This window comes from Anabrus simplex, chromosome 1, assembly GCF_040414725.1.
Source record: "Anabrus simplex isolate iqAnaSimp1 chromosome 1, ASM4041472v1, whole genome shotgun sequence".
Taxonomy (NCBI): domain Eukaryota; kingdom Metazoa; phylum Arthropoda; class Insecta; order Orthoptera; family Tettigoniidae; genus Anabrus; species Anabrus simplex.
The window spans coordinates 16,134,522-16,402,544 of record NC_090265.1 but is presented as its reverse complement, the minus strand read 5'-3'; the positions used below and the strand labels follow the sequence as shown (position 1 = coordinate 16,402,544).

The window sequence follows — 268,023 nt, the reverse complement described above, 5'->3', positions numbered from 1 at the left end:
ACTGAAACTATCATGTTTCTTCGTTGAGAAAATTATATGTTGAAAAAGTTGGTGAAAGTGAAGGAGTAACGGAAAAATAAGTAGAAATGTACACCGTGTATCCGAAAGTTTGTAGCATTATTAGGAAGTAGAATTTATGCACATCTCACTTGGAATTCGTTTTAGAGGATAGATGTGTCATTGCGATGTCGGGAACTCATCGACCCGCTCCCAGAAGTACATTTATTTTTATAAGCTAATAAAGAACAGCAGTGGCATTCTCCATTGCACATTGTAAAGGGCCCCATATACGCGCATACTTAGCGAGAGGTACGGTACAGTAAGTCTGCGCAAATCAGTCTTTCCAGACAAGTCTCTGTGTGTATGGCCGTTAAGTCCGCGGACAAAAAGTCCGCAGGCAAGTCTCCGACCTTCTAGCAGTGCCTGAATTCAGACGGAGACTTCGCGATGGAAGTGCCCTTTTATAGATGGCGGTAGAAAGTGAAAACTTAATAACATACGGAGGTGAAACTGCGATCAATCGTCGTATTTGGTTGTTGACGTACCATTGAGGTTGATTGAGGCTAAGGTCCGGTGTTAAGGTACTGATTTGCTAGTGCTTTTTGAGTTGGTTTGTTATTACCAATGGCTGAAGCAACGTGTTCCGGTGACATGGGAAATTACTCACATGAGTTCATTGAGCTGTATAAGTCGTTTCCATGTCTGTGGAAAATTAAAAATAAGGAATATCTCAATAAAGAAGTGAAGCAAGAATCTTATGAAGTTCTCGTTGATAAATTAAGAGAGGTGGACATTAACGTGGACAAACATGCAGTCATTAAGCGGATAAACAATTTAAGATCATGTTATAGGAAGGAGGCGATGGAAGTTAAAAATTCCATGCTAAGTGGAAGTGGTGTGGACAGCATTTATATACCCAAACTGTGATACTAAGTATATCTACATTTCCTGTACGACCAAGAGCTCCCATCTACAAGCACAGGAAAAATGAGTGAAAATGAGGAAAAAAACAGAGACATAAGTAATCAGCTTAATTACACTTCATCTTTTTATTCTCATAAGTAGGCCTAGTTGGCTGGTTTACATCTGGTGATCAAGGAATTATTGTAGAAAAAAGTTCCTTACATTCCTTGCTTCATCTTTATGATTTCTGTTGTGCCATCTTTCTAGTGGCATAAACATTTCCCTAGTCTGTCATAAATCACATGAGTCGGAAGTATATATATTTCAACACTTCCTTCGCAAAAAGTTATGCAGAACACATGAGGCGGGAACAATACTTCTCAGATTACATGGTGCTACCCCTATTTCTGTACAGAGGATATGGAATCTACTGGCCAGGATTCCAGAAGCATTCTCCACTACACACCTTGCACGATTGAGACTAGTGTTGAAAATGTTATTCTCGGGTGTTAGTTCACGTCCACTGAATGGCTTTATGAAGTCAGGCGTGAGTGTAAAAGCCTCATCCCCCACAATGACGTACGGAAGATTGTTTTCTTCGTCAACAGGCGGCAGTTTCAGTTGTCCCTCCAGCAATCTGTCGTAAAACTGAGTGTTTTCAATTTCCCCTCCATCTGACACCCTCCCATTGGTGCTAAAATCGAACATTATAAACTCATAGTCTGTATTCACCACAGCCATTAACACCATACTACGGAATCCTTTATAATTGAAGTAAAAGGAACTGCTGTTGGGCGGCGGTCTTATTCGCTCATGTTTCCCATCTTCTGTTCCAGGGAATTGCCACTATTATTCAAACTGTGTGCCAATTTTCTCCCATTGTTCTTCTGAAGCAGGAAACTGAAAGAAGAAGAGATCTGTGTTAATAATAATAATCTAATTATTTTAATTCCTTTTTTTTAAGGATTATGATGAAAGAAAGCATGTTCTGTTTAAGTGATGATCCACTCACACGCTCATCCAGCCGCTCTGCAGGGAATTTGGAGAGGAAGAGGAAAGCAATGAGCAAGCAGGATGAGATTCTCAACTTAATTGCGAAGAAAATCGCCACATCTAGTGAGAAATACCACAGATTTGGGCTTCATGTGGCTGAATCTTTAAGAAATATGGAGACATGAAACGGCAATTTATTGCCCGAAAGCAATGAATGAAGCTGTTTTTGAGGGTCATCTAGGGAGACTGACAAGACACTCTACAATAGTACACTCCTCAACAGAGGAAATTTCAGGGTTTATGGTGCCCAAGTAAACTGTGTTGATTTTGATTGTAAGTTAATTATAAATTGTAATAAAAATAACTATCTTTGGAAACTTACCTTGCAATATTCCTTCCGTAGAACCATAAAAATCGCCGTACAGACTCGAATGTAACAAAATCTTTTCAGCCTGTCAAACACACTGCAATTACAATATAAATTATAACACTATAAACATACCTGTAAAAATACACATTATTATACAAAGAATGGCATGTTTTGTTCTACAAGATCATCATATTCTATCAAATCACTTAAGACATGCTTATATATGTAGGCCTAAAGTATTGTTTACGTTGCGTAAACTTGTCAGTGATATGAGAGTTTAGTGATAATATGAAAATAAATTTACAAATACTAATACAATGTACTAATACAATACATACATTGTATGTATACAATTTATGTATTACTACTGTAATACAGTGTCTTCATGTGTAGAGCTGACTCAACATGGTGCAATATTTTGACTGCCAGGTAGTGAGTGGCGTGCTTCTGTTATGCAAGGTACATGATATTTTTGAGTGGAAACAAAAAGTTTGGAAATAAGTAATTGAAGTATATGTATCATTACAATTCTTGTGGAATGCTAAAAGAGAATGTTCAAATAAAGACATGAGAAATGAAGCAGTTCAGACATTTATAGAAGAATGTTGAAGTGTTTTTCCTAATGCAGACAGGGTGTTTGTAAATAAGGATATTAGAGCCTTGATCAGAAGAGAATTCAAAAAGTGTTAATCTTGACGAGCTCTGGTACATCTCCCTGTGATATTTTTGAACAATCTGTAACATCATGCTTTTATTTACTGCCGATTGTGGAACTGTCTGAGATCATACATCTTATGATTCATGTTGCTAGCAAAAGTGAAGATGATCGAGGCCATACACAGATAAGAAATTGACATTAATGACTTTTAGTTCCTGTCAAAGTCGTATGTCAATAATATATGAGACATATTGATGTTTTGTATGTGGTAGTTTAGCGTATTTCAGTGCATTTGTGTTCATTCTTAGTTCATAATTTTAATGAGTCGAGTGTATTTCATAGAGCTGTGTTGGTGATAGTTTCTTGTATTTTCTATTCACATTATGTCCACAAAACATAACAAACATTATCTCCATTGAATTTTGTTCATGATACAAATATAGGAAACTATTATGCATTTTGTTCCATGTTTGTTACATTTTCTTGTAACCATTTTTATATGTTCTTAGTTTAAGATTTTAAATTTAATGGTCAGTTCACTTTATAACTGTAGATATGGATACCTTTCATGTTGTCCTTCCTTTGTCAAGACTGTGGCACAGTATATACGATGAAATCCCTGAATTAAAAGAATCTTCCTATTTTTTATTTCTTGAAGTTGTCAGGCATGCATTCCACATCATCAAGTATATTAGCCACACCATGATATCATGGCCCAAAAAGCTAAGAAGCCTCAAGTATCTGTGATGGAAAAGAAGGAAGTTTTTATAGCATTACCGGTCTTTTTTTAACAAGCAATGAAGAAGGAAATAAAGCAAGTATTTATGCAAATATGTTGACTTATTATTTAAGGAAATGGATGCAAAGCAAAGGATAGCCATAGGACTTATCTCTGATATGATTTTCATGGCAAAGAAGGGAATATCACCAAATGCTCCAGTTTGTTAGATAAACCTAAACATAATGTGCACTATCCACATGCCATGCATTCAGATTTTCCCTGTGCTCTGCAGCGTCCACTGCAATTTATCAGAATGATCAGTATTCAGTTCCAAACTTCTCTCCATCACCCATGGTTCAGTCTAAGTCAATGCTCACCCTGAACTCACCTCCTCCTCCTCTACCCCCACCTAACGTCCCAGTTACCACCAACTGTATCCAGTGATCATGAACACTCAGATTCTACTTCAAAAGTTGCTCCCTTGTATAAGGGCTGAAAAATGTGAAGTGGGAACATATGCATATACAGTAGAGTCTTGCTTAACTAAACTTCACTTATCTGACATTCCTTTCTGGCTGATATATTTGTGAAACAATGGTGAAGAAGAAATAGGAGAGAAAGAGAATATAGTTGAGTAAAGTGGTGCCGTAATAGCACAAGGAAGGATTCAAAGCCCTTGAAGTAGCATTGAAATATGTGGAGCAAGAAGATGAAATCACCAGCATTGATGTTTTACTGCTGCAGAGGATGTGTGACATGGCAGCAAGAAAAGCACAGTCAGCAGGCAAGCAGAAGGCTATTAGTAACTTTTTAAAACAAATTTAAATCTATGTCATAATTCTTATATGTTAAAATTAATTGCATTGTGCAGTGAATGTACATATGAGCTGTTTCAATAATAAGACTTCAGAAATAAATCACAGTATTGTTTTATATCCTATCCCTATTAATATATCTGCTGGCTCATTTATGTGAGATGAACTGGACGCTACTGCATTCAAAACAATTTATTTTAGAATCACCATTTCTCTGTAGGCCTTTAGGGTAATATCCTGCAGCATGTTGCACCTGTTGGTAGATGTGTGGATGGCACAGGATACCTATAGCAGTGTTAATATCTGAGACAGAGTGCCCTTCCTTTTAAAATATGGCATGTCATAAATGGAAATGTTTCTATAGGAGTGGTTCATTTAATTTGGGGAACAAATGAAGGTCACAAGGATTTATACCCAGTGAATAGGGTGGAAGCTCCATGACCCCACACCTGCACCGTGCCAACAGTTCTCTCACAGGAGCAACATTGTGACAGCGGGCATTAGCATGTGAAACGTGGGCAAATGTGTTTGGAAATAGGGCCATTTACTGTGCAGTGCAAGATAAAAATGATGTTCCAGATGTTTCATGCACCAAGCCAATCTTTATCTATGCTCGGTCGTTCCACTTTCAAAAACATTACTGTAGGACGGTTCACTTTGACACCACAAATTGACGGCTTTTCATTCATTCCTCTGCAGGACCCGCACTAGTGTGACTAGGTACATTGCCTTGCTCTAACTTCTTTCTACATGTCCTGCCAAAAGTGTTGTGATTACTTTCTTTCTGGCCCGTGTCCCATATACTTGATCATTGTGGATCATAGGGAACCTCTTATAGCGTAATATTTTCTGTTTTCAGAATAGGTTTTGCATATTGCACTCTCCCTTCAAGTGTTAGGTTTTCAAAGCATTGACATACCTCACAATTTAGGTTTTTGCACATTTATAAGTAAACCTGTTTATTAATTACCATTGTTGCTAATAGCACTGGTACTGTATATCTTAAAAAATTGTTTAGATATATATAAAAAGGTGAGAAATCACAGAATTGCATAATTTTCATGTTTAGTACATTTTTTGTATAGTTTTCCTAACTGTGGTGCTGGTCATAGTGTGTGGTTACAGTTTTAGCACTCTGTAAATAGCCCACCTGTTTCTCATTTTGGGATGATTTTGTTGAGTTTGTCATCTTGAAGTTGGGAACTGTTGAAAATAACTGTACAATTATTTTATAGCAATTATAGAGCATGAGCTGAGAAAATCTAGGTGTGTGGATGAGTGGTTCAGTAGACCAATATTGTTAATATATTCTACGGTATGTTTATTTACATGACCTATTCATATAATAATTCCTAAGAATAAAGGCAAATCTTTTATAGCTATATCAGTCCAATTTTATACTCGGGCTGAGAGAGGAATTCCAGGATATTTTCCACAAACTACGTATGATTCAAGTTTTTTGCCTTTGTAGATGGTGCTTTACTGTGAGCTGTCATATATTCCAGTGTGAAATGACACTCTTTTGACTTGAACACTCTTTCTTAATCAAGTTTATTAAGTAGGCCACTCACTGGCAGACACGCTCACCACAACATCCCCTCAGTTGGCTACATGGTGGGAAGAACTTCAGTTTAAAAGTGAGTTGTGAAGTGACTACTTGTAAATTAAACCCGTGGTTTATTATCCAGGTTTTAGCGACCCATCATGCACCATTACTGAGCATTGTTATAACTGGATCAATTAGTAATGAAAATGCTATACAAATACAATGCAGATCATTCAATGAAACAAATAATGCTATTTTAACAACTTATTAAAAAAGGAATTATGGTCTGATGTTTTTATATTAGAAAATGTAAATGATAATTTTAACATGTTTATCAGTATATTGAAACACTATTTTGCAATAGTATTTTCTCTTAAAAGAGTATGTGTAAAAAAACAGAACTTGTGGTTGGAAAACAACAGGGATTACAGACTTGTATAGAAAGAAGAAATTATGATATGGATTGTATATATGATATACAAAACTACTGTATAAAACACCTGAATTCCACATACACTACAAAACATACACAAGCATGTTAAGAAAAGTATTAAGAATAGCAAAGGAAATGCATATGAGAAATTCATTGCTATATCAGCTAAAAAGAACAGGGCTATGTAGGATATAATAAGGGGGAAAACATGGAAAATTACTACAAGACATCAAAATATCACATTGTCATGCGATAATTAATTATAGCTTTATTAAACACAATGTACACATTAGATTGGGTTTGGTTTTCACCAGTTTTTTGTCAGCGTGTTTAAAAAATGTGTTCTGTTTCCACATTTCACCAAATGGTAGTTGGGGCATTGTTGGTTGTATAGTTTGCAGATGCAGTCCTCCTTGGTTTCATGGTATACTTCATCCTGGCAAAATTTTTCCATGGAAACCGTGGTGGGCAAATCTTGTGTAGAGATGGCGGAGCTCGAAGTACAACAATAAAGTGATTAAGAACCCTGGAGGAATTGCAGATATGTTCAGCAAGTATTTTTTGGAGGTTCCTGAAAATTTACTGGGGAAATACATACCAGGTACACAAACATTTAATAATAAGGTAAATACATGCAGTGAATCTTTGTTTATTTGTCACATTGTATGAAGTATGAATACCTAGGAAGGAACTAAAGAATATTTTCTGTACTGGTATTGGTGGCATCCCTGGTACTATTTTAATGAAATGTATTGAGAATGATATTTATCCTTAACTCATTTAAGTAACAGCTTACCTCTTAGTGGAATCAGACAAGCATCAGCCCATTACTTTATCAACTGGTATTTCAAAAATTGGTCAGAAAAATAATGTTCAATAAACTAATAAGTTTTACAAAAAGGAATAATATCACATACACAGCATGGGTCGAGAACTGATAAGTAAAAATAGATTGCCATTTATGAATGTATTAATAATATATTTAAGTTAATCAACAACAAATTGTATGTAAATTATCTGGCTATTTCTGAATTTTTCAAATGTTGTCAGTTACCAAATTCTTCTTGGAAAACTAAATCAATATAATGAATATTGAATTTTCACGAACGCATTGTAATTAAAACCGTCTTTCAAACTATTATGTTGTGTTACATACATTTAGTACATGATATAGATGTTGATTCCCATAGGGGATCTGAAATATTTGTTCTGAATGAGTAAATTTATGGAGTTAATCTGACGGCCAAACAGGCATCGATATTTGGTAATGAGACAAAGTATCTCATAGTGCATTGGCAATGCCGGTGGCTCTAATTAGCCTATGCAGTGGCCTCCACGGTATGCACTAGCCATGCGTCTTGGTAAGTGTGCTAGGTACCAACTGATGAGCCCAGCCTAGCACACGGGATAAAACGCTAGCAGCTAGGAATGAGTTAGCTGGAAAATTTATAATATCCAATAACGGAGCGTTTATATTGTCATTTAGTACATGTTGAAGAGATGTTAAGTGCAGAAGAAAAATGGCCAACCGGACACCAGTGGAATGTGAACCCTCAACCTTCCGATTTTCTGTCGTTTACTCTATGAAATGAGCTATGGTGGCCTAGGCATTCTTTGTTCTGTTGGAAAAGTCTATGCTACAGATCTGGCACTACTGCCATCACACTGTAGAGTGCGTTTAAGTCACCCGTTAAGGGCCAAGTCAATGAACATTGAATTTTCACGACCACATTGTAATTCAAACTCTTTCAATATCTGGAGGTTGTGGATTCGGATCCCACTGGTGTCCAGTTGGCCATGTTTGTTCAGTACTTAACATCTCTTCAACACATACTAAATGTACGTAACACGACCTAATAGGTTGAAAGAAGGTTTTGATTACAATGCGGTCTTGAAGATTGAATATTCATTGACTTGGCCCGCAACGGGCAACTTAAACACACCCTACAGTGTGATGGCAGTAGTGCCAGACCTGTAGCTTAGATCCTTTCCAACAGAATAAAGATGGCCTAGGCCACCATAGCTCAATTGGTAGAGCAACTGACGCAAAATCGTGAGGTTGTGGGTTCAGATCCCATTGGTGTCCGGTTGGCCATTTTTGTTCTGTACTTAACATCTCTTCAACACATACTAAATGTATGTAACACGGCCTAATAAGTTGAAAGTTGGTTTTGATTACAATGCAGTCATGAAAATTCAATATTCATTGACTTGGCCCTCAACAAGCGACTTAAACGCACTCTACAGTGTGATGGCAGTAGTGCCAGACCTGTTGATTAGATTGTTTCCAACAGAACAAAGATGGCCTAGGCCACCATAGTTCAATTGGTAGAACAAACAATGCGAAATTGTGAGGTTGTGGGTTCAGATCCCACTGGTGTCCGGTTGGCCATTTTTGTTCTCTACTTAACATCTCTTCAACACATACTGAATGTACGTAACATGACCTAATAGGTTGAAAGATGGTTTCGATGAATCAATATAGTATTAGAGGTATAGCATATAGATGGAGTGAATCGTATCTATATTGGTGGATACGAATTGTTAGCTTAAATAAAATACAGTGGTGGTGGAAGCATTACACTTAATGAACAGTTATCTGATGAGAGTACCAGTACTGTTAAATTCAGAATACCAAAGGGGTTGGCTCTGGGCCACTCTTCTTTACTATATCAATGACATAATGCAGAATATTGATTCATACAAATATGATTTTATTTGCAGATGGTACCACACTTTTGACGTAAGTTGAAGCAAATGAGTCTTTTGCAGCAGTCTGCTGATGCTGTCCCAAAACAATTGTATAATAATGAATTATGGGAAAACAGTATCTCAAGGATCCTGTAACTCCAAATATAATTTTATATACCATCAAGTGGAAAATAACTTAGAAACAATTTTTTTGGAATATGGATTCAACACAATCTCAAAAGGAATAAACATGTACAGTATTCAAATTCAAAACTGAGTGCATTGTGTTTTGCTTTATGTATTTTGAAATCTTGTGCAAGGAAGCTAATGTTAAGAAATGTATACTTCACTTATTTCCATGCCCACATAAAATGTGCGGTATTATTCACGGGTATGTTGCCAGATGTTTTGAGCACTTTCAGGATTGAAGAGAGAGAGCAATTAAAATTGTGATGAATGTTAAATCTAGAGAATCTTGCAGACCCCTATTCAAACTTTAAATATCCTCCCCATACCTTTTATCTATGTCTTTGAAAATATTCTGTTAAAAAAATATCATGAATGAAGACAATTTCCTAAAGATAATAATACAATACTATAATACAAGCCAAAAATATGACATTCATATCTTACATTTCATATAGGGATCAAATTATTAAATAAACTACTAGTTTGTGCCCACCTTCACCAAAAAAAAAAATCATTTGATAGTGGGAGTCTATTCCATTGTTTTTATTCTATGGAGGAATATCTAAATAGGTCATAGATGAAGTAAGTCTAGTAAATATTATATTTAAAAGATTAGAATATAAAACTTAAATAACAGTTTATTTGTTTCATACAATGTAGCTTTTAAAACATGTTCAGTATCAAATTGTACTTTGTATACATGTATTTTGTTTGATGATTAAATATACTATAATGAAGGCTAACTTAAAAAGGATTTAAAATAATATAACTTATATGTTTTCTTTCTAATTCGAAGGATTTGCTAGAATCCGTTTGATGAGCATTCTAAGCATGTGGTTGAGTGTACTCACAGATTCAACACCCATTGAAAAATCTTCCAAAAATGTACACTGCAAGGGTTAACATTTAATAACGACACATAATGTATGCTACAATATGTTGTAGGGAGTGTTTGATAAATTACATTTGTTTTTTCTACAGCAAATTTACCTTGCTTGCATATGGGTAAGGAGGCAAGGCGAGGATCTTTCCTTGTACATGTGCAATGATCAGGGCAAAGGGTGAGGAAAGGCGACTTGTTATTGCAAGGTCTGTACATCCTCGATTTCTTTCTCTTAAGAAAGCAGGTGTGAGTACTATTGATTGAGGTTTATATCAAATTCAAAAGAGTTCCATGTATTGCCACTGGTAAACATCAGCATTTTCAAAAGCGAGGAAGGAGAGAAACCTTGGAATTGCAAGTTTTAGAAGAATTACTTCAGAAGTGGAAGAACTCATTGTAAGACAATAGGTGGAAAAGAGATTGGGACTAGGGAAAGGAGAGGATGATGGTGGCCAGGAAGGGAATAAATGAACTAGGTGAAAAGAATGACAGGCATCACGCAATTTGAACTGCATGAGCTTTAGTTTTTCAGTCTGTTGAAAAAAGAGCAAATTTATGAAAACACTAGGACATATCCAGAAAAGAAAGCATATTTAGTTAATATCAGAATGACTTCTTGCATTCTTTAAGAATAGCCTTAGATTTGATTAGAGTTATGCTTTTTTCTTGTTTTTTTGTAACCGTGAATTTTTGTGTTAATGATTAACAGGGATATGTGCTTTGGGGGTTGTAACCTCTCAGTTGGGTCAATGTCTTTCATTCTTTTCATCGTTTTCATATCTTTCATATGTCTACACCCTCTTTTATACCTATTATATCCTGTACATTATTTGAAGGAGGTCTACCTTCCTTCCTGTCTTTTGAGAGTATCTGAATTATCTCCCTAAAACACTCTCACTCTTCTTTCATACTCCTTAATGCCTGGCTACACCCACTTTCCCCACATGTCTAACAATGGAATCCCCCATGACCAAAGCCTCAACCCTACCCACTTCATTTGTTCCCCTCCCCTCCTGGTCAGCCCTATCTTTCCTGACAGTTTGAGAAGCTACTTCTTCCTCCTTCCATATTCCTAGTAGTAGGCAAAGCTCTATCTGACCCTGTAATAATTAAGAGGGGAAATCCTCAAGGCAGTATTATTGGACCTTTATGTTTTCTTATATATATAAATGATATGAGTAAAGAAATGGAATCATAGATAAGGATTTTTGCAGATGATGTTATTCTGTATAGAGTAGTAAATAAGTTTCAAGATTTTGAGCAACTGCAAAATGACCTCGATAATGTTGTGAAATGGACAGTAGGCAATGCTATGATGATAAACGGGGATAAAAGTCAAGTTGTGAGTTTCACAAATAGGAAAAGTCCTCTCACTTGTAATTACTGTGTTGGTGGGGTGATAGTTCTTTTCCTTAAGGAAATATCTTCATCGGGGTTATCACATAAATGGGATTGTAAATAAAGGGTACTGATTTCTGCATATGATTATGAGGGTGTTTAGGGGTTGTGGTAAGGATGTAAAGGAGAGAGCATATAAGTCTCTGGTACTACCACAACTAGAGTATGGTTCCAGCATATTGGACCCTCACCAGGATTACTTGATTCAAGAACTGAACTGAACTGATTTCCGACAAAAGAGTAGTGTTATAAAAATGTTGCAAAGTTTCAGCTGGAAACACTTGGGGGACAGGAGACGAGCTGCTCTGACTAAGCGGTATGTTCAAGTTACAAATCTCTTATTAAGGTCCATTTTGAAATGTCCTTAAAGTCAAAGAATAATACTAGATTATAAATTCCACCTATTCATTACATAAAAGTTTTTAATTTACATTTGAGAAATAGATCTTAACATATTAGATACTGGGACATGTTTCACCCATAATGAGGGCATCATCAGCCTAAAAATCTCATACCTGAAAGAATGAGAAATCAGGGTCCTTATTGATCATATTTGTAGTTTTTAACGAAGGTCTAAAATATAGGAAATAAAAGTATATTTTTTTAGCTACAAATGTCTAAAAAAGGACTAGCAAGTGGAAGACAGTAGTCTTATGACAAAGTCTTATAATAAATCCTATTATAGATTTTTACGAATGTTTTGTTTTTAAATTCAAAATAAATACATAAATTGCTGCGTTGAAATGAAATCTGGTAAATATGGTGCCTTATTCTGGAGATGGCGAAAGGAGCTTATAGTTATTCTTAATGGTGGTTAAATTAAAATCCATAAGTTGTTAGTCTGTTGAAGTTGTTAATCTTATGTTAAAAGATAAGACGGCAAACTTCTTAAAGCACTTAGGAGCGAGGACAAGTATTCTTCTGAAACGTGGCTATATTTATATAAGCAGGTAGACATGGTTGTAGTTTCTTATATTAAAAGTCTATTTCTTCCATTTAAATAAAAAACTCTTATGTATTGAACAGGTGGAAATTGTAATCTAGTATTATTCTTTGACTGTAAGCGTTATGTTCCAAGCTGTCAGTGGAGAGATCTCATGGAATGACATTAGTAGATGAATAAGTTTGAGTGGTGTCTTTAAAAGTACTGTAGGAAAGATCACATTGTGATGATAAAGTTGGAATTCAAGAGGACAAATTGTGGCAAATATTCGCTTGCACTAAGGGGAGTTAGTGATTGGAATAACTTATTAAGGTATATGTTCAATAAATTTCCAATGTCTTTAAAATCATTTAAGAAGAGGCTGGGAAAACAACAGATAGGGAATCTGCCACCTGGTTAACTTCCCTTAATGCAAATCAGTAGTGATTGATTGATCATGAAAAGAAATACTTTCAAGAACTACACTCCAGCTTATTCATCTACTGATGGAATTCCACTCCACTGACATCTTGGAACATTTTTCGTATTGAATAGGTGGAAATAAATATTAAATATTTTTTTATTTACATTTTATGACAGTTTCAATACGGACAAAAAAATGTATTTCATCACATTCTTCTTAGTCAAGCTGCTCGCCTCTTTACTCTCAAGTCTTCCCAGTCCAGAGTTTGCAATATTTTTTTATAATGTTTTAATTATAATTATATAATTCATAATTATAATTTTTTATAATACTACTATTTTGTGTGAAATCACCCAGAGCAAATCATGCTGCTTTCCTTTATTTTAGAGTTTGGTATCACTATTTATTCCTCTGCTAGATTACTTCTTTAGTGAGATGAATTTTGAGCCATAGGTAAATACGTTATATGTGTACTTGTTTGTTTGATAATAACAGGAAATGGTGTCTGAATAACCTGTGAGCAGGACTGGGTAAATTGTTATGAAGAGATATCCAGAACAGTAAACAGGCTGCTTCTGTGATGGACTTCCATTTCACATGTGATAGAAAAATGTTTTAAACGTCCTTGTTACTCTACCTGTATAACTGCCTGCATAAGTGAGAGATCAAAGCATCTCACTACATATCTGAGAAACAGTGCAGTGACTAAACAGATTCACACTTCTACACATACATCGAGAAATACGCACCACGTGTGATGAACTGTGCAACAAATCAGTGACTAAACTGAGAGATTGGCCTGTTTGGCTCAGATATCCAGAAATCTTTAATTTCTTTGAAAATAATGTGTTTATAAAGAGATATTGTAATTATTAAATATTAGTGATTTACCTTTGTGGCAGGGATGCCTAAGCATTTGCAGCATATGCTAATATAATCTATACTTTTTCAACTAGAGTCAGTCCAGGAGGTTGGACTGTTTATGACTCATCAGGAAATTTCTAGCTCCACCACTGCTAGAAAGTAATTTAAAGAATATGTTTGTTAATTATCTTACATATGGTAATTCTGCTGTGTGACAATGTTGTTGGGGGAATACGGACCCGCAGCAAGAGCTTTGTCATATAAGAAAGGCTACAAATTAACTTGAAGAGTTTTTAACCTCAGACGACAGAACCTTACGGGCCAATGTTCTAAGCTGAAGTATTCCATGTTGTGGTTTATGCAGGTGCAGTGACGATATGTAACAGTTGTAACTCCTGACCTGTTCACTCTGGCAGTAGACTGTTAATGTATTTTTTATTTCAGTTGTGTGGCTGATGTACATGTTGTATGTACCTAGCAGAATGGACAAGGATATATACATAAAGGAAGAACTTGAAGCTGCGGGAGAAGAACAGGATACTAAGGGGGCGACAAAATGGCCTTTGGAGACCCAATTTGCTGTAAGTAGTCTCGTTAATACTTTACACACTAGATGGTTCAAAACATATATGTGCTAGCAATGTGTTGTTTTTGGCCATCTAGTATGATTCACGGCATGTCTTTCGTCTCTACTTAACTAAGTGACCTCGCAATTATTCTGCTCCACATGTCAAATTCATATCCACTCTCACTAGATACTTTCATTTATATTTTACTGAACAATTTCTGCAAATATCAGATATATCCCACCATATCTTCTTCTGGTCAAGTTTTGCTAAATGATTTTCCTGTGATGATTTAGTTTCTTGTTTTGTTGAGAAAGAAGTCAATCTTTTTCAGTGTGAACTCAGTTAAATGTAATTTGTAAGTTTGCAGTCTGTCAGAACGTGAAATACAAAACTTAGAATACTGTAACATACCTGTAAAAGAAACCACCCAGTATTAACCGCATGACAAGAGCATGCTCAGATTCTATATCTGATGCAAAGCACATCATTAACATTGGTTAGGTTATATCTGTCAGTAAAATTTTTTATGAATTTAGGCAATGGCTTACCAATTGAGACCACTTTGTAGGCTATTATTTTATGACTACAAATAAAATTATACAAATTACTTTTTATGCATTGCTGCAAATCCATTTTTTCAAAAAATCAGTATCATGCATTCATTTTCTAATATACGAAGGTGCTTGTTGTTTAGAGGAGCCTAACATCTATGTCATCAGCCGTACACCTAAAGACAAACAGACTATAGTCATACAGTACTTCCCTCTCTCTGCTGAACTGAGTTGTTTGCCCTCTCCATCTTCACCTGCCTCTCCTATAGGGTTGTTAGCAGGCCACAATCAAGACACTCTGGGATCAGACCAGCTGTTGCACCAGAGGTAATCAACATTAAAGATACAGCTGGTTTTAAGATAAGTACAGTAAACTTTCTCAGATTTACTCAAATATAATGTAATTTGCCATACTTGTTCGTAATATCCCCAGTTCACAATCATTGCAAGGTTTACGCAACATAAACAATATTGTACATACTGTATTTATGCAAATAATCCTTGCATTCCTCCTCTGCGAACCATGTGACCTTGCCGTGGTGGGGAGGCTTGCGTGTCCCAATGATGCAGATAGCCGAGCCGCAGGTGCAACCATATCGGATGGGTAGACTATCTGTTGAGAGACCAGACTAACGAATGGTTCATCGAAAGGGGGGTAGCAGCCTTTCAGTAGTTGCAAGGGCGGCAGTCTAGATGATTGACTGATACGGCCTTGTAATAATACTCAACATGGCTTAGCTGTGTTGATACTGCTACACGGCTGAAAGCAACGGGAAACTACAGCCGTAACTAACTCCCGAGGACATGCAGCTCTCTCTGTATGAATGATGTACTGATGATGACTTCCTCCTGGGTAAAATATTCCAGAGGTAAACTAGTCCCCCATTCGGATCTCCGGGTGGGGACTACACGAGAGGGGGCGATCATCAGGAAGATGGATACTGACATTCTGCGAGTCGGAGCGTGGATGTTAGAAGTTTGAATCGTTGTGGCAGGTTAGAGAATCTGAAAAGGGAGATGGATAGGCTAAAGTTAGATGTAGTTGGTATAAGTGAAGTACGTTGGCAGGAAGAACAAGATTTTTGGTCAGGCGACTACCGAATTATCAACACAAAATCAAACAGAGGAAATGCAGGAGTTGGTTTAATAATGAATAAGAAAATAGGGCAGCGGGTAAGCTACTACGACCAGCATAGTGAAAGAATTATTGTCGTCAAGATAGACACCAAACCAATGCCCACCACAATAGTGCAGGTCTATATGCCTACTAGTTCAGCGGATGATGAAGAAATCGAAAGAATATATGAGGAGATAGAAGATTTAATACAATATGTAAAAGGTGACGAGAATCTAATTGTGATGGGAGACTGGAATGCAGTGGTAGGGCAAGGAAGAGAAGGTAGTACAGTAGGAGAATTTGGATTGGGACAAAGGAACGAAAGAGGAAGTCGGCTGGTTGAATTCTGCACTGATCATAATTTAGTCCTTGCCAATACTTGGTTCAAACACCACAAACGACGGCTGTATACGTGGACGAGACCTGGAGACACTGGAAGGTATCAAATAGACTTCATTATGATTAGGCAGAGATTCAGAAACCAGGTGTTGGATTGCAAAACTTACCCAGGAGCAGACGTGGACTCTGACCACTACTTGTTGGTCATGAAATGCCATCTGAAGTTGAAGAAATTGAAGAAAGGAAAGAATGCAAAAAGATGGGATCTAGACAAGTTGAAAGAAAAGAGTGTGAGGGATTGTTTCAAGGAACATGTTGCACAGGGACTAAATGAAAAGGCTGAAGGAAAGACTATAGAGGAAGAGTGGAGAGTCATGAAAAATGAAGTCAGTAGGGCTGCTGAAGAAATGTTAGGAAGGAAGAAAAGATCAACTAAGAATCAGTGGATAACTCAGGAGATACTAGACCTGATTGACGAACGACGAAAATACAAGAATGCTAGAAATGAAGAGGGCAGAAAAGAATACAGGCGATTAAAGAATCAAGTGGATAGAAAGTACAAGATAGCTAAGGAAGAATGGCTGAAGGAGAAGTGCAAGGATGTCGAAGGCTGTATGGTCCTGGGAAAGGTAGATGCTGCATACAGGAAAATCAAGGAAACCTTTGGAGAAAGGAAATCTAGGTGTATGAATATTAAGAGCTCAGATGGAAAACCAGTTCTAGGGAAAGAAGACAAAGCAGAAAGATGGCAGGAGCATATCCAACAGTTGTATCAAGGTAAAAATGTAGATAATTTGGTTCTGGAACATGAAGAGGCTGTTGATGCTGATGAAATGGGAGACCCAATTTTGAGGTCAGAGTTTGACAGAGCTGTGAGTGACCTAAATAGGAACAAGGCACCTGGAATTGATGACATTCCCTCTGAATTACTGACTGCCTTAGGAGAAACCAGCATGGCAAGGTTATTTCATTTAGTGTGCAAGATGTATGAGACAGGAGAAGTCCCATCCGATTTTCAGAAGAATGTTGTTATACCTATTCCCAAGAAAGCCGGAGCTGACAGGTGTGAAAACTACCGCACCATTAGTTTAGTATCTCATGCCTACAAAATTTTAACACGTATTATTTACAGAAGAATGGAAAAACAAGTTGAAGCTGAGTTGGAAGAAGATCAATTTGGCTTCAGAAGAAATGTAGGAACACGTGAAGCAATCCTGACTTTACGTCTGATCTTAGAGGATCGAATCAAGAAGGACAAGCCCACGTACATGGCATCCGTAGATCTAGAAAAGGCATTCGATAATGTTGATTGGACCAAGCTATTTATGATTCTGAAGATGATGGGGATCAGATACCGAGAACGAAGAATTATCTACAATCTGTATAAAAATCAGTCTGCAGTGATAAGAATCGAGGGCTTTGAAAAAGAAGCTGCAATCCAGAAAGGAGTGAGGCAAGGCTGCAGTTTGTCCCCTCTCCTTTTCAATGTTTACATAGAACAGGCAGTAAGGGAAATCAAAGAGAAATTTGGAAAGGGAATCACAGTCCAAGGAGAAGAAATCAAAACCTTGAGATTTGCCGAGGATATTGTTATTTTATCTGAGACTGCAGAAGATATCAAGAAGTTGCTGAATGGTATGGATGAAGTCTTGGGTAAGGAGTACAAGATGAAAATAAATAAGTCCAAAACAAAAGTAATGGAGTGCAGTCGAACGAAGGCAGGTGATGCGGGAAATATTAGATTAGGAAATGAAGTCTTAAAGGAAGTAGATGAATATTGTTACTTGGGTAGTAAAATAACTAATGATGGCAGAAGTAAGGAGGACATAAAATGCAGACTAGCACAAGCAAAGAAGAGCTTTCTTAAGAAAAGAAATTTGCTCACTTCAAACATTGATATAGGAATTAGAAATCTGTTTTTGAAGACGTTCGTGTGGAGCGTGGCATTGTATGGAAGTGAAACATGGACAATAACTGGCTCAGAAAGAAAGAGAATAGAAGCTTTTGAAATGTGGTGTTACAGAAGAATGCTGAAGGTGAGATGGATAGATCGAATCACGAATGAAGAGATACTGAATCGAATTGGTGAGAGGAGATCTATTTGGCTAAATTTGACGAGAAGAAGAGTTAGAATGATAGGACACATCTTAAGACACCCAGGACTTGTTCAGTTGGTTTTTGAAGGAAGTGTAGGGGGTAAGAACGGTAGGGGTAGGCCAAGGTATGAATATGACAAGCAGATTAGAGCAGACGTAGGATGCAATAGTTACGTAGAAATGAAAAGGTTAGCACAGGATAGGGTGGCATGGAGAGCTGCATCAAACCAGTCTATGGACTGATGACTCAAAGAACAACATCCTTGCATTATTTAAAAAAAATTGAGGCATGAAATTGGGGTGCTGATTTTATTTGCGTCAAGGTTGGCAACACACTCCTGGCTCATCTAGTTTTTGATGTTGGGTTTACAGTTATGTTTTGTGTAACCGGAGATGGAATAAAACTGTCCCCGTATGTCATATTTAAACGGAAGGCTATTCCGACTGTTAAATCTAAACTGCCTTTACATTAAAAAAATGTGTTTTACAGAGTAATTTAAAATCAAAATTTCTTGGCATCACAGTAGAATGCGTCTTCCAGTATGTGCAGGTGTAGCTTTCTGCACTTTCACTCACTTCGGTGTGTCTATAGTGTGTTTCATATTTGCTAAGTTCAAGTGAAATCGTAATTCTTTGCTCCAAGTAATTGGATACGAGGCTTACAAACCTGGGATATCAGAGTGCAGAGGGCAGAATAAATCTTAATTTCTTCCTCATTAGTGTCAAACCACTTTCTATTGTGTGCTGTTTCTTTCCTCTCTGGGTCCAATAATATTGTTCTGTGTTGTAAATATTTGTTTCCTGTGCAATGTGGGTAAACAATGAATACATAAACTCCAAAAATACAGACAGCTCTGACACAGAAATATGTAATTATTCATCTCTCAGTTCTCCTACACCTGTGGAGAGCCTATAAGGTGTGTACTAACCAACACCTGGTCACTATGTTTTGATTTCACACATGAGTTTTAGGTATAATTTCACAGTCATTCGAATCGGATTAACTGTCACTTAAAATCTCTTCTTGAGTTTTATATAATTGCCGTCACTGTCCTCCAAATCACTGTTAAAATACTTTCAATTAACTAAACAATAGCATTGTTGTCAATGGCCTTTACTATGCCCGGAGTCAAGGCTAGGAGACTGACTGATACCTGATGAAATGTTTGCGCTTTCAGTGGCTACAATGGGGCAATAAATTATGGTACAACTTCTTAGAAGGAAAGCTGTAAACAAGCCACAATCCTGTTCTATTCATAGAAATTCACAAAAGCAAAAACTGTGCAGGGGTGGTCAAAATATAAACTACTACATACGACTCGGTGCAGTGCAAGACTGTCTCATGATTTGAGTTGAAGGCCTAGCCAGCGCTCGCGTGAACAACATGCGAAATGAGTCGAGTGGGTTAAGAGTGATTTATTGATGATGTTCTTTTAGAGCAAAATTTCTTGTTCTCTTAATAATAGCTGTTTTTTAAGGTATGTTATAGTGTTCTATATATCACATTTTGTGTTTTGACAATCTGAGAAACTTAAAATTTGTATTTCACCATTTAGTTCCTCTTCCCCATTTGCCATATTCAGTCCCCCAGGTGTTGGTCATCACCCTGGAGAAAGCACCCCTTTCTTTAGCTGACTTGAGCAGTGGTTTGGTGTTGTTGATGCAAGTCCAGTCTTGGAGCCATGACATCATGGTCTACCAGCTTCTTTCTTGCCTTCTATGTTTTCTTGTAATATGAGGTGAAGAAACCTGTACTTTCTACCTTGTAAATAAGCTGTTTTCTGGCCTTCATGATGTTAGCAATCTTATGCTCAGGTGTAGCTCTCCTTAACACTTCATTATTGTTGCAAAATCTGTCCAGGCTATTCTGAGCATTCTCCTATATGACCACATTTCAAAACCTCTAATCTCTTCATGGAGGAAGCTTTGACAGTCCAAGTCTCTACTTCGTAAAGTAATGTTGACCAGACGTAACATCTCAACATTTCTTACCTGATTTTGATGTTTAGATTATCATCACAACTGAATGACCTCATCTTTTGGAAAGATGGTCTGGAAATCTCAATACTACGTCTGATCTCTTTTTCAGGGTCCAGATTGTCTGCTATGGTGCTCGCAAGGCATGTAAACTGACTTACTTCTTCAATATTTTGATTATTTAATGAAATGGAGACACCTTCATGGTTGCTTCTGCTAAATACCTTAAATATCTTAATCCACCAAGATGAATTCTACTGAGCAGCCCTTGAAGATCTTCAATGGTGTCGTATATAATTAGGATTCATCTGCATATCTAATATTGTTTATGATGACTCCATTTACTTTCACACCTAATTCAGTATCATGCAAGGCTTCTTTGAATATGTGACCAGCATAGAGCTTGAATAGGAACGGTGAAAGTATATAACCTTGGCATTTTCATCTTTTGATACTTATCTCTGAAGTTCTTGTTCATCCGATCTTGACTGTGATCTGATCTACCAATCTCCCCTTAAACTTTCTTCTGTACAGCCACATTTCTATTAGCTTTCTTCCAGATGAGTTAACTGTCCTTGTTTCACTTCCCTGCTGCTCACAGTCTTTGTAATCTGTGTTAGAAGTGAGAAAATTTCTCTTAAAAACATTTAATCTTTTTAGGCTTTTTCAGTTATGATATGACCCCAGTGTAGCAGTGGATTCATCAGTTAGATTGCTACACCTTTCCAAGACGCTGGCGGCTCATGTGCCATTGAGACACCACTGCAGGCCTCTTATGTAGGGCAATGCAGTCACGGTGCAATTTTTGAAAATATCTCATCTACGGAAAACTCTCTCTTGGACTAGTTACATTTTATGCTTCCTTGCCTTTGCTACTGTTATTTTCTGTACTGCCTAAGTAGCATTATTCTCCTACTTCCTGCAAGACTGCTGGGATATTTCATGAATTACCGGACTGCACATAACTCCATTCCATTATTTATGTTTTACATTTAGTCCTCCATCAAGCACTGTGTGCTGGACATCTTCACCTGAATGCAACGACTGTCATGAAGACCTCCATTCACACTGTTAACAGAAGGTCTCAGAAAAGAAGAATTTCTCCAGTCAACAAACCACATATTGTAATTGTTTCAGGTGGGATTTCTCCTTAAAATACTCTCTTTTTGGCTCATATTTCAACCTCCGCCTTGCATCTACTTCTTCAGGTTGACTGTTTTCTTCTTCACCAAGGAGCTCATGGATTGGGCAGTGGATCATTGTGTTCCTTTCACTTGCTGCTCACTTGTTGAGACATGAGAGATGCACACCACATAGTTCTGTGCCCTGATCCACTTTGATGCTCCATGTTGTACCGTTCCCATCTTAAAATAGTCTACCGGCGCCGTCGAAGAGCTGCGTGTTTGGTTCGCAAAAATACGACCAGGGTATAAATAAATGAAAAATCTCAGGATAAACATACTATGGGTATGTGAACAGGAAACAGTGATATAATTCCGTTAATAAAATTCAAAAAATGGGGGTATGATATATTTATTGTCTAAGAACATTATTGAAAATTCGCAAAATAAACAAATTAATAAGTAAAACGATTAAAAATATGGCTCAAACAAATGCCAAAATTACCAATATGTGCCGTGCACATTGTTAACAAATTATAAATACACGACATGAAAAGACGGGTACGGTAATATCCCGTATTAATATAATATAATTACAAAATAAATCTGGGGAAGAATACACACTTCGCTTCGAGTCGACGCAGTTATATTTACAAGTAACAAGTAACAACTCTCATTATTGTTCCGTATTGAAGATGACGTTAGACATAGATATCAAGGATAATTTAACAAAAAAATAAACCAGGTTGAATAGGTGGTTTTTTATTAAATTATCCTTGATATCTATGTCTAGCAGTTATATTTATCTTAATAGATCCTGACGGATATCATTCAGTTAACGTTCATACGACATACCGCGATAGAACAGAAATATAATAGATCCGATCCATATTACAAGTCATATATATATATATATATATATACACACAACATTTATAAACAAATCACCGTTCAAGGGGTCCCTAACTTTAGTCTACACTGATTTTACAAATAGACAGTTCTGTTACAAGTTGGACGGCTAGAAAACCGACTCCCCAGTAAAATGAGCTGCGGACTCATACGTAATAAATAAGTCCTTAACAACGATGACGATGACATGAACATCAAGAATATATATGACACAAATCAATGTAAATAACACACTTCAAAAAACCTGTAAATATTATGCAAATAACATAAACGAAAATATCACTGTGTATCCGCATATCTGAAATAAGAAAAAGTAAGAAACCAAGGAAATCCTGGCTCAGCTACACATGTTGATGGTCATTCACCTTCACATCATACCATAAATTTTCTGACACTACTAATTCTCCAGCTATGAGACAGCCTGTGTCGCAAGAGAAGACATCAGTTAATTGGATTGTTCATTCTTGCCTGAGAGATTGTAATATATCGGGGGACACATATTAATGCCGCAAATCACTGCTCTGTTCATTAGACAAACAATAAGCCTAGAACTCGACTTACTGCTTTACAATACGCATTACTACAGCCTTAATTACACATTTCTATTTAACACGGCTACTTTCTATGACACACAGCACATCTAGCCTAACACCTCGGAGTACAATAGTTTGACTCTCTTAGTATTAACGAACACTCTAGGCAAATCCTTTCTCTCACAACGCAGCTAACACCATTATATTTCCCCCTTATATTAATTAGCAGGCACTCCTGTCCTGTCTTAAGACACATTTTTATGAATCTCAGTTTATCAGGCTAATCTTGCCTTTCTCTCGTAGTATCACAACACAATTACAATTAGCTGATTCTCTTTGCCTATCTAAAAGACACTAATTCAACGATGCATTTTCGAGCTGGTTATATCTGCCATGCAAACACCTGTTAATATGCTACATGCTTTAAAACAAACTGTTCCCTGCTAAAATGTATTCCCAAACAAATTTTAGGCTGTGCAACCTCCTTAATGAAAGAGTCTACATCCTGTAACATAAATTGGAATACACAGTAACCTCATGACATATATATATCCTTATCTGCACCTAATAATTTCCCTCTTTTCTATCTAATAAAAAGGAAAAATAAGAAGAAGAAAACTTCAGGGTTCTTTGAAGATGCACGTCTCCTGAAACATACCATTTCTTTACAATAATAAAATAGCTCAGTCACAAAGACTGAAATTTGCAATTAAACTACTTCAGGATCGAACTAGCAGAATTCCTCTATCTAAGCATTCCTACAATTTAAGATAAACTTAACTGGTGTCATCTCAGCTTTCTTTATGTTTTCCAGGCCGCTACGTCTGCGTAAATTACGCCATCATTGCAGCACATTGCATGGCATTACAAGATACACTGCTGGTCTTTGCTCCTTCCATCGCCGTCTTTGAAACATGGTGCTCCGCACATACTATTAATTTATTCCGGACGATAAAAGCCGATTCGCACACGGTCATCGCGATAACACGTACCGATTACAGCTTTCGCACTAAACGAATGCAATCTCATACACGGGTTTGGATATATCGATAATAAATACCGTCTGATGTATTAACAATTCCATGCCAAAACCGCACTCTGGCATACTGCAACGTAATACATGATTTTATATATAGCAAAGGTAATTGCTTTGTAAATTATACTGTACACTCAATAATTAAATAATATCACTTGCACATAGATATTGCATATTACTCGTTAAATAACGTCTCACATTTCACGATATAAATATGTCTACTTGGTTGATGAAAATCGTCGCTGTTAATGTTACCACCACTCAACGTGGGCCTAGTATAAGAAATTCCGATCTGCGCGGTCCACAACTTCAGAGCAGAGTGCCTGTCCCATTTCCTCAAGGCGCATGTGTTCACCAAACTTCCTGTATGAGCAATACTTCGGGGATCTCCACTGATAGATGACGCAATAGCTCAGCGCCTACTTGGTAGAAAACGCTGACTCAATGGAAATATATTTATTACTTAATTAGATCAAAATGAATTACTGTTTCTGTCTACAGGTAGTTTTAAATACATTGTTAACTTCTATTTCATATCAAAAACGTGGAGTATGGCTTTATAACAGATTGCCTAATTAAATCATTGACGGTGCATCACTGTAAAAATCGAAGTTGGTAGGTCTGCATTCGTTTGTTCTGTATATCCCTTCATTCCACAATTTCGCTTGCAAGCTTGTGATTGGTCTCTTTCGAATCTGCCGCTCTCATACAATCTCGTAAATTCCCCGATTGACTCATGTGAAATATACGAACTGCTTGCTGTTACCATGGAAGGTAGCAAGTTATTTTTAATGCTTCGTGCTGCCGAGATTTTGCATTGCGCAACTTCCTTATTACATCAGGGCTTCTTTCTTGTAATAAGTTCACAGCATTTTGCAATATTACATATTTTACTCTTGGGGCATATGTTATATGGCACATTCTCCCCATACCCCGTAGAAAAAATATGTGACCACATATTTTTTCTCTAATATCGTCTCATGGTTCACTACTGTGGCTGATAATAACAGTTCACTTTCAGCTAGCAACCTCTCCTTCTTTCCGAGCTTCATAAAATATTTCTAATAGACCTTGAATCCGGCGTTCATTTCCGTCACACTGATGACGCATTTCTGCTGGTAATGATTCTGTATCTTCCAAATTTGCCATATTTAATTCCTGTGTCGCTTCTTCTTCATCTTCTTGATCCACATCTTCTTGCTCCACATCTTCTTGTGCTGGGTCGTCTTCTTCATCAATGTCATCATCATCTTCTCCCAGGTCATCATCATCTTCTTGTGCTTTCTCCAATTGCTATGGTTGAGTTCTTTTTCTAATGGCTCCAGTGTGACTTGTATCGAAATCTGATGCATATGATTTCAATCCTTTTTGTTCTGCTTCCCCGAAATTACAGTAATTAACGCTCTCTGCTCCATGGTTTTGGTTACTTAAATTTCCCTGTATCGCTTGTTGCCAATGATCTCCCTCTTGTCGTCTATTTCTCAATTCCGTCACGTACCTCTGTGACTCAGCATTTCTTTGTTGATAATCAGGTCTTTATCTGAAATCATTCGTACCATCCGTATTCCTTCTGTTTTTCCTTCTATTATAAGGTCGTCACTGTCGTGCATAACCTCTATGTCGATATCTGAATGTTCGTCCATTCCTTCCATATGAGTAGTAATATCCTCTATTTTCATTCCTATCATTGGTGTATACTTGTCCTCTCCTATTATCTGGATAATTCTTGAATTTCCATTCACCTCTCCGTGATTGCTCATTTTCAATCTGTGTAGCTTGCTGTGATATCGTCTGTGTTCCTGAACTTTGAACTCTACCTCCTTTTCTAACCTTAGGTGGTGGACTACTATCTTCTGTTAAATCAATCGTATGTTAAGCCTCCGCATGCCGAATCATTGGTTGATTTTGAGTAGAAGTTAAATGTAACTGGCGTAAAGTCATCTCTGACTCAGTCGCTCTTCTAACGTTTGCTGCTATCAGAATTCTCTGTACTTCTAACGGTAACTGTCTAGATATCACAGCTATCATTTCGGACTCGGACGGTGGTGTATCCAGGTCTCTGAATTTAATGACTTGGGAAATAAAATAATTAGTAAACCTTGTTGGAATAGTTGCAAGATATTTTTTGAATAAAGTTCCATACGTAACGATTGCTGTATAGATATATCCCCGATTTTTTTAGGAATTATACCTTGAATTTCTCATACGTACTAAACGTGTATTGAAATGCCATCATCCATTCAAGCACTGAATCAGATAAAAAATTTCCTATCGTACGTAATCTTCTATCAGCTGGTACCGTATCTGACAAATAATCTTCCATCTCTCGAAGAAAAGCATGTGGTGTTCTATCATCCAATCCACTAAATTTACGGGGTTTATCTTCTGAAGAAGTACGAAATATGTTGTATATTTGGCCTCCGTTCGTCTCTCTTGGCGTAGATGACCTTTCTTAAGGTCTTGGTAAATTCAAAAGGTCGCTAATCATAGCTGGTTCACTAGCTTGACTAACTTCTCTTTCGATACTATTTTGCTGCATTGAGCACTTCAGCTTATCCATCTCCCTGTTTGTTCTCAGGTAAAGTAAGTCTATTTTATCCTTCAAATGCTGTGCCTCCTTTTCTACAGATATCAACTTGCTCGTGTTTTCCGTAGAAGCTTCAGGCCATGCTTCAATACTTGCACTTACTTCTGGTGTATTGACTCTAGCATTCTCTCTGTCTACCAACATATCTTTCTGATTTCTTTACCCTTGCCTGCAATTTGATCTATGACCTCTTGTCTCAATCCTTCTTCCATAGTTCTCATTTTCGACTCAGTTTCCTGTTGTCTTTCAGATAATTTCTCTTCCAACCTATCCTCATTCTTCCATTGTACTTCAGCTATTTGAATACTAAATTCCTCCGTAATATTAGAAAATCTTTCTTCTGCAGCCTCGTTTAAATGGTCGATCGCACTTCGGTTCTTGCCTATCTCAGTTCGCACCTCCTCTGAGCTATTTGTCATTTCCTCCAGTTGTTTTTCTGTCTTTACGGCTCCATCTGTTATTTTGCCAGTTAACTCCTCAACTTTTTTTTTCTCATCCGGTATACCTGCTCCTCATTTCTATTCTCTATATAACCCATACGCTTCTCTAAACGTATCATTCCTTCCTAACAGCACTTTTGAACTATATCGATCTTTTTTCTCCAATTTTACATTCCCTGTACTATTTTATCAGAACGTTCATTTAATGTTCTTAAGTTCGCGTTTTTCATCTTTAACTGCTGCTAACTCAATTGCTTCCATGATCCCTGCCATGCTTTCCTGTTCACGTTTTCCGCCTTCGCAGCCATTATGTCCATTTTCTCCGTAATCTGCTGCATACGCTTCTGTTCACGTTTTCCCGCTGCTTGTTCACGCTCCTTCGCTTCTTTCCCCGCCAAGTCCATTTTAGGTAACAGGTCAGCAAAGGTTACTGCCATAATTCCAAATCAAAATACGACTACGCGGCCTAGCTTCCATTACGAATGTTTTAAGTGTGTCCATAGATTCAAATTTAATGTCAGCAGTTTCTGCGATTTATGTTACTCAGACAACAAACAATATGGCTTTACAACCCGCCATGCAGAAACTGCCTATCGAATATAGATAATGCTATTATCACGCACAATCAATATAAAATCCTCGCGTATTCCAAGTAATTAAAAAATATAATTTAATTCATAGCCCCAAATATTTAATTAAATGTAGACTTTCCCTAATTTGGGCTCAAATCTGTGCAATAGACAAAAATGCCTAACTATATTTGTATATTATCTCCAGCTAAAGGATAATATCTCCCATTACAATGGTCCATACACCTTCAACCTTCGATAACAATGCCACTATATTTATTTATTTCCATCCGAGATTGAGGCTATCACGTGTCCCTAACTGAATCTAAATAACAAAATTTACTAACTCACTGGCTATTTAAAATTTGCTGTACAAACGAATTCTTCAGGCTATGTCTCCGCTCAATTATATCTGAAGGATATAACAGCATCGATTTTGCCTCACGTGAAATAATTGTATTGTTCACGAATTCCAATGGAATCATTTAATATTTGACATGCCTTTCTCATCGCCTAACGTGTTATATCCACGATATGGACCATATAAAAATTTAATTTAAGTGCCGATATTTACCCAACATTTAATATATTCAGTAATTACTAACTTTCTCTAAATATGCTTTATCCTCTTGTATTCGCATACCAACAAGTAATATTGAACAGAGGACCTTAGACTCAGTTGTCTATTACGTTAGGTTGCCAGTTCACATGACTCCATCTGGGTGTCGAATATGAAACTCAGACTTCATCATCTATCATTTGCCCATTCAAAATTACCTCTACATATCTAAATTTATGAATATTTAAGCTCCGGGATCCATTACGGACATTCCCAAAAATTTCTAATTCCAAAATCCTATAAAAGCCTATATAACAATTTGTTTTGTATGCGAAGAGCATCATTCTATTGGCTCGAAAATAGGTACGAAATTTTTCACTATTTATGGTTTCAACACCAATATAATAGCCTTCAACATCTGCCTTCTTAAAAATTAAATCGCACATTCAGGGTTAACTATATAAATTTAAATAATATTCTACTCCGTCCCTGAATAACAATGTTTGGACATAGCAATGATAATGGGCGACAACAATACGCTATCGTGGCTATAGAGCTTACCCGATCAACATGATATCAAGCCCCACGTTACGGAAGCCAAATTATTATGTACCGTTCCCGTCTTAAAATAGTCTGCCGGCGTCGTCCGAGAGCTGCGTGTTCGGTTCACAAAAATAAGACCAGGGCTAAAATAAATAAAAAATCTCAGGATAAATATACCATGGGTATGTGAACGGGAAACGGTAACATAATTCCGTAAATAAAATTTTAAAAATGGGGGTATGATATCTTTATTGTCTAAGAACATTATTGAAAATTCGTAAAATAAATTAATTAATAAGTAATACGATTAAAAGTATGGCTCAAACAAATGCCAAAATTACCAATATGTGCCGTGCACATTGTTAACAAATGATCAATACATGACATGAAAAGACGGGTAATATACTGTTTTAATATAATACATTTACAAAATCAATCTGGGGAAGAATACACACTTCGCTTCGAGTCGACGCAGTTAAATTTATCTTTATAGATCCTGACGGTTATCATTCACTTAACGTTCATACGACATACCGAGATAGAATAGAATTATACTAGATCCGATCCATATTACAAGTTATATATACACAACATTTATAAACAAATCACCATTCAAGGGGTCCCTAACTTTAGTCTACACTGATTTTACAAATAGACAGTTCTGTTACAAGTTGGACGGCTAGAAAACCGACTCTCCCGTAAAATGAGCTGCGGACTCATACGCAATAAATAAGTCCTTAACAACGATGACGATGACATGAACATCAAGAATATATATGACACAAATCAATATAAATAACACACTTCAAAAAACCTGGTGTATCCGCATATCTGAAATAAGAAAAAGTAAGAAACCAAGGAAATCCTGGCTCAGCTACACATGTTGATGGTCATTCACCTTCACGTCATACCATAAATTTTCTGACACTACTAATTCCCCAGCTATGAGACAGCCTGCGTCGCAAGAGAAGACATCAATTAATTGGATTGTTAATTCTTGCCTGAGAGATTGAAATGTATCGGGGGACACATATTAACGCCGCAAATCACTGCTCTGTTCATTATACAAACAATAAGCCTAGAACTCGACTTAGTGCTTTACAATACGCATTACTACAGCCTTAATTACACATTTCAATTTAACACGGCTACTTTCTACGACACACGGCACATCTGGCCTAACACCTCGGAGTACAAGAGTTTGACTCTCTTAGTATTAACGAATACTCTAGGCAAATCCTTTCTATCACAAAGCAGCTAACACCATTATATTTCCCCCTTATATTAGTTAGCAGGCACTCCTGTCCTGTCTTAAGACACATTTTTATGAATCTCAGTTTATCAGGCTAATCTTGCCTTTCTCTCGTAGTATCACAACAATTACAATTAGCTGATTCTCTTTGCCTATCTAAAAGACACTAATTCAACGATGCATTTCGAGCTGGTTATATCTGCCATGCAAACACCTGTAAACATGCTAAATGGTTCGAAACAACTGTTCCATGCTAAAATGTATGCCCAAACAAACTTTAGGCTGTGCAGCCTCCTTAATGAAAGAGTCTACACCCCGTAACATAAATTGGAATACACAGTAACCTCATGACATATGTATAGCCTTATCTACACCTAATGATTTCCCTCTTTCGCATCTAATAAAAAGGAAGAATATTAATAAGAAAACTTCAGGGTTCGAACATACACTTCCCGTGAAACATGCCATTATATTACAATAATAAGACATATCTCGGCCACAAAGAATGACAGTTACAATTAAACTACATCAGGATCGAACTAGCCTAATTCCTCTATCTAAGCATTCCTACAATTTAAGATATACTTAACTGGTGTCGTCTCAGCATTCTTCATGGTCCCCAGGCCGCTACGTCTGCGTAAATTACGCCATCATTGCAGCACACTGCATGTCATTACAAGATACACTGCTGGTCTTTGCTCCTTCCATCTTCGTCTTTGAAATATGGTGCTCCGCACACAACATTAATTTATTCCGAACAATAAACGCCGATTCGCACATGGTCTTCGCGATAACGCGTACCGATTACAGCTTTTGCACTAAACGAATGCAAACTGCATACACGGGTTTGAAGATATCGATAATAAATACCGTCTTATGTATTAACAATCCCTTGTCAAAACAGCACTCTGACATACTGCAACGTAATACATAATTTTTTATATATAGCAAACGTAATTGCTTTGCAAATTATACTGTACACTTGCGTAATCAAATAATATCACTTATGCTTAGATATTGTATATTACTCGTTAAATAACGTCTCACATTTCACGATATAAATATGTCTACTTGGTTGATGAAAATCGTCGTTGTTAATGTTACCACCATTCAACATAGGCTTCGTATAAGAAATTCCGATCCGCGCGGTCCACAACTTCAGAGCAGAGTGCCTGTCCCATTTCCTCAAGGCGCATGTGTTCACCAAACTTCCTGTATGAGTAATACTTCGGGGATCTCCACTGATAGATGACGCAATAGCTCAGCTGCCTACTTGGTAGAAAACGCTGACTCAATGGAAATATATTTATTACGTAATTAGATCAAAATTAATTACTGTTTCTGTCTACTGGTAGTTTTAAGTACATTGTTAACTTCTATTTCATATCCAAACCGTGGAGTATGGCTTTATAACAGATTGCCTAATTAAATCATTGACGGTGCATCACTGTAAAAATCGAAGTTGGTAGGTCTGCATTCGTTTGTTCCGTATATCCCTTCATTCCACAATTTCGCTTGCAAGCTTGTGATTGGTCACTTTCGAATCTGCCGCTATCAAACAATCTCGTAAATTCCCCGATTGACTCAGGTGAAATATACGAACTGCTTGCTGTTGCCATGGAAGGTAACAAGTTATTTTTAATGCCTCGTGCTGCCGAGATCTTGCATTGCGCAACTTCCTTATTACATCAGGGCTTCTTTCTTGTAATAAGTTCACAGCATTTTGCAATATTACATATTTTACTCTTGGGGCATATGTTATATGGCACATTCTCCCCATACCCCGTAGAAAAAATATGTGACCACATATTTTTTCTCTATTATCATCTCATGGTTCACTACTGTGGCTGATAATAACAGTTCACTTTCAGATAGCAACCTCTCCTTCTTTCCGAGCTTCATAAAATATTTCCAATAGACCTTGGATCTGGCGTTCATTTCCGTCACACTGATGACACATTTCTGCTGGTAATGATTCCGTATCTTCCAAATGTGCCATATTTACTTCCTGTGTGGCTTCTTCTTCATCTTCTTGATCCACATCTTCTTGCTCCACATTTTCTTGTGCTGGGTTATCTTCTTCATCAATGTCATCATCATCTTCTCCCAGGTCATCATCATCTTCTTGTGCTTTCTCCAATTGCTATGGTTGAGTTCTTTTTCTAATGGCTCCAGTGTGATTTGTATCGAAATCTGATGCATATGATTTCAATCCTTTTTGTTCTGCTTCCCCGAAATTACAGTAATTAACGCTCTCTGCTCCATGGTTTTGGTGACTTAAATTTCCCTGTATCGCTTGTTGCTAATGATCTCCCTCTTGTCGTCTATTTCTCAATTCCGTCACGTACCTCTGTGACTCAGCATTTCTTTGTTGATAATCAGGTCTTTATCTGAAATCATTCGTACCATCCGTATTCCTTCTGTTTTTCCTTCTATTATAAGGTCGTCACTGTCGTGCATAACCTCTATGTCGATATCTGAATGTTCGTCCATTCCTTCCATATGAGTAGTTATATCCTCTATTTTCATTCCTATCATTGGTGTATACTTGTCCTCTCCTATTATCTGGATAATTATTGAATTTCCATTCACCTCTCCGTGATTGCTCATTTTCAATCTGTGTAGCTTGCTGTGATATCGTCTGCGTTCCTGAACTTTGAACTCTACCTCCTTTTCTAACCTTAGGTGGTGGACTACTATCTTCCGTTAAATCAATCGTATGTAAAGCCCCGCATGCCGAATCATTGGTTGATTTTGAGTAGAAGTTAAATGTAACTGGCGTAAAGTCATCTCTGACTCAGTCGCTCTTCTAACGTTTGCTGCTATCAGAATTCTCTGTACTTCTAAAGGTAGCTGTCTAGATATCGCAGCTATCATCTCGGACTCGGACGGTCGTGTATCCAGGTCTCCGAATTTAATGACTTGGGAAATAAAATAATTGGCAAACCTTGTTGGAATAGTTGCAAGATATTTTTTGAATAAAGTTCCATACGTAACGATTGCTGTATAGATATATCCCCGATTTTTTTAGGAATGATACCTTGAATTTCTCATACGTACTAAACGTGTATTGAAATGCCATCATCCATTCAAGCACTGAATCAGATAAAAAATTTCCAATCATATGTAATCTTCTATCAGCTGGTACCGTAGCATCTGACAAATAATATTCCATCTCTCGAAGAAATGCATGTGGTGTTCTAACATCCAATCCACTAAATTTACGGGGTTTATCTTCTGAAGAAGTACGAAATATGTTGTATATTTGGCCTCCATTCGTCTCTCTTGGCGTAGATGACCTTTCTTAAGGTCTTGGTAAATTCAAAAGGTCGCTAATCATAGCTGGTTCACTGGCTTGACTAACTTCTCTTTCGATACTATTTTGCTGCATTGAACACTTCATCTTATCCATCTCCTTGTTTGTTCTCAGGTAAAGTAATTCTATTTTATCCTTCAAATGCTGTGCCTCCTTTTCTACAGATATCAACTTGCTCGTGTTTTCCGTAGAAGCTTCAGGCCATGCCTCAATACTTGCACTTACTTCTGGTGTATTGACTCTAGCATTCCCTCTGTCTACCAAAATCATCTTTCTGATGTCTTCACCCTTGCCTGCAATTTGATCTATGACCTCTTGTCTCAATCCTTCTTCCATAGTTCTCATTTTCGACTCAGTTTTCCGTTGTTTTTCAGATAACTTCTCTTCCAACCTATCCTCATTCTTCCATTGTACTTCAGCTGTTTGAATACTAAATTCCTCCGTAATATTAGAAAATCTTTCCTCTGTAGTCTCGTTTAAATGGTCGATCGCACTTCGATTCTTGCCCATCTCAGTTCGCACCTCCTCTGAGCTATTTGTCATTTCCTCCAATTGTTTTTCTGTCTTTACGGCTCCATCTGTTATTTTGCCAGTTAACTCCTCAACTTTTTTCTCATCCGGTATACCTGCTCCTCATTTCTATTCTCTATATAACCCATACGCTTCTCTAAACGTATCATTCCTTCCTGACAGCACTTTTGAACTATATCGATCTTTTTTACTCCAATTTTACATTCCCCTGTACTATTTTATCAGAACGTTCATTTAATGTTCTTAAGTTCGCGTTTTTCATCTTCAACTGCTGCTAACTCAATTGCTTCCATGATCCCTGCCATGCTTTCCTGTTCACGTTTTCCGCCTTCGCAGCCATTATGTCCATTTTCTCCGTAATCTGCTGCATACGCTCCTGTTCACGTTTTCCCGCTGCTTGTTCACGCTCCTTCGCTTCTTTCCCCGCCAAGTCCATTTTAGGTAACAGGTCAGCAAAGGTTACTGCCATAATTCCAAATCAAAATACGACTACGCGGCCTAGCTTCCATTACGAATGTTTTAAGTGTGTCCATAGATTCAAATTTAATGTCAGCAGTTTCTGCGATTTATGTTACTCAGACAACAAACAATATGGCTTTACAACCCGCCATGCAGAAACTGCCTATCGAATATAGATAATGCTATTATCACGCACAATCAATATAAAATCCTCGCGTATTCCAAGTAATTAAAAAATATAATTTAATTCATAGCCCCAAATATTTAATTAAATATAGACTTTCCCTAATTTGGGCTCAAATCTGTGCAATAGACAAAAATGCCTAACTATATTTGTATATTATCTCCAGCTAAAGGATAATATCTCCCATTACAATGGTCCATACACCTTCAACCTTCGATAACAATGCCACTACATTTATTTATTTCCATCCGAGATTGAGGCTATCACGTGTCCCTAACTGAATCTAAATAACAAAATTTACTAACTCACTGGCTATTTAAAATTTGCTGTACAAACGAATTCTTCAGGCTATGTCTCCGCTCAATTATATCTGAAGGATATAACAGCATCGATTTTGCCTCACGTGAAATAATTGTATTGTTCACGAATTCCAATGGAATCATTTAATATTTGACATGCCTTTCGCATCGCCTAACATGTTATATCCACGATATGGACCATATAAAAATTTAATTTAAGTGCCGATATTTACCCAACATTTAATATATTCAGTAATTACTAACTTTCTCTAAATATGCTTTATCCTCTTGTATTCGCATACCAACAAGTAATATTGAACAGAGGACCTTAGACTCAGTTGTCTATTACGTTAGGTTGCCAGTTCACATGACTCCATCTGGGTGTCGAATATGAAACTCAGACTTCATCATCTATCATTTGCCCATTCAAAATTACCTCTACATATCTAAATTTATGAATATTTAAGCTCCGGGATCCATTACGGACATTCCCAAAAATTTCTAATTCCAAAATCCTATAAAAGCCTATATAACAATTTGTTTTGTATGCGAAGAGCATCATTCTATTGGCTCGAAAATAGGTACGAAATTTTTCACTATTTATGGTTTCAACACCAATATAATAGCCTTCAACATCTGCCTTCTTAAAAATTAAATCGCACATTCAGGGTTAACTATATAAATTTAAATAATATTCTACTCCGTCCCTGAATAACAATGTTTGGACATAGCAATGATAATGGGCGACAACAATACGCTATCGTGGCTATAGAGCTTACCCGATCAACATGATATCAAGCCCCACGTTACGGAAGCCAAATTATTATGTACCGTTCCCGTCTTAAAATAGTCTGCCGGCGTCGTCCGAGAGCTGCGTGTTCGGTTCACAAAAATAAGACCAGGGCTAAAATAAATAAAAAATCTCAGGATAAATATACCATGGGTATGTGAACGGGAAACGGTAACATAATTCCGTAAATAAAATTTTAAAAATGGGGGTATGATATCTTTATTGTCTAAGAACATTATTGAAATTTCGTAAAATAAATTAATTAATAAGTAATACGATTAAAAGTATGGCTCAAACAAATGCCAAAATTACCAATATGTGCCGTGCACATTGTTAACAAATGATCAATACATGACATGAAAAGACGGGTAATATACTGTTTTAATATAATACATTTACAAAATCAATCTGGGGAAGAATACACACTTCGCTTCGAGTCGACGCAGTTAAATTTATCTTTATAGATCCTGACGGTTATCATTCACTTAACGTTCATACGACATACCGAGATAGAATAGAATTATACTAGATCCGATCCATATTACAAGTTATATATACACAACATTTATAAACAAATCACCGTTCAAGGGGTCCCTAACTTTAGTCTACACTGATTTTACAAATAGACAGTTCTGTTACAAGTTGGACGGCTAGAAAACCGACTCTCCCGTAAAATGAGCTGCGGACTCATACGCAATAAATAAGTCCTTAACAACGATGACGATGACATGAACATCAAGAATATATATGACACAAATCAATATAAATAACACACTTCAAAAAACCTGGTGTATCCGCATATCTGAAATAAGAAAAAGTAAGAAACCAAGGAAATCCTGGCTCAGCTACACATGTTGATGGTCATTCACCTTCACGTCATACCATAAATTTTCTGACACTACTAATTCCCCAGCTATGAGACAGCCTGCGTCGCAAGAGAAGACATCAATTAATTGGATTGTTAATTCTTGCCTGAGAGATTGTTATATATCGGGGGACACATATTAACGCCGCAAATCACTGCTCTGTTCATTATACAAACAATAAGCCTAGAACTCGACTTAGTGCTTTACAATACGCATTATTACAGCCTTAATTACACATTTCAATTTAACACGGCTACTTTCTATGACACACGGCACATCTGGCCTAACACCTCGGAGTGCAAGAGTACATACTGCAACGTAATACATAATTTTTTATATATAGCAAACGTAATTGCTTTGCAAATTATACTGTACACTCGCGTAATTAAATAATATCACTTATGCTTAGATATTGCATATTACTCGTTAAATAACGTCTCACATTTCACGATATAAATATGTCTACTTGGTTGATGAAAATCGTCGCTGTTAATGTTACCACCATTCAACATAGGCTTAGTATAAGAAATTCCGATCCGCGCGGTCCACAACTTCAGAGCAGAGTGCCTGTCCCATTTCCTCAAGTCGCGCGCGTTTACCAAACTCCCTGTATTAGTAATACTTCGGGGATCTCCACTGATAGATGACGCAATAGCTCAGCCGCCTACTTGGTAGAAAACGCTGACACAATGGAAATGTATGTATTACTTAATCAGATCAAAATTACGTATTGTTTCTGTCTTCATGTAGTTTTAAATACTTTATTATCTTCTATTTCATATAAAAAACGTGGAGTTTGGCTTTATAACGGATTGCCTAATTAAATAATTGATGGTGCATCACTGTAAAAATCGGAGTTGGTAGGTCTGCATTCGTTTGTTCTGTATATCCCTTCATTCTGCAATTTCGCTTCCAAGCTCGTGATTGGTCTCTTTCGAATCTGCCGCTCTCAAACAATCTCGTAAATTCTCCGATTGACTCAGGTGAAATATACGAACAGCTTGCTGTTGCCATGGAAGGTAACAAATTATTTTAATGCCTCGTGCTGCCGAGATCTTGAATTGCGCAACTTCCTTATTACACCATGACTTCATTCTTGTAATAAGTTCACAGCATTTCACAATATTACATATTTTACTCTTGGGGCAGATGTGATATGGCTTAATGTGTGCTATTATTATGTTAGGCTCGCATGCTGGATTTCACTGGCATTTCCTACACTGGGGAACCAGCACGCTACTCAATGAATTCCTCCCCACAAGGTTGCTGGATCCTTTACTGACACATAACACTCAATATTCTGTCGCTGGCTGTACGGTCTACTCTGTCCTGTGGCAGGTAATCCTGGCCAAACTATTAGGCTGACTGTCACGGGTAGTCTGTGATGTATCCTTGAGATGAGTTTCACTTAAGGTAAGATCAGAGGCCAAATTTTCAAAATATTTAAAAAAAATTACATTATATAATTATTTAGACTTTTCTGAATATTTTGGTATACTATTTATCCTAAAAATCTAATTATAAATATTTTTACAGATTTTTTAAAATTATGTGACATGACTGCAAATATGGCCTGTGGGCATCACACTGGAAAACTTTTCATCTACAGAATATTATTTGATCTAGGAGGCTGTGGTTTGGATTATTTCTTTGTGGATTGTTCTGCTATTTATTCCTTGGAGTTCTAGTGATTGTCCTTTGTTTATCTTCAGTCTGGGAGCACGTCTTCGTCAACTGAAAAGCAAACCGCGCGACACAAAATTATCTGATGGCAAAAGCATTAAAAATGCTGGTAGGCTTACCGATATGGTCATAGATGAATTCCAGGAGTACTATGGAAAAGCTATCAGAGAAAGTACCTATGATTTGGAATCAATGAAAGGGCTGTGTGGGCAGCCTACTTCCATATGTTGTGTACAGATAAGAACCCAGTTCACCACCTGTGCCCACCTACACCAAACACATGGTGTAAGTACATAAAAGCACAGGCAGCTGGCACATTGAATGAGTTCCAGCATAAAAACTCCATTCCTGAGGCAGTAACGGAGGCAGTGAAACCAGTTTTCAGAGATTTAGCATACCCCAACTTACTAAAAAAGTTTCTTCATGGGCGGACACAGAATGTCAACGAGGCATTCAACAATATTATCTGGTCTCCAATACCAAAAGTAACTTTGTTGGATTAAAAACATTGATGCTGGGTGTATCAGATGCTGTAATCACCTTCAATGATGGCAATAATGGTAGGATCAATGTCCTCCATAAGCTGGGAGTGAAGATAGGACGTAACACGGAAAGAGCCCTGCTGCACCTTGACAAATTACGAATGCGCAAAGCTGAAATTGCGGCTGAACAAATGACTAAGGTGGCAAGAAAGGAGAGAAGAAGGAAGAAATTAGGTATCAGGGATGAAGAAGAAGGCTCATACTATGAATCAGGATGCTATTAGCAGTAGGGCATCAACAAACAATAGGGATGTTAACATCATGAAACTTTAACTCAGTTTTTCTCAGTTTAGTTTTTCCCCGCACATTTGTCCCATTTTCTCAGAAATGAGACAAAACAGAAATATAATTTTTACACATATTATTCAATGTAAGGTACTGCATATGTAGATCTACACTCAGCTGTATCTCATCGGTAGAACTCATTTTATGACGAGAAATATGTGAATATTTTCTTAAAAATAATAACTATTTTAAAAAAAATACAGTTTCTTCCTAATTATCTGATCTGCTTGAATCTAGATCAGTAAACTGTCACAGGTTCTATGTAAAACTGATGAAAATTACAGCTTTCTATCGTGAATAGTTCCTGAGATAATGGGTCACCAATGTAGAATATTTAAAATTGTCGGTATAGGGCATTTAATCTTACTTTAAAGGAAATTATATAATTTGGCCTGATTCAATCCCTACTACCAAACAAGTGGCCATCCAGTGTGGGTCATGTAGCTGTGAGCTTGCATTTGGAAGATGGTGGGTTTGAACCCTACCATCAACAGCGCTGAAGATGGTCCAATGTTTTCCATTTTCACACCAGGCAAATGCCGGAGTTATACCTTAAGGCCACGTCTCCTTCCTTCCCACTCCTAGCCCTTGCCTATCCTGTCATTACCATAAGACCTATCTAAGTTGGTGTGATATAAAGCAACTTGTAAAAAAATCTATACTAGAGACTGGAGAGATCATGTGGTATATTCCATTTCTTGGCTTATTATTGGGTGTGGAGTTAAATTGTTTTATTATACAGTGTGTTCTTATGCTTCCTAAAAAATCAAACCAGGACTTCATTTTCAGTTTTTCATTGCATTTTTCTGTGAAATACACATGTTAATTATTTGTAAAATATATATATATAACACACTTGCGTGGATCTTTTTACAGAACTCATGCTCTTGAACTGCAAGGAGTTAGGAGGTGTGACTTACTCCAAAATCTTCTAAATCATGTGAATAATGGAGAAAAAATTCTTAATTTCTGACGAACATCAGCACAACTGTTTTATCTTTTGTACACATGGTACAGGCTGACTTTCATTTTTGGAATGTGACCACCATACCCAAACAACTCGCTGTGTGCATCTGTTCTTCTAGGTAGTCATCAATCAGTCATTAGTTACAAGATTAGTATATGGCTTATTGAAGTATGTACATTTAACATGAGGAACAGAAAGCTTGCAAAATCTGCAACATGAAGTTTTTCTTAGTAATGTGTAGTACTATTTTACCTAGGCTACTTCCACAGCCACAGTGCACTATCTTGGTTTAGTGGTACTGCATCGGGAAGTGAATACAGGAAAATTGTTCAGGAAAATCTTTTATTATTAAAATAGTCAATGGAATATAATTTACTTTGGAATATGTGCTACCCTGGGAATTATGAAATCTTTCTAGTAACATGCATGCAAGCTTGCATAACTGAATGGATAATGTAAAGGAGTCTTATCTGAAGGTCCCGAATTTCATCTTGTGCCAGGAATTTTTGTTGTTGTTGTATATTTCAATTTGTTTAAATGTTATTAATAATCATAGGTAATAAATTTCAAATTAATCTATATTGAAGAGCTATATAGTGTAAAACAAAAGCTAAAGGTTTCCACCTATTCATTACTGTATTTTTTAACCTTAAAATGTTACATATATTTGTTGAAACTAGTTTCAGTCTTACCAGAGACCAAAAGATGAATAAAAAGGAAAAACCAAGATATACAACCTGTGACAAAAAAAAGTTTGGTAAATAGTCCTGTACTGTCAACATAATTGACCAATGCATGACAGTGATCTTACTGTCCATTGAAATAGTCCCCGCTCATAATTATGCACTGCTGAGATCGGCAGTACATGTCCTGGAAAATTTGCAAGGAGGCTTCCTTTGGGATGGCGTTCTAACTCCTCGTCACGTTTCGTTGGATGTCAAGAATATTGTCAAATCCCTTTCCTTTCAAAGCGAGTTTGAGTCGTGGGAATATGAAGATGTCTGGAGGATTGAGATATAGCGAGTATGGGGGATATTCAAGTTGCACCACCCCTTTTTGCCATGAACCTTTTGACGATATTGGCTGTGTATGGGCGACGGTTGTCATGGATAAAAAACTATGAATCTTGTTGTTGGTACTATGGTCGTACCCTGCGTAGACGTTTTATGAAACGGGTCAAAATTTCAATGTACCATGCAGCATTCAACGTCGTTCGCGCAGGTAGAAATTCCTTGTGGATAATGCGTTGACTATCGAAAAAGGTGATGAGCATCGTTTTGATGTTTGAATTTTCGGCTCTGACCTTTTTCCGACGAGGGAAACCTGGAGAACGCCGTTCCATGCTTTGCCGTTTCGTTTCAGGGTCGTACCTGAGACACCAGTTTTCATCCTCAGTGACAATACAGTTCAAGAAATTTGGTGTCGCATCTGCCATTTCGACAAAATCCTGTGAAGCCTCTACACGTGCCTGCTTCTGTTCGTCAGTCAAGTGATGTGGCACAAGACGAGAACACGTTTTCTTCTTCCCTAACTTCTGGGTAATGATTTGTCGCATGGATTCACTGTTAATCTGCAGTTCATTCGCTATCATGCGCACAGTTAATCGCCGATCGTTCGTGATTAATGTCCTCACTTTCTCAATGTTTTCGTCACTGACAGCGGTCGTCGGTCTTCTGCTACGGGGGTTGCCAGAAACACTTTGGCGGCCTCCTAGAAAATGGGCGAACCACTCGTACACACACTTCAAGGACAGTGCTTGATCTTCATAAACACGTCCCGACATCGCATGCATTTCTTTCGGTGTCTTGCCAAGCTTAAAACAAAACTGTACATTGATCTTTTGGTCGTTCATGTTCCTGTTCGCAGTTCAGAACCAACACACTAAACACGCACTGTGTCAAACTGGTCTTACACGGCACACACACGATGCTCAACTGAACAACGTTGGGAGCAGGTGGTCAAAACCTGCTGCTACGCAGGTGCCGCGTTGCGTGTCGCCAGTATTGCCGGATCAACCGTTCTGACTTCATTCACCAAACTTTATTGTCACAAGTTGTATATATGAAGAAAACATAAAACTCAAGACAATAAAGATTTTAAAACACTCATCTCAGTCACATGTCCTGTGCAAGCTCTCAGCTTTCCTTCAATTGGAAGACTGCACCTCACAGAAGACCAGGTGAAACACATGAAATATAAGCATCAACATCATTCTCTTCATACTTGTTTCAGCTGAGCTGAGTTCTAGAAGATTCCTCAAGTGCTGATATTTTATTAGTGTTTCACCTGGTCTTCTGTGAGGTGCAGTCTTCCCATTGGATGAAAGCTGAGAGCTTGCACAGTACATATGATTGTGATGAGTGTTTTATAATCTTTACTTGTCTTGAATTTCATGCTTGCTTTATATATATATATTTTTTTTCTTTTTATTCATGTCGTGCCTTTACTTTGATTTTGACTGATGATGGTCTCTGGTAAGACCGAAAATAGTTTGAACAAATATATGTAACTTTTTAAGGTTACAACAAACAGTATTGAATAGGTGGAAACCTTTAGCTTTTGTTGTACACTGGTATTAATAATGTTTCAGATTTTCTTATTGCAGGAGGCCTGTGCTGGGGTACTTTTTCTATATATCTATGCACATCATATTCATGTAGCAAACAATAGCCCAGGGTGTTTCTATTATAATAGGGCTGATAATGATGTAGTGGCAATGGAGTCCAGAGACTCGCAGGGGATCGGGCATGGGAGTGGTCAGGTGGCACTGTTGTCAATGTGGAGTGTACATTTTGATGGGCAGCCAGGTAGGAGTCTTGTTGCTGTGTGGCGTTGAAGTGAGGAGTGTCAATTTCACTGCTCTAAAGCATGTTTTCAAACTGTGATCAGCATTCATGGATTAAAATCAAGTTTGCCCACGGCAAAAGTGTATCAGAACATTATCGGGATTATGTGAAGCCTGTGGTGAGAATGCATTATCATATAGAACGGTTGCAGGAGGGGTCGAGGCATTTCGTGCAGGTCGGAATGAGACTGCGGATTTGCACTACACAGTTTGCCTGTCCATTCCTCAAGATGAGATTGACATCGTGTGCGGACTCAGTTCTGTAGACTGTTGATGGACTGTATGGGCTAAACATTCACTCCACAGTCAAACAAAAAGGATATCAAGTTACTCCACTCATACACAGCCTGTTTTCAAAATACCGTTGATTCTGAAAGCTATTTCTATCTGCACTATAAAGCCAAACACATGTGAAACAAAAGCCCTCTCATGTACAAAATTAGTAGTGTAGGATGAAGCTCCAGTGACATATCTGTGTGCATTCTTAGCAGTTAACAGACTCCACAAGTATCTAACCAAATGTTTTGCACCTTTTAGTGATAAAGTAATCCAACTGGGTAGCGTTTCTATTAAAAACTGCCTGTAATATTGGGAAGTTCACCTTTTGTGACTGTTGCTAGCTGTTTGAAGCAGCGTCAACTTTGTAACAAATTCAGTGTACTGATGCCCAGGACATGCATGTATCAATCCTGAGAGAGAATTTTGAATGTGGTCATTAGATGTAGAAGAAGTCAAGACTGGAATGATTATTATGGTGCCTTCAAAATGGTACCTGCAAATGTAAGATCCAGGTCAATAACTATATGGTGATATTGACATCACTACCGTCAGTTACCTGCAGGTTGAAGGAATGAAGATTCTTTCTGTTGCTAATGAAGATTCAGTTGAAATCACCGGTCACCTTCAAGCTTTATGTGCGGATGGGGTAGTGTTCAAAAGAGTAGATAGTATTGTGAGTTAGCACGGAGATCAACTTGCTTATCTTTAATTTATGAATCTAACACCAAACAGAATACCTCCACACAAACTGCAAATGAAGAAAGGCTATTATCAAGCCACTAAGAAATTTACTTCCTTCCAAAGGCATCTGAAAAGGGACAAGATATACTTAAGGAGTTACAGTATAATATGATAAAGGCCTTTGTTATAGGTTCCATAACTACAAAAATTGCTCTTGTAGCCACAATAACACAAACTCCCTCTGATGAATGCCTGCCTTTTTCATTTTAAACAGGATAATTCACAATAAGGTTAGCTTTCTCAATAGGTCTCACAGTCAAACTTTTAATAAAATATTTTTTCCCAAAACCAGTTTTGAGCCATATCGGCCTTTCGCAAGTGGTATTAGTTATCTCATTTTCTGCTGTGTTGCCATGTCAGGATATAAAAAGTACGCAGTCAGAGAAGCATTCAGAGGTGATTGACATGAAATAATTTAGCAGGAAATATTGCTAGGCTGGAACTTGATTGCAAGTTAAGCTTCATATATAGATTTCATTTTCAAAGGTGTAAGAAAGCAAAGATAGGAGTCTTTTCTAGTAAAATTTACTACGTTGGTTAATTTTTATACTTCCTTTACAGTTTCATTTCCTAATCATACAGTGCATAGATATTCAGTGTGGGATATGATAGCATTAATCAAACAATGGTTTAGAAGTTTTCACACTTCACTACATTCTTTCTCAAATTTGGGTGGCACTTCTGTCTCATACACATGCATTTTTGAAGAAATGTTTTGAAATATCATAATGTAATTAAGTGTAACATCAGAAGTGATTATTTCCTTATGTGTTGTTAAAAGATGTCATGAACGGCAATGGCAGAAAAAGTCAAATAATTGATAATCGACCCTGTTGCTCAAACACTGTTTCATATTGTATATGTAGCCACTAAACGTTGTATCCTATACCAGAGTATTATGGAGTGTAATCTATTTATGTAGGCTGTGATTTTGAGGGCAGCTTTGTACTTCTATATTATGTGATAACTTTTGTATTGGCTTGCCATGACATATTACACATTACTACACGCATAATTCTTGCTTTATACAACAAACGTTACTTTTAAGAACATTTGTTGAGCGGTAGTCTAAATGATTCCATGACCAGACATTTTGCAAAAATGAACAGAAAATCACTTATGATAGAAAACCTTTACATAATTATGGAAAGAAAATGTAAATTTTCTCCCCAAATTTCCACATCAGAATTAAGGGTGGGAGAGTTGTGCAAGATGGAAAATGACATGGGTAAATTCATTATGTAAATAAACCTAAATGATTCTGTAGGTTAGTTGGGAAAGAGTTCAAGAAAATTTTAAACATCCATGAATCTACAAAAGAAAATCAGGTTCTCTGAAGGTTCTGTTGCCTCATCAAAGGGATAAACTATTAGTAGCTAATTCTTTGAGTACATTATTGCTCTCTCCAAATGGGTCAAGGAAAGAGCCTGTGCACCAGGTGAACACTACTGCATGCTAACAGTACACCATTCCTGCCAGAACTTTCAGAGTTATTGGGAAGCCACAAGATTAAGAAAATAAATCAATTGTTGTACCCTTAGTAAAGAGCTTGTCTATATAATATTGGCACATGGCATGTGGAGAGGCCTCGTGCGGGTCTTAAAGTGATGCCTGACCTGCATGTCTCTGAAGATGTGGCCTTACTTATGATGAATTCCCTTGTTGAAGACGGAACATACACCCAGTCCCTGATCTAGAGGAATTAACCTGACCTGGCCAGGAATGAAACTTGGGACATCTTGTACCAAAGTTTAGCACACTAACCATTTAGTCATAGAGCTGGACAGCTCCTGTAAAAATATTAGAATATATGTGAAATTTCCATCTTATAGTGAATTCAAACTTAATATAATGTATTTAAATATTTTTTGTCTGTAGCAGTCATCATATTTTCTAGTAATCTCTTTATTAGCTCAATGGCTTGAAATACATGTTGTGTTAAAACACAAATTTTGGAAATGTTTACAAAGATTGGCAAAGAAAGAAAAGAATGTAGATAAATCTAACATACTTTGATGGTTTTCTGGGATATTATGCTGCGTAAACATTTTAAAAGTGTTGATATCTCAGATATGCTATGGCAGCCCTTGTTAAGACAAACTAACCCAGGCTTGAGTGTGGCTGCACTTTTATAACAATGAGAAGACTAGGTGGTGATGGTTCTAGGACCTTCACAGTCTGCCCCAGTGCATTCAATCGGCTGCCATCTGACAGCGAGCAATGGTTGCCAAAGTCTGCTAATCTGTGGGCACTCTTCTCTCTTGAAATAGTTGCCATGCTTCATTATCTCCACAGCTTCTCGCTGGAGATGAGAATGATGCTGATGGTTTGTAGCCAGAACTGTGGTTTTCTTATATTTCACTCTTTGAACAAGAAAAGAAGGCATATGCTTCACCACTGTGTGTGTTATACAATCATGCAGTTTCCAGTCTTCATAATTCTAAATTTTTTCAACATAGATGTCTTTACTGAAGCTGATAGGATGCACTAAACATTTGAACTGAAAGTAAATATATTAGGAATTGTTAAGTGCTTTAGAATTGAATGAAACTGATGTATAAGTTTACTTTTTAACCTTGCCTCTTTTAGGAAGTGCAAGAAGCCAGTAGTAGTTGGATAGGGGAGGATGGGAATGTGCCATTAACATCCCAACCTGGCTGGAGCTGGAAAAGAGAAATTCATGACATAGAGGATGACGTGAATGAAGAAATTGAACAGAAATTTGTTTGTGGGTTTCCTTCAAATGTGTAAGTATCAGTATTTACATTTTCCAATAAAGATTACTTCTTCATGAACTTAAGCAGATATATACGGAGATAGTTTGCAGAAAAGCTGTCACAGGTGTGACTATGATAAACAATTTAATGATTTAAATATTTTAATTCTTCAAACCATAACCTTCGATCTCTGTTACTAGCACTAACTCTGTACCAGTGGGTCTTTCATTTTTACTTTAGCCATAGTAGTAGCAATAGTAGTAGTAACATTGTTCTGGGCACTCAGTGCAAGCAATTTGAAGAGAGATTGCATAGTGTAACATGTTGATCAGTTATGAAGTTCAGTCTCTGTTGCTATATAGCATTATTTGAGAGATTTCAATGTAACAAAAAATATATTGCACCATCCGTCGGGGAAATCATTTTCTTGCACCATGTCGGGCGACCAAACAAATGCTCTGGCTGTCTCCCCTCCTCCGACTATATCTCGTTTTTGGATCAATTGAAGGGATCAGTGCATTAAAGAAAATGATGCTAAGTGTCGGTAGATATATTTGTTTCCACAAACCTGAGAATAAATAACTCATTATGCGAAGTAAGTTTCGACTAACGCAGATATCTCCATTCCACGTTTCACTATAACCGTCGAAATACTTTTCGAATTGTCACGCGACACCACTCAGGGTTAATTAACATGCATCAGTAAAGTGTATTTTTAACATGAGGTCAACTGGGAAACCCGCATTTCTTTTCATATTATTTACCAGCAATCATTCATTCGTAAACATCAGTGTAAAGTCATCGTCCGAATCCAATCATTCAAGAAATATTTTCGTAAAAGTTCAATGTAAACTTATCTGCTACAATTATGTAAATAAATTGCAATAATACTAACTTAATTGTATAAATCCCTGATTTATTCATGATCATGAATTATTATAGAATAATAACATTCATTAACATCAATCGTCATTCCTTTTCCGAAATATAAATCAAAATTGTTTATGATTGGACTCAATCAGTCTTCCTGCTAAATAATTACGTTATCCGCATCATAAGAACAAAGAAAAGTTTGCATAACTTCATAGGACGTAAATATCAGTCACATTAGATAACAATCTTCTTGGATATTCATTGAAATTGAAGTATCTCGAAAGTTGAAATGTAAATAAATTCATAAATAAGTAAATTGACATTGGTTAAAATAAAAGTCCCTAAGCTTCAGGAAATAAAAGAAAAATGTGCTTAGAGAGAGAGATTTATTAAAGAAATAAATCATCCGTCCTCCAATGAGGGTGACCATTTGGATCCGGAATACATTTTCAATTTCAATGGTTTAAAAATATCAAAAGATGAACATTTAAACGTTAATGCTGTTATCTTCTTTTTTCCACGGTTAGTGGGGGAGGAATGTAACTCACGTTCTCAGGTATAGGTGGAAATGAATGATTTGCAGCGAGTCCCTCAGTATCTGTATTACTATTTTTTCTAACTCGCAGAATGGAACTTTCAAATTTTGTAGGAAGTTCGATGTCTGACTAGGGAGGGTGCCTCTTGCTCCGAAAAGCAGGCCTGTGACAATCCACCGATCAATAGGTATTTTATACTTAGATGAAAGGTAAGGCAAGCACGGAACATAAATACCTTGCTTTTCTAGGTCCACATCCCGAGCCTGATTAAGGTCTCTTTCAAAGCGAATGGTGGGATCTAAGACCATCGCTTTCATGTTCTCTCTGTTGATGGCTACGATGTCCGCCCTCCGATTAGAGTCATCAGTAGAGATGCAGTGAACCTCCTCGTGCACCTCCCATCCACGCTGTCTCAAGCCTCGAGCAATCGACGTTCTTACACGATGGTGGCGATGGTTGCGCATTAGCTCAGTACTCCGGCAGAATCCCAACACATGTCCAAGGGTTTCTGTCTCGTTGCAGCCATTTTGGCGGCAACGGGTTGTGTTGAATGACCTACCGGGAACCGACCTGACTACGGTGAGGTTGCATGTCATCTTCACTGCGTTTATGTATTCAGAAGAGGACAGAGGTGATTTACGAATCATCCAGGAGTTTGCTTTCGGGCAGTCTGAATATAACACTACTCCTTTTCCTTTATGTGGTAGCTGGCACCACGACTGAAAGGATCGATTTCTCATAATTTCACGTAGTTTTCTTCCGTCAGTCTTTGAAGGAAGACTTTCTTTTTTATGTCAAGTCTGTGGAGTGCCATATCTTTTTCTTCAGGTAACTTCCTTACGTATGGTAGATGTACGTCCTAAGCTCTTGAAAATATAAAAAAATGCTTATTTTCCTTTATACCAAATTCATAATGTTCTTGTCAATAATCTTTCTTTGATTATATTCAAAAATTGTAACGTCAGCAGTGCAAGCAATTTCAAAATGCTATAGTTCTTATCGGCTATTTTAAATATATTTCGATAAATAAAAAAATCAGTCGGTTTCATCATATCATTTGATATATATGACCATGTTACATCCTAAAATTAAATGTAGGTATCATCTAATAATAAGCTATTATCATTTTTCTATCAGGAATTATGTCTATCGTGATTAACGATCTCATCTATGTCCGATTATTATATCATAGAATTCATAGGAATATAGTTGGTGACACTATTTTATTTATTTATGGCAGACATTTAAATTAAGTAGACGCTTCTCCCCGTCAAGATATAGTTTCGTCAAAAAATACCAAGCAACACTCATTACCACGTTTGATATTCTCCAAGAAGACATCAAGTTTACCCTTAATTATTTATTTTTTGGAGATTTTATTGTGAAGACTGTTTATGGTTACCATTCTACGAATTCTGTGATGCATTTCATCGTATGAATATATAATTAACCCAAAAGTGTCTTATATAGCTATCTAAAATCATGCCACACACGTCAAATAACATTAAAGGTTAGTATCACATTGTAATTACTACCAATAAGTCATAAGTATATCTCTGTCTCAATATTCCAATCGTAAACATTATAACATTGTGTCATTCATGACCACAAATATATCCCAATGAATATTTATACATATAATCTCATCAACACGTCGTTCATGTCCTTATTTTCCCATATAAATATCATTCACTTCCTCCTACACGGAATATCATCTCAACATTTCATTATCAAACTACAATGTTGCATTTATGGGTTAAATTTCAATCATAATACACATAATCATATTATTCTAAAAAAGAAATACATATACGAACAGAATAAGTTCACATTTACTCACATGTAGTCGTAGTGTAGCAATAACCAAGTCTTAAAAATTTATAAAACAACTATCTTCTTTCTTCATTACAGCTGGATTATATCATATTAAGTACGTCGCTTTTCTTTGATAATCGTCGAAACATCATCTTAAATCTCCCCATATTTAACTATTAGCATTTCTACTAATGGCATTGATTTACATAATTGAAGATTGCCTACTTCCATACTTATAAATCAATTGTAATAATCTCTTTGCGAAGATACTGCCAATTGGAATTATATCTCGAAGACATAAGTAACAACCTTCACACAACAATTTCATTGCTAATATCTATGCATTACATAACATTTATAATTACTGTAAATAAATAACATATCTTGGAACTTAGCTTTCATCTGCCGATGTTACTGGACTGGGCTAGATTTCGATGCGGTCATCCACGGTCTGCTGGCTGGCTTCAGGCATCTGCTGCATCATAGATGGGCAGTAGCATCCAGATACGGGCTAGTAGAATCAGCTGAGCGGCTTCCGTCGGTTGACAGTCCCATGTCCGATTTAGTTATCCATGTTGAGGCCGTTGGATTACATGCGACATAAACATATCCAACATCGTCATTAGTATCATAAACATGATCTTCCAAATATATTATTCAGTGTCTAAATTATAGTTCTATAACAGGTTATTCTACCATAAATTCAACGTTAGCTCTCAGTAACAAACTTTAAAAGGATAATCTAGTTAGTTCTTAGTTTTTCGTCAGTATATTCTGTATATGCGATGTCTTATTTCATTTAATGTCTCTCGTCAACTTTCAGTTCGAGCTTCGGCTACCAATCAAATATTAAATCCTCTCCTTTCTTAATTTCTCTTGCTTATTTGCTTCAATATTGAGTTGGATATCGGCGTAATCTTTAACATCACTTGATGTACAAATTTTTCAGCTCTAGCTCTGTAGACAACTTCTTTCTTCTTCACGCGACGACTTCTATTTCGCGGAAAAATCTAGTTCTGATGCTCAGGGTATTTTTTTGTTCACTAGCTATTTTAACAATTTAAAACCTTCTACTTTTTTATCACGGCCGCATGGATCCTACATGGTCTATATGTCTAACTTCGTGACCATGGCTTATTTGATTCCCCAAATTAGCATTCTTTTCGACATATTTATGGTTTCTTTGATTTTATGCGTCCGTATTTTATCATTACGAAATCACGGCCTATTTAATTCGATACGTCCGTACATTCTTCAGATATAATGCTCAACTATATGATCTCTGTAATCTTACAACCGTGCATGGCAAATATAGATGCTGTAATACCTCGTTTTTTTCTCATGACCAGGGCAATGAAATGGTACAATATGATGTAATTTATTTTGACTGATGTGCGCTAGGAGAACAAGAAAAGGCAGGCTGAAAGGAGCTGGAGTATGGTTTTAGAGACAAGTAAAGTAAACAAGCTGGACTTTAAGTCTAAGTGTTAGGGAAGCAGATGTAATGAGATGTCTTGTCAGTGATGTAGAAAAATAGTAAGCAATTTTTTTGTACACCTAATGTTTCATTTGCAAGATCATGGAAGGAAATGTTCTAGGAAAAATGTGAAGAGGGCAACCAAGACTTTCATACATCCCGAATCTCAGGATGAAATTGAGCTGCAGCTAAAGGTGTTGATAGTGGGTACAATGGTAACAATGATAATTCCAGCTACATTAAGTTGGGATCATGGCCACAAGTTTTTACATAGAATGCATACCGTCTGTTAGGTGTCATCAAAATGAAGTATTTAGTCAGACTGCCATTTTCTTTCTCTAGTTTATTAGATGCTCTCAGCTGGGGCTCCAATAACTCGGAACCAGTACCATAACTCTAGACCACCTTAACTTTGGGACACACTTTTTAAGCCTTTTGACACTGAACATTGTTGATTTTGGATTTCTGAAAAGTCCCTCTATTCTCTTGAATGCATTTTTGATCATTTTCAAGCCATTTCTTGTCCATATATTCGAATATTTTTTACAATTCCTCACAAGACAATTTTGTCACTTGTTCATTATTTGATATTTGTTTGCTGTATGCTTATAGATCTCACTGAGAAAAATCAAACAGTACCTCATAGAACATGTTACACTAACTGCACACTTATTAACTTAAGATGGCAGCACTATTGCATCATGCAGTGATGTCAGGCTGGGCGTGTTGTCTTGAAATTATGTTGATTTGAACAGTTTCATGTTTTTGTAACCCTCACTTGCCCAATGGTGTTAAAAGTTGGTTGCTGTGGCAAGGCGTAGACTATAGCAATGATGATTCTTATGTCATCAACAAGGCTCTTTTGTTTACTGATTGATGTGACTGGGTTACAGCTTTGTGACTGTACAAGAAATATCAGAGAACTGTTGAGTGCCCAGAAGAGACTTGGAGCAAGTAAAAAATGAGATGTGACAGTTTGATTTGCACTTGTCAGTTCCTTCCAATATTTATTTGTGAATTTATATTTTATTGGAAGGCAGAAAAATGCTGTTTAAAACCCTTCAGTTCTGAATTTCGGCAGTGCTCTTGCCACTCGATATGTTTTAGTAGGTCATTACTTATCACCAGTCAGTCCTACACACAAGAAACTAGACTCTCCTGCAAAAGTTGTTTGCTTGCAAATATTTGATCATTCCTTCTCAGTTTTAAAGTATTGATTGTAATAAAGCTGATTTTTTAATTTTGACTTCTAATTTTTTTTCAATTCTCTGGATGGTCTATAGGAAGGGAAAATTATAGAATGATTCCTTGTACATTAAAGAACAGGTTGTTGCATATGGGCTTCATCATAAATATGCATCCATTTTACAGTGTGCAATATATACAGAAACAAGTGTTCTTTCTCTTTTTTTTCCACAATTGCTATAAATGATATGACTGCCTGATATATGTTCGTTCACTAGCAAAACTCCTGATGAAATGATGAACCGATGATTGAGCCTAATTTATTGTTTTCAATTTCATTATTTCTCTCACTTTTGAAGGAAAAGGAGGAAATACCAGAGCGGTCACTCCAGGCTACTGGTAGAAACTCTTGCCTATGTTAAAATAAAGCACCACATTGCATATGAAAGCAAATGTGAACCCACTGCATCCAGTAAAATGTCATCACTTTTGTCTGGAGCATTTAGTGAGGCAACCTTGTGCCACTCATCAGCAACTTTCACTGTAAATCCACAATGCAACCAACCATTGAGCAACAATAACAGAGCCTGACTGAGCGGCTCAGACGGTTGAGGCGCTGGCCTTCTGACCCTAACTTGGCAGGTTCGATCCTGGCTCAGTCCGGTGATATTTGAAGGTGCTCAAATATGTCAGCCTCGTGTCTGTAGATTCACTGGCATGTAAAAGAACTCCTGCGGGACAAACTTCCGGCACCTTGGCGTCTCCGAAAACCGTAAAAGTAGTTAGTGGGACGTAAAGCAATTAGCATTATTATTAACAATAACAGAAATATTCTCTTGAACATCATGAAACACATAAGAGCTGTGCTTTTCATGAAATTCCCTCCAGAGCACCAATGTCATTTATGAAACCTTGTTTCTGATGTCCTATACCTTGCTTGTAAGGTTTAAAACAGATAATAGTTAAATGGATATGAAACTTACAGAACTTGAATAAACATGTTAATGTTCTTTTTTTCAGTGTTGAGACATCATCATATGTTCAACAAGAATTCATACCAGAAGGAGGTAAACCATTCATCATTGATGGGATTTATGATGGATATACCACTTTACATCAAACTTGTACTGGCCAGTCATATCTGAGCGAACACTTAACGGAACTTCAGCCATTGGTAGTTCATGATATTCCTCTTGCCAGGGATTCATTTCAAGAAGAAAACTCAAGTCTTACTAATGAGAGATCAGGGGAAAAGAAAGCGCGTATCCAGCGATGTCCAGTGTGTAGGGAAGTTATCAAATCTGCAGTAGATATGAAGAATCACAGCATGGATCATGCAGAAGTTTGGCCGTACACCTGTTTTGTGTGTATTAGAGTGTTCACTCGTAGATTTGGTTTCCACCAGCACATGTTGACAAAACACGGAGTTGATCGGCCATACGCCTGTAATGTCTGCAAGGTGACTTTTAAAGAGATTCAAGAGCTAAATAAGCACAACCCTAGTCACAGTGAAAAGTGGTCTTATTTTTGTAATATATGCAAGAAAGCATTCACTAGAAACTATGGCTATCGGCAACATATGAAGCTCCATGGGGTGCTACGTCCGCACAAATGCTCTACTTGTCAAGAGACATTTAGTCGACGCTTGGATCTCGATAGGCACATGTCGTTGCACGATCCAGAGGATGACACATTTTGTTGTGATATCTGCGGTAGGGCGTTCAATGTTCGCTGGAGACTTGTAAGACATCTAGTCACTCATACTGAGGACCGCCCTCATTCCTGTACTCTCTGTGACAAATCCTTCAAGTGTAAGGCAACACTTTTGAAGCATACTGCTTGGCACGCTGGGGAGCGTTGTTGTGTTTGTACTGAGTGTGGTAAGGCGTTTCGATTTACATTTAATCTCAAGAGACACATGTTGCTTCATTTAGAAGACCGACGTAATCTGTGTACCGTTTGTGGTAAATCATTTAAAAGGGGTTTCTACTTCAGGAAACACAAGTTAAAACACGAGAATGATCCATCTACTACATAGTCTCGTCATCAAATGCGCTACACTACTTACTTGTTTTGTTGCCGTTAGGTAACTGCTACACTGGTGCAAAAGAACTATGTAACGGTTAGTCACAGATCCGGCCGAATGTTCTAACTTGCAGCATTTACTCATGGCATCTTGCGAGTTGCATAACATGAACGATTCTCTTCTAGAAAACTGAGTGACGTAAGGAGGAAATTTATAGATTGACTATTAACTGTTAAGGGTTAGTCAAAGGACATTCGTGGACATTGGTTTGAAGTAGACGATGATGTGTGTTGACTAGGTGTAGATGTGGATCTGTTGAAAGCCTGCCAGCTTTTTCTGGGATGGGTCTGACCTCCTCATCACCTAGTCATCACTCTTACAGTGAATACTTCTGAGGTATGAAGTTTAGTGGACTGAGCAGGTGAATATGTAGCTATCAGCTTGCATTCGTGGGCTCGAACCCTGCTGTTGGCAGCCCTGAAGTTGGTTTTCTGTTGTTTACCATTTTCACACCAGGATAATGCTTGGATTGTATTTTGGTTAAGGTCATGGTCACTTCCTTAGCTCTTTCCTATCTCATCGTCGCTGTAACCCCCATCTGTATTGGTGTAACATAAAGCAAATTACAATTTTTAATCAGATGACTGATTTTCATTTGATTGTCTCAGATATACATTTAATGGAATGAGTACTGAAATGTACTCTCATATGATAGGTATTGTTTTTCCCACACCTAGACTTGCATATTTGCTCTAACAAGAGCATTCTTTAGCCAGTCAGATATTCAGTCTTCATGATACAAATGTTGTGCATGCTTGCTACAGCTTGCAGAGTTTCTTACTGCCTGGTGATTTGTGCTTTCTCACAGGTCAGTGCAGGGCTCTAGTAATTATGTTGATTGATCTGTTACCATTGAACTCACAAAGGCACCCTTTCTGCTGTACCAAACCAATTGTATTGTGATATGGTAGGTTATCTAATGGTTTTTGGAAATGCTGATTATTGAAATAATATAAACTTAATAGTAGGCCTAGTAGTTATTTTGTCATAAAATAATATGTACATACCTAAATTAATCTGATATATTTGCTGCAGTTTTAGAAAGAATGTGGTGTATTGAAGGTAGTGGCTACAATTAAACCTTCAGTTAAGACATCAGAACATTGAAGAGTCCTGCAATTTTTCATATGCTCTCTGCAGCATGGCAGTTGATTCTAAATAGGTGTCCAGCAGTATCCTCAGCTCCATCTAACACATTTTTAGCACCTAAACTATCTTTCAATCCAGAGTGTACATTGTGAGGACTCCAAATCTTTTGATATGAATTGTATAGTTAATGACTTGATGTCTAGGGCAGCGATAGGTCAATATCTTCTGTAAAAACTGAATCTTATTTATGAGAGAAAACATCTACACTTTATTATACCAACATAATTCTGGAGTTTTAAAGTGTGTAATATTTATAAAATAGTTGGAATAAATGAAAAGAGCTTTATTCTTGTCTATTCATTTGGGTGTTTCATATTCACAAGATTAGGGAACGATTGCAATAACCCTCTGTTTTAGACTGATAAACAAAGCCTAAGAAATTGGATAGAATCTAGAATTGCCTGCTCCCTCTCCTTGCACCAGTATGTTCTTCAAGTTTATTTTTCATGTGAAACAATTCACAGGAGAAACACACTCCTATTTGTATTATTGGCACTTTATTTATAATGAGTGCGGTACATCAGCAAATTTATTTTCTTACCACTTTCTTTTGAGTGAATGTCACCTAAAACTCTAGAAACTCAAACAGAAGAATTGCCGCAAATGGAATAAAGATGCTCTCAAAGATAAAGCACTTGGCGGTAGCTTCAAAGAAGAAGGCTAATGAATTTTTGACAGAAATACCATCTACAGAATTAAATAACATTGAGGTGTGGGAATTTAAAAAAGTGAGATTAATATAGAAACAAAGGCAGTTACAGGAATACATTGAGAGCACTTCTTGAAGATAACTTACAAATTTCAAATACATACTGCAGGTGTTTGGACAGAAGTCAACATAAATATTTCCAAATATTGAATGTGACTTGGTAGAATTCGATGATGTTCTTTTAAGTATGAACCGTGTCATTCTTTGTATTTACACACTGAATTTCATGATAGTTCTGTACTGATGTCTATGCACTCTTAAGACAGAATAAATACGTCTTTGAGCAGGGGGTCATGAAAAAAGTTTTGTAGGGCTATAGCATCATATACCAAAATGTGTGATGTGATATTACTTACTAACAGTACCTTGAGAGAGGCACAGGCATGGATCTGTATAAAGAGAGCTGCACAGGCTGTGGAACTGTATAAAGAGAACTGCACAATTTATGGATCTGTATTTCATGGCCATCCATCAATAATTCGTATCAGAGCCTGTATGGTTGCTAGGCAACATTGCATCACACATTCATATTCACGCAACACGCCACATTAACAACCACAACAGGAATACGCAATACTAATTAGCATCCCTACATATAGGGTTGGCATCAGGAAGGACTTCCAGCCGTAAAATAGCGTCAATTGCACATGTGCGATACAGTTTGCACCTGCGACCCTACAGGTGACGGAAAACTGCTTGAGGAAGAAGAAAAATACTCGTTTTAAAAATTCACACGCTTTTTTATTCTTTTCACCCCTTAAGTGGATTTTCCAAAAAAAGTGTGTTAATTTATTTTTAAAAGAGATTCCAAGTAGGGCCTACCAATTTTAAAGTATGTAACATCTTCAGTTTCTGAGGTATATGTATCCTCCCTCATATAAAGAATTCAACTCTTACCGCAATTCTTTTCAGCCCCGCCCCCCTTCACGCCTTAAGTGAATTTTATGAAAACAAAAATTTGTGTTCTATTTTAAAGGAGATTCCAAATACCAAATTTCATGTCTGTAACATGTTAGGTTTTTGTGATATATTGTAGATAATCTCGCTGCTGTAAGAATACTGGAGATAACGTTTCCATGGTTACGGCAGTTAATTTCTTTATCCGATTCCTAGAGCAGGGGTAGTGTGGTGCCAATATCTCCATAACGGTTGTTTTTAGGGCCTTAAGACATGGTTTTCGGGCCCTTAAGGCTTACCGAGTTTTGTTCTTTGCGTCAAGGGACTTAGAATGAGCTTTGTCTCCTCCTTGTACGACAAACTCGATTTCGCCTATATTACTCTATTACTTTTATATTTTTATCTTTCCCCTCGTCGCCCCTCCTTCAATTGTTTTGAAAATACAATACAGCCCATGTTACTTAATGGCAATGCAGCTTTCTATAGGCGAAGTAATTTCTAAAATCGGTTCAGTACTTTTTGAGCCTATCCGTTGCAAACAAATATACAAATTTTTCCTCTATATAATATTAGTTTAATAGAAAAATTGTTAGCGTAAATTGTATTATAGGAAAATTTTCTTCTCTTGTTAATCTAAAATGTAGTGCTTGACAATAATGTATTTTAGTGTACTATTTGCCACCGAGGTAGACACCTCATTTGCAAATAAAGAGATTTGGATTTGATTTGATTTTTTGTTTTAATTGAAGTTCTTGCTATTTTGACATTAGTGTTACAGTATTGATATATGAACAGTTGAAGATGATCCATAACAGGATTGAAACCGGTACTGTGATTGTAATGTATTTTTAAATGTAAATACATATACTTGATATTGCAATATTATTAATTAGGTGAAGGCGTCAAACCCGTAATCATGACCTTTTCTCTCATAGATGTTAAATGGGAAATTTGCCGCTCCACAGTGCCCAAAATCTTACACCAATCACATTTTTTATCTTCGACTGGCACATGTACTTCCTAAGGCGATTATTTTCACACCTCAATCAGATTTTACATTCTGCCAATCTCTCAAAATGGGACTCATGAAAAAACCATTTTGAAAATTTGTTTATATCTAAGACGACAGACTGAATTGCTGGAACCGAACTGTAGGGGACCTTCAAGAATTGCGATCACTGTCTTAATCTGTGACACGAAGATATATACTGAAAAATCACAGAAACACGAGGGTTTAGGGAAGAAGAGGTAAGGGCCACACGACATGCATGGAAACGCCTACATATTGTAAATATAAATGTGAGTAAAGAACTGGCATTACTAATAAGGCTTTTTGCACATGATATACTGTATAGAGTAGTAAATACTAGTTGTAGCAGGCATTCACCTGGCTTGTGCGTGAATACATGTTTGTTGACCCCTCGTGCTGTTCCTGAGATTCTGAGGCATGTAGATGGACGTTCCTCATGCTGTCAGCGACTAGTCCTAGTGAACTTCTTTCCTTGCTCTGTGTGGCCCTTTACAGTTTAATTCTTTTTCATTATTGCTGCTCTTGATTTGATCACTTCCTTCTGGTATGAAAACCAAGTATCATTATAATATTCATAAGATGAATGCAGAAAACATTTCGAATATTGCCAAGATGATCTCATGCCACAGCTATCCAGCTCCTGATATAGATAGTGACCATACACTTGTGTTAGCCAAGTGCAACATTAGATTTAAAAGAACCAAAAGATCTATCAAAAGGAAATGGAGACTAGAAGGACTGAAAGAAGCCGCAACAAAGGCGGCTTTTGAAGAACGAACCAATAAAGTACATAATGGAAGTGATTGTCCAATGCAGTGGAATAACATCAAGATAAAGATAATTGAAGCAACAAATGAGCTTTAAGGAAAAAGGAAATTTGAGTCAGGAAACCTTGGATGACAGAAGAAATACTAAACCTAATTCAAGAAAGGAATAATCCCAGGAAGGAAAACAATGTATATGACTACAAAAGGATTAAAAATCGGATCACAACCAAATGCAGAGAAGAAAAATAGATAAGGACCAAAACAATTGATGAAGAGATAGAAGAAGATATAAAAAAGGGAAAACAGGATCAAGTTTATAAGAAAATCAGTGCCTTTCAGTACAAAAATAGAACCAAATCTGCATTAGTAAAAAACAAAGAAGGGATGTTACTGATAGATAACAATAAGATATGTGCTCGATGGAAAGAATATATAGAAGAACTGTACGATGGTAAGGACTTCAAGAATGACATTAAGCTAATTGAAGACATCAATGAGTATGGAAGAGAAATTCAAGGTCCTCCAATCATGAGACATGAATTTGAACATGCCCTTCAGAGTCTGAAAGAAGGAAAAGCAACCGGTGTAGATGACATCCTAGCAGAACTACTGAAAAATGTACGTATCAATATGAAAGACCAGTTATTCAGAGTAATAAATGAATGCTACGAAAGAGGAATCGTGCCAGAAGACTTCACAAAATGCAGAACTATTACCATACCTAAAATAGGAAGGGCAGTTGAATGCACCAATTATAGAACACTATCAATATTAACACATGCCTCCAAGATACTCCTTAACATAGTTAAGAACAGAACAAAAGGAAAATTAGATAAGTATTTTGGAGAAGACCAATTTGGATTCAGAGAAGGCAGAGGAACAAGAGGAGCAATTCTGGCCTTACGCATGTTATTGGAGAGAAGGACGGAAATGAATAGAACGACTTATCTTACCTTCATTGACTTAGAAAAAGCTTTTGACAATGTGAGCTGGGAACTACTGTGTAGAACTATGAGGAAAATAGGATTGGACTGGAAGGATAGAAGAATGATTAATCAACTGTATCTGAACCAAAGCACAAAAATAATCATCAATCAGGTAGAAGGAAAGGCCAAGATTAGGAAAGGAGTTAGACAAGGTTGTCCCCTATCACCGTATTTATTTAATATGTTCATTGACGAAGTTATTCAGATCATGAAGGAGAAGACGAAGGGAATAAAAGTGAATGGTGAAGGGATACAGATTTGCAGATGACATCGTATTAATTGCAGACTCAGAAAACGAAATGAATTGAATGCTGAAAGTCCTCTCAACCACTCTTAAACTATGGAAATTAAAAGTAAACAAACGGAAAACGAAAGTAATGGTAGTACGGAAAAATAAAGAAGAAATTAAAACCAATATAAAAATTGATGATGTCAGAATTGACCAGGTGAAAAAATTCTGTTAACTGGGTAGGCCTAGTATGATAACAGAGGATAATAGATGCTTCCTAGAAGTAAAGAGAAGAATAGCGTTGACAAAGCAGGCATTTATGAGCAAGAAAAACATTTTAACCAGCACACACATGAATAGAGATGTCAGAAAATCCTTTGCAAAATCCTTTGCAAAATCATTTGTATGGAGTACACTTCAGTATGGAAGTGAGAGTTGGATTCTGGGTAGATTAAAAAGGAATCGACTTGAAGCTGGTGAAATGTGGATATGGCAGAAAATGACCAGAACGAGCTGGACGGAAAGAAAAACCAACCTGGAAATCTTAAGGGAAGTTAAAGAAAAGAAAAGATTTTTAAACAAAATAGAAAACAGGAAATTAAAATTTGTTGTACATGTCATTAGACACAATACTTTCATCACTAACATACTTGAAGGGAAAGTGCTGGGAAAGAAAGGGAGAGGAAGACCTAGGATGAAGTATTTGGACGACATCAAGAAGAGGTTAGGTTGTGTCAATTACATGGAACTGAAACTAACAGCCAATGAAAGAAAAGAGTGGTTGCGTCGACAAGGCATTAGCCTTTAGAATATTGATTGATTCACCACCATAGATTTATTATTGACTATTGCACTTAAACTTTCAAAAGACCACTACTGATATTTCCCTTATTTTTCACTATATGTGAAAAAGATATAGAACAAATAAGTTTTTAAGTGATATTCTAAATCAATTTCATCATAGGAAATTATCCTATAAAATCAATCTTAAGAGATAAATATTCAGTTTTATATTTGAGCATTCCCATACTTAATTTTGTGTTATTTATTGTGCAGTGACCTGACCAAAAATCCTGCTATTCTTGATTGTGGTGATGATCCATCCGTCCCTCCGTCCGTCCATCTACATTTTGGACTCTCACCCAGTCTTTTGTTAAATGATTTCAAAATATTTGAAGACCATACATTTCTCTTGATGAATTATTCCATTCCTCTTTCTATAAATTGATATTTGCCCCAATTTTATCTTCACATTATGATATTTTCTACTTTTAAAATCTCCACTCAAGCTTATTTGTCTTCCAATATTCCATGCAGTTTCTCCACCGACAGCTTGGAACATCTCACTTAGGTGAGTAGCTCACCTCCTGATCTCCAAGTCTTCCCAGCTCAAAAATGTCCATCATGTTTGTAAGACTACTCTTTTGTCAGTAACCACCCAGAACAAATCGTGCTGTGTAGCTTTGGAACTTTTCTAGTGCTGATATCAAGTAATCCTGATGCTCTTATTGGGGTCTTACCATAGACTTACATGCCCTCTCCTTTGCATCCTTACTACAACCCCTAAAAATTTTCATAACCATATGAAGAGATCTATAGCCTTTGTTTACAACTCCATCAGTGTGATTACCCCAATGAAAAACTTTTTCATGTTAATATCTAAGTAATTATAATGATCCTCTTCAATCCAATAATTAAAACTGAGAGGAGTTTTCCTCGTGGAGTATCTTAGAACCTGACATTTTGTAGCGTTGAGTCGTGACAACGCGTACACAATAATAATAATAATAATAATAATAATAATAATAATAATAATAATACGAAAAAGGAAATAGTAAAATGACACAGTGGCGGTTATTTCATATCAAAGCTTGGAAACGAGACGGTAGCTATCAATACGCAAAATCAAATCGTACGCTGGGAACTTATAGGCCTAATAATGACAATTAAGAAAGGATTGTGGAAGGTGCAGGAGCCCTGTGAGGTACATAAGAAGGTATGACGTTATGGGGGAGAAAAGGTTCACGATTAAACACCCTCTAGCACAACTATATTAAAAATAACAAATGAAGATTTATAAAAAAAGTTAATAACTTAGCAACTGACGCTTGACTCAACGACGGATACAGGTTGACTAACCAAAGCGGAAACATAATCAGGATACTTAAATCACTTAGTAAACACAAGTTTAACGTACGCAGAATTACACACTGGTTGTCAATTAAAAATGCAGGTAAAATATTTGGAAATTACAATTCAACGGGAATCTAGGGCACGTTAAATTTAAAACTTTGAAAATTACATTAAGCAAGGAAATACCGAAATGCAAAAGGAAATAAATTAAATCAAACGAAATCAGAAAACATTGAGAATATCACTTACCGGGGAAAGTTGGAGTTCCCGAGGGGAACTCCTCGAGCGCATCCGCACTCGAGGACGGTCAGATATAAATGACGCCGAGCACACGCATAATTTTCCCGAAGCCGGCAAAAGGCCGGAAATGGCCCGATCACAACTGACCAATAATATCAAACTCCACTACATTCTCGTTCCTTTTCGCCAATTGGAATGCCCGTACTTTTGGCCAATCCAATTGTATGACCATATATGTTTACAAGATAGTTACCGATTACACAAGTTCTGGAACATTACTATTACAAATCATTGGAAACCGCACGTGCGGTATAGGATGTTTCACAACTAAAGCACCTTTACATTTTCAAATGTTACCAAATTACATCTTGATATACAAATCACATTACAAATATCAAATCAACATTTGGTCAAGTTACATAAAATTTGAATACAACAATCACTTCAAAATACTTCTTGCATCTTCAAATTACATAAAATTTGAATACAACCATCACTTCAAAATACTTCTTGTATTTTCAATTTACATAACATTTGAATATAACCATTACTTCAAAATACTTCTTGCATCTTGCAATGTTCATTTATAGTTCCATATATCTTGCTTTCCTAAATTACCTACATTTAAAAAATTATTACAAACATAATATTTTCTTTCAGTTACATAAAAAATAATTCCAGCAGAGTCCAGAGTTCTTATTTCTTCATTTTTCAGACAAAATATTACAAACAAAAATAAAATCCTTCAGACACATTAAATAAAAACTTTAAAAATTACATTTCAAAATTCAGTAATTACTTCTTGCAACACACAATGCTTCGTTCCAGTTCTCCGTCCCACCATAGATTACACATTTAATCCCATTTACCATCATACCATTGTCTCCTGTCCATCACGCAAGATTGTCGAGGTCTTTTTGCAGTCAGTCAAAATCTGTTAACACACTTACTACCCTATAGAGTATAACATCATCTGCAAAATCCTTATCTGTGATTTCAGTTCTTTGACAATATAGCTCACTTTTACCAGCCATGTCTACCTTCAGGCTACTCATTTCACTTGCCAGATCCTCGGGCCTACCACAACGATTGAAACTTCTAACATTCCATGCTCTGACTCGAAGAATATTAATATTCCTCTTCTTGATATTTGGCCCCTCTTGTGTATTTCCTACCCAGAGATCCACATGGAGAATTATTTTACCTCCAGAATATTTTACAAAAGAAGAGGTCATCACAATACATCATTTGACTATTCAGAGAGAGCTGCATGTCCTCAGGAGTTGCAGTTGTAATTCCCTATTGCCTTCAGTCGTATAGCAGTATCAACATACCAGTTGGTAAGGCATGTTAAGTATTATTACAAGACCACGGAGGTCACTTATCCACACCGTTGTCCTCACATCTTTTGAAGGACTGCTACTTCTCTTTCGATGAACCATTGTAAGTTTAGTCGTTCAACAGATATCCATCTGATAAGGATGCTCCTACAGCTTGGCTAACTGCTTCATTATTATTATGAAGTATTCATGGACATGACTGGGAGTCATATAGAAGGTTCTCTTATCAAAGAGGCCCCATTTCATCATACCCTATACTTTATACAGATGCAGTTTTTACTTTATGTTTTGATAGATGTTGCCTGGTTTAAAAAAACGGTGATCAACATTGCTTCCATGCAATATCATCAAATGGCAGCCACATCAGCTGACTGAATAGCTCGTGAATGTAAAGTTAACTTAGAAAATGCAAGATCTCAAACAGAACATTAAAATTATTATTTAAGTGTTTATTCTAAGGGTTAAACTCAAAAACAGGGATTTTAAGTGTTCTAAACATGTTAAAAATGGTAGGTTTTAAATCAGCCGTCGTTTGAATAATGTTATAAATTATTCTATTATTTATTATTATTAGCAATGACTGATTAATTGATTGAGTGATTTGATATACTGCGAACCATGTGACCTTGCCATTGTGGGGAGCCTTATGCATTGCACCTATAGGGTAATAGGTTGTTGTCATATTAATCCCTGAACACAGGGCTGTCTGCCTCTTTTGCCATCTCCACCACACTGAAGTCCACCTTCTCCGCTGTACATGTCGTTGAGGTCTTCACTCGGAACCCTCAGTTGGGACCGTCACCAGATGCTGCACACTGGGTCAGTGTTCTGTCGGACTCAAATAGCCAGGGGCACTACTCCCTGTGTAGGACTGCCTCTGAATGGAGTCCCTACCTGCTACAAGTTGACTACTATTAAATAAATAAATAAATAAATAAATAAAAATGAAGATAATGGAAATATTTAAAGTTTTAATTTCATCCGTACAAAAATTTTTTGTTGAAGAAGAATGAAGAAAATTTCATTATTTCAGGATAGATAAAAGACAACCATAATTCCTTCTGTAGAAAATTTATTTCATGTTAATTCCTTCTTCCAATGAAATTGATGAGTTTTTATCTCGCTATTCTTTGGTGAAAATAGATGAAGGCAAGACAAGATTAACGCAGCTGCTAGTGGAAGTCTAGACTGCTATCCTCATAACTTTTAGCCAAAGTTTCTCGTATCCAGTTGTTGAAGTATGCTACGTCTGCGTAGACTTCTGGGTAGTTACCAAAAGTACAATCTCCGCTCCATGATACGATACCGGTCAGCTCACCTTCACACACTAGAGGGCCACCAGAGTCACCCTGTGGACCAAAAATACTGTCAGGTTTCCCTTCGGAAAAATCATATGATCATGAATATGTCTTTCAGTAAACCAAACTCAAATTGATAACGATAAATTTATTTGAATCTAATGAATCATTTTCGAGGGACATTTGGAGTGGACAAGTGCATGAAACTCCCACGAATGTCCTCTCTACTCTGTCCAGATCTAGTTTTTTAAATGTTATGCCATCTTGGAAAATAAAGCAATCCTATTGGAACTATGTGCTGCCGATTATGTTCATTGCTTATGGCATGTGGCTTTGTTTATGTGTTTGTAATTTTGGCGCCTCAACATTCATTGTGGTTGACACTTTGGCGTGTAGTTTTTAGTGTCCTGTTATCTTTACCATTATATTTTTTCTTTGAGATTATTGAGTAACTTTAGGTTAAACATTTGTAGTAACGTTTCATTGCTGCACTTCCCATAGGATATATTTGTATTAGAGCACTGCAATGTATGCTTTTCACTCGTATTCGTTCAAAGGTCCTCGGCTCGAGCGGAGAGCGCTTGCATCTATGTTGACGAGCGAACTGTGCTCACAAGACGGTCAATCGCAGGAAACAACAGGCAATCATTTGAATTTTTATTAGAAAGTTATAAAATAATGCCATAACATTTATGTTTGTCCTGATTTGTCTTTTTCATTACTTATAATTTATACTCTGGTGCTATCTTCGTATTACAGACACTGAATCAATGAAAAGTAAATAAGTAAATTGTATCTTGTAAACAACATTAAATATAATTCTCATTACAAAACATTACATTCAGATAAAATATATATGAATTAGAACTCTGAACAACGAAATAAAATAGTACATTGCATTCCTTCTGTTTATTTAATTCAATTTCTTATATTTTGCTTGCTGTTGCAATTGTTTAAATATATATACTATGTATTTTTATTTTTGTATGCTAGACCGAACGTAAATTAAATCATGTCTTGGGGGTAAAAAGTAACCATGATATAGAATAAATTTAGGGTCGCGCAGCTGTGAGCTTGTATTTGCGAGATAGTGGGTTTGGACCCCACTCTCGGCAGCCCTGAAGATGGCTTTCTGTGGTTTCCCTTTTTGACACCAGACAAATGCTGGGGCTGTAACTTAGTTAAGGCCACGGCCGCTTCCTTCCCTCTCCTAGGACTTTCCTCTCCCATCGCTGCCGTGAGACCTAGCTGTGTTGGTGCGACGTAAGACAAATTGCAAAATAATAATAATAATAATAATAATAATAATAATAATAATAATTATTATTATTATTATTATTATTATTATTTGCTTACATTAGGTAAGGTTCAAAGGGACTTCAAGATATTGGATCCTCGATCGGACGTGAAACAGACGTCGTGTAAGTTCAGGCTCTATTCCCAGTTCGATGGGTTGTCTTTGATTTCCTTTCTGATATTTTCTCTAGTTTCTTCTCTTGTCTGGGAAAACAGATGTTTCTAAGAGAAGAGTTTTGATTGATCATTCACAATCAACTTAATGAGCATCTTCGAACTTATTTCAGCGGCCTTTGTTTGTGTTATGTGAGATGGTTTTAGAAGGGGGTAGAATATCATCCCCATTTACTCTTCCATACTGTGCACCAGTATTTACTAGTTCTTGGGACATCTCACGAAAGCCATCACCCGACACATTTCTACGTAGGCAATTTTTAACAGTTTGTGGTACAATATTCTGTGTTCTGTCGACATGTACTTTACAGACATATGACCTCAACGGTAATGTTATTGATTTTACGTATCTCTAACGTGTGAGCTCAGGCATGGTGTTGTAGCCTTATATGTTAACAATGAAGAACATTGTTCACAGGATACGTAGCCTACCTGCTCAGCATCATGATTAATTGCTATAGAAATGTTTTCCCACACATCGCTTTTGAAGCCTACTGGCTTCCTTGAGCTGTAATCGTGACTTACAAGTTTATCCTCAGTCCCCTCTTTAAATTCCCATTCCATCTTGACTAAGCAACTACCATCACGAGTGTTCCTTGCTCGTCACGAGCATCGCTCGCACCTCGTTCGCAAGCGAGCAGAAAAGCCTCGCACAATCACTCCATCTAGCGGTGTACTAGCCAAAGCTTGAGCGAAACGCGACAATGCAGGGCTCTAATGTGTATTTTGAGTTCTCAGCCCGGAGGCTGGACCTCAACAGCTTCGCCGTCAGCTGTCATAGGTGGCACAAGCATCACTGAAGAGGCATACTAGAGAAATGAGTACCGGTAGTGAGATAGTTTCCCATTGCTTTCCTCACTGAATCAAAAGTTGCTCTTATATATTAGTCTGCCAAGCCCACTGAAATACCCGCACCAACCGACCTTATGAGCAACACTTTTTGCACAATTCATAACGGGCTGGCTGCGTAAGGAATGCCATTACTAGCATCACTCATACCTCGGTCAAAGCCAAGGATGAGACTAAGACAGGTGAATGACAGTAACCAATTTGTTCTAGACCATACCAGAAGACATAGTGCAGAGTAGACAGACGTCTTGCCAGCAAAGGCAATAGCCGTGGGAACGAGTGAGCCATCCATTCGGACGGCATCGGAACACTTCGACTGACCTCGTGTAGTTAATATTTAATTTTCACATAATAAACCTTCATTGCAAGAGATTTCGGCAATATCATTAACCAAGAAATAAATAATGAAGAATTGTAGGAAATATTAAATGAAGCTATAACCCACAGGGTGGAAACGTATATAATTAAGCCTGGAGAGAAGTTGGCTTCTGTATTCGCAAATTAACAGCGCGTGTCAAGGCCACGCCATATAAAAGCGCTCGAAGTCGGATGCATGAAGTTAATTAATTACGCCCGTTATTTATTTATTTTGTGTCAGAGTGTTGAGAAACTTAAAAATATAAATAAGGTATTATATACAAATAAAACAAAATACATTTGATGTCACAAAACATGTTTCACACAATGTCTGCCCAGAAATGGGCAACAGAAATTCCCTCTTCAGTGGCTTGAATCAAGTCTTGAAGTGTACAACGAACAGGGCAGGACTGACAGTCATACAGGTGTTGGGTAGTTTGTTGCTCCCCACAACCGCAGAAGTCTGACTGATCTTGCAGATAACCCCATTTTTTTAGGTTATCCTTGGATTTACCTACTCCACTCCTCACACGATTCAGTGCCTTCCAGGTTGTCCATTCCAAATTATGATCAGGGAGTGGAGATTCAGAAGGCACCATCCAATCAGAAAGATGCTCCATTTTTGCTCGCCACATATCACAACGTGCTGTTCTTGCTGGTTTATCTAGAGCCTTGGAGACATTGAGGAAACATTTCCTGGACTTCAGTCTTCTGGGCGGAGGACATTACGCCCGTTAAAATCACGGGAAAAATCTGTGAACAATACCATAATGACTTGGAATTTTGGTTGATTTTTTGGAGTGAATTTCAGAGAAATTGGTCCAGTGGTTAAAGAAAATTGATGATTGTACCACAGTACTCCATGACCAGGACAGCGTCATCAGGAAACCTATAAATATCCCCACCTCTGGACAATAGACACACTCACTTGTTGGTCGTCGCGAGAAGAGTTCGCGTTGCGTTAATACAAAACATAGGTCTTAAGCTGTTCGTCAAATAAACTTGTGAGTTAGTGAATTGAGATAAATATTTTACCGAGTGGTAAAGGTGAAAGGGTCATTTCTTAGTTGAATTAATAACGAAATTCCTGAACTTCTTTCTGCAAATGAAATCGAAAGCGCATAGCTAGCTTTCATTTAATTGGTTGCCTTGGAAATCAGTAAAGGGAGATGTATACAAGCCAGAGATAAGCCTCGAGTCTGATATCTCGTGAACACTTGGTGTAACAAAGAGGGTGCAGGCGAGTAGAAGTCCAGTGGACGGTAAATACGTGCGTGTAGCGGGCAGCCAGAATAATCCGTTATTTGTGTGTTTGTACCATTTTCAGTGTAAAGTCTCTGTAGATATAATGAATGTATGAAAAAGAATCTGCAAGTATGTGTGGCTAATTCGGAACGAGCTGGGTAGAATGTGGCCAGGAGCCCTAAGATGACGCCGTTACAAGGTCTATCTATTTTTAACATATTTTCTAGATAAATTGCAAATGCTTGTCCGATTAAATTACTATGTTGCATGTGTAGATTTAAGTATGTTATAAAGTTCAGGCGAAGTGTATATTGTTCATGCCACTGTGTGAAACTCGTAAATGACCGAGCTCGATAGCTGCAGTCGCTTAAGTGCGGCCAGTATTCAGTATTCGGGAGATAGTAGGTTCGAACCCCACTGTCGGCAGCCCTGTAAATGGTTTTCCGTGGTTTCCCATTTTCACACCAGGCAAATGCTGGCGCTGTACCTTAATTAAGGCCACGGCCGCTTCCTTCCCACTCTTAGCCCTTTACTGTCCCATCGTCGCCACAAGACCTATCTGTGTCGGTGCGACGTAAAGCAACTTGAAAAAAATTAAATGCGTTTAAAATTTCGTTAAGAAACTGTCAAAAGTGAAGTTCAAAAATTGTACTAAAAATCAGTGAAATAATGTTCAGGCTGATAAAATTTACAAATATGTTAACGATAAAATAGTCTCGGTGAACGTGATAAAGTCAAATATAAAAATAATAATAATAATAAAATTAATATTTAAGTCGGTATAAAGTTGAGATGACAAAGTACGTCTTCAGCAGTAATGTCAGGTGGGATTTGTGATTTATACCGAAATCCAGTGAAAACTCATAAAGTTAACATTTATTTTTGGGAAGCTTAAATTTTGTGACACCGTGTATTTGTGATACAGATAATCACGGTACGTTATTTTTCCTTTGAAGTCAGAAGAACATAAAGAAGTAAATTGTGAGATTGTATAAAGTTGTTTGTCATGGAATTACGTATACTTGAAAAGTTTCAAACAGGAAGAAATAGAATGTAATGAAAATGAAATATTATGAGAATAGTTAGAAAGATGTTAAAGGCAGATTAAGTCTGTATTTTATGAGTGATGTATAATGAACAAGAAGCCGAGGATGAGAGGTTCTGTTTGTCGATGTGGAGGATTTTTTGTGACAGGCTGTATGTCAAAAGGTAATATTTCTGAGACAGGCTGTATAAGATAACGATGTCCTGTGAGCAATCCGGAACAGCTAACTAATTTAATAATGGTCAAAATCCAAGCGAGAGCGTTGTAATGCCTGTGTTAATTTCAAGTCGATGTTTTCCATGGTTATGATTTTATGAGATCGTAGGTTTTGGCAATTAAGTCCAAGTGACGATTCTAAGTGGCACCAGCGAAGTGCAATTTTTCTTGTGGTAGTCGACCTCATGGACAAAATACGTCCTGACGCGCGGTGAAGGCAATACTTGATTATTGTAAGTTGAATTCTATCCTGTATTTTACGGGACGAAATTATTATTTGAATGGAAACATTGTGGGATAGAAATTTGAATGATATTAGAATGATAGTCTGGCTTGTGTAGATCGATGGAAAATTGCTTCACTGGATAGTTCACGACAATACATGTTTGGAACGTTGAGATGAAAGGCCATTCGGAGCCTCACACTTGATTTATGCTGTCGATTCTATGATGGTGGTGATTACTATTTTCAGCAATATTATGTAAAATTATACTAGTGTTGAATTAATTTTATTTACCGAACCTCACTGCATGTGTTGAGATTGTATTGAGTCATGTATTAAAGTAGCCGGACGTTGTTTAATTTCAATTTCGCGCATTATTGTAAGAAATGTACATAGTTATATTTCCAGGTTCGAGTTCAGCGGTGGCGAGTGTCATTTATTGTGTTAGAGTTTCGACAAGTATTACACTTAAATATCCGGAATTGTGTTTGGAGTTTCGATTTCGCCTGAGAGTATAAATGACATGTAAATATCCCAAATTTGGCTCTACGATAGGTTTAGGGTTCTGCATGTATTACATTAATTTAAGTATGTGTAGACACTTCGTAGGCTCAACGACAGAATTAGGGCGTCGTCTGTTTATAGTCAAGCCATAGATTAGTCACTTGAACGATGTTAGTGTCTGCAGTAATGAATACGAATGCGAAGAGTGTTAGCAGGTATTGTCAAGGCCATGTTTCGGAATAATTCTTACTAGCCAGAAGGCGCTCCCATAACAGCGTTGCATTAGTGGTGGCATGAATGTGAGGGTTGTCCAACATAGATACCTAGCTAATGGAGATTGATTATGACCGCTTAGCCGTGCATGGTCAGGTTCGATGAACTTTCGTATCTACTTTATACTCTCTTTACTTAATGATTTATTGTTCGTATGTCCGGTATCTAGTGAGAGTGCCGTGTATTGACACTTAGCTGATTTATGTCGGATTTACGTTACGAATGCGGCTTCGATTCGTCAGCTGTTAATACACTTTATTTTCAATTTTCGTTATTTCAGTTTATATTAGGTGAGACGTTGGTCTATCGATTACTTGTAGTTGTGGTTAATGGAACAAGTGTAAGTAGACAGACTTGTAATGGTTGTCGTAGTTATAGTAAAGTGGAAATATTTCTGCCATTTGTATCTGTAGTGTGGACTTATAATTTAATAAACTTAACGACATAATTATTTCATAACCTGAAAGTTAGTTTAGTAAGAACCTTTTCAAGTGACGTATCACTTTTCTTTAACTTCAGTGTGTGGCATTTCTTCTAAATGCATAATGAATTAATATTTTCCTGCATTTCGCTGTTTCGTTCCTTCAGGACGACGTAACGTAAGATCCCCTCGGATCAGAGTTGTTGTTGGTTCCTTCTGAACATAGTTTTGGGTGATGCATGTTTCTGCATCGGGATTATTCTGTAACTGAAGGGTGTCATGAGATGACAATACATGGTGGAATTTTATTTTGATTGTGATCATTGCTGTTAACTTGTAACGAACACCATGGTTTCTAATAATATTTGAAAACCTATCCAAAGCAACTGATAGTCAATTTGGTTCGATTAAGGGTCCATTCGGCGGATGATCCAATATCCGATAGGGTATCAGACTGGTGGATAACCTTAATTAAATATAAATCTGGAATTCTACTTGTTGAAGGTCAGATTTTCCACGAATCGTGTGGATTAATTCTCAGTTATCGTTTGGATAAATGTGCCCGATTTTCAGGTTTTATTTTCGTTTTTTGTTTTGCTATCCACGAATTTCATGATACTTTTACATTCTCTGAAATAATGTTAAACAGTAATAAGAAGACAACGCTCGCGCAATGTATTGTTACTGCGTCAAAATATTATAAGTAATTAAGTGATTTGATAGATGATTTTTAATAAATATATTTTGCATTGATAAAATTGAATAACATTTTAGTAAGCACATTTTTGCTCCTCATTTAAAGTAGTTAGGCTCTCTTCTGAACCCCATCGTTTGGTCAATGTAGTGAGAGAAATAAACCCGCTATGACCACAAGATCTAAGAGTTCAATATTGCTCTATTGCAGCAGCTGTGGTAGACGACCAACGATGGACCGGTAAGTTCAAGGGTTCATTACATCGTAATGTTTTAATTTTCTGTTTCAGTTCCATTATAACAAAACTCTCTCTACCCATTTTCATAGCCAAGTCCTCTTCGGCCGTCCGCCTCATATTCGTTTTTCTGTAAATATTGGTGTTTATGTTCCACAAACATTCTTTTTCAGCGAAAGTTCTACAAATTTTCGTATATCTTCTTCCGTCCTTTTCATATTGCCGCCATTTAAACGCACAGGTGCTCAATTTACTCTATTCCACGGAATAACGTTCGTACACAGATGAAAATTATGTAGTCGAATGACGCGCCAGCTGAAAAATCGAACGTCCTCGGCCTTCTTCGCCATCTCTCGGAGCTGGGTTCCGATGGAGGGCGAAGGAGAGTTGTAGAGTTACTTTACCGCAGCGGAAATCCACTCTACTCTACCTCAGTTATTTATACGATGTTAGCAGCTCTTCTAGCCTCCCTTATCAATCAATCAATCAATCAATCAATCAATCAATCAATCAATCAATCAATCAATCAATCAATCAATCAATCACTAATCTCCTTTTACGGCAGTCGCCCAGGTGGCAGATTCCCTATCTGTTGTTTTCATAGCCTTTTCTTAAACGATTGCAAAGAAATTGGAAATTTATTGAACATCTTCCTTGGTAAGTTATTCCAATCCCTAACTCCCCTTCCTATAAATGAATATTTTCCCCAATTTATCCTCTTGAATTACATCTTTATCTTCATATTGTGATCTTTCGTACATTTAAAGACACCACTCAAACTTATTCGTCTACAGATGTAATTCCATGCCATCTTTACACTGACAGCTCGGAACATACCACTTAGTCCAGCAGCTCGTCTCCTTTCTCTCAAGTCTTCCCAGCCCAAACTTTGCAACATTTTTGTAACGCTACTCTTTTGTCGGAAATCACCCAGAACAAATCGAGCTGCTTTTCTTAGAATTTTTTCCAGTTCCTGTGTAAACCAGCCTTAAAACTGTAGACTGCAGACGCTTTTCATACAATGGCGTGCTTATACTCAGCTGACCTGTTAGCAAACGAACAATGACTTACCTGCAAAATGAGTGCACTATTTGGGCTCGCATTCACCAACGTCAGTTAAATATCCTGTTATCTTGGATTTTCATAACTCGGATAATGTCATTATCTCGGATAACGCTCACTTCTGTATTCACCACAGAATTTATTATATCGTTTACCGAAACAAAGTTTTTGTTTCAATCCGAATTTGAACCTTAAATTTTTCATACTGGCGTTCGGAAAACAAATGGATACGTGCTGTTGCCACTATCGAAACATAAACATGTTTTTTACTCTTTTAGGTTTACAAATTGTCTTAAATTGTGTTCGCTATTGAGCAGAAACGAACGCCTTTATGGGATGACATGTTTCTAAAACCGGACAAACTGATGATGTTTAACAGCTATTTCATACCAATATTGATCTATGGTATTGATGCGTGCACCCTCACAATAAGAGATTCATCAAGACTGCAAGCATCAGAGATGAAATTTCTTAAATCCACCATCCAGAAGACCATAGACAAGTTAAGGAATGGGGAGGTGAGGAAAGAAGCCGGAATAAAGACATCCCTATTAGACGAAATGGGTTCATCCAGACTACGGTGGTACGGGCATGTGATGAGGATGGAGCCTACAAGAACAACCAGAATAAGTTTGGAAAGGCAGGTGGAGGGGAAAAGACCTGCAGGAAGATCTAAAATCCGATGGAAGGACATGATCAAGGTTGATCTAGTTACCAGAGGATGGACAGTAGATGTTGTTCTCCATGACACGTTGTATATGGACAAGAAGAAGTGGAAGAGGCGCATTAACAGTACCCGGGAAACTGGAACTATACAATGATGATGATTGAGCAGAAACGAAGACTTTCCAAAAGAGTGAATTGTTATTGAATTTGGTATTAGAAAACATTAACAACATAGAAGATAAGAAAACAAAAAATTAAGGGAGTATTCCTTAATTTTTCATCAGGCGCGGCTCCATAATACGATCTGCAGAGCTGCAGAACCACCAGAATGAACGATTAACGATCCCATCCTTCATATTGAGTGTTAATATCGAGCCATGGATCGATACTCATACAGATACTGGTGATCTGGCAACGCTGTTTAGATCTGTGAACGTCTCAACATTAGGAGAGCACACTTAACTACAGCTTTTACCGATAGGTGGGTAAGAGTCGCCCATAATGCTCTGTATGAATTGCACGCCTTCCGTGGAGCATGGTCCCATGTGTTCGTAACCCGAAAGGGTTGGTTTGTTGTCACATGGTCCCATGAGTCATGGGGGACGGTGGGAAAGGTCCCAGTACCATCAGATGAAGTTCACTATCCATTAAGAAAGACAGCCTCCAAAGATGTATGCAGGTCTCGAAACCTCTATAAATATGAGTGTCGGTACTAAATCAACTTTTTTCGATAAGCGGAAGAGAGACTTTATTTTTGTAACTTTAATAATAATATTATTTGCTTTATGTCCTACTAACTACTTTTGCTGTTTTTGGAGACGCCGAGGTGCCGAAATTTAGTCCCGCAGGAGATATTTTACGTGTCAATAAATCTACTGACGCGAGGCTGACGTATTTGAGCACCTTCAAATACAATCAGACTGAGCCAGAATCGAACCTAGCACGTTGGGGTTAGAAGGCCAGCGCCTCAACCATCTGAGACACTCAGCCCGGCTTTTGTAACTTTTTAATTGTTGTTTTTGTACAAGTCAGTTATGTACATCGTCGATGTCCCTCGCAATCGGGGCATTAAAAATTGAGATGTACGTCTACCTGTATTTTTTTTGTACATTTTCGGGAACTTCACACTGATAAGACATCGAGTAAGGATTTCTGCGGAGTTGGAGGACGGACGCAAACGAGTTCACCTGCCACTTCCCGTGTGCAATACGAATTTAGATGTGTCTATTACACTTACTGCAATGGACTGGGCGTCACAGAGCAGAACCACCAACATAATTCTGCACGAGCCGTCACTGTACAAGATATAAGCTATAATGGAGAATTCATCTCAGGCCTGCCTGTGTGTTGAGAGTTCATGGATAACACTGACAGTGCCTAAGCTTTAGATAACCTAAAATGTCTTTCAAAATCAGAGTCATCATTGTCCTCAAAGTATGTAGCGCGGTCTTTTTATCCACCTAGGACGTTTTATTGCGTAATATTCGTCATATTCCTCGACGCTCAGATTTTCTCTTTCAGTAAAATATCCCAGCTGTCTATGAGCTGCCATCTTGAAAGACTATTATCTTAGATTTCCTGGTTTACCGGTCAAACTCTCTCCCGTGAAATTTTAAACCGAGATAATGTTGTTGGTGAATGTTACGGAGTTTTGGTGGAACAGCAAAGGTGAAAGAAGGTGCTGGCTGGAATAGGTCTCAACTACAGAATTACAGTTAATTTAAAACTTTGACAAAGGTTATATTTTCAACAGACAACAAAGTTTAACAATTTTCATATAGACTTTCAAAACTCAACGAATAACAAGTCAGCAACAAGCCAAAATCAGGTACAAAGAAATTACAAGATTTCAGGGGTTATTACCAAAATCTGGGCTTCAAGCCCCAGGTATAATTCCTGAGCTCTCAGCTCACAACTACTATTGCTAAAGGGCATAAAACCCCTAAGTACAAGGAGCACTTGCTCCTAATTACAGTGTTAAGACAAGGAGCAGACCCGCTCTGAATTTTACAAGCCTATCAAAGGCTACAACAAACTTCATTTCTATCTGCCCTTAAGGCACACCAAGAAACAGGGGTATTTATACCCAACCTACAGGGCCTTAACATGAGGAAAATAAAACATCAGGTTGAGTTACTGGCCCATAATACAAAATAGAATGGAGGCGAAACTTGCACTCCTAATACACTTTTAAAACCTATTTGGCACTAGGCCGCTTACGCAAGGGCTAATCCCATACTAAGGAGGTGACATGATACGAAAACTTTATTACATTACGAAGAGAAGAAAAACGGTTATGAAAACGTAGTCACCTCAAAACAATATGAGTGGGAGCTCGAGAGGGTTAGGCACTCTCTATCCCAATTTGTAGTTAAAAAGACGGAATTTTTACCAAATGTCTATTACATTTTAAAGATAGGTTACATGAGAAAAGTTTCGAACCTGCCCCGAGGGTTAAACTGCTGAGCTAGCAAGAAATAAAGTTATTAAACAGCCATTACCTTGTGGATGAACTGCTGCCCGAAGAAAGAGGCGCTTCCCGCCCCCTGTTACATAATCACACACTAAGCAAGTTGTCGATGAAGTGGCTCCGAGACAAGAAAATCAGCAGTTTAAATACCCTCGTGGAACATTCGAGACCTTTCAAGAATGAGTACACACACCCCCCTCAACTTTATTGGATAGCTTAAAGCAACCTCTCCATATCGGAGAAGACATACGTTATTGGTCAAAAATTAATTAGAGAAATTCGGGATTGGCTAAATTCAAAACAAGCGGGTAGAAATGATTAATGTTGCCAACCCACAAACCACAGAACAAAATTTAGTAAGGTCAAAAACTTATGAACACAAAACTTCTTCAAGAAGGTTCATTACTTTGCAACAGAGTGCGTAATCCTAGGTTTTTCTCTGTAGAGACATCTAGAAGAGAATGTCCACACTTCTTGATACGGAATAAACAAACACAAATCGAAATAAACACAGTATTACACCATTTACCGTAGTGACATCTTTTAAGAAATAGTAGAATTAGTTCAGTTTTCAAGGTTCCAAACTTCTCCTGTAGAGGAGTTTAAATTGGCGCAATATTTGAAGGAGTGGCATGGAGGTGTACCGCCCGGTACAGTGAATACAGATGTAACTGTTACCTCGGTTTACGTAGCATTAAAACTTTAAAATCTGTGCGGTTAGGGGCGCGCGGCTGTGAGCTTGCATCCGGGAGATAATGGTTCGAGCCCCACTGTCGGCAGCCCTGAAGATGGTTTCCCGTGTTTTCCCATTTTTACCACTGGCAAATGCTGGGGATGTATGCTAAATAAGGCCACGGTCGCTTCCTTCCCACTCCCAGGTCTTTCCTGACCCATCGTCGCCATTAGACCTATCTATGCAGTGGTGACTTCTGACTTCTGGTTTAGGGGATGTAACCGAAAAAAAAAATGCAAACATCAATGCAAACAGACCGTCATTCCAAACAATTTTTTCAGCAGAAAACAACAAAGAAGGCCAACATAAAAGTTTATTTAAGATCTCCACTAATCCAATGGTCTTTTTTCATAAATATTTTTTTGTTGAAATGACCTTCGATGTTAGGCCCTTAAAACAACAAGCATCATCATCAGCAGCAGTTGTGTAGTTACATTTAGAGCTGGACGTGGTTGCCCTTTGTAACTCTACTTTTCTCCGTAAAATAGATTATACTAAATGGTTCTCTTAATAATCGATCGATTACACAATGGTTAGCATTCAATTCGGATTGCGCGGTAGATACGCGTGACCCCGGCACTCTTAAGACTGGTTTACACGGGTAGAGTAGCGAGGCGAGTAGAGTAGAGTAGAGTAGCTAGTACGCAGTAGAGTAGAGTGGGTTTCCGCTGTGGTAAAGTAACTCTACCACTATCCTTCCCCCTCAACCGAAACCGAGCTCCGAGAGCTGGCGGAGAAGGCCGAGGACGCTCGATTTTTCAGTTGGCGGGTCATTCGCCTATTTCCCTGTGTGTACTGACGGTATTCCGCTGAATAAACTGAGCATTTTTGTGCGTGTATTTGGCGGCGAAATGAAGTGTACGGAAGAAGAAACATGCACATTTGTAGAACTGTACCGCGAAAAAGAATGTTTATAGAACATAAACAGCATTATTTAGAGAAACTTAAATATGAGACGGGCGGCGGAAGAGGTCTTGATTACGAAAATGGGTAAAGAGTGTTTTGGTTTCATGGAACTTAAACCGAATTTTTTTTAAATACGGCGATCTACCTACAACCAAGAACTGATGAAAATTCGTAAATCCAAGAAGTCTGGAGGTGGTGCCGCAGACTTTTACACTCCCTCTCTTAAGTGGTTTAGTAAAGTATAATTTGCAAGGTAATACTGAAAGCCGTCCGCCTCTGTGGTGTGGTTAGTGTAATTAGCTGCCACCCCCGGAGGCTCGGGTTCGATTCCCACCTCAGCCATCCTGGAAGTGGTTTCCCGTGGTTTCCGCTTCTCCTCCAGGCAAATGCCGAGATCGTACTTAACTTAAGGCCACGGCCGCTTCCTTCCCTCTTCGTTGTCTATCCCTTCCAATCTTCCCATCCCCCATCAAGGCCCCTGTTCAGCATAGCAGGTGAGACCGCCTCGGCGAGGTACTGGTCATCCTCACCAGTTGTATCCCCTGATCCAATGTCTCACGTTCCAGGACACTGCCCTTGAGGCGGCAGAGGTGGGATCCCTCGCTGAGTCCGAGGGAAAAACCAACACTGGAGGTTAAACAGATTAAGAAAGAAAGAAAGTAAATACTAAAAACCTATTCATCCAAAACATAACATTACAGCTGAGTGATATTAAGGGGTGGTACACCTTTGGAGGTCAAACAAATGCAGGTGTATTGTCCTGTAATGGAGAACAGACCTCCCTCTTTTCGATGGAAGAATTATTTTAAACATACATAAACCTATAATAGTTTCGAAGATGCAACAACAAATATAAACAAGTGTCAGCTGGATTGTCCCTTTAAATGAAGGTTTCTCAAGTTTCACTGTTACACAGCGTGTACATCATGTGTCTCGAGGTGTTTGTTTAAGTTAGACAATGATGCAGGACTGTGTACTTTAATAGTATTAATAACATACATAGGGATCTTCTACATATCACTTGACAATGCCATTCATTTTAAGCAATAACAGTAATGTCCACAACAAATAGAATAATTTTAATATTTTGTTTGGAATATCCAAATTAATAATTGTTTACAGTACAATGTCAGGTCTTGAAGCTTAAGCTCTACACCTGGGCCGTACAAGCAACGAACAAACGAATTATATAAATAGATCAGTAATCGGGGTATTTATGGCAAAGAAGCTACTACAAATTAGGCCTACGCCAGCGTGATTTACAATCTACTGATGGCTATTATCATTGGCCAAGAACTTCAGAGTCACCTCAAGCTTAAATCTCGGTGTTATTTCATTTCTCATTACTGTGTCGTGTCTTTGAATTTGCAGTGTTATAGCATCTAACAGTGCCTGAAAGTTATCAGGCTTCAATCTCATACGCTTTCTGTATTCTTCTTTATACTCTGTCACAAGTTCTCTCAGAATTAATGTTCATGCCCCGAATGTATCTCTCCTAAGCCAGCCTCTTACCCCTTCCCTTCTTTCCTCATCTGCTTCCTCTAATGCTTCACTAACCTCTTGCATTAATATGTTTGCAAACGTCTTTAATCTCTTCGTTACGATGTGCTTGTGTCTTGACATGGTCCTACTACTCTACTCTACTGTATGACTCTACTCCCGTATGAACGATACAAGTATCAACTCTACCAGACAGTGGTAGAGTAGAGTAACATGGCTACTCTACTCGCCTCGCCACTCTACCCGTGTAAACCAGCCCTTACATCCATGCCTGCTACTCTCTTACCGGTGTGATGCCATTTCAAAATCACATAATTCTCGCATTTTCTTCGTTTGATATTTACACTACAAGAACATGAAACTGAATCATTTATGTTACTACAGCACACATTTATCATATACCGTATAATCATTTATAGCACAAGAAAGCAAGCTCAAGCAAGAACTACAATATTTCACGAAACAGCAAATAAATACCGGCCACAGGTGATTACATACAGAATTCCACCTTGCACCGCCCTCTTGTCCGATGTGGCAGTTTGTTCCGCATTCCAAACCCACGAAATAGGTGAACAACCAACAAGGAAGCTCTGAAGAGACATTTTATGCACCAGTAAGGTTCATCTGTAAACTTGATGCTGCTACTTACAACCATTCTATTGTCATGGATGTTCTGGTAGAAGATTAGTCTAAAATTCCTACCCTATCTGTTTTTCAAATGTTATTAAATTTTATGTACTACCGCTTTTTACATGTAGAATATTAGTTTTAAGAATTTATCCTTTTATTATACCTAATTTATTTCATCTTCATTTAACCTTATCACTCATCATTCTCGTATTACCGGTAATATTAATTTAATTAGTGATACAATGTAATACCTCGTATATGTATATTTCAGTGCCTGGTTAGATTGAAGAGAAGGCCTGAAGGCCTTAATCTTGCCAGGTAGAATAAAACATTACCAAGGGTTCAGTGATCGTGCTGCCATATGTGGAGTAGTTTGGCAATTAGCAGGAGTCACTAACCAGCCATGCTCGTTTCATCCATTTCTGAGTAGGCCTATCGATAACTGTGCGTTTGAATTTTATATAAATATGAACAATGAATATTTGTTTTTCGTTGAAAATACAAGGGATGTAACACATCAATCACATGTATGGGTAATTCGCCACTGTATCTGTGTCGGTGCGACGTAAAATCAATTTTTTTTAAAACTTAAAAGTTTGAAAGGTTTTATTCGCTTTGGTGAATGCGGGCCTTATTAGTGATGGCAGCCACAGCCAGAAACACAAGAGATATTATTTTTCTCGGAAACCATGAAGAGTACGAAGAAAATATGTACAAATTATGTTTCTTTCAGAAAACTTAATTTCAAGGCCACATAGCGCACTTCAAATGGCAAATAAGTTAATATGGGAAGGCCAGCTGATTCAGAAAGTGATGGAACCAAGCAGAGGGAAAAATATCCTGGCTGTGGTGCTAATAAAACCAGATGAGCTCTATAGAGAAACTGAAGTAATAGATGGTGTTAGTGATCATGAAGCTGTTTTTGTCGCAGTTAAAAATAAATGTGATAAAAAGGAAGGTCTTAAAAGTAGGACTATTAGGCAGTACCATATGGCTGATAAAGCAGGCATGAGGAAGTTTCTAAAAAGTAACTATGATCGGTGGAAAACGGTACCGTAAATAAAAATATAAACAGACTCTGGGATGGGTTTAAAGAAATTGTTGAGGAATGCGAAAACAGGTTTGTACCTTTAAGGGAGGTAAGGAATGGTAAATACCCACCTTATTATAATAGAGAAATAAAGAGACTAAGAAGGAGGTGCAGACTGGAAAGAAACAGAGTTAGAAATGGCTGTGGAAGTAAGGAGAAATTGAAGGAACTTACTAGAAAATTGAATCTACCAAAGAAGGCAGCTAAGGATAACATGATGACAAGCATAATTGGCAGTCATACAAATTTTAGTGAAAAATGGAAGGGTATGTATAGGTATTTTAAGGCAGAAACAGGTTCCAAGAAGGACATTCCAGGAATAATCAATGAACAAGGGGAGTGTGTATGTGAGGATCTTCAAAAGGCAGAAGTATTCAGTCAGCCGTATGTAAAGATTGTTGGTTACAAGGATAATGTTCTGATAGAGGAGGAGACTACGGCTAAAGAGGTATTAAAATTTACATATGATAACAATGACATCTACAATAAGATACAAAAGTTGAAAACTAGAAAAGCGGCTGGAATTGATAGGATTTCTGGGGTTATACTAAACCAGTCAATCACTACTGATCTGCATTTAGGGCAGTCGCCCAGGTGGCTGATTCCCTATCTGTTGTTTTCCTAGACTTTTCGTAAATGATTTCAAAGAAACTGGAAATTCATTGAACATCTCCCTTGGTAAGTTATTCCAATCCCTAACTCCCCTTCCTATAAATGATTATTTGCCCCAAATTTGTCCTCTTGAATTCCAACTTTATCTTCATATTTTGATCTTTCCTACTTTTATAAACGCCACTCAAATGTATTCGTCTACTAATGTCATTCCACGCCATCTCTCCACTGACAGCTCGGAACATACCATTTAGTCGAGCAGCTCTCCTTCTTTCTCTCAATTCATCCCAGCCTAAACTTTGCAAAATTTTTGTAACGCTACTCTTTTTGTCGGAAATCACCCAGGACAAACTGAGCTGCTGTTCTTTGGATTTTTTCCAGTTCTTGAATCAGGTAATAATGGTGAGGGTCCCATACCAGAGAATTATATGCCCTCTCCTTTACATCCTTACTACAACCCCTAAACACCCTCATAAACATGTGCAGAGATATATACCCTTTATTTACAATCCCATTTATGTGATTACCCCAATGAAGATCTTTCCTTGTATTAACACCTAGATACTTACAATGATCCCCAAAAGGAACTTTCACCCCATCAACGCAGTAATTAAAACTGAGAGGACTTTTCCTATTTGTGAAACTCACAACATGACTTTTAACCCCGTTTATCGACATACCATTGCCTGCTGTCCATCTCACAACATTTTCGAGGTCAAATTGCAGCTGCTCACAATCTTGTAACTTATTTATTGCTCTATAGAGAATAACATCATCCGCAAAAAGCCTTACCTCTGATTCCACTCCCTTACTCATATTATTTATATATTTAAGAAAACATAAAGGTCCGATAATACTGCCTTGAGGAATTACGCTCTTAATTATTACAGGGTCAGATAAAGCTTCACCTACTCTAATTCTCTGAGATCTGTTTTCTAGAAATATACCAACCCATTCAGTCACTCTTTTGTGTAGTCCAATGCACTCATTTTTGCCAGTAGTCTCCCATGATCCACCCTATCAAATGCTATAGACAGGTCAATCGCGACACAGTCCATTCGACCTCCTGAATCCAAGATATCTGTTATATCTTGCTGGAATTCTACAAGTTGAGCTTCGGTGGAATAACCTTTCCTAAAGCCGAACTGCCTTCTATCGAACCAGTTATTCATTTCACAAACATGTCTAATATAATCAGAAAGAATGCCTTCCCAAAGCTTACATACAATGCATGTCAAACTTACTGGCCTGTAATTTTCAGCTTTATGTCTATCACCCTTTCCTTAATACACAGGGGCTACTATAACAACTCTCCATTCATCTGGTGTAGTTCCTCCGACCAAACAATAATCAAATAAGTACTTCAGGTATGGTACTATATCCCAACCCATTGTCTTGGATTGATTGTTGGATACGCTAGCTAGTGGTTGACTGTTCCAAGAGCTTCAGGTATGGTACTATATCCCAACCCATTGTCTTGGATTGATTGTTGGATACGCTAGCTAGTGGTTGACTGTTCCAAGAGCTCTGTGTTATCTCAGTGATAAAGTAGTTAATAATTCTAGACATTTACCAAATTTTGTGCGTGTGTGATACATTTAGCTCCACAAATAATTGTGTTTAGTGTTTATTTGTAGTAATCTGCGATTAGTGTCATTTATTTACAGTTTTCACACTGAGTAGTTCCGTAGGCGTTCGCTAGACTACAACCGGTAATTTAGGTCTGCGTGAAAGAAGAAATATCTCTTTCTTTTTAATAGTATTATTAAAATACCAATAGGTTTGTTGATAAAATACGGTACTTACAAAGACGGGATATTAAAAAGAGCCGTAACTTCGGCAGTGGTTATATCTACTAGTGCAGGCATTTGACAGGGTATTTCAAATAGCAGTTCAAGTGTCCCACCTATCACGAAGGTACCGGTAATAACTTCTTTTAATAACGCTATACTGTTGTAACTTTTGTTTAAAGAAAGGATTTCAACAGAATAGACAGTATTTCACTGGCGAAATAGTTAACAATCGTAATTGTTATTGATTATTGTCGCTCTTTCTTATTCAAATATTGGCATTGTTGGCTACAGTCTGTGAACAAAGGGTGTAGTGTATCAAGAAAATATAAATAAAAATCAGCTGATTCTTGTATTCCGATCATTGTATTTCTGAGTAGGCAGTTAAAGTATCCGTAATTTATATTTAACACCCTCGACATTTCAGTATTTATGAGCGGTTAGCTAATAATCACGTTCCTACCGTACATTCCAATAATTGCAATTCAAGTTCCTGGCGTAATTTAGACAGAAATACTTTTGAGAAATTATTGTAAACAACCTCATTTTTTTCAACATTTACGGATACTTTTATTCTTCGTCCCACGGAGTAGGAAATATAATAGTAATCCACCATCTGTAAAGATCACATAACCGCATTTCAGTTGAGAATTGTAGTGTAGATACAGTATATTAGATAGTAACTTGCCTGTTATATTCGTGTGTATTTTTGTGCAAACGGCAGGTTTCGTTTCTATTACAGCATAGTAGGACAAGTAGTACTAATATTAATCTGTCTACATGTTTAACTTTGTTGGTAATCTTTGAGTACATTACTACCGGTAGTTCTTGCGAATATCTAAATTTAGGCCTAATTGGAATTTGCATTCCTATTTGTGCTTAGTAAGAAGCTAGGATACGTCTGGACGCAGTTTTAACATTATTGTAGTGTAGTATAGTAACTTATTATAAATTAGAGTGCTTATTCTATAATTTTTAGTAGTTTTGCGAATTTCGAACTTTAATGGTAATTTTCTTTTCTGTTTTTGCTTGGAAATAACCTGTCGTAATTAGAAAACGTCTGAACGCAGTTTAAAATTATTGTAGTGTATTGTAGTATCTGTACTTAGTCTGAACGTAGTTTTAAATTATTGTAGCATCTTATTAGAAAGTAGTGTGTTTATTCTATTACTGTGAAATATGTCTATAGTATAATACCGTTTCTGTTGTATCTGTAGTAACCTCTTACTAAAATTCTGTTGTTGTAATTAGGGTAGACTTAACTGCAGTTAAGAATTGTGTAATTCTTTTGTATTATTCTCTGTTTCCAGTAATTAACAGCAAATTTCATCGTGTTAGCGTGTTGTAGGAATAAAAATAGTACAATTAATTAGTATTGTAGTGTAGTAGTAGCCTATGTTAAATAACTTACTGTCGTGTGTTCTTTGTAAACTAACCTAGACAATATTTCTTTCCTTTCATTTTTATTTTGTACAGAATAAGTTATCTTATTTTTCTTTTTCTTTTCGTTATTTAGTAAACAATGGCTAAGCAATGCGAGTGTAGGAGCTGTGGGTGTGGCCAGGCATTAAGGAGTATGAGGGAGGAGTTGGAGAGCTTGAGGGAGATAATTAGGATTCTCTCAGAGGTCAGGAACGAAAGTAGGCCTCCAAACAATGTACAGGGTACAGTAGGTGTAATAGAGGGATGGGAAGGAAATGGGAGAATTGTGGAAGACAGGTGGTCTAATGTTTTAAGGGGAAGGAGATTGCAGGTTAAGGGCTCCATTCAGGATCAAAATTCAGGACAGGTGTCGGTGAGAAATCGGTACGAGTCACTGCAGGTAGAACAACGGAGGGAAGATGATGAACACGAAGCTCTTGCCAAAAAGTGCGGAAGCAGGAGAAATGGAAGAGGAAAGGGAAATGTGGAGTAGTGTATAGGAAATGACAGGTGGAACAGGGTCAAAGGATGGAAAAAAGGGAAGAGGAAGTAGCTTCTGCAGCTGTCAGGAAAGATAGGACTGACCAGGAGGGGCGGGGATCAAATGAGGTGGGTAGGGTTGAGGCTCTGGTCATGGGGGATTCTATCGTTAGACATGTCGGGAAAGTGTGTGGAGGAAAGGGTACCAGGATAGAGTGTTATCCAGGAATTAGGTCAAGGCAGATGTTGAGGAAAATAGAAGAGAAGGAGGAGGGAAAGGAGAAGGTGGTAGTGCTTTACGTTGGTACTAACAACGTAAGACAAGCAGGTATGAGTACCAACATAGTTGGGGATGTGTGGGATCTGGTAAATGCAGCCCGGGTGGAGTTTAAGGAAGCGGAGATTGTTATCAGTGGAATACTGTGTAGGAGATATACTGACTGGAAGGTGATTGAGGATTTAAATGAGACCATGGAGTGGGTATGTGGGAAACTGGGAGTGAAATTTCTAGATCCTAATGGGTGGGTAGGAGATAGGGATCTACGCTCAGATGGCCTTCACTTAAACAGCAGTGGTACATATAAGTTAGGGAATTTGTTTGGAAGGGTTATTGGGAGGCACATTCAGGGAAACAGGGTGCTCTGGGGAGCGGTGTTAAGGGAACAGGGAACTGGAAATCAAGTAGGGATGACATTAAACTGTTAGTGCTCAACTGTAGAAGTATTGTAAAGAAAGGAATAGAATTAAGTAATTTAATAGATATATTCATCATCATCATCATTAGTCGTTGTGCTCATTACTGAGCGTCGTAACCTCATAACTCCATCATTTCCTTGTTGCAACCTTGACAAGATGTCTCAATCCCGAGCGCTTTTCACATTTCGTTAATATGACCTGACGTGGTAGCCCAGTGATCTTCTTCGCCTGATCTATCCACCTGCTTGCTGATCTTCCTCGTGGTCTACTGCCTTCAATTTTGCCTTGTAAAATTACGTTTTCCAAGTTCTGTCCATCTCGTCTTAAAATGTGGCTAAGGAACTGGAGGTAACGCTCACTCACACGGGAAGATAGGCGCTTATTGATGCAGAGTTCGTCTAGAATGGAAACATTAGTTCTTTTTCTGTCCAGGGTACACGTAGCATTCTCCGCCAACACCACATCTCAAAGGTATCAATGCGCTTTTTGTCTTTGGCATTCGCGGTCCAGGTTTCACAGCCGTACAAAAAGACGGAGAACACTAGGGATTCTACCAAGCGCATCTTCGTGTCTTTTGATATTGCCCGGTTCTGCCAGATCTTAGTAAGTTTAACCATTGCAGCACGACCTAAGACAATACGTCTTTTTACCTCTTTATCACAGCTTCCCGTGTCATTGATGACAGACCCCAAGTATACAAATTCCTTAACTATATCCAGGTCCTTTAGGTGTCCCGTAAGTTGGATTTGACCTTGCCGTTCAACAACCATTAGTTTGGTCTTTTTGATGTTTATCTCTAGACCATACTGAAGACTAGTGTTCTTCACCCTTGTAAGCAAGTCATGAAGTTTCTCTTCACTACCAGCGATGAGGGAAGTGTCATCTGCAAAGCGCAGGTTATTAATTTTTCTCCAAACAAATCGAAATTCCACCAGATATTGTAATAGGAGTTGTATCATGGCTGAAAAATGATATCATGGATGCAGAAATTTTCTCACGGAACTGGACGGTGTATCGTATAGAAAGGATAGGAATGGTAAGAGGGGAAGTACTCATTCTCGTAAAAGAAGAATTTGTAAGCTACGAAAAATTTAAAGATGACAAGCACGAAATTCTAGGGGTAAGGCTCATTTCTAAAGATAATAGACAACTTGATGTCTTTGGAGTGTACAGACCAAGAAAGGGTAGCGCAGATGCTGATTCAGAATTATTTGATAAGATAATAAGCTATGTGGGAAACGATAAGGAAAGGAACGTGATCGTAGCGGGTGATCTCAATTTACCAAATGTCAATTGGAAGGTAATGCGAACGACAGGAAGCATGACCAACAAATGGCAAATAAGTTAATATGGGAAGGGCACCTGATTCAGAAAGTGATGGAACCAACTAGAGGGAAGAATATTCTGGATGTGGTGCTGGTAAAGCCAGATGAGCTCTATAGAGAAACCGAAGTAATAGATGGTATTAGTGATCACGAAGCATTTTTTGTGGTAATTAAAAATAAATGTGAAAGAAAGGAAGGTCTTAAAAGTAGGACTGTTAGGCAGTACCATATGGCTAATAAAACAGGCATGGCGCCGATGACCGATCATCATCAAAACAGGCATGAGGGAGTTTTTAATAAGTAACTATGATCGGTGGAAAACGGTAAATAGAAATGTAAACAGACTCTGGGATGGGTTTAAAGCAATTGTTGAGGAATGTGAAAATAGGTTTGTACCTTTAAAGGTGGTAAGGAATGGTAAAGATCCACTATATTATAACAGGGAAGTAAAGAGACTAATAAGGAGGTACAGGTTGGAAAGAAATATAGTTAGAAGTGGAAGTAAGGAGAAATTGAAGGAACCTACCAGGAAATTGATTCTAGCAAAGAAGTCAGCTAAGGATAACATGATGGCAAGCATAATTGGTGGCCACACAAATTTTAGTGAAAAATGGAATTGTATGTATAGGTACAGTACTTCAAGGCAGAAACAGGTTCAAAGAAGGACATTCCAGGAATTATTAATGAACGAGGGGAGTGTGTATGCGATGATCTTCAAAAGGCGGAAATATTCAGTCAGCAGTATGTAAAGATTGTTGGTTACAAGGATAATGTCCAGATACAGGAGGTGACTAATACTAAAGAAGTATTAAAATTTACCTATGACAGCAATGACATTTACAGTAAGATACAAAAGTTGAAAAGTAGAAAAGCAGCTGGAATTGATGAGGTTTCGGGGGATATACTAAAAACAGTGGGTTGAGATATAGTACTATATCTGAAGTACTTGTTTGATTATTGTTTGCATGAAGGAACTTTGCCAAATGAATGGAGAGTTGCTATAGTAGCCCCTGTATATAAAGGAAAGGGTGATAAACATAAAGCTGAAAATTACAGGCCAGTAAGTTTGACATGCAGTGTAAGCTTTGGGAAAGCATTCTTTGTGATTATATTAGACATGTTTGCAAAATTAATAACGGGTTTGATAGAAGGCAGTTTGGGTTTAGGAAAGATTATTCCACTGAAGTCCAACTTGTAGGATTCCAGCAAGATATAGCAGATATTCTGGATTCAGGAGTTCAATTGGACTGTATTGCGATTGACTTATCTAAGGCATTTGATAGGGTAGATCATGGGAGACTACTGGCAAAAATGAGTGCAATTGGACTAGAAAAAAGAGTGACTGAATGGGTGGCTTTGCTTCTAGAAAATAGAACTCAGAGAATTAGAGTAGGGGAAGCTTTATCTGTCCCTGTAAAAACTAAGAGGGGAATTCCTTAAGGCAGTATTATTGGACCTTTATGTTTTCTTATATATATCAATGATATGTGTAAAGAAGTGGAATCAGTGATAAAGCTTTTCGCAGATGATGTTATTCTGTACAAAGTAATAAATAAGTTACAAGATTGTGAGCAACTGCAAAATGACCTCGAAAATGTTGTGAGATGGACAGTAGGCAATGGTATGGTGATAAACGGGGATAAAAGTCAGGTTGTGAGTTTCACAAATAGGAAAAGTCCTCTCAGTTTTAATTACTGCGTTGATGGGGTGGAAGTTCCCTTTGCGGATCATTGTAAATACCTAGGTATTAATATAAGGAAAGATCTTTATTGGGGTAATCACACAAATATGATTGTAAATAAAGGGTACAGATCTCTGCACATGGTTATGAGAGTATTTACGGGTTGTAGTAAGGATGTAAAGGAGAGAGCATACTTGTCTCTGGTGAGACCCCAACTAGAGTATGGTTCCAGTGTATGGGACCATTACCGGGATTACTTGATTCAGGAACTGGATGAATCCAAAGAACAGCAGCTCGATTTGTTCTGGGCGATTTCCGACAAAAGTGTAGCAAACCAAAAATGTTGCAAAGTTTGGACTGGGAAGACTTGGGAGAAAGGAGACGAGCTCCTCAACTAAGTGGTATGTTCCGATCTGTCAGTGGAGAGATGGCGTGGGAGGACATCAGTAGACGAATAAGTTTGAGTGGCGTCTTTAAAAGTAGGAAAGGTCACAATATGAAGATAATGTTGGAATTCAAGAGGACAAATTAGGGCAAAAATTCGTTTATAGGAAGGGGAGTTTGGGATTGGAATAACTTACGAAGGGAGATGTTCAATAAATTTCCAATTTCTTTGCAATCACTTAAGAAAAGCTAGGAAAACAACAGATACGGAATCTACCACCTGGGCGACTGCCCTAAATGCAGATCAGTAGTGATTGATTGTGTTACCGTGTTTCTACGGTAGTTATGCGTGAAAGAAGGTGCGGGTGTGAACGGGTCTCAAGCTACGAAATTATAGTGCATGTAAAATTAACAAGGTTATATTTTCTTTTCCAAATAACGAAATAACAATCATGGCAGGTACAGAGTAGCAAGGCAATAAAAATACAATTACAATATTTACAGGATTTGGGCTTCGAGCCCCAGCCTCACACTTCTTGAGCAATTAGCCCAGTTTTACCCCAAAACACAAGTTTAAACAGAGAGGCAGAAAACCCCATTCATGCCTAGGAGCACTTGCTCCAAAATACACAGAAAGGCCTCCTTGAGGCGCGCAGAAAACAAAATTTACGGGTTTATAGCAACTTGCTCTCAAAATTCAGGCCTGTCAAAGGCCACACCTAATTCCACCTTCAAGCTGTCCTCCAAGGACATATACACAGGGGTAAAATACCCAACCTACTGAGGTCTATTAAATGAGAAGAAGGTTAATTACATGACCTCTAAAATAACAATTAGAGAGGAGGCGATCTACACTCCTAATGCATTTGTTTTTAAAACCTACTTGGCACTAGGCCGTTAATACAAGGGCTAATCCCATACTAAAGAGGTGACTTAAGAAGGAAACAATTTACATTAAGTCGAAGAAGAATAGGTTGAGAAAAATATAAGTTCACCTCAAAACAATATGAGTGGGAGCTCGAGAGGGTTAAGCACTCTCTATCCCTATATGTCGTTTAAAAGATAGAATAGATACAAGTTTCTTTACATTTTAAGGAAGGTTACATAATGGAAAAACTTCGGACCCGCCCCGAGAGTTAAACTGCTGAGCAAGCAAGAAAAGAAGTAATTAGTCGGCCATTACCTGGTTGTTGACTGTCGCCGAAGAAAGAGGCGCTTCCCGCCCCCTGCTATGTACTTTACACACTGAAAGATGGAACAGAAGTGGCCCGGAGACCCTAAAATCAGCAGTTTATATCCTCTCGCGGAAGGTTTGAGGCGTTAGGGGAATGAGGACACCCTCCCACAAAAACTTTATTGGGTAGGATACAGCAACATATTCAAGTTGGGGGAAGATACATCCAATTGGTCAGAAATTAATTAAAGAAATTCGGGATTGGCTAAATACAAAACAAGGGGAAAGAGAGGGGTATACAGCCAACTTAAACCATAACAGAAAGAAATTTAACAAGAAACAAACTTTTGAAATAAAAATTTCTCCAAAAAAAAAACAGTTCTTTCACTCCGCACTAGGGTGCACTATTGTTGATCTTCAGTAGTGTCCTCTAGAAGAGAAAGTTCACACTTCTTACTACAAGCAAAACAAAAATACGTCGAAAATGACACAGTTCAAAATCTCCAAATTTTCCACGTAGTGACATCTTCTGAGAAACTTGAAAATTAATATCGTCAATAAAGTTCAGACTTCCTCCAGCAAAACTTAGTTTTGGTAAACTGAGATAATAAATTCTGTGGTGAATACGGAAGTGAGCGTTATCCGAGATAATGACATTATCCGAGCTTTGAAAATCTAAGGTAACAGCAAAACTAACTGACATTGGTTTTTGCGGGCCTAAGAGGAAGTACAACTAGGTAGCCATCCTCGAGTTGATTTAGTGCAAAATTATCCCAAAATGAGACCTCTGTATAATTCCGCCCTACTTCGAACAGTGAAATATATCACAATCAAAAGTATCCCTTGTGTCACTCGGGATATCAAAATAAACTCTTCGCAAAATTCAGCTCAGTCGGTCCAGTAGTTCTTGAGTCTATCGGGAACAGACAGACAGACAGACAGACAGACAGACAGACAGACAGACAGACAGACAGACAGACAGACAGACAGACAGACAGACAGACACCGTCTAATATTGTAGGTAGATAGTAATAAGATCAACAGATGTAGTCGGATACTTACGTGACAGGGGGTGCGACCTCCGAGTACGCCCGAACACAACATGCCTGGCAAAATGTGATTATAGAAGTCTTCATAGAACTTTGCGCAATCTTCGTAGGAAATAAGAGACTGGTCCAACTCCTGGAGAATCTCAGCTAGGGCGGACTGCAAAGAAAAGAATTTTGATTCAGAGTATTGTGCTGTAAATTATCACATTCACTCACAACATGTTACTCTCTATCTTCTATATACAGATAATGTATCTACATCATCCACCAGTCATTTGAATTTAGGCAGTCACTCAGGTTGCATTTTTGCTATCAGTTGTTTTCGTAGTCTTTTCTTAAATAATTTCAAGGAAGTTAGAAATTTATCGAACATCTCCCTTCGTAAATTATTCCAATCCTTAACTCCCCTTCCTATAAATGAGTACGGTACTTTATTCTACTTCCTGCTGAATTCACTTTCAAGGAATTTTGAAAAATATTTTTGTGCTAATCCTTCGGTCACTTTTGATGTAGCTATGATAAATTTAAAGGAAGAATTTTAAACAACTCATCCGCAAAAAACTAGTAAAAGGGGGTACAAATCGTGGGTTCTTGTCTATATGTCAGGTTATTTACTGAAATTTGACATCTATTCTGGTAAAATAGGGACCTAAGTTCAGAAGCCTGCGAGAGAATGTCAAACATCTGCTCACAAGTCTTCTGAAGGGGAAATACTACACTGTGTACTTTGACATTTACTTCACCAGTTACTTTTTTATGGAAAACTTAAAAAGGGACGTGTCAGTGTTTGTAGAACAGTCAGTGTAGGACACAGAAACCTACCCACATTCAAGAAGGATAAGGACAGGTCTAATGAGGAACATCAGTGGTTTTCATGTGACACTGCTGTTGCAATGAAGTGGAAGGACAGAAGTCCTGTCTATATACTGTCCAATTTCCATGATCATCGAAAAGTGACTCGTGTGAAGAGAAAGAATTATGGCACTCTCATCGAGCCATTGACGACAACAGCAGCTGTATGAACTTTGCTGATAAGTTCAATCGTTGCTTACGAGATATACAAGGCCTGGAAGTGTGCGCTAGTTCTGAGCATAAAAACCGTCCCAACCAGGTTCGTAGTACCGCCGCCAGATGTCTCGACATCGTGCTATAGTTTGCATGTGCTGTCGTGTATTAACATACGGAGAAAAGTGTTTTTAATACGTTTACTTGTAGATTTCACTTACTGTTAGTGTTCAAATGAACTCGTAGTAAATTTAATATACTCTGGTATATCGTACTGTAAGTCCAATTCGTCAAAAAAAAGAGAACAATTGGAGTTTTCTATAATTTCCAGCCGATCCAGTTTTAAAGGAGAAGTGGAAAATTGCTTTACATCCGGGGGCAAATTAGGTTTGCTTTGGTCGCCTGGGACGTCATCCAGAGTCTGTAATTTACATTTTAAATAATGAGACTTCAGATTATGGGTTACAGATTCATTAGATCACTTCACTGCCTCCGACTACCGCATCAAAAGACACGAATTAGGCCTATGTTGGCTTTTCGAATCGACAAAACTAGAATAACACCCCTCATTAAAGATCCCCTTGTGGGTGGCGGAGGTAAAATAACACCGACGGTATCCCCAGCCTATCGTAAGAGGCGACTAAAAGGGGCCCCAGGGCTCTGAACTTTCGAGCGTGGGCTAGCGACCACGGGACCCTTAGCTGAGTCCTGGCATTGCTTCCACTTACTTGTGCTAGGCTCCTCACTTTCATCTATCTTGTCAGACTCCTCTTGGTCAACTCTTGTTTTTCCCGACCCCCACGGTATTTGGTTCCCCAGGCCTTCACGTGGTCCTTGTCTTCATTTGGCCGATATCTTAATTTTTTGAAGCGTCGGACCCGTTCATTTTTCCCCTCAGATTAGTGTTATATAGAGGACGGTTGCCTACTTGTACTTGCCCTTAAAACAATAATCACCACCACCACCTCATTAAAGAAAACCTCCATTACGAAGCCATGAATTTGACATGCGTGGAGGAAACGTTAGGATCCCTTATCGTAGATGAAATGGCTACCAAGCCCAGAGTACACTATAATCGTAACCCTGATCAGCAACAGTTCTGGAAATAGGCCTACTCGACGAGACGCTCGAAGGCAAGCTAACTAATAAATTCGCGATTATTCTATTTTCTTTCAGGTGTAATATATTTATTAGGCCTAAAATATCTGGAAGTTTTTTGCTATTGGTTTTACGTCGCACCGACACAGATAAGTCTTATGGCGACGATGGGATAGGAAAGGGCTAGGAGTGGGAAGGATTGGGCCGTAGCCTTAATTAAGGTACAGCCCCAGCATTTCCCTTGTGTGAAAATGGAAAACCACGCAAAACCATCTTCACGGCTGCCGACGGTAGGATTCGAACCCACTAACTCCCGGATGCAAGCTCACAGCTGCGCGCACGGCCAACTCGCCCGGTAGTTTTATATTATCTTAGATGCTATTGATATTAAGAATGACACCATACCTTTTCAGAAAAACCTGTCACTCTGGAGTTGTCTTCCTTGGCCATGATATGTGGTTATCTTGTTCGAGTTGCGGAAGAAAATTCCAACTGTCAATCATGCTTGGGACAGATATCCTCGGCCACTACTGAGTGTGCCTCATTATGATGAAAGATCGTGGAGTATTACGCTACCCCTCAAAAGAATTTGTTTACTTCCTGAAAAATATGTTGAATTTTACGCGTCACTCATTAAGTTATCTGGGAAATACGAATTTACTTCACGTTTTTGTTGTTCCAAAGTTCATTGGGGCATTCAAATATGACGAGTGTAGGACTCGACTCATACAATTACAGATGCTCATGACTTGGAAAAGAACTCCTTCAACTCAACCTCGTTCTTCCTTTTGATATAACAAAGGATGTTTAAGTTGGAAGATCTTAAAAATGTGAGTGGTACGAGCAGTGATCATGGTAAGTCATTTTTAATGTATTACTTTCATTAATTATCGCACTTGACTTCGCCTGAAATAATTCTAGATACCACTTAAATGTGCTTTGATTTACATCCAGTCACTCGAAATCACATTTAGGTGGTCCTAACTTCATTATTTGTAGATTTTTACGTCTTTAGAAACCAACATGTACTATTAAGTGAATGTATTTCGCGCGAGCAGCATAGCAAGATATCGAGACCTCTAGCGGACGTTCGTAAAACAACTTGCGACCCGCATTTCCATCGGTCCACTTCTCGGCCTTGTATATCTCGTAGGCAACGGTTCAATCAACTAAACCAGCTTTACCAACTTGACAGAAGGAGCCAAAAATGGTGGCACAGAGTATTTTTTTTATTTTATTGATGCTGCCTGTGTCAATGTATTTATACTGCACAAAAATTTGCCAGTAACCAGAGTTCGCTTGAAGGAATTTCATGCCGGTAAAGGGATTGTTGCTGGGTTGGTTATTGATCAACAAGTCAAAGTTGCTGGAGGCAGGTCATCTTCATCACCTCAGGCTCTCAATAAGTGTAAACCTAAGATCTCGGAGGAGCTCAGGCGAAGTGGGTCATATCATCAGCCCAAAAGATCTACTCGCAGAAGATATGCCCTTTGTAGCACAAAAAATAAATGTGTACCAACATTCTGGATGTGTAGTGTTTGCAGTGTTACTTTGTGCCTGGGGAAATATAAGGACTGTTTTCAAAAGTTCCACAAGTAAGTGTGCATACTTTCAAGGTGTGCAGTGTTAGCAATGTTCTTTAATGATGTGTGTGTAAAAATAAGGACTGCTTACAAAACTTCCTCAAGTAAAAGTTTGTTTCCTGTATTTAGTATGTACTTCATATTACAACATTAATTTTTGTTTATATTTCAGATTTATTTGCCATTTTAATCTTTTCTGTGCCAGTAATTAAAGATCTTACTAGTAAAACGCATATACTCAAAATCAGTTCCCCCTTTCATAATTTTACAGTGATGTAAAAAATGAATCACCCATTTCTGAGAAATGTAGAAGAGTAATTTGGTAATGGACTTTATTTTTGCATTACTTTACATCTTAATTTAGACAAATAAAGCTACAAGACTGGAAGCTTGTGGCTTAATGAAGTACAGAAGGACTTGGATTCGGCTGGGATTTCAGATATTGATATAGAAGATCGTTCCAAATTTTGTGCTATGGTACAGTCTTGGACCCCACCACCTAGAGTTCCTAGAAGTCGGAAGCCCCTTTCACAGGAGAGAAAGGAGAAATTATCAGCAGGGCTCAAGAGATATTGGGAACAAAGAAGAGCATCGAGGAAGAACTAGTCACCAGCGCTCCTTAGTGGGCTTAAATCAATAATAATGTAAAATTTTGGCAAATTCCCTTTTGGAAACACAAGCCAAGAGGAAAGGAAGAAGGAAATAAATCAACTTTAATTTGGAAGTAGGATACATTTATCAACGTTGTTATTAATTATTTCATGTTTATGCAATGGAAAAGGACATCCCTTTAAAATCCTGTCTCCAAACATTACCTAGCAAAGTAATACAATTATTGTCAGTCATAGGTTATAATTTTCATTTCCGTGTTGACGTATACTAATATAATAGAATTTGAGGGATGTTCCACCATTCAACACAATGTAAAATGCTTGAAATTTATTATGTGAAGACCGGTTTCGACTCCCTTGGAGTCATCATCAGTTCCTGTAGATAATTAAATCAATGGAATCTATAGAGCTCATCTCGTTTTACCAGCACCACATCCAGAATATTCTTCCCTCCAGTTGCTTCCATCACTTTCCGAATCAGATGCCCTTCCCATATGAACTTGTTTGCCATTTGTTGTTCATGCTTCCTGTCGTTCGCATTACCTTCCCAATTGACATTTGGTAAATTGAGATCACCTGCTACTATCACATTCCTTTCCATATCGTTTCCAACATAACTGATTATCTTATCAAATAATTCTTAATTAGCGTCAGCGCTACCTTTTCCTGATCTGTACATTCCAAAGACATCATGTTGCCTATTATCCTTAGAGATGAGCCTTACCCCTAGAATTACATGTTTGTCATCTTTAACTTTTTTCGTAGCTTAGAAATTCTTCTTTCAACAGAATGAATACTCCCCCTCCTAACATTCCTATCCTATCTTTACGGTACACACTCCAGTTCCGTTAGAATATTTCTGCATCCGTTATATCATTTCTCAGCCATGATTCAACTCCTATTACAATATCTGGTAAGTATATAGCTATTAAATTACTTAATTGGATCCCATTCTTTACAATACTTCTACAGTTGAGCACTAACATTTTTATGTCATCCCTACTTGACTTCCATTTCCCTGTACCCTTATCACCGCTCCCTAGGCCACCCCGTTTCCCTGAATGTACCTGTCTAAAACCTTTCTAAACGAATTTCCTAACTTATATGTACCACTGCGGTTTAAGTAAAGGCCACCTGAGCGCAGATCCCTATCCCCTACTCACCCGTTAGGATCTAGAAATCTCACTCCCAGTTTCCCACATACCCACTCCATAGTCTCATTTAAATCCCCAATCACCTTCCAGTCAGTATCTCTCCTACACAGTATCCCACTGATAACAATCTCCGCTTCCTTAAACTTCACCCGTGCTGCATTTATCAAATCCCACACATCTTCAACTATGTTGGTGCTTAGACGTATCTGCTTGTCTTACGTTGTTAGTACCAACGTGAAACACTACCACCTTCCCCTTTCCCTCTTCCTTCTCTTCTACTTTCCTCAACATCTGCCTCAACCTAATTCCTGGATAAGACTCTACCCTGGTTCCCTTTCCTCCACACACTTTGCTCACATGTCTAACGATGGAATCCTCCATGACCAGAGACTCAATCCTACCCACCTCATTTAATCCCCTCCCGTCCTGGTCAGCCCTATCTTCTCTCACTGCTGCAGAAAGTAATTCCTCCTCCCTTTTCTTTCTCCCATGACCCTGTTCCACCTGTCTTTTCCTATCCACTACTCTACATTTCCCTTTCCTACCTTTTCCATTCCTCCTACTTCCACACATTTCAGCAACAGTTCCCTGTTCCTCATCTTCCCTCGGTTGTTCTACCTGCAGTGACTTGTACCGATTTCTCACAGACACCTGTCCTGAATTCTGATCCTGAATAGAGTCCTTAGCCTGCAATCTCTTTCTCCTTAAAACATTTCCTTCTACATTTCCCTCCTTTCCTTCCCATCCCTCTTTTACACCTACTGTATCCTGTACACTTTTTAGGGAGGCCTACTTTCCTTCCTGTCCTCAGTTCATATAGTTCATATATTTTCTAGTAGATCGAAAAAAGATGAACAAGACTGTTCTATGTTCCACATACACACGGCAGTATTTTTAAACCAGAACCAAGAACGTTCATAAAGTGATAAGTGTTTTATGCCAATGTGTATATAATTTGCTATTAGGTTTTATGTCAACAGGTTCACATGCTTCTTTGTAACAAGACTGACAAATCTGCTCGATGTTCTGCAAACACACGACAGTATATTTTTAACCCAGATCCGAGATCTTTCTTAAAGTGCCAAGTGTTTCATGTCATTGTGTACATAATTTGTCATTATGTTTTAGGACAACCTATTGATAAGTATTTAGGCAAATGCCATTGTGTGTATAATTTTGTCATGATTTTTTGTCAACCTATGGAGATGTATGTAGGCAATCCCCATGATGATTGTTATCAGATTACCATTGATTGAATTGTCTACAAGAACTGCTGACTTCAAGGGAGTCGAAACCGGTCTTCACTTAATAAATTTCAAACATTTTACATTGTGTTGAATGGTTGAACATCCCTCAAACTCTATTATATTATTGTGAGTATCATTACTAGAAAACTAATGCCATTATTAGCAAAGTGATTTATTTTAATTTAAAATATTATACCATTCAGTAATGCCAATACTGCAAGTATCATGGCTAGAATAATGCCATTATTGCATTACTACCATATTACCAATGTGCTTGAATTTTATTTTAATAATTATACCCTTTGTACAGCTGGAATCGCCTATCACTTTAGATTTCATTTTTATAGATAATTATGGTGTGAGACCTTTTGTTATTATAAATGTTTACAAATAGACATTTCGGCTTTAGACCGACTGACCTGGAAGCATAACAGCATTCCATTACTTTTATATTACAGTTTTTTCATCTTGTACTCCATCTCCAAAACTGTGTCCTACCAATAAGAAACTTCTCCAGATCCTCCATATAACGAGATGATAAACAAATCTGAAAGTTGGTAACTTGGTAGACTGATACTATATCTACTGTAGGTTTCCATATAGTTTATTAATTATTCATTGCCCGGATGCATTACATTTCTCTGCCGTAAGTACGTTAATGCATTCTTGTATTTTATTTTCCATGGCCGTGCTGCTAGGATGCTAGATGTTCGGTCCAAGTTCCACTACCGCAGACTACACCGGACTTAATCCGGATCTGATATGTCTTCACTTTAATTCCCTTTAGAAATGAATGGATGAAAACCATAACGGTATAAGTGACATTTTAAAAAATGAGTTAAGTGCAGGATGTAACTTCGGGAGGATGTATCCTTTCACCAGCAAAGAGAAACAAGTGATAGCGGTAATATTCTGCGCTCTAGTGATGGGTGGTATAACTACAAATAGCATGCTTTATATGAGTGTTGAAGATGTTTAAATGCCTTTTTCTCTGAATGACCAAAATGCTACTTATACCGTTATGGTTTTCATCCATTCAAATGTATCTGGCCTCCACAACTCTCTCTAATATTTGGAAGTGTAGGTTATTTGATGCTATCCTCTCTCTTACTTCCAACATGCTATCATGGCTGTCCGTAATTGTATATGAAGTATTCAGGATGATACTGTAAATCATAAAGAGTAGCGATATTATACACTCATGATCACAAAGAAACAGAACACGTTGAATGACTAGAGATACGAAGTTCAGTTCACAGGACATGCTCATTAGTATGTTCTGCAAAAACCATTAACATTTCAGTCATCTATGTTCAGCATGTGTCCTGTTGCCTAGAAGCCACAGATCCTCCATGGGCACTCATAACTTGTTCCGTGCGTGATGGTATCGACACGTAAAAGGCGGAATAGCGCCCTGGGGTATAGCCATCCATGTTGCATTCACCTGGTTCCACAGTTCATCTTTGGTGGTTGGCACTGTGTCACCGCGCCGCACCCGTCGTTTCACCATATCCCACACATTTTTGATTGGCGACAGTCCCGGTGATCGGGCGCGCCAGGGCAACAGTCTGACATCCTGTGACAACAAGAAGGCACGTGTTCGTGCAGCAACATGTGGTCGCGCATTGTCCAGCTGAAATATGGCGTCTGGGGTGTCGTACAGAAAGGGTATGGCTACTGGTCGCGGGATGTTATTCACGTAGGTCAAACTGGTCACAATGCCCTTGACAGCACGAACTGTGATTTGTGGTTGTACCCAATAGCACCCAACACTATGTGGTCTTGTGTTGGCGCTGTATGTCTTGTGCGAATGCAGTCAATGTGATGCCTCACCCCCGGTCTGCCTCGAACCAAAATGCAGCCATCATTTTCAAACAAACAGAACCTGGATTTGTCCGGAAACACTACCTGCTGCCATTCTTGTCCCTACTGACATCGTTCCATACACCATTTCAGTCTAGCATGTTTGTGCGCATTAGGTAAAGGTAGGCGGAGAAGTGGACGACGCCCCGGTATCCCAGACCGTAATGCACAGCAACGGACTGTCACTCCCGATAGTTTACGATGTGTTACACTGTTCCACTGTTGCGCCAAAGCCAAGGAGGACGCAGAACTCTCCTGCAATGCCATTCGGTTGAGGTGTCGATCTTCTCGGGGGGTGGTCTGGCTAGTGCGACCAGACCCATCTCGATGTGTTCTACGGCCTTCTGTGAACCATTCTGTACACACCCGCTGCACTGCCGACACACTTCGTCCCACACGAGAAGCAATTTCCCGGATGGACGCATCACGTTCGCTCATGCCAAGAATGCGCCCTCTTACAAACTCACTCATATGGCGGTACGGTTCTCGCATACGTCTGCGAGGCATCCTGCACGTCTGCTCAAGTCACATTGGCCCATTACCTTCAGTTTATAGCGACAACAAGAGCCGCAGGCACATTTTACCAGTCGGTGATGGTGCGCCGAGATGTCGATGTGGACCTTGAACCTGAGAGCCAACATGGTTCAAATACTAATTATTTCTTCAGAACATACTAATGCACATGCTCTGTGAATCTGAACTTGTGGTCTTTATGAACATGAGTATACTTTGAACAGATAATGTAGGTCATTAAAGTAATAAGACTGTTTTATTTACCTACTTTACTTAGCTACTACTATAATCCACTTACTTCGGAACTAGTTTGACCCCAGCCTGTGACAGTGCATTCACCCGCAGGAATCAGTGAGTTGTTACGTATGGGAATGGTGCTGATGGCTGATCCATCCAGGGGGAACTCACCTTTCACCTGAAATATGAAATGAATTATTGTCAATGTTAAAAACTGAATATTCATCGTAAGTTCAGAAACCTTTTCTTAAAGATATATATATATTTAACCAGTTAATTAATATCACGTGCAAAAGTTAATTCCGTGAGATTTGCGATACATTGTAGAAATAATAATATTAATATTAAGTGTACCGGAGGTACACTTTCTCCATTGCATTGAACTGCGTGCCTTCTAGAACGCCATCTGGGTTATGAATCTTAAACTATGTAACTCAAGATACTTGGACCATTAACCATTAGATGTCTCTACAATCGGCCTATGCCCACCCTGTGTCGGGATTACGGACAATTGATTATTAAGGGAATTTTTGACGTTTGTAAACCTTAAGCTTTTGTAGATAGTTTTTGTCATGAGTTAAAGTTGTGATCACTCCTACGGCTTCCTTCTTCTTTAAGTTATTAACCAATCAGTCATTTTGTGTATATTTCTCTAGCCAATTCAAATTGGGGGTATGTACAGGCATTCTGCCGATTTCATGAGAGTTCTGGAACTTTCCCCTTTGAGATGCTATAGAAGCTGGGCGCTTTAGGGCCGTATGATCATCTTCATCGCTGCGGTCTAGTGTGTGTACGGCGTAATAAGGCGGCAGAGGCTATAGAGTCGCATTCGGAAGACCCAACAACTCAAGGCAATGGCAGACATTTCTTAAGATGTGATAGCCGCAGGTAGATAACTTGAGGGGAAGGTTTCAGACTTCTTTGATTAATGTAAATTTCTAAAATCACTGTTTAAATGTAAACTTCCGGCAAGTCTGAGGACTTCGTTCAAATCCCTGCTGGGAAACATAGGGAATAAAGAGTGTTTACCGTGTTGCACAAGGACTAAATGAAAAGGCCGAAGGAAACACAGTAGAGGAAGAGTGGAGAGTCATGAAAAATGAAGTCAGTAGGGCTGCTGAAGAAATGTTAGGAAGGAAGAAAAGATCAACTAAGAATCAGTGGATAACTCAGGAGATACTAGACCTGATTGATGAACGACGAAAATACAAGAATTCTAGAAATGAAGAGGGCAGAAAAGAATACAGGCGATAAAAGAATGAAGTGGATAGAAAGTGCAAGGTAGCTAAGGAAGAATGGCTGAAGGAGAAGTGCAAGGATGTCGAAGGCTGTATGGCCCTGGGAAAGGTAGATGCTGCATACAGGAAAATCAAGGAAACCTTTGGAGAAAGGAAATCTAGGTGCATGAATATTAAGAGCTCAGATGGAAAGCCACTTCTAGGGAAAGAAGACAAAGCAGAAAGATGGCAGGAGCATATCCAACAGTTGTATCAAGGTAACGATGTAGATAATTTTGTTCTGGAACATGAAGGGGCTGTTGATGCTGATGAAATGGGAGACCCAATTTTGAGGTCAGAGTTTGACAGAGCTGTGAGTGACCTAAATAGGAACAAGGCACCTGGAATTGATGATATTCCCTCTGAATTACTGACTGCCTTAGGAGAAACCAGCATGGTAAGGTTATTTCATTTAGTGTGCAAGATGTATGAGACAGGAGAAGTCCATCCGATTTTCGGCAGAATGTTGTTATACCTATTCCCAAGAAAGCCGGTGCTGACAGGTGTGAAAACTACCGCACTATTAGTTTAGTATCTCATGCCTGCAAAATTTTAACACGTATTATTTACAGAAGAATGGAAAAACAAGTTGAAGCTGAGTTGGGGGAAGATCAATTTGGCTTCAGAAGAAATGTAGGAACACGTGAAGCAATCCTGACTTTACGTCTGATCTTAGAGGATCGAATCAAGAAGGACAAGCCCACGTACATGGCATTCGTAGATCTAGAAAAGGCATTCGATAATGTTGATTGGACCAGGCTATTTATGATTCTGAAGATGATAGGGATCAGATACCGAGAACGAAGAATTATCTACAACCTGTATAAAAATCAGTCTGCAGTGATAAGAATCGAGGGCTTTGAAAAAGAAGCAGCAATCCAGAAAGGAGTGAGGAAAGGCTGCAGTTTGTCCCCTCTCCTTTTCAATGTTTACATAGAACAGGAAGTAAAGGAAATCAAAGAGAAATTTGGAAAGGGAATCACAGTCCAAGGAGAGGAAATCAAAACCTTGAGATTTGCGGATGATATTGTTATTTTATCTGAGACTGCAGAAGATCTCGAGAAGTTGCTGAATGGTATGGATGAAGTCTTAGGTAAGGAGTACAAGATGAAAATAAATAAGTCCAAAACAAAAGTAATGGAGTGCAGTCGAACGAAGGCAGGTGATGTAGGAAATATTAGATTAGGAAACGAAGTCTTAAAGGAAGTAGATGCATATTGTTACTTGGGTAGTAAAATAACCAACGATGGCAGAAGTAAGGAGGACATAAAATGCAGACTAGCACAAGCAAGGAAGCGCTTTCTTATGAAAAGAAATTTGCTCACTTCAAACATTGATATCGGAATTAGAAAGATGTTTTTGAAGACTTTTGTGTGGAGCGTGGCATTGTATGGAAGTGAAACATGGACGATAACTAGCTCAGAAAGAAAGAGAATAGAAGCTTTTGAAATGTGGTGTTACAGAAGAATGCTGAAGGTGAGATGGATAGATCGAATCACGAATGAAGAGATACTGAATCGAATTGGTGAGAGGAGATCGATTTGGCTAAATTTGAAGAGAAGAAGAGATAGAATGATAGGACACATCTTAAGACACCCAGGACTTGTTCAGTTGGTTTTTGAAGGAAGTGTAGGTGGCAAGAACGGTAGGGGTAGACCAAGGTATGAATATGACAAACAGATTAGAGCAGATGTAGGATGCAATAGTTACGTAGAAATGAAAAGGTTAGCACAGGATAGGGTGGCATGGAGAGCTGCATCAAACCAGTCTATGGACTGATGACTCAAACAACAACATACCGTAAGGGGTGTGTAAGATTGCCTAATCCTCTAAAATCTTCACTCTGCTTTTGGTACTTAATATTTCGCGTCTAGTCACCCCCCTGTAATATAGGCTTAGTCTGTGCAACTTAGGGCCATACGCCCATTTAGGATTTTAAGTGTCTTTCAAAAGGAGTGCAAGTACTTCGCCTCCTAACCTTTTGTTCATGGCCGATCGTCTTAAGCCTTTTGTTCTGTAGATTGAGGCCACTTAGAATGTGCACTCATTACCCCTGTTTAAATTGTCATTATTTATAGACGAGTCTGTCGAGCAGAAGTTTGTCAAGCTTGACTGTGTAAGAAAGTTGTGCCTCCAAGAGGAAGCTCAATCTCCTAGACGATGCAAGTGAGTGGAGCAAGAATAGTGTACCTTCAGAGCTATATTGCTCATCCCTTGTAAATTATCGAGTCAATAATTTTCTATATTGTACCTGATTTCTGGACTTATAGTCCACCCTTGTTACCCGAGCTGACGAGTTCTCTAACTCTTATTTGTTGTTGCTTACTCAGATTATCTATCAAAATTTAAAACTCAGAAAAAAAAGAAGGAAAGAAATAAAATTTATAAATTTATTGCTCTAACTTATGCTCTGGTCATTTCCTTGTCTGCCCATTCACCCCCGCACCTTTTACACCTCTGCGTTCCGCGATATTCCCGTAATAATAATAATAATAATAATAATAATAATAATAATAATAATAATAATAATAATAATAATAATAATAATAATAATGAAATAAATCATATAACCACCCGTTGCTGTGTGCACCCATTTTATGCCCTTTAGGCTGCCTGCCATTGGATAGATGAGATGGAATTCTGATTGGTGATGTAACTGTCGAAATATGGATGGGTTTTTTGTATGAGAGTTAATAAACCGAATGACGTATTTCATTTAATCAATTAGACATCTTCAGTTTCCTCAAACAATATCAGACGTTTTTTTAAAAAAATCTATACAGATATAATGTGTGGATGCCTTTGAGAGCTTGTACTCAGATATGAAAGCTAGATAAATAATCGCAGGATGTAAATGTACCGGTACCTGCATGTTCTCTCAGCGTGCCTCAGCTGGCTCGTTCGGTTATCTAAGGTAATATCTGCAACCAGGCTACCGTTACCACTGTTTCTTAACCTACTTCTCTTTGGGAATAACACATTTGAACATTCAACTTTCGAAGTAAAAGCAAAAATCACTATTTAGTTTAATTTTTTCTATCGGTTTTAGCGTCAATCTTGTCGCCTGATCTTTAAGGTCGGACCGCCAGGTGCGCCACTGTCAACTTGTCACTGAGTTTAATACGGGAGAACACGGAAGTGTCCAGTATTGTCTATAATGTGTTTGACGAGGGCTGTAAATAAAGCAATGGTAACGTAATGCATACACTCGCAGGAGATCGCGCATGGGAGCGGTCAGCGTGCATTGGGCGGGCAACCAGTTGTTGGGAGTGTTGTTGCTGTGTGGCGGTGAAGTGAAGAGTGTCGATTTCACCGCTCTAAAGCATGCTTTCCACAGGCCAGCGTTCATGGATTAAAATCGAGGTTATCCGTTGCAAAAGTGCATCAGAATGTTATCGAAGCCTGTAGCGAGAATGCATTACCGTACTGTATAGGACGGGTCAAGGCGTTTCGTACGGGTCGGAATGATACTGCGCATTTGCACCGCACAGGTCCATTCTTAAAGATCAGATTGACATCGTGAGTGGTCTCGTATCCGTATACCATCCACGGACTGTCCGGGAATTATCCATAGAGATTGCAAGTGTCTTAATATGAGGAACATTGCGTCCCGTTGGGTCCCACATAATCTCACCGACGTACAGAAATGGCACCGGTATGCTCTGGGTGACATCCACCTGGACGGATACCGCAACGAAGGAGACATATTTCTCCAGCGTACCGACCCCATTGACGAGACGTGAGCACAAGCCTGCGAGACTGATCTAAAACATCAATCAAATGAATGGCTTCACCCAGGTTCATCACGTCCACACCACCAGTCAGGTGACTAATGACGTGTTAGTCTCCTGCGTTCTGCTGAAGCACAAACCGTCAACAGTGACGATCTTGTTGTATGATAACCGCGTAACCACGGATAACTACTATACCAAGATACCTGGAAATTTTGTGTATGCATCTTTCCGGAGGCAGAACCAGTTATTTTCTGATAAGTCAAAACTGGTCGGGGACGATTGTTGATAAAATTTCTTTTTTATCCTCCTCCATCCATTTCGAAAACGGAGTTTCTCTTAAAATACAAACTAAATCTACGGAGGGTTCCACGTTAAAACACGCCTTGGAGGAAACACTATTCTTTCACGCAATAGGAAAAGATTCAAATACTATATAAGTACGACCTCGCACGCTACATATTTATATCCCTAATGAATTTCAAACGCACTTCCTCTCCCAACTACATACGACAATAATTATGCTACGCTTCACACAGTAACTATAAAAACACCAAGTGCTCACCCTTTGAGCTGTGCTACTAAATGCTTTTCGAAAACACTACTTTTATTTACAGTTCACTCACAATTAATCCACCAAACGACCACGATTCACATTATAACAACAGACATTTATTTTCACTATAAAATAATACTCCGTACACCACACGTTCTTGTTACAGCTGTTGTAACAGTAGGCACAACTCTCGCGGCAAAATATACTAGTCAATTTGTCTTTTTTGATTGTGTTTTCCCGTGAGATTGAGATACTAACATTGGCAGCAATGCTGTACGAGCCCGCATGTGTTCAACCTAACCAGATATCTCTGGTTACATATTCGGGTGTGTTTGGATAATATCGTCCTAGCTCGTGCAAACAGCCCCATATCCCAGTGACTCGATGGGCTGCACCAAGCAACATACAGCCATATATGTACTGATGGCAGTCTTGCGCGTTGTCATGGCAACCGTTGTGTTACGTCACTAGTCGGCCCGCACTGCTGTGAGCATTGAGAACGAAGCGGTGTGAACAGGGCGGCTGCGATCGTCGTGACATCTTCCGGTGAACGTTTTTGTCTTCAGATGTGTAATGGCGGTAAGGGGCGTGTCTTTGAACAACTGTTTCCTAGCCGTGCACTTACATAACTCACCATGATAAAGATGTGTAATCACATATTTCCTTACTTTATACAATAGAATTGATCTAAGTGATGTACGGTAATTTAATTTTATAAAAATCGTGTTTGAAGCACTTGATTGTGCAAAATGTATTGTTTATACCTTCTTTTTTAAGTAACGCATATATATTGTGTGAGGAGAGGAGATTAGGATAAATAGGATAAAACTAACGTTCCTTTCTTTGTACCAATATAGTATTTAATAACATTCATTGAAATCGGCGTATTGTGCAGAAGGAACTTCAATATAAACTGTATGTACAGTATTTAATAATACCATTGACTGAAATAAATAACTAGCCTGAGGTCTGCGGAGAGGCCTGGTGCAGGTCTTTAGACTTGACGCCTGGTCGGCGACCTGTGTATCTGTGAGAGTGGAGCCCTACCTATCATGAACTATAATGCTCAACACGGCATACACATACCCAGACCTCGGACCATCGACCAGTGAAGGTTAAAAATCCCCAACCCGGCCGGGAGTCGAACCCGGGACCCTTTGGAGCAAAGGTCAGCACGCTAACCATTTAACCATAGAGCCGAACATTCATTGAAATCAGCACGTTGCAGAGAAACACGTCAATTTAAGGTAAATGCACAGTGTTTAATAACATTCATTGAAATAATCACACTGTGCAGGAAAATACTCCCTGTGGGTGGGGGCGGTATAATAACACCCACGGTATCCCTTGTCTGACGTAAGAGGCCACTAAAGGGGCACCAGTGGCTTTTAAATTGGGAGCCTGTGTTTGCGACTACGGGCCCCTTAGCCGAATCCTGGGTTGCTTCCACCCACTTGTGATAAATTATATTGACAATTTCTTGCACAGTGTGGTGATTTCAATAAGTGTGTTGATTACAATGTGTGTTATTAAATATTTATTTTATTTACTTCTTTATTTTCCTCCAGATCTACAGTATATTACCTAATTGATCTGTTAATGGAGAAAATAATAATGTACAATCTACACAACTCTTTCAGCTTATACTCTACCTAAATACTAAATTATAAGCCTACACAAAAAATAGCACTAACTGAACAAGTAAACAGACAAAGAAGCAAACCAAAATTAATTATCATAAAATAAACGGCAGATACTGTCAAATGGCCCACGGTCCACTCCCTTGCCGAGAACCGATAACCATTGTAATGCGGCACTGGATGAAAAAATAATAAATGACATAAAATATAGTAAAATAAACTACAATAAACGGCAGTACGGCATCCTGCCGAATGCCCACCCATATGAAGTGTAATGCCCTACTTTTCCTCTCCTGACTGACACAGCAAGTCATTACACATTCCACACCTACATATTCACTCACGACCTACTACAATTTGCTGAGCCAGTCATCATGTTGTGTCAACTGCTGAGTCTGCGTCCTCTATATTACTCGTGTTTCCACACTGTGCATTGTTCTGCTTTCATGTTACCTTTCATTACCCATTATGACATAATTATCTAACTTCTTACCATTCAAATAATTACAAGCTATACTCCACCAATCCAATCTAGAATTAACTTATTCCCATTCCACCCTTTCAATATCATATTATAGTTCAAATTTAATAAAGTATAATCTCACTCTCTCTATAACTTCCTCACTATTACCACCATTCTTGCATACCTCCAAATCAATCATTTACAAACAACACTGCAATTCTACCAATAACTTTCAAATATATTTAACCATACTCCAATTACATTCACTCTTCACCAGAAACCTCCCATCCGATATTTTAGCCATCCATCCTTATATCGCCAATCTCCGTACCTTAATCACTCTTACGATTATATCCACCCAAATCATCTCTTATTCATTATCACTCTTATCACACTGTGTTTAAATTGTACCAACACATCTCACATACCTCCATAGCATTCTTCACCACTCTTAAAATTATATCCACCAAATCCGTCTCTTAGTCATAATCACCCTTATCAACCACCACTCGAAACTCATTTACCTTAAAACTTTCATAAGCCCACTACTTTTACACTATAACTTCTAGTTTAATGATATTTGCAATCACTCTTTACAAACCTCCACTTTTACTTAGCTATGTTACTTCTGGTTACTATGCCCTCATCACTATTAGCTTTCTTTCCCCACAGCACCCTTAAGCTTAGGCTCTTCCCCTTGTTAATAGTCTCTTTTACTTTTGCTTTCTCCCTCGAACCTTCATTTTCACTATGCCTCAGACCACTTGCCATTTTCTTAGAATTTCCCAGCGCATCTTGTAGCACTTCCAGTTCTCTTGTTGATTCACTAATTGTTTCTATCAACCTTTCACTAAGCTCTTTCACGTCCACTCCGTAGTTGTGTTCTCTTACCTCTCTTTCCTCCGTTCTCGACGCTATACCAAGCTCACTAAACTCACTGCTTACCTTTGTTATTTCCTTATCACCATGCCCGTATTTTCCGGCACTGCTTTCTATTACCTGCCTTTTCTCCACTCTCGTCCCCATCACTTCTTCCTGCTTCAGACTCTCCTCTAATACCCGTAATTTCACCACTGTCCAGAAACTAACCCATTTACCATTGGTTACCACTAATCGCTGTCTCCTAATGTGCGCTCTTAATACTTGAAGTCTGGCCATCTCTAAATGTTTATTTAGGGTTTTCTGATTCTTAATCCCTTCCCTTCCCATGTCTTTCTTAATCCAATTCTTTCCCTCTGTAGATTACCCGCGTTTATTATATCACTATTTCCGCCATCACTTTTATAGCCCTGTTACCATGTGCTTTACTTATCCTTTCCGCACCATCTATATCAACTTCGCTGGAGTTAATTCTCATTTTGTTCTGGATGACGTCCATAACTTAGTAAACTGTCCCACCTTTTCTTCCGGCACACCATACATAAGTAAGCATTTCTTCCTGTATTCCTGACTACTGGTTTCTATTTCTGTCTTCAGCTTCAACACCTCCTCTTCCATATTTCTCGTTGTTTCCCGCTTTGTTCATTGTTCCGTCCGTTTTCTCCTGGACCCATTGTTTCATATTTTCGAACTCCTTCACATGTTCCTGTATCATACTATTAATCTGTTCAAGCTGGAAAACTTCTTCTACAACCTCCTTTAACACCCTCCTTATGACTTTCACGTCTTTCCAGCTCATGTTACGACTGGAAATAGGGCCGCCTTATGACTTCCACTTCTTTCCAGCTCATGTTACGACTGGAAATAGGGCCGGGGTTTACTTCCACGCCCCCCTATAACTAGCAGTACCATAGCAATTGACCAGTCTAAAGCATTTGATAGGGTAGATCATGGGAGACTACTGGCAAAATGAGTGCAAATGGACTAGACAAAAGAGTGACTGAATGAGTTGCAATGTTTCTAGGAAATAGATCTCAGAGAATTGGAGTGGGCGAAGCTTTACCTGACCCTGTAATAATTAAGAGGGGAATTCCTCAAGGTAGTATTATTGGACCTTTATGTTTCCTTATATATATAAATGATATGAATGAAGGAGTGGAATCGGAGGTAAGGATTTTTCGGATGGTGTTATTCTGCATGGAGTAATAAATAAGTTACAAGGTAGTGAACAACTGCAACGTGACCTCAAAAATGTTGTGAGATGGAGAGCAGACAATGGTATGTTAATAAACGGGGTTAAAAGTCAGGTTGTGAGTTTCACAAATAGGGAAAGTCCTTTCAGTTTTAATTACTGCGATTATGGGGTGAACGTTATGGAGATTGTACCAGGAGGTACACCTATACGCCGCACATTGAAATCTTGCGCCAATAAAACTCCCCTACAGGAAAAACTCTGAACTTGGAACTAGACCTACTTAAACTTTTTCTCAGAAGAGTTCACTACCGTAATTTTGTGATTATGAAGTTTCCAGTACTGTGTGTATTTCAAAATGTTTTTCTTTTCTCATTGATCAAGAAGTGCGGGCATTCTCTCATAGATTTCACTACAAAAACTATGATCATGCACCCTGGTGCGAAGTGAAGGAACTTTATTTGAAGAAATTTTGAACTCATTTCGTTCATTATTTTGTGGGTTGGCAATATTTGTATTTTCCTTCCGCCAGTTTTAAATTCAGCCAATCCAGAATTTCTGTAATTAATTTTCAGCCTATCACAGGCTTCTTCTTCGATTTGATGTGTAACTTTAGTTAACCAATAAAAGTAAGAGGGTGTGGCTGTTTTATTCATGAAAGGTCTCGAACTTTTCCCGAGGGTTTATAAATTGCTGATTTTCACGTCTCTTGGCCACTTGATCAACCTCTAACTAAGTGTGTGTACGTGAAGCAGGAGGCGGGAGGCGTCTCTTTCATCAGGCAGTAGGTCTTCAGCAAGGTAATGGCCGTTTAACATCTTTATTTCTTGCTAGCTCAGCAGTCTAACCCGCGGGAAAGGTCCGAAACCTTTACCATGTAACCCATCTTTCTAAACATGTAATTTTCTGCCGGCTTAAGTAAAAACTTAATTCAATCTGTAACTGTAATTCGGGGATAGAGAGTGATTTACCCTCTCGAGCTCCCCTTCATTTTGGTTTGAGGTGACTACGTTTTGGTAACTGATTTTCTTCTCTTCCTTAATGTCTTAAATAATTCTTATACGGGTCACCTCCATAGTTTGGGAATAGCCCCTGTTTCATCAGCCTAGTGCCTTTTAAGAAGTGACATAGAGGAGTGCAAGTGTTCGCCTCCTTTCATTTTGTTTTCGGGCCATTTATTTACCTGTTATTTCTTCTACACGAAGGCCCTGTAGGCTGGGTACGAGATACCCCTGTTTCATTTTTGTAAGCTGTGCCTTGATGGCAATTAATTGTAAAGTCTGGTATTGCCTTGAATAGGCTTGAATAACTGAGAGCGTGTCTGCTCTTTTCTAGTGTTGTTTGGATGCCTCTGGGAGGCTTGACATTGCAAAGTGGAGCAAGTGCTCCATGTTATTAGGGGATTTCTGCCCTTGAAACAAATTTGGGTGTTAAGCTAGGAACTCGAAATTGTAAACTAGGGGCTTGTAGCCCAAGAGAGTTAAAATTCTTGGATCCTGTTAAATTTTGTTGTTATTGATTGTTAAAACTCAGAAAATATAATCTTGTTAAAGTTTTAAATTAACTTTAATTTGGTAGTTAGACCCATTCATCCCGGCACCTTCTTTCACCTCTGCTGATCCACCAACCACGGTAACAGAGATCATTGTATCTGGGTGTTAATATAAGGAAAGATCTTCATTGAGGTACGCAGTGGCCAGATCACTGACACGCCCTCAGTAGCAGGCGAGCGACACCTAGCGACCACCGAATTTACCATCTTGCTAGAGTTGTCGCTAAGAACAGATTAAAGTGTTTTATTCACAAATAGTAAAATTTACATTTCAAGCGTAGTTTAAGTATAGATAGAATTTGTCATAACTGGCCGTTATCAGTTCAAAGTCTATGTCTTCTTAGTGTGGCCGCATTAATATGTAAGAATATATTAGTATATACAAAGAGGAAAAAATATATAGTGGGGTTTCACCCTGAACTAGGCATTCGTCTCAAGCGCGCGTGCAGTTTCTCAGCTCAATCATACTTGGTATTTTGGATGTGGTGCTGATAAAACCAGATGAGCTCTATAGGGAAACTGAAGTAATAGATGGTATTAGTGATCATGAAGCTGTTTTTGTGGTAGTTAAAAATAAATGTGATAGAAAGGAAGGTCTTAAAAGTAGGACTGTTAGGCAGTACCATATGGCTGATAAAGCAGGTATGAGGCAGTTTCTAAAAACTAACTATGATCGGTGGAAAACGGTAAATAAAAATGTAAACAGACTCTGGGATGGGTTTAAAGAAATTGTTGAGGAATGCGAAAACAGGTTTATACCTTTAAGGGTGGTAAGGAATGGTAAAGACCCACCTTATTATAATAGAGAAATAAAGAGACTAAGAAGGAGGTGCAGACTGGAAAGAAATAGAGTTAGAAATGGCTGTGGAAGTAAGGAGAAATTGAAGGAACTTACTAGAAAATTGAATCTAGCAAAGAAGGCAGCTAAGGATAACATGATGGCAAGCATAATTGGCAGTCATACAAATTTTAGTGAAAAATGGAAGGGTATGTATAGGTATTTTAAGGCAGAAACAGGTTCCAAAAAGGACATTCCAGGAATAATTAATGAACAAGGGGAGTGTGTATGTGAGGATCTTTAAAAGGCAGAAGTATTCAGTCAGCAGTATGTAAAGATTGTTGGTTACAAGGATAATGTCGAGATAGAGGAAGAGACTAAGGCCAAAGAAGTAATAAAATTTACGTATGATAACAATGACATTTACAATAAGATACAAAAGTTGAAAACTAGAAAAGAGGCTGGAATTGATCAGATTTCTGGGGATATACTAAAGACAATGGGTTGGGATATAGTATCATATCTGAAGTACTTATTTGATTATTGTTTGGCCGAAGGAGCTATACCAGATGAATGGAGAGTTGCTATAGTAGCCCCTGTGTATAAAGGAAAGGGTGATAGACATAAAGCTGAAACTTACAGGCCAGTAAGTTTGACATGCATTGTATGTAAGCTTTGGGAAGGCATTCTTTCTGATTATATTAGACATGTTTGTGAAATTAATAACTGGTTCGATAGAAGGCAATTCGGTTTTAGGAAAGGTTATTCCACTGAAGCTCAACTTGTAGGATTCCAGCAAGATATAGCAGATATCTTGGATTCTGGAAGTCAAATGGACTGTATCGCGATTGACCTGTCGAAAGCATTTGATAGGGTGGATCATGGGAGACTACTGGCAAAAATGAGTGCAATTGGACTAGACAAAAGAGTGACTGAATGGGTTGCTAAATTTCTAGAAAATAGATCTCAGAGAGTTAGAGTAGGTGAAGCTTTGTCTGACCCTGTAATAGTTGAGAGGGGAGTTCCTCAGGGCAGTGTTATCGGACCTTTATGTTTTCTTATATATATAAATGATGTGAGTAAAGGAGTGGAATCGGAGGTAAGGCTTTTTGCGGTTGATGTTATTCTCTATAGAGTGATAAATAAGTTACAAGATTGTGAGCAACTGCAACGTGACCTCGAAAATATTGTGAGATGGACAGCAGGCAATGGTATGTTGATAAACGGGGTTAAAAGTCAGGTTGTGAGTTTTACAAATAGGAAAAGTCCTCTCAGTTTTAATTACTGCGTTGATGGGGTGAAAGTTCCTTTTGGGGATCATTGTAAGTATCTAGGTGTTAATATAAGGAAAGATCTTCACTGGGGTAATCACATAAATGGGATTGTAAATAAAGGGTACCGATCTCTGCACATGGTTATGAGGGTGTTTAGGGGTTGTAGTAAGGATGTAAAGGAGAGTGCATATAAGTCTCTGGTAAGACCCCAACTAGAGTATGGTTCCAGTGTATGGGACTCTCACCAGGATTACCTGATTCAAGAACTGGAAAAAATCCAAAGAAAAGCAGCTCGATTTGTTCTGGGTGATTTCCGACAAAAGAGTAGCGTTACAAAAATGTTGCAATGTTTGGGTTGGGAAGAATTGAGAGAAAGAAGAAGAGCTGCTCGACTAAGTGGTATGTTCCGGGCTGTCAGCGGAGAGATGGCGTGGAATGACATTAGTAGACGAATAGGTTTGAATGGCGTCTATAAAAGTAGGAAAGATCACAATATGAAGATAAAGTTGGAATTCAAGAGGACAAACTGGGGCAAATATTCATTTATAGGAAGGGGAGTTAGGGATTGGAATAACTTACCAAGGGAGATGTTCAATAAATTTCCAATTTCTTTGAAATCATTTCGGAAAAGGCTAGGAAAGCAACAGATAGGGAATCTGCCACCTGGGCGACTGCCCTAAATGCAGATCAGTATTGATTGATTGATTGATAATCACATATATGGGATTGTAAATAAAGGATACAGATCTCTGCACATGGTTTTGAGGGTGTTTAGGGGTTGTAGTAAAGACGTAAAGGAGAGGGCATATAAGTCTTTGGTAAGACCCCAACTAGAGTATGGGTCCAGTGTATAGGACCCTCATCAGGATTACTTGATTCAAGAACTGAAAGAAAACTAAAGAAAAGCAGCTCGATTTGCCTGGGTGATTTCCGACGAAAGAGTAACGTTACAAAAATGTTGCAAAGTGTGGGCTGGAAAGAACTGGGAGAAAGAAGACGAGCTGCTCGACTAAGTGCTATGTTTCGAGCTGTCAGCGAAAAAAATGGCGTGCAATGACATTAGGAAGCGAATCATTTTGAGTGGCGTCTTTTAAAGTAGGAAAGATCACAATATGAAGGTAAGGTTGGAATTCAAGAGGACAAATTGGGGCAAATATTCATTTACAGGAAAGGGAGTTAGGGATTGGAATAACTTGTTAAGGGAGATGTTCCATAAATTTCCAATCTCATTGAAATCATTTAAGAAAAGGCTAGGAAGACAATTGATAGGGAGTCTACCACCTGGACGACTGTCCTAAATGCAGATTAGTATTGATTTGGTAGATTGATCACCGCTGCCACCAATATAATCTCACCCTTCAGTCCAATTTCCACTTTACCTCCCTCTCTTTTGGCTGTTTGTTTCCTTCTTCCTTCTCCCCTGCTAACTTCCGATCACTACCCGATATTGTTCCACACCTATCATCTTCCTCGTCACTCTCCGCTTCCCTCTTGCACCCACCGCTCACACTCCATTCCCGCTCTGCCTGCACACTCGACCCAGCACGTCCGCACTCAATGCTTGCTTAGGCTAGACTGGGTGTTATTAAATACTGTAGCCTACAGTAACCTACACTGACGTTTTTCAGTACAGGTCATGGTGGTGGTTATTGTTTCAAGAGGAAATACAACAGTAATCAATAATACAGCAATAACACTGATCAGAAAGAAAAAGTGGAAGGTATCCGACGCTTCGAAAGGTGAAGGCATCGGCCGAAGGAAGACAAGGGCCACGAAGGGCGTGAAAATTGAACGACTCCTTAGAACTCGCAACCTAATACCGTCGGGATCGGAAAAGAACAAGTGCTGACCAAGAGGGGTCGGAAAGGATATATATAAAATTGAGGAGCCTGGCATAGGTACCGTAATTGGAGAAATGCCAGGACTCAGCTCAGTGCCCTGTAGTCGTCAAACCACACTCCCAGTTGAGAGTCCCTCCGGTCCCTTTTTGTCGCCTCTTACGACAAGCAAGGGATACCGTGTGTGTTCTTCTACCGCCCCCGCACAAAGGTTTTTTCAGTACGATGTACTGACTTCAATTAATGTTATTGAATAGAGTCCGCCTCTGTGGTGTAATGGTTAGTGTGATTAGCTGCCACCCCTGGAGGTCCAAGTTCTATTCCCGGCTCTGCAACGAAATTTGAAAAGTGGTACGAGGGCTGGAACGGGTTCCACTGAGCCTCGGGAGGTTAACTGAGTAGAGGAGGGTTCGATTCCCACCTCAACCATCAACGAAGTGGTTTTCAGTGGTTGACGACTTCTCCTTCAGGAAAATGCCGAGATGGTACCTAACTTAAGGCCACGGCTGCTTCCTACACTCTTCCTTGCCTATCCCTTCCAATCTTCCCAGCATAGCAGGTGAGGCCGCCTGAGCGATGTACTGGTCCTCCTTCTCAGTTGTATCCCAGACCTAAGTCTCACGCTCCAGGACACTGCCCTTGAGGCGGTAGAGGTGAGTCCTTCGCTGAGTCCGAGGGAAAACAACCCTGGAGGGTAAACAGATTAAGAAACAAGGGAAGGAAGAAAGAAAGAAAGAAAGAAAGAAAGAAAGAAAGAAAGAAAGTTATTCAATACCGTACATATAGCCTACATTGGCATTTATCTGCACAGGTGGTGGTTGTGATTATTGTTTTATGAGGAAGTACAACTGTGAAACTGTCCTCTATTACCACTAATCAGATGGAAACAATGGAAGGGGCCAACACTTCGAAAAATGATTATATTGTGCAAGGAAAGACAAGGGCTACGAAGGGAGTGATCATGAAAGACTCCGTAGGCCTCGTAGCCTAATACCGTCGGGGTTGGAAAAGAACAAGAGTTGGCCAAGGGGGGTCAGATATGACAGATGAAAGTGACGAGCCTGGCGCACAAGTGGGTGGAACCAACGCCAGAATTCGACTTGGAGGCCCGTGGTCGCGAACCCAGGCTCCCGAGTTAAGAGCCATTGGCGCCCCTTTTAGTTGCCTCTTACGTCAGGCAAGGGTGTTTTTATACCGCCCCCAACCACAGGGGTTATTTTTCTGCACAGTGTGATTATTTCAATGTTATTAAACACTGTACATCTTGCTTAAATTGACGTGTTTCTCTCAGTGTGCTGATTTCAATGAATGTTCGGCACCATGGTTAAATGGTTAGCGTGCTGGCCTTTGGTCCATAGGGTCCCGGGTTCGATTCCCGGCTGGGTTGGGAATTTTAACCTTCATTGATTAATTCCGATGTTTGGGGGTCTGCATGTATGTATGCCGTCTTGAGCATTAGAATTCATGATAGGTAGGGCTGCATTCTCACAGATACGCAGGTCGCCGATCAGGTGTCAAGTCTAAAGACCTGCACCAGGTCTCTCCGGAGACCACAATATTGTTATTTATTGATATTTATTTATTTCAATGAATGTTATTAGTAAATACCGTCACTTCTAGCTTACAGGGACGTGTTTTTCTACAGTGTTCTTATTTTAATGCATGTTATTAAGTACACTATTGGTACACAGAAAATAACATTCGTTGTATCCCTCACACAAAATATGTGCACAAAGTGAAAAAGGTATAAACAATATATATCGTATAACGAAGTGTTCCGTACAGGTTTTAAAAAAAATTTGATTACCGTGCATAATTTAGACCAATTTTGATATATCAAGCAAGGAAATACGTGATTGCACGTCTTTATCACGGTGAGTTTTATAAGTGCACGGCTAGGAAACAGCTGTTCAAAGACACGCCCCTTACCGCTGTTCCACATCGTAAGACAAAAATGTTCACCGCAAGATGTCGTGCCGATCGCAGCCGTCCTGTCCACACCGGTGCGTGCATTGAGAGGGCTGCGCTCAGACCGCAAACGAACTGCGGTGCTTGCTTAATTAACTATGAGAGTTACGCTGGTTGAGTAATCACAACATATAATGTAAAATAAAATTTTGTCTGTACATTGCTCAGAATTTTAAAATAATGGTATTTCTGCATTGGTCGTGTCCACAGTAACAAGGAACGGCACTTTTTAATTTTCCATCGTGTATGTCTGTATGTATGCACGCGCATCACGAGAAAACAGCTGTAGAGAATTTAATGGAATCGGTATGTTAAGTCGAGGAATAAGTCGCTATTCTAGTCCATAAATAATTTTATTCACGCTGAGTAAAATTGTAGTTTAGGGGAAGTTCTAAAATTGAATTCTCAATTATTTATGTTATTGGTGGTCCTATCGATAAATACTGGGTAACTAAAGTTGTATAGTATTGCATTTCCGATCATTTTCTGCATTATACACTTTTGCCGCACCGGCTACGATAATCAATAAATTCATGCTTTTCACTTTTGTTGCGTAGTCCATATTGTTTTAGTGTCTTTCGTCAACATCTCTATATAGGAGGACTTAACTTCCACGATATCCCCTATTTTTGATCGGCCGGGGTGACGCAACAACTATAACTCGCACCTCGCCGAGCCAATTCAGCACAACGGCTGGCACCAAGTTGGAGGCCGGCCCCCAAACGACAATGTACACCTGTCTTATCCCGGTGTGGATCCCGCTCTTTCTGAAGAAGACATTCTCACCGATCTTCGCACAGCCGGCGTTCCAGCACAAGATGTTTTCAGGCTCTTGGATGACTCCACTTCCTTACCGTCAACGCAGATTCTGGTCTATCTACGCAGTGAGGACGAAATGCTAAGCCTCCAAGCCGTCGGCGCGACTCTTCACCACAGATTCTACGAGGTGGTGCATACTCCTTCGTACATCCTCGATCAGCTCTTCGCACACCCATCTTCTCTTCCAACCGTCAACGAATCTCAGCCGCCATCGCCTTCCCTGTCCACTTACCCCTCAACTACTTCGACCACCACCACGACCCTTACCACGTCCGTCTATACCTCATCCCGTATTCCCGTCACTACTACCACAACTTGCCACCCTTCGTCCATCATGTCATCATCTCTTATAATTTCCTCGACTTGCGCACAACTTAGTCCTCAGCAACTCCCTACCACCTCTTTAGATTCGACCGCGGCAGCACCGCCATCGCCATCACCATCTTCACAAGAAGACACCGTAGCAGTCGCCGCCACACCTTCATCGCCCCAGCAGCCTCCACCGTCATTCGATGCCATGTCAAGTAGTGTTCTCCGTGGCATCGAACCTACCATCTCCGAAAGGGGCATCATACGCGAACTTCAAGCAGCAGGCGTCCCCGCCCGACGCGCGTTTCGAATTCACAATGCCCACGGACCTACATATATGGTGCGGCTACACCTTCCTACTGAAGAAGATGTCCAACACCTGATTAGCACCGGCGCCCGTATCTACAATCACCACTACAGAGTGGAGCCTTCTCGTTCTCCACCCCCAACTGTTCGCTCTCAACGCAACAATTCCTACCGTCGCCCCCGGCCAAACCCTCCACCTGTTCCACCCCTCAATCCGTTCGTCCACCCCCTCCCCAAACTATCTTCTTCCTCCCACCACTTCTGACATTAGACCTCCTTTGCTTTCTCGCCACTTCCCTATCTAACATCACAGCTACCCTTCATCTCCTCACATTGCATCTCCACCCTGGAACTTTCTTCTAACCTACACACCTCGCACACATCATCCCTTTAATCCCATCTACGTAGCCACGAGGCCCCATCCGTTATCATTCCACACTCCTTCTTTTAACCATCTTTCTCCTTCATCACACCTCTCTCTCTCTCTACACATCTCACGGCCCGAAAGAGGGCGTAACTCTCTAGGGGGCCCGCCCCGCCCTCTAGACGGGGAATGAAAACTTTCTCAGACAGACAGACAGACAGACAGACAGACAGACAGACAGACAGACAGACAGACAAACACCGCTCCAGGCAGTCAGCTGTGTCCAGCGATCAGACTACACCGTATGTCAGACATGGAGGCACCCTCTTAAACACGTGTACTGAACAGGTGGACTAATTCTGATCGGGAGGTTTGACCTCAGGACAACTACGCCTCAAGATACCCGCCTCCCATGTAACTGACATACACCTGCCTAGCATTCTGCTAACACGAACTTTGCTACAAGATCCCTTCAAATTTCTCAAACTTCAGATAGCCATCTGCTATCGTGAACTTTCACTCCTTTGGGCATCCTATCTCATCAAGATAGATCTACTTGTACATATAGAAGTCAGATTGTATATGTGTATATATTTCTCCGACAAACAGTCAACTAACTTATGTTGTTATCTAGCGTGTTTAGCATTCCAAGAAGCAAGTCTAAATTCCTTTCATTTTGTACATATTGTATGAAAGACTGCAAACTAATGAACTTTTATTTTGTGTATTGTATATCGTGCTTCCTGTACACAACACATATCAACGCCGAGCTACGAGAAAATGACTCGACAAGATTTCATGAAAATCGTTATGTAAAGTCGAGAATAAGGCACTACAGTCTAGGCTATAAAGGGGGAAATGGTAGTTTAGGGGGAGGCCTAACGTTTAATTCTCAGGTGAACTTAGATTTTTGTTGCTTAATCCATAACAACACCGAAGTGTTGTCCACTCGTGTTAACTGGCAATGGTGAGCCACATGGCCATCATTTCATATCGACAAGATGACTGTCAAAATGAGAAAAGTGTTTAGAAGGAATGATCGGTTGAAGAATAAGAAAAGAAGAATTCATGAAGGGAGGAAGGGCTGGCTCCCTTTATATTGGATGCCCTGGTATTAGAGAGTCGGAAGAAAAGTAAATGTTAAAGCCTACAGTATTGAAAGCACATAAAATTAATCAACAATAACATTAAATTCGGTATTGTTTTTTGTGATGTGTATTGTCTCTTCTACTGCCTCTCATGTCTGATAGATGACATTATTGCTGCGGGCCGCGTGAGCGAAGGGAGTTATCTACCCGAGTAGAACTACCTGCCTAAATATTGATGGAAAGTAACTGGGGAGTTAGTAGCTGCATGGAATTATGCGTCGTGTATGTACCTGGATAAGCTACTTCGCAGACGAGAGGGTTCAAACCCTTCTTGAGTCATGCGTTTTTAAGTTTTCATTTCGTACTCGCCTAGGCATTCTCTACGAAGACGTCACTGTTCCGAACTCTCATATATTCTTCTAAACAAGTTATAATAAATATCACCACGTAAGCACCGACTATGGACAATGGTTACTGGTGTGCGACCCACTAATTCATCGCAGTATTCCAGCTATTCTAGCCCTGCTGTGTTATACGTTATAGGAATGGGGAGGTTGCTCACTTAAAGGACAGCAGTAGAGCAGTTGTTAAGCGTTGTTTGTGGCTAGATCCCTCCATTTCTGAAACTTGGCACGGTTTGAACGGCAGCGTAGTGCAGTGCTGTTTGTGAGAAGTGAGAAACTCTGCCGTTTTCAACTTGATCGAAAATTTCGTATGAGAGCATTGCTTTTAAACACGACATTCCAGTCGGTTAATGTTGTATCCAACATGAATACTGACGTCATTGTCTTATTCTACTTGATGTGTTGTCGTATGTTATGCTCTTCTTCCATTCTCTTGACCCTCTACGTATTATATTTACGCCACTCTAATGAGAAATGTCCAAATCAATTGTGACTGGAAGCAGGCAAGAGAGCCTACCAATTCAAGGAAAACTCCCTAAAACGCTCTTCACATGAAAAGCGACGTATGCCGGCTTTCCCGTCGTGTTTCTCCGGCAAAATTAAGAGCTATGTAATGTAATAAAGTCTTATTTACAACGTGTTCACTACTTCATTTAGAGTTCGGTATACATTGTAGGATCGCGTAGCAAAGCACGGTTACATCAGATAGTTTTAAATATGATACATCTTTTGTGATTTTACTACGGTTTGTGCAATTGGATAAAACCCACGCAGACGACACAAATTGTTCAGTTAAATTATTCGAACTCATTTATTAAAAGTAACGCACTATAAACGGATGGCGCTTAAACTATGGCCACGACCGACTGAATCCCTCGCTGCGCTCCTTATACCGGCCTTGACAATCTCTTGTGAAGCCCAGCATAAAGCTTCAATTGGGAAGTTTTACCGTAATGCCGCTGGAGCGCTGGCCTACTACCCACTGACAGGAAGCTGTATACCGCAAATTGCCGCATTTCCAGTCTTATTTATATGGTTTTGCTGTCGTAAATGTCGTAAATGTTGCAATGTGTTCGCAATGAGGTGTTTGTTGGCTTGATATTGAGATCTGATTGTTATGCGCTAGTGAGTTTATTTTTTATTGTGTAGTGTGGTGATTATATTTTTTAAATTATGTTTACAAATCTTGGAATTTGTGACATTCTTGTGCACCTTTTCGTACTTCGAGCAGAAATGTTATGGAAACAAGAACAAAGTGATTTCTCGCTGTAACTTCGTCTTGAACAAGGATTTTAATTTATGCGCTAATTCGTTTTTTAATGGTGTGATTTGCTTTTCTTTAACTATGTTAGGAAATATTCGAATATATATTGCTGTGTGCCTTTTTTGTATTCCGAACACGAAGAAAGAACAAAGGGACACTATCATTTCACGAATTCTCTGTAGACTAGGACAAAACTACGGAGTGGATAAAAGCAGGTAGCACTCTAATCTTAGTTTTCCGTTTCTATTTCGGGTAGTGTCCTGGAGCGTGAGACTGCGGGTCGAGGGATACAACTGGGAAGGATGACCAGTATCTCGCCCAGGCGACCGCAATTTCTATGCTGAACAGGGGCCTTGTGTTGGGGATTGGAAGATTGGAAAGCATAGACAAGGAAGAGGGAAGGAAGCAGCCGTGGCCTTAAGTTAGTTGAACAATGACTCTTAATCTCACAATTAACATCAGAAGACAAAAGTATTGAACAAGGATTTTAATTTATGCGCTAATTCGTTTTTTAATGGTGTGATTTGCTTTTCTTTAACTATGTTAGGAAATATTCGAATATATATTGCTGTGTGCCTTTTTTGTATTCCGAACACGAAGAAAGAACAAAGGGACACTATCATGTATCTAAATGCCATGATAATAAAAACGATTACTATTATTCCTCACAATTAAGGAACGTCAGTTGGACTACTCCATCCTCCGCAGTTTCATTTCACGACGTTATATTGGCACATATCAATGAAAGTAGCCTTTAGGATCAATCATTTTAACAATATTAGTCAATGTAACATACTATTTTATTCCATAAATTAAGATACATCGGCAATCTGAGTCAATATCAGAACGTCAGTTGGACTAAGTCATCTCCCCGCAGTTTCATTTCACGACATCATTTTGGCAAATATCAACGAATGTAACGTTTAGGATTAATCATTTTAACTGTATTAAACTATGTAACATTCTCCATAACTCTAAATTAGGATAAATCGGCAATAAAAGTCAATATATTTTCCATAAAGAAGAATGCATTTCTACCGCAAATAGGTCGGCGGCCAGCGCCACGTGTCGAGCTGTGTAACTACTCTGATTACAGTGCGTGGACCCGATTGTCAAGGCCGATAAGGAACTAGCTAGAGCGGCGCATCAAGTCGGCCGTGCTATGGTGTCTCTATGTCGTCTCGGCACCACGCACAGCTCTGCAGCATATATGGTAGCCACTCTGTTGTCTTCTTTGTAGCTCGTTGCTAAGAACAATACCATCCAAAATGGCGAACCCCATAAACAAAGAATTCATGATAGTTGGAATCATCTCTCCCACAGGCAGATGGGGGCTGAAATAGAAAAAAATAAATGCGGTGCCTCCAATTGGTGCGACAGTGAACTGAGCCATACATGTGAATTCCTATTTATCTTACTGGCAATCTTCATTTAACAACTTTACGAGCTTCGTAAGCTAAAACTCTTAACATCTGGGTAAAACGTGCGTTTATCATCCCGCTAAAAACAGACTGTTTGCATGTCTTTCTTCAAATGTTACAGGGAACTTACAGTGATGACAACACTAAATAAGGAAAACAAAAAACTTTAGTAATTGAGTCATGTTAAATATATCGTACCGATCGTCCTCTTTGAATATTGAGTAGAGATATACATACTCTGATAAGACAGATATCATTCTGCAGCAAGAACAAGTTGAAGTCGTCATGTGCGTAGATCTGTGCAATGGGCAGCTCAACTCTCGTGCTCTCGGAGGGGTCTGAGACATTCAGAGCGCCAGCAACTGCTAGCCATTCACCTCGCATCATACTGGAAAAGACAATAATTTAGCTTTGGTAAATAAAACAATCCATACAAATATTTAACCCGTTTTAGGTTACCAAATAATATATTTACCACTCTGTCGTGATGGCAGCGATGCGGGGAATCGAACCAAGGTATATTAAGTTAAGGAGATTAGAATTGAAATAGTGGATCTCCAGTACAGGAGACCACTAGGAATGTATAGACGAAAGGATCAAGAGTTTCCTTGCAAGAAGAATTATGGTAATTAAATGTGTAAAATGTGTTACTTTATATTTGAAACATTTAGTGTTGGTTATGTGAATTGACTTGTTCTTCAAGTCCTACTACGGAAGGCTTATGAGTAATTTGTTATTGGAGTTGTAATCTTATCTATGTAAACTGACCAAGGTTTGAGTAAATGAACAGTGGCTAGCTACAAGCACAAATCCAGCATTCAGAATAATTAGCATTGGGAGAGACAAGGAAAGAATACATGACTCATGAAAGGATGGAGCATCGGAAAATCTCCACTTTATGGCAAAACATTCCACTCAGTGAGAGGGATGTGTTAGGCTGATTGAGACTGAGAATAAGTGGTTATGAGACTGACCACTATAGCACCACCTACTGGAGAGGGATCCCAGTTGGGGGTAGACTAGTACTAGGGTGGGAGTTCCCCTCTCTAACTAGTTAGCAAAGGCCAGACCAGGATATATACAAGCTGTGGGAATTTCCCCTCTCTAACTAGTTAGCAAAGGCCAGACTAGGATATATACAAGCTGTAGGGGCTTAAGGAAGAGATAATTCATCTTGCGTAGAAGAACGCTCTACGTAAGTCAAGGCAGCCGGTAATAAGACTGGAGGTGCAGACATTCAGAATGAGAGAGGAGTAGGACATAGCCGCGTTAGATATTGGAAAGAGTCTCCCAGACAGCAGTGGGAGATGCGGACTTAGGCTTAGAGACAAGGTAGAGGGCAACTCTGAGGTTTTCAACATAGACTCTACCCAGGCTGGAAGTCAGTTCTCTAAAAGCTTCCGTAGCAGGCACATCACTGAAGTATGCTGTAAATAGACACTGCAAATATGTACGATAGTTGGGAAGTCAGAGTTGAAGGCAAATATATATCATATTAAATGGGACTCAGCACTTTATTTAATGGTTCAGGGCACCAAACCCACAGATTCTCCAAGCCGCTGGGGAGAACAAATCGTCCAGAACATCTCGGGACAAGGTGAGTCAAGACAGACTTACGTTTTGGTGTCAGGTGTGGGGTGCCCTTAGTTCGAACTCTGACTAACAGTAGAACGATATCAGTCCGATGTTCGCGCACTTCGAGAAGAATATTGTCCGAAAACCGCGCACCGAAGAAGATTGTCCGAAAACCGCGCATTGCAGAAGATCGAACCGCGCATCATAGGAGCCACAATCCAGCCCAGCCGCAGGGAGTCAGCAGCCCAGCTGCCTATTAAGCAGCCTTCACGGATCGCAGCCAACAAGCCCAGCAGTACAGAAGATATCTTAGGGTGAGTCCACTTTAATTCAGTATGGCAAGTCAGGAGGAAGACGTAGATTTAAATGCAGAAAGGCCAGAATTTCATATAGCAGAGGCTGATGATGATGATGATGATGCACGTAGCTTAGAAGTACCTTATGTAACTGTAGTAGAGGGACACAGACTGATTGGTCGAGAATTTGACGGTAGTCAGCCAGACAGACTACGAGAGTTTCTTGCCAACGTACATGCGGCTGTACGCATGATCAGGGCGGATGATCAGACACTTTTCTTTAAATATATATTGACAAAAATTACAGGCAAAGCCCGAGAGAAGCTCTTGGTAAGAGCTGATATTACTAACTGGGAGATCGCTAAGGTAGCGTTAAATGAATATTACGGTAGGCCGGGCACGTTACATTTATACATCTGCCAAATGTTCCAAAGCAGTCAGGAACCGCGAGAGAGTGTAGCATCCTGAGCGTATCGCGTAGACACGATGGATTTCAGGGATGCTTTATTGGAGGGCGAATGCCTAGAGGATTAGGCAAGCACAGTTGAAGTGCGTGAGAAAGATAGGAGTGGCTAGTTTCACACAAGGGTTGAACAACCCAAGAATCCAATGTATAGTGCAGGATCAGCAACCTTTAAATTTTGAAAGAGCCGTGGCAATAGCTAGGCAGGAAGAAGCAGTCATTATATCCAAACGGGCCAAGGAAGGATTGCAAGTTAGGCGGAACACACTAGGGTTCACACGGAGAATTGAAACTAACAAGCCCAATGTAGCAAAACCAGAAGGAAGGTGGCATACTAAGCCTAAAACAGCAATGGTTAGGGTGATTTGCTACAATTGCAATAAAGAGGGCCACCTAACTAGGCAATGTACAAGTCCAAGAAAGGAAACACAGGGTCAACCTATCGGAGAGTCAGAATTAAAAGGACCATCGACAACGCTAACGTGTCGGTATTGTAAGAATCAAGGGCACATAGTGAGAGACTGCCGAAAGAAACAAAGGGACCAAGTACGTGTAGAAACTCGAGCGGTCGCACAGTCAAGGCGGGCAGGAGGGAGAGTACCAGTGGTACACGAACTTGCTACAATTGCCATGGAAAAGGACATGAGCAAGATAATTGCAGGCTGCCGGTTAATAGACAACATGCCGAAATAAAGAGATGTTATTCGTGTGGTAGAGATGGTCACTTGGAAGGGGACTGTTGGAGAAACGTACTTGGTAAGCAGTCCGCTAAACAGTGCTAAGCTAGTGGGAAAGCGGGGCTCTTACAGAGGTACTGTCGCACGTAAACAATGGGTCAGCATACAGGGAGAACGGCCATGAAATTCTTCTGAAGGTCGGGAGACGAGGGTGACAGGGGGTCGCACCAAACCAAGGAGGGTCCGTTTGGAGCAGTAAGTAGCCAAGGACAGGTTATGAAAACCAGGTTAGCAACAAACTAAGCAGTGACCGAAGGCCGGAAACAACCTCGGAATCCCGTAGAAAGATAAGTCTCGAAAGTTCAAATGACGAAGGCACAATGTTGCTTAGCATCGTCCAGAGAGGGAAACCGCTTCGATTCTTGTTAGACACAGGGTCAGAAATTAGCCTGGTCAAAGAAGGAAGAGTACCGAAAGTATGCGGAATCACAAGGGGACATGTCATAGAACTGACCGGGGTCAGTGAAGGCAAGCTCTATACCAAGGGTACGGTACGGTTTGGGATAAGTGGTTCCAGTCTCACCTTTCATGTAGTGGGTGATGACATTAATTTGACCCAAGATGGCATTATTGGGAAGGACCTATTGTTGGATGGCGTAATAAATTACAAGGAAGGCTACGTCATAATAAAAGGGACCAGGTACTCAATGGGGGTTCGAGAGACAAAGCTGATCCGTCTCGAACCTAGGACCGAGAAGGTAGTGGCCATTGAGGTAAATCAGAATCTACCTGTTGGCGTAATAGAGCGAGCAGAAGTAGCACCAGGGGTGTATTTAGCCGAATGTTTAACTAGGTCCCAGAGAAATGAGGCTATTGTAAGCATTGTTAATACCACCGAGAAAGTAGCAGAGATACAGAGCCCTGTGGAATGCATCCATGAGGTTGATTACACATGTTTGTCACAGGGGAAAAGGGTAAGGCTAACCAAGGAGTCCGGAGGCAACGGTTTAGGTTTCGGAAAGTTGGGCTCACAGAGAGTAACCGAACAGCTGCGGATGGACCATTTGAACATGGTAGATGCAGAAAAAATACTGGCCTTCTGTACAGAGTATGATGATGTATTTCACTTAGAGGGGGACAAGTTGACCCATACGAAGGTGATACAGCATGAGATTCCAATACCTAGGGAACAACCTCCTATTAACGTAGGGCCCTATAGGCTCCCAGATGCACAGAAGGGAGAGATACAAAAACAAATAGATAAGCTGTTGGAGGATGACATAATCAGCCCCAGTGTGTCACCCTGGAATGCGCCGTTACTGTTAATCCCGAAGAAACTAGATGCCTCATGCGTACAGAAATGGAGGGTCGTTATAGACTGTAGGAAATTAAATGAGGTTACAGTAGGTGTTAGTTATCCCCTACCATTAATTTCCGAATCGTTAGATGCCCTTGGAAAGGCTAAATATTTTTCGACTCTAGATTTAGCGAGTGGGTACTATCAAGTGCTACTGAAGCCTGAAGATAGGACCAAGACCGCCTTCTCAGCATTAGGGCAGAAGTATGAATATAAGAGAATGCCGATGGGTATCAGAGATGCCCCAGCCACATTCACAAGGCTGATGAACACTGTGCTAACAGGGTTAACTTGCATTAAGTGTTTATGTTATCTGGATGACGTAATTGTGTATGGTTACTCAGTAGACGAGCACAATGCCAAGTTACGAGTAATACTATAGAGGCTGCGAGAGAATAATTTAAAACTCCAGCCTGATAAGTGCGAATTTTTAAGGGCCGAGGTAGCATTTTTAGGGCACGTAATTACGGAAGATGAAGTCCACTCAGATGCTAAAAGGGTCCAGGCAGTTAGGGATTTTTCCAGGCCAACCACTAGCTGCCAGATCAAGCAATTCTGTGGGCTGAGTGGGTACTATAGGAAGTTCATCCCTAACTATAGTAAAATTGCAAAGCCACTTTATGAATTAGTAAAGACAGAAGTTTCCTTTGTGTGGGGAGACAGACAGAAGCGAGCGTTCGAAGCACTGAAGCGAAGGCTAATAGAGGAGCCTGTACTGCAATATCTAGATTTTGAAAAACCCTTCGTTGTTACCACTGATGCAAGCAACGAGGCGGTTTGAGCAGTACGGTCGCAAGGACCCATTGGGAAGGATCTTCCAGTTGCCTATGCGAGCCGGACGCTTACCAAGGCAGAAATAAATTACAGTGTAACCGAAAAGGAACTATTGGCAATAGTGTGGGTAGTGAAGTATTTCAGGCCGTACTTATTTGGGCGGCAATTCACTGTAGTGACGGACCACGAGCCATTGAAGTGGGTCTTTAATATGCAGGACCCATTTTCACGCCTGCTGAAGTTTAGGTTAAAGCTGGCGGAGTACGATTTTGTCATAGAATACAAGCAGGGTAAGCGGAACTGTAACGCCGATGCCCTGAGTCGTAATCCCATTGTAGAGAAGAGCCAAACTAGAGTGGTCAGCTCAGCTCGGAAAGGGCCCCAGACGGAGGTCGAAGGAGACACTCAGTATCATGGTGAAGTTAAGGTTAGAGTAGCGAGTTCAAAACCCGAGGACGCCAAGGCAGAGGAAATCGAAGTCTGCTACACCACGGACGAGGGTTCAGAGGACGCTAAAGCAGAGGAATCCAAGCCCGACGTTAGCTCACCAGAAGGAGGAATAGAAGGGCTAAGAGAGGAGGAGAAATTAGCCATAATGAAGGAGTGTCATAACTCATTAATAGGAGCCCATCAAGGGATTGCGAGGATATTCGCAAGACTGAGCGAGCGAATACAGTGCAAGGGCATGAAAAGGGACGTAGAGAAGTACATTCGCTCTTGTCCATCATGTCAGCGAAATAAGGGGACTCGGCCAGACATCAGAGCCCCATGGTAATTACAGATACTCCAAGCACAGTCTTCGAGAAGATGTCGCTTGATGTAGTAGGCCCTATGCCTTTGACGGAAGCTGGTAACAGGTACATTCTCACCTGCCAGGACCAGTCGTCCAAGTATCTACTGGCAAGTGCAATGCCAAATCAAGAAACAGATACGGTGGCACGTACATTAATAAATAATGTCATTAGTACATACGGGATACCCAACCAGATACTGACTGATCAGGGCAGTAAATTCATGAGCGAGGTGTTCAAAACACTCTGTAAGGTGTTGAGGATACATAAAACTCACACCACAGCGCTCAGGCCACAGTCAAATGGGAGCAATAAAAGATCCCATAAGGTGTTAGTGGAGTACCTTAGGCACTATGTTTTTGCCAATGAATAGATCGATTGGGACTGCTATCTACCAACGGCAGCTTTTGTCTACAACACGACCAAGAGCACAAGTACGGGGTTCACGCCTTATGAATTGATATTCGGTAAGAAGGCAAACATCCCAGGAGTATTACGAAAACCACCTGAGTCAGGTTATAACGAGTATCAGACAGTGGTTGAGGAGCTAACCCAGCAGTTAAGGAGAAACACGAGGCAGCGAGACGAACCTTAATCGAGAGAAAAGAAAGAGAGAAGCAGGACTATGACAAGAAGCAAAACGAAGTAACCTTCCAAGTAGGATATAAATTTTTGTTACGTAATGACGCACTGCGACGAGGGAAATCCAGGAAATTGAGCCCACCTTTTGAAGGTCCGTACATTGTAGTAGGTGGATCAGGTGTAAATTGCACCTTACAAATGAACAAAAAGGGAAAGAGAACAAAGGTTCACAAAAATAGACTAAGGATGTTCCTGTGAGAGTTAAGTGAGATAGCAAAAGAGGTAGACAAATAAATGAAATTAGGTAGATTAATAATGAGGGAATGTAAACAGTCAATCAAATAATAGAAATTAAGTTTAGGGAATAATAGAATTATTAGGTAACGAATTTCCTGTCGTACCTTACAGTTGACAGAAGACAATGGCGGAGAAAACGAGTTGGTTCTACATCGTAGTAACCCTGTTGATGATGATGTCGTCTCATCCCTAGGCAGGTGAAAAGTTGACAGACGTCAGAGTGACGCTCCAAGTAGCCGAAGCAATTAGGCAAGCAGAATTGGAGATAGCTATTAATAGACACTTAAGTGAAATTGAAGGTCTTCTAATGCAGTTGCATGATCATTATAGTATAGTATTGGAAGGTATTATGAGAATACACCTGGTGTATATTTCGATGCCCAGGGCGAAGTGCAGTTATATACTACAGAATGGACCCTAGTAACGTATGTAAATTTAAATCAGCTGACAGAAACATTTGCTCTAGCTCAGAGTTATGTTAGACGAAAGAGGTTGCTATGTTTGCAATTAGAGTTTACTTCAAATTTTACTTGCCATCAGGACGTAAATATGCTGCAGACACATTTGGAAAGAATAAAGGGATCAAAAGATGTTATTAATAGGATCACAAAAGGCGTGGCAAGGGAAGAAGGGAATAGACGAAGGAGAGGATTAATTAATGCCGTGGGATCAATAGCGAAAACGTTATTTGGAACACTTAGCGAAGACGATGCAGAACGATAGGAGGGAAAGATTTCTGAGCTAGAGAAGCAGCTCTCTATTATGAAAATTGCTAAAGAGCAGATGATTGTTGTTAAGTCCGCCCTACAAACCATGAACAGCACCATCTACGAGGTAAATGCAAATTAACTTAGAATCAGTAAGAATTTAGATGAAATTAGATTGTATTTACAGAATGAAACACTCCAAGTAGCCGGAGCAATTAGGCAAGCAGAATTGGAGATAGCTATTAATAGACACTTAATTGAAATTGAAGGTCTTCTAATGCAGTTACATGATCATTATAGTATAGTATTGGAAGGTATTATGAATGCTCAGTCTGGGATAATACATCCGCAGATAATTACACCTATAGAAAAGCGCAGGGAGATTTTCTAAGAGGTATTTCCTTGCCAGTTGAATTAAAGTCGACTTATAGCTACCTTATATACAGGGTAGCTTCGACAGAAGTGTTTTCAAGTAAAAATTTCTTAGTGTATGTAATGAAAACACCCTTAACAGATAAGACAACCTATTTATTGTATAAAGTGATACCTTTTCCTACCCAAGTGATAACTAACCCTAATCATTACGTGTATGTGAACGAGGAAAAGGATTATATAATCATGGACAAGGAAAAACAGACATTCGCGCAATTGAGTGAAGAACAATTAAATGAATGCAAACAGGTAACTTCAATATGGAAATTATGCAAGGCAAGGTTTCCAATTAATACGGTGCACACGCAAAATAATTGTGTTGTTAAATTAATTAGTGGAGTCAATCAAATACCTGAAAATTGTGCCAAACGCGTGTTGCCCGTTAGAGACTTGATGCGGATTCTCATAGAGAATAATATATATATATATATATGTCCCCTGTAGGGCTGCTGAAGAAATGTTAGGAAGGAAGAAAAGATCAACTAAGAATCAGTGGATAACTCAGGAGATACTAGACCTGATTGGTGAACGAAAATACAAGAATGCTAGAAATGAAGAGGACAGAAAAGAATACAGGCGACTAAAGAATCAAGTGGATAGAAAGTGCAAGGTAGCTAAGGAAGAATGGCTGAAGGAGAAGTGCAAGGATGTCGAAGGCTGTGTGGTCCTGGGAAAGGTAGATGCTGCATACAGGAAAATCAAGGAAACCTTTGGAGAAAGGAAATCTAGGTGCATGAATATTAAGAGCTCAGATGGAAAGCCACTTCTAGGGAAAGAAGACAAAGCAGAAAGATGGCAGGAGCATATCCAACAGTTGTATCAAGGTAGAGGTGTAGATAATTTGGTTCTGGAACATGAAGAGGCTGTTGATGCTGATGAAATGGGAGACCCAATTTTGAGGTCAGAGTTTGACAGAGCTGTGAGTGACGTAAATAGGAATAAGGCACCTGGAATTGATGATATTCCCTCTGAATTACTGACTGCCTTAGGAGAAACCAGCATGGCAATGTTATTTCATTTAGTGTGCAAGATGTATGAGACAGGAGAAGTCCCATCCGATTTGCGGCAGAATGTTGTTATACCTATTCCGAAGAAAGCCGGTGCTGACAGGTGTGAAAACTACCGCACCATTAGTTTAGTATCTTATGCCTGCAAAATTTTAACACGTATTATTTACAGAAGAATGGAAAAACAAGTGGAAGCTGAGTTGGGAGAAGATCAATTTGGCTTCAGAAGAAATGTAGGAACACGTGAAGCAATCCTGACTTTACGTCTGATCTTAGAGGATCGAATCAAGAAGGACAAGCCCACGTACATGGCATTCGTAGATCTAGAAAAGGCATTCGATAATGTTGATTGGACCAAGCTTTTTATGATTCTGAAGATGATAGGGATAAGATACCGAGAACGAAGAATTATCTACAATCTGTATAAAAATCAGTCAGCAGTGATAAGAATCGAGGGCTTTGAAAAAGAAGCAGCAATCCAGAAAGGAGTGAGGCAAGGCTGCAGTTTGTCCCCTCTCCTTTTCAATATTTACATAGAACAGGCAGTAAGGGAAATCAAAGAGAAATTTGGAAAGGGAATCACAGTCCAAGGAGAGGAAATCAAAACCTTGAGATTTGCCGATGATATTGTTATTTTTTCTGAAACTGCAGAAGACCTCGAGAAGTTGCTGAATGGTATGGACGAAGTCTTGGGTAAGGAGTACAAGATGAAAATAAATAAGTCCAAAACAAAAGTAATGGAGTGCAGTCGAACGAAGGCAGGTGATGTAGGAAATATTAGATTAGGAAACGAAGTCTTAAAGGAAGTAGATGAATATTGTTACTTGGGTAGTAAAATAACTAACGATGGCAGAAGTAAGGAGGACATAAAATGCAGACTAGCACAAGCAAGGAAGAGCTTTCTTAAGAAAAGAAATTTGCTCACTTCAAACATTGATATCGGAATTAGAAAGATGTTTTTGAAGACTTTCGTGTGGAGCGTGGCATTGTATGGAAGTGAAACATGGACGATAACTAGCTCAGAAAGAAAGAGAATAGAAGCTTTTGAAATGTGGTGTTACAGAAGAATGCTGAAGGTGAGATGGATAGATCGAATCACGAATGAAGAGATACTGAATCGAATTGGTGAGAGGAGATCGATTTGGCTAAATTTGACGAGAAGAAGAGATAGAATGATAGGACACATCTTAAGACACCCAGGACTTGTTCAGTTAGTTTTTGAAGGAAGTGTAGTGGTAAGAACTGTAGGGGTAGACCAAGGTATGAATATGACAAGAAGATTAGAGCAGATGTAGGATGCAATAGTTACGTAGAAATGAAAAGGTTAGCACAGGATAGGGTGGCATGGAGAGCTGCATCAAACCAGTCTATGGACTGATGACTCAAACAACAACAACATGTCCCCTGAAGAGAAAAAGGTGACTTGCATGTGCAAAGATACTACTAGTGATATCATACTTAAGGGTACAGGTACGTTAGAAATAAGTCCTATATGTACGCTGTATGGCCCAAATAGTAAAATTCAGGGAGTAGGGAAAATAAATAGTACACAAGACAAGGATTTAGTGCCAATGATAGCGCTACAGTATGATTGCTGTGAGCAGATAGACAGTGAATTAAGGTTAGATCAGGTCCATGAGTTAAAGTAGCAACAACTAATTTGTTAAATCACGTTGATGACTTACGTTGGGCTACCCATAAGACAGATGAAGTAGGAAACGTGGTCAGACAAAAAGACGAAGAAATAAGGCAAAAAGACCTGTATCAACATGTAAATATATACAGATACATAGTCTGGACCATGATGAGTATAGTGGGTTTATTCATATGGTGTTATTGTTGTAATTGTTGTTGTAATTCCTGTAGAAAGGTAGGATATTCTTTCAGTAAGTGTATGGACGATGCGAAGGAGCATTGTCCAAGTATCTGTATCAAACAAAACTGTAATCAATAAGGAAGGTAAGGCGAAAACCTCGGGAGAGAATGTTAATGTAATATTTCAGCACCCCAGGCTTGTTGGGAGACGTCCTGACTCACCTGCGGGGCTTTTGAGACTAGAAATTTCCAGGCCCACTGGGAGACGTCTCAGTTCACCTGCGGAATCCCGAGAAGTAGTAGTTATAGAGGCAAGTTCACACGAGATAAGAGAACGAGGCACGCCGCCACCAGTAGCCAGGAGACCGTTGAGGTCATCAGAAGCGAGGCTTTGAGTTCCTCATAGTCGAAATGGACGCAAATGTGTTGTGTCCATTTCTTCCCGGGTAGGGGAGGTGTCGTGATGGCACCGATGCCGGGAATCGAACCAAGGTATATTTAGTCCCATAGCATATATTAAGTTAAGGAGATTAGAATTGAACTAGTGGATCCCCAGTACAGGAGACCACTAGGAATGTATAGACGAAAGGATCAAGAGTTTCCTTGCAAGAAGAATTATGGTAATTAAATGTGTAAAATGTGTTACTTTATATTGGAAACATTTAGTATTTGGTTATGTGAATTGACTTGTTCTTCAAGTCCTACTGCGGAAGGCTTATGAGTAACTTGTTATTGAGTTGTAGTCTTATCTATTAATGAAGGCTTTCACGGCCGGTGTAAATATAATAAAAATCTTCCGGGCTGTTATGCCGTGGTCCAATATTCTTCGAGGATAAAAAGTGAAAAATTTAAAGATCTTGTGAGTCCATCCTTTACAGACTAAAACGTATAATTTTGACAAATTTCAATTTTCTTGTTCGTCTGGCAGATTATGCCGCAATCTGGATTTTGGGCGAGGAGGGTAAAAATTTTCAGGAACCTAAACCAAAAAATATGCAGATGGTCATTGTTACCCACTAAAACGGGTAGCTCTACGAAAATTTCGCCAAAATAGTCAATATACAGACCCACAGTCGTTAGGATTTTATTTATATAGATAGATGGGGAATCTGCTCCACGTACAACACCTTTTGGGCTTTGTTCGCTGGACTTAACCTGCAAAAATGACCGTCCATTATACCTCCCTTATTAATCCTCCTGTCGAAAAATGCACATGGAAAAATATGAAGTTTTAGAAATGAATTTCCATCAAGTTTGGTCGATTTCCAGTCAGATTGGTCTTGTACTGTATATATTGTGGAAGAGTAAAAACACCATTTCGGTTCCCTATAACCCGCCAGTCCATTCCGGGAACATGAAATGTTATTGACGTTTGCTTGCTTGCTTGCTTGCTTGCTTGCTTGCTTGTTGTTTAAAGGGGCCTAACATCTGAGGTCATCGGCCCCTTATTGACCTTTAAAATCTACCTTTGGACAGGTAGATGCTAAGTATAAAGTTTGGTTCAAATATCGTCAGTAGTTTTCAAGTTGTAAGAAATAGTCTTTACACGCACCCGCTCTGGCGTTAAGTTCGGTGTAACTTGTACAGAAAAACGGTCCGTTAATGATACCTCCCTTATTGATCTCGTATCGAAATGATGCACATGAGAAAAAAAGGTTTAGAAATTAATTTCCATTAAGGCAGGTAGATTTCCATTTAGTTTGGTTGTGTATACTTTGTGGGAGTGCAAAATCACGGTTTCGGTTTCGTATAAACCCCCAGTCAGTTCAGGGATTTAGAAACAATATTTGCGCTAAAACCTACCCAAGGACAGGTGGATTCTAAATATCAAGTTTGGTGGAAATATATCCAGTAGTTTCCAAGTTAAAGACAAACAGACAAACAGACGAACAAAGAGACAAAGACAGACACCAAAGCTAAAAAATATACAGATGGTCATTATTACACCCGAAACGGATAACTCTGCGGAAATTTTGCCAAAATAGTCAATCTACAGACACACCCTAGAAGTGCAGACTTTATTTCGAGAGTTACTGCTTTGAAATTGTACGACATATCTACTAACGGACTTCACCATCAGACGACACTTTCAGTGTTCTACATGGCTGATCGTATGATATCTTCTCGTATCTCCTATATTTATTGGTTAGATTGAGTTAGAGTCATTGAATGAGGTTAAATTGTGTACAGTTTTCACATACTATTTTATATTTTTGATACTCATGTGACAAATAGAATCATACAATTTGGCTATCACATGGCCACTGGCCACGTCAATGTGCGTGCCGAATGTCATGATCCTATCTTTCCTATGAGTGAGCCAAATGATAACATATACGTGTAAAAGTACAAAATTAACTTGAAATCGAGAAATAAAGCTCTATTTAACGTATAAGGGATAGATATACGACAAAAACTCATAGGACCAAAGATGTAGATCTCTCCAAAATCAAAGGCGATTGTGATTTCTGATACGACTTGGCGATTGGCCACAAATTATCCCGAAACGAAGGTCTGCACCGTCGTTATTGCATCCATATTTCGATATTTTCCGGGACCAAAAATTATACATTTGCATAGCTTAGAATATTTTCTCAAAGAAGTGTACAGCTTTCGGGATTAGCACTCGCATACATACGGAGTAACTAAGGAAGAAAATAATACAGTTAATATAGTTGACTTAACAGAAAATAGATTATAACTGAGGACAGCCGGATGACGACAAATATGTAGGGACCTAAATACCAAGTGAATGTATTGGAAAATAAAATTCCCATCAATAAATGATGCTAGTGTGAGTTATGGATATAAGAAAGCGGTAACAGAGGAGAAATATAGGCGCCGGATTTCTTAGGTAAACAGATAAGAAGATAACTAATACTGTTATTACTTAAGCTATTGGAGGACGGTTATAACTTCCAACGATATTCCGCCAATATCCCGCAGAATGGCCGATTGACGTCTCTCTTGCTTTCTACCCAAGGAACAACCACGATTTTTTTTGCTAGGGGCTTTACATCTGTGTCGGTGCGACGTAGAGCCCCTAGCAAGGAAGAAAGGAAAATGGCAATACGCTACTTCCCTGCTGGCATGCAGTCAGAGACGTTGCCATAGTAACCTGTAGGTTCGTTGTCGGTCTGTCGGTCACTCAATGCAGAGCATGATATCCGCAGAAAATAGTAAATTTCTCCGTCATTTGAAGAGTAAGGTAAATTATGAACATAACGAAAGTTGTTTATAATGAAGAGACGTTTCACATACGGTCCACGGAGTTTACAGAAAATCAATAGTATAAGAGAAAATGAAGGAAAACCTTTCTGGTTTTCCTATAAACTTTCCGTTTATTCAAAGATATTAAAATGATATGCATAGAGAAACCTTCCTTGGGATGAGTATACTCTAAATATAAAGTTTGGTTGAGATCTATCTAGCCGTTTCGCCGTGATGGTGGAACAAACAGACAAACAGCCAAACAGACACGAAAAATATAAACCACCGATTCGGTCTTGAGTTGACCTAAAACGGATAAATATCTGAAAATTTGGCAAAACAAACGAATTTACTGACAGCGGACCCCCTACAACTTTCTTCTTCTTTTATCGATTTTGGCCAGCTGTGGACCACGTAAATAACTCCTCATAATTAAAACTTTATTTGGCGCCAGTACTCTTTCATCCTCCTGCTTGCTGCTTCTTTTCTTTCAGCCGTCCATTGTTTCTTCTTGGTCGCTGATTCTGGCTCTAGGGAACCCTTAAATGAGTGTGGCTTTTTTCTGAAGGTGGTTCTATTGCGGATGTCTTAATGTGTGATGTTCATTTCTTGCAAATCCTTCTTCGTGTTAACAAACCATTTTTCATAAGAGCTGACTTTCCTATTGGGCTTATTGAAGTGGTTAAAGATTTTCTTGGCAAGTCTGTCATCAGACTTTCTTGAAATATGTCCAAAAAATTTAACTCTTCGCTTTCCAATGGCATCTGAAATCCTACTGCATGTTTTATATATTTCTTTGTTACTGCGTAATCTATATGTGTCAGTACATTTCTTTGGACCGAGGATTTTTCTTAGAATCTTCCTTTCCTTCTTCTCAATTTCTTCAATATCTTTCCTGGTTGTTAATCCCAGGCATCCTGAAGCATACAAGCACTCTGGTTGAATTACTGCCTGATAGTGGTGTAGTTTTGTCCTAATAGAGATCGCTTTCTTGTTGTATGTGTTTTTTGTAAGGTGGAATGCAAGCTCCATATTTCTGGCTCTCTCGCGGTTTGCTTCTTTATCAAGCCCATTAGGTTGTATAATCTCACCAAGGTATTTGAATTTAACAACTTTATCTATCTTATCATTGTTTGTTGTTACTATGTATCTTGGGGCTTCTTTAATGTTGGTCATGTAATGTGTCTTTTCAAATGATATCTGCAGGCCAGTTTTCATTGCTACCTCTTTTAAAGTGTTAACTTGTATTATCGCCGATTCAATATTTTCTGATAGCAGTACAAGATCGTCAGCAAATGCTAAGCAGTTGATAGTGATGTTCTCTTTCTTGTATCCTATCCTTATTTGGTCCTTAATGCCTTTTTCTGCGAGTTCTTTTTCCCACTCTTTGATGACTTTATCCAGGACACAATTGAACAGCAGTGGGGATAGGCAATCTCCTTGCCTATCGCCTGTCTTGATTTCAAAGGGTTCAGATATCTCTCCCATAAACTTAACCTTTGAGTATGTGTTTGTTAAGGTCTCCTTTATTAGCTGTTACGTCTTGTTATCTGTACCCATTTCTCTAAGGATATTAAACAATGTGCTCCTATCAACTGAATCATAAGCTTTTCGAAAGTCAACAAAAACTGCTACATACTTCTTGCCCCTGGCAACTCTGTCCTTCAGTATTGTCTTGAGGTTCCAAATTTGTTCCACACATGATCGTCCCTTCCGAAAGCCTCCCTGGTATTCGCCGATTTTGTGTTCAACTTGTTGTTCTAATCTTGATAGCAATGCCATAGATAGTATCTTGTATGTCTCTTGAAGGAGAGAGATGAATTGCTGACATCTGTTCTGTCCCCTTTCTTGTGTAGTGGGTGTATTAAGGCTAATTTCCAATCATCAGGAATCTTACAAGTGTTCCAGATTTCTTGCATTAACTGGCATGGGTTCTTGATCATTTGGGGGCTCACATGTTTCTATAGTTCACTCGTTATTGAGTCTTCACCAGCTTCTTGATTAGATTTGTGATTTCTGTTTCATCTGGCGGTGTGGAGTCTGGGTTCTGTTGCGTATTTTGTGTGGCGAGCTTCTCCTCTGGAACTGGGCAGTTAAGTAGCTGTTTAAAGTATTCTGCTAACAGTTGGCAATTTTCTTCATTGCTTGTTGCGATGGTGCCATCCTCTTTCTTGAAACACAAGCTCGGTGGTTGGTATTTAGAAAGGCTCCTCTTAAATGTCTTGTAAAAGTCCCTCGTGTTATTCTTTTGGAAGTTTTGTTCTATTGCAGCCAGTTCTTCTTTCTCGAATTTTCTTTTTTCTCCTCATATGATTTTTGCAGTTGATTTTCTTTGTTCTTTGAAGCTGTTGTAATCTTCCTCTTTCTTTGATGAGTACCACTTCTCCCATCTTTGTAGTCTGAGTGATATTGCCTGTTCACATCTTTCATTCTACCATGGATGTTTTCGTGATTTCTTGAGTAATGCTGTTTCTTTGGCTGCTCCTATCATGGTCTGCTGCATTTGCTTCCATTCAGTTGTTTCAATGTTCGTCAGTTCCTGGTACTTGTTGCTGTTCTGTTTTAGCTTTTGAGTGTCGAATCTTAGTACTCTGTTGTTTGTGCGTTTCTTCTTGCTGCTGGGAATAAACTTTATCTTTATGATTGTTAAATAGTGATCTGTTTTTATGTTGGCTCCTTTCTTAAATTTAACATTCATGATTTCTTTTTGACTTCTATGGGAGATTGCAACGTGATCAATTTGATATTCTCCTAATAGTTTGTTTGGTGATGCCCACGTCGTTTGTTTCCTAGGAAGCTTCTTGAAATAAGTGGACATCAGTTTCAAATTAAAGTTCCTACAGAACTCTATAAGTCTTTGCCCATTTCTGTTGGTTCTTCTATGAGCTGGGAAATCCCCCACTATTTTCTTGTAGACTTTTTCTCGTCCTACCTGTGCGTTGAAATCCCCAAGTAGTATTTTCACATGATTATCAGGAATTTTTGATGTCACCAATTCTAATTCTTCCTAAAAGTCGTCTACCTTTTGTGGGTTAGTTCGATTGTCATAATTAATTGGTGCATGAGCATTAATGAGGGTGTATATTTTCTTTGCACACTTAATGGTTAGTAGTGAGAGCCTTCCATTTGGAGACTGGAAGTCTATAACCGAATTTAGAATCTTTTTGTTGATTACAAATGATGTTCCTAAGTGTGGCATATTCTTCGTGATCCTTATACCAACCTTGTCTTTCAGGATTCTATAGTTGCTTGATTCCATCGCGATGTCATCCGTGAATCTTGTTTCTTGAAGTGCCATGATCAGAATATTTTGCTGGTCCATTACGTCTGTAAGTTGTTTAAGTTTTCCTGTTTTTAGGAGTGAATTTATGTTCAGCGTGCCAACAAGTGTTTCCGTTTAGGTCTTAATTTTAGTGTATTCAGTTTGGATGCGTGTGATGGCAGTGGGTTTCCTAGATGCTCCGACTCATCTATGCATGGTGGTTTGGGCTCTCCAGAAATGCAGAGGCTGCCACCTGGAGTAGTTTCCGTAAGAAATGTTTCCATCATGCGAGTTCATGGGAGTTGTTGGGGTCAGCTCAAGATACCACTAAAGTTGTAAGCCTTAGGGTTGCTCCTTTCCAGCAGATGTGTCTGGATTGTAGCTCAACTGTCGGGGATAGGTTATTCTTCACCTTCAACACCGTTGAGGTTATGTATTCTATTTCTGTGAAAGCTGTTGGTCACCTTCTTCGTCTGTAACCCAGACAGGGGCCCTTACAGGGTGTTATCATCCGGAACCAGATGAACCCTGGTTTTTTACGAGGTGTTACTCCTCCCCCTCCTCCTTCCTCATCACTTGCGAGATGAAGCCCCGGGAAAAATGGACGGAAAAGACAGTATTTGCGAGTGAAGATGGCATGTAAGACAATTGTTCTTTCTTCTTGGCCCATAAACACTTAGCAGTCCTCAATAAAGCCTTCGTAAATAAAACAAATGATTCCTATGCATCTCATCAGAAAAAGAAATATGTCAGATTCCAGAAAGTAACACATACTGTAATATGTGACTTCATGTTAATGTGCATGTGAATCTACATCAGTGGCGGTTCGTGCATGAAGGGCTCTTGGGCGCCGCCCCGCCGCCTTTACTAAAACACGTAACATAATTTCACTCCGTAGCTGATTATATAAAGAGATGGACAAATGTAGCAAAGTCTAACTTATGGTACTGTGTTATTTAGTTATTCAATGTTATCTTTATTGTTTCGGCTGTAAACGTTTCGCTTTTTTTTCAGAGACATGGCAAAGGCTGTCTGACCGTCGCATCCGTTCAGCAAACACGATGTTTTCTCTTTAGTCCAGCACAATGTTTTCTCTTTAGACATTAGGCGGTCGGGTGCTGGCTGGAGAGCCCGCAGTAAGTTCCTAGAGTTTAACAAGAGTGAGGGGTGCGGGAGGAGCCTTGGAAGACGATTTGGGCTTGTCAGGGGAAGGAAGGGTGCAGGCGGGGTGTATGCTTAGAGCATTTAATACTTGGTCTGTCCGGCAGAGCCCGTAGCAACGTCGCCAACTACTTGACAATGTACCAAGGCCTTTTCCCACACGTCTTACGTTAACTGTTGTTAGAAGTTAATTCTAAAACTGTTTACAAAACAATGGATTCAATTAGACTGACTATTTAAACAATTCAGTTCTAAAAATAAGCTAAAATATTTAAAATCTAATCATAAGGTGACGGCACTCTTTGTACGTTGGTCACATTGCTTTGAGATTTGAGGAAGCCGAAAGGAACTCGAGCGTGCATTGTTTATTTCTTCTCGTGAATGTCATTGTCGTTTGTGATCAGTGAAACAGGAGTAGCCGTGATTGCAGTAGCTGTTAGCCGGCTAATGTGTGTGTGTTTAAATGCCATTGTAGTGTAGTGTTGCTGTGCAAGTGTCCAGTAGATAAAACTACGGCACCATAATAGTTTAAATAACATTGTAAATTCTACCTTCAGTTTTAAGTGTCGTGTCAATATCTTCATTCGTGTGTTTAGTACTTATCTGCCCATTTGAAAACTAAATGTTACAGTCTTAATTTAGGAAGACAAGGGAGATGAATTCTGTAAATAGTATTTTAAGTAGTGACGGGAATTTAAGTTTTATTATTATTATTATTAGAAAAGCGCACGAATGTGCATTACAAAGATCATTGACCGTTTTAGTCTTTGCTATAGTCGCATAGAGATTTGTCGTTGTTTTACATCTTGTGATGTGATACATTTCACAGAACTGATCACACAGAGAACATTCACATTTTTCATTTGGGTCGTGATAAGACATATTTTTACATATTTTATGGTGGTACCCGTGTACTGCTAGTTTTATTATCACATGTCTTAGCTTCTGGTTGGCGTTCGTCCAATTTCGATCCAACATGGCATCTGTGCTGTAGAACTCTAGCGGAATTTCTTCTCTTCTTCCGCCTCTCCGCTAGGTGTGCTTCTACATTCATTGTGGATGGCAGTGGTAGTTTTATCCTCAGTTCTTCAATAAGAAAGGGTTCCCGTGCTAGTTCGTATGTTAGGCGGGAACGCGTGTATTTTGAAATGCCCATTATGGTCTTTAGGAATTTTGCCTTAACTCCTTCTATGGTGGCCAGGTCTCTCTTTGTTAGTCTTTCCCATATCAAGTGGATTCCATAGGTGAGTATTGGTAGAATCGTTGTGTCAAATAGGCGCATAGCTGTTTTTAAGGATAACTGCTGTAGATTGTTGATGTCGTACATGGCTTTCATGGCTGCGATTGCTTTGTCTTTTATGTGTAGTCTGAACGTCCCAGTAGTCTGTAAGGTTATTCCCAGGTATTTGAATGAGTTTACTATTTCCACTTTGCCGTCTTCGTATTCTATGTTGTCGTTTGCTGCGTTTCGTCCGCCTTTCCGAAAGACCATCTGTTGAGTTTTTTTCCAGTTTATTTTCAGGCTGTTATTTCCTGCCCATTCAGCCAGCGCTAAGAAAGCGTGTTGGAGCTCTTCCTTCTTTGTTGACCCTAGGACCATGTCGTCTGCATATATGTAGATCACTGCATCCTTTGCTCTTTCTCTGATTGCTTTTGTTACGTCCGCGGTGGCAATATTGAATAGTATGGGGCTCAGTGGATCACCTTGCAGCACTCCATTAGTTTGGGTGATTTCCTTTGTTTTATGGGTCGCATCATCTATGGTGATCTGGTTGTATGCCAGAATATTTCTTATTAGAGCTGTAAGGGGAGTATTTCCAGCCATAGTTTGGAGTTTTGACATTAGTATATTCCTGTCTATTATGTCGAAGGCTTTTGTATAGTCTATGAAGACTGCATAAAATTTTCCTTTGTGAAGCCGTTGTGCTTCTTCTATGTCACTGAGTAGGTTTTGGATTGCATGCAGGGTTCCTCTTCCTCTTCTAAATCCAAATTGCTCTTCTGGCATTTTGGGGTCTACTTCTTCAACTATCCTGTTGGTTAGGATTCTTGTTAGCAGCTTGAAGATATTGCTTTCTAGAGCGATTCCTCTGTATGAGTTTGGGTCGCTGGTTTCACCTTTCCCTTTATAGAGGGTTATAAATGTTGATTTTCTCCATTCATCGGGAATATTTCCTAATTCTAGGCATTTATTAAACAGTTTGGACCATATTTCTGCTAGATGCTGCGCGGATTCTTTAAGGTGCTCATTATAAAACCCGTCTGGTCCAGCGGCTCTTTTGCATTTTGTAACTTTGATAGTGTCTAACACCTCTGCTTTGGTGATGGGAGGTATCGCTTCAAGCTGGTTGTTGTATTCAATTTCGTACGCCGCCTGTTTCCTTGCATTGTTGAGAATATGAGTGAAGTGCGTTTCCCAGGTTCCTATTTCTACGTTGCTACTTCTTGATGATCTTCTGGGTCTAATGGCTACATATGGGTCTTTTAATGCTTCTTCAGCGGTTTTTTCACCTTCTTTCTCTATGTATTGATTGCGTTTTTGTGTTAGTAGGTTCTTGTAGTATTTTCGTTTTTCGCCGTATATTTGTAGATCTTCTGGTTTTGACGTTATCTTGGCTTTATGCAACGCATTTAACGTGATTTTTCTTTCTGTGTAGCACTCCTTGTCGAACCACGGTTGAGCTTTTCTTGTGTTCATTTTGTGGGTTATACTTGCTTTTAGCATATTGTTGATTGTTGCTAGGGCTTTGTTTAAATCACTTTCTTTGATTGCCTCTTCTGCTTCAGTTACATTTCCTAATGCTCTCTCTAGTTCTGCCAAGTTTATCTTTCTGGATACGGTGATTTTTTCATTTGTTGTTATAACTTTCTTTGGAATCTTGAGTGAGAATTTGGTCTGTATGGGGATGTGTTTTCTCAGCGGGGTTACTGGTGAAGTCCACAATCCCTTTTGTTCTAGAATGTGTATATCGTCTCCTTTATGGAATACCAGGTCGATGGTGCTACTTCCATTGTGGGCAAAGTAAGTTTTATGTTTTGGGTCATTCACTAATTTGAAGTTTTCTTCATCAAGAAATGTGAGGACAGCTCTACATTTCATGTCGGGTTTGTCTAGTCTGCAGTTCATATCTCCTGCTAGTATGATATTTTCTTCTGTGTTTGGAATTTTCCTGAAGGAAAGCGTTAGGAGCTCCATTATTTCTTCTATGTCTGTGTTCGGGCTTATATAAATGCCTATTACAGTGAACTTGATTGTTTTTGCAATTATTAGATTTTCTTCTGTATGTAGGGTCTTCATGGGTCCTATCCATGGTTTGTAGTAGATAGATACACCTCCTGATGGCCTTCCTTCTGTTGGTTTCCTTGCTAGGGAGTGGATAGAGTAGAATCCTTGTATGTCTATATGTTTCGTGAGGAATGTTTCTGTGAGGACTAGTATGTCTGATGTTTGTAAAGCGTTTTCTGGTGCTAGTTTTAGTAGTCCGTTTAGTCCTTCTACATTCCACAGGAGCATGCTTATGGGATTATTCGAGAGATACGCCTTCGTTCCTCCTGGAGAAACGAAATCGAAATCGGCGCACAGTTATTCTTCTTGGCCAGAAGTCAGGATTAGATGTTAATTCTAGACATTCGAATGGGATTCCAACTTTATAGGCTCTGTTTTCTCCTCTTCTTGTGATCTCTTCGCAACTGATGTTTCCTCGGATTCCTTTCTTCCTCAGATAGTTTGTCACCATTTCTGTAGTCGTTTCTTGGTTCAATTTCCCAATAAATAGCCAGGCTTTCTTGTCTGCCGCTTGTAGATCATCTTCTACTGTTCCAGTGCCAATTAATATTTTAGGTGCTGGTTGGCGTTGTTGAGTGCCTTTTAATTTTAGTTGTGACTGCTGCTGTGTATTTCTTTCTTCTTCCGTATCCGCTCTTATTTGTACATTTGTGTTGTTGTCTCTTGGTTGTTGCTTATCGTTTCCTTTTTTGGGGAGTGGGGGGAATTCTTGTTTGGAATCCTTGGAGTCTTTGTTCCTATTGGTTGTTTCATTGGTTTTCATACCTTTTTGTTTGGTCACAGATGGTTCCGGTTCCCCTGTTGAGTATCGGTTGATTGCTTTCTGTACTTTTTGCTCTATGACTGCATCCAGTGTTTGTTGTATATATTCTGTCATTGATTCCACCTTGTGAGTCAGTTCTTCTATCTTTGGGTTATTTACCAGCATGCCCTCTATTTTGGACATGAGTTTCTGGAGTATGTCTTCTTTCTGTTTAATTGCTTGCAGATTTGATTTACAGGTCTTACATATCCATGTTAAGTTGCAGTTACTTTTGCACATTATGTGAAATTCTCCTTGTTTTATTCCAGCGCAGTCTTTGTGATGCCATAATTCACAGGCTCCCTCGCACTGTATTGCTTGTTCGTCCTCTTCAAATCCTTTCTTGCATGCACCGCACTTCTCTTCTCTTTGGTTTTCTGTGCGTTTATTTGGCGACATCTTTGGGCAAGTGCGCACTTTCCGTTTCCTCTAACGGTGTTTACTCTGTGAGTTTTTAGTCGTCCGTAATCTCTTTGTCTTTGTTTTTGCACTTGTATAAATTGTAGTCTGCTATAGATGTTGTACACCTGATATTGGTTAGTTGACACTCGTGTTAATTTGTCTCTTTTAGGTATCTGATTCTTCTATTTGTCAGTTACGGGTTGATTTATTTGGACTATAGGCGAACAACTTCTCTCGCATAAATTTATAACGTCATGGCCATCTATATACACTCCTTGATAACTGGAGAACTATCCACGAGTATTTATAAATTCCAGGATAGCCAGCGGAGTTTTATATATGAAGTTAATATCGATTGCTTCTTGGCGAATACTTCTCAGGCATTCTAGGGCGAAAATTTAAAATGGCGGGTCTAACACAAATCCTCAATAGGCAGTTTTGTTATCCGATAGGCCGTGATTTCCAATTGTAACCGTCACTGTCGATTGTTTACCATGTTCATATCAACAATGGCTCTCAACGGCTTCATGGACCACGGAACGCTATTATGTAACACTAATAAGCTGTATGGCTGGTCATTAAACAAATGTACACAAGAATTCCGAATAACTGATCGAACACTTAACTATTTGCAGTACAGTTTGCCTGTTTCTATCTCAGATACGACGCATCACCGCACACATTTCACATGACCATTTGTGAACTGTGACTTTTCCCCAGTCACTACACACAAATATTATTTCACGTGTATATAAACACAAAGCTGATTCCACCAAATATACGTCAGTAGAGTTCTCATAGAATCGCTAAATGTATTACGATATGCACACGCAGAACAATAGATAGGAAAAACACATACACGAAAGTTAATTCAAATTACAATCCACCAGATAGACGGTAACTGGAAAGCGTGAAATCTTTCTATTTTTCCGTCTTCATAGACACTGAATGATATCAATATAACACCCAATTCCAATTATCTGTGCTACACCGATATTTTAAATGTATAACAAACATAAAACACATTTCCTCATACAAAACACCACACCTGTACAAAACACAAAACACTACTGTTTTGAAGCGTGTGTTTAAATATTTAATTGTAACTAATTTCAAACTTTCAGTATAACAAATTACAATGTAGCTTTTTTCTTCAAAATGTAATTGAAATTCATCCTCTTTTAATCGTCGGGTATTTCGCACGCTATAATACGAGGCCTTGAAATGCACTCGTGGAAACGGGTTGCACGGCCGAAATTTAAGATCATGTTAAAATACATGCGAATGTGCGAAGTTTTGAACGTAGGATAGAATTAAAGAAATTAGGGCCTTCTCGAAGAGTTGCAAGAACAAAAATGCGTATACTAGGAAATTCAGTCCGTCACTTTATAAGCAGGCTGACTGGCTGTGCGGATGTGAGATAAGGAATGCGTTCTTCTGTTACTTTTGTTTAGCAATGAATGTCGTTGACGCTCCATGGACATCAATCGGGGTATCAGACATAAAACACCTAGGTGAAAAAGTGAAAAAGCATAAAATGAGCGAGAAACATAGTATAAACGCTGGTATTGAATTTGCTATGCTTGGTAGAGTAGATATTCGATGCCAATTACACAGTGCATACAGACTTAAAATTAAACAATCAAATGAACAGGTTTCGATGAATCGATACATTCTTAGTAAATTAATTGATGCTATGAAGTTCTGTGGGAAGTTTGAACTAGCGCTCAGGGGCCACGATGAGACATACACGTCTGATAACCCAGGCATTTTTCGAGGTTTAGTCAATTTAATGTCAGAGCTAGACAGCACACTGAAAGAACATATCGATAGAGCAAATAACAAAGTATTTGTTGGGTTATCTAATACCATACAGAACGAGCTTCTGAATTCAATCTATGCCGTGTGCCATCAAATGATTTCGGAAGAAATCTCTCTAGCAATTCAAGTTGATGAAACCACCGATTGTTCCACCTTATTTCAACTGGTTTTTGTTGTACGGTACGAGCTGGGTAGCAAAATAAATGAAAGATTCATAAGTTTTGTGTTGCCTGATAATCACTCGGCAGAAGGCATTACCTCTGCAGTATTCCAGGAGTTGGAAAAACTTAAGCTGGACCAAACTCCGGACAAAGTCATTGCGCAGACGTACGACGGCCATTCAGTAATGAGTTCAAGCAAGGGTCAAGGTCGTTTACAAAAACGCTCATTTTGTGCACTGCTACGCGCATCAATTAAATTTAATTGTTGAGCGATGTGCTACTCAGAATAAGCAGGTCAGGATCCTTTTTAGTAATTTAGAAGGGTTTTCATCATTTTTTTCAAAATCTGCGAAACGAACTGCTGTTTTGGACGAAGTGGTAAAAAGGCGCATTCCAAGAAATGCCGCCACAAGGTGGAATTTCAAGGCACGATGTGTTAGTACGGTTTTTATGTACAGAAATGAAATATCTGAGTGTCTCGAGAAGATCGCCGATGACAATAATGACTATTCGACAGTGAGAAAAGCTGTAGGCCTAAGGAATCTACTGAAGGATTCCGATTTTCTGTTCTGGCTAGAGCTATTCTCTAAAGTTATGCCTCACTGTGACTTTCTATTCAACGAGCTTCAGCACCGCGAAATTGATAGTATAAAAGCTCAAAAAAGTATATCTGATTACAAGTTATCGGTGCAACGAGTCAGAAACTCTCTCGATTACGACCATCACTGGCTTAATGGCACAGACACCACCAATGGAAATCCAGCAGGCTCAAGTCAGAAACGCGCACGGTTTGAAGATAATAGAAAGATTGCAGCGAGAGAGGTGTGCGATGTTATTTTATCCGGGATAGAGGACCGTTTTTAATTCAGTGACCATCTGTCTGTTGTCAAACTCTTCCAGCCTAGTTTATTTCCGAGGTATAGGATACTGTTACCGCAAACTGAATTTGAAATTGCTGCTAGATTATTTCCTTTTAACCAAATTGAACTAAGGCATGAACTCTCAGTTTTATACGGCAGAAGTGATTTTGCTAACGCTTTAGGTGCCCTAACTCTTCTGACATGCATTTGTGATAACAGCCTGGAAGTACTTCTTCCCGAGTCAATTAAGTTATTACGAATTATTTGTACAATTCCGATGACAACGTCAGAAAATGAAAGGTGCTTCTCTACGCTGAAAAGGATTAAGTCGTTCACTAGGAATACCATGGCGGAAGACCGACTTAACGTCCTTGCTATGTGCTCCATCGAGAAACAGCTGTTGGCAGTTCCTAACTTCAACGAACGTGTCATCAACCACTTCGCAGAACAGAAGGAGAGGACAATGGATTTTGTATACAAGCAAGTCAGCTAAGGTATCGTTACCTACTTTCTGTATTATTTTCATGTGTATCTTCATCCCGTCGTTATCATCATAATCGTCATCAAAGTACGAACTTTATACTTATAATAACAATTGACTGACATTTCGTAATCTACTAGAATTGCTTTTCGAATTCAGTTGTTGAGTTTTCTTGTTAGTGGTGTTCGCTCTGCTGTCTTCACACTTCACTTCACTTCCCTACATGTGTTGTAATATATTAGCCTATGTTTTTTTGAACCTCAACCTGAAAAGTATATCGAGTCATGAATTTAGTGGTTTTGTGAACATAAGGTATATGTTTATTGTCGAAGTTTTAAGGGTATGTAGACTGTAATGCTTCCGGATTTGCGATGCTTTAAGTTCCTACTTTTTTCCGTTTCGCGATATTATCTGATTTTCGCTACGTGTTCGTTCTGCCTCAGAAGAAGATGCCTACAGTATTTAGCCAGTGTCATCGGATTATTATTATTATTATTATTATTATTATTATTATTATTATTATTATTATTATTATATTTCATCTACAATTATCGTGGTGCTGGCCAGTGAAACCTGGCCGTAGGAGCGGGGGGGAGGGGGGGAGTAGATGACGGCACAGCCCTGCCAGAATAAAATGTCACGAACCGCCACTGATCTACATAATATAGCATTTATATAGCTATGGTATGTGCACAGTTGCCACTGTACCTACCTAATCTCTAATTTATAAAAAATCAATAAATAGAATGTATGTATGTCTTGCGTATTGTAAATTGTTGCAGTAAATTTTCATGTCTAGACTTAAACTTTCAGAAAGCTTGTCACTTTTCATGCCTTATGTGACTGATAAAATGTTATAACCCTAGATCAGACATTTTGCTCTTGAAAGGTTTTTCCATAACTCTTTTAAATTTTAAAAACAATACGTTTACGTATACAAGTGAAATATCGAGATCTCTGATTCAGGTATTATGGCATCGGAGGCAACAGTAGCAGACGACAGCTGTAAGTAGTTATAACCGATAGCCGCGGGGTAGCATTAGTAGCGATGTCTACATCAACCATACCATTGGTCTCGGCGAAAAAAGAAAATGAAGGTAGTCTTAGTTTTTTGGTACAGAAGTAGGCTAAGAAACAACCTATGGATTTTTATTACTATTAAACGTATTCATTTTGTGTCCTGATGGATTAAGGCGGGCCTCCTAGAGGACTACGCACTTTCTCAGGCCAAGGAGATTTGAATCCGTGATTTAAGGTGCAGAGACGGCGATGGGGTGGCGACCGTGGCCTATAAAAAGGCATGTCCCAGAATTTGCCTTAGTGCAGGAGAATGGAAAACCACGGATATCCATTCTCAGGTTAGCCGACAGTGGAAACCCGACACTCCGCCTCCAGACTGCAGAACTGCAGGCCTAGCATAACTAGCCGCTGTTTGCTGTAGTGAAGCTTATCAATCAATCAATCAATCAATCAATCAATCAATCAATCAATCAATCAATCAATCAATCAATCAATCAATCAATCAATCAATCAATCAATCAATCAATCAATCAATCAATCAATCAATCACTACTGATCTGCAGTTAGAACAATCCCCCAGGCGGCAGATTCCTTATCTGTGGCTTTCCTAGCCTTTTCTTAAATAAATTCAAAGAAATTGGAAATTTATTGAACATCTCCCTTGGTAAGTTATTCCAATCCCTAACTCCCCTTCCTATTCGTCTACTAATGTCATTCCACGCCATCACTCCACTGAAATGAAATGGCGTACGGCTTTTAGTGCCGGGAGTGTCCGAGGACATGTTCGGCTCGCCAGGTGCAGGTCTTTCGATTTGACTCCCGTAGGCGACCTGCACGTCATGATGAGGATGAAATGATGATGAAGACGACACATACAACCAGTCTCCGTACCAGAGAAATTAACCAATGATGGTTAAAATTCCCGACCCTGCCGGGAATCGAACCCGGGACCCCTGTGACCAAAGGTCAGGACGTTAACCATTTAGCCATGGAGCCGGACATTGACAGTTCGTAACATACCACTTAGACGAGAAGCTCGTTTTCTTTCTCCCAAGTCTTCCCAGCCTAAAATTCGCAAATTTTTGTAACACTACTCGTTTTTTGGAAATCACCCAGAACAAGTCGATATGCTTTTCTTTGGATTTTTTCGCGTTCTTCAATCAAGTAATCATGCTGAGGGTCCCATACACTGCAAATATACTTTAGTTGTGGTCTTACCAGAGACTTATATGCCCTCTCCTTTACGTCCTTACTACAATCCCTAAATACACTCATAACCATGTGCAGAGTTCTGTACCCTTTATTTACAATTCCATTTATGTGATTACTCCAATGAAGATCTTTCCTTATAATAACACCTAGGTACAAGTGATCCCTGTAAGGAACTTTCACCCCATCAACGCAGTAATTAAAACCAAATACAGTAGAGACAATACGCGACACTAAGAGAGATATCGAGGGACAGCTATTAGAGCTCTCTAGCGGATTGACCTGAGAACTACTGATTCTGTCATAAGATCACGTGTATTTGGGTGTGAAGTTTTTGGTGTTATTTATGCGTTTCCAGTGAGTTGGCATAATTAAATCGTCGCGTGTGTCATTCCTTGATATCTACTCTCAACATGAGGGGAAAGGTATGTGCTGTGTTTGGCTGCAGTAACTATGAAGTAGAGAAGAATGCGCGGTCTTCTTTAGTTTACCTCGTGACAAGAAAATGTAAGTAATATGGTGTTTGCATATATATTCTTCCAGTGACAAAGAGATTTTTAGAGTACTTCATAATCTTCTGACATGCTCGACCCATATTTTAACTGGCTTAAAATATAAAATACGCATATTTTATTGCATAGTGCATCAGTTAACCTTCAATACCGATGTGTTGTTGTAGGTGTGATATGTGAGTTTGATTTAATTCAGGAAAATACATATGTATATTGAGTGTGGCTGGTTGTGTTCCAAGTTACCCCATTTGGAATGCCGTAATGCGTTGTCAAGCACTTAAGAAAATATGGGTGATTTAAGAAATGTACATATTTTGTTGAAAAAATCTGAGATGCAAATTTACTTTACCCTAATGTAGTGACATTATGGCAAGTATTGCTTATAGGGAAAGTTTGAATGTTTTTGAGGCTAAATTTATAGATTTTCTCTCTGTTAGAAGGCTTCAAGTTAAAAGGAAAATTGTCCAGCTCTTAAATGTAAATTCATTGAATCATGTGTGTAAGAAATTTGCCGATATTTTTGTTGACAAGTGTTTTAATATGATGATACAATGCTTTTAAACGAGAAAAAAGAAAAATCTAGTCGTGAAAGTTCGGGCAGGAATTCTAAAGATAAAAAGTAATGCATAAATGAAAGATCAAGCCCTTTCACAGCAGTCCATTTCACATCTTGATTATATGTCTAATTTCAGTCTTTAAATAATAACCTGTTAAATAATTCTTCATTCATTTATCCAGAATTGCTTTAGCAACTTTGAAGCTAATATCTTAGTAATTCTAGACGTAATTTATTTATCCATTTCCGTATATACATTTGCACTGATATTTGAATTTAACGCGAATTTTCAGTTCAAGCCACTAGGAGCGCCACTTGCGACTTGTCTCCCATTTTAACAAGGCTAAATCCGGAAGGGTCGCGTATTGTCTCTACTGTATTTGTTAAAACTTAGAGAACTTTTCCTATTTGTGAAACACAACGTGACTTTTACCCCGTTTATCATCATACCATTGCCTACTGTCTATCCCACAACATTATCGACGTTATTTTGAAATTGCTCACAATCTTGTAACATATTTATTACTCTATACGGTACCAGGAAATGATTGTGGGGCCAGAGCATGGGAAGGATCTCAGGTAGTTTTCGGTTTATTATTTGAGCAGGTACAGAGACGGATAGTATCGCAGGGCGAATAATAGATGGTGAATCTTTTTGATATAATTTATTAAAAATATTCACAGAAAAATCACCCTGCAATGGAATTAAAAACTCAAATTTCCAGCCAATATTTTCCAAAAAGTGCAACATAAAAGATTGATGCTATTATCTTCTGAGGCGTCTACTTGTTCAAGGATGTCCAAAATAAATATTACTCTTTTGTAGTTCATATACACCCTACAGTTCATCTAATATTAATTCATATACAAAAATATCACTTTGCACCTAGAATTTTATCAAGTTCATCACTTATGGTGCTGACCTACGGTCTTTCTAATATTTTGAGCATAAAATGAACACACACTGTCATGAAAAATTTGATAGATTGAATAAAATATTTGATTGCTTGCTGTATGTCTCTACAGTTCGTTTAAGTTGAAAATGAAATGAATAATGCACTTGTAAATCCTAAAGTTCATCTATGTTAAATTAATTCAATTAATGAATGATTTTGAAAAGGAATTTACAGTCTAAAAGAGATATGAACCTCTCTTGAATGATTATAAATTACGAGTTGATATTCACACGAAGCACTTGTTAGAGCACTGTAATGGACTGAGTGCTTTGTAAAAAGTCAGTCAGTAGGATTACTCACTCAGAATACTGCTTACAAGTGTTGGAGTTGTGCTGTACGGCGACTTGGTGCCTGGAACATTCCGCAGCGCGCAGCCAAGGTTCGAACTCAGCACCGGCGACGTGTTCAGTGAAGATACCACGTTAATCTCCCCCGTCGACGACGCTCGATGGTTACCATAACTGAAGAAACCACGTAAATCCCACGTTGGAAGCGACGTTCGATGCAGCAGAATCTCACAGCACTTTGCCAAGATTTCCATTGTTCTTTGAGGTAATGTCGGAACACGGAAAGTTCAATTGGCACTATAGAGCTCTCAAATATCACCAACACAGGTTGTAATGCACAGTTCTATTCTTATATTAATTTTACGGTGTTGAATTAGAATTCGCAGTCCATGCTACGGAAAACACAGTTTTATGTACACACAGTTTATGGAATTAAGATTTAACACAGTTCATAATTGTCACTAATTATGTCTGAGGTTCCACCGTAGAATCACAGTCCATAAGCACTTGAAAGATGTTATTAACAACAGTCTCTACCACAGTCTCTGAAATAACAGTGTTCATAAATTAAGGCGATTTTATGACTGGATCTACACCACACGAGTCTGTACTACTTAGTCATAAAAAGTCCTTAATATTCACTGAGTTTCTCGTATTAGCGATCGAAAGATCGAGAAAGTACACAAGAAAAGTAGTTACTTCTAGCCCTGTTATTGGACGAATGTCGAGTGAAATAATGTCTCATACAGTTCACGATTGTATTATTGTAGGAGAAATACGTCTCAGAATGAATGAAATGGTCTCAAATTAGGATTTTATTTCACCACACGCGATGACTTAAAGTATTGTCAAAGTTTAATGATACAGTTCAGGATTACGTAAAATTGGCAAAGTCCACAATGCCGTATACTGATCAGTAAAATATTTGACACTTCAATTCACTCTTTCTATGATAGCTTCACTCATTTAAGACAATTCTAAGTATTATCTAACGACAATTTAGTCGAAGAAAACTTTAGAATATTTCCGTCGTCACGGCGCGGCAGGAACTTGACTCACGACGTCTTCGTAATATTTTAACGTGTTCGAGTGTGACCATTACTATGTCCTCGCGAATCGCGACGGAGCATACTGTCCTCGTTAACCGCAGAACACACACACACACACACACACACACACACACACACACTGGTTATAACCTTGGTTCACTGACCTCTTTATACAGGTCTGCGAGCAGCGCTCGGAATCAAGTGATGAAGGGGTGATAACTCCTTCCAAATTTTAACTTATTACATTTCGAAAACCACTGGACGGATTGATCTTAAACTTGCAGGATTTCACTTCCAGAATATTGGCTACAATTCAGCATTGGTCTTATGTTAATTGATCCAGGCGTTTAAAAGTTCATAAAAATAATTTTCAAGAGAATTCCGAAGGGGAGGGAAGCGACAGGCAGCGATGACGTCACTTGACCTTGCTCGACTTGCGCTCTCCCTCACACAGCGCAGTGAGAACGAGAACCTTCTCTCACACAGCTGTTCATGCATCGGAACTTAACTGTACGTTCATAAATAAAATTTATAACTCGTATGTGCCAGGGCCTATGCCTTCCTGATGCATGTTCCTCCCGGTCTAACGAAAAGAAAATTCGCAGGATTTTCTTTTCCAGGCTTTACTATTCCTGTTGTACGTACTGTTTCAAGTTAGCCGAGTTATAAATATCCTCGAAAATATCATCCAATCTTACAATTTCGTAAGCTCCGTTTCTCAACACAGTGCGGACACGGTAGGGACCTACAAATAGTGGACAAACCTTGGCATAAATCCTTCTCTCCGGGTTTGAAGTAGCAAGTCTGCGGATAAAAATTAGATCTCCAGGATTTCATGGCCTTCTGAATTTCCTGTTACGTTGGCGTCGTTCTCTATGGCGATTGCATGTCTTAGCCGGGTCAGCGCGTTGTTGACCTTGACTTGCTGTGGCACAATCACATCAGGTGGAGCTGGTAGAATTCTATTCCATGGTCGTTCTGGTTTTATCCCGCGATGCAGGCCGAGCGGAATGTCGTTCGTGGATTCATGCACAGTAGAATTAACAATTATTTGCATTACTGGCAGCACCTCGACCCACTTCCAATGGTGTTCACTGCAGTAAATTCTGCAGAATTTAGCGAGTTCTCTCATTACTCTTTCAGCTGGATTAGCTTCCGGGTGCCTGATAGAATTCATGATATGACGGATGTTGGAATTCTACGGAAGGGAATTGAGTTCCGTGATCTGTTAACAAGTATTCAGGCTTTCCCCTTCTCGGGGATGATGTTTCTTTTCAGCCTCCTTAAGATGTTACCGGCGTTAGCCTTTTGGATAGGCAACAGCATAGTATATTTGGAGAAGACATCCACATCTGTTCCCCCTGGTCGCCTTTGGTAAAGGGCCGTACAGATCGATTGCCACAATTTATTCTGGCTTTTTGGGGATCAGTGGTTTGGGAAACTCCTTGAGCAGATAATTATACGGCTTGATCCGCTGGCACAGGTCACAAGACCGCAAAATCCTTCTAGTGTCTAGCCTAAGGTATTCCCACGTAAATCTTTCCTTAATGAGGTTGACAACTTTTTCAGTACCAGCATGACCGGACATTGAATGGCAATGCCATATGATGGCCTTCCTAATTTTCAGAGGTGCATAAATCCTGTACTGTGTTTCAGCTAAATCAATGTACTTCATAAGGATTCCATCCTGTAGGCAGTAGTTGGAAGACAGACGTTGAAGACGTGGAAAATCATCGTCATCAACGGAGATCGAACCCGATAAGAATCGAATTAATTCCCTACACTTAACATCCCTTCGTTGCACCTGGGCAAGGTAGCGTAGTTTACGAAGAAATTCTTCGTCATCATCATTCATGGTGTTAACTTGGTGAACTTCGATGACGTCAGCAGGGTTGCGGCTAAGCGCATCTGCTAAGGCATTCTTACGACCAGGCTTGTGTATTACAGTGAGGACGAACTGATGGATGAAGAGAGCCCATCGGACAACTCTCTCATTTGCCATGTATGACGACAGTATAAATGTCAGACCTTTATGGCCCGTGAAAATCGTAATGGGGTACCCATAAATGATTTTTCCAATACTGGAGAGAATAAACAATGGCCAAAACTTCGAGTTCTGTTATAGTGTAGGACTTTTCGTGAGGTCGCAGTTTCCTACTCAGAAATGAGACGAAAAGTCTGTGATCTAGATCTTCAGGTCTCAGTTGATACAGTACAGCGCCTATTCCTACAGAGCTGGCATCACATTCTATGAAGAATGGAAGGGAGAAATACGGATAAACTAATATGACGGAATTTTTCAACATCTCCTTGGTAGCAAGGAAAGCTCTTTCACATTCTTCGGTCCATTTTCACCTATTATTTCGGTTTTCCGTGGTTTCCAATTTTCACACCAGGCAAATGCTGCGGCTGTACCTTAATTAAGGCCACTGACACTCCCTTCTCTCTTCTAGACCTTTCCTGTCCATCGTCGCCGTAAGACCTATCTGTGTCGGTGCGACGTAAAGCGACTTGCAAAAAAATTAACAGGATCAGATAAAGCTTCGCCTACTCTAATTATATGAGATCTGTTTTCTAGAAATATAACAACCCATTCACTCACACTTTTGTCTAGTCCAATTGTATTAATTTTTGCCAGTAGTCTCCCATGATCCACCTTATCAAATGCTTTAGACGGGTCAATCACCATGCAGTCCATTTGACCTCATGAATCCAAGATATCTGCTATACCTTGCTGGAATCTTACAAGTTGAACTTCAGTGGAATAACCTTTCCTAAACCCGAACTGTCTTCTATCGAACCTGTTATTAATTTCGCAAGCATGTCTAATATAATCAGAAATAATGCCTTCCCAAAGCTTACGTGCAATGCATGTAAAACCGACTGCACCATAATTTTCAACATTATGCCTATCACCCTATCCTTTATACACCGGGGCTAAAGAAGCAACTCTCCATTCATTTGGTATAGCTCTTTCATGCGAACAATAATCAAATAAGTACTTCAGATATGGTACTATATCCCAACCCATTGTCTTTAGTAGATCCCCAGAAATCTTATCAATTCCAGCCGCTTTTCTAGTTTTCAAGTTTTGTATCTTATTGTAAATGTCATTGTTATCACAGGTAAATTTTAATACTTATTAGAAATAGCCACCTCCTCTATCTGAAAATTATCCTTATAACCAACAATCTTTATACACTGCTGACTGAATATTCTTCGTTTTGAAGATCCTCACATACACTCTCCCCCTGTACATTAATGATACATGGAATGTCCATTTTGGAACCTGTTTCTGCCTTAAAGTACCTATACACATCCTTCCATTTTTCACTAAAATGTGTATGACTGCCAATTATGCTTGCTATCATGTTATCCTTAGCGGACTTCTTTGCTAGATTCAATTTCCTAGTAAGTTCCTTCAATTTCTCCTTACTTCCACAGCCATTTCTAACTCTATTTCTTTCCAATCTGCACCTCCTTCTTAGCCTCTTTATTTCTCGATTATAACAAGGTGGGCCGTTACCATTCCTTACCACCTTTAAACGTACAAACAAGTTTTCACATTCCTCAACAATTGCTTTAAACCCACCCCAGAGTGTGTTTACATTTTTATTTACCGTTTTCCACCGATCATAGTTAGTTTTTAGAAACTGCCTCATGCCTGCTTTATCAGCCATATGGTACTGCCTAATAGTCCTACTTTTAAGACCTTCCTTTCCATCACATTTATTTTTAACTACCACAAAAATAACTGCATGATTCACTAATACCATCTATTACTTCAGTTTCTCTATACAGCTTATCTGGTTTTATCAGCAGCACGTCCAGGATATTCTTCCCTGTAGTTGATTCCATCACTTTCTAAATCAGCTGCCCTTCCCATATTAACTTATTTGCCATTTGTTGGTCATGCTTCCTGTCGTTCGCATTACCTTCCCAATTGACGTTTGGTAAATTCAGATCTCCCGCTACAATCACATTCCTTTCCATGTCGTTTCCCACGTAGGATTACCTTATCAAGTAATTTTGATCAGAGACAGCGCTAACCCTTCCTGGTCTGTGCACTCCAAAGACATCAAATTGCCTATTATTTTTAGAAATGAGCCTTACACCTAGAATTTCGTGTTTGTCATCTTTAACTTTTCCGTAGCTTAGAAATTCTTCTTTCACTAGAATGAATACTCCCACTCCCACCATTCCTGTCCTATCTCCACGATACCAACTCCAGTTCCGTGAGAATTGAAGGCCACTCTGCTCACACAATATAAATCATATGATTAAACTACAAATAAATAGGGACCGATGACCTAAATATTAGGCCCCTTTAAACAAACAAACCTCTTCATCAAAATACAAAATAAACAAGCGGATCGAAACTAATTTATATACGGAATAAGATGTAACATTATCAAAGTTGTAATTAATGAAGGAAAAACGATAACAGGGTGCATATATTTATAAGAGTTCTATAATTCGTACAGCTATAGCACGCCAAAATAAACCTAGAAAACCATTAATAAATTGCAAATGTCACTATCAGTCAGTACTTACTTATTTTATTTATTTATTTATTTATTTATTTATTTATTTATTTATTTATTTATTTATTTATTTATTTATTTATTTATTTATTTATTTATTTATTTATTTATTTATTTATTTATTGTGTGATATGTAGCGTGAATTAAATTCACCTATAATTTGCGTAGACCAATTTCGGGACGAAATATTATAGCGTTATTGGGATGAACTCAGATAATTAGAGTAGGCGAAGCTTTATCCGTCCCTGTAATAATTAAGAGAGGAATTCCTCAATGCAGTATTATTGGACATTTTATAATATATATATATCAATTATATGTGTAAAGAAGTGGAATCAAGATAAGGCTGTTTGCAGATGATGTTATTCTACAGAATAATAAATAAGTTATACAATTGTGAGCAACTGCAAAATGACTTCGATAATATGGTGGGATGGACAGCAGGCAATGGTATGTTGATAAACGGGGTTAAAATTCAGGTTGTGAGTCCAACAAATAGGAAGAGTCCCCTCAGTTTTAATTACTGCGTTGATGGAGTGAAAGTTCCTTTTGGGGATCATTGCATGCACCTAGGTGTTAATATAGGTAAAGATCTGCATTGGGGTAATCACAAAAATATGATTGTCAATAAAGGTTACAGATCTCTGCTCATGGTTATGAGAGTGTTTAGGGGTTGTAGTAAGGATGTAAAGGAGAGGGCATATAAGTCTCTGGTAAGATCCCAACTAAAGAATAGTTCCAGTGTATGGGACCTTCACCAGGATTACTTGATTCAAGAACTGGAAAAAATCCAAAGAAAAGCAGCTCGATTTGTTCTGGGTGATTTCCGACAACAGTAGCGTTAGAAAAGTTTTGCAAAGTTTGGGCTGGGAAGACTTGGGAGAAAGGAGACCAGCTGCTCGACTAAATGATATGTTCCGAGCAGTCTGTGGAGAGATGGCGTGGAATGACGTCAGTAGACAAATAAGTTTCAGTGGTGTTTTTAAAAGTAGGTAAGATCACAATATGAAGATAAAGCTGAAATTCAAGATGACAAATTGGGGTAAATATTCATTTATAGGAAGGGGTGTTAGCAATTGGAATAATTTACCAAGGGAGATGTTCTATAAATTTCCAATTTCTTTGCAATCATTTAAGAAAAGGCTAGGAAAACAACAGATAGGGAATCTGCCACCTGGGTGATTCAAATTGACTGCGCGCTGTATTTGCTATACAGAGCACAAGCAGCTGCCGTGCTTCAGGGAGAGGAGGGGAAGTGGGGTGTATGATGGAGACAGAGATAATGCACCGCGCTGTATTTGCTGTACAGAGCACAACCCGCTGCCGTGCTTCAGGGAGAGGAGGGGAAGTGGTGTGTATGATGGAGACAGAGATAATGCACCGCGCTGTATTTGCTGTACAGAGCACAAGCCGCTGCCGTGCTTCAGGGAGAGGAGGGGAAGTGAGGTGTATGATGGAGACAGAGATAATGCACCGCGCTGTATTTGCTGTACAGAGCACAAGCTGCTGCCGTGCTTTAGGGAGAGGAGGGGAAGTGGGGTGTATGATGGAGGCAGAGATAATGCACCGCGCTGTATTTGCTATACAGAGCGCAAGCAGCTGCCGTGCATCATGGAGAGGAGGGGAAGTGCGGTGTATGATGGAGACAGAGATAATGCACCGCGCTGTATTTGCTATACAGAGCACAAGCTGCTGCCGTGCTTCAGGGAGAGGAGGGGAAGTGGGGTGTATGATGGAGGCAGAGATAATGCACCGCGCTGTATTTGCTATACAGAGCGCAAGCAGCTGCCGTGCATCATGGAGAGGAGGGGAAGTGCGGTGTATGATGGAGACAGAGATAATGCACCGCGCTGTATTTGCTATACAGAGCACAAGCAGCTGCCGTGCTTCAGGGAGAGGAGGGGAAGTGGGGTGTATGATGGAGACAGAGATAATGCACAAGTTTCCTCGTTCGACTCGCACAGGATTGTTCTTCTCTCTTACAGGCAATATCCACAGTCCGTTTATTAAACAGCCGTAACTGGACACACACAGTATAAGAACCCACTTGTCAGACGAGATATGCACCAGATGGGTTCTCCTGTCGCCTGTTGATCGCAGCAATGTTCATTATTGTTTAAGATGTTCTTGTGGAAGCCCAGATTGTCTGGAACTAGGTCTCGAGTAAGGCATGTTGGATAGCTGTTTCCAAATAACGGACAATGAGTTGCCAGCAAGAAAGGTACATGATAAAACATGGCGGCATGTTCCCATCTTCCTATATACAGCATTTCTTACTGGACTGTCATGATAGACAGTAAGTCGCTGTCTCCTAGCTACAATCTGTCCAGCAAGGTGGATGCAAATGTTGGTGCGCCTTTGTAATGAAATTAATTACATAGCATTACTCATCATAAAAAGCCACCTATCGGATATCATTCAAACCACTCTCAGGAGTAATAAGAACAAATTGTGAAATTTTCAGCGAAATAGGTCCAGTAGTTTTTGAGTCCATTCGAGACGAACAAACAAATATTCATTCTTATATTTAGGTAATAATAAAAGAATATTTTCGTTTGTCCTTCAGCCTGATAATACTCTTTGGTTTCATTAGTGTAATAATATAGGGATTTACTGAATAGACATGAACGGCCAGAATATCTTAGTTGTTTTCTAAGTAGATATATCCAACCATTCATGATCATGTATAATATTAATTTTTTTCATTAGTATAGGACATCTTTTGAATACCTTGGATAAGTGAAATTGGGAATGACAGTCATGTTTAGACACAATTGCTTGATGATAAACTATGATGGCACCTGAATAGGTTCACAATAGGTTACTGGATATAATAACTATAGGGATTATCGATTTTATTCGATTAAATCGCGTATGTTGAACTTTGATCGCCCAATATGACTCCTAATGTAACCACGTTTCATGTTATATTGGATGCTTAACCTGTGAAAGGCAGTGAGTGCAGAGACTCGTGCTCTCGGCTTGTACAGGTGCAGTACAGGCTTAAACGTGTCATTTTATTATATGAATTATTATACATTATTATATTAACCATACATCAGTAATATAAATATTTTATTTAATGTTGAAATGAGTAAGCAGTTTGGCCAACGCCGACAACTTGGTCTTAATGAGAGACTGTGCTATGGTATGAAAATAGCATTTCCTAGACTAAAGTGATGTCGGTAGGGAATATGAAGCTAGAACTGGCAGATCATTTCAAGTACCGGTATTTAGGACATGTGTTCTCCAGGATGGCGATAGTAAGTGAGACTGAATCAAGGTTCAGCAAAGCTAATGCAGTGAACTTGCAGTTGCGATCAACAGTTTTCTGTAAGAAAGAAGTCACATCCTGATTACACCGGTCTGTTTTCAGACTACCTTTTCTGTAGGACATTCAAATCTGGGTGAACTCAGGATATCTTATTCATAATTTAAAAGTAACAGACATGAAAGTAGCGAAAATGATCGCCGGTGCAAATAGGTGGGAACAATGGCAGGAGGGTGCTCAGAATGAATTGATCAACGCTAAGTTAGGAATTAACTCGAAAGGAGAAGCGGTACGCAAAAAACAAAGAATAAAACACTCCTCAAACTTATTCGTCTAATTGCAGATCTGTGATGATTAGTGTTCAATTTCTATTTCCACCTCCTTGCATTGTCATGGCTCCATTCATCTCATTATTTTAGTGAATTGCAGCATTGTTTTGTATTTGAACCATTTTCCTTCTTTTCCAATAATGTAAGGTCGGGACTGATGTGGATGAAGCCCAGCTTAAATCCCGGCTGCCGGAGGGATTGCATGTTTCTGTGACGTGTTATCTGCAAATGAAAATGTGTATCATGAAGATCACGAACACCCAGTCCCCGAGCTACAGGAATTCGCCATTTGCGGATAACACCCAAGCTAGCCTAGAAATCAAATCCGGGCTCTCCGGAAGAAAGGCCACTACGCTGGTTCTTCAGACAAGGACACAGACTTCGTCTTTGGAATAAGCAGTTCACAAACTTCAAAGAGTTCGATGTACACTTTCTCCAGCGTGAAACATCTGATAATAGCTTTCATTTTATGCTACCTGCGCTTTTCCATTAGGAATTAAATCATTTGACCCTAAATATAACTAGAGGTAATTACAATGACGCATCTGAGACAGAGAACGCCATGGGTAAAGAAATGGAGAAGTCGTCATGAACCAAGAGGCTACTGTATTTAATTTACTGTTTAGCAGCGCCACGCGGACAAACAGTTAATTAAAATATTATGTTTGTCAGTAACGCGACTGGTGGGGAATAGTACTAGATTACTTATTTTCCATATATTCTGTTGTTGTACGTATAATGCAGTGTTCGTATTTTAAGTATTTTGGAATATCGACGATGGTCTAGCTTTTGGGCTTATGCTGTGTCAAGAAAATGAGGTGAAACACTTTATTTCACTGATAACTTTGCTCCGTGCCATCACTGGTATATGTGCTGGATTGGCTGTCCATGGGCACCGTACAATTACAGTAACAGGGTAAAGTAGCAAGCTAGAAGATCGTACAATGCATTGCAAGGTTACCCTTCCCCCACCGCTCTTCTAAATATTGAGGGTACCTTCCATGGAGGCAACAGCCAAACTGACCTGAGGGATATTTTTCTGCAAGTCCCTCTCTGTCACTATATGGTAGATACTGATCTCTCCCAACAACTGTCACTTTTTACGCTCACCTTAGAGAGAAGAAAGAGTTTTTCAGCTTTTCACCCTCACCTTTGCCTTCTGGAAGTTTTTTTTAATTGGTGCTACGCAAAGCTATGGAACTCACTGTCAGTAGATGTCAAGAACTTGTGCCTTTCAAAATGTCACTTGTACGTAAAGCAAAGTGTTATGTAAAGGAACTGCTGCCTGTGTCTGCGAGCTTATAGGGAAATAAGTGAATGACAGACTGGTAGAGTGAAAGGAAGAACATGCTCATATGAATGAGTGAGTGACAGACTGGTAGAGTGAAAGGAAGAACACGAACACATGAATGAGTGAATAACAGACTGGTAGAGTGAAAGGAAGAACATGAGCACATGAATGAGTGAATAACAGACTGGTAGAGTGAAAGGAAGAACATGAGCACATGAATGAGTGAATAACAGACTGGTAGAGTGAAAGGAAGGACATGAACACACGAGTGAGTGAATGACAGACTAGTAGAGTGAAAGAAAGAACATGCTCACATGAATGAGTGAATGACAGACTGGTAGAGTGAAGGGAAGAACATGAACACACGAGTGAGTGAATGACAGACTAGTAGAGTGAAAGGAAGAACATGCTCACATGAATGAGTGAATAACAGACTGGTAGAGTGAAAGGAAGAACATGCTCACATGAATGAGTGAATAACAGACTAGTAGAGTGAAAGGAAGAACATGCTCACATGAATGAGTGAATAACAGACTGGTAGAGTGAAAGGAAGAACATGCTCACATGAATGAGTGAATAACAGACTGGTAGAGTGAAAGGAAGAATACGAACACATGAATGAGTGAATAACAGACTGGTAGAGTGAAAGGAAGAATACGAACACATGAATGAGTGAATAACAGACTGGTAGAGTGAAAGGAAGAACATGCTCACATGAATGAGTGAATGACAGACTGGTAGAGTGAAAGGAAGAACATGCTCACATGAATGAGTGAATAACAGATTGGTAGAGTGAAAGGAAGAATATGCTCACATGAATGAGTGAATAACAGACTGGTAGAGTGAAAGGAAAAACAAGCTCACATGAATGAGTGAATGACAGACTGGTAGAGTGAAAGGAAGAACATGCTCACATGAATGAGTGAATAACAGACTGGTAGAGTGAAAGGAAGAACATGCTCACATGAATGAGTGAATAACAGACTGGTAGAGTGAAAGGAAGAATATGCTCACATGAATGAGTGAATAACAGACTGGTAGAGTGAAAGGAAGAACATGCTCACATGGATGAGTGAATAACAGACTGGTAGAGTGAAAGGAAGACATGCTCGCAAGAATGAGTGAATAACAGACTGCTAGAGTGAAAGGAAGAACATGCTCACATGAATGAGTGAATTACAGATTGGTAGAGTGAAAGGAAGAACGTTAGCGCAGGAATGAGTGAATGGATAGGTGATTAGCTAACTGTCGATGTAGAGCAGTGAGGAATTATGTATACAGGTAGATTTTCTACAATAAAGAAAACCATGTAAATATTGTAAATAATACAATATTTTAGGCATTGATTTAGGAAATTTTATAATACATATGGCTCGCCATTTTTCGCTAGATTTTCCATATTGATGTTCAGAACTGTGATAAATAAAATAATAGAAGCCCATTAAAGGATGTTCTAGGTTAGCAATAAGCAAACATTTGACCAGCTGCGGCTGATCCAAATGGGACTGGGAGGTGGTGTTTATGGTGCTACGATGATACTGGGAACATGTATTGGTCTTCTCTTAGGCTAGTACAAAACCCAACTCCATTGTCTGTTAGGCGAAACTGAAACCCGCTCAGCCTCACTGCGAGCAGCCGCCACTGCAGGTAAATTGAAAATATACAGTTTGTTCCTTACTAGAGGCCGCAATGAGCCGCAGTGAGCATGTGGTGTTTGTCCAATATGCTCGCCCCACAGAAGTGTTCGTACAAGTTCGTTTCGGCATTTTTAGATCCCAATGACACCTGCAACAAAAATGACATACAATTACAAAGTTTGAAATGTTTTCGGGAGGATATCCTGGTCATCTGTTTTCTCAATACAGTTAGGGAATTGGTAATTAATTAATTAATTCATTTATTCATACACTCATGTAGATAATCGTAGGCGTGGCCCTTGCATGTGGAATGGCGATCCGCCTGTGCAAAGGGCACTATTTTAGATAGGGAATCATAGCCAATTAATTAATTAATTCATTAATTCATACACTTATGTAAGGCTATGACCGAAGTAGGACGGGATAGGACGGGCCTATCCCAATCGAATATGTAGAGTGATCTAAATGCAACAGAGAAAGAAGAATAGGGAGGGGGGCACATGAGGTGCGGGATTTCCACTTACGTGTGCCTCGCAGAAATTAGGGAATGGTGAGAAATTAGTGTTTGACAGCTATTAGATCAGGTGGGGTCTTCTGTTTGGGCCTCAAGGGAAAGGGCCGGACGTGTTATCCTTGGGAAGGTGATTCCTTTTTCTCACCAGGGGTGGATAACACGACCGGGCAGTAGTCATGCATAATCCCATCCATGCATTTATCCTGCCAACCGAATGCTCTCTCCTCAGTTGGTGGCTATCCGTGACTGGGAGGGAAGTGTTCATTCATTTATTCATGCATGCATGACAATATTATTCGGTCATGGAATCATTAAAAAAAACCTCATTCATGCATTTATGTACACCTATGTATAGTGTCTGTGAAAATGGAGGAGAACTCTGTACAGACTTATGATAAATAAATAACTAAAAAAAGATATCCTGGTCATCAGTCGCGATCACTTACGCCTGTTAGTGGTCACACAAATAATAACCAGTTTATATTCACTTTTAAAGACCGCATTCCATTTGAAGTAGACTTTAGGTTTTTGAGTATACAGAGCACTCGCAAAAGAGAAGTTAAGTGCAGAATGAAAGTGGTCAACCATACTATGGTGGGAACCGAACCCACATCCTTTACTTTTGCGACCGAAGTTCTGTGTCTGAGCAATGGTGGCCTTACCATTTCTATTCTGTTGGCTGGGATCAAGACGCCACTTCATAACACAATCTGCAGAACAACCAGAACGAAGGAATCATACCACATACAGCGACGATCGATCCCATCCTTCAGATAACTTAGTGTGTTGTTATTAAGTCAAAGATTGCTACCCATTCATTTATTGGTGATCTGGCAACCTTGCTTGGATCTGTGAACGACAGCGCACTAAGGCTTATTTCACACTTACCCGGCTGTCGGGTAACCGATTGCCAAAAGAGAAATGTACGAGACGTTTCATACACCTTGCCCAATAAAAGTCATTGTCATATAAACGATACCAGGATGCCGTGCTATTGTACTGTATGTGGAAGCCGGCAGCCTCCAGTATTCGGACCGGCTGTCGGTGCCGGCAAAACCAGATTGTGAGGGTAGTGGGAAGAGGAGTACACATCTACAGTCGCGGCGGGTCACAGAAGTTACACTGTTGCCATGGTTGTGTAGAAACAGGTAAAGAAATGTCTAATTAAACACATCATTTCGGAGCGCGAGGCAGTGTGTTCTCTACTACGCTCCTGATGTTACCTCCTTAAATGTCGCAAAACAGGAAACAATGCTGATTTCAACGGTGTAACTATTTTCCACATAAACCAATTACAATAATTACCAAGAATAAAAACCTGAATAAGTACTTTAAATCGTAAAATAGTGCATTTTCTATTTCGATTCTTCAGCGAATAAAATGTTGTCTGCGGAAAACATGTAGAAAACCGTCTAACATACAGTATTTTTTAAAAATCTGAAACATGTTTCCATGGGTCTTCTAATTTTCCTGGAAAATGGCTGGCAGGGAGATCATATGAATGTCGCTAGCTGAGGTCGTTAGGCTCAGGAGACCGTAAGTACTTTCGGATTACGCATTGATCTGTATCAATTTTATAAAAGTACATATTTATTTTTTATGGTTTACAGTATAACTTTTAATACTATATGTCGGAGTATGTAATAGAGAAAAGAGAACTACTTTAAAGAATACGTGCACCTGCTTCCACTAGACAGCACTGCACGATCAGCGTTGCCAGTCCGTGAGCAGAAGTAAGCGACTCTCGACCATCTGTCGCTTCATCATTCCCATATGTGACAACATCGCAGTTTTTCTCACCCGCCTAAAGTCACCACACACAGAGAGCTAGGCTAAGCTAAGCTAAGCTACGCGGTGTTGTGAAAAATATCGCTCCCAATGCATTGAAGTACGGTGACACCCACAGGCCGCTATGGTAAGTTATACTATGCCAAGCTAAGCTAAGCTAGACAGATCGCTAGGCAGGCGATTTTCTTGGCAGTAGCTGGCCTGGAGCATGCGCTTTTCATTTCTGAGCAGTTGGTCTGGCGGGCTGACGTGTGTGTTTAGTTGTGTCGTGTCAGTCTCTTCTGCTAGTACTTCGATATTTTAATGCAGTGGATAACGGGCCAAAAGAATAACGACCAATTGAGAATGTGAAAAGGTATCCCTGCCTTTATGTAGTCATCAAATTACTACAGATACTTGATAAGAAGAAGGGTCTCTGTGGCTCAGACGGCAGCGCGTCGGCCTCTCACAGCTGGATACCGTGGTTCAAACCCCGGTCACTCCATGTAAGATGTGTGCTGGACAAAGCGGAGGCGGGACAGGTTTTCCTCCGGGTACTCCGGTTTTCCCTGTCATCTTTCATTGCGGCAACACTCTCCATTCTCATTTCATAGCATCTATCAGGCAGTAATAAATCACTTTGGGAGTGGCGACCCCATCGTACTAATAGCCTATACCTGCTTCATTCATTCCATCCCTGACTGGATAACAGGTTGTAAGTTTTCATTTTCACTTGATAAGAAAGGAAAACTGTTGGCAGGAAATAAGTTTAGTACTTCAAATTGATTGTAAGTAGGCTACCATTTATAAATTAGCTATATAATCACAATTTAGACAGTTTTAGTTGTTTGAGAAGAATATATTTTTCACATGGCTTTACGCGCATTATTTACAATTTAGCAGGTGCAGTTGAAGCGCTATTCTGCAGCTGTATGCCATATCAACAGTTACTAAGGAAGTGAACGGTCAAATAATAGCATATATTGTTTTAGGTAGAGAACATAAAAAACTTCGACTGAGAGGCTGTTTTAGGGAGGCACCAAAGAGACAGAAAGAGAGTAAAAGTGGACAGGAAGGGAAAAAATGAAGATATTCCACAAACAAACGGAATTCCTTCTGCCTTATATTTCTAAGAGAAGGTGAGCTGTCATTTTAACGCAGTATGACTAATATTTAAAATATTTTTAAAATGTTAAAATCGATGAAGTTATAAGTGAATGTATATGTGAGTATATCATAATTTAAAACGCATGCAATTCATTCTAGGTTATGAGACAGTAAGAACGTCTGGATTTGTTATGTTTTGCAGCTAAGACAATATTTCACTAATAAAATGAACACCATGAATAATTGCGTGTGAAACACAAGAACTAGGACAGTTCAATACGCTCATTCTCCACGTGTCTTTGGATGTGTATTAATAGCTTAACTTTCCTTACAGCACACATTCAAACGCTGACAGGCACGAAACATATCGAGGTCAAGAGATAATTGAAGTAGCCACCCAGAGTACTGAGAGTGATGACCTACACTCCTTATCACATATATCTGATTCATCATCTGTTCCGTTCGCCCCCACACCTACACAATCTCAGCCAGTCGTACCCCTTCGAAACAAATCATGCCACCGAGCAGAGAGAGTGATTGATTATTTACAACAGCGAGACAATAAAACGGCTGCCTAACGTAATTTAGCTTAGCTTTCTGTGTGCGGTGCCCTTGACTCAGTGGCCGCACGGCAGCAGTCTTCAGTGTTGTTTGTGTTCTTGTGTAATATTTGTTCTGGTGGCGCCAATTGATATCGAAATACTGATTATGTTAGTACATGACCGACCGCTTTTAATGTGAAGTACTATGGACACGAGGAACAAAATGTTATACAGACAGCTTCTACCTCACCAAATATATTAGACTTTTCTCAAGCTTCCTCAGTGGACTGATTTAAGCTTGTGACATTAGTAATAAAATTTAGATAAAGAAAAACATAACTTTCTTCCACTCACCTAATTATGAATGCCAGCATCTAGATAGGTAGGATACATTCTCTGAAGGACGTGTTGCGGCTCTGTACGGAATATTTGATTCTTGCGTACAGTTCGTCAAAAGTTCGCACGTTCATCCCGAAATAGTTAAAAAACTTGTCCGTCATTTCCTAAATCTTCAGAAAGTACGAAGTAGGACCCAACTTCGTCTCTTCTCATACTGACTGGATGAACCCATTGCATTCTATGTCTTCTCCCTTTTTTCAAATGCCTTTAGAAAACCATAAGCGCTAGTAATTTATTGTGATCGATTCAATCCCTCGACGTGTCCTGTCGTGTGCTTGTTTTTTTACAAGTTGCTTTACGTCGCACCGACACAGATAGGTCTTATGGGATAGGAGAGGGCTAGGAGTGGAAAGGAAGCGGCTGTGGCCTTAATTAAGGTACAGCCCCGGCATTTGCCTGGTGTGAAAATGGGAAACCACGGAAAACCATCTTCAGGGCTGCCGACAGTGGGGTTCGAACCCACTATTTTCCGAATACTGGATACTGGCCGCACTTAAGCGACTGCAGCTATCGAGCTCGGTTGCATGTGTAAAGGACTCACATTCCTGTCGGAGCCGGCTAGATGTCGGGTAAGTGTGAAATAAGCCTAACACGAAAGCATGGGAGCACACTTAGCCACCTATCGGAGAAAGCTTTAGTTCAGAGTGAGGAGGTACTGTATGATCCGCGCGCCTTGCAGAAAGCCTGGCCTATCCGTCTGTATTGGAGGATCTGGGTTGCTGAGATGTCTAATTAATCGAATCGTCACTTCCTTTCCTAGACCAGCTGTAAATCACACCCTTTCCTCTCATGGACTGTCGTTCTTTCTGCGATGACCTTCTTTCCCAAGATGTGAAAGGTGGCTCTGATTGGCGTTACCCTCTCGAACTCCCCTTCATTTTAATTTGGTGGTGTAACTGTTTTCACTTGTAAATTGTAGCTTATCTTGTCCATCTAGTCACCTCAGTAGTTAAGGATTAGCCTCTGTATAGTCTCGCCATAAGCCCAAGTAGGGTTTTAATCTTTTGTTTCAAGGAGCGCAAGTTTCCGCCTCCATATATTTTTGATTTTTGGGCCAATAATTGAACCTGTTTCTTTCCACAAAGGCCCGGTGGAATGGGTACTCGATACCCCTGTATTATTTCCTCCATGTAAATTTAAAAGAAAACTGATACGGTCTTGTAAATTGTAGGTCGTGCCTAGAGAGGCCTGAGTAAAGACGCTCTAATGTAAAAGTTAAAGGTTGCCATGAGTAGGCTGTAGGGGTTTTGGAGCGCAGTCTCCTAGGTAGAATTATAGAGCGTAGAAGCTCTTTCTTGTAATGTAAAAGATAATTGTGTGAATATGGAATGGTGCCTCTGAAAGGCCTTAACTTGCAAACTTTGAAGGAAAAAGTGCTCTTGAAAATTGTGATTTAAATATCCTGTAAAAGAAATAGGGAGATTCGTCTCCTTACCTATCTAACTAAACGCAACCGTAGTGACGTTGAGACTTTTCTAAATTGGGAGCTTGAAGCTCAAATTGTAAGTAACTATTTCTTGTTTTTCTGTTGTTTTTTATTCTACCTTGTACCAAACAAGCTCTGTACCTGAAATCTTGCTCTCTCGCTAAGCGATTTGTTTTGTTAAAATGTAATTTCTGAAAATAAATAAAACCTTTATTTTTAAAGTTTTAAAATTTATCTTTGACTGTCGTAAATAGACCCATTCAAGGCAGCACCTTCTTTCACCTCTCTGTGATTCACGAAAACTCTGTAACATTTACTATTTTTCTGTAAATTTTGGCGAACTTCAAAGTTGTTAGGACGTGGAGGGACAGGGACACATTAGGCAGGGTTGGAGGGCGGATTCGCACTAACTCAGTTACTTGCCATTTGCAATACGAGTTTATACTAAACACAGAGCATCTATGAACCTAGGGAGAAGCTAGATGTGCTGCGTGGACCGCACCAGCCAATCGAATAGCGCGGCATTGCCTAGATAAGTAAATGAACGTCGTAGCGAGCTGTGTTCCGTATCCATGTTCCTTTCTGTGCACGAAGATCAATACACTTTCAATTGTTTCTTTTTTGATGATTCCATATGACGGCGCTGAAAATTTCTGGATCTCTGCGTCCGAGCTCCGTGATTCTACGACCAGGCGTTCGGGAGATACCATCTGCCTTTGAACTGAAGGGATAATTTCAACATCTGCTTCTCTCACATGAGTGAGAAAAATAAGAAAGCGCTGAAATATTTAGGTTGACTGGGCAAGTGTGTTTGGAGAATGTCTCTCGGCAGAGGGTGACACTACTGCGGTAACAAGTTAGTGCGGGGGGGGGGACGTGTGTTTGGAGAATGTCTCTCGGCAGAGCGTGACACTACTGCGGTAAAAAGTTAGGGCGGTGGGGAGGTGTGTTTGGAGAATGTCTCTCGGCAGAGCGTGACACTACTGCGGTAAAAAGTTAGGGCGGTGGGGAGGTGTGTTTGGAGAATGTCTCCCGGCAGAGCGTGACACTACTGCGGTAAAAAGTTAGGGCGGTGGGGAGATGTGTTTGGAGAATGTCTCTCGGCAGAGCGTGACACTACTGCGGTAACAAGTTAGTGCGGTGGGGAGGTGTGTTTGGAGCATGTCTCCCGGCAGAGCGTGACACTACTGCGGTAAAAAGTTAGGGCGGTGGGGAGATGTGTTTGGAGAATGTCTCTCGGCAGAGGGTGACACTACTGCGGTAACAAGTTAGTGCGGGGGGGGGGGGGAGGTGTGTTTGGAGAATGTCTCTCGGCAGAGGGTGACACTACTGCGGTAACAAGTTAGTGCGGGGGGGAGGTGTGTTTGGAGAATGTCTCCCGGCAGAGCGTGACACTACTGCGGTAAAAAGTTAGGGCGGTGGGGAGGTGTGTTTGGAATGTCTCTCGGCAGAGCGTGACACTACTGCGGTAACAAGTTAGTGCGGGGGGGGGGGGAGGTGTGTTTGGAGAATGTCTCTCGGCAGAGGGTGACACTACTGCGGTAACAAGTTAGTGCGGGGAGGGGGAAGTGTGTTTGGAGAATGTCTCTCGGCAGAGGGTGACACTACTGCGGTAACAAGTTAGTGCGGGGGGGGGGGGTGTTTGGAGAATGTCTCTCGGCAGAGGGTGACACTACTGCGGTAACAAGTTAGTGCGGGGGGGGGAGGTGTGTTTGGAGAATGTCTCTCGGCAGAGGGTGACACTACTGCGGTAACAAGTTAGTGCGGGGGGGGGAGGTGTGTTTGGAGAATGTCTCTCGGCAGAGGGTGACACTACTGCGGTAACAAGTTAGTGCGGGGGGGGAGGTGTGTTTGGAGAATGTCTCTCGGCAGAGGGTGACACTACTGCGGTAACAAGTTAGTGCGGTGGGGAGGTGTGTTTGGAGAATGTGTCTCGGCAGAGGGTGACACTACTGCGGTAACAAGTTAGTGCGGGGGGGGGGGAGGTGTGTTTGGAGAATGTCTCTCGGCAGAGGGTGACACTACTGCGGTAACAAGTTAGTGCGGGGGGGGAGGTGTGTTTGGAGAATGTCTCTCGGCAGAGGGTGACACTACTGCGGTAACAAGTTAGTGCGGTGGGGAGGTGTGTTTGGAGAATGTCTCTCGGCAGAGGGTGACACTACTGCGGTAACAAGTTAGTGCGGGGGGGGGGAGGTGTGTTTGGAGAATGTCTCTCGGCAGAGGGTGACACTACTGCGGTAACAAGTTAGTGCGGTGGGGACGTGTGTTTGGAGAATGTCTTTCGGCAGAGGGTGACACTACTGTGGTAACAAGTCAATGCGGTGGGGACGTGTGTTTGGAGAATGTCTCTCGGCAGAGGGTGACACTACTGTGGTAACAAGTTAGTGCGGTGGAAATTAGATGCTGTGATTGTGTTCGTATGTAGGAGTCGAACACTTGAGAGTGACATTACTCGCAAAGTTTTACGCAGTAAATGTAATGTAATTTACAGTGTTTACTGCTCTTTAAAGAAACTTTCAAATACCGAAGTGCACGACTTTTTCGCGACGCCGGGATCTGACAGCTGAAGTGTGAGTGTAAGACCTTGCAGTGTGGGTAATCATGCCCCTGTTTAATCTTTATGTTCTTAGGTTAACGTTGTCTACGTCTTGGTTTCCTTTGGGAACAGTACTTAAACTAATTGTGAAAACTTGTAATAGACAAGGCCACGATGGGGCAACTGTGCATGGACACTTTGAAGAGTTGTCATTCTAGGGGTTGTCGAGTGTAATTAAGATTGTAAAAAGCAACTGAGTGCCTGCTTGAGGCTAGCCTCTTGTATCTTGGAGATGAGACTCCTATAAATTGTACTCGTCAGGAGCAATTATGCTCTTCCCTATGTAATTTCACCCAATTCATTTTGTACCCGATTTAGGACTTCTAAGTCCAATGCATTGTTGGAGCTGACGAGCACGTTGTTAATATTTTCAACTGTTCTTTATTATACCATTACATTTCTCTCTCTGAATTTCAAGAAAGGAAAGAATAACATTTCCAAATGTGTTCAAGTAAAAGTTGCTCTACATAATCCCGTGTCCAGTCATTAGTATTCTTCTGTGAGCCACGGAATCTACTTAATAATAATAATAATAATAATAATAATAATAATAATAATAATAATAATAATAATAATAATAATAATAATAATAATAATAATAATAATAATTGTACCGGGCGGTACACCTCCACTCCGCTAATTTAAAATTTGCGCCAGTTGAAACTCCTCTGCTGGAGGAAGTCTGAACTTTATCTGCGCTATTAATTCTCTACTTTCTCAGAAGATGTCACCACGTGGAAAATTTTGAGTTTTTGAACTGTGTCATTTTTGATGTGGTTTTGTTTCGCTTGAAGTAAGCAGTGTGAACTTTCTCTTCTAGAGGACACTACTGAAGATCAACAATAGTGCAACCTAGTGCGGAGTCAAAGAACTATTTTGTTGGAGAAATTTTTATTTCAAATGTTTGTTTCTTGTTAAATTTCTTTCTGTTATTGTTTAAGTTGGCTGTATACCCCTCTCTTTCCCCTTGTTTTGCATTTGACCAATCTCGAATTTCTGTTATTAATTTATGACCAATCATAGGTATCTTCCCCCAACTTGAATATGTTTCTGTACCCTAGCCAATAAAAAGTTTATGGGAGGGTGTTTTCTTTCCCCTAACACCTAGAACCTTCCGCGAGAGGATATAAATTGCTGATTTTTGGGTCTCCGGGCCACTTCTGTTCCATCTTTCAGTGTATAAAGTACATAGCAGGAGGCGGGAAGCGCCTCTTTCCTCGGCAGCGGTCAGCAATAAGGTAATGGCCGATTAATAAATTCTTTCTTTGTTAGCTCAGCAGTTTAACTTTCGGGGCGGGTTCGAAGCGTTCCACTATGTAACCTTTTCCTAAAATGTAACTACTATTTTCATCTATTCTCTTGTAAAGCTACATTCTGGGATAGAGAGTGCTAACCCTCTCGAGCTCCCACTCATATTGTTTTGAGGTGAACTTACTTTTCTCAACCTATTCTTCGTTAATGTAAAACAAATCGCTCTCTTCTTAAGTCACCTCTTTAGTATGGGATCAGCCCTTGTATTAACGGCCTAGCGCCAAGTAGGTCTTAATCAAAGTGTATTAGGAGTGCAAGTTCGCCTCCTCTCAAATTGTTATTTTAGAGGTCATTTAATTAACATTCTTTTCGTTTAATAGACCTCAGTAGATTGGGTATTTTTACCCCTGTGTTTATGTCCGTTGAGGACAGCTTGAAGGTGGAGTTTGGTGTGGCCTGGGAGAGGCTTAAATTTGAGAGCGTGTGGCTCTTTTGAGTATGGTATGCCTCGAGGAGGCTTTTCAGTGTAATTTGGAGCTAGGGCTCCTAGGTATGAATGGGGTTTTCTGCCCCTCTGTTAAAACTTGTGTTTGGGGTAAAACTGGGCTGATTGCCCAAACATTGTGAATTCGGGGCGCGAAGCCCAAATCCTGTAAATATTGTAACTACCTTATTTGACTTGCTACTCTGTACCTGCCATGCTTGTTTTTTATGTATTTTGAAAGGAAAATATAACCTTATTAAATTTTAAATTTAGTTTACATGCACTATAATTTCGTAGCTTGAGATCCATTCACACCCGCACCTTCTTTCAACTCTACCTACCGCTAAAACACGGTAACAAGTGGTAGCAGAGCGTGGTTGAATGGGTCTCAATTTAGCCCCTTTTGACGGCTAAACATTGTTTGATCCGAACTCTAACCATTTTCTCAGTTGCTGGAATTTTTTTTGACTTTTTCAAAATTGTTCTGTCATCATGCCCGGCCCTCGCGATGTTCTCCATCTTAATTATTTGCGCAAAGAGGAGTTGATCTATGAATTAAATATCAGAAATGTGCAATCTGGAGGCACGGTTGCAGTAGACACTAACAAGCTTAGAGATTCCCTTGATTTGCCCATTTCCATCCCCAATCTGGGAGAGAAAGAAATTGATGACTCTCTTTCCACGATCGTCGAGAATATTACTGGGCTAGCTTCTGTAGTTAGTTTTTTTGATGAAAATGATCCGTCTCCTAATCAAATTAAGCGTGTGCAAGGCAGGCTATATCATTTTTCGAATAGGGTTAACGATCTGTTGTCTCTAAAACTGAATGACGTTCAGAGGAAGGAAGCTAGTACGCTCCTGGAAAATATTTCCGAATTATCTAGTAAGGTCACTCAATTGTTAACTGGGGAAGTTCCTCCCAAATCTGATCAGCCCACCATAGTGAATGTAGGTAGCGAGGAAGAGCCTGCTAAGGGAGAAGTAAATAAGAAAACCATCGCTGCTCAAACTATCTCTGCCCCATTGGACAACGAGTCTGAACGCCGTGCATCGTTGAGTAACATCCGTTCTGAATTAACTTCTTCGCCATTGAAACCTTTACCTACTATGTCACCCGGGTTTAGTAGCTTGCCTCATCCATTGGCAATGTTGCTCAGAGGTATATCTAAATTTTCCGTTAATACCACCAGTGACGTAATTTCATTTTTAAGATTTCTAGTGGAATTTCAGGATCATGCCCTTGTTTTTTCTCTTTCTCCATGTCAAATCTTGCAAATTTTCTATCCGTATGCTATTGGTATTCTCTCTGATAAAATCGTAAGAGCCATTGCCGAGCAATCATCTATTGAGGATTTCCATGCCCACTTGCTAGCTAACTTCATCCCTGCTAGGGCCAGGTCCTCCCTTATTCAGAAGTACTATTATCGGGTACAGCGCTTGGATGAAAACTTGGCAGACTTCATCCAAGATATTAAGTTTTATACTAGGGTGTTTGCTCTTCATTTCCCTGAGGATCAGATTGTACAAGCTATTGTGGAAGGGATTTCACCACCCTATAGGTCATATTTGTGTTTCGCGGCGTGCCCACAAACTTTCTCTGAACTTGAAGCATTGGCCGTCTCAGCGGAAGGAGTTAGATACGCCGATTCTTTGCGTGTCGCGAAAGAACCCCCGCCTTCCTTTGGTAACACTCGGCCTCCACCTCGCCGACCAGTCAATCCCCGTAAATGTTATGCTTGCGGGTCGCCTGACCATCTGCGCAACAAGTGTCCACTGATCAAGTCAAGTGGGACAAGGAATGGAGCCGGGTCATCACAAGGCTGTTTTAAATGTGGGGCTTTCTCACATATTGCCAAGAATTGTCCCAATTCGAATAGCACCCCCTCCTGCTCAACTTCTGGTGCAAATTCCACCTATGCCAATAATAAAAAGTGACTAGTGGCTTCGGCTGAGTCGACTAATCCATCTTCTCGAGACTCAGCCCCTGGTAAACAGGTTGTAAATTCAGGGAACGAGCAATTTTCAAATTCATCTTTTGAAGGTCCCAAAGAGTGTCTTAGGATTGCGGCGGATTCCCCCGCACCGGTCCCCTTTCTCAAAATTGAGTTAAATAACGAGCCTATAACAGCTCTCTTAGATTCAGGTAGTGTTTGTTCTATTATTTCGGCTGATTGGTATTCAAAATTGAAATCTGTTTGTAAGCTTCCTAACTATTGTTTGCCGGCGATCCAATACGTTTCGGCTAATTCCTCTCCATTAGAAATTCTCGGTTCCTTATGTCAAAATTCGTATTTTTAAATTTACATGGAAAATCAAACTGTTTGTGGCCAAGCACCTGTCTTGCCCCATTATATTGGGAGCTGACTTTATTTCTCACACTGGTCTTGTGCTCGATCTTCAGAGTAGGTCTTGCACTTTCAAATTTGCCGCTAATTGTAATATCCCTCTATTAAAGTGTAATTCTGCATCGTTCTTCTATTTCGCCTACCCAGGATGAGATGTTGTTAGACCTTAGACATCTACCTGAGGAGCAGGCTGATAGTATTCGCAAACTGTGTCAGTCGTTTCCCGAGGTGTTCTCTGATACTCTTGGTGTTACTGACCTTATTGAATACAAAATTGAGGTCACGGATTCGATTCCTGTCCGTTTTCCACCTTATAGGCTATCTCCACCTAAAATGAAGGCTCTGAAAGAAATTATCGATCAGATGTTGAAGGATGGTATTATTAGGCCCTCTAAGTCGGCGTATTCATCGCCTATTTTTCTAGTCCCGAAACCCCAAGGAGGCTTCAGGCCTGTCATTGATTACAGGGCTCTCAATCGGAAGGTGGTGTTGCAATCTGTGCCCCTTCCTGACCTTCATTCTTGTTTTTCATGGTTTCGTAAGGCCAAGTTCTTCACCATCTTGGACTTGAATCAGGCCTATAATCAAATTCCCCTTGCCGAAGAGTCTAAACACCTTACAGCGTTTGCTACGGACTGGAATTTATATGAATACAACCGCGTACCTTTCGGGCTCCCCACGGGGGCAGCTGTGCTCACTAGGCTACTAGATAGGGTCTTCTCCGACATCAAATTCGAGTACCTATATCACTACTTGGATGATGTCGTCGTATTTTCAGAGACTTTTGAAGAACATCTAGATCATCTGCGAGAAGTTCTCGATCGCCTTCGTAAGGCTGGGTTAACTGTTAAGTTGTCCAAGGTTGCCTTTGCTAAGCCCTCTATGTCATTCCTAGGGCATATTGTGTCACCCGATGGTGTAGCAGTCGATCATTCTAGAACACAGGCCATCCGTGATTTTAAACCTCCCAAGGACATTAAAGGTATCGCCAGGTTCATTGGTATGGTGAATTTCTTCAGGAAGTTTATTCCTAACTTCGCTAATAGAGCGGCGCCCTTAAACCTTCTTCGTAGGAAAGGCATCAAATTCGAGTGGGGACCTTCTCAACAAGCCGCTTTTGAAGATCTTAAATTAGCTCTCTGTAATGCTCCTGTACTTGCTATGCCTGATTTCTCGAAGAAATTCATCGTCCAAACCGATGCGTCGTCGTCAGCAGTAGCGGCAGTCCTTCTTCAAGAGACTGAACTAGGGAGGCGACCCATCGCCTACGCATCTAGGACTCTATCGGCTCAAGAAGCCAAGTATTCCATCTATGAGCTCGAAGGTTTGGCAGTCTTATTCGCCTTAGAAAAGTTCCGTCTCTATCTGGAACACGTCAAATTCGACCTGGAGACAGATAATCAAGCTTTAAGCTGGGTCTTAGGTAGGCCGCGTCGTACTGGTCGTATAGCCCGTTGGGCCATCCGTATTTCTGCCTTCCAATTTGATGTTAGACATATCAGAGGTATCGAAAATGTTGTTGCTGATGGACTAAGCCGTATGTTTTCTAACGACGTCGAGACCCACGAACCGGTCGACAGTTCATCACCTTCCGAGTCCATACTATTTGAGGTTAATGCCATCCTAACAGATGCTCCCATGCTTTTTAGGGATATCGAGAAATACCAACGTGAAGATCCGACGCTGGCTCCGATAATGGAAACCCTTTCTTCTGGGGAACATGTTGTCCCTTATGTTCTGAGGAATGGGGTTCTATGTTGCCCTTCGAGGCATGATAAGATGATGAAAGTTGTTGTTCCAGCGGTTCTTGTACCTATGATCTTCAAGTATGATCATGAGACCCCATTAGGAGGGCATCTTGGTATCTTTAAAACTCGTGAAAAGATTCGTGATATGTTCATCTGGAAAGGTATGGACGGTGAAATCCGTGAACTAGTAAAGGCCTGTAAATCCTGTTTGCTCAGTAAACCGACCATGTCCACCAAGGTAGGCCTCTTGTCTTCTCAGCAAGCGTCGCGCCCCATGGAACGCCTGTATATTGATTATGTAGGACCCTTCCCCCAGTCAAAGGGTAATGCCAACAAGTTCATCCTTGTATGTGTAGATGGTTTTACCAGATTTTCCTGGTTATTTCCGACTAAGCTGGCTACCGCTCAGTCTACCATTACTTGCTTAAATTCTATTTTTGCTTCTTTTGGTCCGTGCCAATATATTGTATCTGATAATGCTAAGGCTTTTACATCTAACTTATTTCGTAAATTCTGTTTTGACTTATCCATCTCTCATGTAACTACTTCTGCTTATTACCCTCAACCATCTCTGGCTGAACGGGTTAATCGTAATCTCAGGTCCGCACTTATTGCCTATCATCATGAAGATCATTCCGGGTGGGACACGTCCCTGCATTGGTTAGCTTTTGCCTTGAATTCGGCGGTTCATGAATCTCATAAGTTCACTCCAGCTTCCTTGATGTTCAAGTTTGTTCCCAACACGCCGCTCTCTAACCTTTGGTCTCTGAGTGACATTCTACCCGAGACAATAGATCCGGATAATATTAAAGATCTTTGGAAGAAGGCTAAAGCCAATCTTAAGGTATCTCATGAAAAGGTTAGGGAAAAGTATGATCGTGGACGGAGACCCACAACTTTGAAGGTAGGTGACCAGGTGATGGTCAAGAATTTTGTTCCCGCGGGCAAGCTTGCCCCCAGATTTCATGGGCCATGCATCATTCTCGATTTTCTTACGCCGGTTACATTGTTAGTAAGCAATCCAGCCACCGAGAGGATATTTAGGGTTCACCTGTCCCAGGTGAAACCGGTGTAAATTTTGTGTCAACTTGCTTCATATAATTTGATAGGAATATGAAGGTTATATTTTTTTTTTGAGTTCCACTCTTAAGGCATTCTGCTCCTTCTATTTTATTTTATATGTAAGCATTTCTGTAAAACCTCCCCCGATTTGTTAAACTGCCATCCTGTCCTTGCCCCGGCCATTACCACGCTCCCGTCTCCTGCTCCACTACACACAGTGGCTGGCTTAGATGAAATGCCATGGATATCTGCACGCCGCTGGCCCCTCAATCTCTCTACATGCCTGTGCCCTCAAAAGAAACATGATGGTCCAACACAATTCTGCCGCCTAGCTTTAATGTTTCAGTGCCCCCGCAGCCGCGCGGCGCTGTCCCGCGGCTGGGTTTGAGGACGGGCCCCCTCGGCCCCAGCGACTACGACATGTGCACGGCGAGCCGGAGCTCTCCTCCCGGCCAAGGCTGATGTGCGGCGCACGACCTGCTACTTGCCCGCAGCCTGTATATGTTCACCGCGGGCGCGGCGTGTTTCAACACCTCTGCTCCCCTCATAGTGCGGGCGAGCGGTATCTCAGGGTACTTGAGGGGTCCGAGCGGCTTCCTTTGGACGCAAGCTGTAACGGACGGTCTGGCCATCCAACTTAGCCTACATCAACTACATAGACATTCCTGTTCAACCTTAATACCGTTTCATGAGAATTCAACAGCAATATTTGGTGGACATTGCAAAATTTTTCTTCACTTTTAAGTATTAAAAGTTTATCTTCAGAATTCAACTACTACAAACAGAAAGACTTTACTTCACCTGCAACAACAAAATTTTGAAACTGAAACAAACCAAATTAAGAAAATCTCATAAATGCTTCTGCAATCTATCTTCATATTCACATCATAACTTGGAACTTGTTTCAAACTGACTTCATGTGTCACCCCTGGAGGAACTTTTGGGGGGGGGGGAGGTCTGTACCGGGCGGTACACCTCCACTCCGCTAATTTAAAATTTGCGCCAGTTGAAACTCCTCTGCTGGAGGAAGTCTGAACTTTATCTGCGCTATTAATTCTCTACTTTCTCAGAAGATGTCACCACGTGGAAAATTTTGAGTTTTTGAACTGTGTCATTTTTGATGTGGTTTTGTTTCGCTTGAAGTAAGCAGTGTGAACTTTCTCTTCTAGAGGACACTACTGAAGATCAACAATAGTGCAACCTAGTGCGGAGTCAAAGAACTATTTTGTTGGAGAAATTTTTATTTCAAATGTTTGTTTCTTGTTAAATTTCTTTCTGTTATTGTTTAAGTTGGCTGTATACCCCTCTCTTTCCCCTTGTTTTGCATTTGACCAATCTCGAATTTCTGTTATTAATTTATGACCAATCATAGGTATCTTCCCCCAACTTGAATATGTTTCTGTACCCTAGCCAATAAAAAGTTTATGGGAGGGTGTTTTCTTTCCCCTAACACCTAGAACCTTCCGCGAGAGGATATAAATTGCTGATTTTTGGGTCTCCGGGCCACTTCTGTTCCATCTTTCAGTGTATAAAGTACATAGCAGGAGGCGGGAAGCGCCTCTTTCCTCGGCAGCGGTCAGCAATAAGGTAATGGCCGATTAATAAATTCTTTCTTTGTTAGCTCAGCAGTTTAACTTTCGGGGCGGGTTCGAAGCGTTCCACTATGTAACCTTTTCCTAAAATGTAACTACTATTTTCATCTATTCTCTTGTAAAGCTACATTCTGGGATAGAGAGTGCTAACCCTCTCGAGCTCCCACTCATATTGTTTTGAGGTGAACTTACTTTTCTCAACCTATTCTTCGTTAATGTAAAACAAATCGCTCTCTTCTTAAGTCACCTCTTTAGTATGGGATCAGCCCTTGTATTAACGGCCTAGCGCCAAGTAGGTCTTAATCAAAGTGTATTAGGAGTGCAAGTTCGCCTCCTCTCAAATTGTTATTTTAGAGGTCATTTAATTAACATTCTTTTCGTTTAATAGACCTCAGTAGATTGGGTATTTTTACCCCTGTGTTTATGTCCGTTGAGGACAGCTTGAAGGTGGAGTTTGGTGTGGCCTGGGAGAGGCTTAAATTTGAGAGCGTGTGGCTCTTTTGAGTATGGTATGCCTCGAGGAGGCTTTTCAGTGTAATTTGGAGCTAGGGCTCCTAGGTATGAATGGGGTTTTCTGCCCCTCTGTTAAAACTTGTGTTTGGGGTAAAACTGGGCTGATTGCCCAAACATTGTGAATTCGGGGCGCGAAGCCCAAATCCTGTAAATATTGTAACTACCTTATTTGACTTGCTACTCTGTACCTGCCATGCTTGTTATTTATTTATTTTGAAAGGAAAATATAACCTTATTAAATTTTAAATTTAGTTTACATGCACTATAATTTCGTAGCTTGAGATCCATTCACACCCGCACCTTCTTTCACCTCTACCTACCGCTAAAACACGGTAACAATAATAATAATAATAATAATAATAATAATAATAATAATAATAATAATAATGGCCAGGGAAAATGGGCAAAAATCTTCGAGAAAAAAGAAACAACGATTCAGTCCTACCAAAGTTGAAATTCGGAAAATAGTCATAGAACTGAAGATCAGCAAAGCTGCAGAGAATGTTTCAATCACAGCGGAGATACTGAAAAACGGAGGAAAATTAATTATCCAAACATTAGTCCATAATTGGTAAAACTTTGGGAAACTGAAAGGATCCCCGATGAGTGGAAAATAGAGCTGACCAATTGGCCAAAGAAGCTTGTAATTCTAACTTGTCAGAGAGTTATACTAAATGCTCAATTTCTTTTGTCAAAAGAACCGTAAAGGATGAAATGCTCTCTCGTTTGAATGAACTGTTGTTATCAAGCAAAAATGGCTTAGTAACCAAAGACGTGTTTCTTCCAAATGTATATAGTAGGCTGGGTTGTAAATATATAGTGTGCAACTTTTATTTAAGTCAAGTGCTTTCAGGTCATGGTAAGTTCAATGCTTACTTCGAGCGATTCAAAATTCCAACATAAAATGGCTCACTGTGCTTCTGCAATGAAAACATTCAAACTGTAGAACACATTCTGTTCAACTGCCCTGCTTTTGAGAGAGCACGTTTTGTACTTCAGATGCATTTGTTAACTTGCATTTGTTATTTGGAAAAACCACTTAATTTCACATTTTATGAAAAATGCTGCTTTTTCAATTTTCAGAATGTATTGATTATATATTTAAACACATATAATTTGATATTGTCTGCTTATTAGCTGTTTAACGTATGTATTGTATATATTATGATCTGGTATTTTAATTATTAGTACTCTAGTATTAAGGATCGTATGTATCATACTTTTATCTCTCCATTTCTGTTCATGCCTATTTTACTGTTTATGTATTGAATTTTATCAGAGAAATGGTATATTTTGTATAAAACAGAACCCTAACATACCTTATGGTAAAATAGGGTTCACAGCACTTTGTAGATTAAATAATAATACTGTCTTACTCCTACTTTCTGCCTCCGCAATTCTCTTCGACCGCACTGCTGCGGCCTTTCACTATCTACTGTTGTGCTCGCCTGCTGTCAACTACTCCGTTGGATATGTGACTGTGACGTTATCACTCTCGATACGCTGCGGCCTTCTCCACTTATGCTGTGCTTGCTTATGCTACACCTACGGACATGTGATCGTGACGTCGTCATTTCTAGAACATGCTGGCTTTCTCTTATCTTAAACCTCTAGACTTTTCCATCGTGCTTTATATTCTCGGGCTCTAACTCTCACAAACGAGTCTGTCTTCGCAACGGAGTGGTGGAACACTGAACATCTGTGCCGTCTCTAAATGGCCATTACCATCGCCTAACATCTGCTGACAGCTTGGTGAGCAAGAACTATGTGTACGTTACTTGGACTTAAGATTTTTTTTTTACCTGTGTGGCCTCTTATCTACTTTGCTCTTGCCAGCTTATACCGGTGTTAAAAGTTAAACATGCAGACTTCATTCTTTTATTAACTTAACTTTTAAACGAACTATACTCTGGACAATGAGAACTTTCATCTGCTCTGCACTTGTAAATGTTCTTTAGTGGTTAAATACCCGGCGAAGAAAATCTTTTCTCTAGTTTTGATCCTTGCTTCCTTTCCCTCTCCCTTTCTTGCATTTTCCTCGATCTTTACGCTGCTTTCATCAATAGGAGTTCTTTCACTATTAATTATACCCTACTGTAATTGTACCTGCTTCTCACCATTTGGTATTCTATTCTCGATGTACTTCAAATTCTTGATATTGTAAATGTGCCATATTTTGCTCGCTTTTCCGAGCCTTTCTCTACATCTTATTGTTCGGCAAATTCCTATCTTGGTGATTCCTATCTTATCGTGTGATGTTTATTATTTACATATTGATTATTAAATATATTTATTTACATTGTTAATATTTGGTTCTCTCTTGTCCCTCTTTACTCCTCTGGGGGCCTTCTACCTTCTCACTGCGCGTTTGATTACTAGCTTACTTATTTTCTAGCACTGCTTTTCTATGTCTAGTTTATCACTATCAATGTCTACTACACTTTAAAAATGTATAACAATTGCATATGAAATGTTGAAAAAACAGATGTCAACAATTATCGTATCGTCTCTATTTTACCTATCGCATAAGGTACTCTCAAATGCCCCTCAGAACGGGCTAGTGGAGCAAACGGATCAGGAAGGGAAGATAATGCATTGAGCAAATATGGAGTTTGAAGAGAGTCATGGGGAAATTACATCTCAAGGTAGTCGTCTTTATAGATTTCCAGAAGGCATACGATTCAGTCAACCACGAAGTGTTAACTTACAACTTGAGTGAATATGGAATGGATGACAAAACAACAAACTCTCACCCGCTCTAAAGTAAAATACGTGGGTGAATTCTCCAAGAAGTTACTGCCACACTCTTTCTCATGTCTCCCATCCACTCAGAATATTCTTGTAGGAAGATTTCCTCTTTCGCGTATTTCACATGAGAACACAACTCGCTAGACAATTGATTTATGTTATAAAAAATCACATGTGAATAAGGTGAACAGCAAATCTTTCGTAAGGATGGATACAAACAATAATAAACGGAAGTAGATGGCGCTACCGGCGCCATGGAAGTGTGAGAATGTGAGCAAGTCATATGACAATCATTTCCCGCGGAAAATATGAATTTACTGTAGTAAGAACTCAGAAATAAGGCATGAGCGTGTTCCGATCTATGTGACAGCAGATTGGGAAGTGTTGCCTGCCGGGATTTAATCTATGGGTACATTTTAGGCCATAACTCAATAACTATTGCAGACATTGACGTAATTGTTTTATGGAATTACACAGAAGAGTATAATCTAAAATCAACACGACAAAATAGAAAATCAATTCTTTGACCATTTAAGCTGTATGTGCCCTCTTTAACAGGGATAAGGTGTCTTGGAGAACATTATCCGTGAATGGGCGAAAGAACTTAACGAGAAAGGTTTACGGAATCAAGTACACATTGGATGTACAAAGAACCGTGTCAAGATCAACTATCTAGCTTTGGCTGATGATTTAGCAATTCTCTCTAGAAACACAGATGCAGCTGTAGAACAATTAAATCTTTTGAAACAACAAGCAGAAAATCCTGGACTTAGTAATCCGAAATACTCACTTACTGTTGGGTACGAAGCCTGATTTTTTCCAACCCTACATGACATATGATCATCCAAGCTACGGGTACTCGCAGGTCCTCTCTTTCCGACTAATCTTGCCATATGTCCTTCCTGGAGTACTTGACTGACATCTCAATAGCGGCCCAACAATTAAAGACAAGGTATGGTAAGACTGAAAGAGTTAACAGCTTCAAATATCTCGGTGAGATTGTGATTGTGCAGATTGGGTCCAGCAGGCGAGCTAGGACGGCCGCAGCGTTTCGCAAAACACACGACCTGTACAAGAAATAGGCAATTTCATTGCAAACTAAACTCAGACATTAAAACAGGGTGATTAAACCTCGAACATGGAAGTGAATGCCTTCGAGTTACTGGAAAGGCTGGTCTGGGAGAAGAATGAGAGGAAGATTCTTCGAAAGACAGTGTGCCCAAAGATCGTGGCTGGACAGTATAGGTTGCGAAGATAAGAGGAACTGTGTCAGAAAATCTAACGACTGATGGAATCCATCAAGAAGCGACGACTCGATTTCTATGGCCACCTATCCGACAAGCGGCTGACTAAGAAAATTGTTACCATACTCGATAGTAGACTTCACACATGTGATAAGTGGTTCAGTGGACTAAATCCGGCTCCATGGCTAAATGGTTAGCGTGCTGGCCTTTGGTCCCGGCAGGGTCGGGAAATTTAACCTTAATTGGTTAATTTCGCTGGCACGGGGGTGGGTGTATGTGTCGTCTTCATCATCATTTCATTCTCATCACGACTTGAAGGTCGCCTAAGGGTGTCAAATCGAAAGACCTGCATCTGGCGAGCCGAACTTGTCCTCGGACACTCCCGGCACTAAAAGTCATACGCCACTTAATTCCAGTGGACTAAATCGTGAAGACATTATTAACAGAACTGAGTTCCGACAGCGGCTTCAAGGGCTTTCAGCAGAGCAGCGAGTGGACAGCGGAAAGGAGACAGCCTCTCAGAGAGAGAGAATACAACGATACTGGGCTGCGAAGAAGGCTTTTAAAAATGTATGACAGTTGCTTATTGTGATCTCTAATTATCGTAAACGTCTTACAAATTAATAATATTAGTAGTATAATACAGGGATTCTGCGGCCACCACCGCCACCGGGCTCCCAGGGGTCCGCTCCACCACCACCACCCGGGAGGACTTTCCAGGGTCCTGCTCCTCCTCCAGCGGGAAATTTGAATTGGTAAACAAAGCCACGTGCTTGTTGACAGACAACAACGTATCGCAAATCTCAGTGCTGACATCTTGACGGGCCTAAACCTTAGTGCTGCTAACTTAACCTTACTAGCGCGAGATTTGAATCGGCAAACAAATCTACGTACTTTTGTTTTGACAGCTGTCATCCGCCATCTTTAATCAAGTGAGCACTGTGCTTCCCTCTTGAAGGTAATTTCGTCTGCTGTCATCCGCCATCTTTAATCAACAGAGCACGGTGCTTCAATCTTTAGCTGAAATGTGGTGGCGGTAAATTCTACATGCTCTTGTTTTGGAAACAAAGCCGCGTGCTTTTTTTGACAGCTGTCATCCGCCATCTTTAATCAACAGAGCGCCGTGCTGCTATCATGAGGGCAATTTCATCAGCTGTCATCCGCCATATTTAAACTACAGAACACCGTGCTGCCCTCTTTATGGCATGTAGTAGCGGGCAATTTGAAAAGTTATTTCAGCTGTCATCCGCCATCTTTAATCTACAGAGAACCGTGCTGCCCTCTTGCGGGCAATTTCGTTAGCTGTCATCCGCCATCTTTAATCAACAGAGCACCGTGGTGGCAGCAAATTCGAAGTGCTTTACAAACTCACGTGCTTTTTGACAGCTGTAATCCGCCATCTTTAATCAAGAGAGCACAGTGCTGCACTCTTTAGTTGAAATGTGGTGGCGGCAAATTCGAAGTGCTTTACAAACTCACGTGCTTTTTCGACAGCTGCCATCCGCCATCTTTAAACAAGAGAGCACAGTGCTGTACTCTTTAGCTACTTACCTTTGAGGCGCACAATTTGAAAAATTCTACAGCAGCCATCTTTAATCAAGAGAGCACCGTGCTGCACTCTTTAGTTGAAATGTGGTGGCGGACAATTTGAAATGCAGCCATCTTTAATCGACAGAGCACCGTGCTGCACTCTTTATCGTAGTAGTGGACCATTTCTACGTCACAGCTGTCATCCGCCACCTTGCATCGCAAACCTTAGTGCTGCCCTCTTTAGCTACTTACCTTTGAGGCGGACTATTTGAAAAATTCAATTTGACAAGCTGTTATCCGCCATCTTGCATCGCAAACCTCAGTGCTGCACTCTTTAGTTGAAATGTGGTGGCGGATAATTTGACAGCAGCCATCTTTAATCAATAGAGCATTGTGCTGCACTCTTTAGCTGAAATGTGGTGGCGGGCAATTCCACGTGACAGCTGTCATCCGCCATCTTGCATCGCTAACCTTAGTGCTGCCCTCTTTACGACACTGCTGGTAATTTCGAATCTACGTGACTTTTAAACAGCTGTCATCCTCCTTCTAACATCGCAAACCTCAGTGCTGCCCTCTTTAGTTGAAATGTAGTGGCGGATATTTTGAAAAATTCTATTTGAGATGCTGCCATCTTTAGTCAACACAGCTACCGCTATCTTATATCGCTTACCTCGGTGCTGCACTCTTTAGTTGAAATGTGGTGGCGGACAATTATATTTGACAGCGGCCATCTTTATTCTACAGAGTACCGTGCTGCTATCTTTACGGCAATGACATCGCTAATTAGCACTTAGGTGCCTAAGCCTCTTCCTCTGTTAAGGCATAGCTTTATCGAACAAGTTTAAACATGCATCGGGAAAGCTAGAGTAAGCACGTGCTGCAGTGATGACGTCATTGTTCATGTTTAGACCTGATCGTTTTCTTAAGAGTAAGTAGGTGAAAGGAATGCAATAAGTATGCATCATAAAAGGAAGAGTGTGCATGTGCTGCAGCGATGACGTTATTGTAGGTGTGCATGTTTGAACCTGTTCGTTGACTGAAAGCTTTAGTCTTCGAGAAACAGTGATAGAGAGTGGAGCGCAAACATGACGAAAACATTAATAGTTGATGTGCAAGGCTTTAAAGTGAACGCCAACAAATTTCTGTTTAAAGAGGTGGCTGCGTTAGATTGCAGTGTGTTGTGGGCACCAAAGCTTGTTAGTTTAGTATTTAGCCCGCCGTTCCCTTACTGTTTGCAAACAGATGAAGATAAAAAGCAGACTCAATGGATCGAAAAAAAATTAGGTTTGAAGTGGGAAGAAAAAGGAATACCTTATCGTTTTCTACCTTTAATGATGAATGCACATTTCTCAAGAGCAGATCTTGTTCTTTTAAAGGGTTGTGAAAAATAGAATGGTTGCGTGATTATCTACCATCATCGTGTGAAATTATCGACATGCATGAATTGGTGTGTCCATCATTTAAAACTCTTCCGAAAGAGCATAGTAGAGAAACAAGTAAACAGTCTTTACAACATGTATGCATGTTCTTTGATTAGTTGTGTTGCAGTGCATGCCGGGAAGTGAACAACATATATACTGTAAACTGCAGTGTCGAAATAACCATCGTGTAAAAGAAACATTTGTAGAGTAAAGACATCATGTCATTTCTAACAGATACTAAGTGTAACGCAGTTGAAAAGGCGATCGTAAAGTTTTATGCATTCAAAAAGAAACTAAACACTTTTACTGAAGAAGAGTTAAATGCATTACCGAAGGCATTTTTTGTTAATGGAGCTGCGAATGCTGTAAAGAAGATTTGGGAAAAGGTGCCTCGTGAGTGGACAAAAGATCCTTTTTTTCAGAGCTTCTAACGTGTAGTTTACATCATGAACACGTGAGTTTAGGTAGAAGACCTTCTGTGAGACAGTGCCGTACATGTCAACTAATTAAACTGTATCACGGACCTAAAACTAACGAGTTGTCTTCGCTTATAAACACTTATCATGGCTGCGGAGAGAGTAAACAAGGATAAGGTGAAGAAACGTGCTGGGAAAAAGATGAGGAAGCATGTTGGGCGTGGACTCATCAATAAAGTGATTGATCTTCTTTTCTTCGAGCTTCATCTCCCCTGCGGCCCTAGAACACGTTCGACTGACACGTAGTTACATGCTGCCTGCACAGAGTATGTCGTGTATCTGTTAAAATCTGCTTCGTAAAGTTATGCTGTTTGTGTTATTACGTAGTGCTTCAGCTGCTCAGAAGAAGATAGCAGCACTTGTCGTTGTTGGTGCGATAAAAAGAAAACTGAGTGACAAAGACTGTAAAATAAACAACGGATAAAATGTATATATATATATATATATATATATTCTAAAATAAATATGAATTGTCAAAACATATTACAGGTGTTGTTTTATCCTACAGCATGTCCTAGTGACTTAGAAGAAAGGAGAGGTAGAGGATTAAAAGAAAACACACATAAGATTTAAAGTACATCCTCCTTATTAATCCATGAATTAAAGCTGTTAATAAAACCAAGCCATTTAACATACAGTTTATTCCCTCGACGTCGAATAACACGTTCAACTAAATAGTGGTCAGGATATTTTGTTTTCTGCAATTCTTCGATGTGGAATCCTCCTTCAATAGGATGTCCTCTGAAATCGCGAAGTAAATACGTAACTGGATTAGTAAGCTTAACACTTCTGAGTTGAAAAATTTCAGTGCTCCAGTTAGGTGTGTATCCTTTTGCAAAAATAGCATTGTGTTTGCTGATGCGAACAAAATCACCTTCTTTAAAGCGATAGCGACATGGATCAGCTGTTTCAATTACAAGATGAATAGCAACTAGACGAGGTGTATTCTTTGTAACAAGACGTGGCTTTGTTCCGATAGTGCGATGAGGTGTATCGTTGTAGATAGATAAAAATCTAGGTAGCAAATCAATCCAACGATATGAACCTTGTGATGTAAATTCTCGCCACATCATTGTTTTGAGTGTACGATTAAAGCGTTCTACAACACTTGCCTTGAGATTGCTGAACGTAGAGTAGTGTTGAATGCCAAGTAACTTGAGGTAAGAGGAAAAATCCTTGTTGTAAAATTCTTTACCTTGATCAGTTTGAAGAAGCCTTCGGCAGCGTTTCGATTCTTCAACAATATGTTTAAATGCTTCTTTAACTTGAGCTGCTGTTTTAGAACGCACAGGTTGTGCAAAAGCAAACTTCGAGTACACTTCGATAACAGTAAGTAGATACTTATACCCTTTATTACTAGAAGCATATGAATCATTTCTACTAAGTCTGCTTGCCAGAAATCATCTTTTCCTCGTGTAATAACGAGTCTGCGACAGTAGGTGCGACGTGCTGGTTTATGTAACTCATGTGCGATGTTTACCTTTACAGGTGAGATCTTCTCTTGACGAGCCATTACAAAATAATACCGGCATAACGTAGTTCTCTTTCTATTTCTAGAATTTCTGATTCGTGACCTGTGTGACCAGCTTCTAGCGATGCTCTTAAAAGTTGTAATCGTTCAACGAGTAAGTTTGGGTCATTCCAGTACCCTACATCCACATACGGCAACAAAGGCTTGTAGATAACATCAAGACCACGTGCAGGCGGAAACAGCTTAGAAATAAACTCACGATACTTGTAACTCTTATTTGCATTTACTGCTTCTGTTCTCTTGTAATTACTTCGTGTTGCGTCAGTAGCAAAAAGTATTGATTTATATTTTTTAAGATCATCTTGTAAAATTATATCCTTGTCAGGTATTCGTGAGAAAAGAAGTTCTAAGAGTCCTTTCGTAGGTTTATAGGTAACACCTTTTAAAATGAGTTTGTTGTTATTAACCTTAACATTGAATTTCCTATCCAGAAACAGTCATCTTCGTAGCGAATACCGTACGTAGTGTCAGTTTGTCTTGTAAAAAGTTTTTCTATATAAGGTGCAAAGAGAGATCCATAGGTATCTTGAATAATAGTTCGAAACTGATTGCGATACTGTGATGTTATCATAACCTCAGACAAAGATGGTAGATTTTGCGTCGATGTAGTAGGTGTTTCAGCAATAACATCTGTAGTTAAAAACTCAACACGCTTAGATGGTAATTTATCACTAAGTTGTTCTTCTTCTTCCTTATATTCCCCTTCCTCTTCTTGATCTACATCCTGCTTCTTCTCTTCCTTATCTTGTTCATGCTTTTCTTCTTCTTCAAGCTTCTCTTTATGATATGATATTTGCATAGAAGCAAAACTTGAAATAGACTGCGGTAATGAAGTAGAATTAAAAATTTCTTTGAGTGGTGTACTTAGTTGTGTTTTTAAAAATAAATCCGTGTCTGCTTGAATACGTTTAAGCTCTTTAAATTTCAGTCGAATATTGTTTCGAGCTTGGATGATATGTTTTGTAACCTCCTTGCTAGCTGTTAACGTGATGATGGTTTTTAATCAAGTAGTTACTGTAATTCTGTGTTAATGCATATAAAATGATCGAAACCCATGCGATATCGTCCATGCTGAACATCACTTTCTTTATCAATAACTAAAAATCTGCAACGGTGTAATGACCAACATTTAGCACACATACGTTTAAAGTCATCGAATGTCATATCAGTTTTAACATGATCGTTATACACATGTCGCATGTTGCGCTCATCTTGCCGAAAAAACACAATAACATTTGTGTTGTCGCGTATCAACTGCTTAGGCACACGAGAATAGGTTTGACACAAATAGATGCAATCAATATATTTATGCCGACCCATACTAAAGAATGCACGAATAACGTTTTGCTGTTCTGTTGCGACATCATCAAAGATCATAAGAGACTCAGGAAGCACATCGTCTGGTGATGGTACTTGCTCATGCGAATTAAATTTAAAATATCTTATTCCATCTTTAAGTAGATCGTGCATTACAGTTGGTAGAATAGTATATAGCGGTTGATAGAGTGACTTTGCAAAAACGTAAATATTCTCGAAGCGTACACCATTTACAGGAGTAATAAGTGTAAGTAAAAGATTTGTTTTCCCGCATCCCGACGGGCCTGATATAATACATCGAACAGTAAAAGGAAACAACGTTCCATGACGTTTTCTTGTAGTTGTCTTAGAACTAGGTAAGAGATGTGGTAAAATGTCGGTAACAGGTAGTGTGTCTTGCTGCTTTATAATCTTCATGATAACTGAATCATAAAGTACGTAATAGTAATATATATATTAAACGAAACAAGAGGTAACGGTTAGTTTATGATTTGCTCTTGACTAGTAAAGTCGTGTACAGCATGGTGAAACAACGATATCCAAACGACATGAAGAAGAAGAAAGTAAAAACTGTTGGATGGAAAGATGTTATAAAGGCTGCGCAAAAAGCTATTCGAGGGGAATAAAATCCTCGTGTAGCTATTACTAAGGCATTGCGTGCAGCAAGAGCGAGAATTTCTCCAAAGTGCAGAGCAATATTTAGTAAACGTGCACGAATTATTCCTGTACCAAAACGAGGAGGATTTCTTCCTGAGCTGTTTGCAGGCCTAGCAACTTTAGGGTCATTGCTAGGTGGTTCTAGTGCTGTAGCGAGAACTGTCAAAGCTATAGAAGAAGCGAAACAACAGTTGAAAGAGAGTGAATGTCATAACAAGAAGATGGAGGCAATTGCATTACGAGGGAAAGGTGAGAACATGAAGCTAGCGCCATAAAAGAAAGGGCTTGGTATCTACATTTCTCCGAAAAACGTCTACTGAATGCACTGCCACATCGAGCTCTAAAGCATGATGGAGTTTTTACGTTTGCTAAACAACTAGGAATTCATTATTTTCGAGGAGTGTATATGCACGATCAACTACCAGCGCGCCCACGTGAACGTGAAAGTGCCGTAATTAACTTGGACAACAGTCGTGGACCTGGAACTATTACGTTTCTTATGTAAAACGTAAATCTAAAGTATGGTATTTTGATAGCTATGGAGACTTACCTCTTCCTTTTGAGCTCATACGTTATTTCGGAAGCAGTGCAGACATTGTTTACAATAAAAACAGTTTGCAAAACTTTAATACACGCATGTGCGGATGATTATGTCTTATGTTCTTATATCAAACCCAGACAGTAGAGAAAGAGCATTAGTGTCTACGTGATGACGAACAGTGAAAGAACGTTTGCTGTACGTGAAGAAGGACCTGAAAAACTGTCTATTATAATCCGCCAATCGAACTTGGCTATCAGCCGCATAGTCTTGGACTAGTATCGTTTGAAAGCTACAATAAAATCTATAATGTGCGTGATGGTGTAAACAAGTTCTATTACGATGAGTAAGTGTAACACCTCCTCTGCGAACCATGTGACCTTGCCGCGGTGGGGAGGCTTGCGTGTCCCAATGATGCAGAAAGCCGAGCCGCAGGTGCAACCATATCGGATGGGTATCTGTTGAGAGACCAGACTAACGAATGGTTCATCGAAAGGGCGGTAGCAGCCTTTCGGTAGTTGCAAGGGCGGCAGTCTGGATGATTGACTGATACGGCCTTGTAATAATACTCAACATGGCTTAGCTGTGTTGATACTGCTACACGGCTGAAAGCAACGGGAAACTACAGCCGTAACTAACTCCCGAGGACATGCAGCTCTCTCTGTATGAATGATGTACTGATGATGGCTTCCTCCCGGGTAAAATATTCCGGAGGTAAACTAGTCCCCCATTCGGATCTCCGGGTGGGGACTACAAGAGAGGGGGCGATCATCAGGAAGATGGATACTGACATTCTGCGAGTCGGAGCGTGGAATGTTAGAAGTTTGAATCGTTGTGGTAGGTTAGAGAATCTGAAAAGGGAGATGGCTAGGCTAAAGTTAGATGTAGTTGGCAAAAGTGAAGTACGTTGGCAGGAAGAACAAGATTTTTGGTCAGGCGACTACCGAATTATCAACACAAAATCAAACAGAGGAAATGCAGGAGTTGGTTTAATAATGAATAAGAAAATAGGGCAGCGGGTAAGCTACTACGACCAGCATAGTGAAAGAATTATTGTCGTCAAGATAGACACCAAACCAATGCCCACCACAATAGTGCAGGTCTATATGCCTACTAGTTCAGCGGATGATGAAGAAATCGAAAGAATGTATGAGGAGATAGAAGATTTAATACAATATGTAAAAGGTGACGAGAATCTAATTGTGATGGGAGATTAGAATGCAGTGGTAGGCCAAGGAAGAGAACGTAGTACAGTAGGAGAATTTGGATTGGGACGAAGGAACGAAAGAGGAAGTCGTCTGGTTGAATTCTGCACTGATCATAATTTAGTCCTTGCCAATACTTGGTGCAAACACCACAAACGACGGCTGTATACGTGGACGAGACCTGGAGACACTGAAAGGTATCAAATAGACTTCATTATGATTAGGCAGAGATTCAGAAACCAGGTGTTTGATTGCAAAACTTTCCCAGGAGCAGACGTGGACTCTGACCACAACTTGTTGGTCATGAAATGCCATCTGAAGTTGAAGAAATTGAAGAAAGGAAAGAATGCAAAAAGATGGGATCTAGACAAGTTGAAAGAAAAGAATGTGAGGGATTGTTTCAAGGAACATGTTGCACAAGGACTAAATGAAAAGGCCGAAGGAAACACAGTAGAGGAAGAGTGGAGAGTCATGAAAAATGAAGTCAGTAGGGCTGCTGAAGAAATGTTAGGAAGGAAGAAAAGATCAACTAAGAATCAGTGGATAACTCAGGAGATACTAGACCTGATTGATGAACGACGAAAATACAAGAATGCTAGAAATGAAGAGGGCAGAAAAGAATACAGGCGATTAAAGAATGAGGTGGATAGAAAGTGCAAGGCAGCTAAGGAAGAATGGCTGAAGGAGAAATGCAAGGATGTCGAAGGCTGTATGGTCCTGGGAAAGGTAGATGCTGCATACAGGAAAATCAAGGAAACCTTTGGAGAAAGGAAATCTAGGTGTATGAATATTAAGAGCTCAGATGGAAAACCACTTCTAGGGAAAGAAGACAAAGCAGAAAGATGGCAGGAGAATATCCAACAGTTGTATCAAGGTAAAGATGTAGATAATTTGGTTCTGGAACATGAAGAGGCTGTTGATGCTGATGAAAAGGGAGACCCAATTTTGAGGTCAGAGTTTGACAGAGCTGTGAGTGACCTCAATAGGAACAAGGCACCTGGAATTGATGAAATTCCCTCTGAATTACTGACTGCCTTAGGAGAAACCAGCATGGCAAGGTTATTTCATTTAGTGTGCAAGATGTATGAGACAGGACAAGTCCCATCCGATTTTCAGCAGAATGTTGTTATACCTATTCCCAAGAAAGCCGGTGCTGACAGGTGTGAAAACTACCGCACCATTAGTTTAGTATCTCATGCCTGCAAAATTTTAACACGTATTATTTACAGAAGAATGGAAAAACAAGTTGAAGCTGAGTTGGGAGAAGATCAATTTGGCTTCAGAAGAAATGTAGGAACACGTGAAGCTATCCTGACTTTACGTCTAATCTTAGAGGATCGAATCAAGAAGGACAAGCCCACGTACATGGCATTCGTAGATCTAGAAAAGGCATTCGATAATGTTGATTGGACCAAGCTATTTATGATTCTGAAGATGATAGGGATCAGATACCGAGAACGAAGAATTATCTACAATCTGTATAAAAATCAGTCTGCAGTGATAAGAATCGAGGGCTTTGAAAAAGAAGCAGCAATCCAGAAAGGAGTGAGGCAAGGCTGCAGTTTGTCCCCTCTCCTTTTCAATGTTTACATAGAACAGGCAGTAAAGGAAATCAAAGAGAAATTTGGAAAGGGAATCACAGTCCAAGGAGAGGAAATCAAAACCTTGAGATTTGCCGATGATATTGTTATTTTATCTGAGACTGCAGAAGACCTCGAGAAGTTGCTGAATGGTATGGATGAAGTCTTGGGTAAGGAGTACAAGATGAAAATAAATAAGTCCAAAGCAAAAGTAATGGAGTGCAGTCGAACGAAGGCAGGTGATGCAGGAAATATTAGATTAGGAAATGAAGTCTTAAAGGAAGTAGATGAATATTGTTACTTGGGTAGTAAAATAACTAACGATGGCAGAAGTAAGGAGGACATAAAATGCAGACTAGCACAAGCAAGGAAGAGCTTTCTTAAGAAAAGAAATTTGCTCACTTCAAACATTGATATCGGAATTAGAAAGATGTTTTTGAAGACTTTCGTGTGGAGCGTGGCATTGTATGGAAGTGAAACATGGACGATAACTGGCTCAGAAAGAAAGAGAATAGAAGCTTTTGAAATGTGGTGTTACAGAAGAATGCTGAAGGTGAGATGGATAGATCGAATCACGAATGAAGAGATACTGAATCGAATTGGTGAGAGGAGATCGATTTGGCTAAATTTGACGAGAAGAAGAGATAGAATGATAGGACACATCTTAAGACACCCAGGACTTGTTCAGTTGGTTTTTGAAGGAAGTGTAGGGGGTATGAACGGTAGGGGTAGACCAAGATATGAATATGACAAGCAGATTAGAGCAGATGTAGGATGCAGTAGTTACGTAGAAATGAAAAGGTTAGCACAGGATAGGGTGGCATGGAGAGCTGCATCAAACCAGTCTATGGACTGATGACTCAAACAACAATAAGTGCTAACACTACCCTCAGGTAGTTATTCAGTAGACGATATTCATGACTATATTGAAAGTACGTTAAATTATCAGTTTGGTGAAGACAGTTTTAGTAATCATAATTACAAGTTCTCAATCACTATAAGCAACATTACACATAAATGTGTTTTTGAATCATCATTTAAGATTGACTTCAAATCACAACCTGATTCGATTGGACCATTGCTTGGATTTTCATCGAGGGAGCTCCTACCGAACCTACGTTACGAGTCTGAACAACCTGTAACACTCTTCGATGATTATCATGTGAACATTACTTGTAATATTATTACATACTTGAATAGTAATCTGCAACCTTCGCACGTCCTGCACGACTTTTTTGTTACAGAGAGACGTGGATATACTATTTGTGAGAAACCATCAGTAGTTCTTTATTATCCTCTGTCTGTAAAACACATTAACAACATTACCCTTAGACTTGTAAATAAACATAATCAGCTTATTCATTTAGATCGGCACGCGTACGTAGCTTACAAACTACATCTCAAACCAGTATGAAAAACATCTATAAAACACGGTGTACATTCCGAAGACATACTACATGTGTGCAGAGACTCATCGAGTTAACAGATACCCATAAGCAGATACTCCAAGATTTAAGTATATACGCTACTGCAACAGAATGGAAGAAATGCTAGACATTACGAATACAGTAGAAAGTCGTGAAGGTGTAGTACGAAGTGAGCTTCATTCCTATCAACCTTTTACGTTTGGATTAAATAACAATGATGAAATTCATTTTATTGTTAATCAGCAAGATGTATTCACCATACCACACGAAAGCTACCTCTATATTGAAGGACGACTAGAAAAGTCGGATGGAAGTGGACCAAGCACATCACAACTAAACAACCATGCTCTAGCTTTTCTCTTTTCTGAAGCGCGATATTAAGTAAATAATGTTGAAATAGATCGAACGAAGAATGTTGGTATTACAAGTGCAATGAAAAGTAATTTTTGCGGATGGCAGGATGGTGTCCAAAAGCTACTAACAATTGGATGGTTAATGAGGATGGAACTTTTACGGGTATGTTATCACTGAAACATATTTTTGTCTTCGCAGAAGACTTTACACGTATTATAATCAACGCAAGACAAGAGCTTATTCTAATCCGTGATCGAAGTGATTACAATTCTCATAAAGCAGTAGAAACATCAGTAGAATCGAAAATTACACTTCATCGTATGCTGTGGAGGATTCCACATGTAACCTTATCTGATCGTGAAAAACTTCGATTGCTCAAGATTGTAGAAAATGATACACCATAACCTACACGTTTTCGAAGTTGGGAACTGCATGAATATCCAGTGTTACCACTTACAAACAAGCATAGCTGGACTGTTAAAACATCACGTTTTACTGAGAAGCCCTTGTATATTATTGATGGATTTCAAACTAATCGTAAATTCAATCACGAAAAAGATAGTTCACTGTTTGATCACTTGTCAACGACATTACAAGCATCGAGGAGAAAATGGTGATGATGATTGGGATGGACCAAATCCGAGGATAGAACACTGTACACAGTGTATGAATGAGACACGCTAGACTATATCTCAACGGAATTACGTATCCCTACGAAAACATAGACATTAACTTTGAGAAAAATATGTTTGGAATGCTCTATGACATGTTTTGCAAATTTCAATCATCGTATTATCAGAAAGGAGATCGTCCGCTATTTACACCTCAAGAATTTAAAAATAAAGCACCGATTGTAGTTATAGACTGCATGAAGAATCTATAAAAGAATCTCCAGTTGATATTCGTTTAGAATTTGAAACATCTGAAAACATTCCTGCTAACACAGCAGCCTATTGTCTTATTATTCATATGAGTGATGTTACTTACCATCCGCTAACGAATATTATTACGAGACTATAAATAAGAATAGCTCTTTATCATTTACATTAGTGTTTGCTTCGACATCGTACGCTATGGAACAAAACTGTAAATGTGCGTGCTGTTTGCATGCTCATACGCAACATCTTATTTATCTTACACGAGTGAGTGAGGCTATTAAGATGTTCTATAAACATAGAACGTCGATGCCGAAACATCTTATTCAATACTTACCATCAGGATTTTATCTAAGTATGCTGCCTCTTACGTACATAATTTTTGGGGCATCCTTCCTCTACACAGTAAGATGTCGATTGAAGTAGCTTTATGCAGAACGTGTCAACGACATTACAAGCATCGAGGAGAAAATGGTGATGATGATTGGGATGGACCAAATCCTAGGATTGAACACTGTACACAGTGTATGAATGAACTTTGCTAGTACCTCATGATGATGATGATGATGATGATTCCTAAAAGGAATAACAACAAGGTAAGAAGTGTATGGTCTTCTCTGTAAAGCATAACATACCTAGTATGATATATTTCTAAATATTTTTGTTTAATTTGAATGTTGCAGGAGGCATACTGCAAAAAGTTGTTAAGAAGCACACTAACCTTGTCAGCAGCAAAACGAACACTGTTGTAGTACATTGTAAATACATATTTGATCGCATTCAAAATGTTGTACTTATTGCATTCCTTACACCTACTTACTTTTAAGAAAACGATCAGGTCTAAACATGCAAAATGACATCACTGCAACACGTGCTTACTCTAGCTTTCCCGATGCATGTTTAAACGATAAAGCTATGCCTTAACAGAGTAAGAGGCTATAACAGCCACGGTCATCTTGTGTCGTAGGCACCTAAGTGCTAATTAGCGATGTAGTAGCCGTAAAGATAGCAGCACGGTACTCTGTTGAATAAAGATGGCCGCTGACGAATAGAATTGTCCGCCACCACATTTCAACTAAAGAGTGCAGCACCGAGGTAAGCGATGTAAGATAGCGGTAGCTGTGTTGATTAAAGATGGCATCTTCTCAAATAGAATTTTTCAAATTATCCGCCACTACATTTCAACTAAAGAGGGCAGCACTGAGGTTTGCGATGCAAGAAGGAGGATGACAGCTGTTTAAAAAGTCACGTAGATTTGAACTTACCAGCAGTGTCGTAAAGAGGGCAGCACTAAGGTTAGTGATGCAAGATGGTGGATGACAGCTCTCACGTGGAATTGCTCGCCACCACATTTCAGCTAAAGAGTGCAGCACAATGCTCTATTGATTATAGATGGCTGCTGTCAAATTATCCGCCACCACATTTCGACTAAAGAGTGCAGCACTGAGGTTTGTGATGCAAGATGGCGGATAACAGCTTGTCAAATTGAATTTTTCAAATAGTCCGCCTCAAAGGTAAGTAGCTAAAGAGGGCAGCACTAAGGTTTGCGATGCAAGATGGTGGATGACAGCTGTGACGTAGAAATGGTCCACTACTACGATAAAGAGTGCAGCATGGTGCTCTGTCGATTAAAGATGGCTGGTTTTCAAATTGTCCGCCACCACAGTTCAACTAAAGAGTGCAGCACGGTGCTCTCTTGATTAAAGATGGCTGCTGTAGAATTTTTCAAATTGTGCGCCTCAAAGGTAAGTAGCTAAAGAGTACAGCACTGTGCTCTCTTGTTTAAAGATGGCGGATGGCAGCTGTCGAAAAAGCACGTGAGTTTGTAAAACACTTCGAATTTGCCGCCACCACATTTCAACTAAAGAGTGCAGCACTGTGCTCTCTTGATTAAGGATGGCGGATGACAGCTGTCAGAAAAGCACGTGAGTTTGTAAAGCACTTCGAATTTGCCGCCACCACGGTGCTCTGTTGATTAAAGATGGCGGATGACAGCTAACGAAATTGCCCGCAAAAGGGCAGCACGGTGCTCTGTAGATTAAAGATGGCGGATGACAGCTGACAGAACGTTTCAAATTGCCCGCTACTACATGCAATAAAGAGGGCAGCACGGCGCTCTGTAGTTTAAATATGGCGGATGACAGCTGATGAAATTGCCCTCATGATAGCAGCACGGCGCTCTGTTGATTAAAGATGGCGGATGACAGCTGTCAAAAAAGCACGTGGCTTTGTTTCCATAACAAGAGCATGTAGAATTTACCACCACCACATTTCAGCTAAAGATTGAAGCACCGTGCTCTGTTGATTAAAGATGGCGGATGACAGCTGACGAAATTACCTTCAAGAGGGCACCACGGTGCTCACTTGATTAAAGATGGCGGATGACAGCTGTCAAAACAAAAGCACGTAGATTTGTTTACTGATTCAAATCTCGCGCTAGTAAGGTTAAGTTAGCAGCACTAAGGTTTAGGCCCGTCAAGATGGCAGTACTGAGGTTTACGATACGTTGTTGTCTGTCAAAAAACACGTGGATTTGATTACCGATTCAAATCTCGCGCTAGTTATGTTAAGTTGGTACCACTAGGGTTTAGGCCCGTTAAGATGGCAGTACTGAGGTTAGCGATGCGTTGTTGTCTGTCAAAAATCACGTGGCTTTGTTTACCAATTCAAATTTCCCGCGGGAGGAGGAGCAGGCCCCTGGAAAGGCCTCCCGGGTGGTGGTGGTGGAGGAGGCCACTGGGAGCCCGGTGGCGGTGGTGGCCGCAGAATCCCTGTAGTATACTACTATTATTATTCCTTTTTCGTTCCGCTAACTGCTTTTACGTTTTGTGGAAAAGCTGTAGTGCCGGAATTTTGGCCCACAGGACTTCCTTTACCTGCCAGTAACTCTACCGACACGGAGCTGACGTATTCGAGCACTGTCAAATACCACCGGACTGAGCTAGGGTCGGGCGTCTCACCTTGTGCTCGGAAAGCCAGCGCCTTAACCGTCTGAGTCACTGAGCCCGGATTGATGGAACAAGGACTGGGAGACACGTGTGTCACACGCTGAAAAACCGCAGGGAGAGAATTTTCATAGAGAATTGGAGAGGGAGGGACAACACAATTCGGGATGTTGTAATAAATCTTAGAGACAGTGATTCTGAATCCGACACGAGTAACGATGTAGACGAGCAGGAAGAGGATGAGTAAGTCTATTTTGACACCAGGAAAATGCTGAGACTGTACCCTAACTAACGCCATGGCCGCTAGTGTATTGCGGCTGATGACGTCATCCGAAGGTGAACCTATCCAGGCAGCTTGCGATAGTGCTAGAGAAGCCTGAACGGTGGCGCACACAAATATTTACGTAAGATTTGAAAGTACCGTATTTGATACTTTTTGGTGGAGATAAGGTGAGTTCATTACAGGACGAGTCCCAAAACTCTTTCCTTCCATGTTAGAATACATTTTCTACGATACATGGTATATTCATCGCGGGGAAACACACAGGAACAGAACATATCAGCGTAGCACATGAAATGTCAAAATACCCCCTGATGTATTCTATGAGGCCATGTACTCACCTGATACGGAAACTCCCCAGGCAAGGCGTCCCTTCCTCCAATTATTCTCTCGCCATTTCGTCGAAACGTGCGTCCCTCTGTGAAATGCAGAATAAAGAATGTATACATTCAGAGCAGAAAGTCATTCACCTTGTTGTGTATTTACATATAGATTAGTCCTTAAGCATAATATATCTCCTTCGATCTAGTTCCCTCTCTGGATCAGAGGTAGAGTGTCGGCCTCCGGATCCCACGATAGCTGGTTCATACCTGACAGGCGGATTCGGAATTTTGAAGGGTGGTAGAAAGTCCATTCGACAGACATTCCATCCCGTACGACGTCGGCCTGTAAAAGATCTCTGGACAGGTTTCGTGTCTACCCGACAAAATTAATTAAAACCTCAGCTATAGGCGCCGAAAAGAGATGCGGTTCACTTTGCCATCTAGCAGGCCTAGAGTGAAACGGAATGTCGAAATTGATGAGCAAGGAGATTAGGAGGAGATGGTTGCACACGGAACCTGAGGCCCCATCATTATCTCCGATCTGACGTTTTTAAAAGGGAAATTCTGTCCATGACCACGAAGTAATAGGAAGAGAATGAAGACCAGAGTTGAGAAGTGATTGAGTACAAGTGATCTAATTACTGATAACGAATATAATTTACTTCTTGAAATAAAATAGTAATCGATACATCCTAGTAAACTTTATAATTATTTCTCGCAGGGAAGCAAAAACGGGGAGAATTTAAGTGATGAGGAAGAGAACTTTTTTCAGTTCTAACAGAGCCAGTGGCTTCGTCATTTCTGGACCAAGCACTTTAATACCTCTCCTTTATTTCCAAAGACGTCAAATTTATCCAACAGTATCCATCACTGTTGTCAATGTTCCCAGGTGTTCCTTCAAGTGACTCTGTAGGGCGTATTTTCAAAGAGGTAATTTTACCAAAGAGATTAAGGCTTAACGATGATATTTTTAAGAAACAATTTTGTAAAGTCCATGGCAAAGTATTTGAGATGCGAAAGGTTATTAACTAAAATGAAGATGATAGGAGTAAGATTCAAGCTATCATGTTAAGTTTCACTCCATAACTACCGGTATTGAAGCATAGACATACAAATGAAGTGATATCTTTATTCCTTGCAAAATTTTGTATCAGCAGCCCCATGTGAAAAAATACTGATCTCTTTGAGGTAATTGTATTTGTAATTCTAATTAAAATCAATCACAAGCATTTATGTTGACAATTGGGCTGCAATGAGAACTGATGGTAGAATGAGTTCTTGCTTCAAGGTACTTACAGGGGTTAGACAAGGCTGTAATCTTTCGCATCTGTTGTTCGTAGTTTAGATCAGTTGTTCCTAACCTTTTGTGGCCCATCTCCCCTTTCTGGAGGTTGACTAACACCTATCGCCCATTTTCACTTTCATTGTATGTCTAAGTTTAATTTGAAGTGAAGTGTATATAATAAAGCAGTTTTATTATTTTTAAAAATTTTATTACCGTATATAAAACAGCCAAAGCTGTTTTATTCGCTCACTCTTAAATAAAATAGAAAAATTAAAATGTACATTGTGTTACAGATTTTTAAGAACAAAGAAGTGAAATAATTAACTAAGATCATTGACGTACATTTAGAAAACAGGAGTACATGTTTCCATTTTTAAATTGGAATCTGAAAAAATTGAGAAAGTTAACAGTTTAAAGTTTGGAAAAAATAAATGAAAGTTTGAAAACTTTGTTATTGTATTATTTTACCATGTCAATGGCTGCCTTGTGCTTGGTGGATTTCAGTTCAAGCTTGAATATCCGGCTTTATTTTCGTCAAGTTCAGGCGTAAGTCTCCTTTGTGGCCACTATCCAACTTATTTCTTTGTTTTGTGAGGAGCTGGACAACAAAACTAAATTATTTTCCAACTAAATAGGATATGTTGTTGAGAACGAGATGAGAAGTGGTTCCGTTTTTCCCCATAGTTGTGGATAAGTGTCCATAAGATTCACCCAGGCTAACTCGTAACCGCTCCGCTTGAAAATGATTTTCGCCTCACAGTCATACTTCAGATCTAGAAAATCCGTCTGCAAAGAGATATCAAGCTCATCCACAGCTTCAAACGAGAATGGATCTAGAATCCAATCCGAAATTTGTAACTTGGTCAGATCTTCAAATCTTGAATCCATGTCAGTTTTTAACTGGTCAATTTGTTCAGTAAAAATTAGGATTTTGTTTTCTGGGAGTTCAGGAGTCTCGTTATCTAATACTGAACACTTTTTAAGGGTCGGAAATTGAATCAGCTCTTTACGGCCAATATTTACTTTGTGAATATCAAACTTGGCGGTTAATGATGAAATAATTCCTTTGGCCTTGATAAACTTCATCTTGTTTCCTTCAAGCCTTATATTGACTTCGTTCATTTTTCAAAAATATCTGAAAGGTACGCAAGTTACAACTTAAAACAGGATCAGACTTGTCGAGAAACTCAGTAACCGTGTAAAATAATTCGAAGAAACGGCGCAAACAGTTTCCTTTGGAAAGCCACTTCACGGCCTTATGTAGAAGCAAGCGTTCGAATTACCCATAATTTTCATGGCAAAGTTGTCGGAACCGACGATCATTGAGGGAATTAGCTTTGATATTGTTGACACCAGTAATAGCCAGTTGTAGGGTTTCATGCAGGACACCACTCAATTTTTTCGCAGCCAAGTGTTGACGATGAATGACACAGTGAATAGTGATGACCTCTGGCACTACTTTCTTAAGGTGGGCTACAAACCCAGCATGACGACCTGACATGGCAGGAGCACTGTCTGTTGCGCAAGCGCTCATGTTTCTTAGGGGAATCTCTTTTTCCTCACAATAATCTTAATCACAGTTGATTCACCAATCTGTAATGCAAATTTACTTTTTTCAACAAATTGGTGGGTTTGGATTCGACGTACGTGGCCATTTCGTCAATTCGCCTGGAAACAGCATTGTTTTGAAAGGAACCGATTGACTTACATTATTACTAGGACCCTCGTCTAGCATGATTTGAAAGATTTTTTGGTAGCCGGTAAAACGAGAGTTTCGCCCACTGTGTGAGGTTTACCACATTTAGCGATCAATGAAGTCACCTCGTAGGAAGCAAGAAGACTATTGTCAAGATCGGCTGTTCGTCGCTCGTCTTTTAAATAACTTATTCATATTAGGCCATTTATCAGCTTTAGATCTGAGGTGTTGAAAATAACTAAGTCCTTTACTCACTTTAGCACTGTGTACTCTTGATAAATGATCTTTCATTAGCGAAGGCTTCATTACTAGCATATGTTTTATCGCACAAAAGACAATGTGAAAACTGCACATTTTGCGGTGACGTGATAAAACCGAATTTCAAATACTCAGCCGAGTATTGACGACACTTCATCTTTTCTTTAAAATCCATTGTGCATGAACTTCTACACTTCAAAACGAACGCTCAAAAACAGAAAAGACACGCACAAAAACAGATGGTGAGGCACACAAAGGCTAGTTGAAACTGAAGACGAATGTAGGTCAATGGCAATTGTGTTGTGATGGCAGGAGGGGGTAGGGGTTGAGTCACCGTCGGCCGCGCTGAGGAACAACAGGTGGGGACTGTGGAAGGGGGTGAGTGCAGTGAACTCGCCGGCTGAGAATAGCCAGTGACTCGTGCTACCCTGCAACCTCTACTGTACAATACTAATTTAACTTTTCCCCTTTGAACACTCATCGCCCCCAAATCACTCCTCACTTATTTATTGCCCCCTGATAACCCAAATCGCCCACTGGGGGGGGGGAATCGACCCCATGTTAGGAACCACTGGTTTGGGTGGATCATCTGATGAAAGATATAAAGCAGGGAATCAGTTAGGTGGAAATATAGTAAGCAATCTGGCCTATGCTGACGACTTGGTCTTAATGGCAGATTGTACTGAAAGCCTGCAGTCTAATATCTTGGAACTTGATAATAGCTGCAATGAGTATGATATGAAAATTAGCCTTTCGAAGGCTAAATTGATCTCAGTAGGTAAGAAATACAAGACAATTGAATGTCAGATTGGTGATACAAAGCTTGAACATGTAGATAATTTCAAGTATTTAGGATGTGTGTTCTCCCAGGATGGTAATATAGGTAATAAGTGAGATTGAATCAAGGTGTAGTAAAGCTAATGCAGTGAGCTCGCAGTTGCGATAAACAGTGTGTTGTAAGAAGGAAGTCAGCTCCCGGACGAAACTATCATTACATCGGTTTGTTTTCATATCAAGTTTGCTTCACGGGAGCTAAAGCTGGATGGGCTCAGCGCTCAGATGGCCTGCACTTAAACCGCAGTGGTACATAAGTTAGGAAATTGGTTTAGAAGGGTTATAGGGAGGTACATTCAGGGAAACGGGCGGCCTAGTGAGCGGTGATAAGGGAATAGGGAACTGGAAATCAAGTAGGGATGACATAAAAATGTTAGTGCTCAACTGTAGAAGTATTGTAAGAAAAGGAATAGAATTAATTTAATAGATATATACTTACCAGATATTGTAATAGGAGTTGAATCATGAGAAATGATATTATGGATGCAGAAATTTTCTCACTGAACTGGAGTGTGCATCGTAGAGATAGGATAGGAATGGAAGGAGAATGGAGTATTCATTTTGGTGAAAGAAGAATTTGTGAGCTACGAAAAAGTTAAAGATGACAAACATGAAATTCTAGGTGTAAGGATCATCTCTGAAGATAATAGGCAAACTTGATGGCTTTGGAGTGTACAGACCGGGAAAGTGTAGCGCAGACGCTGATTCAGAATTATTTGATAAGATAATCAGCTATGTGGGAAACGATAAGGAAAGGAACGTGATTGTAGCGGGTGATCTCAATTTACCAAATGCCAACTGGGAAGGTATTGCGAACGACAAGAAGCATGACCAACAAATGACAAATAAGTTAATATGGGAAAGGCATCTGATTCGGAAAGTGATGGAAGCAACTGGAGGGAAGGATATTCTGGATGTGGTGCTGGTAAAACCAGATGAGGTCTATAAAGAAACTGAAGTAATAGATGGTATTAGTGATCACGAAGCTGTTTTTGTGGTAGTTAAAAATAAATGTGAAAGAAAGGAAGGTATTAAAATTGGGACTATTAAGCAGTGCCATATGGCTGATAAAACAGACATGAGGGAGTTTTTAAGAAGTAACTATGAACGGTGGAAAACGGTAAAGAGAAATGTAAACGGACTCTGAGATGGGTTTAAAGCAATTGTTGAGAAATGGAATGTAAAAGTAGGTTTGTACCTTTAAAGGTGGTAAGGAATGGTAAAGATATATTATAACAGGGAAGTAAAAAGACTAAGTAGGAGGTGCAGGTTGGGAAGAAATAGAGTTAGAAATGGCTGTGGAAGTAAGGAGAAATCAAAGGAACTTACTAGGAAATTGAATCTAGCAAAGAAGTCAGCTAAGGATAACATGATGGCAAGCATAATTGGCGGCCATACAAACGTTAGTGAAAAATGGAAGAGTATGTATAGAAAATTTAAGGCAGAAACAGGTTCCAAGAAGGACATTCCAGGAATCATTAATTGACAAGGGGACTGTGTAAGCAAGGATCTTCAAAAGGCAGAAGTATTCAGTCAGCAGTATGTAAATTTTGTTGGTTACAAGGATAATGTCCAGGTAGATGAGGTGACTAATACTAAATAAGTATTAAAATTTACCTAAACCGGGCGGATTGGCCGTGAAGTTAGGAGCGCGCAGTTGTGAGCTCGTATCCGGGAGATAGTGGGTTCGAGCCCACTGTCGGCAGCCCTGAAGATGGTTTTCCGTGGTTTCCCATTTTCACACCAGGCAAATGATGGGGCTGTACCTTAATTAAGGCCACGGCCGCTTCCTTCGCATTCCTAGGCCTTTCCTGTCCCATCGCCGCCATAAGACCTATATTTGTCGGTGCGACGTAAAGCAACTAGCAAAACGAATACCTATGACAACAATGACATTTACAGTAATATACAAAAGTTGAAAACTAGGAAAGCAGCTGGAACTGATAAGGTTTCGGAGATATACTAAAGACAATGGGTTGAGATATATTACCATATCTGAAGTACTTATTGGATTATTGTATGCATGAAAGAGCTATACCAAATGAATGGAGAGTTGCTCTAGTAGCCCCTGTGTATATAGGAGAGGGTCATAGACATAAAGTTGAAAATTACAGGCCAGTCAGTTTGACATGCATTGCGTTTAAGGTTTGGGAAAGCATTCCATCTTATTATATTAGACATGTTTGCGAAATTAATAACTGGTTTTACAGAAGACAGTTCGGGTTTAGGAAAGGTTATTCCACTGAGCTCAACTTGTAGAATTCCAGGAAGTTATAGCAGATATCCTTGATTCAGAAGCTCAATAGGGCTGTGTCACGATTGACCTATCTAAGGAATTTTATAGGGTAGAACATGGGAAACTGGCAAAAATGTGTGCAACTGGAGTACAAAAAGAGTGACTAAATGGGTGGCTACGTTTCTACAAAACAGAACTCAGAGAATTACAGTAGGCAAAGCTTTTTCTATCCCTGTAATAATTAAGAGGGGAGTTCCTCAAGGCAGTATTATTGGACCTTTAAATTTTTTATATACATCAATGATATGTGTAAAGAAGTGTAATCAGAGAAAAGGCTTTTTGCGGGTGATTTATTCTGTACAGAGTAATAAATATTTTACAAGATTGTGAGCAACTGCAAAATTAACTCGATAATGTTGTGCGATGGACAGTGGGCAATGGTATGATGATAAACGGGGCTAAAAGTCAGGTTGTGAGTTTCGCAAATAGGAAAAGTCCTTTCAGTTTTAATTACTGTGTTGATGGGGTTGAAAGTTCCCTTTGGGGATCATTGTAAATACCTTGGTCTTAATATAAGGGAAGATCTTCATTGGGCTATTCACATAAATATAATTCTAAATAAAGGGTTCAGGTCTCTGCACATGGTTATGAGGGTATTTAGGGGTTGTAGTAAACATGTAAATGAGAGGGCATATAAGTCTCTGGTAAGACCCCAACTAGAGTATGGTTCCAGTGTATGGGACCCTCATCAGGATTACTTGATTCAAGAACTGGAAAAAATCCAAAGAAAAGCAGCTCGATTTGTTCTGGGTGATTTCCGACAAAAGAGTAGCGTTACAAGAATGTTGCAAAGTTTTGGTTGGGAAGACTTGGGAGAAAGGAGACGAGCTGCTCGACTAAGTGGTATGTTCCGAGCTGTCAGTGGAGGGATGGCATGGGAGGACATCAGTAGGCGAACAAGTTTCAGTGGTGTCTTTAAAAGTACGAGAGATCACAACATGAGGATAAGGTTGGAATTCAAGAGGACAAGCTGGAGCTAATATTCGTTTATAGGAAGGGGAGTTAGGGATTGGAATAATTTACCGAGGGACATGTTTAATAAAGATCCAATTTCTTTGCAATCATTTAAGAAAAGGCTAAGCAGCCAACAGATCAGGAACCTGCCACCTGGGCGACTGACATAAATGCAGATCAGTAGTGACTGATTTTATTTGATCTTATCCATAAATTAGAAATAACAGACATGAAAATAGCGAAAATGATTGCTGGTACAAACATGTGGGAACAATGGCAGGAGTGTACTCGGAACGAAGAGATAAAGGCTTAATTTGGAATGAACTCGACGGATGAATCTGTACGCACAAACCGGCTTCGGTGGTGGGGTCATGTGAGGCGAATGGAGGAGGATAGGTTACTATAGAGAATAATGGACTCTGTTATGTAGGGTAATGCAAGTAGAGGTAGACCAGGGCGACAATGATTGGACTCAGTTTCTAATGATTTAAGGATAAGAGGTATAGAACTAAATGAGGCCACCACACTAGTTGCAAATAGAGGATTGTAGCGACGTTTAATAAATTCACAGGGGCTTGCAGACTGAATGCCGAAAGGCATCACCCGCACCATGTCATTTTATGGTACGTTTGCCTTTTCTGAACTCTTCACGTTCCTACCGAAATCTTGTATCTATTGGGAACTATGAATCTTTCCTTTCATGTGTTGTTACCACTACGTAATCTTTCCTTATTCCGGTAGATGGCATCTCATACGTTTGCATAGTTCAAAGCATTTCTTTTCTGCCCCGTCTTGTTGGGTTATCTTTCAGGTGGGTAGCGTGGGGAGTTTTAACTTGAGAAGATGGAAGGATTGGATTTCAATGTCGCCTTTGTGGCATATAAAAGATATTTTAACAGATTCAAGATGTTTTTGTGCACATCCCGGCCTTTCGAGAATGTTAATTGCTTATGAAATCGAGGTATTTATTTTTCTTTAATCTTCTCTTGGTTTTATTATTGCTTCGTTCTGAGCTCACCATGGTTGGGTTAGTAAGGCTTCCCTCATTACGTGTGTTTCTAATTTATTTGTGTGTTAACTTTGATTTTCCTTTACCGATTCACTATGTTTGTTTTTGAGAACAGAAGGTGACACGGATTCATGTGTGTGTGTATGTGATTGTTTGCTGTGTGCCGTCCGAGACCTTTTACTCATGTCGCTTCATTAACATTCCGCTTGAGCTCATGTTGTATTATTTTATCGCGTCTCTGTGTAATTCATGTCCACTACATAGACTTGGTATGAATCCAAGCTAACAACGCGATTGGCCTGTTTCTGTGTGTTTCGGTGTTGGAGACACTCCACCTCTTTAAGATGGACCACTTTCTGGTTCATTTTGTCTGATCTAGATAGCGGTTGTGTATTTTGTTATGTGCTGTGCGTTGACGTTCTTATTCGTCCCATTATTCGGCGACCTAACCCCTTGGTCTCTGTGTGTGGGTGGTTCTGACGCTAGATCCGTGATAACTTTGGGTCTAGTTTACTTCATTTCACATTGCCGTCATTGGCTTTCTTTAACTATTTTCTAGTTTAAATGTTTTATTCTTTGCGGGATGGCTTTCATTTTATCTTACTTATTTTGCGTGAAACTATGGTAGCTTCCCTTTTTCTCTTTGCTTTAATTTTATGAGTTCGGTGCACCCTTCCCTCTTCTCCCGTTTTAAGCTCTTTTAATTAATGACCTTGTATTCTCGGGGGACGGGGAATTTTATAAACAATGTGTTGAGGTAATTCATGACAGAGTGCGGTGACTGCGACTGGCCAGACTCTCCGTATTATAATGGATATCTGGTAATGTAGGAGGAAGTGGTCTGACCTAAACGGGACGTCAGGAATCCCGTATTCCATATTGTGATTTAGTTTGCAATTATAAAACATTTCATTGCATATTATTTTAACAGCCTTTAGATTCCCTCCCAGATACATTTCTACATTTTGAATACATAATTATATTCAAAGTATCTGAAATATATCCACAATTAAATTTTTAACAATCTTTATGAACAATTTCGTGGACGGTGGGCAGACCCAGTGCGGTAGATTTGGTCAAAACTAGCAAAGACTGCCAGGAACTGGACCCGGGCCTCTTACAGATAACATACATATAATAGACGCAAATAAATAAAAATATAACAGTAATAAGGGCAAGAACTTCAATTTATTATGGAGAGAAAATCAAAAATGTTTGCATAGGCACATCAGGTGTAAACAACCATAAGTTTAGGGAATCATAAAATTCTCCCATTCATTTTATAAGGTAAGACATAAAGCTCACAATTACGTGAATTTGGAAATAGCTTAAGGGCACTTAGTAGTCAGAAGTTTGAATTATCTGAAAGAAAAATAGTTACAATTTTTTTCAGTGAACACCTTCCAGTAGATATCCCCAATATGAATACTGTATATTTCTGTTATATATTTCAACTAGCTGATGTACCCGTGCTTCGCTACGGGATTCTCAGAAAGACTATCTTTGTGGTTTTCCTGGCTACATTTAACTTAGGCCTTTACAAGAACGTCAACGTAGCATTTAAAGCTGAGAGGACTTTCCCTATTTGTGAAACTCACAACCTGACTTTTAACCCCGTTTATCATCATACCATTGCCTACTGTCCATCTCGCAATATTATCAAGGTTATTTTGCAGTTTCTAAGAATCTTGTAACTTATTTATTACTCTATACATAAATACATCATCTGTAAAAACGCCTTGTCTCTGATTACACTTCTTTACACATATCATTGATATATATAAAAACATAAAGGTCCAATAATACTGCCTTGAATAATTCCCCCTTAATTATTACAGGGACAGATAAGCTTCACCTACTCTAATTTTTTTACTTTTATTTTCTAGAAATGTAACAATCCATTCAGTCACAATTATCCAATTGCACTCATTGTTGCCAGTAGTCTCCCATGACCTATCCTATAAAATGCCTTAGATAGGTAAATCGCAATACAGTCCATTTGACTTCCTGAATTCAGGATATCAGGATATCTGCTATATCTTGCTGGAATCCTACACGTTGAGTTTCAGTGGAATAACCCAAACTGCCTTCTAACAAACCAGTTTAATTTCGTAAGCATGACTAATATAATAAGAAAGAATGCTTTCCAAAAGCGTACATGCAATGCATTCAAACTGAATGGCCTGTAATTTTCAGCTTTATGTCCGTTAATGATTCCTGGAATATCCTTCTTGGAACCTGTTTCTGCCTTAAAGTACCTGTACATACTCTTCCATTTTTCACTAAAATTTGTATGGCAGCCAATTATGCTTGCCATCATGTTATCCTTAGCCGATTTCTTTGCTAGATTCAATTTCCTAATAAGTTCCTTCAATTTCTTGTTACTTCCCCAGGCATTCCTAACTCTATTTCTTTCCAACCTGCACCTCCTTCTTTGTCTTTTTACTTCTCTGTTATAATATAGTGGATCTTTACCATTCCTTACCACCTTTAAAGGTACAAACCTACTTTTATATTCCATTTCTCAACAATTGCTTTAAACCCATCCCAGAGTCCGTTTACATTTCTCTTTACCGTTTTCCACCGTTCATAGTTACTTCTTAAAAACTCCCTCATGTCTGTTTTATCAGCCATATGGTACTGCTTAATAGCCCAATTTTAATACCTTCCTTTCTTTCACATTTATTTTAACTACCACAAGAACAGCTTCGTGATCGCTAATACCATCTATTACTTCGGTTTCTCTACAGAGCTCATCTCGTTTTACCGTACCACATCCAGAATATCCTTCCCTCCAGTTGCTTCCATCACTTTCCGAATCAGATGCCCTTCCCATATTAACTTATTTTCCATTTGTTGGTCATGCTTCCTGTCGTTCGCAATACCTTCCCAATTGGCATTTGGTAAATTGAGATCACCCGCTACAATCACGTTCCTTTCCTTATCGTTTCCCGCATAGCTGATTATCTTATCAATAGTTACGAATCAGCGTCAGCGCTACCTTTTCCCGGTCCCTACACTCCAAAATCATCAAGTTGCCTATTATCTTTAGAGATGAGCCTTACACTTAGATTTCCATGTTTGTTATCTTTAAATTTTACGTAGCTTACAAATTCTTCTTTCACCAGAATAAATACTCCCCGTCCTACCATTCATATCCTATCTCTAAGATACACACTCCAGTTCCGTGAGAATATTTCTACATCCATTATACCATTCCTCAGCCATGATTCAAGTCCTGTGACAATATCTGGTAAGTATATATCTATTAAATTTTTTACATTAATTTTATTCCTTTCATTGCAAATACTTCTACAGTTTATCACCAATAATTTTATGTCTTCTGTACTTGACTTCCAGTTCCCTGTACCCTTATCACCGGTCCCTAGGCCACCCTGTTTCCCTGAGTGTACCTCCCTATAACACTTCTAAACAAATTTTCTAACTTATACATAGCACTGTGGTTTAATTGAATGCCATCTGAGCGCAGATACCTATCTCCTAACCTCCCATTAAGATCTGGATATCTAACTCCCAGTTTCCCACATACCCACCCTATAGTCTCATTTAAATTCCGAATCACCTTCCAGTCAGTATCCCTCCTACGCAGTATTCCATTTATAACAATCGCCGCTTCCTTAAACTACACCCGTGCTGCATTTACCAGATCCCACACATCCCCAAATATGTTGGTACTTATACCTGCTTGTCTTACGTTGTTAGTACCAACGTGAACTACTACCACCTTCTCCTTTCCCTCCTCCTTCTGGTCTACTTTCCTCAGCATCTGCCGCAAACTAATTCGTGGATAACACTGTATCCTTCTTCCCTTGTCTGCACAAACTTTCTCCACATGTCTAACGATGGTATCTCCCATGACCAGAGCCTCAACCCTACCCACCTCATTTGATCTCCTTCCCTGCTTGTCAGTCCTATCTTTTCTGACAGGTGCAGATGCTACTTCCTCCTCTCTTTTCTCCCTCCCACGACCCTGTTCAACCTGTCTTTCCCTATCCTTTGTTCTACATTTCTCATTCCTACCTTTTTGTTTCCTCCTGCGTCCACACTTCTCAGCACTAGTTCCCTGTTTCTCATCTTCTCTCGGTTGTTGTACCTCAGTGACTCGTACCGATTTCTCACAGATACCTGTCCTGAATTCTGATGCTGAATGGAGCCCTTAGCCTGCAATCTCCTTCCCCTTAAAACATTTGACCACCTGTCTTTTACAATTCCCCTCTTCCCTTCCCATCCCTCTTTTATCCCTACTGTATCCTTTACATATTTTGAGGGAGGGCTACCTTCCTTCCTGTCCACTGAGAGAATCCTAATTATCTCTCTCAAACTCTCCAACTCCACCCTGATAGTCCTTGATGCCTAGCCACACCCACAGTTCCTACACTTGCATTGTTTAGCCATTCTTTACAGAATAATGAAAAGGTAAGAAAAATTAAATTACTTATTCTGTGCAAAATAAAAATGAAACGAAGGAAAACTTTTCTAGGGTAGTTCACAAAGATCACACGACAGTAAGGTAATTAATATAGACTAGTATTACTACACTACAATACTACTTAGTTGTGCCATTTATTTTACTTCAACATCCTAACAGAATGAAAACTGTTGTTAATTTCTGAAAACCGAAAGTATTACACAATTATAAACTGCAGTTAAGTCTACCCTAATTACTACAACAGAATTGTAGTAAGAGAGTTACAACAGATACCACAGATACTACAGATCAGATAATATAATATACTGCACAAATATTTCACAGCAATAGATTAAACACACTAAGTTAGAATAAGATTCTATAATGCATTACAATAATTTTAAAATATGTTCAGACGTATCCTAATTCAGCAGGTTGTTACTAGGCACAAACAGAAATGGAAATTTCAATTAAAGTTTGAAATTCGCAAGACTACTCAAAATAATAGAATACGCTGGCTAATTTCTAATAAGTTACTACAATACACTACAATAATTTTAAAACTTCGTTCAGACGTGTCCTAATTACAATACGTTATTACTAAGCACAAATAAAAATGAAAATTTCAATTAGGTTAGTGGTAAAGGAACCATTCCTCTCTCTTTCGTCGTGTTCCGCAATCATTTAACCTCGATCAGGCATTAAGAAGAGAAGTAGCAGTGACTGCCATGAAATATTTTGTCCAATTCCTGAAGAACCCTATCTCCCAAACTTGTTAATATAAGAACATGTCAAATGAGCTTAACCACCATCGTGTAATCAACTCACAATTAATTTTAATATTCATCTTGATTTTTCGTATAGTCTGTCCTCAGGGGCAATCTCCAATTGCGGAAGGTCGAAATAAATAGATAAATAAATAAATATATAAATAAATAAATAAATAAATAAATAAATAAATAAATAAATAAATAAATAAATAAATAAATAAATAAATAAATAAATAAATAAATAAATAAATAAATAAATAAATAAATAAATTAATTAATTAATTAAATAAATAAACAAACATGGTAAGAAAAGGGCAACTTAGAAAACTGGAGCTGAAGGAAAGGAAGATCCTGAGAAAAATCATGGGCCCTATTAAAGAAGAAGGCAAGTACAGAATCAGGCACAACAACGAATTGTACCAACAATTGGAGAGCATTACAACATCTATGAGGAAGAGGAGATTGAACTTCTACGGTCATGTCATGAGAATGGACAATCAGAGGCTCACCTCCAGAATCTTCCACACCATCTCTAGAGGGAAAGCGACTAATGCCAAGTGGGCAAGACTCGTCAGAAAAGACTTTCAAGAATTGGACATTGGTCCCAGTGAAATTTATGACAGGAATAGGTACAGAACGTTGATCAGAACATCAAACTCTCTCCAGTCACTAACAGCAAAAACAGTACGTCCGGGAGGAGGTGTGAAATGGACTCAGGAGCGAAAAGACATTCACAGTGCAAGGATGAAGGAGTACTGGTCAAAGAAGAAAGCTGCTAGAGATAAGAACCACGTGGTCCGTAGCAGGCCCAAACGGAACTAAATAAATAAATAAATAAATAAATAAATAAATAAATAAATAAATAAATAAATAAATAAAAAATAAAATAAATAAATAAAAAATAGGTAATAAAATAAATAATTTCGCATATCACGAGGAACCACTATACATTCACGGTTTTCGGAGACGCCAAAGTATCGGAATTTTGTTCCAAAAGAGTTCTTTTTCTCGTCAGATCAAAAGGGCATTATGATTGATGGAAACTACCTGAATCACCAGCGCTGCGATTGCGATATTGTTTTCATTAGCAGCAGTCTAAAGAACTGAAATCGATGCTGCATGAACTAAGGTAAGTCTCAGAGAATAGAGATCACCAGACCTCGGCTCAGATAGATCTTGCAGAGTGAACATGTGTTCTACATGCAGCGACGGACGGATTGCTACATGCATGGAAGACAGTGATTTAATCAGTTACCGCTCAACTGCATCGAGACCTGTCGCCCACGTGGCGGATTCTCTGTATTATTTGCTATCTCGTCTCTCTTAAATTGTTTCAAAAAACTTGGACATTTAATTATTCCATTCCGTAAATGAATATTTTCCCCAATTCATTCAGTTGAATTGCAACTGTATCTTGATAATATTATCTTTCGTACGTTTCAAACGTACATTCAGCTTTATTCGTCTACTAAGGTAATTCCACGCCATGTCTGCACTGAAATGAAATCGCCTATGGCTTTTAGTGCCGGGAGTGTTCGGCTCGCCAGGTGCAGGTCTTTTGATTTGACTCCCGTAGGCAACCTGCGCATCGTGATGACGATGAAATGATGATGAAGACGACACACACACCCACTCCCCGTGCCAGAGAAATTAACCAATTAAGGTTAAAATTCCCAACCCTGCCGGGAATTGAACCCGGGACCTCTGTGACCAAAGGCCAGCACGCTAACCATTCAGCCATGGAGCCGGACATGTCTCCACTGACAGCATGGAACAAGCCCGAAATGAGATCAGGAGATGATTCCTAATAATAATTCATTGTAAATAATATTGCACTTTATAATAAATATTGCGATTATTTTTACCTGAATCTGAAGATGAAAATATTTATAATTTAACACATGAACCACCTTTCCATTCTTAATATAAGAATATATTCGTTAATATATCACTCATCTCACGGAAAACCAGATAAGTCAGGTTTTTTCGTTTTCTTTAAATTTTTGCGGTAATCTACTAAGATCAATGCTCTCTATCATTTCACAGTAACAAGATAAGTCATTTCGTCGTAGTATTGAAGAAATAGCCAAACTTTACTTCCAGATTATCCAAGAATACAAAAGAGTCCCCGGTAAGAACCAGAGAAGTTGAGTTACCTTGTTAATATTTTTAATAAAGGTGACTTCAACCAGATAAGTCAGTTTTTCTTATATGTAATACATTTCCTGTGGTTATTATGAACGTGATATTATCATCTTGTAAATGAATAATTGGTAGTGAATCTACACAGCTGCCTTTCTTAAAAGAACTGTTAAAAATCTCACTAGTTAACAGTACTGAAATGTGATTTATACGCTTTGTTTTTTATTGGTCCACATAAGAAAGTAATGTCGGGCCAATTTAGGACAAGTGAGTTTCATTCACGATCCAAAGCAGATAATTCATTCATGTTTTGAATTAAAATACCACCAAAACTATTATAAAAAAGCTGTGTCATGTGAGACAAAATGGTTTGACAACATTTCGAGAATCAGTGATTTCGCATCGTTTATAAACAAAAGGTGCTTTATCTGAGAACTCTAATATCTTGACGTATCTTCTTATTCTCTGGGATGAATGATACGGAGGTCTCACGGGAGAGACTATCAAAATCCATTTCATGTAAGACTTTAACGTGACATTGTCATCTGATAAATTATGATCATAGTTAGGTGGTTTTATAGATAGAAATACGAAATATAGAACTGTAAATGTGAGATGTACAAAAGAATGATATTATCAATCCGCTGGAACAAAAATTCAGTGCTCGGAGTCCATTTTTGCTTTTATGGTAAGCTGTTTCGTCCCCCTTTACACTGAATGCTTACCTCCGCCAGAGTTTACTACGGCGACCTATCTGCGTTGAGTGTTGTAAGCGACACTTCGAACAGCACCATCTTTCACCTCTATGCGATTCACAAAATCACGGTAACATATATGATGTATAAATCCAATTCAATGTTTTGCAACACACGTTAATAGTCCAGAACAACTTATCTACCGCACCATATCATTTTATGGTACGTTTACTTTTTCTGATGTCTTCACGTCCCTAGCGAACTCTAGTATCTATGAACTATTACTCTTTCCCATCATGTGTCGTTAGCACTATGTAATCCTTCTATATTCCGACAGATGGCGTCTTATACGATAGGTCAAAGCATTTCTTCTCGCCCCGTCTTGTTGGATTATCTTTCTGATGGACCTTTTTTGAGATCTTTTGACTTGAAAAGATGGAAGGATTCGATTTTCAAGTCGCTTTTATGGCTTATAAAAGATATTTTAAGAAATTCAAGATGTCTTTGTACACATCTCAACCTTTTGAGTATGCTGTTTGCTTATATAATCGAGGTATTTATTTTTCTTTAATCTTCTTTCAGTTGGGTTAGAAACGCTTCCCTCATTAAGTGTTTTTCTGATTTATTCGTGTGTTAACCTTGATTTTCTTTTATTGATCCGCTATGTTTATTTTGAGAATAGAAGATAACACGGATTCATGTGTGTATGAGATTGTTTGCTGTGTGCGACCGAGACCTTTTACCCATGTCGCTTCATTAACATTCCGCTTGAGCTCATGTCGTATTATTTTATCGCGTGTTCTGTATAATTCATATCCATTTGATAAATCTGGTATGAATTCAAGCTAACTACGCGATTTGCCTGCTTCTGTGTGTTTTGGTGTTGGAGACACTCCGTCTCTTTTGATGGACCACTTTCTGGTTCATACTGTCTGAGCTCGAGAGCGGTTGTTTATTTATTATGTGCTGTATGTCGACGCTCTTATGCGTCCCTTTATTTGCGACAACCTAATCTCTTGGTCTCTGTGTGTGCGTGTGTGGTTCCGACGTTTGATTCGTGATACCTTTTGTGCTTAATTTACCTGTTTATTGCTCGTTTCATATCGCCGTCATTGGCTTTCCTTACTTATTTTTTAGTTTAATATGTTTTATTCCTTGAGGGTTGTCTTTCCATATTTTCTTGTTGTGTTGTGTGAAACTATGGTAACCGCCCCTTTTGTTTTTTCTCTGGTTGAATTTTAAGAGCTCGGTGCACCCTTCCCTCTTCCCCATTTTATGCTCCTTTTACTTAATGTTATTGTATTCTCGGGGGATGTGATTTTTATTATTGAGAGTCTTGATGCCTTGACGGTGGAATCTAATGAGAGTACGTTATGATGTGAGGCCATTACTCTCTAATCTTATGACTGCCTTGACCTGACGTGCTATCAAGAAATGTTTGGTACCGTCTAAATTCATATGCTTCAGCTAATTTTATGCTAAACTTTGCTTCACGACCTTTACGAAGGTAAGCGTTTGTGAAAGTACTTTTACCATTGAGTCTGGTGTATTTTAACACGTTCAGTACCTGCTTCTGAGCGGGACACTTGAATGCCTGGACCAGCCATTTTCATGCCCGGCCCTCTTGACGTGGATCACTTAATAAAATTTACAATTACTCCTAAACTACAAATGTTAGAAAAATAATACTCTGTGCTTACCTCTAGGAAATATTTAGGGTGTGATATCTGGTGTCACAGGTTTCAAAATACCTCTAATTCTATACAGCCTATCTGTATTTTCGTCATAATGATTATTGTCACCGAAGTGAAGAAATGAAAGAATATGAATGAAGCGTATTCGGAACATTGTTTTAGAAAATATCAGAGTATGAAGAAAAGGATCTTCGGTCCAGTACATATTTATATCAGGATTTTGGAGTAATCGGTTTACACGATTGCATGATCGAATTCTTTGTGAAAGACCGGGGCGCTGCACTTATCACTTACTCGCGTATAGATTGGTCTGCTCACACACATACTGATAAAATTCGTCATTCATGAAAATACTCACGTAACTCAAAATATCCTGCTTATTTTCTATTTGAACATTTATACCTGAATTCTCTGTAAATGGTGGAACAGGTGGACAATAACTAGGATGATCTGTATCAGGCACTTCACCTTCCTCTATAGGCCTATCGCATTCGGGAATCGGAATTTCCTCGTCACTCTCACTTTCACTATCTGAGTCTATTTCAGGAATAAGTTCATCACCAGAATAATCGTTGTGAACAATATCTAATAATTAATCTTACGTAAGAAACTTTGTTTTATAAGCCATTATACTACACTCAGTAAGAGTGACATGCACTGCATTGGAATCTCAAGTATAGTCTTGACGCGCGAGGAAGTGCTGAGATATTCCCGCTAAAACAGCTAAGATAAACATGAGCACACTCAACGCGAGGGTCAATCAACTTCCTGCTAAAACCAGTAACGCTGACTAAGGTGTAAGAATGCATAGATGACGAATATAAACAGCATTGCTTCGCGCGGAACATTAAACGTCTTACGCCGTCCACGGTCCGCAATGAGTTAATCACGGGCCACATATTATTTGCATTACCCATTTGATTTTTGCCCCCTTGTTTTACTTATACTATTTTCAGTTGATTTTCTCTCAGTAATAAATTTATGTTCTTACCCTTATCACCGTTATGTTTTTTATTTTTATTTCTTTGCGTCTCTTATATGTTTCTTTTATCTGTAAGAGGCTCGAGTCCAGTTCCTAGCAGTTTTCTTTTCGCTAGTTTTGACCAAATCCACTGCACTGGGTCTTCATCGTATCCCTAGTGTCAGTTCACGTATCCATTGCACCAGAGAGTTACAGGAAAATCCATTTTTGTAAATGGGCTATTGGAGTCTCAAAATTACGAGAATACATGTGTCATATCCTTCTAGAAGCTTGGCCAGGCAATGTATATAAAGACGCAGTCTTGAGGGTAGAGTGAGTTGTTTTAGTGAGAGTTGTGAGTGCAAGTCGTTAATCGAGTAGGCCTACGTAAATTTATGATGTGACTTTGTTGGGTTGGTAGTTGGTTGACATGAAAGTATGCACTCTTTTTCTTATTCATCGTAACAGTATTTTGTTCGAGAGCGTAGTGGTCAAGTGTTGAAAATGGCGCTTTATTGATGTGTATGTATAAGTTGTGAATAAAATAGTGTAGACAAGTGACAGCATTTCGTGTGTGGATACAATACAGTGTCCTTATAACGACAAGTCATGCATGTGCGCACCACACAAGCATCTTCATTGTGTCCTACCATAATTTAGTAATTATAACACTCCCTCACTGTTCGAAGAGCTTTAGTAAACTGCATTCAACGTCCATCTTTTGCCACTGTCAGTTCTAATGTTGAGGAATATAAAGCTTGTCCATTATGTCGCTCGAGCTTGCCCAGAGGAATGCATTCTTCCTAGACAACCTCTTTAGGTCTGTTTCAGTTTCTGCGCAACTGTTGAATCACCCCGTGTATGGCCTGCTGGCCGTGAGCATTAAGGCGTCATGACCGTTCGGAATGTTGGCAGAAGAGGTGGTGCTGTACAACTTGTAATTACCAAAACCCCGAGTTCAGTTCCAAACCTCTCCACAGTGAGCGCATATGACGCTGCCGATCGTGATACACCCGTCGGATGGAGACGTTAAACCTTGGAGTTATTCGCCAGGAGGCATGATTTTTTCACATTAACGATAAACGCGACAAAAGATATTTTGAAGTGATTTCGAAATATCCTAATGAATCATAATGATTGTGGTTTACATCGGGCGAGTTCGCCGTGTGGTTAGGGGCGCGCAGCTGTGAGCTTGCATCCAGGAGATAGTGGGTTCGGACCACACTGTCGGAAGCCCCGAAAATTGTTTTCCATAGTTTCCCATTTTTAGACCGGACAAATGCTGGGGCTGTACCTTAATTAAGGCCACAACCGCTTCCTTCCCACTCGTAGGCCTTTCCTATCACATGGTCGCCATAAGACCTATCTGTGTCGGTGCGACGTAAAGCAAATTCTAATAAAATAATCATTCTGGTTAACAAATTAGTGATTAGTGATTACAGCGGATCCGTCTCTGTGCTGTAATGGTTAGTGTGATTAGCTGCCATCCCCAGAGGCCCGGGTTCAATTCCCGGCTCAGCCACGAAATTTGAAAAGTGGTTCGAGGACTGGAACGGGGTCCACTCAGCTTCCTGAGGTCAACTCGGTTCGATTCTCTCCTCAGCCATCCTCGAAGTGGTTTTCCATGATTTCCCACTTCTCCTCCAGGCAAATGCCGGGATGGTATCTAACTTAAGGCCACGGCCGCTTCCTTCCCTCTTCCTTGTCTATCCCTTCCAATCCTCCCCCAAGGCCCCTGTTCAGCATACCAGGTGACGCCGCCTGAACGAGGTACTGGTGCTCCTCCCCAGTTTTATCCCCGACCCAGAGTCTCACACTCCAGGACACTGCCCTTGAGGCAGTAGAGGTGGGATCCCTCGCTGAGTCTGAGGGAAAAACCAACCCTCGATGTTAAATGGATTAAGAAGGAGAAATTACAACGAATTAAAACGACAAGGACAGTTTAAACCGATACGAGCTTAAATGGAGCGAAATTCATGGATAATAACTATCACGTGTGTGAAGGGAAACAGAAAACACGATAAGTATTTCTCATTTCGACGGAAGTATGTCTTCGTATTAACATTGAATAAAATCCCTTAACGGTATGGCTATACGGGATGAAAGCTGTGGCCAGGTAGGATGAAATGGTAATTTGGTATGTAATCTTCATTAGGGCTACATTATAGTTCTAATCAAGATTACATAAGGAATAACGAATGGTTATCAATATTGTTTCTCTTTATTGAGTTATCTTTCACACATCTTAAGAATTAAACCTTTTTATGAATGATTTTAGGAAATGATTAAAGCGAAATTAAAGAGATGGGGTCAGCCCTATTTCGCGATATAACGTGAAAAGTGGTTTCCTTTCCGTGAAATCGAACATAAATTAATGCGATAAAGTCATGTCCCTACTCATGGTCATCAGCATATTGGTACTGACGCGCAGATCAGCCACACGTCACCCCATCCTGTACCATGGCGAGAACACTCCACTCTTCCTAACAATGAACAAGAATCAAACATCCATGCTTACCAGCAACACACGCCTGCAGTAGCCATAACGTGTAAAACTCAACAGCGAACTTGAGGCTCCCCATTATTGTGATTACACCGTGGAAAAGGGATGTGGCTATATAATGCAGTTAACTTTATACAAATGTGTAAGATAGCATTCAGAGTACTTCTACCGTTATCAGCCGATACAAGTGCACTTATCGAAGACCATTTTTAATTTCGTGATGAAGCAAACAGACTGATAATACGTTGTAACTAGACGTGAAGTAACTGGTATGTTTCGCAGTCTGTGAACTCCTCAATATCTATTGCACAAGCCGCCACATTAGAGATTCCTAACACGTTTCAAAATTCTGAAACTTTCTTCTCGCTTTCCTCCTGATACAGGTTACCATCTTATATAATGGTCAATTTACAGCTGAATTCAAAATAGAAAACAGTGTAGTTATGGATGTAAAACAGTAATGCAGCAATCACGCTTCCTTAATTGTTGAGGGAGCAGAAAGAGAAGGATTGACAATAACGCGAGAAAAAGTTCTCCCTATAATATAGACATATTCTGACACTCCAAACCAAACCCCATGACGCAACAGCCCCGAAGGACCATGGCCTACCAAGCGACTGCTACTCAGCCTGAAGGCCTGCAGATTACGAAGTGTCGTGTGGTCAGCACGACGGATCCTTTCGGCCGTTATCCTCGGCTTTCTAGACCGGGGCCGCATCCTCACCGTCAGATAGGTCCCCAATTGTAATTACGTAGGCTGAGTGGACCTCGAACCAGCCCACAGATGCAGGCAAAAATCCCTGACCTGGCCGGGAATGGAACCCGGGGCCTCCGGGTAGGAGGCAGGCATGCTACCCCTACACCGTGGGGCTGGTATTCTGACACTCAGCGAATATTAGAATACTAGCTGATGTACCTGTGCTTCGCTACGGAATCCTACACTGTATACAGAATTCTAGATGAAGTAGCGTACACGTTGTAAGATTTAAATAAAATTGCATAACTCTTAGCTTTACCCCAGAAACACTATGAGGAAGTCTCCATACATACTTTCTCATGAAAGAAAAAAACGGGTTAGAGAATTTTCATTATAATGACAAGCCCCCTTGCCTACTGCCAGTCACAGTCGAGTTAGGGAGTTTTCATTATGATGGCAGGCCCCCTTGTCCACTGCCAGTCACAGTCGAGTTAGGGGGTTTTCATTATGATAGCAGGTCCCTTGCCTACTGCCAGTCACAGTCGAGTTAGGGGGTTTTCATTATAATGACAGGCCCCCTTCCCTACTGCCAGTCACAGTCGAGTTAGGACGTTTTCATTATGATGGCAGGCCCCCTTCCCTACTGCCAGTCAAGTCGAGTTGGGGAGTTTTCATTATGATGGCAGGCCCACTTGCCTACTGCCAGTCACAATCGAGTTGGAGAATTTTCACTATGATGGCATGCACCCTTGCCTACTGCCAGTCCCAGTCGAGTTAGGGAGTTTTCATTATGATGGCAGGCCCCCTTGCCTACTGCCAGTCATAGTCGAGTTGGGGAGTTTTCATTATGATGGCAGGCCCCCTTGCCTACTGCCAGTCACAGTGGAGTTAGGGAGTTTTCATTATGATGGCAGGCCCTTTCCCTAATGCCAGTCACAGTCGAGTTGGGAAGTTTTCATTATGATGGCAGGCCCACTTGCCTACTGCCAGTCACAATCCAGTTTGGGAATTTTCACTATGATGGCATGCACCCTTGCCTACTGCCAATCACAGTCTAGTAGGGGAGTTTTCGTTATGATTACAGGCTCCCTTTCCTATTGCCAGTCACAATCGAGTTCGGTAGTTTTCATTATGATGGCAGACAGTCACTCTCCACTTGCCTTTTTACATCCTCAGAAGGTCTGTCTCTGTTTTCCCGAACATATTAAAGCATCGGCCCATGGACAGGAAACCAACATGATAGCAATATTAACGGAATGAAGCGTTTCTTAAATATGTGTCTGCCTTGGTACAAATGCAAAGGAAACATTATTAATGATTAATATTAATATTTTATTATTGGAATATACATGGGATAATTGGGCTAGGTATAAATATGGTGTAAAACGGTTCCATAAACAAAAGTACGTTTCCAAGACATATCGCTAAATTTGGCGTAACAGATTGGAGAATCTTACAGAGAACCTCCACGGCATGATAGCTGACCGAGTGTGTTTCTGATTTTTATTTCGTCATTTGTTTATTCTGTTCAAATTCCTTGCCAATCAGAATAACAGACTGTTCTAAAATTGAAGCGGAGTCAGTTGTATATGTGGTTTATACTTGGCCAATGCGAAAACTAAAGAGAAGGCGAGAGGGTGAGTGGGCGCCGTGACTCACACACGAATGCGTGTAGCAGTTCTCGAAATAAACGGTACAGCTTCTACCGTTTTGTGACTTACGTCGTTCGCTCAAAGTAAGGACATGACACTCCAGCCCTGAAAAGTATACGCCTAAACAAGAAATATTAATTTCCAGAAAATTATCAGAGATACTAAGAAAATTCATATAAACAATCGAATTTCAGGTACACATTTTCCAATAGGACTAACCATTTAGGCTGCATACGTTTTCCTCTGACTTGCTTCACATTTTCTTTCACTACGCAGCCCAGTTAAAAGGCAGTGTGACAGTAAGCAGCCTGTGTGTCGCCCACAGGTACCAGCTATAAGCTCCGTCAGTCAAGTAGCCTGTGTGTCGCCCAGAGGTACCAGCTATAAGCTCCGTCAGTCAAGTAGCCTGTGTGTCGCCCAGAGGTACCAGCTATAAGCTCCGTCAGTCAAGTAGCCTGTGTGTCGCCCAGAGGTACCAGCTATAAGCTCCGTCAGTCAAGTAGCCTGTGTGTCGCCCAGAGGTACCAGCTATAAGCTCCGTCAGTCAAGTAGCCTGTGTGTCGCCCACAGGTACCAGCTATAAGCTCCGTCAGTCAAGTCGTCAGTCAAGTAGCCTGTGTGTCGCCCAGAGGTACCAGCTATAAGCTCCGTCAGTCAAGTAGCCTGTGTGTCGCCCAGAGGTACCAGCTATAAGCTCCATCAGTCAAGTAGCTTTTACGTCAAAATCAATGACAGGCAAACATACAAAATTTGAGATATAATATAGTCGCCATTTTTTCTTTAACTCATGGTTCCATCGGGAACCTTTCGTTATTGCGGGATGGTACAGAGCCTGTGATATCCGAAATGATATTATTTTTCAAATGGGGAAAGAAATTTCAGATTCGGTTCACTAGTTTTTAAAGTATCCGTTACATATAAACAAACTCACAGTCTTTCTTTATATATTAATATTTATTAATTTATTTATTTATTTATTTATTTATTTATTTATTTATACATACATTATCATTATAGACTGTTATGCCTTTCAGCGTTCAGTCTGCAAGCCTCTGTGAATTTACTAAACGTCGCCATAATCCTCGATTTGCAACTAGTGTTGTGGCCTCATTTAGTTCTATATCTCTTATCTTTAAATCGTTAGAAACCGAGTCTAACCACCGTCGTCTTGGTCTACCTCTACTTATCTTACCCTCCATAGCAGAGTCCATTATTCTCCTAGGTAACCTATCCTCCTCCATTCGCCTCACATGACCCCACCACCGAAGCCGGTTTATGCGTACAGCTTCATCCATCGAGTTCATTCCCTAATTAGCCTTTATTTCCTCATTCCGAGTACCCTCCTGCCATTGTTCCCACCTGTTTGTACCAGCAATCATTCTTGCTACTTTCATGTCTGTTACTTCTAACTTATGAATAAGACATCCTGAGTCCACCCAGCTCTCGCTCCCGTAAAGCAAAGTTGGTCTAAAAACAGACCGATGTAAAGATAGTTTCGTCTGGGAGCTGACTTCCTTCTTACAGAATACAGTCGATCGCAGCTGCGAGCTCACTGCATTAGCTTTACGGCACCTTGATTCAATCTCACTTACTATATTACCATCCTGGGAGAACACACAACCTAAATACTTGAAATTATCGACCTGTTCTAGCTTAGTATCACCAATCTGACATTCAATTCTGTTGAATTTCTTACCTACTGACATCAATTTAGTCTTCGAGAGGCTAATTTTCATACCATACTCATTGCACCTATTTTCAAGTTCCACGATATTAGACTGTAGGCTTTCGGCACAATCTGCCATTAAGACCAAGTCGTCAGCATAGGCCAGACTGCTTACTACATTTCCACCTAATTGAATCCCTCCCTGCCATTTTATACCTTTCAGTAGATGATCCATGTAAACTACAAACAGCAAAGGTGAAAGATTACAGCCTTGTCTAACCCCTGTAAGTACCCTGAACCAAGAACTCATTCTGCCATCAATTCTCACAGGTGTTGCGCATGATGTCAAAGGATGACCTACAGCATCGCTTCGAACAGTGGAAGGCGTGTATGAAAAGGTTTATAGATGGGGAAGGGGAGTATGTTGAAAAGGATAAAAGTGTATTGTAATTTTGTTTGCAATAAATCACACTTTTCACATGTCTCGTTATTTAATTGCCGCACCTCGTAGTATTCCTCTGGTGGAAATGGTTGGGTGGAAGGTATCACGCATGAAGTTTCAGTAAACATTTTCGCAGATAGTACTCCTCTGGTGGAAGTGACTGGGTGGAAGGTATCACTCATGAAGTTTGACTAAAATTTTTCGCAGATAGTTCTCCTCTGGTGTAAGTGGTTGGATGGAAGGTATCACGCATGAAGTGTGACTCAAAGTTTCGCAGATAGTACTCCTCTGGTGTAAGTGACTGGATGGAAGGTATCACGCATGAAGTGTGACTCAAACTTTCGCAGATAGTACTCCTCTGGTGGAAGTGGCTGGGCGGAAGGTATCACGCATGAAGCTTCACTAAAACGTTTCGCAGATAGTACTCCTCTAGTGGAAGTGGCTGGATGGAAGGTATCACGCATGAAGTGTGACTCAAACTTTTGCAGATAGTACTCCTCTGGTGGAAGTGGCTGGGCGGATGGTATCACGCATGAAGCTTCACTAAAAAGTTTCGCAGATAGTACTCCTCTAGTGGAAGTGGCTGGATGGAAGGTATCACGCATGAAGTGTGACTCAAAGTTTCGCAGATAGTTCTCCTCTGGTGTAAGTGGCTGGATGGAAGGTATCACGCATGAAGTGTGACTCAAAGTTTCGCAGATAGTACTCCTCTGGTGTAAGTGGCTGGATGGAAGGTATCACGCATGAAGTGTGACTCAAACTTTCGCAGATAGTACTCCTTTGGTGGAAGTGGCTGGGCGGAAGGTATCACGCATGAAGCTTCACTAAAAAGTTTCGCAGATAGTACTCCTCTAGTGGAAGTGGCTGGATGGAAGGTATCACGCATGAAGTGTGACTCAAACTTTCGCAGATAGTACTCCTCTGGTGGAAGTGGCTGGACGGAAGGTATCACGCATGAAGCTTCACTAAAAAGTTTCGCAGATAGTACTCCTCTAGTGGAAGTGGCTGGATGGAAGGTATCACGCATGAAGTGTGACTCAAAGTTTCGCAGATAGTACTCCTCTGGTGGAAGTGGCTGGGCGGAAGGTATCACGCATGAAGCTTCAGTAAAACGTTTCGCAGATAGTACTCCTCTAGTGGAAGTGGCTGGATGGAAGGTATCACGCATGAAGTGTGACTCAAACTTTCGCAGATAGTACTCCTCTGCTGGAAGTGGCTGGGCGGATGGTATCACGCATGAAGCTTCACTAAAAAGTTTCGCAGATAGTACTCCTCTAGTGGAAGTGGCTGGATGGAAGGTATCACGCATGAAGTGTGACTCAAACTTTCGCAGATAGTACTCCTCTAGTGGAAGTGGCTAGGTGGAAGGTATTACGCATTATGCTGACTTCAGGTCCATGTTCAAGTCACCACCGAGTACGGTTAGTAGTAAACAGTACTCGTCCTCACGAAGCTTGCGTGTAGATGACGCTACTGCCCTAAGGCTAGAGCGCTGCGCGGATGCGGATATCCGCGAATTTATCCGCGTAGCGTAAGTTATTTCATTCCCAATCCTCACACGAGGAGGGGCGGGCCATCAGCTCAACGAGGAGCTCTTCGGCCATAGAAGGGGAAGAGAATGGTGAATATAAAAGTACAAAGAAAAGTATGTGTTGTACATACATAAGGGAGTGTACGTGAATATGGCGGAAGGGCACAGTCACAACAAACCGGGGCCCAGGGAAGACCCGCAGAGCACCCCGCACAAGTAAACCCCTACAAACACCAGAGGGAGAGGGAAAAGCAATTTATTTTACAGCGACGTAGCGTATCTCATGCGCGCATTCCGGAAAATTGTACAGAGAATTACATAAACATGTTACACATATTAAGCGGGTACGGTATGAAGTTGGAGTAAGGGGTCGGGTATTGTTGTAATAGAAGGTAGTAGAGGGTGGTGGTAATATTAGTGATGGAAGTGGCAAGTAGTCGGAGAAGGTCGAAGGTAGGGAGCGGCGAAAGGAAAAAGTTTGGTTGTGGTGCGGGAAGGTGAACAGTTAGCGACGGGGGGGGGGGGGGTTGATGGGGAAGGAGGAGAAGGGTAAAGAGGTGGAAGGCGGTCGGTACGGGGTGGGGAGCGAGAATGTTCCACTCGGTAGGTTCGCCGGCGGAAACGGACACCGTTGGTGATGAGATGTTCGACATCAGCAGTGGACGAAAGTTGGAGGCAACCATGAATATCGGGCCGGCGGCGTTGAAGATCTGGGACACCTGCCAGGTGGAGTTCATCCAGGATGTCCCGTTCGGTGACGGCGGGGTCAATACCACGGACGACACAGTTCAGAGACTTAGACAGCTGGTGAGGTGTTGTTGCGGCGGCTGCTTGCTCATGGGAAGCTGGCTGAGCTGTAATGGTAGCATCGGTGTAAGTGGCAGGGGGTGGGGAGGGACTGGAGAAGGTGGCAGGTAGAGAAGGAGTGGGTGTGGACATGATTGGGGTGATATGGCTAGTCGTTGGAAGAAGGGTAGAAGGGAACGGAGTACCATGGGCAGAAGTGGTGACAGTAGTGGTAGTGGTGGTGGTAGTGATGAGTGTGGACGTAATGACAGTAGGGAGGACTGCAAAGTTGGTGGAATGTGCGAGGGGGATTGACATAAACAGTGGAGATGGGGGTAGGATCATTACGCCGAGCTTGCATTAATTCGCCGGGAGTAGATACCACTTCATGAAGTCTGCCGTTCATAGTCGCGCCGGCAAGCAGCAGGGCTTCTGTATCTGCTGGATGGAGAAAGCAGGCCAAAACGTGCGGTGCACGTTGCTCAGTGGTAAGATTCCGGAGCCGGCAGACGTTGTAGATGGGGACGCCAGACTGAAGAAGTTCGCGGCAAATATACTCGGCGGTGAAGGTGGTGTCCACATCCTTAATGAGGCACGTAGAAATCATCATGGAGAGGGAAGGCGACAGCCAACTAGGCGTCTGCCCGTTCGAGTTATTCTTGGGCCGACTGACCTGCAGCAGAGAGGAGCGCCACCCAGGCAAAAAAATCGTGGACAGTAACGTATGATGAGGGATGATTTATCCGCAGACATCCACAAAGTTAGTGTCTTGGCGGATGCAAACCGTACGGCTGAGCGGATAATTTTGGCGATAATTTCTAAATAGTGAATTGTATTGGTTTTTAATCAAGTATACTCTTATTTTTGCTTGTGGTTAGATGACCCTGGACAGTGATATGGGGGAATGGTGATATAGAGCAGTAAATCTGACGTAAGCGTAACTGGCTTTGGCCCGCAGTTAATGGATGGACGGTGCAATGATGTAGTACCTCGGTAATTGTCGCGAGAAGAAATCCCTCATAAACCTGTGAAGCTAGTTCCATTGTATTAACAGATCCATCCGTTTCAATACCTTGGTTTAATATACTGCAGTTAAATATTTACAATATCCTAGGATATCCATTCGCGGATGCGGATAATATTTTGTATATCCGCGCTGGGCTGTAGCTATGGCCAAGTGCACCAACGTTCTTTAATATTCGGCTAATCAGTGTATATTTAACATGGTTTAAATTTAAGCCCTGGTTAGCAGGAAGCGTGGAGCACCATTCTTAATCAATGTTTACTTAAGCATGTTTAGCTGGCAGTGTAATTAAACACTAGCGTGATGTGTAACTTGCTAGCGAACAATACTGAGCACGCTTCAGTGATTCTGTGTTTCTTTTGTTTGTTTCATTTCTTGTTTGCTTATTAGAAACATGGAAGAACAAGAGAGAACATGTTCGTCCAACGTTTCGGACTTTGAAATCGATATTATGGCATAATTGGAGAAGCTACAGTATAATATTACTCACGTCGTGTATAATCCGATCTGCTGTTGTTGTGTGGGTATTAGTAGTATCACCTACAATTATGTTGAAGGAACCAGTGGCGTAATACCTCAATGCAGTGAGCAGTCTGTTGATAGCAGAAGCAGGATGGGTTTTCTGCGCCGGAAATTATAGGTTATTTTGCATTGTTTCCAGAAGAAATGGAACTGTTTGTTTTGATAAGCGAAACCTTTCCAAAAATTTCCTATCACTAAGTTATTCATAATGATCAGTGTTATAACGTCACGCTCATTTCCATTCTGCTCCAGATATAACAGTTCATCTCCAAAAACCATCTCCCAATCTAGCATCCATTTGACCCTCACTGCTAATCATAGTTTATATTTGGTAACCGCTCGAACTTGACTGTTTAACTCTAACAGACAATAATCAGGAATGACGCTCCGCAGTTTCATTTTAACAAGGTTTAGGAAGAATCTTAAACGCTGATTACGGTAAACAAGGTTCATGGAATTGGCCACTAGTATACTGAACCCATGACCTTTGTGCCCTAAGAACATTATGCATAAATCGACAATCATTTAAAAGTTGGATTCTTGATAGCATGGATTTGACACGTGACGAGGAGGTGATTACCTTCGGTCCCACGCTCTGGGGTACGTGACGTCAGCCACACGTGTCAACGGCGGAAGAATCTCAAGTCATTTTTATGAACTATTTCAAAGCGCGTGTACATGGCGACCCAAGCCAAGTCAAAAAAATATAGTGCCTATCAAAGGGGGTCAATCATCTCACAAATCGAACCCGTAAAAGTTTTAAATGTCCATGAACACTACCGCCAGAAATGTAGCAAGCATGTAGTCACTTTCAAAACTCTTGAAATTACAGTTTAGGTAAGTCAGAAAATTTATAAAAATTTTCTTGGCGGCAAAGGGAGAGATCCGAAGAGAGGGGGTAACTGCTATAAATACGAAGGGACGCCATGACGAAGTCTCCTTCTCCGGCATTTGTGATACAAAGCGGACGAAAAATTGTTGAGCTGCTCTGCGAAATCAAACAACGAAAGTAGACTGAGTTCAACTGCAGATTTTAGCCGTTGTGGCTAGGTCTTGTCTCCATGAGGAGATAGTTTTCTTGAGTGAAATAATTGTACCAGATAGGACGGTCAAAGTACTGAATAAATTCTAATGTGATTAAGTAATTCGTGTGCGGAAATAATTATAGTATATCGTGTGCGCTCAACAAACAAGTGAAGGGTATTTTCTTTTTTTTATGCTTTATTCCAGGAAACCTGAAGATATATAAAAATGGTTTGTAAAGCCATGAATGTAAAAATGGCTAAATAAAATGCCAGGGTCGCAGGTGAGCCCTATGACTACATGAGGTAGGTGACTTTCCATCTTACTACCTCTTATATCTTGTCTCATGATCTCAAAAGGTGTATTTGAATGGGGATATACGACGCAGTGGTCACTCCTACTAAGTTTTGTAAATATGAGAATACGACTAAAAGAGTCATTTGTTTTATTTTCCACTTGGATAAATTTTTGAAGTCTTGCGAGTGTCGTATAATGTTGTAAAACGTTATTGAATAGGGTTCCGAAGTGATATCACGTCCAATGTAGATCGTGATCCGTATGAAGTGTACTGCCTATATTTTGTGATGCCAAATTAAGATGTTCATTCGACGTAAAATTTTTCTGTCTGCAATTTGACGTTAATAATAATAATAATAATCCATGGTCACTCATTTTCAATCGAGTGGAAGCGCACTGTCGGGTGAGAACCTAGGGTGATGAATTTGGTCACGGAGAGAAACGTTTTTCTAGGCTCATTTTAAACTGTGTCTGACTGACAATAAAAGATCTAGTAGAATGTTTCAGTCATTTCTCGTAAAAATTTAGTTATTAAATACGATCTCATTTATGCGAAGTTATTCATGAGTAATGCATTGTGCCATATTAGACGTCGAGATTTCTAGAAAGGATTTTATTCCAGTTCTTTGTCGATGATAATTGTGGAGTTGGGAAACAGGGGTTAGTTTTGTTGTTATGAGATTTGTGAATCAGGTTGGACCTGTCATTGAAGCCGGGACATGGAAGTCCGAGGAATGTTTTATATGAGTTGAGATGAGATGTGCGAATCAGGTTAGAGTCCTGTCATTATAATGTTGGGAATGGAAAGAAATTCATAGAAATCCATAGCGGTATTAATTGGTGACGCGTATAATTAGTGTGGGCATCTTGAAGCTTAATCTGTGCATTTTGTTGGTTAGAATATCGTGTTTGTTTAATTTTGTCGGCAGAGTTTAAAAGAGAGCATTTTGAGAAGCCAGTCAACTGTGAATAAACCAGGTGTTTCATGTAACTGCCAAGCGAGCTTGGGGGACGAGAGGCCTCAGCTGTGATATAACGGGACAGGCGTGGAATTAAGATTGTACTGTATCCTCGGCCAGGGAAAACGTTAAAATGCTGGATTTAGTTGAAATTCATAGCCGGTAATGATCTGAGTATTGTGAAATACTGTAATTGGGGACGTAATGAACATTTGAAATCACGAACTTTGAGTAGAAGGAACAGAGTAACCAAATTCAAGGTTGTCCAAAATATAGAGCGATGGTTGTGATGATCGGTTTGTCTGTGAGGGGTGTGCAAAATTCATAATGGTATGACGAGAGATGACATCGTAATTATATGGCGAGTAGTTTTAGTTTGTACGTAGATTATTAGGATATCCAAGTGTTAATAACGGTTAGGACTAGATTAGATTTTAAAAGTGTGAGATCACGAAACGAGATATATATATAACTGGACATGAATTATGTAACAATTCTTTTCCAGCCGGATAAACATCATAAGATTGAATTCACATCACAGCTGCGTAGAAATTTGTGAAGAAACCATAGTCCGCGGAGATAAAATTTGTTGTTCGTTAACATTTCGTCAAATCATTTAAATTTATTTAATTATTAAATTCAGTGAAACCGCATTTTGAAATAACTTTAATCAAGCGAATAACTTGGAGATGCATTCTGGAAATTTTAGATTGTTTTTCTGGGGGAATATTAAAATATAAAGTAACGTTTAAGGGGACATATCCGAAGGAAATGGATTTTACTGCCACACAGTTTGTGAGCATTGCTATTGTTGTAATTATTGAACTTTGATTGATTGAGCAGTGAATGTGCTGGGGATAGTAAAGTGGAACTTTTGGTCATCAACCGATGTAACTTAATTGTGTTCAGCCTTCAGCCTAGAAACTTGGATGGTCAGGGGGTCATCAACCTCAGTGACTTAGATTAGGGCCATATGCCATTGTAGCATCCTTTCCTTGCGGTCATCATCCACAATGACTTTAAAGTAACTTAGAAGATTAGATGTCGGTCCATGACATAGACGCAGGTCACATCGATTCAATTAAGGGTCCATGCCGTAGAACCACTGTGTGGCACACCGATTGGACGGCCTTAATTATACCCAAAGTCCAGAGTTCGTGTTACGAGGGCTGGGCCATAACGAATCACTATGATGGTACATGTGGTCTCACGTGGAAGCCGAATTTAAGGATTTCCAGACTTTCCTTTCTTAAATGATTAATAATTGAGACAATGGTTTCTAGTAAGAATGTCCGTCAGGCAGTTACGTTAAAGTCTCACACCAGTGTTCTGACGTTTATGTAAAAATGATTGTGGTGTCCAGAGGACACAATTGACTTCTATGATACCATTGACATAAAAGAGGGCTTCAGAATTTTCCTGAATAAATAGGAATCTTTTAAATAGACCTTTCATTCCAGTAGATAGATTAGAATTACTGAACCCTACCTTTACCTCAGCAAGTGACGAAGAACCCGATACGACCCAAGAGATAGATCTCATGAGCTTTGCTGATAGGTAAGAAAGGTAGGTATCCCTCATTATGGACCAAAAGGGTTCAATACATAGGTGAGGAACACTGGTTACAATGGTGACGCTTAGAGAGCGCGGTCCAAAAAACATCCGTATTAAAACTGTACTGCAATGTAGGCTGTCCTATCCGCTCTCGGCCTCTTTCCTTTGCTTATAAACATTAAACAAACACCAAGTGCTGAAAGTGGTTGCGGTTAGACGAGGGGATTCCGGAATGAAAATCTACAGCAGGCAATAAGAACTTGACATGGCATATAGATTTTTCAAAATAAGAAACGTTTACAAATATATCTTAAGTGGTTAAGTGGTACCTGTTACATTTCTATGGTTTAAAAAGAAAAGTTAGTTCCTGGCGGTCAAGTGGGTGACGCAACACGACACATAAATATCTGCCACTTGTTTAAGAATGGAGGTAAGAAAAGAGGTATGCATAGCTTATATAGAGAGCAACACTTTCAATTCTAAAATATACTGATCTATTTGCGCAGGGCCACTGTCTCCGAACATGTCGGCTCTAGACTTCAGTTACGTCCTGTTGATTGTGTAGGCCAGACATTAGGTGCTGAAAGGGGGTGTTTTAAATTAAACCGTGCTTAGTCATGTTTTTAGCAGCTTTATATTCCTTGAGATGCTCATTACGAATCAAAGCTTTGCCAACAGAAAATTTTCGTGAAATGTGAGTTATAGCCAAAACATGAAAAAATACTCCCCTCCGCGGAGTTTTGCTTCTAACTCAAAAAATATCAACGTTGGTCAAAGTATGACTCCATACTAAAATAACCTGCACAAATCTGCAATAAAACAAAGAATACTGAAATTATTGCTCATTTTCTGTCCACCTTTCCCTAGCAACGAAGTATTTATTTATTGTATATAATAGTGTAACGTATTGTGAGCTCAATGCTGTGTTGATTCAATTAATTATCGTTCCTACAACAGAGAAAAAGATGTTTGTTATTTCCGGTCATTCGGAGTGGGGCATCAAAACTAGCTGAGTTTTCTTCAGTTTAACGAACAGCACGAGGAACGATTTATTAAGGAATCACCACATAACAGAGCCTTACGTCATCTGTCTTATATCAACCAATGGGGACAACAAGGTGCCAAAGTGTTATCACTACAGGCGAGAATCATGGGCGAGTTTTTTTTTCGCTATTTGCTTTACGTCGCACCGACACAGATAGGTCTTATGGCGACAATGGGACAGGTAAGGCCTAGAAAAGGGAAGGAAGCGGCCGTGGCCTTAATTAAGCTACAGCCCCAGCATTTGCCTGGTGTGAAAATGGAAAGTGTTACAGTCCCCAAAGCGTAGTTTACGACGACCATCGCTGAATCTCAGTTTGAGCTATAGGCCCGTTCGGTGGATGTTTAAAGAAATGGGTGGATTTGCATACCGCATTCATGTTGTTCAGCGTCAAACAGGAAGGGATGAGCAAGCCCTATTACAATATTGCAGCCGGGTGTTCTCCATGACGTATGCAACATATAGCTTTCAGTTGAATGACATATTCTCCTTGATGGCTATACAACATGTTTTTCAGGATTTGAAACGCGTGATGTGGTTATACAAAAACCACTGCACAATGCGCAGTTTAATATTTGGTGCGCTGTGTCCCGTGGTGGAAAAATGGGCCGTTATTTCACAGAGACCTCATTATTAACTGCATGCGTGCGGGAATGGGCTGTTCTTACCTCTCCAGTGATAATGGATGCAACCCACACAGCGAGTGAGTGTCTCACCCTTCTCGAACGACACTGTGGCATGATATGGCAGATAGTTTGAACGCATACTCTACCAATGCACTTAAATAACATTTCAGTGCCGTTCTGTTTCGTCTTTCATCGACGTCTCTTAAGTGGACTACACAACTCGTCACAGAAGACACTCCTGCTATTTTTGATCGGCCGGGTGGCTACACATCTTTACTTTCCGCTCGCGCCGAGCCAACAAAGCATATAGGCTGACTCCTCGTTGGATGTCAGCCTCCCTACCACCAACCAACATGACGACCACCACCACCACCATCACCACTACCTTTGCGACCCCTGCTCACACCTTCTCCTCGCTTTCCATCACAACTGTTACGTCGTCCCATTCATCGCCGCTTCTATCCACTTCTCTTCCCGCGCTACCTCCTGTTGATCCACCTCGACTATTACGTATTCCTCCCCGCTACTTCACCCGCCCTTCTACGCTGTCTACATCTGCCTTGCCGACCACGACATCACCACCACCACTGTCCGTCGTACCAGCAGCAGCCGCTCATCAACTTCCATCACCGTCAGACACATCAGCCACAAACGAAGTCCTCAGTTGCGTCGTCCGCGGCGTAAGCCCACTCATCCCGGCAACCGACATTCAAGAACAACTTCGCCTTCAAGCCATACCCGTGAAGAGAGCGTTCCGTATCTACAACTCCACCGGTCCGACGTACTTAATCAGACTTCAGCTTCACAGCGCAGCAGCCGTCGCCCACCTGATCTCCAGCGGAGCACTTCTCTACGGCCGTCATCATCCCGTCGAACCCTCTCGCTCACCTCCCCGCCCTAGATATCACCACTCCACATCTCGTCGCCATACCCGGCCTGATCATCCTCCCTTCCAACGCTCTATCTACGTTCGTCCAACTCCTTCTTCTGCTAATATCTCCATCCCACCACCACCGACCCTTGAACATCTCTGACACCTCATAACTGTCCTCTATCACATCGCTTCAACACTTCACCACCTTACACTTCCACGCAACTTCCTTCTCGACACTCCTGTATAAATCTCCATCCGTAGCCATCTCCCCCAACCAGGACGCCCCAAGATAACATCTTATTACTCTTCACTTCGTCTTTCCCCTCTTCTTCGTCCTCCAAATCCCCTGCTTCTCTCACATCGCCCGGCCAGAGAGAAGGCGTAACCTTCTGGGTGGCCCGCCCCACCCTGCGGTGGGGAATGGAAACTTTCTCAGCAGCAGCAGCGTTCTGTTTGCGTATCCTCCTTTATATGATTTTTCACGAGAGTTTAATCCTGATGTAAACAAATAGGCGGAGCACCTTGGCTTTGCACGTGGATATAGACGTAGTTGATTGGAAAAGCAAACGTCGCACTCACTCGACTGTATGCGAGCTCGAAGAAAATTAGTACGTCGCATTAATTTAATTTTATCTTAGTTTATTACATTTAGATAGTCTGAAAGAGTAAGTAATCAAATTAAAATATGGTTGTCACATATACCGGTATATATCTATATGTTTTTTTAATAAAACAGTGATTAAATAACGAGATATGAAGGCAGAAGGCGTGGTGTAATGCAGGAAGTCTTCTCATAGTGAGGGAAAGTCCCAAGCTGTACAGCATGGAGATAAGGTGTTGCATCTTGCAGCAGCTGTCGGTGTCAGTATTCATAGCGAGAAAAATGGAGCAAGAGGTAGGACCATCCCGTGTAGTGAAGCACAAAAGAGGAAACCCGCTCAGAAGTGACCATAGGCAGTGCGTTGTGAATGTTTTTAATAAAATAAATGAACAGAATCCAGGTTTAGCCGTAAAAGAGGTAGAGAAACTAAGTGCAGAGTTGTGTGGTGTGTCGGCTAGTTCGGTTCATAACATGCGGACAGAGTTTAGAAAGACAGGGAAATTAACAACGCCGGGAAAGGAACGTAAACGACCTCAAAGAATCGAGAAGTATGACGATATTGTCAAAAGTGGTATTAGAAGGATAATTCATTAATTTTTTTTGGAATGAACCACCTACTTTACGCAAAGTATTAGACAGTGTGAATAAAGATAAAACTTTACCCACCTTCAGTTTAACTACCTTGTACAGACTTTTAAAGGACATAGGGTTCCAGTTTGTTAAAAGAGAACGTAAACCTGTGTTAATGGATAGGAAGGATATTGTATTGTATTTTTGAGTTGTTTCTTTTCGATAGATGTTGTTACAGAACTATCAATAGTTCCGTCTGACATGTCCAATCATGCTATATGCTCTATCATGATAGGAAGTCTACAAGATAAGAGATATACATTTCAGTTCGAAAGTTGGTATTCTATTAGGTTACAGTCTACCGGGCGGGCATTTCAAACAGCTGTCCTAAGATAAACCTTCCTACGTGTGTAATTTTGTGCTCTAGCCTACGATAGCTTTCCTTAATATAAATAAATAAATAAATAAATAAATAAATAAATAAATAAATAAATAAATAAATAAATAAATAAATAAATAAATAAATAAATAACGTAGGCCCAAATCATCAGCAGAAGATGTCCCTTCAAACCCCTCCGTTTAGTTTCACACAGCTCAAAAACTGTTCCTCGTCTATTTTAGGTCATATGCGCAGCACTGTATGTCCGAACACGACACGTTGACGGGGCGGAGGTCGATACTACACGCTCAGCGAATCACAACTCTTTCTTTGGCTAAGGCGTGGACATGCCTTGTTTACATCAGGATTAAACTCTCGTGGAAAATCATATAGTAGCTTCTCGGAAAATCATAGTATCTGAACGTGTGTGCGGGCCGCCACGTACTTCCCGAGTTGCCTCGCGGATACAGGCAAGTCTGTATATATCTATAACTGGCAGGATCTCGAGGGGCTCCAAGCACGCGCTGCTTGAATTCAGACGGAGACGTTGCAGCGAAAGCCCCCTCTGAAAATGGTGGCTAAAAATGAAATCACTGGGCGAGTTGGCCGTGCGCGTAGAGGCGCGCGGCTGTGAGCTTGCATCCGGGAGATAGTAGGTTCGAATCCCACTATCGGCAGCCCTGAAGATGGTTTTCCGTGGTTTCCCATTTTCACACCAGGCAAATGCTGGGGCTGTACCTTAATTAAGGCCACGGCCGCTTCCTTCCAACTCCTAGGCCTTTCCTATCCCATCGTCGCCATAAGACCTATCTGTGTCGGTGCGACGTAAAGCCCCTAGCAAAAAAAAAAAAAAAAAATGAAATCGTAACATAAGCATATGAAACTGCAAACAGTCGTATTGAGTCACTTTCAGGCATCATTTACTCACACTTCAGCTGCAGTAGTTTAGGGATTACGAGGGAAGGTCAGTAAGTACCTGCAATTAACTTTCATAACTTATTACAAAAATATTACACTTTTTATTGATATCAGTTTTCAATATAGTCACCCTGCTTTTCAATGCACGTGGTCTACCGTTTCACAAGCTTTCTGATACCCTCTGAAAAAAAAGATATCTGGTTGATCAGAGCTGAATCGATGGCCTCCGAGAGCATTTTTGAGTGGACCAAAGAAATGGTAATCCGACGGGGCGAGATAGGAACTGTACGCAGAATGCTCCAAAACCTCGAAACGCAGCATCTGAAGAGTTTCAGTGGTGTGGGCGGGGGTATGTGGACGCGCATTTTCATACAAGAAAAGAGCTCATTCCGACAATCGACTTCTGCGTTTGTTCCGAATTGCAGGTTACAGCGTGTTTACCAGAGTATCACTGTAACATTCACTGTTTACTCTTTCCCCCTTTTCCTGATAATGTTCCAGGATTGGCCCTTGAGAGTCCCAAAGCACTGTGAGCATCACTTTTCCTGTAGAAGGTTGACTGTTGAATTTCTTTTTGACTCGGAATCCGGGATGTTTCCATTCCATTCTCTGACGTTTGCTCTCTGGTTCGAAGTTCTGAACCCATGTTTCATCTCAAGTGATGATCCGTTTCAGAAACAATTCATCTTCGTTAGCATGGTGGTCCAGTAGGTTCTGACAGTTTCCGACACTATCCTGTTTCTGCTCTTCATTGAGTTGTTTTGGAGTACATCTGATAGTTAAGCCTGTTATGCATGATTTCGTATGCAGAACCATGGCTAATGTACGTATGGTTTACCACGTCATCAACAGGCTCTCGTCTGTTATTCAGGATCATATCACGCACATGTTCAATGTTGGCATTAGTTATGGGTGCAGATGGACGTCCGGATCTTTCCTAAACCTTCAAGCTCGTGTGACAAGTTCTGAACTGTTCAATCCACTGGTAAACATTTCGCTGTGGACAAACATTGTCCCCGTATTGTGCTGAAAGTATTCTGTGAATTTCCGCTCCTGGTACACCCTCAGACCACAAACAACCGATTACGGAACACTGATCTTCCTTGGTGCAAAGGAAGAATGGGGTGCCGAGCTTTACGTCGAAACAGCGCAAGCTGTACTGATCTTATAACGCTGCAACCTACCACAGACGTAGACAACGGTGCCATCTAGATACTTATCGAATTTCCGACGTACATTTCATCTGCTTATTTTCAGCTAATGAGAGAAAAGTGCGATGGCAGAGCGAGTTGTTTTATTGGCTTGACGAATTATTCTCATAAATTCCCTGTGCAGTTCATTGCACGGTTCATACCGTTCATTTGTCCGACTCGTTGGCTGAATGGTCAGCGTACTGGCCTTCGGTTCAGAGGGTCCCGGGTTCGATTCCCGGCCGGGTCGGGGATTTTAACCTTAATTGGTTAATTCCAATGGCACGGGGGCTGGGTGTATGTGCTGTCTTCATCATCATTTCATCCTCATCACGACGCGCGGGTCGCCTACGGGCGTCAAATAGAAAGACCTGCACCTGGCGAGCCGAACCCGTCTTGGGATATCCCGGCACTGAAAGCCATACGACATTTCACATTTCACCGTTCATTTATCTTTGCGAAATTGAAGGAAATATTGCAAATATTGTGACAGATAATTTCAGATAGCCGTAATTTTGGTCCGTAGCGAGGAGAAACCTTCATGTAGTAGGATGGTAATCGTGTGGTTTATCATTACAGTTTTCCTTCACGGTATTTCGTTTTACCCTCCAAAGGAACCGGCCATGTTTCCTCATGTGTTGAAGTACAGTACATCAAATATCCTCGTTCAGTAACTTCTCTCGACAAATCATGGATTCTGAGCGGGTTTGTGGGCGGCCACACAGATCTGTACAGGCAATTCTCACAGAAGTCTACATGTGTATTGGGCTCTTTATGTTCAGGTACAATGGGTGCCATCCTAAATTTTCTGTAGTTTTGCTAATCCTTGGTGTTAGTTCACGTGAGTTACACTGGGTGGCCCAAGTATAATGTGCAAGAGGTGTTGCCCAAGGCCCAGATGAAGAGACCGCTTTGTAGCATTCATTGAAACTAAAGACTACAAACATCGCAGTTTAAATTATCTCTGTATGGTTAGCACTCCAATGCCCGGCTTTTCCGTTTGCCTTCAACACCAAACCTGGGTCAATTTGACCCAGGCTGTAGAATGTTGGTATACTGATTTTGTTGTTGATGATATCATTTTAAATTTAAAAAAAACCTGTTATTTACGAGCAGTAATATTTATTGGATATCCAGCCATGTGGGCAACAATAAGTAGTTTCTTCATAAATTACAATTACAAAAATACCGCTATATATTAAAAATCCTATCAACAAGTCAGCAAATACTGAATTTACATCCATGATTTGCAGATCAAGAGAAAAAAGAAAATTACTATGAAGAGAGGGAGAGAGATTTACTCATGTCTTTTTCAATTTCTTTATATTTACATACCGTTTGTGGTAGTCCTACACATATACGCACACACATTTCCTCGCATTCAGAAACCTCCATCAGATTCTCCCTCCATAATAAGTTGTAAGTCTTTCATCTTCACGCAAACCTTTGAGAGACATCTTTACAACAAGGTGTCATGAGAGCCATTGTTGACCGAGTAAAGTGCTGACGTGAAGTATTTCACAACCAGAGATCACATGACTCGTGTTGGACGTTCTACAACAAGCAGGGACACCCCTCCTGCAGGGTTTTGTTTTGTACAACCACCTTCTATCATGTTGTTGAGGCCAGCTTAGTTATTTGAGCGTTTTCTTTGATGTGTTCTGGAAATTACCTACTCAAGTACAAAATATAATTCGACTGTATTTTATTGCAGTATTAATTTTGGTTTTCGGAGAGTTGAGATTCTTGTGCAGTTTACTTCGGTCAGAGACAGATCTTTCGGAATGACCGTCGTCACTTTTCCGTACCTCTACTATTGTGAGCAATTGCAAATTGAAATTAACATCACTGATTGCAACGAAACTCAGAGAAATACTCCAGATATAGTGATTCTGTTCTGAACTACAAATCATTTATACTTCGCTAAGATAGGCTTCAATTTGATTTGTAAATAACGTCTACAACTTTTAGTGCAAAGAAATGGCAATAATTCCCACTTTAAAATGAAGTAATGGCACAAAGAATTAAACGGTCCACTGCATGAAACAGCCAAGCGTTGCTCCCCTGCTGGCTTTTAAAAGTCAAGGACTTTTCTCTATCTGTATTTCTCGGTTTCGATTGTAATTTTTACAGCCTATTTCACTTTCACTTATTTACTCTTGTACGATTTCCGTATACTACGATGTTGCCCATTTAAGAGGCCGAACTTCTAGGCCACTGGCCTCATTTCACTCCCAGAATGGCCGGGAGATGTCACGTGATCGCCGCTCGCCCAATCAGCACACCCCGCTGGCATCATTCACCGGTGCAATAGTTGGCTCTACTTTGTTAATAGAGAACATACCCTACCAACTACAAAAAGCTGAGTGTAAGGCTACCTTACCCGTCGCGCGTGCAAGATGGTCGCGTTTTTAGCAAACAAGCTTCTAATTTTACGTGTCTCTCAATATCATGATAATAACCGGGAGAACTCCACCTATACCTGTTGTTTTCGATCAAAAGAAATGTGACTTCTCTGCTCTAAAAATGCAACATTCATAGCCGCTTTTCGAACCACGATCATCTTGATCGCCAACACGCCTCGTTTCAAAAATTGTACACACTGTCCAAGTATCACTGTATCATCTGCCGTTTGTTGTCGCATTGTCTGTTTGCAATGTTGTCGTTTTCATACATCAAATAGCATGCCATATCTCAGAACTAGTCTTGTGTGAGAGTCGTTATTATAAGTACACTTTAAAGATTTTTTCCCTATCTAGAATTGCAAATAATGAAGATAAAAGAGGTGAAATGATAGATGAGATAAGATTGTGCAAATGTCCTAGACACGTGGGACAAACACTTGAACAATAGATAACGTTAGACACTTGACAGTTTTGATACAGAGCGTCGATTTAACATAGGCCACTTGTGTTCCAGAATCAGAACTCGTATGAAATTGAGGTTCTTTTAAATTAACTAACCGAGTTTCCTAAACGTTTCGTATCGTTTTGAAAGTGACTGTACAAATGTTGGTGGTGACTAATGGTTCAAGAGGCTCTTTGGCTGTAGATACGGTACGACATGTAGGGTCATAACTAATAACATCGTAAAGTTTCCTCGTTATCTGCCGTAGTCAATCCGGTGGAGACATTAGTATGCTCTTTACTTCTGGTAGGGAATAGCGGCGCTAAGTCTACTACTACTAGTACGCTTAGATGGTGACACCGTCTCTCAGGCCAGGAAATCTGTGGTGGTGATGGAGATGTGGGGGAGGTGAGAGGGTTGGCCGCCGTGACCTATACTATGAAATGTCCCGGCACTCGCCTTGCAGGAGAATATAAAACAACCGAAAACCATTCTCAGGACACGCGAGGGTGGGGACCAGCCTCTCTCCATCTCCCGAATGCAGAGCTGTCGGACCACGAACCAACCGTGGCCACTTGTAGCCCGAAGCCCACTCTACGGCACAATACCATGCGAAGTCAAGAGGATCGGTTATATTTTAATATTCCTGTGTTGTTCGTTATAAAGAAGTCCTTCAATATCAACTAAATTAGTACTCTCTGAAGGCGTAAATAAACTCGTGGATAAATCGTATAACATCTCAGTAGATTAAATAATAATAATAATAATTTTGGCCATGGGTGTGACGTGTTCCATTTCCACGTCGTATTCGTACTATGAAGACGTTTTCCCCACCTGGTTTCAGTCATCGGAGCTGATTATGCAGAAAATCACCCGATATTGGGCACCCGAAAACTTGAAGGTACAAATTTACCTGTCCGCTAGCTAGCGTGTGATAGACTTGATGACGTGTAGCATATGTGTCAGCTCCCGGGAGATATGCTCATGACGATACGGAGAGGTTAGATTTCGGGACAAAATGTTTTAAATTTATATAACACGTAGACTACTTCATTTACATGTAAACTGTTCTTCATGATGTAATTTTAATATTTTTTTATGATGGTATTTTGGTTTCTAGAGAGACCAGTAAATGAGGGATGTTTAATATAAGTTCTTGTTTGGATGTTTTCCCACGTTTAACCTTTCGTGTGGGGATATTTGTAGGGTATTGCCTTCTTCTTCTTCTTCTTCCTCTTCATATTGCTGACATAAATAAGTCGTATGGTTGGGGCATCCCAAAAATTGTGTAACGTGACGCGGCAAAAGGTGACGTCACATTAGTCGTTACGGTAGACCTTGGTCGCCAAAGATGCTACGGCTACAAGTTACAGTAAGTTCCTTAGACGTAGAGTTGCAGTTCTTCTTGATATAACATTTTGATTATTGAAAGATATATTCATGATCATTAGTTTTTCCCAAGGGAAAACGATTCTTTTTACAGCAGGTTTTCCTTTCCTGGTGACGTGTGTAGGCCTACTTTCCTGTTGTATGGGCGTCGAAATGTTTCACTGGACATCTATGCCCGTTTGTAGGTATTTGCAATGTTATGCGGATCCTGGTGTCCTTTACGCTCAGCTTTCTTATTTATAGCAACGCATTTTAAAGTTTTCTTTGCATATTCAGTTGTTGTAGCAGAGATGATTACTTGACTAATCGTTATAAGCTTGAGGTTTAGTTTGTTTTACCACAAATTATTACTGGAATACAGGAAATTAAGTCCGACTTTATTCAGTGTCATCCTCAGCGTACATATACAACAGAAAAGCATGCTGAGCTTTCGTTGCATATCATAAGTACAGACTGCATGTATCTTGTTACAAACTAAGGCACATTATTTTAAACAATCTGCCTCTCTCTTTCCTGACGTTTCTCCCATCAGATAGGACCTGCTATCCATGCTAGACATCCTAATGTACAAGGTGAAGCAAACTTGGACACCAAAATTCGACCTGAATGAATTAAATAGTCGAGACTCAATCCCAGCACTAACGAGCTCACAACTGCCTCGCAGTGAAGTCAGGGCAATCAGCGAAATAAATGTGGAGCAGACACATCGGACTGCACTCGGCACTATGGTCAGGACGAAATTTTATTGATAAGCAGACGTTGTGGTGGAAAGAAAAATTTCAACGGACCATTAAGAAGAATAACTTAGCCTTGAGGACGTAGTGGAATACAGGCTCCGAAACTGGTCGTGAATGAAACCGTTCACTGAAGTTGCCAGCGGAGAGAATGGTCGCTACCGCAAACGAACATCACTACAAGGATCTGTATGACAAGATACAAACTACAGGAGGAAATGCCAATTTATATTACATCGCCAAGTCCAAACCAATGGCATCACTATTATCAATGGTCAGACCTTACAACAAGTCACTCATTTTTAATATCTTGGACCTCTAATCACATCATATAATGATGCTACCCATAACAGCCGGTTGTACTCCAACTGGAGATAGGTAACTGGTCTCACTTGGACACAAAGATGTTCGAATACCTGAAAGGTAAAATTTACAAGACAGTGATAAAACTAGTTGCACTCTATGGAGTGGAATGTCAAAATTTGACGAGGAAGCATGGACAGATCTTCAATGCCATGGAGATGAGGATGTTGCGATTATCACTGTGATGTTGGAGTGCTACGCTGTCCTGGGGAATCACTTTGATATTGACCATAAACTTCAAATCTCGTCTTCTGACCAACCACTAATCTATTTGTGTAATATGCCCACCAATACTGTAGGTGGCTAAGATATTGGTCTCTTCTTCAAGAAAGTGTCAGCTTCAGCCAAGTCCAGTATACACCAAATCTGCTAGCCAGCATGGCCATTCAGATCACCTCCAAGGTTGGTGGACTTGTTCAGGCGATCCACTCGCAAATTGGCACCGAAACAGTTCCGGAATTCCTCCATCACATTATCAGTGCAGCCAGTCTGCGGTGCATATGAGTAGTAAGTGATGGTGATACTATCTGATACTCTGGAGATGCTCGTGATAGCCTACTACGTAATTACACTGCCTGACAAAACATTTGAAGTAACCAGAAGGGGAGGAGGTAACGAAATGGCACTTCATGCTTTGAGAGGGTATGAGGTGCTATTTCAGTGATTACAAAATCGAGTCAAATTTACAAATAACATGCTGTGATTCGGTTGTGAAGGGTGTCATAACACCGCTGTGTCCTCTCCTGAGGCAATCTCGCCCACTGGTCATTGATATCCTGGATAATGGCACTGGGACGGGGTTGGCGTCCGGCACTTTCTTTCATCTCTGCTGTTCCACAGATATCCCGCAACAAGGCTGTAATGAGGAGAGGAGCCTGATGAGGAAGAGGAAGTACAACTGGGTAACCATCAACTCTAAGCTCCAGCGAGAAGTAAAATACGAGAAGAATTAATGTATCGACCAAAAACAGCTTAGGATCACCAAGGACGTGCGAATGGAAGACTCCAGGAGCCTCAGAAACCTCAGAAAAAGAAGTGATGAGCAAGAAAGATCGGACTAGGAATATGGAATGACGAGACTAGAGTGAGACGCAGCTAGGGGCACCGAGGTTCCTAATTTGAGAGCCCCAGACAGACTGGGGATACAGTGGCCATTTTCTACCACCCCCACCCCCATGTTGCACGCTAGACAGGAGGAAAGAGAAGAGGAGGAAGTTAAAGATTTGAAGTGCCTAAAATGTGAGGAAAATGGTGACACTAAGTAATGAAGGAAGATGCTTCTAGGTGGTACCTGTCTAAAGAATGGTTTACACAATAAACTAATAACTACAGTATTACGTAACAGTGGAGCAGCTACAGGAGTCTCAATAGTGTCTAAACGAAGAGGAAGAAGAAGATTTTGTTAGTTAGACGAAATGCGCAACACACAGTACTGTGTGAAGTAGACAACTTGCTGAGAGCTACACTTCGTTCTGCCTGTATTTATAGGTGGTAGTGAGTTCGCGACCCTTGCAGGCACGCGGTTTGTCTCGACTGTCTGAGTTCCCAGCAAATGAGGCACGATAATGAGCTGCTCACGTGTCTTCCCCGGTCCGAAGCAAACAGAACCCACAAACCTTCCCGGCAATGTTATTGTTAGCTTGTTACACCCTCAGATACTGCGTACGACCGCCGTGTATCTGTGTTACTCCGCTCCTGACTCGTCTCTTATCGGTCCGCTCGTGTCATACAAGTTGGCATTTTCTTGATTGAGCCTTGTAGAAAAACCATATCCGTCCGCACAGCCCGCTCTTTTGTTGGGATAGCTTCTCCTGACGTCGTGGCACAAACCGAAGTAACGAAGTCAGTCATGGACCTTCGGTCGTCAGCCTCCAAAGAGTCCACTCAATTCAAGGAAAAGTTCAATTCAGACACCAACGCTACTCACTACGAGACCTGAGGAAGCCAGGATTGTGTTATCACAATCCAACACAACCTGCGTCAGTGTGGATGAAGGTCCTAGAAAATCTTCCTGCAGGCCGCGGTACCGACCGGGAAATCTGAAAAAAAAACTATCAACGGACTTCGGGGTGGTGTTGGGAGGAGCTGAGTTAATCTTCATATGCGAGTGCAGGATGACTCAAACAGGTGTGAACTGTGCAACACTACAACTGATAGAGAGACAGGTTAGTGCTATTGCAGTGGCCCGCTTCTCGGAGAAGTATTTTGTATTTAAATACATCGCAATTGGGAAATATCCCGCTGGCAATGATCTCTTACAGTAGTGCGATAATAAAGTAAAATTAAAACATAATTACACAACAACAAAAGCAAGAACAAAACTACAAAAACAAAAATTATTATTATTATTATTATGATTATTATTATTATTATTATTATTATTATTATTATTATTATTATTATTATTATTATTATTATTATTATTATTATTATTATTATTATTATTATTATTCTTTCGAATGGACCACCAGAGGACCACGTGCCAATTTCAATTCCTTCTTCTTTGTTCTTTCCTTTTCTTCCAGTACGCTTTCATCTGTTCACTATGTTTCTTCTTTCTGTCTTCAGACCACTTTGAACCAGTCTTTTTTACTTTCCTACATTGGAATACTTCTATTTTCAATACTTTTTCCCGAAAGCCTTCTCTATTATTTATTCCTTCTGTTGTTATATTGTTTTTTTCTAAATCCTTTCTTACATCATTGACCCAGCTTGTCGTTGATTTCTTACCCCACAAATATCTGAAAATCTTACTGGTTAATCTACTATCTTGCATTCGATATAAATGTCCAAAAAACATAAGTCTCCTTTTCCTCATTACATCTGATATATTTTCTATTTTTTGATATATTTCAGCATTACTTCGTAATTTCCAACCTTCTGCTGTGTTTTGTGGGCCTAATATTTTCCTCATGATTCGCCTTTCTAGTATTTCTAGTTTATCTAAATTATAGTTTAATGCCAGACATTCGCTTGCATATAGGCATTCTGGCTTCACTACTGTGTTGTAATACCTTATTTTTGCATTTTTGGATAGGCAGCTTTTATTATAGATACCTTTGGTGACACCATAAGCTCTCTCCATTTTATGTACCCTCTCTTCTACAGCAGATTTTTCTAAACCATTTTCTTGGATTATTTCCCCAAGATATTTGAATTTCTTTTACCCTCTCTATTTGGCCAATATCTGTTTTCAGAAATTTTGGTGCATCCCAAATATTTGTTAAAAATTTTGTTTTTTCTGCAGAAATTCTTAAGCCAGTTCTGCTGGCGATTCTTTCCAAGACATTTACTTGGGTTATAGCAGATGTCACATTTTCAGAAAGTATTGCAAAGTCATCTGCAAATGCAAGACAATTTATTTCCATCCTTTTGTTTCCTCTTCCTAACCTTATCGGTGAAATGTTGAGTTCAATAAGTTTTTCGTTCCAAATTCTCACTATTTTCTCTAGGACACAATTAAAAAGAATTGGAATAGTCCGTCGCCTTATTATTATTATTATTATTATTATTATTATTATTATTATTATTATTATTATTATTATTATTATTTATTTATTTATTCGTATCAGAAGCATACATTTTACATTGCATAATGGTACTTAATGACATACATATCAAATAGTGTCTGCCCAAAATTTTGCCAAATCACGGGCATTAGGTGTTGCAGCCAAGTCCTCTATTGTGCATCTTAAAGGACACTTACTACAGTTCATGAAATGGGCTGTGGTTTGGTCTTCACCACATTCGCATTGCCTGGATGTGCCAGGAAAGCCCCACTTTACCATATTGGTTCTTGATCTACCAACCCCAGTGCGAAGCCTGTTCAGCGATTTCCACGTAGACCAATGTTCCTCGTGTCCTGGGGGGAGATGTTCAATTGGTAGCATCCAATCAGCAAGTTGAGGATTTCTAGTTCTCCATAATCTCAACCGTGTGGATTGGGCAGATTCGTTTAAATCTTCGGTTGTATTCAGGAAACTCCTCCTAGACCTCAATCTTCGGTGGGCAGGTTCATATCCATTTAATGGGTGTGCCTTATTATTATTATTATTATTATTATTATTATTATTATTATTATTATTATTATTATTTAATATCAGAAACAATACAGGACACCTATTTTACCGAAGGTATATTAGGGTTATATTTTAAAATCATAACAAAGATATGTTCTTATAAATTTAGTTTACAAATAATGTTGTTAATGAATGTGAGAAAAATAATAGTACTCCATAACCTGTAAGAGTCATATAACCACATTTCAGTTGAGAATTGTAGTGTAGATACGGTATATTTAGATAGTACTGTATCCTGCCTGCTGTATTCGTGCGTATCTTTCGTGTAAATACAGTAGGTGTAATATAAAATAGTACTAATAATAATCTGTCTAAGCATTTAGCTTTGTTGCTAATCTTTGAGTAGTTCTTGCAAATTTCAAACTTGCAATTTTCACTTCTGTTTGTGCTTAGTAGTAATATATTGCAATTAGGATACATCTGAACGTAGTTTGAAATTATTGTAGTATACGAGTAATATCTTATAGGAAATTAGCATGCTTATTCTATTAAGTAAAATATTTATGTAGTATAATAGAAGTATCCGCAGAAACTTACCAGAATTTTGTTGTTGTAATTAGGATACGCTTAACTGCAGTTTAGAATTTTGTAATTCTTGTGAATTCTTTTCGATATTCAGTAATTAACGACAGTTTTTATCCTGTTATGGTGTTGTAGGATAAAAATATAGTACGAATAAGTAGTACCTTATTGTCGTGTGATCATTGTGTACTATCCTAGACAATATTTATTTTCTTTAATTCATTTTCCACATAATAGGTTATTTTCTTTTTCTTTAAATTTTTCCGTGAAGAATGGCTAAGATGTCCAAGTGCAGGAAGTGTGGGTGTGGCCAGGCATTAACAAGTATGAGAGAGGAGATGGAGAGTTTGAGGGAGTTAATTAAGATTCTCTCAGAAGACAGGAACGACGATCCACCTCCACAAACAATGTACAGGATACAGTAGGTGTAAAAGAGGGATGGGAAAGAAAGGGGGGAAATTGTAGGAGACAGGTGGTCTGATGTTCTAAGGGGAAAGAAATTGAGGCTAAGGGCTCTCTTCAGGATCAGAATTCAGGACAGGTGTCTGTAAGAAATTGGTACGAGTCACTGCAGGTAGAACAACTGAGGGAAGATGACGGACAGGGAACTGACGCTGAGAAGTGTGGAAGTAGGAGGAAGGGAAAAGGTAGGAAAGGTAAATGTAGAATAGAGGACAGGAAAAGACAGGTGGGACAGGATCATGGGAGGGAGAAAAGGGAAGAGAAGTAGCTTCTGCAGCTGTCAGGAAAGATAGGGCTGACCAGGAGGGGAGGGGATAAAATGAGGTGAGTAGAGTTGAGGCTCTGGTCATGGGGGATTCCATTGTTAGACATGTGGGGAAAGTGTGTGTAGGAAAGGGACCCAGAGTAGAGTGATACCACGGAATTAGGTTAAGGAAAATATAAGAGAAGGAGTAGGGGAAGGAGAAGGTGGTAGTGATTCACGTTGGTACCAACAACGTAAGGCAAGCTGGTATAAGTACCAACATAGTTGGGAATGTGTCGGATCTGGTAAATGCAGCACGGTTGAAGTTTAAGAAAGCGGAGATTGTTATCAGTGAAATAATATGTAGGAGGGATATTGACTGGAAGGTGATTGGGAATTTCAATGAGATTATGGAGTGGATATGTGGGAAACTGGGAGTGAGATTTCTAGATCGTAAGGGTGGGTAGGAGATAGGGATCTGCTCTCAGATGGCCTTCACTTAAACCGCAGTCGTACGTATAAGTTGGGAAATTTGTTTAGAAGGGTTATAGGGAGGTACATTCAAGGAAACGGGGTGGTCTTGAGTGCGGTGATAAGGGTACAGAGATCTGGAAGTCAAGTAGAGATAACATAAAATGTTAATGTTGAACTGTAGAAGTATTGTAAAGAAAGGAATAGAATTAAGTAATTTAATAGATATATATGTAACGGATATTATAATAGGAGTTGAATCAAGGCTGAGAAATGATATAATAGATGCGGAAATATTCTCATGGAACTGGAGAGTGTATCGTAGAGATAGGATAGGAATGGTGGGAGGGGGAGTATTCATTCTGGTGAAAGAAGAATTTGTAAGTCCCGAAAAAGTTAAAGATGACAAACATGAAATTCCACATGTAAGACTCATTTCTAAAGATATTAGCCAACTTGATGTCTTTGGAGTGTAGAGACCGGGAATGAGTAGCGTTGACGCTGATTCAGAATTATTTGATAAGATAATCGGCTATGTGGGTAATGACATGGAAAGGAATGTGATTGTAGCAGGAGATCTAAATTTATCAAATGCCAGTTAGGAAGGTAATGCGAACGAAAGGAAGCATGACCAACAAATGGCAAATAAGTTAATATGGGAAGGCTGGCTGATTCAGAAGGTGATGGAACTAACTAGAGGGAAGAATATTCTGGACGTGGCGCTTTTAAAACCAGATGAGCTCTACAGAGAAACCGACGTAATAGATGGTATTAATGATCATGAAGCTGTTTCTTCCGTAGTGTGATACAAAGGAAGGTCTTAAAGGTAGGACTTTAGGAAGTACCATATGGCTGAGTCCGGCCCCGTGGTGTACGGGAAAACGCGTCCGCCGGTCACTCGGCACCTCCCGGTTCAATTTCCGGCCGGGTAGGTGTTTCTAATTGTAATGATTAATATCCCTGACCTGGGGACCGGGTTTTCGTGACGTCCTTAATCTTTCTTTCCTCACACACAACATTCCACACTACCGCCATTCCAATTACACGCAGGTTCATACGATATGGTACCAGCAATGGCAAAAGGTTCACATGGGTCAACGCCCCGAACAAGTAGCATTTTATACAATAAAATATACAATACCATATGGTTGATAAAGCAGGCATGAGGGAGTTTTAGAAAGTAACTATGATCGGTGAAAATGGTAAATAGAAACGTAAACAGACCCTGGGTGGGTTTAAAGCAATTGTTGGGAATGTGAAATCTGGTATGTGCCTTTAAAGGCGGTAAGAAATGATAAAGACCCACCTTATAATAATAGAGAAATAAAAAGGATAAGAAGGAGGTACAGATTGGAAATCAATATATTTAGAATTGGCTGTGGAAGTAAGGAAAAAAGTGAAGGAACTTAATGGGAAATTGAATCTAGCAAAGAAGTCAGCTAAGGATAACACGATGGCAAGCATAATTGGCAGTCATACAACTTTTAGTGTAAAATGAAAGGGTATGTATAGGTACTTTAAGGCACAAACATGTTCCAAGAAGGACATTCCAGGAATCATTAATGAACAAAGGGAATCTGTATCTGAGGACCTTTAAAAGGCGGAAGTATTCAGTCTACAGTATGTATTGTTAGTTACAAGGGTAACGTCAAGATAGAGCAGGTGACTAATACTGAAGAAGTATTAAAATGTACCTATGATAAAAATGACATTTACAGTAAGGTACAAAATTTGAAAACTAGAAAAGCAGCTGGAATTAATAAGGTTTCGGGGGATATACTAAAGACAATGTGTTGCGATATATTACCACACGTGAAGTACTTATTTGATTATTGTTTGAATGAAAGAGCTATACCAAATGAATGGAGAGTTGCTGTAGTAGCCCCGGGGGAAAAGGAAATGGTGGTAGAAATAAAGCCAAAGAGTACAGGTCAGTCAGTTTGACATGCATTGTATGTGAGCTTTGAGAAAGCGTACTTTCTGATTATATTAGACATGTTTGCGAAATTAATAACTGATATGACAGAAGGCAGTTTGGGTTTAGGAAAGTTTATTCCACTGAATCTCAGCTTGTAGGATTTCAGCAAGTTATAGAAGATATCCTGGATTCAGGAGGCCAAATGGACTGCATTTCTATTGAACTATCTAAGGCAGTTGATACGGTGGATCATGGAAGACTACTGGCAAAAATGAGTGCTATTGGAGTAGAAAAAAGTGTGACTGAATGGGTTGCTATGTTTCTAGAAAGTAGAACTCAGAGAATTAGAGTAGGCGAAGCTTTATCTGACCCTGTAATAATTCAGAGGGAAATTCCTCAAGAATATTTCTTTTAGAAGACAGACGAAAATGATTCCATTTAATATTCTTTGTCTTAGGCCTATAGATATGTTATGTAATCGGTAACTTGTATTATAGGTAATTCTGCTATATATCATTATTAAAGCGTGATCAGACAGCATTGGTGTAATACTGACCTTCCAATCATAAATAAATAATAAGCGCAGAACTACAAACACTAACATCTATAGAGATCTGAGAATTACAACGTACATAAGTTGATGGATAACCGTTGTTTAAGACAGTTAAATTATGAGAACTGCAGAAATCATAAAATTATCTTCCTCGAGTATCCTCAACAGGACTACTGCAGGAACTATGTTTGGAATTAATAACACCAGTTATGAGTAGTGGTTTCTCTCTCAGGTCTTCACAGATACGCTCCAAGTAATTTATATCCAGATTAATGTCTCGTGTAGAGTCAAAGTACACATTGCATAAATAAAGCTCCCCGCTATTAAACGTTGTGGCATTAGTTATTAGCATATTTTGTGCGAGTGATCCCATAAAACATGTCTTGTTACTGGGCGAAATATAGGAGCCCATAACCTTCAAGAATAAGAATAAAAAGAAGCGTTGTGCACACTACCACCGCTACTACTCTGTCAGTAGAACCAGGACCGACTACCATATATCAGATCTTAATACTACTATCGATTGGGAGGAAAATGGCGCTTGCTTGGGCGAGCGTTTGAGACATGTGGTTGGTTCACGGCTGTGTTTACATTGTGTTAAAAGTGTTATTTTGATCGAGTGATTGAAGTATATATTTGGTGAAATAGTAATCTATGACGGTTTATTAGTAAGGCGCATTGTTAGGAGTATATATAATGGTATTGTTAGTATATAATAGTGTATGTATTGCCGTACAGTAACGCTCCTGCTGCGTTCCTCATTGTAGATCGAACAATACCGTCGCGGATACTTCAACTTTTTAATTCCCTAAAGATAGAGCTTTACGGGAGAAATGGATAAGGAATATTCATCGAGAAAATTTGGAAGTCAAAAACCAAACTGTTGTATGTGTGAAACATTTCGAACCAAAATTTGTGGTGAGGGAAGATCTCTTTCCAACCGAAAATGGCGAGTCTATTCGTATCACTCGTAAACTTCCTAAATTAACTCCTGATGCAGTTCCTACAATTTTCCCAAATCAACCTTCTAACCATAAAATTAGACTCCCCAAAGACAGAAGAAATCCAGAAGGACGATTACAAGTGATCGACATGGAGGAGAAGAATTTTGCTAAGTGGTGTGAGCAGGATTTAATATCATCTTTTGAAGCTTCAGAAGAATTCTCGGAGGCAAACAGATGGCTCCGTTCTTTTTACTAAGATAGATTATGGTGGTAAATTTGACGATGTACCATCAATGAATGTGTGTTTCAAAGTATCGAGTTCCTTAGATGTAAAATTATTTTATAAGAATCTGTGTGTGCCTTCTGAGAAGTTCAAGTGGATACTTCAGTGTGAAGGAAACAGTGATCTGAAGTGTAATAGGTGGAGTAAGCTGGACTTGGTGAGTTATCTTTGAAATTACAATGATGAACATGTTTCCATATCTGTAGAATTTCTGTCCTAGTGAATTTTTTTAAAGGAGGCCTTGGTTCTTGACAGTGTTCTGAACATAGTAAGACGTAGAAAAATTAAATTTGCTTTATAACAGTTGGAATTCTCTGTAGGAAGTCATGTACAGTATTCGTCAGTCTGTCTGTTAGGTCATCAGCCCAGAGGCTGGTTGGATCCTCAAATAGCACCACCAAAGGTTATGTGGTTATAAGGAAACAGCAAAAACCACCTTATCATGTACATCTTCGTCAATTATTAGGTAGAATAGGTCTAAAAGGCTGTTGTATAGGATCTTCTAAAAATGAATCCTAATGGAGGCGTACTAGAAAAGATGTTTTCAAAATCATGAATGAACTTAACTTTGATGTCTCTGATAATCATCGAAAAGATAGGAACATGTTTGGGCTATTAAGCGGCGGGATCCTATACACGTGCATCCCTAATCCAGCTGATCCTTCCAAATCTCTGTTTATTTTCTTTGACAACGTGCATTTATTGAAGTGTATTCGGAATAATTTGTTAAAAAGGTCCGGTGAAGCATTTCTTATCCCAGATTTTAAACAGATATTCACTGTCATTGAGAAAATGTTGAACATTTATGAAGGTAAGATGACATGCCAATTTGTTACCAGGGTTTGGTGGATCAGCAGAGGTGAAAGGAGGTGCCGGGGTGAATGGGTCTAACTACAAAACCAAAGTTAATTTTAAACTTTAACGAGGGTTAAATTGTTTTTGAATTTCAACAATCAACAAGAACAAAACTTTATCAACTTTTCACTAGGTGAGATAACAATAACATACCAGGTATCATGACAAAGTTAATACAAGGCAAGTACATCCAAAATTTAGTGACAGTTTAGTAAGCCGCGCTTCCAGCCCCTCGCTTTACATTTCCTGAACTCTCAGCTCGACATTACAAAAGATTAGTATTTTACACAAGGGCAGAAACCCCTAGTCCCTGGAGCACTTGCTCCCAACTTCAAATATCAAGTCTCCCAGAGGCACAGTTACCACACTTGAAAAGAGCTGACACGCTCTCAGTTTTTCAAGCCTATTCAAGGCAATATCAGACTTTAAAATTACTTGCCATCAAGGCACAACTTACAAAAATGAAACGGAGGTATCTTGTACCTAACCTACTGGGCCTTAGCAGTAAACGAACAGGTTAAGTAAATGGCCCGAAACACCAAATTGAATGGAGGCGTGTACTTGCACTCCTAAATATGCATTCTTAAAACCTAAAAGGCACTGGGCCGATGAAACAGGGGCTATTCCCAAAATATGGAGGTGACTCGTATAAGAATAATTTAAGACATTACGGAAAGGAAGAAAACCAGTTACCAAAACGTAGTCACCTCAAACCAATATGAAGGGGAGCTCGAGAGGGTAAATCACTCTCCATCCCCGAATTACGGTTACAGATTTTATGAAATTTTCACGTTAGCCGGCAGAACTAATATTTTAGAGAAGTAGGTTACATATTAAATTTTCGGACCGATCCCTCGGGTTAAACTGCGGAGCTAGCAAGAAATAAAAATGTTAAACGGCCATTACCTTGCTGAAGAACGGCTGCCTGATGAAAGAGGCACCTCCCGCCTCCTGCTTCACATACACACACTTAGTTAGATGTTGATCAAATGGCCAAGAGACGTGAAAATCCGCAGTTTATAAACCCTCGGCGAAGGTTCGAGACCTTTCATGAATAATCAAGCGACACCCTTTCAATTTTATTGGACCATACAAAATTTACACTCAAAGTCGAAGAAGAAATCCGGGATTGGTAGGGAATTAATTACAAAAATTAGCGATTGGCTGGATTCAAAACTGGCGGAAAGAAAAGATAAATATTGCAACCCAAAAATAAATGAACGAAATTTAGTAAAGAAAAACTTATGAATACAAAATTTCTTCAAAAAAAGTTCCTTCACTTCGCACCAGGGTGCATGATGATAGTTTTTTAGCAGTGACATCTATGAGAGAATGTCCACACTTCTTGATCAATGGAAAACAAAACAAGTTGAAATTCACACGGTCCTGGAAACTTCACAATCACAAAATTAAGGCAGTGACATCTTCTGAGTAAAAGTTTAAGGAGGTCTAGTTCGAAGTTCAGAGTTTCTCCTGTAGAGGAGTTCTAATTGGCGCAAGGTTTAAATGTGTGGCGTAGAGGTGTACCTCCTGGTACACAATTCACAACCATTCAGGCTATTTTTCAGATTTGAGAGACCTATTTAATTTTAAAAGTAGGATGTTATTAAAGCTAGCTCCATATTTGGACAGGAAGGCTTTGTATCCCACAGCTATTGAAAGGCAGAATGTATCTCTAGTTATGAGTATTTTAACCCTAAAATATTGTGGCCTTAGAGATGCTACGCAATGAGGGTATGGTTATCTTTGAGGGTAGTATCCAATTTTTGAAGTTAATCTCTAAATGGTGGAACATTATTAATGTTCATCATGTTACGTATATTAGTTAATAAGTTTTTCAACACAATTGTAGACGCGAATTGTAATTTAAATATCATCCACACATATTACCTTACCCCCAACACCCCCCCCCGCCCCTCCCTTCTTTTAGAGCATCTAGAGCAATAGTTTTCAAGATCCCATGTGACATAGTCTTAAGGTTTATTGTGCTTACTGTCCAAATGTTTTTCATCTCAACTATCTTTATACAGTTGATGATGACCACTAAGTGGTCGAAACATGTTCTGTGTGTGCTAATGTATTTTTAATTTTGCCCAAGGCAAAAAAATAAAGTATCGATTAGGTGGTTTTTAAATTAATTTGTTAATTGTACTCATCGATACGGCCATGAAGTGAACGGCTTGCAATCTCTTACCCTACATAACAGAGTCCATTATTCTTCTAGGTAACCTATCCTCCTCCATTCGCCTCACATGACCCCACCACCGAAGTCGATGTACGCGTACAGCTTCATCCATTGAGTTCATTCCTAACTTAGCCTTCATCTCCTGATTCCAAGCACCCTCCTGTCATTGATTTCACCTGTCTGTACTAGCAATCATTCGCTCTGCAGTACTTTCTGGTATGTTACTTCTAACTTATAAATACGATATCCTGAGTCCATCCAGCTTCCACCCTCGTAAAGCAAAGTTGGTCTAACAACGCACCGAGGGAATGATAGTTTGGTCCAGGAGCTGACTTCCAACTTACAGACTACTGCTTTCTCGAAAAATTAAAAATAATATTGGACTTATTCCTTTTCGCAACTTTTTGATGGACTTATCGCAACAGTAAGGAACAAATCCCTTAAAATAAATACAAAGTACATTTTCCTTTTTTCGTAATTTTATTAGAATATAGAATATGAACTACATTCATGATGACATTTGTATATAAATATATACGCAATAACACAAATTATTATTGTATCGGGAGGTACACCTCAACCCCACCAATTTAAAAGAAACGCCTTAAGGAACACTATCTATCGAACAAAACTTGAAACAGCTAATGCATAAAGTTGGGACATTGATCAGAAGACGTCACTACTAAATAACAGAGTAATATGTTATGTTAAAGTTTCCTAACATGACTGGATTTCTTTGTCTTGTTCTCTTTTTTTCGTGTACATCAAGAAATTCTCTCTTTTCTACCTAGATGTCTCTACAAAAATTCTGATGTCAATCACTCTGGTACAAGATGGAAAAATTAGTGATTTAAAGAAGTTTTGTGTTCATTGGTTTTCTCAACTGAATTGACTTTCATTTATTTTGATACTTCGAGGTTTACAACACTTCCTTCTCATCCTGCCAACTTTGGAGCCGACCAGTAACAAATTTCCTGTATTTATTTTTCAGCCAATCATAGGCTTCTTGTAGTTTTTCGTTTAGCCAATAAAATGACAGGATATGTCCGGATTTAGACCAGAGCCTTCTCGAACACTCCTCTCGAGTATAAAAGCTGCGGCTTTTTCAAGTTACCTTGTCTTATTGATCTTCGAATTTCTGAGTGTGTATGTTAAGAGAGGAGGCGGAGTGCCTTATTCTTCGGCAGGCAGAACATCAGCTCAGGTAACGGTCACCAGTTTTCTATCTCTGCAGCTATCTCCGCAAACTCCCCCGAGGGAATATTCTGATCTTTAACTATGTAACAGTCTGTTTTCTAAAATGTAAACTGCTTCTTCTCATGTAAAATTTCAGAAAGAGTTAAACTGTAATTCGGGGATAGGGAGTGCGTTTCCCTCTCGAATTCCTCTTCAATTTAGCTTGAGGTGACTACGATTTTATAACTGTTTCTCTTCCTGTAAAGCATTAATTAACATTTCTTTTTACTCACCTCAGTAGTGTGGGATTAGCCTCTGCATCATCGGGCCACAAGCCCAAGTAGGGTTTTAAACTTGGTTTTCAAGGAGCGCAAGTGTACGCCTCCATACATTTTGAGTTTGGACCAGTAATTTAACCTGTTCTTCCTTTTCACGAAGGCCAAGTTGTATGGGTACTAGATAACCCTGTGTTAACTAAATTGTAAATAGTAGGTTGCGCCTAGAGAGGCCAAATTGAAAGGTATTATGTAAAGTTGCCTTGAGAAAGCTGTAAGAAATTTGGAGCCAGTCTCCTTGGTAGAATTCTGAGAGCATGTAAGCACTTTTCTAGTATTTGTGTAAAATTGAGTAGTGTCTTTTGAAAGTCCGTAAATTGTTACTATTGGAGCTAAGTGCTCTTGAAAATTGTGCATTGGGAGATATCTACCCTTATCTAATCTAACGCAACATTAGCGACGTTGTGAATTTGTAAATTTGGAGCTTGAAGCTCAAAACATATAAATTACCTGTCCTCGTGTTTTCTATTCTAGGGTCAAAATTCCCATTGTACCTGATACATTGTTATTTTCACTAAGTGCATAATTTTGTTGGTTAACAGTTGATTTTCTGAAATGAAATATAACCTTTATTTTAAATTTTTAAAATTAATCTTTGACTTTTGTAGATAGACTCATTCCAGCCCACACCTTCTTTCACCTCTCTGCGTTCCACAGACAACCCCGGAACAATTATGTTAAGAAACAAACTGAAATCAAATACATAGTATGGTACTAACTGTTTCGGCAGTAGAACTTGAGCAACCGACCAGAGTGGATGTGTGGTAAGGTGAGTGCAGTATGACATGATTGGCTTTGAGCAATATCGGTGGCTGGCAGCGCAGGCAAAAGAAGACGACGGGGCATGCTGCGAACAAGGGATAGCTGGGCAAGATCGGCGAGGCTATCTTGGCAGCGACGGTGATAACTATGCTATTAGTTATAGGGGGCGCGGAGATGAGTCCAGGCCCTGACATGAGCTGGGAGGACTGGGAGAGAATCAAGGGGCTGATAGGAGACGCCGTAAAAACGTATACTGGAGATGCACTGGTAAAGTAATTGTAAAAGGAACAAGCCAAGGGATTTGAAGATATGAAGACATGGTTCAAGGAACAGTGGGGAGTTACGGAAAAAGGATTAGAGGAGAATGAGAGAGCAATGGGAGTGCTAAAAGTGCAGGTAAAAAATCTGGAAAAGGAAGTAGCGTCTCTGAAGAATGAGCTCGGTCTTGTCAACAAAGAAATGATGAAGAAATGTATATATATATATATATATATATATATATATATATATATATATATATATATATATATATAGGGATTACAGGAAGAACGGAGTGAAGATAAAGTGAAGCTTATATATAAAGTGGTGGACCTCGTCCAAAATAAGCTGAAACTTAACTTCAGTGAAGTGGATACGGACGATGTCGAAAGAGTATGAAAAACAAAAGGTAGGAGACCAGTGAAAGTGAAGTTGATGTCAACTATAATGACGGATATGGTGTTAAGAACGCAAGGAACTTACAAGGTGAAATGATCTGGATAAACAAAGAATTTGGAAGAGAAGGGATTGAGAATATGTAAATCTTACGAAAACATTTACGCAGAGCTAGGCACAAGACCTCAAAGCATTTATTAAGGATCAAAGGTTGGTGGTAACAAATGGTATCTGATGCCGTGTATGGTCTGTAACAAAACTAAAAGGTATGGAGGAAGAGTTGAAACAGGAAAAGGAACGATCGAAGCGCCCAAGAGAGAGACAGGAGTACGCCCAAGAGGAGGGGGAGATATGGTAACGATGGCTGAAGCGCCGAGACAAGAAAACAGTGCAGTGTAAGATAGTGTGAGTGAAAGATCAAATGTTCAGATTCAGGAAGTGTTATCAGATAGTGTTCCGAAAGGAAAAGAGGATACATTGATTGCCGACCTGGAGGGGACAAGAAAGAGAGAGACCTTATGACCAAGAGGAGAAGCAGGAGCCTGAAGGACCTGTGGGGAAAAAGAAATAAAGGTTTAGAAGATAAAGAGAGGAAGGATGACAATAAAGCGTCAAAGAATGATGGAAGGGAGGTAGAAGCTGAGAGCTAGAGGGTGACGATAAGTAAGAATAAGGACGGTGGTTTGGAAGGTAGAGAAAAAGGCTGTAACTAGTCTGCAAGATAGGCTTTGTTAATATTGAAGATGTATTGAGTAAAATGGACAATATAAAAGTGAAAAACTTAATAGAAAATTATGATATTGAGCGGTTTTGGAAACATGGTTAGAAGTAGGCAGGGATTCACGGTGAGGCACAAGTCAAGGAAGAGATAAAGTAAAATGGGCCGCGTGCCCGAAGGATTAGTGGTGCTAGTCAAAGAAGAGTTGAACGAATGTGTAGAGCATATTGAGTGTGACATTGAAGGGGTTATGTGGATAAGATTTAACATGGGGAGAGAGAAACATGTATAATTGGCATTTGCCTACCGTCACCCCAGGGAATCTCCATATGCAAATGATAATTTCTTTGAGGATTTATTATTAGAAACTAGTATCATTAGAGGGAGGTATGAGGAGGACGGAATATTGTTACTTGGAGACTGGTATGTCAGAATAGGCGAGCGAAATCCGAGGTATAGTAAGGAAGAAGAGTTGATAGTAGGATCAGGAAGAAGTAGTAATGATAAGGTAATTAATAACTATGGTAGCAAACTTTTAGAATTATGCAAAGTCGGGAATTCCTGCATTCTGAACGGCTATTGGGAGGGGGACAGAGAAAGTAAAATGACCTCTATTACTGAACAAGGGGGGAGCGATATTGATTTAGAAAAGAGTTCAGAGGACTTGTTAGATAACATCAAAAGCATAGTGGTGGAGGACTGGACCGAATCGCACCACGCTCCGGTATGGGTTAGTTTGGTGAGGAGGGAGGAAAGGAAAGAGGAAGAGAGGAAAAGTGCGATAGAGTGGGGTAGTGGTTATATTAAGTATATATGGACAGAGAACTCAAAGGGAGAGCTAGACGCATTTATGGATAAGGAAATGCAATTAATTAGAATTGGCTGGGAAAGGACGCTGAAGGAGAATAATATAGATAGAGTCTGGAGTTATTAGAATACCCTGTAAGGAGAGTGACACGGGCAGAAGGGGTTGGTTGGTATAACAGGGAATGTGAGGTCCGCAGAAATGCAGCGTTAGGAGTATTAAAAGAGTATAGAGCAAAAGGAGGGAGCAAAGATCGCGAAGCATTTTGCA

The 268,023-nt window shown here is 39.6% G+C and overlaps 1 protein-coding gene across 1 annotated transcript; it reads right to left on the bottom strand.

The window, feature by feature from the left end:
- Positions 1-64,977: 64,977 nt before the first annotated feature.
- On the bottom strand, positions 64,978-227,224 carry LOC136883321 (trypsin). Its single transcript, XM_067155560.2, has 7 exons — positions 227,117-227,224; positions 205,594-205,670; positions 167,820-167,926; positions 125,136-125,286; positions 101,837-101,953; positions 92,478-92,621; positions 64,978-65,313 (listed from the first exon to the last, which is right to left on the bottom strand). The coding sequence occupies exons 1-7, from the start codon at positions 227,178-227,180 to the stop codon at positions 65,137-65,139; spliced, it is 837 nt and encodes a 278-aa protein (XP_067011661.2). The 5' UTR covers positions 227,181-227,224; the 3' UTR covers positions 64,978-65,136.
- Between the last annotated feature and the right edge of the window lie 40,799 nt (positions 227,225-268,023).

Bases quoted from the DNA above. Each gene is read 5' to 3' on its own strand.
- LOC136883321 (XM_067155560.2), bottom strand. From the start codon at position 227,180: ATGGGGAGCCTCAAGTTCGCTGTTGAGTTTTACACGTTATGGCTACTG. The intron at 167,927-205,593 runs GTGAGTACATGG...TTTTTGTTGCAG, and splicing joins CTGGGGAGTTTCCGTATCAG to GTGTCATTGGGATCTAAAAA. The intron at 92,622-101,836 runs GTAAGTGGATTA...TTTTCTTTGCAG, and splicing joins GGGGTCAAACTAGTTCCGAA to TCCGCCCTAGCTGAGATTCT.